Source organism: Rhamphochromis sp. 'chilingali' (genome assembly GCF_963969265.1).
Source record: "Rhamphochromis sp. 'chilingali' genome assembly, chromosome: 20".
Taxonomy (NCBI): Eukaryota; Metazoa; Chordata; class Actinopteri; order Cichliformes; family Cichlidae; genus Rhamphochromis; species Rhamphochromis sp. 'chilingali'.
This window is the reverse complement of record NC_137947.1, coordinates 22767560-23055917: the sequence shown is the minus strand read 5'-3', so window position 1 is coordinate 23055917 and position 288358 is coordinate 22767560. Positions and strand designations below refer to the sequence as shown.

The window sequence follows — 288358 nt, the reverse complement described above, 5'->3', positions numbered from 1 at the left end:
AAACAACCTCTGAAAACTCTTATCAGCCGCTCTCCATGCAGCCCCCCTACTCTGCTCCACTTTAAGCCCCTGTTCATTACATGCAGAGGAAACAGGATTGAAGCTCTGATCTGAAGTGTAGTCAATCAGACCGGTTGGCTGGTGAAAGGAATTACAGCTCGATCTGTCTCTAAATCTGTAATGCCAGACTAATTTAGCCAGACACTAAATGCTACCATATGGTTGTCGCTTGATGCTTGGCTCGATATGAGTGTTCAGCTGTAACGAAATTAAATGGAGAGAATTAAATTGTATTTCTTTACTAATTAAATACAATAATTAGTAAAGAGATGAAGTCTTAAAGCCTTAAATTCCTCTTGTTTGCTTCATTCCTTCACTATGCATTTTTCCTGAGCTTGGTGTGCGCGCCTGAAGCAGCCTGAAGCATGATGAGACAGAAAGTGATTGCCGTTGCCTGAAGCGATGAACTTCGTGACCCCAGGGGCTCTTGAGTTGACACCACCCGCTCCAGCACACACATTCTCTAGCACGCACACTTTTCCTTTGCCCCTGGGGTGCCAAACCTAATTTGCCCCCAGCCGATACAGCTTAACCCCCTTCCCTTGCTGCTACATGGGTGATCGAGCATTATGGGACCTTGCCCTGCCTGTCAGGCATTATTGCACTGTCATATATGCACATAAACACACCAGCTCTTTCCCAGGACACAGCTGAACATGTTTCAGACCTTAATACTTGGTGTAGCTGCATTTTGTGGGCATCAGACTGAGTTTAAGCATTGTTTTACACGTGTGTTTGTGTGTTGTTTTTCTAGACCTGGTACCAGCAAGCTGCCACCACACAGCAGGTCAAGTTCGCAACAACCCCCACTGCAACTGAAAGTGTTAGTGATTACCAGGTCCGTCTGTTGGCCCTCTGTAAGAAGGGCAAGGCCAAAGGTAAGCAGCAGGAGGTCCTGCTATTGTTCTCCTGTAAGACTTTGCACATATTCAACTCTGTATATTTTATATATTTTATTATTATTATTATTATTATTATTTTTTTTTTTTTTTACTATTTAATTTGTAAAAATGTGTATACACACACACACACACACACATACACACACACACACACACACGTAGGAAAATATTTAGTATACACATCCAGAAATGCATACACTATTATATATTGTACATATATTTATTAGTTTCAGGTTGGCCATTCTTGTATTTTGCTCGTTTGTGTTGTTGTGTTTGCACATCTCTGTTGCTTGTGGGGCTCGCACACAAGAATTTCACTCGCATGTGCTGTGCCAGTGTGCCTGCACATGTGATGTGACAATAAAAGTGATTTGATTTGATTTGATTTGATTAGAGGGGAGACATACTACATTTGCCATACTTAAAACATCAGAGGTGTATAAAATGACCAATTCCAGTCTCTTAAAACTAGAATTTGAGAATATAAGAGAATAGAAATTGTTTATCAGGCAATTTCTGTTTTATATTCAAAGAGTTGTGCAATATTTCTGCAAAACCATGTGAAAGACTCATTGCCAGTTATTGCAAACGCTGGATTGCAGTTGTTTCTGCCATAGTTAGCAGAACCAGTTATTAGGTTAATGGGCGATTGGTTTTTCTCAAAGGGCTAGGTAGGCTTGGATACCTTTTTTCCCTCTTAATAAATGAAATCATCATTTAAAAACTACAGTTTGTATTTGCTCTGGTTATTTTTGACTGATCTTCGATTAAGAAATCTGCAAAAAAATCAGAAATCGGGAAGGGGTAAGTATTTTTTCATGGCACTGTATGTATTGCACCTGCAAAACAAATTATCTCCAAAAGCATCGAAATGTTTTTCTTTGCTCAACCCCAGTTAGCATCTTGATAAATTACAGTCTGCTACACTCTTACGTGGGATTCTCTTTCCTAAGAAAGTTTTTTTCTCCCCAAAATTGAGCATCTAACTTTCTGACATGTGGGGTTTTTACCTGCCCACCTCTTCATTTTGCTTTCTGCTGATTCATGCTGTGTAGGCATGGCATTTTCCTCTTGACCCAGCATTTTTTTTAATTGTACTATTGGTGAAATCTACTGAGTGCCAAGCCTGCTGATTCATTGAGGGGGGGAAAAGAATAAATGTCAAATTATACTTGAAATGAAGTAGTTCATATAGCAGTCTTGGGTGAATACTGTTCAAAACAGATGCTGTTAAAGGCGCAATAAAGTGCCTGCTGTCATAGGAATGGGTCAGGTTTAATTACTGTTCAAGTTTTAAGGCGGTCACAGACACTTTTGGACAAGTTCAAGGTATCCAAACATCACACACCTGGCCAGGTGGTTGATTTTTGAAAGATACATGTCAGAATTTATTTGTCATACTGCCTTCACCACAGTTGAAGAACATCACCTTAAATTATTATTACCTTTTAAACAATGTTTGTATGTAATTACAAATATATAATTTTTCCAACTACTTTAGATACTGCAAATACATGTTTTCCTATAAATATTGAGGAGAAATGGTAACATCATGTTTTACTATTGTGTGTTCAGATTAGGCTGTTCCAATCCATCAATACAAGGATAATCTTAAATTCTATTTTTCAGTTATCTCAGCCAATCTTATCACTCACTTTTCCCCTCTCCCTTTTTTCTTGCTTTCTTCCTGCAGAAGCATTCGGGATGCTAAAGGAAGCTGACAAAAAAGGTGTGGCACTAGGCCCCTCCCCCTACGACCACCTGATTCGTGCTCTGTTGGCTGAGGGATCTATGGATGAAGCCATGGCAGTCAAGGACATGTAGGTGCATTAATATCTTGATTTGTGCCAAAATCATCTGGAAAAAAGCATTAAAATATTACTGCTTATAGTCTCAGTTTATTGTCTTGTACGTATCCCTGGTTGCTAAAAAGACTTCAGGTTGTGCAGAAGTCTATGCGGACTTGTAAATGCTGCTGTGTTTAGGGGCTTAATGTCTAGTATGAAAATCATACAGTCTTGCACACAATGCAAAAAAACCCTTTTCATTTGTAGGTGTAATGCAAGTGTTGGTAATCTCACACAATGCCTGGATTGCAGATTTTAAATTCGCATCTGGAGAAATGTCACTGGTGAATTCATCTCCATCCAGCTCACAGTCAGCTTTGAAGTGAATTTGTATGATGGATTGTCAGTTTTATAATGGATCACACCCTAAAACATGCAGTAGGAGGGTTTTCCAATGCTGTCAGGTTTAGCAGTTTGGCGTGACATAATGCAGTTCTCTCCATACATCTGCTTTGATTTACAAGGAGTGGGTTTTAGCTTTTGTTTTAGAAGGGCAATCAGATTTTTTTCCCGATATCTAAGTATGATAACCAACTAATTGTGTTTAGTTTTTCCTTGAAAATCAACAGCAGCAAAACAAAAGGGATCCCTTTCCATAGTTGTTCATATTTTAGAAGAGGTAACATAAGTGAAATATCCAGCCCCTAAAGCAGACAGAAAGCATAGCAGTTTGTATTAAACTTACAATTCAACATGTAGTTTAATGCTCTGCTACTTTTCCGGTCACTCCTCAGCTGGTGGTAGCAGGTCGCCTCAGGCTAAATCTGCAGCTCCTCAGTAGACATGAGGATTACAAACTGATTGTGTGCTAACACATTCAGTTCTGCTGGATATGGACAATGGTTCTTACTAAGCCCTGAGAGACACACACACGCTTGGATATATAGATTAATTTTGGTTCTCTGGAAAGTGGGTGACTTTGTGCAGGGACATCGGTCTTCTTCCAATTAGTAATGTATCATGTGTTGTTGTTTCGTTCGTGGGCCATATCAGGGCTTAGGCCTGGAGACGAATGGATGGACAGACAGAGGTATTAAAGATGCGAGCTTAGCACAGGGCTGATCTTCTTCTCTGTTTTGTCTTTTATAGGTAATCTCCAACTTTCCCTTTTTTCTGTCTCCTTTTGTCCCTTTCTTTATATCACTTTCTTTCTGCAGAGGAGAAACACAGAAGCAAAGAGTTACGATAATAACATAATGACACACACTGACTGAAGAGCTGCAGTTACTAATTTGTGCTGAAAGAAAAAACATGTAAAAACATCTATTACACTATCAGTCTCTTCCCTGTTTCCAGCTCCCTACATGGTTCACTCTCTTATATTATGAGAAATAATCATATCAATTTTAGAGCCGTGTTTCAACAAGCACAAGGCAATACAAGCGATAACCCATCTCCAGTCTCTGTTTGAATTGGTTTATGGCATCCCTGCCTGGATAAAAGCTTAGTTTATCTGCGCTCTTAATGAGAAGTGAAATGAGCTGAGAGGAAAGTCGGGGAGAAATGGAAAGGAAAGGATGGAGATAAAAGGGGCTAAATGGGAAAAGAGGAGTGAACAAGGGGAGGAGGGCTAGATTTAATCACGTACGGGGATAATGAAGACGCTATAGGCATTAATTCTCAGTGTGTGTGGGTGTGTTTGTTTTTGGGTAATCTGTACAGAATTGAGCAGCGGGGTACTTATGGTGAGATTAAGGGATTGGGAGAGAGTGATGATGAGAGAGAAGAAGAAGTGGGTGACGCACAATATCCCTAGAAGGAGAAGGTGAGAGTGTGTGTTGGGAGACAGCTTCTGGAGATTTTCTTCCACCTGATAAGAATAATTCTGACCCGCTGCTCAGTCTCCGCAGCAATCTGTCGCCGACCCTGTTACTCCTCCAATCTCCGGCGTGACCCTGTCACAGCGGCCGCCGGATGCTGCCCGGCCTGGTGTCGCCACAGTGATAAGGATTGCCAGCCTGATGCTCAATTGAGCGGGCAGATTAATCTGGTTGCAGGGGTATAATAATAAAAAGAGGGGGGAAAGGCAGGAGGCAAGCTTGATTGAGGTTTTAGTGGCAAAGAAATGAAAAAGAGGAGGGCTGGAGAGGACAGCAAGTTAGATGGACATGCGGAGTGAAAGGAGGAGGATTTGATGAGAGGGAGCAGCTCCCAGAGGAAGGAACATCACGTATACGACAACATCAATCAACCGCTTGATGTCTGCATTATTTTCAGGTCACAGAGAAGCTCAGACTTGTTTTCAATCAGATTTGTTCCTATTGTCTTGTCTGTCATATATCTTTCAGCTCATGCGTTTATCCCCTCTCTCTCTATGGAGTCTAACGCTTTTCAAAATGTGATGCCTGATAATGGCGGGGACGACACCGTCGCACGGCTATCGCAGATTATAAAGATGTGTTTTTAGAGATACAGTATCGGCTTTAAAGTTGGAAATAATGGACTTGCCCATAGCATCGTTCAGATATGGAACAAATCTGTCATGTATATTATGTATTTCTGATATCAAGAAATGGAAATATTAATAGAGGCATTATGAGAGTCAAATATCTTTAAAAATAAACCCAAACAGAAACACTGTGGCGATGATTTGCACATTTATCTTATTTTTACATAATTTACTCAACTACATATGTGACAAATTGAATTTTGTTTAGCAAAAAAGGTATAAATAAAATGTTAGTAGAACATTTTTCTTACAATGGGCAAAACAATATTTGTAAATTGCCAAAATCTCAGAGGCAGCTTTGTCTGAAATGGATAGCTTTGTCTGTTTTTGTTTATTACTTTCCAACTTTGTGCAAGAACATGAAATCTTAATTCTCTTCTTCATTGTCGTCTTCTTTTAGCGGCTCCCTTTAAGCGTAACCACAGCGGATAACCTGCCTGCTGCCAAGCATCCCCTTCTGTCAAACCAACCCCTCTGCATCTCCTCCTTCACTACATCCATGAATCTTCTCTGTGGTCCTCTTCTTTTCCTCCCATCTCAGTCTTGTTTCTCAAACTTTGTCTCCAAACTGCTCAACCTAAGCTGTCCCTCTGATATACTAATTTCTAATCCCATCCTTTCTGGTCACTCGCATTGAAAATACGAGCATCTTCAACCCTGCCACTTTCAGCTTGGCCTCACCAAGCCATACATAACAGCAGGTCGCTCTATCATCTGTAAACTCTTCCTTTCACTCTCCAAAACTCTCGTATTTATCCATCTTGTGTAACTAATATAAAATTGGAAATTATTTTAACATTTAGTAGCTCACAATTGATGTGAGACAAACAAACATCATCAATCCCTTTGGCTGATGTATTGGTGCACTCCTAGCGTATTCTCTAGTTTGTCTTTTTCTTGTGTATTACTGTAGTACACCACAGATAACCAAGGAATTATTTGTCTCCCCTAGTGCTGAAACTCGGGTGCCAGGTTTCAAGCTGACTGATATTGCCAGCAGTTTACTCATCATCACACAAAGCAAGAAAGGCCAGGTCAAAGGTAAGAAATGGACATGCATGCTTAACACAAACATATACATTGTTTTTTGTACACACAGTCACTTGTTGCACTCCTCCACAGAGGCTCTTGAGAGACTGAAGTCTATGCTTCAGTTGGACCATGTGCCCTCGCATCTTGCCATCACCAGGCTGGTTCAGGCTCTGGGTAGTCACGGCAACGTGGAGGGGATCCAGGATGTGGAATCACTAATAAAGAGCCTTGGTACAAGCCCCAACTTGTCCAGCATGGTGTTTGTCAACAACACTGCCCTGGCACACATCAAAAAGTAAGTTTATATGTGGAGATTTGTCAGTGGACCTGTTAGGTTCACAGCATGTACAGCTTTTCAGACATTCCCCAATATCTGTTCATCCATCACCACCAACGTGTAGTGAAATGTTTGGACATTTAGCAGGAAAAAGATGACTGAAGATAGGTTGCATGAGCAAAATGTTTCAACGCAGTCGAGTGAGTCTTTTATGCCATTTCGTAAGCACTGTTGGATATAAACAGTTTAATGCACTACCCCACAGGAGAGTGTGGCAAGATCCAGGCTGACACACTGTTAAAGTAAAAGCTTACAGGGCTGCCAGGGCGTTAAGTACAAATGGGAAACACGGGCATAATAGGATTATTCATGGGTTCCTTTTAATGTCATGAAAAGAGCCGTCCTCCGTTCCTCCTTTGTCTCTTCTCAAACTGCAGAGCAAAATAATAAAATGCATTGTGCATCAAAGTTTCATTGTGCCACTTGTGCATTAGAGCCGTGCGCCAGCTCGAACAGAGGCATCCCCGCGCCATCTCAGAGGGACAGCGAGAAGTGAAGAACAGCAAGGCGGTCTCACGCCTGATTGGCCATCGTAGCGCGGATCTGTCAGCTTGAACTCTGACCTCTGGGAGCTGCGCTCTGAGCCTCCCTGACACATGCTTCCCCTTTGTATCTGAGTCAAGCTGACTGGTTAAGAGCAGCGGCGGAAAAGCAAGCGGTCCCGGAAAGCGGGGCACCACATTTAGAGGGGCCCTTTGCTGAATTATTCAGACGGTCCCAGTCGCAACAATCAGCGTAGATATGTTCCCCCACCTCCAGACACTCACACTTTTATATATATATATATATACACACACACACACACACCCTGGAAGTTAAATATTCATCACGACTGGTGACGGCAGGGAGCATAAAGTGTTAGTAGTGTAGCTGGGTTGCCAGTTTGAGTTGTTTTAGGTTTGTAATGCTGTGGTATGCAGGCTTTGTGTGGTTGTGGCAACCTCAGCAGAAAAACATTTCACAGAATAGGCGGGAGAAAGAGTGTGCACTCAGAGGGAGGCTGTAAGGGACAAAAAGTGAAACTAATATAATTTTAATATTACATTTTAGATATATTTAAAGTCCAAAAATGGCATTTTGGAGTTTTTGTTTGTTTTGGTTTTGTTGTCGTTTTATCGGCCACTTTATCCCATTCTTGGTCTCTTTAAAAACAGCTGTATTGGAGGTTTATGCATGTTGCAGTTTACCCATAATAAGTTAGTGCGAATTCAGAATGAAACCTGATCTTTTTTGAGGACAAATCAGGTGTAGAGGTTTGGTGGTGGTTGGGTGTGTAACAAGTCCAACTTTTAAACAAGGAACCTGCTTTCTCTCTAATGAACTTGGACAACTTAAATCACATTGTGAGGTTTAAAGTGTTGCATTACTTTCGAGTTTTACGCGAATTTCCAACTCTATATTTTTAGTCTTAAGCTCATCACAATAATAAACTATATATCCGCTCTCACTGGCGACTTATAAATGGAAGACTAGAGCACTAACAAGCCTGAAAGTCCCACACCATTACACCACCAGCAGCAGCCTGAACTGCTGATACAAGGCAGGATGGATCAATCCTTTCCATGTTGTTTAAGCCAAACTTTGACCCTGTCATCAACTTTTTGTTTTGTTTGTTTTTTAGTTTAGTTTTTTTCCCCAGTCTTCACGCTGTCCAGTTTCAATAAACCAGAATGAACTTAGCAGGTCATCTCATCCATGCCTATATGCCTTAATGCATTGTGTTAATGCCATGCCATAGGACGATTACATATTAGCATTAATGAACGTTTAGAAAGATATACCTTATAAAATGGCAGGTGTGTGAATATAACAGAAAATTTGTATCTGTCTCCCTCTGCAGTGATGATGTGTCGTCTGCAGTAGAGTTGCTGGAGGGAATCTACACCAGTCCAGACAGCACAAACCCCAGCATGTCCTTCGTCTTTAGAAAGGTTCTGGAAGCTGGGAATGACCATGCCATGGACAAGTGTAAGACATAAGCAGAAATATAAGGCCACAATCAAAGTAACTGATTTAAACTGAGTGTTGCTCAATAATCCTTTACCAACACAACATGTCGTTCTGTAGTGAGCGCTATGGCCGAGCGGCTAGCCAACCACTTTGCCTGCTACAGACCAGCTTCAGACCTCTTCCTCCAGCTGCTGGATATGGACAAAGTGGAGGACGCCAAATTCATGCTGGCTGTAAGTGTGTGTGTGTGTGTGTTAGCTCATAGGCTAAAAGCCAAGACATTTTAGTTTGAAGTGTCAGAAGTATACTTTTAGCCAAGTGTTGTCCAAAGGTATGTTAGATTTGGATTATTTATCTCCTCTGGCTTGGTTGTAGCCTTCTGTGGCTGAGATGAGCTAGAATACTCATAATTAATATTAGAGGGGAATTAGCTACCTTTCATACATCGATACATTACTTTTCTCACGTTACTTCAAAAAAATGTGCAAAAATAGAAATGAAAGAATCTGCTGTGAAAATGAAAACTTAACTATTTCTTATGGCCAAGTTAAGGTACCATTTAAGCCCTGCTGAGTTTTGTTTATTCAGCTTGGAATTGGAGCAAAATGCACATACTAAGTGATGTTCTTCATTTTTTATTTTTTTTTTGTGACCACTTTGGATAAATTTTAAATCATATGGGGTGTTTCTGTCCCAGTGAGCGCTTCTCCATTTGACTGCTCTGTGCTTTTACATTTTAAATTATGATATCAAAGTAATTAAAATCTGCCAAAAGAGGGGAGAAAATATCAACAAGGGACCTTGTAGTGAATTTAGTCCATCACAACTCCCAGTTGCTTTCATCCAGTTGTCAGACCCCAGTGTTGTTGGAGAGGTTCTCCTGCCACATTCGTTCACTTATTTATCCAACCTTGCGTTGATGTCAGGAAAAGCTTGCCCGCTTTCCACCACTGAGTCTTGTGGTCTGAAATTTGCCTCCTACTCTTTCACTTATTCAACAGTTCGTATATTACAGCTCAATGACTTTGCATTGAGCCTGGGGATATAAATATGTAGCAGCTAGATGGGTGAGAGACAGGAGATGGATGGAGAGCATGGTGCAAAATAAGAGAGACAGAAATGAAGAATCAAAGGCCTGCAATGTACAAAATAATTGTTTGCCCAAGTTCAGTGCATCTCTTGGGACAATAATGGTCCCTTATTCGCAATTGGACACCACACCAGGTAGCTCTGCATGGAAGGACCTGGGAGGCTGTGTCTCCTCCTTGGTTTGATCCAGGGATCTTGCAAATCCTTAAAAAAAAACTAAATTAAAAAAAAAACAAACTGTAGCATTAACACAAAATTAAATCAATGGGACACTGGTTTCACCTTTACACTGCTTCCCTGTTAAGTAAAACATCAAATCAAGAGACAAATAAAGTCTAAAATAGGCCTTCTCTGAAACATTTTGTCTGCACAGCAGCATAAGTTGCTCCCAAATGTTATCACTAGTCTGTGCGCACTGATGAATCCCCACACAAATGCAGATGACTCAAATCACCTTTATCTATATAGCGCCTTTAAAAACAACAGGATTTGACCCAAAGTGCTTTTCAGCTCTGGCAGATGGATTAACAATGCAAGTATACAAAAATACACAGAACAGGGATCACAGGTTAAAAACAAGTCTAATACAAACCCAGAAAACACGATAAACACATGTATATGCTAAGAAATGGATCAGTAAAAGGAGAAATTTGTAAACAAACAAACAATATTAAAGACAAACACATAAAGTCAATTGGAAAAACTAATAAAGTTTAAATCGCATAAATGGCACAGGATGGCTTAAAAAATAAGAGTGCAATTGAACAGTGACGTCCTCAGACTGATATAAGAAAGCAATGCATTAAATGATAACATTCTTGCTTTTACCACATATTTTCCTTACTGTATTTTTCCTGTTGCAGTAGAGCTGGGCGATAGAACGATAACGATATGTATCGCGATATAACTTTTACTCGATAGAGAAATTAAGCTATCGCGATAGACCTCGCCGCTCTTGTCCTCAAAAAAAAAAAAAAAAAAAAGGTCAGCCAATCCAAATTAAGTAGCGCAGAGCCGAACCAATCACAGCCGCAGCGTCACGTCGCGTGACTTGTTACGTACAGCACAAGTGCCAAGCCGCACGTGTGTTTGTTTGGGAAGCAGCCAGCGGGTAATGGAGGAAATGAGTGTGCCGACTAGAAAAATCAACCGAGCGTGACCAAAGAGAAAACAGATGATGGTTCCAATGCCGGAGAGATTGTCAAACGGAAGAGCCATAGAAGTTCCGTAGTGTGAAGGTATTTCGGCTATTTCAAGTCTGACAAAAAACAGAGTAGCGTGCACTGTAAATTGTGCCGAAAGCAAGTCTGGAAATACAATAAACTGGTGCATGCGTCACACTGTGCGCCACGTTATTGTTTCGGTGAAATGAATTTCTACAATACTGTTACTGTTAATTCTACTCTCTGCAGTGTTTAAATGCTTACATATACACACAGTTACTGTCCCTCCACACTTACGACTCGGTTCTGCTTCTATGCCCCAGCTTTGTTTACTTTTTCCCACCGAGGCTTCTAGACTTCTGATTGGCCAACATTTCTGCACGGTTAGGAATCTAGCGCCACCTGCTGCTTTGGCATGTTCATAGCAGCGTTTTCCTTCATTTCTGCCTTTATGTGTGGACGGATTATTTTTTAAAACGAAAACGGAAAATCTCCGTTTTCAAAAATACCCGTGTACGTGTGGACGTAGCCTCAGTCTCTGACTGGAAGCGCTAATTCGTCATTCGGCTTTTGTCAGACTAAAGTAACTGTTAAAACTGTTTGAAAAGCTCAGCTATACAACAAGGAGAGATTGAGAATTTCCTTTTAGTTCTCAGTTTATTTGATATTGACAAAAGTTAGTCAGTTTTGTCTGTTCTTCTGTAAAACAAACTAAGATTTATTTTTAGAATTAATATTTTGTTTCTAAGTGGAATTGACAATTTAGTCTGTTTCGTTTGTCCTATTTTGAAACTTAAACGCTTTAGCAGCTGCCTTTTGTGTAGTTTGCAATATTTGCCTTTATTTATCTGAAAAAGTCTCATGTTCCTTAAGTACATCTACCCTGTTGAACTTATTATGGGAAATAAATATTTAAATAAAAACAAGCTGCTGATTATTTCACATTTTACTTGTGAGCAACGGCACATTTAAATCTTACAAATATAGTTATTTGGCTTATATCGTGATAGATATCGTTATCGCCTGAAATAAAAAAAACATATCGTGATATGAAAAAATCTCATATCGCCCAGCTCTATGTTGCAGTGGACCTGACGATAATAGGGGGGGAATCTCAGAAAATAGGTTGGATAAGACGCTATTGCAGAGCCTTAGAAAGTAATCTCACCTTTAATTTTTGAAGTAAGAGTCAGGCACTAAGGGGAACGTGGTTAGGAAAAATATCAAAGTACCATCAAAATGATCCTCATTTGTACCCCCTGAATAAAACGATTAAACATCAGCTTCACTTTAACCATCCAGAAGAATTAAAAGATGCATCAGAGCTGCAAGGCGCTTACTAGGGTGGATCAAATTTTCCACATATTTAAACTTCAAGCAAATTTTAAGACTGAAAACTGCAATTTTAAAGTCACTTTAAACTTTAAAGTCAACACTGATAATGATAGTGTCCCTTTTTGAAGTCTGGTGGGGGTGAATGATTGCTTGTATAGCTTATTTGATCTCAAGATTATAGTTTTGCTGTAAACTCCGGAAAACGTAACATTACAAGACTGTCTCATGGTAACATGTGCCGTCCTGTTGTTAAAGTTTGAGTTTGGTCTCACATGTGACCGAGGTTGAGCTACATGCTGTGGTTTGTCCCTCTCGTTTTCCTGACTCTCCCTTCCAAGCTGCTCTTCCAGGGTCACTGCAGGGTAGCTTCCCAACTCCTCCATCCCATAAGTGAAGCAGGACCACAACTCTGAAAAGCTTTTATGCAGGCAAGCACACTATAATGATGACAAGTATATCAGGAGAGATGGAGGTGAGGTCGATGGGGAGCGAGAGGGATGAAGTCATTAAGGAGCGAGAAAGAAGCTGTGAGGTGTGTGCGTTACAGTCTCGTCTATAACTGCGCTGGGAGAGGTCACTGAGGAAAAAGGGGAAGAATTCCCCAGGTATCCAGAGCTTTTAGGCAGTGTGTGTGAGCAGCAAAGGAGAAGGTAGGTCTGTTCAGCTGCGGCTTTACCACCGGGACTGTTTGGAGTAGCAAGGGAGGGCAAAAAATACAGGAGAGCGAATGAGAGCATGGAGCAAAGTTGCTTCAAAAAGTGAAGTAGCATAGTGGTAGTCTAATTGCCTGATTGTACTAAAGCTATTCTGCACTTAGTGACTCCAGAAGAAGGCAGGCTGCTCCGTGTCTGTGTGTGAAGCTGCGTGTTAATAGCCTTGCAGGCCATCCGCTTTTAATTCTGCGCGGAGCAGAGGAGGGAAACGTGTCAGTTTACGACTGGCTAGTAATCGGACCTCAACGCAGCTCAGCCAAGAGACTCACTCAGTCACAGAAAGGCAATCTCCTTCACAAACCCACAGAGTATATCATATGTATGTTTGCGTGTTTTCACAATAAGCAGTCGTTAACTGGCCAGTGACAGAAACATATCAGTTACTGGGGGGGGATGCTGTTTTTCAGTGTAATAGGAACTCAAAATCTGACACCCAGTTTACCAATTTCTCTGACAGTTCTTTAAAAAGAGCAACTTTAAGTGTGTCCCCCATAAAGGTGACCTCCCTGTACCATTAATGACGAGTTTTAACACGCTATAGATAAATAAAGATGCGATTTGACAAACATTAGAATCGTTTCTCAATGTATTTATGTGTTTTAAATAGAAATGGAAGAACCATACACAGCCACAACAGCCTTGGTCGCACACTTCAACCAGTATTTGTCACAAGTCAGCCAATGTGGTTATGTTCAGCACTCTTTCATGAGCAGGCTTTCCAATGGTATAAGATTTAACGTCACAAAGCTTTGGTTGATTATTTCTATGTTGTGACAAACACAAGTTGTCTGACTTCTTCAACCGCTAGGGTTACTCCTAAAAGATAAAGAGTTAAGACGCCTGTTTGTGGCGAATTATTTGCTGGAATCTGCCTGAAACTTTTTCACTTCTGTTTTGAATTCCTGTCATCAGCTCATCAGTGTAAATCGCTCCAGTCCAAGCTGCACAGGAAGCAGTCACGCTATGACCGTACTGATGTTTCCACTGAGTAACAGACATGGCCTTTAGTTGGACTTAGCGATAATTATGCTTTTTGTGAAGCTCTGTACCTATTAAGGTCATAAAGAAATGAGTAGTTATTAGATTCATAATTATCCTTTAACCTGAGTGTAACCCTGAGTGTGCGAATGTTTATATGAATGCTTGGGTGTGCTGGAGTGTGCATGTGTGTGTTTATATACTGTACCTATTTAAAAAGAAGACTGAAGTGTCTTCTTGACTTCAGAAAGAGTCGAGAGGATCAGCTGTCGACTATCACACTTAAGCTCTTATTTCTTTCTCTCTCTCTTTTTTTGTCTCTTTTGTCCTAATGCAGCGTTGCAATGCTTTGGCTGAACAGAAGGAAGTGCTGCTGTCCTTTGTAACCCAAAAGGCTCAGACACCTGGGCAGGTAAGAAATTATATCATTCGTGAACACATTATTTGTGACCAAGTGGGTTTCCTTAATTGTGGACTAATCAAAATGCAAGCTCTATGATATTTAACTACACTTCTCCTCTCAAGTGACTGCTGTAATCCTGATGTCTCAGATCTCTAAATCTAGTCTAAAGATTTGAATTTTTTTGACCCTATTAATGTTTACATTTGGCCACAATCCCCTTCAAGTAGGCCTCTCTGTGCACCTCTGGACCTTTCGCATATCTTGATATGTGTGGATTTTCCCCTGGAAGTCCAGTTCTCACCACTTAATAATCCCAAATGTCAATTTCTGAAGGCACTGGGATGTACTAGATTGCCTGAGCATCCCCTGAGTTGTGCCTGTGTACTCACCTTGGTGAAGTTGAGTACACAGAAATGCATCTACATTGATTTTTGTCTTTCTGAATGAAGTCTGAAATGTCAGAGAGGCAAAATATTCCTTAATATGACTTAGTTCAAATAGCCACACGTGGAATTAGGAACCTGAGCGTCTGCAGTCTGTTCCATGTTTAAAAAGCACACTCACTTTTGAACAGCATTATTATTTTTACCCATTTTGTTGGAGCATATTTTAATTTCTATTTTGTTATCGGGATATGAATCACAGTTCAACTCCTTACATGCGCGTCCTTGCATGTGTAATGTGTTTGTGTTTAGGTGGGTAAGATCAAGAACCTGCTCAGCTTGATTCCAGACTTTGCGGAGAAGGAACTGCTGTACCCATACCTGATGAAATGTCACGGTAAGATGCATAAACAGGCACTCGTTCTTACAGAAGAGCTGAACGGGTCTGGTAGTGCAGCATGCGGTTCACTGGACTGTAGCTAAGTCAACATTAACAGGCCCATTAACAATGCATCAGGTCAAGCTCAGGGTGTGAGTGTAGGAAAGCGTTCAGGGGTTAGAACACATGTCCTCTAATGAGTTAGCTGTCCTGGCTAGCCTAGCGTGCTAATCTCAACACGTTCCACCACTCAGCTTTTCCCCCCTCTCTCCACCTTTTTGCTCCTGTCTACATTTTCTTGTCCTCAGTTTTTTTTTTTTCTTTTTTATCCTCCTCTCTTTGCTTTTACTTCACCTTCTCACCCACCAGTCCCCCCTTCTTCCGTACCTTGTCACACCAGAGATGAGAAGACATGACTATTTAATTAGCATTAGCTCGCTGGTCGGTCAAGGCAGCCATAGGGGAAGCAATTAGTGATGCTCTGCTCGCCTCCGTTCTTTGTCCCATCTGTGTACTTTTTCTTTTTTCTCTTTCAGGGCTTTTCTTTTTTCCTTTCACTCTCATTTTTTTCACCTTTGTGACCTTCCCTCTTGGCTGCACACAACCACAGATATTTGTGTGCAGTTGTTTCAGGTTTGTCTCCCTAAAAATGAAAGTTACTGACCCTTTAATATTTTTTTTTCTTGTCATAATTTTTAATGTCTATAAAACCTTATTTTACTGTCTAGCTGTTTTTAATTTGCACCTTGAGAATATATTTTCCACGGTGCCAGTGACTCCTCGCCTATTTCTTCCCCTATGTTCTCTTTTTCCACCTCCTCCATTGAACCAACAAACACAAGTAATAAAAAGAAAGTGTCACACTGCCAAGAAAAAAAGGAAAAAAATGGAAATGCACAGATAGTCAAATGTGCAGCTGCACTTAAAAATCAAATTTCTTGGCACCAATAAATTGCCAGGAAAATAACATGATTATCCCACCACACTGTCAGTTTTCTCTAAATATCCAAATTCAAATAAGACATGTTGCTTGTCTCATTTGTTGACTTTCTCCCTCCCACTCCCCACTTTCATCTGGCAGTTCTGGATAAGGACTTACCAGCAGCCAAGGCTTTGCATGAGCAGATGCAGAAGGAGGGGATAGTTGTAGACGAGCTGTCACTCAAACGTCTGGCTGTGCTTTACCGCGAAGCAGGAGAGACGGTGCCCTTCCCCGAGCCCCCCGTAAGTCTCCCTCTCTCACACACACACACACACACACACACACACACACACAGGAGATGCTTTGAGCAAACACTCAGATGCAAATGTGTTTGTGTTTTAACATTTTAGAGGTTTGATTAAATAAAATGAACCATAGATATGAAGGGCAGAAAAACTGCAGGAGAAAAGTTGCTCTTCCTTCATTCAGAAGATTCAGTTGTGAAGCTTTTGTGTACTCCACACTGTTGTACATTTCAAACTCTGACATAAAGGAAAAAGTTGTTGTTTTTTTAAGTGCCCTTAAACACAATTGATTTTTGGGTTAGAGGTGAATTTTGAATGATGTGTACAAAATACCGAGTTTGCATCAGACCTCCACAAATGACAATCTGGACCTGTGGAAGGAATTATGAGCAACTGCATTCATATTATCAACATTTTGGTTTGTGTTACCAGCATAAACATGGAAAGCATAGTTCACTACAACTAGAAATAAACCTAAAACAGAATTTATGATGCATTTTTAAATGCATGTTTTTTCTCTTTACATTTCTGCTTTTCATTTTAGGGTGAACACAAATTTTAACTAAGCAGTGAATTAACCTCTTAAGAAAGAATTGACAATGAAGCTCCAGTTGGCAAGTTTTCTTTAAACGTGACTTTTTCCTTATGTTTTGCCTCTGTACATCACCACAGTGGATTTTAAACCACACACTAAAGCTGTCATTGAAGTGCACACTGTCATCTTTAATTCAGGGATATGAGTTAGAATTGCATTAACAGTTTATGCCGTCACCGCGTTCTGTTTCCTCTCTTGAGATGCTCTGTTTGGCCTGCTGCACCTCACAGCTCCTAACCAGTGCTAGCACTTGTTGTGCTGGTGTCCTAATGTGTGCTGTGGTCTCTGTGTGCCATACTAATATGAAGGAGCAGTATGCCCGCTCAGTATACTTCAGCATGCCCAGGCCTGCAGCAAGCCTCCTGAAGCCATTAGAGAGAGAGAGTGTGTGTGTGTGTGTGTGTGTGTGTGAGTGTGAGAGAGAGAGAGAGAGAGAGTAAGAAATGGCGCCCCAGAGTCACGGAGTTGTGTAAGGGAGATGGTGTCACTGCAATAGCCACTCTTCTTTTTGGGTTCATAGTGTTTTTGAGCATGAGTTTTTCAGCACGATGAACATTTTTTTAAGCTGATGTGGGTCTATTTTTAGCAGAGGACACACACACACACACACACACACACACAGGCCTCTCAGCCACAGCACTTTTGATGCGCTGTCCCCTTGAGGCAGGTATAGGCCGGAGCCTTACCTTCACATCACTCACCTGCAGTACGAAGATAGAAGGAGAAAGAGGGGATGAAGGTAGAGAAGCTCTTACATTATTTACTGAAAACCAGGGTAGTTAAGTCATTGCTGGATTTTATAAACAGAGTAGAGGGAGGAGAGTTGCAAGGAGAGGGAAAGGTGAAGAGTCACAGAGTTGAGAAGTTTCTACAAATAAAAGCGCAGCTCCCGACGCTGGTCTTCATCCTCTCCGAATGTATAGAGGTTTGCATTTTCCGGCAGCCCGTTTCCAAAAAGAAATGTTTCAGTTTTATTTCTTTTTATTTCTAAATGCTTTGAACTTCGTCAGAATGTAGCCAAATAAGCCAACATGTGGACAAACCTTTAGAGGAAATAAGATATTTTTAATTAGGGTGCTCTGACCCCCTCGAAACTGTTTGAAACGCGTGCCAGGATCTCCCTCTCCCTCTCTGTAGTGAGCACGGCGATTTATTGGCATTAATTACTACATTAATAAGCAAACGTACATTGTAAGGAGCTGGCGTAATCTGCAGAAAAGCTCTCACCTTCTCCCCCTCCCAAAAACACCCACCACAACACTTTGTCTGGATCAAAACACTGATTAATTAGCCAGGAACAGAGGCAAAGAACGGAAGTGCGTGTTTGGGGAATGTGCTACAAATCCCTTATTTGTGTATTAATGGGGATTTAAAGATGAAACGAGACAACCTGGTTGGAGACTGGAGACTATTTAGACGGACCCAGGAGGGCTCCAGTGCTGCTTACTTTAAGAAAGAGGCGAGATACAAAACACGCCTTACGGTGTAAGGCTGCATCAGGTGAGCAGGTGTTGGGATGTTTGTTGCTGAATGGTCTGCCTTTGCTTTCTCTTTGCAGGAGTCCTTTAAGTTTTATGCAGACAAGCTGAGAGCTGCCAAAGCCCAGGCGACAGCGGAGGAATAAAGATTAATCATCCTCTCCTCATACCTCATTGCAAATCCCACAATTTTCTTCCTTTCTTTCTTTCTTTTTTTTTATGTGAGTTGTTCAATCTGAAATGTTGAGTGTTGTAACTTTTGGATGCTGAGATTCTGTCCACTGCGGTATCAATACTGTTGAACATGTTGCTAATGTACAGAAGTATTTATGCTAATAAACAATGGTAGGAACCCAGACAGAGTGCGTGAGGTTTTTGTGCAATTTAAAAAGAAATTCTTTTCAAAATACCCAGACCACCTTGGGTGATGTTTTATGTCTTAATCGGGTGCAGCTCAGGGGACAAAATGCATTTACTCAAGAACAACCGTTTTCAAGGTAGTGCATCTTTTACTTTACAGAATTAAGTTATACCCACAAAACTTATAAATTCTTCAACATGTTCCAAAATGACTGGAGCCATGTGTTGCATGAGCATTACATCACCAACGCTCAAGTTTCTGACTTGAGCTTTTTGAGGGCCTCTGCACAAGTTAAACACATAATTAAATGTAATACCTGTTTTAAAGCATGTGTAAAAACACATGAGTGAATAGGTTTTGTATTTGTCATATACCCTACATTATAATCTATGTACCCAAGCAACAATGTGAAGCTGAAGAAATGTGAAGACATGAAATGAATGGATGGATATATGACTAATTTTGAGTCAAAGGTCATAATTAATCTAATGTTGGGCTTTTTCCTCCTTTTTTTATGTAAGGTCATTTCCAGCGGCAGGCTAGAAACAAACACAATTTGGAAATTTATGTTATTAAAGGTCCTTTTCAAAGAAGTGTTGAAGCTCGCAAATATATTAGTGTATGTTTGACTGTTTTTGCAATATTAAAATTATATTTCAAACACTGAAATGCTTGTTTTGGTCTTAAGTTTAAGGTGTGGCTTACATACTATATTTTCAGTGTTCGTGCACTGAAGGTTCCAGGTTTTCCCATCGCACATAATTAGCTACCATATGTTTGTGAATTGAGAAATCTAGCAGGGCCAGGTCTGTAAGTCTGAATTTTGAGTGAGCATAGAAAAATTTTGACTTTCATTGTCGTGTGTGAAGAAAGCTTAGGTATCAATAACAACCAGCTTGTGCAAGGTCAAGGGCACATACCGGGGTCCTGACCTGTTTTTTTTTTTTCCTCCCTTTTTTTGTTCAAGTGATTGGCAACCCCACAATTAGTGTACCTGTGACAGTCTTGAAGCCATGAAACAATAAAATAGGCTCAAACATGCCATCCTACACAGTCTGCTCAGAAAGCTGCATGTGTAGATACATTTTCATGCAAGACATGTAGCCATTGATCTGATCTGGGAGACATTTTGCTTGACTGATAGATGACCTTATGCTGTCTAACCCCAGCTCTCTGCAGCTCTCCTCTAATCGACATTGAACTCTGTGCTGGCCTCAGATATTCCCTAGATATTAATGTAATGCAATGCCCGCAGCCCTCTCAGAGCCAGGCCTTAGATAACACTCACTGGTTTTTCCCCAAGAAGATTGCGGGTTTGTTAAGGTCAGCGGAGCTCATTTGGAAAACAAATTAAGGTACAGAAGAAGGAACTTCTGATGTAAACCAGCATGTTTTCTAAGTTATGCTGATATATAAACTTAATATCCCCCTAATATTTCTGCATAAAGGAGCATTGTGTGTTGCCAAAATAGCCGTGATGCGAAGGATGATACACACAATAAAAGAAAGAAAAATTACACTTCCAGTTTAATTTTCAAGCAGCTGCAGAGCTCCAGTGAACTCCATCGTGTAAGTGAATGTGAAGGCTGAGGATGAGTGCACAAACCAAACATAAACACGCAGAAGTGAGGCATTTTGAGACGATACTTTACTAATTTGGGCTCAAACCACGTTAGAAAAAAGATTTAAGAGGCTTTTGCACCAGTGCAAAAACTCACAGCTTACATAGCATTCAGTCTACACAAGAAGTTTTTTCCGAGTGTGAGTTGGCCTACTAAATTTCTCTTGGTCATCTTTCTTCAGTGCTCAGTATTCTGTCTTAATAATATGCTTAATAACTTCACATATACAAAAAAAAAGATAACGCTGAGAATATCGAAAATGGAACAAGCAAAAGCTGCAGATTGATATCTGCTAAAGTAGCGCTCTAATCATCTGCCATGCCTGGGAAAAAGAGGGCGAACGAGAGAAAAGTTCATTATTTTCAAATCAATGTTACGACAGTCCTCTGCTGCCATCCAGCAGCAGGCAGCGGCACTGCGACTCCAAACTGTTTCATCACCACGCTCAACTTTTTCTTCTGTAAATCTTTTTCTGTTGGCAGATTAAAACCGTAAACGATGGAAGCATTTTGAAATATTTCAGATGAGTAAATATAGTATTTTATGAATATTTTTCCCATTACACAGGTAAAGTTTATGATGCTGAAATTACAAAAATCTAAACATTTTAATCATGCATGCATTTTACTTTTATAGCATTTGAATTAAATGTCTAAAGAGGAATAAAATGGAAAGTTTGGTATCGAAACCAGCCGAACTAGAACCTCCCTTCCACTTATGCAAAATAAAAACCCTGATGATGTCAGAGGGCGTTTGGTTTTTCTCAGTTTTGTTCACCAGTCTTGACTGGACTTCTGCTTGATGAATTTTAGGGACAGGAAATAGAGCACCATGAAGCCCAGACAGACTCCAAGTAGGACCAAGTAGCAAGAGTACAGCGGGTACTGGTTCATGTGCAGGGCCTCCACCACCTGAATGACGTACAGAAAGGATTAGAGGAGAAAAATGTTCATCAAATGGATTTGTCCATTAAAGTAAGAATTAGCAGGTCCTTAAAAACATTAACAGTCCTGATAACTCTCTTATGGTCTGATTTGTTTAGTCCTATAAATCTTAAAGATTTAATATCTGTACAGATAATAGCAAACCTAACAGTAATGTGTAAACAAATCATAACTTGAGTTGAAATGATAGTGTTTAACTCACGTGTATGCCATCAACATTGATAGACATGTTTGCAATGGTGACGGAATAATCGTTGCCTCTGAACTGCACCTGCAGCATGCCCTCAAAACCCCAGCGCATGAATGAGGCATAAGAGAGCCATGATGCCACTGTGGAGACAAAAAACATGAACAAACATTAAATGCTGACCAGCTCATTTTTCTTTCCGAAGCTGTCGCCTGCTGTTTACGGTTTATAACGCAAATAATTCCTCACCAAGCCACAAATTCTCCAGGTTGATAACATAGCCTGCAGTCAAGTAGAAGACGGTGAACAAAGAATTGCCCATGAAGGCAGAAGTCTGCAGGGTGGGAAGCAAAGCAGCTACAAACAGAGCCATGGCCCGGCTGCAGTAAACCATCAGCCACACTAACAAGAAGTTCAGAAGGAAACGGTCTGGCGCCTTGTTAAGTCCTGCCAGCCAATAGATGGGCAGACCATAGACTAATGTGAACACACAGTGTTCTGGTAACTCCCCCAAAACCTGAAAATGGAGAAAAAGCATATATTCAAAAATACACGACAGTCAAGAATGCATAAAACATACTTGTAGTACTATTCAGCATACAGTGACTCCAGCATGGAACAAGACTGGCCCCTGCTGGAGATTCAGTTTTATCACTGGACTTTACCTTGGCAAAGAAGTAAGAGGTCACAGAGTACATGCCGTCCTGCAGCTCGTGGTAAAGCATGGCTCTCTCTGTGTGACCTGCAGAGAGCATTCAGTCTAACGACACTCAGTTCACAATACATGCAGTAGGATCAGCTTCATGAGCTGTATTTAGCCTCAGCCAGGCAGTTTGTTTTTTTCTTAAAAACTAAGATGTCAAAGAGTTGTATTAGGTTAGGGCATGAATATATAGCACAATGTCTCTCTACATAAATGTTATGATACTGGATAAAATGCAGTTTCAGAGATTTTTTTTAATTTTCTCTCTGCAGTTAGAGTCACAGTATTTAATTCTAAGTGAGCCTGGCATCATTTTTCTATCTTTTGGTGTCTTCTGACCTTGACCTGAATTAAACTTGACTTTTTATGGTTATGGCTAGACACCTCTACACTGTACATGTGGCTGGATGTCATAAAGTTCAGGGTTAAAGAACACAAATCTGTCTGATAACTCTGATAATCTTTCCATTCTGAACCATCCTACCTTTACCTGCTCTGTTAAAGTGTTCATCATTAATTCAAAGAATAGAATAGAATAGAATAGAATAGAATAGCCCTTTCGTCATTGCGCATGTACAATGAAATTGTGGACATCTGCAAATGACTGCAAATGCAGAGGTCACAACTTGAAATGCCTTCAGTGATTTTTGCTTTATTTTAAACAGATAATTTTTTTATGATACTTATTACATGTGAACATTTATAACATAAAACACTTAAATAATTTAAAGTAAATGCATAGAGAAATCAAAACACAACCTCAGTGAGACTTATTACTGGCTTTATCCTTTCAAACTGCTTTATTACTCACATTTAGCTATGACGTCCAGCACCACAGCAAATGGGGTGAGAGCTCCGATCATGTAGAGAAGAGACACGGTGTCCTGAATGGACAGGCGGGTTTCTCCTGCCCCGTAGTAGAGAGAGCCGACCAGCAGCGACATGAGGAGGGCCTCGAAGCCGTGAACTAATAGGGTGACCAGGTCTCTGAAGTCATTATACATGTGACGCCTGATGAACAAGAGGAGAGAGGTCAGTGTTCATATTCAGTCACATAGATTTGAGTGCTCCAAAACATTCATGCTCGTACTTGATGAGGGTGTTAAACTGGTGTAGTTTGCCTGGCAGTCTGTTTTCATGCCTGGAAATAGTTATTACTTCATCTTCTTTTCTCTTGCTTGGCTGCTGAGGGCTGCTGTGTGTGGGAAAAAAGAGTAATGGATGGGTTAGTCTGGGTTTTAAAGGTTTGGTCCACAGCTTAAGCATGACCATAAAGGAGTTTTAAGCATCTACAACAGGTAATCACAAAAAACAGTAAATCCCTATATATGGAAAGCTGTAAGCAGAGATATTGTGGTGTTATTTCTTACAAAAAATACAGAAAATCTTATGCTTTATTAGAAAAATGCTGGTTCATTATCACTACTTACTGTTTAAATAAAATTTTAAAAAAGCCAAACTTTCACACAAAAACATGATCACCTGTCGGTTTGCGCTACATCAGTCCCAGCGGCTTTCCACATGTGGTCGTCAGTATCACGAACCTTTTCCATGAACTGCTCAGCCAGAACTCTGGCCCTCTCCAAACACTCGGCTTCTCGCTCTGGACTGCGCCGGTCTATACTGATCAGATCAACTGGATACACACACACACACACATAAAAGACACAGGACACCAACAACATGAGGCTTAAATAGGTTTAAAAGAATGAAAAACACAAAGAGATGTAGTATTTATCATTAAGATGAAAACAAATGCTTCTTTTGCAAAATTAGTGGTAAATTGTTGGGTCCCAGCTTTCCTTAAGTTACCAGTGAGCATGGGGTTGGTAAGAATATGTTATTGCATGCTGGGAAGAAGCACTTAATTCTCTTTTGACACACTTACTAACCATAGTAGTCAGAGGGGTTGCAGTATCGTGGGCAGGGGTGTCCCAGAGCAGTGAAGTAAGGCACCATCTCACGAGCTGCACCGCAGTAAACAGCTGAACCTGAAGACATCAGGACGACGAGGTCGAAGAGCTGAAAGATATCTGATCGAGGCTGGTGGACTGAAAGCAGGACCAGACGATTTCCCCGAGCCAGACGGGACAGTGTGATCACCAAGTTATGAGCGGTAAAGCTGTCTAAACCTGATGTGGGTTCATCCAGGATCAAAATACCTGAGAGGGGAAATAGACCAATCTATCACCTCTGTTAAACCCTGTTCTTTATATAACAGATCTTAACAGTATGAGCTCGAAAATAATAGAGGAATCATGATTGTTAAAGTCAGTAATTAGTCAAATGTGTTTGTTATTCACAGGAAGAAGTGTTACACTCGTGTCACTTCCCAGTAGTTTATAGATGTTCAGAAACGGTATGAAATACCCTGTTTAGAGCTGAAACATTTAAAACTCGCATAAACACAAAGGTTAAAAATGTTATATCTATAGTAACTTTAGAAGTTGCAATAAAAACAACATATATGACACTGATTACACTCAGATGCTAAATGGAAAGGAGGCACTGGAGGTGGGTTGCAAAGTGGCGTATAGAGGACACAATTAAAATAGTGTGCCATATATAAAAGCTGCTGCTTGGATTGGGACTTCAGTTTGAGTCATTGCCCTGTCTTAACAACATAAATGACAGTTCAGGGGACCACATTAATTAATCTCTGTGTTAATATCTCTCACCGGGGTTCCAGAGAAGCTGGACAGCTATGCTGACTCTCCTCCTCTCTCCACCAGAAACCCCTCTGATGTAGTTGTTTCCCACCCTGGTGTGTGCACACTGCCGCAACCGCAGCTCTGCGATAACATCATCCACCTGTGACAGACAGCAACCAGAGACACTGTTAGTCATTGTTATCTGGACACATACAAGCATTCTTATCATTTAACACGTGTTTGTTCAACAAAAACTCTGAAGAGTTTAAAAGGGCATGCCTTAACGAGAATGTGATAAACATGCTGACAACGGCTCTATTATAAAATGGATAAACAAGAACCTGCCAGTCCAAACAATCATGCAAATACTGTTATGGAAATAGTTTGAGTCCCATTTATTGACCAGTCTTAATCTTACCCTCTGGTCCCTTTGAGCCTGTGTGAAGTGAGTGGGCAACCTCAGTTTGGCAACAAAGGAGAGAGTCTCTCGGACGGTGAGGTGAGGAAGAAGCCGATCGTCTTGGCGGACGTGAGCGATGCTTTTCTTGACGAGCTGGGGCGTGTTGTGCTTCCCATTAATTAGAATCTCACCGGACTTCATGATGCCTCCTTCATCCCGACAAGTTATTATGTCCAGCAGAGACGTTTTACCACAACCTGAAAACATATTGAATTCAAGACATTCTCATCTTTGCTTATGTTCAAAAAAACAAACCATAAGCAATATAGAACCGGAGAAATGCATCTATGAGTCTTCCAAATTAGCAGATTTTCTACTTATTTTTACTTAACACACATTTATTCTTCAAGAAAATGCAGTTTTTTCTTTACTGTTCTGGTGGAACAAAGCATATCTATTACTTTATTTAATAAAGCAATACTTCAAACCTTTGTGCATCACCTGAGCTGCCAATAAGGGCCAGCATCTGTCCGCTGTGGACAGTGAGGCTCAGCTTGTTGATGGCTGTCTGCTTATTTCCTTTAATTTCCCACGGCATTTTGAACTCTGACAGCCTCTCGTACCACGGGATCTGAGCTGCTGTATCCACCTGTGAACATAAATACATGTACACGATGAACACCTGCAGCATGTATACACATGAACCAGTCAGGAGCTTGAGAAAACTCATGTAAGATAAGAGCAGGTGACCTATAGTTACCTCATAGCAAAGGTTTTTGACCTCCAGCACATTGCAGCCTCCGCTGTAGGTGAAGTAGAGACTGCTGTCCTCCTCAGATGAGAATAACTCTCTGTCTTGATGCTGTTAATGCGAAGCAAGCAAGTCAATAAGTTTCATACAGACCAGGATACATGTACTAAATGTTTTTATATATATAGACCTATATATACCTTATAAACTATGAGAAACAAGATGTTCTTATTTCAAAGTTTCAAATCAGAATTACAGATATGCTGATTTTACACCACAAAATTGGGTTTAGTTAGTAACAACAAACAGTACAGTAGATAATAAACCTGTGGCCACACATTAGTTGGATGTGATTAGAAAATGTGATTTTGTCTTTTGTCATTTAGTCTTTTATGGAAAAAAATTGTTACACGCATTAACTTGTGTGTTTGATTGTCTACCTGCGTGTGTCTGTTTGTACTGTATGTGCAAATATCTGCCTGTGTGACCAGAGTCCAATTTCAAATAAACCCAATAGTTCAGTTGCAGAAGAAAAAAAATACAAATGTTCAAATTGAGATTAACAGCATCCTGCCACTTAATCTAGTTTACATGGTGTAGATTATAACATACAGTTCTGTTTTAAAATTAACGACTTTTTTAGCCACACATCAAATTTGATCATTTATCACTCATGGAAGCTTCTATAAAATAATAATGTACTGGCTGAAAAAAACAAATACATATTTGTTTTTTTTTACTGATTTTTTTTCATTGTATAGCAAAACGAGGTCGGACATCAGATAGATGTGAAAATGTGAGTCGTGAATGTAATAAAACAAAGAACGCAATTAATACATTTACAACCAAATTAAGCCATTAAACAAATGAGTGAAAAATAATTTGATATTTTACTGAATGTATAAATTAATGAGACACTTAACTGGGCACGATCAAAAATATGTTACAAATCCTGATTTGAACACTGGAAGGAAAAAGGACCTGGATTTCAGTGCTGTAACTGGGAAAGCTTGGTCTGAAACTGGTAAAAGCTGCTGGCAAGCAAACAACTTGGGTTTGCTGGGGTTAGCATATTTAAGCAGTGAGTCTGCGTTGCCTTCTTAACAGAAGTTTATGCATTTCTGGCCATTTGATAGAAAACATTTTTTTATGCTTGAGTAAACGAAACCCAGCAGTGGACATGTTATAGCTAAGCAATAATAACTGAACAGGAAGCCAGTGTAATGACACCAGGAAAGGCAAAAGGTACCAGGTGTGATCGTGACCTTAGTGCCTACCAGACTTCATGTACTGAAGCAGTCTACTCTGGACTTAATGAGTTAAATAATTTTACAAATAACGTTAAATGGTTCATTTGGGTTCTCATTGCATAAACATCCAGATTTCAGAGCATTCTGGTCGCATTTTTAAGGATATTTATCTCGACAAAATGCATCATAGAGTTTGGAAATGTTGTCACTGCTGATCCCGCCGTTGCAACCAGAACATGCCCGATGCAGAAACTGACATAGGAGAAAAACAGAGCTTGCTAAACCATCTATCCATCCATGTGTTTTTCCAACCAATTATCCAATTCAACATTTCCTATTTGAAATTACAGTTTTTTTCTAAATTAATTTGCACTTAAGTGCATTCAGGGAAAAATTCCAGTTTTTCAGCAAAATGTTAAAATGATATATTAGGAAATCAATAAAATTCTTTTCTATAGATAAATAAGTTTGTTTTTTTTAAGAAAAAACAAAAAACCCACGTAAAGTAAAGTTTCTAGTACTGGTTGAGCACACTAGTGATCATAAATTGATTTAGGTTACTTCAGATTAGTTAATAAAATCCCATGTTATACTCAGTCAAAGAGAGGAGTTTAATGGCTGGTAGGGCTATAAATAAAGTAAAACAGCACAAAGTTAAGACCTGGATTGGTCATTTTCTTTAGGAGAGCTAAGATTTGCATATTTTGACCTGACAAACCTGTGAGTAGTCGTTTGTGTGTATAAGGTCACTGCCATTGTCCATGGTTAAAATTTGCAGGTTAGAGAGGTCAATACTCCTCTTTTCCTCTTCTGTTAGGGTCTTTATTTTCCTCTCTGTCTGCTGCTTTGTGTCTCCAGTTGTTCACGTCCTCCTGAAGATCTTCTCCCTTCTAGTTCACAATTCTTTCTTCTTGAAGCATCCGAGTTCATGTCATGTCAGTTCGCCCTCTGCTTTATCCTGTCAGTCACAGCTTTTTTGGGAAGCAGCCGACAATACGAGGACTGAGTCCACACTGAAGGGCTGTGAACTGACTTAGCATGTGTGCTTTTTGTCTTCATTATACAACCTTTGATCAAAGTTCTCTGAGATAACATGACATTTGCTGCGCTCACGCTTCCAGAGAGTCACTACTGATCTCGCATTTCTGCTGTGTGCAGGCAACAGGCGCAGAAGACAAAGTCTGGGACTGAAACAATATGAACAATCTGATGTGAAACAGATTTGACACAGACCTGGAGGAGACATGAACAGATTTTATTCAATGCAGATGGAGGAGCCGCAGAACGGGAAAGTAAAAGAGTCCTTCAGGTTTGTGGCGGAGGTGAAGAAAGATGTGTGGAGAGACAGCAGAGAGGAGCAATCAGAGCCCACCTGTTCTCTAAGTGTCAGAAAGATCTCCTACACAGTCAGGTAAGTGCTGCTGACAACCAACACGAGTAACTCAAAAACAGACTCAGAGAATTTAACTTAATTTACTCATTATTACTTGACTGTGATTGTCTGATTATCTGATTGTTCATAAAGAGCTGATTCTTCCCACAGCCGAGATAGACATCGTGTTGAAAAAAAATAAAATACTAATATCAAAAATACTGTCCTTGTCCTTAAGCGTGTGTGCATATATACGTGTGTTTCACAGTGAACGTGTGGGTCCGTGGTGGGACTTACCCTCCTACAGGAAACGATGGACTCGTCAGATCCTGAATGATGTCTCCTTTCATGTTGACAGTGGGCAGATCATGGGCATACTGGGCAACTCAGGTTCGAGGTTCAGTTCAATCCAAGAGCCAAATGTTTAAAGTGAAAAAGAAATACAACGTTTTTTATCAGGAAGCGTTAAAAATCAGTTAAATCATGAGTGTTTTATGCATATGTGTCTTTATCTGCACTTTTCATTATAAAGGCTCAGGAAAAACCACATTGCTGGATGCCATCTCAGGGCGGATTGGGAACCAGGGCACGCTGCTGGGAGAAGTCTTCGTTAATGGTAGAAAACTGAAGCAAGAGCAGTATCAGGACTGCTTCTCCTATGTGCTGCAGGTAAGACAAAGAAACGTCCACGCATCAAGATTTAACTCATAGCTTTTACTTATTATCCCAGTATTGCATTTCTATTGATACAATATTGATATAATAAGCATTCATAAATAATTAAAAGTAATATTAATGTTAATATTACATAGTGTTATATGTGTTAATATTATAAACATATAAAATATTATGTGTTAATAACTATTAGGTTACATATAGGTATTACATAAATTACATACAATAAATGTTAAAATAACACAACAATTGTGTTTAAGTTAAATTAACAGACTTTTATTTACACTTATAAGAAAATTGTTTCTCTGTTTAAGTTAATAAAAGCCTTGGGTTGCTTAATATCCTTAACTACCATATCAATTTTGACATTTTTAAACTCGTCATACGCTTTTCTGTTGCTTTATTACAAAAAACATGTACATTTATAAACAATTTACTGTGTAATTTTAAACAGCTGCATAAAAAGCACATTTAAATGGTAATAATATACACAGAAACAAAAGAAAAGCGGTCTAAGACTGCATGACCTCCATACTTTGTTCAAATTTCGGATTCTAATCCTTTCACAACATCAGTTTTTTGGGGGTCAGGAGTTCGAGTGGTTCGATCACTGGATCCTCACGTTCAATATTTGGCCAAAGTGTCATTGTGTAAATACTGAACCCTGGTTTAAAATCACTGCACACCTGAATGATCAACGGTTCAACAAAAAACTTCCTCTATTACTGTTTAAGTTTATTATTAATTATTATTACATTTATTAAGTTGCATACTCTCGCACACACTCAGATGTGCATGCTAGCTAGTGACCGCTTCACACGAGTGGATGGAAAGGGTAAGGCTAAAATAAAATATCAGTTTGACAAACTGAATCCTTAGTAACGTCCAAAAAGCCTCTAAACATTTTTTTTTCACAAAAAAATAAATACAATAATTTCCAGCTACATCTACACAAGTCAAAAGAGGGTCCACAGGCATTCACCAAACATTACAGATACTGAACCCCAAACTGACTCCAGTGCATCCATTAGAGTGTCAGTGTGTGCATAGTAGTAAGACATACCTTCACAATGGTAAAGAATTCATGGATTGAAACCCAAATGAAATTTAAAAGATGGGCCCAATCCCATCTTTTAAATTTTGAGCAATCCTGCTAACAATCAGATGGATAACAAACAAAAAGTCAAAGCAGTTGAAATTACATGACTTCTAATAAAGGACAATTTATTCCCAATTCATAATTGTCACAATTGTCACTTAACAGAAGTTGAAACCCAGCAGTGGACGTGTTAGACAAATGATTAATGGGAGACTGAACAGAGTTTAAAGTAATTAGCAAATAAGTTCATGCACATTTCACTTTCCTGTAGTTCACACAAACACTCATTAAACTTTCCACTACAGTTTCAACTGCAGCTGGCCTCATGCACATAGCCTGTATGTATTTAGTTTTGCCTGTGGTTGTACAAACCGCCACAAACTCAATGAACATTCTGCAGTAACTCCTGAAAAGCTGCCCTGGCCTCCGTATGAAATTAACTTAAGACCCCTGATAGCCTCCTCATATATGTAATCTCGCAATGAGAGGTGCTCAAGTGTATCCAAAGCCTGAATTAAAAACACTGGTTTAAAACCAGCCTTGCTTCTTTTCAAATCATCTCTCCCCTCTAGTTGATAGCTCCCCCTTCTGCTCTCTAAGCCTCGTCATTAACTTCCGCTGCTAAGCTGTAGATGAGGAGGTGATATGAGCTCCTCATATTAAAGTCATTCAGATGAGAGAATAAGGAGAAGTGGGATTGGGAGGCGCCATGTGTTAATTGAAGCAGGCAGCAGGTTCAGCTGGTTTAAGTCATGCGCCTGTGCCTGTGTGTATGCACACATCTGAGGCAAAGGTATATTACAGATGGGTCGCACTGGCATATATGAACATAGACGTTTGTGAGGATATACCGGTATGCTCACTGTACGGGGATGTGCTACAAAGATGCTATAGATGGAGAGAGTGTGACATAAAAGTATCCAGTCCAAACATATACTTCCATTTGTTTACTGATGACCACTCAAGAGAAATACTGAGATGTTTTCTTAATCCATCTCCTTGAGGAATAGAGGTGGTAGTTTCTAGTTTTAAGGTGACCAAATCACAATTTACAGTGTTTTTTTGTGTCTAGTTTCTTTTCTGTTAATGCCCTGTTTTCTCTTTCTACCATTCTTTTCCAGAGCGATAACTTGCTGAGTTATCTGACAGTGGAGGAGACTCTGACCTACACAGCTCAGCTGGCCCTGCGGAAACGCTCGGCTGAAGCTATCAAGAAAAAGGTGACTTTAGAGCTGCGTCTGGGTATTTCTTCCATTATTTTCTTAAACCTGGCATCTCTGCCTGCTACAGAACATATCCCAAAAAATAAATAAATAAATAAATTACAGGCTGATGGATATCAGTATCCACTAAGATGTCAGCACACAAACAGTTTCAGTGCTTATTTGGATGATCAGCTTAATCTTAGAAGGTGCATTGCTGTGTTGTTTTATATTTTAGGTTAGTTAAGTATGGCTGAGTTATTGCTTCACAGAGAGTCGTGTGCAGCATCAAGATGACTGAGAATGTGTTACAATTTGTTACAGATCTCTTTGCTTACAGCACATAAATGCTGCAAATGCCCATTTTTTAAAAAAGAGTACCTGACCTGACATTTAAGAACGGCAGGTCAGTTGTTCTCAGCCTAATATTTTGTTTGAGTCCCTCGCTCTGAAATATTTCCAAACTGTAAAAACAGGAAAATATTGCTTCTCCTAATCTTGTGGAGCAAATACACTCATCAAGGTCTAATGAAGCTCATGTGGTGCTTGGCACCAGCAGTGGGTCCTTTGGATCTTGTAAGTTTAAAGTGGAAACAAGATGAGTTTTTTTCTGGTGCTGGTTGCTTCTAGTTTTTTCTTTCTTGTTCTTTTGAACATTATTTTTTTAGACTGTGTAGATTGTTGCTGAGGTCAGACTCAAACCCCTGAGCAAATTTCTGAGTATTGTTCCCATGAGCAGGGTGATTATTTGAAGAGTTCACAGCAAATCTTTTCATAATAATGAGGGGATTTTATTCCAAAGTTTTAGCTGATCAATGTATAATATCTCCTGCAGGCCCTTTTTTAGTAGATTTGCTAATAGTTGTAACTCTTGTCTCACCTGAACCTTGACTTCTGGCTCCCATGTAGGTGTCAGCAGTGATGGCTGAGCTGAGCCTTAGTCACGTGGCCCACAGTGTTATTGGAGGTCAGGTTTTCCCTGGGATCTCCGGGGGTGAGCGCCGAAGGGTCTCCATTGCCAGTCAGTTACTTCAGGACCCAAGTGAGTAGTGCACCTCAGGAGATCACCTGAGGAGATTTACACAAGTTCATCTCTGACCAACCTGTTTCCTCCAAAGCAAACATTTGCTGTCGGTTTATATCAAAATAATGAGGTGACGCAGAGTAAAAGTCATTAATCACTCAAATCTTCACTTTTAATAGATGTAAAATAGATAATAAGAGGGATTAGAAGTGATTTTCAAAGACTTTGGCAGATAAAAGAAAATAATTATATATAACATGCTTTCATAAAATGTTTCAAAATATGCCTTTGGTGGAGTCGTGAAAAGGAAAGTTTCAATGAGGTTGTGTCTGAACTTTGACTGGGCCATTGCACCACCTTGATTATTTTCTTTTTCAGTCATTCTGTTGTAGATTTGCTGCTGCTTGTTTGTCAGACTAGCAAACTGCCAAAACAGGACTGCATATAGTCCCATGAAAACTTTCTTTTTTCCCACGACTGTGGGAGAATGCAGCAGAGGGAGGCAGAAGGATCAGACGCATTAGAACAGTGGAAAGTTCACCACATAACCTGTCTCTCCCCAGAAGAGTTATGAAGTCCACACTGGAGAAAAACAAAAGGATCTAAGTGAGACAGGAGTAAGAAGAGACAGAGAAAAGGGAGAGATGGAGAAGAGTAATAAAGGACTGGGTTATCACACCGTAAGGGGAATGAGCAGAAGCCCACCTCAGTGTGTGTGTGTGTGTGTGTGTGTGTGTGTGTGTGTGTGTGTGTGTGTGTGTGTGTGTGTGTGTGTGTGTGTGTGTGTGTGTGTGTGTATCCCAGGTGTAGTTTATCAGGACTTCAGTCCTCTGGGGAGGATGGAGGGTCTCAGTCCTCATTCAGGATTAAAATGCCCATGAACACACTCACACACACACACAGAGTCACACACAGAGTAATGAGGAGTTCCCATTCGGTGACTCTCCAATCAACCAGGAAATGAATTAATCTCACAATTAAAGTATCTGCTAATTCCACTCTGCTTTCATAATGCGAAGAGCCAATCTTTTAATTGTCCTAATTAGAGTAATTAACTAAAAAAAAGAGAACTCACTTATCTCCGCAAGTTAAGTCGGCTCCACAGAGAGTCCTGCAATGTGCCACTTAATAGAAAGTACATCTGAGAGTTTTTACTTAGAAGGAAAAAGTTATTGTCCTGCCTTTCACTTATTCTCAGTGTTTCACTGCGTGACAAACCTGCAGTGACAGCAGTGATGTCATTGGGATGCTGTCGTTGCAGGGGTGATCCTATTGGATGAGCCGACCACTGGTCTGGACAGCATGACCGCCAATCAGATTGTAGTGCTGTTGGCAGAGCTGGCCAGGAGAGACCGTATCGTCATAGTAACTATCCACCAACCACGCTCTGAGCTCTTCAGGGTGGGTTTTTGAGAAGAACTGGTGAAAAAGAGAATGAATGGCTTGTAGAGTCAAACTCACACCTATGTGCCAACATCAGCTACATTTATCTAACTCACAGCTAAAGAACTTGTTTTGTTTTTTTATCAGAATTACACCACTTCATATATTAGACACATATTAAGAAAACATTTTGGTTACACTGTACACATGAGTCTTTGATCCTTTGATAGTGAATGTTTTGTGAAAAGTTGCATGCTGATGGAATCAAAGGAGCTTGAAAAGAAAAGCGTCTGGACTTCTTTAAGTTGCTTGAAGACGTTTCACCTCTCATCCGAGAAGCTTCTTCAGTTCTAAGGTCAAATGGCGGAGAGTCCCAGATATAAACCCAGTGGGAGTATCCCGCCAAAGAGGGACAAAAGGACCCCTGATGATCCTCTAATCATCTGAGCCAAGGTGTGAAAATGGGTGTGGGTCCCAATCAGCCAGAGTTTTGGGTGAGTTCATTGTGAAACCTGGCCCCACCTTATCATGCGAATTCCTGAGGTCAGATGGCCCAGGATGTGAGTGGGCGTTAAGGCGTCTGGGGAGGGATCTCAAAACTGGATTATAGATGGCAGAGAGTTGGTGTCGTAAACCACCGCCTGTTCAAAGATGGTCGCTCACAGTGGACATAGATGGCTTCTTTCACTCCTCTTTCAAACCATCTGTCCTCTCTGTCCAAAATGTGAACGTTGACATCCTCGAAAGAGTGTCCTTTGACCTTAAGATGCAGATGGACTGCTGAGTCTTGTCCTGTGGAGGTGGCTCTTCTGTGTTGTGCCATGCGCTTGTGAAGTGGCTGTTTGGTCTCTCCAATGTAGAGGTCTGGGCATTCCTCGCTGCACTGTACAGCATACACCACGTTGTTAAGTTTGTGTTTTGGAGTTTTGTCTTTCAGGTGAACCAGTTTTTGTCTGAGTGTGTTGCTGGGTCTGAAATGCACCGGGATGTCATGCTTGGAGAAAACTCTCCTGAGTTTTTCTGATACACCGGCTACATAGGGGATGACAATGTTGTTGCGTCTGTCTTTCTTATCCTCCCTCGCTGGTGTCTGATCTTCTTTTCTGTGCCTCTTTGCTGACTTTATGAACGCCCATTTAGGATAACTGCATGTTTTGAGTGCTTCCTTTACATGTGTTCCTTCTTTTTTCCCTTCAGGCTTAGAGGGAACATGTTCTGCCCGGTGGTGTAGGGTCCTAATCACTCCAAGTTTGTGTTCCAGAGGGTGATGGGAGTCAAAGGGGAGGTACTGGTCCGTGTGTGTGGGCTTCCGGTAAACTTCGATGTTGAGGTTGCCGTTCTCTTCAATGTGCACAGCGCAGTCCAGGAAAGGCAAACAGTCGTCCTTTGTGTCTTCCCTGGTGAACTTGATGTTTTCATCCACGGCGTTAATGTGCGCAGTGAAGGATTCCACTTCTTGTGTCTTGATTTTGACCCAGGTGTCGTCTACATATCTGTACCAGTGGCTGGGTACTCTTCCTTTGAAAGAGCCAAGAGCCTTCCTTTCCACTTCCTCCATGTAAAGGTTGGCTACAATAGGTGACACGGGGGAGCCCATGGCACAGCCATGTTTTTGTCTTTAGAAGCCTTCGTTGTATTTGAAGTATGTTGTGGTAAGGCAGAGGTCTAACAGTGTGCAGATCTGATCGGGTGTGAAGTTGGTCCTGTCTTCTAAGGAGCTGTCTTCTTGTAGTCATTTTCTGACAGTCTCCATGGCCGCTGTGGTGGGTATGCAAGTGAAGAGAGAGACTACATCAAAGGACCCCATGGTTTCATCTGGGTCCAGGGTAAGTTTCTGAACCTTGTCGGTGAAGTCGGTGGAGTTCTTGATGTGGTGTGGGGTGTTCCCCACGAGAGGAGCAAGGATGGTAGCAAGGTGTTTTGCAATGTTATAAGTGGCTGAGTTTATGCTACTGACTATGGGTCTGAGTGGGACACCTTCCTTGTGGAGGTCAGGGGCCAGGTTTCACAATGAGCTCACCCGAAACCCTGGCTGATTGGGACCCACATCCATTTTCACACCTTGGCTCAGATGATTAGAGGATCATCAGGGGATCCTTCTGTCCCTCTTTGGTGGGGGGGGGGATACTCCCACTGGGTTTAAATCTGGGACTCTCCACCATTTGACCTTAGAACTGAAGAAGCTTCTCGGATGAGAGGTGAAACATCTTCAAGCAACTTAAAGAACTCCAGACGCTTTTCTTTGCGAGCTCCTGTGACAGAAACATCTTCAAGCAACTTAAAGAAGTCCAGACGCTTTTCTTTGCGAGCTCCTGTGACAACGATGACTGAGAACCTTCACAGACATGCTGATGGAATAATATTGTTTCTTTGTGTGTGTCTACCTCCAAGGTGTTCAACAGGATAGCTATAATGAGTCGTGGGGAGCTAGTATTTTGTGGACAAACAGAAGAGATGGTGGATTTCTTCAGCCAATGTGGATATGAGTGTCCAGAGTACTGCAACCCCTTTGACATCTATGGTACAGTATGACAGGACCCAGCACACTGCACGGTGTTGTGTTTTTATTATAAGTCTTCTTTTTTTTTTAAAAAAAGATGATTTTTCCATAGCTTGAACATTAAAAATTCAATTTGATGTCAAACAGTTGACTTCACCTCAGTGGACACACGCAGCAGCGAGAGGGAGGCAGCCACATTCACTCGCATGCATGAAATCACTTCAGCCTATCAGAGGTCTACCATCTACCAGAGCATGCTGGAAAAAATGGAGCAGAGCTTGCAGAAATCAGACAAGCCCGCCATACCCTTTAAGAGCAAAGAGTCACCCAGCGGTGCTGCCAAACTTGGAGTTCTCCTCAGGTCAGTGTGCTTGTACACACCACCCATAAATCACTATTTAAAACTGAAATATGATCACAATATTCCAGGTACAAATTACAAATGTCACTTAGTGTGCTGCTTTATAAAAGACATGTAACATATACAGATTACTTCCATGCATCATGATGATTTTTTTGTAGGGTATCAGTAGGTAAAACATTTGCTCATTAATTTTGCCTTTCTGTTCTGTGTGCAGGCGCACAGTAAGAAACCTGTCCAGAGACAGGATGGGTGTTCTGATGCGTCTATCCCAGAACCTGATTTATGGTCTGTTTGTGGCCTTCTTCGTCATACATTTAGACATCGACGTCACTAAGGGTGCTGTGCAGGACCGCATCGGCATAATCTATCAGAGCATCGGTGCTTCACCATACACGGGCATGCTGAACGCCGTCGCTCTCTGTGAGTTCCGCCAACACCAAACATCTGCTCACCAGGATGAATTAGTACATTTACATTTGCACGTCCCAAACACCAGGATGTTGCCTGACAGTTTTATATTAAAAAAAAAAGAGGAAGCTGGATAAAAACTTTGAGTCAGTAACTTGAAAACATGATTTTTTTCTTATTCAAAGACTAAATTAAAACATAACTCAGAAGCAGCTTTGCTCAGTACTAGTACTGACTCTTGATTCAGGATAATGTTGGCTTCCTTCTCTTGGACAGACAGATCCAATGAAGAGCTAATAAAAGCAGTTTCAACACTTGGAATCAACTCCAGATTCCTTTATCCGCTTATAGAAAACACACACACACAGAGGGATTAGGTATCAATTAATTTTGAACTTCTGAAAATATCTCAAATTGACTTTAATTCCTAATCAGCTAAACGCAATACTCTTGTTCAAACCCTTGAATTAAAGCTGAATATCTGCACTTCAATGACATCGTGACTAAATTGCACTGTTTGACCACTGTGGTGGTGTACCGAAACAAAATCACAAAAAATGTATCACTGTTTGAAAATGTATGGACTTAACTGTATAAAATGCTGAAAATAACAATTAGACAAGACAAAAGACAAAATGTGAATGTCGACTTTGTTGTCCATACATTCACTTAATCTATGTGACGTTACAGCACATCTCTGTGCATGTTTCTAACAACATTTAATCCACGAGGTGGGTACTTGTTAGTTCTGTGAAATGGATATGAGGCATGTTTATCGCAGCTGTGTGTGAGGCCACTTCCCCCTGATTCAGTTGTAAAATCACTTTAATTTCTTACTTACTTTTGTCACCTTTGGCAAAACTGTGTAAAGTCTAGCTTAATCTTGGATGTTAAAGGTATGTAGACTATTGGAGATAAGAATACATGAAAGAAAAAATGTCTATTAGAAGACCGTGCATGAAGTCATACTTTAGTTGCTGAGGAGATCCTTCAGTTTACATATTTGAAATGATCATTGGGTGTTCATGACCTTTAATCTGTTCAGAGCTCAATGAACCCGAGTGCCATTTTACCTACAAACCTAGAGAACCTACAATACAGTACAATATTGTGTGCACATAGATTTCCATGATTAACAGTTTTATGGGTTTTTTAATAATGCATGCTTTGACTTAAGATAACATCAAATACAGGGAGAGAAAAATTTGCACTAAGTCTCCTGTCAGCATTTTATAAACTACAACCACAGCAGTGTCTTGATCTTTTATAGAGGACTTGTGACCGCCTTTTAACCCACTTTATTTTTAATGTCAGAGAGATTTATGATTTTTATTTGTGGTTTAACAAATAATTTGGTCGTTAGTGGCTTTGTTCAATATCTGGGAGACTTATTTAATGAGTGAAAAAGTAAGGTTAAGAAAAGGACAACAATCAATAGACAAAATAAAATACAACTATTTCCAAAAAGGCTCTATTGGAATGTGGGTTTCAGTGATAGGAATGGATGAATGAATCATCTTGGCTGTATTTCCTTACTGTCGGTGACACCCTTCGTCATTTACAAGGTTTTATCAAAACATAATAAAAATGTTCCAGTTCTTGCCAGATCTGACAGGTAGAGATAAACCTCAGATGAAAAACAACACTTGACATATCACACAGTGTCATCATATAGGCCAGAAAGCAGAAGCACTTTGTAAAAAATTGAGTACACCATGATTCAGTAGCTTGTAAAACCACCTTTAGCAGTCTTACTACATCAGTCTCTCACACGGAGGGATTTTTTGAACACTATTCTTTACAGCATTGCTTCAGTTCATTGAGGTTTGCAGGCATTTGTCTCTAGAGAGCCATTCTGTTAGAGATTTGCTGCTGAGCTTGGGATCATTGTCCTATTATTCTGTTAGCCAAGCTGTAGCTGTAAGACTGTCAGTCTGACTCAAACCAAATCAAATGCCCTCCACTCCCACAGCTGACAGTTAATAGGTGTTTGTGTGGATATGTTGTGTTTGGATTTCTCAGAATGTGACACTGTGCCTTACAGCCAAACATCTCCACCAAGGACATTGTTCCAGATGTCTCGTGGTGTCTTCAGCTGCAACTTTAAACCTACAGTACACTGTGCTGCCATGTAGAGAGAAGAGATTTTCCCCTGGAAACCCTTTTTAAACAAGCCATACTTGATCAGTCTACTTTTCTTTGTGTGCGTGTGTGTGTGTGTGTGTGTGTGTGTGTGTGTGTGTGTGTGTGTGTGTGTGTGTGCTGTCTTGAACGTAAACTTTTAACTATTTTATGCTAACCGGGCTCAGTAGAGTCTGAATTGCAGCTGTGGGGTTTTTTGCAGTTTCCATGAGCATAGAAAATAAATTTGCTCCGACGTCCACTCCTGGGAAGGCTGCCAACTGTTTTGAACTCTTTCTCACTGTAGAATGATGTCTTTATAAGCCTATAATAATTACTTCTTAAAGATTATATCTAACATCTTTATTGTTTGGCATAGATAGGGATGATTGGACATGCTGATGTTTAATTAACTGTGTGCATTTGATCATCAGCACCTACCTGCTACTTACCTCCTTAATTCCTTTGGCAGTAGTAAAGATGTACTTAGTTTTTCATGTACTGCTTCTGCATTTTGGTTTAGTTAATAATAACATGGTGCAATATGTCATCTGTTGTTTTTAATCTGCGCTTGTATTTACCTAATTTGGAGGACCAGATGATTTTTATTATGTCTTGATATATAAAACCTAAGAGAGTATACTTTCTCTTTCCTATGACTGTATCAACATAGTCTAAAATCTTGGCTTCAGGTCTCCAGCCCTCACAGACACTGAGGAGAATAGATGTGATAAACGATTGGGCTGAGCTGAAGTCAGCCTCTGTAAACACTCAAACAATCAGAGGTTGTGCTTGGGGATATCATTGTGACCTTCAGTCTCAGAGATAACAACTGATAGGATTCAATGAAAAGCTTTTTTTTTTTTTTTTTTTTAAAGAAACAGGCCCATCAAGTTGTCTTGGTAAATTCTTGGCATAAAAACAAGAACACCTGAAATATGGAGCGATTGCAAAAATGCATAATCGCCATCATCCTGTTAAAGGAAAGCCCTTTTGATATATTTTGTTTTCATATGCATGCTTTCAGTTATGAGACAATAGAACAGAATGAACTGTTCATTATAATATGCAGATTTTAAAGTACTGGAACTGAATGAAATATGGAAAAGGTAAAACTCCACTTAAGAAATTTTTCTGGGTTTTGTACTCTTGAAATCATCATATTTTTCCCAGTTTAATGTAAATTTAAAAACTGCAAGCAAAACAACATTAAGCCTTTTATACATACATGTGCATGTGCACAATCACTCAGCATTATTATATCCCTTGAATAATCAGTCTCAGATTTGGCAGGCATCAATATTTGACAGTATTCATTTATCTAATTTATATCTATTAAATATAATAAAGTTACTCTTTAAAAAATAAAGGAATAGGGTCAGGGTTTGTTTTTTGTTGGGTTTTTTTTTCAGATTTGGTTGATTTTATATCGAATGGACCAGAAGTCACTTTTATCTTTTTTGCACCCTTTCTGTTTTTATACTCACAGTCCCAGCATTGCGAGCCATCGGTGATCAGGAGAGTCAGGATGGACTCTACACTAAATGGCAAATGTTCTTGGCCTACATCTTCCACATCCTGCCCCTCAGCATCCTGAGTGTCTTCATCTTCACCTCCTTCCTTTACTGGTTGGTCATAAACTTGATGTGTTTTTGTGTTGGCGGTGGAAGAAGCACATTTATCCACTCAAGGATTTTGGTTTCATAGTCATCAATGTCTCTCCTGTGTGATTGTCTCTGCCTTGCTTTGCTCTCAGGACAGTGGGGATGCATCCGGAAGGTTTGCGCTTCCTGTGTTTCACTGCTGTAGTTCTGGTGCCGCATGTTATAGGTGAGCCAATTAAATAAAAGGGTAAAGTGCTATTTTGGGGGGCACAAATTGGTTGAATGCATTTAATAGCCACGTTTCCACTTTCTTTATCTTTTAGCTGCACATATTCATGTTTGTTTGTTTTTTTCCACTCTCATCAGGTGAGTTGCTGACTGTGGTGCTACTAGGTGTGGTCCAAGACCCTAACATGGTCAACACTGGAATGGCTCTACTCAATATTGCAGGGATAGTGGTGGGATCTGGCTTTCTAAGGTAAAATCCCAAATATGCTTAACTTTATGATGAGAAAACTTGTGATTTAGAATTTATTGAAAATGAAGGTATAATAATGCTAACTCTCAGGACATATGCTCACTTTCCTCTCCTCTTCTTTGCAACAGGAGCACCCAGCAGATGCCACAGGTCTTTCAGTGGCTCAGTTACCTGACTTTCCAGAAGTACAGCTGTGAGCTGCTCATAGTCACGGAGTTTCATGGTCTCCAGTTCACATGCAGTAAGTTCATTTTTAACATGGGATCATCCTATGCTAGAGGGAATGCTATTTTGTTAATTTGGCCAATATCTACACTATTCTGCGAGTAGTGTAGAGGATAAAGCAGGAAAGATCATTAGAAATAACTGATTTCAATTATCTGTCTTACATTTGATCTTTCTGCTATTGGTCCTTTTAAGACTGATTTATAAAGGATGGGTTCAGGATCAGTGGTCAAAGTCACTCAGCAGCACTTACAGTCATTTAGACTAAAAGGCACTTTCAGAAGATGAAATCTCTTAACACTTTTTTGTGTTTTTGTGATTACAGATAATTCCACATCTTTGCCGGGAGCTTGTGTGGTCACCCATGGCAATCAGATCATTGAGGAGGGTTATCCTGGCGCATTGTCCCGATACACACTAGACTTTGTTCTCCTCTACGCTTTCCTGCCTGCTCTGCTGCTGCTGGGCATAATTAGCTTTAAGATCAGGGACAAGGTTGTGCGTCACTAAGCCCACAAACACACCTTTGTGGGTAAAATCTTCTTTTTAAGTTAAGCTTATAAAGCATTTATGTTATGAAATTCACTATTCAGAGATGACCTACACCCACCACTGTATTAGGTACACCGTACCCTTTTTGCTTTCTTGATAATAAAGGGATGGACATTTTCAGCAATACTCAACAGACTGTTTAAATGATGGCCACCTGGTAGCAGCCCAAAGTGTGCTAGGAAAATAAATTACACCACCAGCAACAAACTCAACCACTGATATAAGACAGGATTCATGTTTAGTTTTTGTTGCTGATTATGCCAAATGTTGACCCTACCATGCAAATGTCATAGCAGAAATCCAGACTTTTGGTGAGTTTGTGTGATTTGTACCCTCGGTTTCTCTTTTCTAAGCTGACTGGAGTGGCACATGATGCCACTGAAGCCCAATTGCTTTAAGGTTTGACGTGTTACGCATTCAGAGATGCACTTCTGCTTATCATAACGAGCGCTTTTGAGTTACTGTTGCTTTCCTATCAGTTTGAGGCATTCTGAGAATCAAAAAGCCATATTTTCTTTTTCAGAACATTCTCCTTAAACCCAAGAGATGGTTGCACTGGAAAATCCTAGTAGATCAGCAGTTTTAGAAACGCTTCGACCTGCCTATCTGGCACCAACAACTATGTCATGATCAAAGTCGCTTAAATCCTCTTACTTTCAAATGCACGCTTTGAATTTCAATGTCTTACATTGTTACCACGTGATTATCAGATTAAACATTTGTGTTAAAGCACTTTAACAGGTATACCTAATAAAGTGGTAGTATAAGCACTTAGAATAAGTTTAAATGTTTACACTTGATGCACACAATGTAGGACAGCACGGTTTATCTCTGTTCACTGGGATGAAGCCATGCACATTAAAACACTTAAACATCTGCAGATGTTCTGTAAACTACTTGAAACATGTTACCTGAAAAACGAGCATGTTTATGGCATGTACAGTTTTCTTGTGGTAACCTTAATCCTAGAACCACTGATGGCCGGGAAGAAAAAAAACATAAATTTGTTTGTTTTGTTTGGAAGAACAAACATTATTATTGGTAAGCTAAAACTATATTTTTCTTGATTAAAATGTCAGCATTTATTTATGTAATTATAGAAAAGTACAACAGAAAATATAATACAAAAGTAAACAAATAGAATATATATACCCTGTACATTATAACATGTTGTATGTGTGTAATAAAGCAGAAGATATCTCATGTCTCCAGCTCTAGACCTTTCCATGATTTCGCTGCATTCCTTTTATACTGCTCCAACTCCTGAAAAACAGACAGATGTAACACTTTTCACATATTACTGAGGCAATACAAGAAAATCAAAACAGTGCAGGTAAATGCAAAAACACACGCTACTGTGAAGAAATACTCAAGACTAAATCTGATGATGCAGATGAAGGAAGGTTCCACCAAAGGCAAACGTTTTCAATCTTGTTCTAATTTTACTGTTATAAATTTTAACATACACTCAACAAAAATATAAACGCAACACCTTTGTTACTGCTCCCATTCCCCATGGGATGGACGTAGAGACCTAAAATTCATTCCAGATACACAATATAACCATCCCTCCCAAACAGTGGTCACAAATCAGTCCAAATGTGTGGTAGTGGGCACATCTGCTATATTGAGATAATCCATCCCACCTCACAGGTGTGCCACATCAGGATGCTGATCTGACATCATGAGTAGTGCACAGGTGTACCTCAGACTGCCCACAACAAAAGGCCACCCTGGAATGTGCAGTTTTTTGCGCTATTGGGGGTCTTATATTTTTGTTGAGTGTATAACATGCCAACTTTGGCGTATCGAGTTTGAGATGCAGCCCTCTGGTTTTTTCCAGCTGAACATTGCACGTCTGACCTTGTTTGACTCCAGGGACGACTGGCACACACCTGAATGCTCCACACTTCGAAAATGCCAAAACGTCTACGTCTACAGAGGCGCTCACACCTCAGAGCAGTACTGTGAAACTTTCTTTTTTTTATATCAGTGTAAATAACCACAAGACACTGAAGCACCTAAACTACAACAAATACACATTACTAGGGGAAAACAGAACTATAGTTAATTAGCTTAAAACTCTTAAGATTGGTCTTTATTTGTATTCGTACTGAACTATGCATTTATACATTTTTACTTTGCAAACCTATCTCTAAATTCATTGTGTTATCTCTCAAATAAAGAGGTCATTTCTGACTACCATGATCTGCTGAGATTCTTTTTAATCCAGACTAGAGGGTGCTGTCTAGAAAGGAGTTTCTCAAGACTTATTTGGAATTAACCTTTAGCCTGTTTTTCTATTGAGTTCTCAGACCACACAATGGCTGAGTGAAACGACGAGCGCCAGGTGAAAGTCAGTCAGTGATAACAGCCGGTGACTCCATCGGGTTACTGCAGTTCAAGTTTCAGAGTGGCACTATTGCAGGCAGGAATGAAGACAGCTAATCTCTAAGTTTATCACCACAGGATATAAAGTTACAGCCTGTTCATTTCAAGACAGAATCACTACTAGAAACAGACTACTGAAGGACAAAGTGTTACTTTGGAACATTAACCTTCTTTAAGATGTCGAATGAGTTTCTCCATTTGTATATTTTGTACAGCGTACACAGTTTTTAACTCTGTTACCCACGCCAAACAGGCCATGTCATTCGATTGATTTGTCTGTTTGTTTAGCTATGTTTGTTTGTTTAGCTATGCAGGATTACTCAGAATGTTATATGAACAGATTTGCATTGAATTTTTACCACAGCCTCGAACGCAACAATACAAATCTGGATTTGGATGCAGGAATTTTTGGGGGATATTTTACTATTGGGAGATGGAAAAATTAGACATCACATGATATCTTTGCAAATTCATATAAAATTGAAATAAGGAAAATCGGATAATGTCAAACTGAACTGAAGTCAGATATCCTTCTGGATCCAGAGACTGAAGTCCTTCTGTCATTTCGACCTTGCAATTTCAGACTGCCCTTAATAGTGTTTAAAAAAAGAAATATACAATATATTTTTATTCTGACTATTAATATATTATATATTCATTAGCTTTTGTAACTTTGTATCCCACGAGCTTGTCATTTTAAGCAGGGTTATTATTTTATAAACACACATATCTTAACAGCCTCTTTTATCTGGGCTGCCATTATGTCTAATCCCTTTATCAAATGAAACTGTGCTATGTCACAGAAACTTATCTTCTTCATTTTGCGTTAAATGCTTTAGTGATTTATTATCTTCCTAAATACTTGCTACCCCTCAGAAGGAGGACAAAAGTCAGGGTCACGAATCTGAGATAAGTGAATGGGAATTCTGATTACCACTGATTAACCACCGTACTGCCAACTCATGAGTCAAGAGACTTGACTGCAGTAGGTCTGTCAAAATAAATGCAATGCAAACACGTATATAAAGTATTACCTGGTCTTTCTGGGCTCTCATGGCATCAATCTGAGGCTCACTGTACTGGGGATCTTTGGCTGGATCCTTTAGCTCTCTCTGCTCATTTGTACTCTGCAATGACAAAGTTGGTTAGACGAACAGATGCTTTTAAATCATGCAAAAGAAAAAGTAGTTTGTCTACATAAGTTGGATTTTGCAGAAGACAAACATGTTGCCAGAAGCTTAACTACCTCTGGGGGGAAGACACGCTCATACACTTTCTTCCAGAGGTCTTTTGGATTTTTAGCATGGAGAGACGTTATATCCACATCGACAGTAGGTGGGGAACCTATATTAACAGATTTTAAATAAAATATCACACCAAATGTTAAATAAAGGAGGGTGGATTTAAAGGAGATGTTTTGTTTCATCACAGAGTTTTGTAGTTTATTCAAAACTTGAAGACATTTCTACTTTTGGCTACTGGGGGGCGCTGTGCTCACCTATTTGACCGAAGGAATCAGAGCCTGCTGGAATGATGAGCGGCTTGAGGGGGTCAGAGGAAACAGTTTTCCTGATTACAGAAAAAAAGAACAAGAAAAACAGTATTACAGCTAAAACATTAACCAACAGACCCTAACATAGACAGCATTTTACATTTTTTTTGAAATTCTCAATGAGAGCAACACACATTTTCCCTTCAAGAAACAATGACAGTTGTTGTAAGTAGCAGCCATGCTCCTTTAAATGCAATATCTAATACCTCCATCATAAACAAAGGTAAAGATTATAGACTTCTGAGTGTGTATATCTATCTGGAGCTGTCCCATCACATGATTATATAACTAAAGTGAATATCCTAAGCTCACACTGTTTATGAAAACCTGTTCTATATCATACAATTTTTATACAGTACAAAAATGTAAATAAATCTGCAATGAGACTGTGAAATCTAGTATTATCAAGCATTAGTGGTAACATTAAAGTAACTCTATTGACACTATAATCTAAAATGAAAGCCCATGCCCATTACTGCTTTGTGTTCAATGTTGCTTTATCCTCCTCACCCTCTCTCCAAACCGAAAGCCAGGTGCAAGAAGAAGCTCTTGGTTTTTGATATAAGGCTCTCTGATTTGATGCTAGTGAACTAATCAAAGCATTAGGAGACACAAACACAAATACAAAGCGGTGGTTAGAGACAGCAAACTATAAGAAATATATGAAAAAGTGCAAAATTATTTGTTAAATACAAATGTGCTGCAGGAGCATTAAAAACGTTCTTACAACGAGAGAGGCCACGTAGTAATGAGCAATAAAACGCAGTGTTTTACTGACAACTTTCTTCTTGTCAGAGTCAAATTCCTGAAAAGCAGATGGGAAAATTGGAAATCTTATATACAAATATTACTGAAATTTATGATCTAATAATAATTCTGTGTACGTGTCTTTTTTTAATAAATCATTTAAAAAGAGTACAAATAGTGTGTTTTACCTGGAAGATGTCGTACTTGCTGCCGATGATGAGCAGAGGAACAGGAAAGGGACTGATCAACTCTCTGTCCTGCTGACAGAATCACAGTTAACTCTGGAGACAGCACCGGCCTTACACACTTTTACACTTTTAGTTGAGATTTGCTTTTTGTTCCCTCTGACAATAAAATATCTATTTTCACCATCTTGGTTGCATTTGTCAGGTCAATGCAAATTTTACTTTGTGACATTTGAGTGTTTAAAAAGCCAGAGGCATGAGTAGTTCATGTAAACACTTTAAATATGCAACTTGTTACGGATGCCTCAGTGCACCAGCACATTTACCCATTGATGACTGTTTTTTTTATCATCCTTATTAATCTGCAGTCTCTTTGTGCTGCATCCCTTGTGCTGATCGACTGTAGAGGCTCACCTGTATCACCATAAACCCTGAGGAGGCAGAGCTGCCTTTTCCCTCAGTGCTTTTTACAGTCTATTATGTATTAGTTGAGATGGAAGTTACTTGTGATCCTGTTCTTGGTTACATTAATTTAGTCTAACGATATTGATATTATTAGATAATACATGGTTAAAGAAATTTGCTTCATCTCACATGTTGAGTTCCTTTGAGTCGTGGATTTAGAAATTGTAACACAGCTATAAAATTGCTGTAATACAAATTGTATGTGTAATGAGACAAGGTCTTACAGGATAGTCTTTAGGTAAGACACGTGCTGCTGAGTGGCTGGGAGTCTGGTGTTTGACTCCGGATTTGGATTTCTGTACTTGGGAGGAGGTTCTCTCTAGGTGAGCCTGTGCAGCCTGCAGTAGCTTCTCCATTGTTCCCCACAGAGCGTTGGGTTTAGACAGGTCCAGGACGAGGATGACTGAGAGACAGCTGAACAAGACAGGAAAGGAAAGATGGTTTTCCTCTGAGGTTCAGACCAAGAAAACATTCTTCTTCTCTACTGACATGACATTGCTGTTCAAGAGATTCAGATTTTAAAGATACAAATAATAATCTGAACAGAAAAGATAAATAACATAATTCACACTGTGAATGTGTCAAATACTGACCCCTATTCAAAAGCAGGATATTTGTAAGAGACCTACCTGATGGTGACAGGAGTGATGGGGATCTGGACGAGGTCTGACAAAGAGGTCCCTCCTCCCAGCTCCCATAGGTGGGCTATGTCTTTAGGCTGAAATAAGTATATAACAGTTTTATCTTGAAGTTACATAAACATCCAGTGCAACCCTAACCCTCTATGGCTTGTTCCACATTTCAGCTGCATTTAATACCAAGAACTAAAATATTTACTTGCATAATGAGCACATCCTGCCACATAAGTACACTAAACGTACTCTCTAATGTGGTCACTGTGCTGAAATACTGGAAGGAAGTTCCTTCCTACTAACGCAAATAAAACATATACAGCATAAGGTGTATAACCACATTTGTCTTCTCATTTTTAAGAGACTAAAGCAAAGTGTCCAAGACTAAAAGGATTTACTTACCGTGTTGTGTCCTCGTGCTCGTCTGCCAAAAGTGTACTCCAAGGCCAGAGTTGGTTTGGATAGTTCATCTCTAGTAGACAAAAAAAAAGTGTGTTTATACAAAGTATGATGTCATGAAACTAACTTGTGCTTTTGGTTAAATATTTTACAGTACCTCATTCGTGTGTTTTCTCTAGATCAGCAGAGACACACTACACTTCCTTCTGGCCTTCTCTGTATTTCTCCATTAACACTCTCAAAGCAAACGGTACATCTGTAGAGGTCGTTCTAGACATGAGCCACACTGCTGCTCACCAATCATCACCCCGTTTCCCAAACAAAGCTTAAACTCTTTCCCATATCTTCATGGTATGTCTTAACAACTCTATCCCTCTGTTGTCACTACAGCTCTGCACATCACGCTTGTTCTTGAAAATCACTACACTTCTTTTCCATTTCTCAGGCATCCTCTCACTCTTCAAGAGTCCACTCTTAGCTCACAGCTGCCATCACTTCCTCCTTACTGAACTGTCCTCCTCTCTCTCATTTTCTTCATTCATTAGCTCTTCAAACTACTTCATCTTCTCAACAGCCTCTCATCATTCATTAGTACACTTCCTTCCAGCTCAATCTTGCCGCCAAGCTAATTTTCTTTCCTTAGTGCCGAGCCTCACATAAGCCTTTCCTTATGTGAGGCAGATCTACATGCTTTCCCAAATTTTTATTTGTTAACCCCTCCCTTTGAATAATTGCCAGCACTCCCTCATCCCACCACCAGGTACTCCTTATGTCAATAGGATACACCAAATACTTTCTTGGCAATCTCCCTAAACACTTCAGCCATATAAAAGCTTTGCCAAATATTGACTGTGAAAGGATCAGCTTTAGCTTTCGTGTTTCACTTTGCATGGTGTAAACTGCCCCTGCAATGGGTCTGAATAGTGAATATGAAGAGGGGTTTAGAGCACTCTAGTCTGCCCGGGCATCATCATACCAACCTGTCCAAGCACCTGAGGAGAATGGACGTTTTGCCCTAAAAAATAAACGGATGTGAGTTTACGCAGTACAGTAACAAGATACAAGCGCTTCCGTGTGAAATCAGTGACACACACACCCCAGCTTTGCTCCCCATCAGAAGCACCGTCCGCTCGTTCACAGCCTCTCCACCGTCCCTCTCCTCTGCACCTCCGCTCTCCCGGCTGTGGACCTCCGCCGCAGCCAGCTCCCATAATGTGTCCGAGCTGACCCATACGAGACGAGACGGGACGAGTCGGTCGACAGATATTACTATTACTGTTATCACAGTAAACAGTTATAATGATAAAATAAAGTAATTCTCACCTTATTTTTGGCATCGAGCTCGATGGTTAGCGAAGGCTACACAGCTAATAGGAAGGCTAACCGTTATAAACGTAACCAAAGCAACAGCGCGTTTTGATGACGTAACCATCTTATGTTTTAATGGACATTGTGGGATATGTAGTTTTACGCAGACAGACTATAAACTTGTAAAATACATTTCCATATTGTCATATCTACAATCTGCTATATGCCAACAATGTTTTAAATTAAGGTATCCTTTATTACAGATATATTTCACACAGAGGTTTTTACAAAGGTTTTCAAAGATAATTCTTTTTGTGGCTTTAAAGCAGAGCTGATTCTTGTTGTCTGTGGTTGTAACAGCAAATTAAGTCTGGGACACTCTGGAAATACTTGTAGTTAATCAGATAACAGTTTACATTTGTTACAGTACCAGCAAATTAATATTTTCCCCTTGTTTGATTCAATCATATGAAGAAGCCAGCAGATAATGTTTCAGTTCCATTTCATAACATGCTGTACACGAAATGACACGATCCAGTTTTCCCAGCACAGATTCCTTGAAACAGAACGAAGTAGATCCTTGCAGAATCAAAAGTGTTGAGATGATCTTATATTTTATTATTTTTTTAATGTTCCTTCTATAAAGCCAAACTGAAGATGAAAAGGCAACAAATGATATATAGTCTCTTTCCTGGTGATCATGAAGTTATCAAATGGTTTGTCACGACTTTTCCCTTGGTTTGTCACAATAGGGGACGTTTTCTAGCAGAAGGTCATTTCTGGGCCGAAGCACTGAGAGTGAGGAGAAAAAAACAAAAAACAAAAAACACAATCGTATCATTAGAGGAAAAAAAATCATTAGCAAGTATATACATTATGATACCTGATGTATGAGTAATCTTTGCATGCACATGCTACTTCCTTAATAAAAAGAAAAAAAAGAAAAGACAAATCATGTCATACACAGCTTATCTTCTGCTACGTGTTCCATTTGCACCACACTCTGTCGAAGGACGATGTCAACGTCTGAGCCCATTTTAATCAGCTATATATATATATATATATAAAAAAAAAAAAAAAAAAAGTAAAAGTAGAAGTTAAATAAAGTCAATTTTATTTTCAAATATCAAAATGCTTCACAGTACCTTCTGGATGTTTTCTTCTGACGTTTCATTTTTGTTTTTCCGAAACTCCTCATTGATCTTTAATCGTGCAGCTTTGTAGAAGAAAACAAACATATTTCGAGTCACCTGAGCAATTCTGCAGTTCTAATTTGACTTCACAGCAAAAGGCTCAGAAAAAAGGTTTCATTTACACTCATTAGATGAAAATAAATCTCTCCAATGCAACCTTTCTATTACTCTGTGTACATGCTGCTATTACACACGGCCCTCATTACTGATGTAATCCAGATGATTTTCACATGTTTATCAACCATACAATGCAAACTTACATTAAATATCAGTTTACACTGTAAATAAGAATAACAGGGTGGACGTTTTATGCTTTAACATGTTGGTGAACCATAATAAAACATGGAAAAAATGCTTATGAGAGAGTCTTGATTCATCCTCAATCATTCAGGTAAGGAAATCCCAAAAAGTTGATCTGGACATAACGTTTTCAGGAGAATTGTTTTGTCACTCATTCCCTCAGATACAGCGGCCACACAAGCAGAAGAACATCACATTTAAAAAAGCCCTGTAAATGTGGTTATCCCAGCTGGACATATGTCAAAGTTGGGAAAACACCTAAAGAAAGCTCCAGGCTATCCAGGAGGGAAGAAGGACAAATGCTGCCTAAGGGATCACTAAGGGTTTTCTCTTATGGGTCATGAGTATCGAAACAGACTGTGAGGTCTATTTACACCTATAGGCCATTGGACACTCTTTCAATGATGAGGATGTATACAATCTGAACAGAGTGGAACGCTGGTTTCAATGGAAAGTCATGGATTTATGTGAAAAGCCCTAAGGCGACATCTTTCTTTGCTGTGATTGCAGCCACTCTGCAAATTGTACTTTTGACTTTTATAACTTAAACTGGTAATTGAACTTGCACAAAGACGTCTGGGGACATGGCATTTTAGGCTGTTTGTCCAGCTGAAAAAATAAATAATTTTAGGTATATATATATATATATATATATATATATATATATATAAACAATTTAATGGTAGAGAGGGGTTAATAATATAAGACACGCTCATGGGGCTCATATGACACCGAACATTAGGAATGACCCATTTGATGAATGCTGAGCATGTGTTCACTCATCTCCTGTTTGATAAGCATCAATTATCAGTCCAAGATACTGCTCACAGACTCACCTGTCAGTGCTCGGTCATCATCTTTGAACACAGCCATCCTGGTCCTGTGTAGCGTTTTAAAAACGCCCAGAACCTGTATTCACAAACAGGCAGCTTTTATAACAGCTGTGAATGATGCTACCAGTCACCTGCAATTTCAAGTAACATGCAAGCAATGTTGCAATAAAGGTATTTAAAAAGACGATAATATCCCATACTAACCTTCAAACGAGTGCCCATGTTGCCTTCTTGTGTTCACTTCCGATGTAGGGAGACGTCACATATGTCAGAGCCCAATCAGAGCCGACGCTGGAAATGAAGCTGTGATTGTAGCCAATGAGGGCTCAGAGTAGTTTCACTGAGCTACTAATTCGATTGAGAACGGCCTCTCTCTAGATTTCCCATTTTATGGGGGGCACTGGTGAGCTGTGTTTTGTGCTGAGAGCTCCCTTCGGACACAAAAGTGTAAATGTTGTGGTGCATATAATCCATTTCTTGGATATTTTACAGGTTTCTGTTGGAGTAAAAAGAACTTTCTGGACGGCACCATGAGTCACTTTTATGGCTACTGCCGTCTTGAATAGGGGAGTGAAGCTAGCAGCTAGAGAAAACTTCTAACGTTTCTTATTATACACACGTTTTGTATTGTTTTTTGGTGTGGTGTAACTGCTCCTCTAACGTCTATGGATTTGTGCACTCGTAAAAGCTAGCATTTATTAACATTTCACTAGCACAACGATGTTTTTCATTGTACTAAAGAATAAAGGACACGAGTCTCGTTTTATTTAAAGTCGGGTGTATAATCGAAACCGTGTTTGCGAAAAATAAATAACTTAGTAAGTTTTTAAATCAGGAAGTAGGTGTAAATAATTACTTTCACCATTTAGCTTCGTCCACGCTTATCCACTGAGGGACGTGCGCCCTCTGCTGCCCCTCTGTCTGAACTGCAGCCTGTACAGTGGCATTAACAGGAATTGGAGTGGCTCTTATCATAGATCGGCTCTGATTTTAGTGACACTGGAAGCTGCGTGGGGGAGCCGTGGCTCATCTGCGTCAACATGGCTGATGAAACAGCGAAAGCGCAGACCGCCAAGCCGGGCGGAGATACGATATTTGGAAAAATTGTACGCAAAGAGATTCCTGCCAACCTAATCTATGAAGACGATCAGGTATGCGTTCATCACTTTGATTCACGAGGACGTTTAAAGTCTGAATGTTTCTCATCGTGGCTCCGCAACTGCCTGCAGGAGGCGTTCAGCTAATGCTAACTCAGCGTTGCAGAAACGCTGTTTTTGTGCCTACTTGCATTTAAAAATGCTGCAGCAGAGCTTGCAGAAATCATGTAATACATCAGAAGAATCTGCAAGTTTATAAAATAGCCATATTTGCTGCAACACAGCGTCTGAAGTTACAGATAGTTGGCTTTGCACCAAGAAGTGACAAGGTTCACTCCAGTGCTGTTTGTTTGCGGACTCGTTAAACATGTAGCCGCTGTAGGCTAGAGCAAGACAAGGAAAATTAAAAGGTGAGGTTCCTACAATAAAGCAACATCAAGTGATTTGCAGCAGACATTAGTGAAATGGGGAATCAAAGCGTTAAAAAAAAGCAATATTTATTTTTATTTCTAAGTTTTGGAACTGCTTTGTATTCCCAGTGTAATGAGCTATAGTTGATGACTCCAGATAATTTATATCTGTCATGTTTACAGATTCCACATTTTTGTACGCCTTAAATGCAACAAAAACATGTAAACATTGTGTCACATTAAGGCTTGGGCTGTGCCACTAGTTGAATTTTAGTTGCAATTTTGTCGAAGTCGACATTTGTTGTTGTGCCCCATTCTGCTTTCTTTGATGTGTTTCAGATATTTGTGACAGAAAGATAGCAGCAAGATTGAAAGGGAAGGTTTACAAGATGACAGTGAGGCCTGCTGTGATGTAGTGTTCGTAGACAGTGGCACTGACAAAAAGGCAGGAAGTAGAGCTAGAGGTGCAGATGAGATTCTTCATTGGGAGTGATGAGGAGGTACAGAAATTAGATTTAATAAAGAAGAACATGCAGAGGGTTGGTGTGACAGAGGAGGATGCTTGGAATAGGGTGGAGGCAGGTTATCTGCTGTGGGGAAGAAAATGAGTGTGACTCATGATCATCTCATTTAGAGCTGAAATTACAATTAGAGTTGATGGAAATTAGCCTAAAAAAGACAATTTTATTCCTGTTTTTTTTTTAAAGTTTAATAAATCTGTTTTTCCAAAATGTGTGTTTAAAATTTTCAGTATTGACCAAATATTCATGACTATGACTTTGAGATAAGCAAGCAGCCTTAATGTGTTTAACTCCAAATACTGGGGTGTGCATAAACACGTAAAACTATCTAAGTACTATTAAGACCTGAGTTATTATCATTTTTTAATTATATTTTTATTTTTTGTTTTCAGCTAACTTTCAGTTATTTCCAATTTTGATTGTGCACAGTCTAATTCTGTTTTCTAATTTCTTGCTTTGGCTCTCAGTGTGTAGCCTTCCCTGATGTCTCACCTCAGGCTCCCACTCACATCCTAGTCGTCCCAAAAAAGCCAATTGTTCAGCTCTCTCAAGCCGAGGATGACGATGCTGCGGTAAGTATCATTGTAATGACTTTTGCTTGTGAAATAAACTATAAACAATCTCACACTATCATTTCCCTGGCATATTTCTATCAGTGATCACTAGGGGGAACTATTTGCCTTTTTAATACTTTAATGCAAGTCATTCTTTCTGTGTGTCTCTTAGTTGTTGGGCCACATGCTGATTGTTGCAAAGAAGTGTGCTCAAGATGCCGGCCTTTCCAAAGGCTACAGGATTATCATCAACGATGGGCCGGACGGAGGCCAGTCGGTGTACCACATCCACATCCACGTTCTCGGTGGGCGCAGTATGGGGTGGCCTCCTGGCTAACGCTCAGCTTCCAGCACCCACCATCCAGCCATGCATATTCACATCTGTTGTCTGATTACCAGTGCTGTTAAATCTGATCAAGCCAAAATATATCTGTGGAATTAAAAGGCACATCACAACACCACTCGTGCTGGCTTGTCTTTATTCTTAAACCGGACATTTTTTTTTTTTTTTAAATAGAAAGCTTGATCGTGTTCTTCAGTGGGGTTAGCAGTAATGTCATTTACAAGCCTTTAACTGAAAGACGAGCAGTTGCGGTCAGAAGTCTGCATATAGTCATGATAACTTAATGATTCCTTTGCATTGTTCTTTTTCCAGGGATTGAATGATTGTACAGCATACCTGATTTTCTCTAATCTACACAGAGTCAAAACTGTACTGACAGGCTCAAATCTATACATACATAATCCTAAAGTGGTGCTGAAGGTTCTGCACTGTCCTTTAACTTGTTAATGCTAAGACTCCAAAGTGATCATGACTGATTACAACTAGTAGTTTGTCTTTGCCAGCATTAAAGGAATTGTTTTACAGCACTCATTAGATTGGATCCAGGTCTTCCATAAACTGGAAATTACTGGAACACCAGTACTACTGTCTTGAGAGGATGCTGATCAAGTAAAAAGCCCCTGCCTCAAAATTGACTCCTTCAAGCTCAACTGAAATACGCAGCTGCCCACATGGACAAGCCAAATACCTTCTGGAGAAATGTTTTATAGTCAGATGAGACAAAGATTAAGAAATGTGGCCACAATGACAAAAGGTGTGTTTGGAGGTGTAAAGGTGAGCCTTTTAAACTTAAGAGTAGTGTACCAGTCAAGCTTGGTGATGGTAGCATCATGGTTAGGTCTTCACCTTAAATCAACAGGTAGAAGGTTGAAACTTGGACACAGGTTTTCCAACAGGAGAATGATCCCAAACTGTTTTTTAAAATGGATTTTATGGGCTAACATTACACTTCTGAAATGGCCTTCTGAAGTCTACACTTATAAACCCAGTCTGTGTCAGGAAATCACCAAATTTACCCAAGAGTGGTCAAATATCTGGCTGGAATTATGCCAGAAGCTTATTAATTGCTGCCAAAAGCACCTAGCCAAGGTTCAAGTTGCTAAGGGACATTTGTCCACAAATTAGCGGGAGTGTATTTGAGCTTCTGTGTATACTTTTGACCCTGTGTGGATTAGAGAAAATCCAAAATAAGTTCAAACTCGTGCATCCAATTCTTGTTCTTTAAAGTCATTAAAGATGTATGCTGTACAATCGCTCCACCCTGGGAAAAACAAAAAACAATTCAAAGAAATCATTAAAATGAGGACGCCCATGATGACTGTATGCAAACCTGACCACAACTGTAGCTCTCGTGGTTGAAAGGAGTGCAGCTGAAAGGATGAGGGATCGTTCCTGCTCAAAATGGGACTGTGGGACGGTTAGAGTGTGGGTTTCAGCTTTCTTATAAACCACTTTCCTAGACAACATGAGTAAAGTCATCTGTCACAAGAAAACCAAGGGAAAAATAAAAATATTAGAACCAGTCTGAGTTTTAGATCAATAGAGTGATTATATCTTTGGGCCAAAATAAAGCGTGCCCTCACTGGTTTCAAGGTTAAGAAAATAATTTAGTGTTATGGTTAGTGTTTGGAACTTGGTTGTAAGATTAATATTAGGGGTAAGAGGCTTGGGAATCCATTAATAAGAGAACAACTTTTAGCCAAAATATAAGAGGTACCCATCCAAATGACCTCAGCACTGCACTTATTCAGGCCCCCAGCCACAAACCTGACAAGTCTGAGAAGAGATGTGAGAATTCTGAATTTATTAGTGGGATAAATTGTATAAACCTCCTACATCAATTAAAAAGAATTGGATGCCAGGTACCATGTAAAAAAAAACTGATGTATTGTAGTTTGAATATAGTTCTTGTAGATTACAACAGCTGAACATGCAAATGTCTAACTGTTCAGGCATCACAAAGCGAGTAGTTGTATCATTTGCATTTTCAGTTGACGCACTATTAATGGCAATTCTACTCAGTAAAAATGATAGTTCAACTGACTGTAAAGGAGTTCCTTTTTTAAGGAGGAATAACAACAGGTTCCTCATTAATCAGTAGTGCTCACGTTACTTCTGTGCAGGTTAACTAAACCCCAAAAAGTAAAAGTGGGACAATTTGAGACGGGTTACTAAAACGGCTGAAACATGAGCATAAGCTCCAAATGTAAATACAGTGAGGATAAAAGCAAGTTAGAGTTTAATCCTTTAAATAACAACCTGTTTTTTCTTTACTGTTTTTTGTCACATCACTTTTTGAGTTCCAGGCTTCCTAGGCTCACCTTCCAACAGTCATGGGATGTTTCTCAGTTGTTACTGGAGATGCATTTCCTTTTCTTTGTGGTTAAGAGTCTGGGATAAGCCAGGTTTATGTTAAAAAGGGACTTGTTTATATACACTCACACGATCAAGGTGTGAATCAGAATGGGGAATAAAGGTGATTTAAGTGACTTCGAAGATGGAATTTGGTGCCACATGGGCTTTTCTGAGTATTTCAAAAAACTGCTGATCTACTGGGATTTTCCCCACATAACCACAACCATCTCTAAGGTTTACAGAGAATGATCCAAAAACAATATCCAGCAGTGGGAGTTCTCTGGGTGAAAATCCCTTTTTTTTATGTCAGAAGTCAGTGGAGAAATGCCTGATTGCTTCAAGCTGATAGGAAAACAATATTAAGTCAAGTAGTTTCTCATTATAACCAAGGTTGTGGATTTGGAGAAGAGCATCTCTAGATGCACATGCAAACAACTGAACTAGGTGCGGTTAGTGCAGGACAGGAACTACAAAGACAGTTCTCACGGGCTCAACAAAAGACTGGAAAAATGTGGCCCGGTCAGATGAATCTCAATTTGTGGTGAGACATTGGGATGGTAGGATCAGAATTTGGAGTAAACATAAGAATGTGCCTTGTATTGGTGTAATGATGTGGGGGATATTTTCTTGACATCACAGCCTGCCTGAACATTGTTGATGACTGCATCTATCCCTGTGTCGCCACAGTATGCCCATCTCCCGATGGCTGCTTCACTGTAAAATCTAATTCGTTCCCAGAACTCAAAAAAATTGAGGAAACTCGTTGCCTCAAAAAAACTGAATAAAGCTTAGCTAAAAATGACTAAATTAGGACAACTTGTTTATTTTGAGTACTCCGTACAAGCTCATATGTTCCCAGAACTCAAAAGAAATTGGATCAAGTTTACGTAAGATGACCAAGTTAGGGCAACTTACTCATTTTGAGTACACTGTACAGCCTTGTTAGTTCCCAGAACTCAAAAAAATTAAGGAAACTCATTGCCTCAAAAAAAACTAAGTAAAGCTTACTTAAGATGACTAATATTGCAAGTCTGCAGTATTAAGAATAACTTGATATTTCTGACTGTACAGTGCTAATTGTTTACCTACACTGAAAAAAAATTGGAGTGACATTTACTTAAAAAAAGCTAGGCAACTTTTTCCACACAGAAAGTGCTTGTAATCTTTACTCGGGCTATTTCTAAGTAATATTTACTTACTAGAACCATCTATTTTTTATGTGAAATACACAAGTAAATTGCACTGGCAATACTCATCTATAGGTTGTAACTTTTACTCAGAATACCATTGCATCCAATTACAAAACCCAAGTGAACATTGCTGATATTTCTTTGTGTTTCTTACTCATCTTTTCTTTGTTATATTCTATGTAATTATTAAGTAATATTTATTATGAATGTACTAGTTAATATTAATCGAATTGAATAAATATTCTTATTATTCTATTAAATAATAAATCAATATTTTCCAAAACAAATATTTGCAGCTTAAGAGACACTTATTTCACAGTTGAAATGGCATAGATATATTTAAAATATCTACATAACATTATAACCACAAAAAACATGGCCATAGAACTTCTTGATCGCAAATTTCAAAACAGAGCATATACACATATACAAAAACAAACAAACATGCTATTCAAAAACTCAGTGTGCACTGTCCCCTTTCTTCTAATCAACTTTCAGAACACATACATCAACTCTGTCCATTAACAGTTGCAATCACTACCTTTGCAGACATTCTCAGAACGTTCAGGACAGAAAGAACTTGTATAAAACTGAGCAACATTTGAAATTACTGTCAGAAAACAGACAAAATGCAAACAAATTAATTGTACTGGACAAAAGCACAAATAATACTGGAACACTCACGCTAAAAGTTTCTTGTGGAGAGACTGGACCTTTGGTGACATTTTAAGGATGTCAAGCTCAAGAAACAGCTTCTGAAATGCCTCAAACGTATATTTCAGTTTCAGTGGGTAACTTAAGTTGACAGCATAGATGACACCCATGAGCAGGAGGCAAGCGTTTGTCACACTTCCGCAGTCCTCCAGAATTTCTGTCCCCTCAATGATGACCGACACGTTCACAGGATCTTGGTTTTCCTGTGCCACATTGGGATGGATTACGATGATCTTCATCATGTGATTACTGCAGTCCTCTTTCAATGCTTCTTGGCTGACGTCCTCCTGTGAAAACAAACAAACCACAATTAGAAATAACTAGAATAGATTCCAAGTAAAAGAAAAGGTTAAGAGAAAAAAAATGTAAAAATAAAAAAGAGGTATACTCAATTTAGTATACTCAAATCAAACAATATTCATATGGCACTTTTCATACGTAAAGTTACAGAACGTGCTTCACAGAGGCTGACCCTGAGACAAAGAAAATCCCTTTTGGGGGCCATCCAGCCTGGAGCTGTCCATGGGACGGCACGCGTGTTGGTAGACCAGAACCATTAAATCATTAAAATAGGTTATAAAGGTATAATCAAATTAAATACTCTTTTGCTCATAAAATAAAGTTAATAAGTGATCATTAAATAGTCAGAAAAAAACCAGACAAAAGGCAAGTTAAAGTTTAAGGCAGATAAGATAAAGATTAAATATGATTTAAAAAAATAAAGGGTAAGAGCATAAAGATTTAAGAAATTAGTTAAAAGCCTGATTGAAAATATTAATCTTGAGTCTTTTTTAAAAAACATCACGAGTGTAGAGAATCTTTGACCTTCAATATATCATCACAAGTGAAGACCAGATTATAAGGTTAGACAATTTTAATACAGTCATTATGATCATCAGATACCTGATGGTCTTTGATCAGCTCCTCTCCACTCTCTCCAAGATACTCAACTAAGCAACGAATGATAATGTCCCTTCTGCCATCGACATGATGCTATTAAACCCAAAAAGAAAATTTATTGCAGAAAATACACAACATAACATATGTAACATACATACATAACAGCACATACAGATGTAAACAGAAAGTTACCCATGGAGAATGTAAGCCTGCAGCTACATTCTAACGTTGTGAAGTGTACAACTTAACATGAATTTCTCAACGATGTGTGTTAAGACAAGAGTCCAGTGCATGTCATAATCTGTGGGTCCAGAAACTGTCTCTGCCCAGTGAGGAAAGTTTTCTGCCTCATCACTGGACATGCAAATGAATTTTTTGCAACATATCAGTACCTCCTATCACAATATTAACCAGTCAAGGACAGGAATTCCCACACACAAGAGTAATATTTTGGGAAATAATTGTATTGGAGTCTATGGGCAGCAGGAAGGGATCTCGCTGCACTCAGAGGGTCACTTTGAAAATTCTGTAAATTTCTCTGCTTTTGAGCGCATATTAAGGGAGAGATGACAGGTTTGTATACATTTGTAGAGACAATCATGTGCATAAATTGTTAATTGTGGCCACAGTGTCAGGATCAGGAGAACAGTTTCAGCCAACACAGACACTGATCAGAATAAAGGACAAGTTCAGTATTTTACACTTAAAGCCCTGTTTTCAGTTTATGATGAAATCGAACGATTTTGATTGAAATTTGGACACATGCTGCTGGCCCGAGCTTTTTTGGTTTCTGTGGTAGCACACCCCCACCTCCACAATGGCTTCATAGGTGCACTGGAACAATCCTTCCTAAAACGCATAAAACTGTCGTTTACAAAGACGTGAAACTCACCGAGTGGTCAGAAGTGTTCACTGATATGTTCACACAAAAATCGCTGCAAAAGATACTTTCCAACTGGTTTTTATTGTAGTTTTTGTCCAACTCCATTGACTTGTATTAGATGTGCTGTGATGTACGGTATTAGTCCGCCGCTATTCCATTCTATTATTCAAGCTCTCGGCGGAAGAATGTACAGGTGTAAGGCGTTTGAAAAAATAGGTCCAGTTTTACAACAAATGGTAAAACACCTGTTGGAAAGCATTTTTGCAACGATTTGTGTGTGAACATATCAGTGAACACCCCTGACCACTCGGTGAGTTTCACGTCTTTGTATGAAGCCATTGTGGAGGTGGGGGTGTGCTACCACAGAAACCAAAAAAGCTCCGGCCAGCAGCATGTGTCCAAATTTCAATCAAAATCGTTCGATTTCATCATAAACAATCTGAAAACAAAGCTTTAAGTTTAAAATAACAAACTTGTCCTTTAAATAAGAGTGATACATTCTCAGTGTGTATGACCTCATCTTTTCCATTAGATTATGTAATTAAAATAATTTAAAATTTTACCTTATTGAGTGAGTCCAACATTGGTTTTATTTTGGTCCCTGCAGTCCCGCCCTTCCTTCGAAATATCTCCAGGAGTTTGGTGGTGTACCTGTCCAATCTGGACAAAAACGTTCGCTCCAGATGAATTGTGGTTATTCGCTTAAACTCCTCTTTAATCTGAAATGAGAGATAAAACACAAAATCATGTCAAAGATGACTCATGAGATCTCACATACACTTAGTTGCTGCATGAACAAGAACTGGATTTACCTGATTTTCACAGAACAGAGAAGGCCACCTCTCTAAGAGGTCTTGGATTGCGGGGCAATCCTTGACAACCTCTTTTCTTCTCATAGCGAAAGACTTCTCCATTTTCTCATTAATTGCCCTCTCATTGTTCTTCTTCTTCATTTCCTTCAGCAAATCTAGTCTCTCCATCTCTAAGGTTTCCTCAGTCTCACCGAATGGCAGTGGTGGCAGATAGTTGACTTCAGCTTTTTTGGCCCTTTTAAAGCCTTTAAGTGAACCCTCTTCACTGGAGCATCGTCTCTTCAGTGTGTTCACCTCGAGCTCTGGAATGGCTAATTGGCGACCTCTTAACTTTGCCCTGTAGTTGCCCATTTTATACTTTATCCTCTGTTGCCAACCATATAGGCCATTAAAAGACCCTGGCTCTTTGAGGCATGGGTATTTTGCTACCAAGGCTTCAGCTACAGCTAAAATCTGGACACCAGTTGGATATGCTGTGAAGCCAAATATAGTCTCTGCAAGCTTCTCAAGAATGCTACTAGTTACGCTTGGGTTGTTCAAAAGTGTGCCATCATTTTCATAAGCTTGCTTTCCTGCTTCCAGTGCAAGGTCTATATCATAAGAGAAGTCTGGTATTTCAAACTTAAATGGCCATGGCTTAGACCTGTAGGATGGTCCACTCTCATCTGGGGAGGACAACAGGATTGTGTCGCATACAGATGAGGAGGAGCTTGCTTCTGTAGATAGTGGAACTGGAGATTCGACTTCTGACATGTCCACAGTAGTGAGACTTAAGATTACTGGTTCAGTTTTTACTACTTTGAGGTTAGCTTTATCTTGTACTTCCTCAATCGAGGTCAAAGTGAAGAACTGACCATCGAAATCCATGTCCTGGTACATAACAGTGAATGGTCCTGTAATATCAAATGTCTCTCGAAGAACATCATTGAGGTCCTGAAGTGTGCTTGGGATGCCTGCAGGTAAAAGTAGTTTGTGGACATCATCCTCCCCAAAAATTATCCGCAGTTTCGCTGAGGGTGCCATATCAACAGGAAGAAGCTGCAACAACAGAAGAGAAATACAGACATTTATTCACAAGCTTCTCTCCTCACATTTCAAAAAGATAGGCAAATGTGGTGCTTTAAAGTTGTCAGGCGTCTTCCTGCAAGGGTGTATGAGACCAAAGGATAAAAATCTTTAAGCTCTCTTTGCTCAAGTAACTGCACACTCACTGTGTTCTCCAGCTCATAACTCCTCAGGTGTTCATTGTACCATGTATTTTGTTGTCTCACGAAAAAAGTCAGTTTGTTACAAATCACCATTATCTGTAACACTTCAGAAAAGTCAGGCAGTCCTGCAGTGGAACCACAACACAACAACATTCCCACTGCATAGTTGGTGCCTAAACTGCACACATTATTGGCAACATGCACAGCTGTAACAGCAGGGAATCTGCATTTCACCAGGTCTTTTAGATCATCCTTAAGCACATCTAAAGAGACCTCTGTTGTTTTTGTGACTGCAAGTGATGGTTTGACAGAATGTGATTGATGATATGCAACCATGAGCTGGTGCTTATTTGCAAGAGACAGCAAAATATTCCTGAAACAACCAGTGTGTCTTACCACCTTCTTGAAAAAGCTGTGTTTGGCCTCGAATCTCATTGTCCAGAGGGCAGCTAGGGGGCCAAATTCCCGAATGAGCTGAGGATAGTGCTCAAGGAAATGGTGCTTGGGAATGAGCTTATGTTGGGGGAAAACATCAAGGAATCTGCTTCGGTGTTCTGAAATGATGCTGTCAAGATAGCAAATGCTTTCTTCAGTATGGGCTCGAGACATGACAAGGTCCACAATGTCTTTCAGTGTCATCAGCATCTGCCATACAGGCTCTTGTTGGGGTACTTTTAAACCTATAATCAGAGGCAAAAGACGTAATAAGCACCAATTTTCATGTGCGTTGCCCCCTACTGATTTTCGAGTCGAAAAGTTAGCAGGAATGAGATGAGGGCGATTTGTTTTATCACTCCACTTGTATGGGAAATTGGAAATGGCATCATTCAGTTCCATGAGAGAAAAATATTTTTTCTTGATCAAGTTATCAAATGCCAAAGCCAGTTCCACTGGAACAATGCCCTCCAGCAGATCATGTAAAACATCTGGAGGGTAACCAGATGTAACATGAAAATGCTCAAGTTTTTCTGACAATGCACACTGTTTTTTTACACCATAACAATGAGGGTGATCTGGACTAGACACAGCTGTCTGTACATGCAGTGTATGTTGATCTTTGGTTCTTTGATGAAAAGACCCAGATCTCACTTCATTGGACTGAAACTTGGATCGCTCCCCAACACAAAACCGGCAGATGTATGACCCTGCAAAGCTTTCGACAAATCCTGCCACAGAGTGCGCCCCCAAATTATCTGCCACCACACTGACCTTTAATGGCTTTCCCTAACGCTGGAACAAAAAGACCATCTTTCTCCAAGCTTTGGATATCTGTTAACAGTGGCTCTAAAACTCGCTGGAATCCAAACTGCTTGGTGTCTTCAGCCTTACACAGAATTGCAAGGTAGATTGATGTCAATGTGGAACGTAACTGCACCGGAATGTTTCCCAACACCCAATAGACAGCTGTGACTTTGTGCTTTTTTCGAGATGTCCCAAGAGGATTACATACCTCAAAGTCATCAATGTACAGGATGAGACTCACTCTGTTCTCCTCTACAGAGAAAAACTTGTTGTTTTGATAGTGAGATCCATCACGAAATGTCTGGTACTTAAAGTCATTTTCAGTTTTTTTTTCACCTTCAAATGTGTTTTCTTGAAAAGACTTACTTAGGACCTGCACCAAGGAGGGCAATATTGGGACATACTGGAAGGTTTTGCCCTTTTTTTTTTATCAAGTATGTGTTCTTCTGGTTCAACAACTGAAAAATGCTTCTTCATAAATTCTCTTCTCTTGTAATAAGTTGTGAAAGGGCCACCTGTCCCCAAGGCAGTACTTATAGGGTGTGTCTCACAAAGATTTTTCACTAAATCTGAGATAATGGCTGGATCCAGATCACAGTTATGGCTTTTCAAGGTGGACACCACCACATCTCTTAAAAGTGGACCAGATGCAGAGGTGGATATAAACTGAAGCTCATCTACCATTTCATCAATGCATTTGTTTGGGACATTGAACATGCTTTCTAACTTTAAAAATAGATGGCCAAATTTCTCTTTTATATCTTGAGACAACTCCTGTGGTTCCCCATCCCAAAGCTCTAAGCTCTCTTCCACATAGGTCTCATCCTGAGCAAACATGGGTTCATTAGGTTTGCTTTTTAATACTTCAGTTTTAAAATCCTCAAGGGTGTGTGACTGGTGTTTTCTGTGTCTATGTGTAGCAAAGGTGGAATAAATATTTGTACTGAAGTTGCAGTCTTTGAAGACACATGCAACTACTTCAAACTTCCTTAAGTGGTTGTTAAGATGCTCAAAATACTGCTTCTCTGAATTAAAAAAAACAGAGCAGCAAAGTAGACAAGTAAATGAAAGAGGTCCACTTTGTGTGACCATCTTCACATGGTGTCGAGACAAATGGGTCTTAAGGGCATTAAATGTTTTAAACGAGCAAGGGCAATCAGTGTGAAGACAAGGGACTGACTGGCTGCGACCACCATTTCCATGCTTTAGTCTGTAGTGTTTTAACAATCCCAACCTCTTCTCTGACTCAAAGCTACATATCTTACACATCCATCTCATGTTGTGGCACCTTAAACAGACAAATTATGTGACAAGTTAAACCTAATCGTTACTAATTTGATCTTACCTTGTGGAGTTCAAATTAGCAGTCAGAAGGTCCTATGTTCTGTAAAAAAAAAAAAAAAAAAAAAAAAAAAAAAGGTTATCTATATGCTTTTCAACTAATTTCTACTAACTCAAGGATGCACACTGATATTATTATTATTTTTTTTACATATGTTAGTTCGGTGGCAAATTTAAAACAGGTCAATATGAAGACTTGAGTGAAATCGAGTGCGTATATCGTTTTTTGTTTTGTTATTTTTCAAAATACACCTCATGGCAGCTGTGCAGCAATTATTTTAAACTGGACCGTTGTCGTTTTATTCACAAAGACGTTAGTTAAGGCAGCAGGCGTGTGTTGTTTAGGTGGCCATCTAAGCTGTAAAGTGCTGTGGGAAATTCTGGACATACCTCCTGCCAGGAAAGTTAGTCAGCAAGTCTAGCAGGAAAATACACTATTTGCTAGCGCAGCTTCTTTCAGTGCGGAGAAACTGACTTAAGTAGGTGAGCCAACAGGAACGTACAAAGTTTGTTCCGCTTAAAACTTACATTCATGGTTCTACTTCTTCCCATTTCCGTCAAGTCTTTTTTTTTTTAGTTTTTTTTTTTTTTTTTTATATTGCAAAAGTATATTAAACAAATTTTTCTATATAAGGCATAGTTTGAGAATGTCTTTTTTGTTTTTTAATAAATCAAATTATTATTAAGTGAGAGTGTGACAGTTCCTTTTTTTTAATATAAACTTGAAGCTACAGTTCACTTTACATAGTTTCTGCAAATGATAGGAAAAAAATGTGTTTTGCTGCTATTTGCCATTCTGAAGTTGCTTTTTTTTTTTTTCTTTTCTTTTTTTTTTAAATGACATCAGAAACAGCAGTATGCGACATTACGTGATGGCAGAGCTTCAGTTCATCCTTTGTCTTTTTTTTTTTTTCTTTTTTAATAAATAGGACAGGGGGAATGAATGAGAGAAAGAGGGGGAGAGAAAGAAAGAAAACCAAAGGGGAGAAGAGACGGTGAGAAGGGGGGGGAAGAGAGAGAGAAAAAAAAAAAAAAAAAAGAACTCCTGGGTCACCTGTATGGAGAAAAAACAAAAAAAAAAAAAACAAAAAAAACAAACAGAGGAGACAGCAAACAACAAAGAGTAACATAATAATAGAGAAAACAAAGCACCATCACAATAAACTAGCTAGTCATAGATATCAATATTTACTAAATAATAAACGATATTGTGCAGCACGCAAGATAGACAGCGCACAGTGTGCTTTGAGGCAGCAGCCAAGAAAGCTTTAGTCCGCGTCTGTGAATACCCATGTGTGCATACCTGTGTGGATCAGCATGCTTGCATTCCAAAGGTTTCTCCATGTAATGATCTGCTAGGGAGTGTGGGGGGGCCACAGCCCCGTCCTCCAGGGTGTGAAGCGGGTATGGAGGAGATCAAAACTCCAGACATCCAGAGGCCCCCAGAACACAAGAGACCATGGAAGACCAACAGAGGGGCAGCCGCGCCACTGTTCCAGTAAGAGCTGAGGAGAGTCCCAGATGAGGGCTCGCCCAGCAGCCGCGGAGCAGAAGTCAGGGGGAGTTGCAGTGACGCGCCCGTGAGCTCCGCCGGCCCCCAGCTGTGCCTGAGTGACCGAGCCCCAGGCCGAGAGGCCGGGGGCACCCCACCTCCAAAGGGGCCCGAGCGAGCCCCAGGCCCCGACAAGCGGCCGCCAAGGAGTGAGCCGGTGTGTACCCGGACGCCCACCCCCAGACACAATTTCCGTCAAGTCTGCCAACCGTCGAAATGTGAACCATGGTATGTCTGAAGAAAGACCGCTCAAATGTGGGGAGGGGCTTTGACGTCATGCTCCGAATGCAGAGAAGGTGGCCATATTCACTGATGTCACTCCATTACATTTTACTTGGAAATATCAACTAATTAAGCCAATGAATTGGTTTAGTGAATATTACTTGGATCGAATGATTCAATTTACATACAAAACTGAGGACACATAATTACAAACAATCCTCAAGTAATGCACTACAAGAAAAACTGCTATTTTAAAGTAATAGCACTGAATTTGTATTTTTTTGTAAAATTTATATAGCTAATTGAAATAATAATTACAGGGCCAAAAAAACATTTTTTTCAGTGTACTGACAAACATTTCATGTTCAACTAAATGAAAAACAATTCGTGGTAACCTGAATATGATTAAAAATAATTAACAACACTTTTTGTAAGGATGTTAAAATCAGACCAACTTTTATTTTCAAACACAACAAAGTATAACAGCCAACATACTGGACACTGTTCTGCTGGACAACAAACAATTATATTGCCATCACTGTTATAATCTTACAATGAAACAAAGTCTCAGATTTAGTTATTCTGAAAATAAGTTTAGGCCTACCACAAGTTTGTTTTGTACTTACATTACTTATATAATCAAAATAAAATATTTGTTGTTCTGTCACAAATGCAGTCTCTAATTTAAACAACACATTTGTTTTGCATTCCAACACATGAGCTGGAATGTTGTAATATTTTAAGGATGGCTTGTTTCCAGTCCAGGCATTACTGCCTGAATGACTATCATGGATCGAGGTGACCCAAATGTAGGTGCAGAAGAAAGTCTTTAACTTCCCTTAAGTACAGTGGCAGTGGATGTGGGTTGGAGATGCAATGAGCTTGAACTTGCAGGCGACCATCTTCACTGACCACACCATCTGTGATGGAGGACTCATCTCTCCTGTTGTCCTGCAAGCAAACAATCATATTTTTTGGAACATGAACTTAATTGCTTTCTTAAAACATTTTTTTCTGCATTTGGTATAAAACAGACTCCAATTTGGACAATCTCAGGCTCCCTCCCCACCGGAGAGGTGATATTCAATGTCCCAATTGTCAATCTGGATAGCCGTGACCACCACCCAACACACAATAATGTCATGAAAGCATCATTTTAATATAAATGTCACTGACAGTTGCTAATATATTGGAAAACCAAAATACTTACCACTGAGTTGATGTCTTTCTGTCCAACAGCAGGAGTGCTGGTCCCGAGCCTCAAAGACAGAAGCAAGCAGAGGGAGAAAAAAACAACATTTTTCAGAAACCGATTTGATCCTTAATGGCTGTGCAATCATTGTCACAGAGTTTGCTTATGTTGTTAAATAAAGGCTAGATTTGACATTAATAGATGCCACAGATGTTCAAGGTGCCACAAAGCATGAAAAAAATGGAAGTCTCGGAAAACGTCGGGGCATTTTTGCAAATATGTGATGTCTTGATAAATCGAGCAGATATTTGAACTTTCGACAGCTACATTCTCGCCTGAAAATATCTTAAAAGTTGATTTTGTGACCCAGAAAAGGTAATAAGTTTTTTAGCTGCGCTCCTCCGCCATTGCCGCGCTTACAAGTAGCGCAGGCTCCGACAACCGTGGCCGACATATGCGATCCTCCTTTTCCCCAGATTACCCTTTTTGGGTCACAAAATAACCTTTTAAGATATTTTCAGCGGAGAATGTAGCTGTGTAATGCTCAAATATCTACTTAATTTATCAAAATATCACATACTTGCAAAAGTGCTTCCACGTTTTCGGAGAGCTCTGTTATCCACCAGCGCGATAGCTGACCGGGAGGTCAAGGCTTGATAAGAGTCCGCGAGTCCTGGCTTATTGTTTTCAAACCCCCCTCCGAAGAATTTTGTCTGGGCTCTTATCTCACTTTTTTTATTTCAAACAATCAACAGAAAATTTCACAGACATATTTTTATATAAGGTTTTTAAGGCTGTGGTGTTAATTTTTAAGTAACATGAGCCCAGCCGTAGCAGCAACGCTAGGCTAACACTAACTAGCTAGCTAGCACGATTATAAACCTGGTGCTAAACTAAGAGAAGCCACAAAATCAGTTTGAATAAGAGTAAACATTTACTCACCAAGTCAGTGTATCAGGTAAAGATCCACAGCAATGACAACAATAATCTCTTGAGCTGACGCTTTTCTAGGTTTGCTCAACATATTCCATAAAAAATGCTGGCACCATGAACATGCGGACTGATCCGTGCTAGGGAGGAGGACGGTAGTGACGTGGGATTTTCAAAACACATCTTTCATCCTTCCGCACTGAGAAGAAAAACTTCCATCTTACTTAGTTTTTCTAAGTTAAGACAACTCAAATAAATTGAGTTTATCAGCGTTTTTGCATAAAATGTACTGGTAAAACTTATTTAAATCGAGTTCTAATAACAAATTGATAAAAAAAACTGAGTTCAGCCTATTTAATATTTTTAATTAAACACAATATTACATTTTACAGTGTACTTTTAAATCACTATGGAGCACCAGCATTTCTGTAGAGGACAGAACCACCTGCTTTAATCTACCATGATGCTCTGTGTTATGTTGCCATGGCAATATGAAAAAAACTGAGTTCAGCCTATTTAATATTTTTAATTAAACACAATATTACATTTTACAGTGTACTTTTAAATCACTATGGAACACCAGCATTTCTGTAGAGGACAGAACCACCTGCTTTAATCTACCATGATTCTCTGTGTTATGTTGCCATGGCAATATGAAGTCAAATAAATACAAATACATAAAATGCACATTTGAAGGAGGACAAGAAGACAGGCAACTGGAAGAGCTTTTGAAGAAGGAAAACTTTTCTGGATTACTCTTAATTTAACTGGAAATTTTGCAAATACAAGTCAAGGAGGAAACAAGGAGGCAGGTTGGATTATATTTGAGGACAGAACGCATGAAGGAGAAGCATGAGGAGACAGAAAACAGCAGAGCGATGGTGCAGAGCTAATCGTGGATCAAGTCGAAGAAGCAAGCATCAAAACTGTAAGTAAACATAACACATAAAGACTTAAAAATTACTGTGCTGATTAAGGAAACATTAAATTTGATTAGTTTGGGGTCTGCAGCTTCAGGTTTGTGGGTTCAGTTGGTCTCAAAATTGAGGAAAGACAAAAAAAATTCTTTTAAAAGGTTGTTGGAGGATTCTTACTGTAAGAAATATCTGGGTGTGCAACTGCTTTTATTTAAAAAAAAGTTGAATTTTATTGAGTCACATTGGAAAGGGAAAATTGGAGGATCGGGACAATAATGTGGCCAGATTTACTGTTTCCTTAATCAGAACAATAATTTTGATCTGAACTAGAAATTTTGAAATGGGTTATTTTCTTTCTTCTCTACTGATCACTGTGTTAAAGGTTGGGTTACTTGTCAGTCTACATTTCTGTTAAAGGTACTTTTAAAAAATGCAGTTTATTCGTAATTTTGTAAAAAAGTTATGAGCTGTCTTGCTGCAGAGAAAGTGGAATCTGTCATCCTTGAAAAGCTCCCAAGATAGGCAGCTGGCAGGTTGAATGATGCTCTGCCTCTGTGGTCAAGTACAGACATAGGCCTTAAGCAACCATGAGCCACTGATAAGCGTGACAGATTAGGAAACATGCATACAGTTCATTAGTTAGACTCCTATGAGCCACTAATAGGAGAAAATGAGCACGCAATAAAGTGGACTTGTTAGGGAGAGATTGCCATCAGAGTTAAACACTCCAACTCAATTTTTGATCACAAACGCGGCTAAAAAATTGAGTGTTTTGTTGACACTGATGACAAAATCCTGGTCAGATACAGACAGACACATGCATACAACACACACTACTGCTCAAAAGTTTGTGGTCAGACTGAAACAGTCGTCTTTTAATTAATAACTTACATTTACTTTAACATAACGTTACAGGAAAATGATCAGAAATGTTTTCACACATGTGTGTTTAATGAATCATTTAAGTTAAATCACCCATGATGCATTAGGAAATGTCTACACACTTATACATGGGCCCATTTTTAGTAACCATCACTGCTGTGTGGACTGATCACATGGTTATAAACCAGGTGAAAATTGACTTCAAACTTTTGAGCTGTAGTGTAGATTGCAATGATAGTGTATAGTTATCTATTACAGAAGAATATATAGAAGTATGAGGACAGGGACACACTGTAAAAAAGTTATGAGCTGTCTTGCTGCAGAGAAAGTGGAGTCTGTCATCCTTGAAAAGCTCCCAAGATAGGCAGCTGGCAGGTTGAATGATGCTCTGCCTCTGTGGTCAAGTACAGACATAGGCCTTAAGCAACCATGAGCCACTGATAAGCGTGACAGATTAGGAAACATGCATACAGTTCATTAGTTAGACTCCTATGAGCCACTAATAGGAGAAAATGAGCACGCAATAAAGTGGACTTGTTAGGGAGAGATTGCCATCAGAGTTAAACACTCCAACTCAATTTTTGATCACAAACGTGGCTAAAAAAATGAGCGTTTTGTTGACACTGATGACAAAATCCTGGTCAGATACAGACAGACACATGCATACAACACACACTACTGCTCAAAAGTTTGTGGTCAGACTGAAACAGTCGTCTTTTAATTAATAACTTACATTTACTTTAACATAACGTTACAGGAAAATGATCAGAAATGTTTTCACAGATGTGTGTTCAATGAATCATTTAAGTTAAATCACCCATGATGCATTAGGAAATGTCTACACACTTATACATGGGCCCATTTTTAGTAACCATCACTGCTGTGTGGACTGATCACATGGTTATAAACCAGGTGAAAATTGACTTCAAACTTTTGAGCTGTAGTGTAGATTGCAATGATAAAGTATAGTTATCTATTACAGAAGAATATATAGAAGTATGAGGACAGGGACACACTGTAAAAAAGTTATGAGCTGTCTTGCTGCAGAGAAAGTGGAGTCTGTCATCCTTGAAAAGCTCCCAAGATAGGCAGCTGGCAGGTTGAATGATGCTCTGCCTCTGTGGTCAAGTACAGACATAGGCCTTAAGCAACCATGAGCCACTGATAAGCGTGACAGATTAGGAAACATGCATACAGTTCATTAGTTAGACTCCTATGAGCCACTAATAGGAGAAAATGAGCACGCAATAAAGTGGACTTGTTAGGAGAGATTGCCATCAGAGTTAAACACTCCAACTCAATTTTGACGACAAACGCGGCTAAAAAAATGAGCGTTTTGTTGACACTGATGACAAAATCCTGGTCAGATACAGACAGACACATGCATACAACACACACTACTGCTCAAAAGTTTGTGGTCAGACTGAAACAGTCGTCTTTTAATTAATAACTTACATTTACTTTAACATAACGTTACAGGAAAATGATCAGAAATGTTTTCACACATGTGTGTTCAATGAATCATTTAAGTTAAATCACCCATGATGCATTAGGAAATGTCTACACACTTATACATGGGCCCATTTTTAGTAACCATCACTGCTGTGTGGACCGATCACATGGTTATAAACCAGGTGAAAATTGACTTCAAACTTTTGAGCTGTAGTGTAGATTGCAATGATAGTGTATAGTTATCTATTACAGAAGAATATATAGAAGTATGAGGACAGGGAGACACTGTAAAAAAGTTATGAGCTGTCTTGCTGCAGAGAAAGTGGAGTCTGTCATCCTTGAAAAGCTCCCAAGATTGGCAGCTGGCAGGTTGAATGATGCTCTGCCTCTGTGGTCAAGTACAGACATAGGCCTTAAGCAACCATGAGCCACTGATAAGCGTGACAGATTAGGAAACATGCATACAGTTCATTAGTTAGACTCCTATGAGCCACTAATAGGAGAAAATGAGCACGCAATAAAGTGGACTTGTTAGGGAGAGATTGCCATCAGAGTTAAACACTCCAACTCAATTTTGACGACAAACGCGGCTAAAAAGATGAGCGTTTTGTTGACACTGATGACAAAATCCTGGTCAGATACAGACAGACACATGCATACAACACACACTACTGCTCAAAAGTTTGTGGTCAGACTGAAACAGTCGTCTTTTAATTAATAACTTACATTTACTTTAACATAATATTACACAAAGCTTACCAGTAATGTTTTCACACATGTGTGTTTAATGAATCATTTAAGTTAAATCACCCATGATGCATTAGGAAATGTCTACACACTTATACATGGGCCCATTTTTAGTAACCATCACTGCTGTGTGGACCGATCAGATGGTTATAAACCAGGTGAAAATTGCCTTCAAACTTTTGAGCTGTAGTGTAGATTGCAATGATAAAGTATAGTTATCTATTAAAGAAGAATATATAGAAGTATGAGGACAGGGACACACTGTAAAAAAGTTATGAGCTGTCTTGCTGCAGAGAAAGTGGAGTCTGTCATCCTTGAAAAGCTCCCAAGATAGGCAGCTGGCAGGTTGAATGATGCTCTGCCTCTGTGGTCAAGTACAGACATAGGCCTTAAGCAACCATGAGCCACTGATAAGCGTGACAGATTAGGAAACATGCATACAGTTCATTAGTTAGACTCCTATGAGCCACTAATAGGAGAAAATGAGCACGCAATAAAGTGGACTTGTTAGGGAGAGATTGCCATCAGAGTTAAACACTCCAACTCAATTTTGACGACAAACGCGGCTAAAAAAATGAGCGTTTTGTTGACACTGATGACAAAATCCTGGTCAGATACAGACAGACACATGCATACAACACACACTACTGCTCAAAAGTTTGTGGTCAGACTGAAACAGTCGTCTTTTAATTAATAACTTACATTTACTTTAACATAATATTACACAAAGCTTATCAGTAATGTTTTCACACATGTGTGTTTAATGAATCATTTAAGTTAAATCACCCATGATGCATTAGGAAATGTCTACACACTTATACATGGGCCCATTTTTAGTAACCATCACTGCTGTGTGGACCGATCACATGGTTATAAACCAGGTGAAAATTGCCTTCAGACTTTTGAGCTGTAGTGTAGATTGCAATGATAGTGTATAGTTATCTATTACAGAAGAATATATAGAAGTATGAGGACAGGGACACACTGTAAAAAAGTTATGAGCTGTCTTGCTGCAGAGAAAGTGGAGTCTGTCATCCTTGAAAAGCTCCCAAGATAGGCAGCTGGCAGGTTGAATGATGCTCTGCCTCTGTGGTCAAGTACAGACATAGGCCTTAAGCAACCATGAGCCACTGATAAGCGTGACAGATTAGGAAACATGCATACAGTTCATTAGTTAGACTCCTATGAGCCACTAATAGGAGAAAATGAGCACGCAATAAAGTGGACTTGTTAGGGAGAGATTGCCATCAGAGTTAAACACTCCAACTCAATTTTGACGACAAACGCGGCTAAAAAAATGAGCGTTTTGTTGACACTGATGACAAAATCCTGGTCAGATACAGACAGACACATGCATACAACACACACTACTGCTCAAAAGTTTGTGGTCAGACTGAAACAGTCGTCTTTTAATTAATAACTTACATTTACTTTAACATAATATTACAGGAAAATGATCAGAAATGTTTTCACAGATGTGTGTTTAATGAATCATTTAAGTTAAATCACCCATGATGCATTAGGAAATGTCTACACACTTATACATGGGCCCATTTTTAGTAACCATCACTGCTGTGTGGACCGATCACATGGTTATAAACCAGGTGAAAATTGCCTTCAGACTTTTGAGCTGTAGTGTAGATTGCAATGATAGTGTATAGTTATCTATTACAGAAGAATATATAGAAGTATGAGGACAGGGAGACACTGTAAAAAAAGTTATGAGCTGTCTTGCTGCAGAGAAAGTGGAGTCTGTCATCCTTGAAAAGCTCCCAAGATAGGCAGCTGGCAGGTTGAATGATGCTCTGCCTCTGTGGTCAAGTACAGACATAGGCCTTAAGCAACCATGAGCCACTGATAAGCGTGACAGATTAGGAAACATGCATACAGTTCATTAGTTAGACTCCTATGAGCCACTAATAGGAGAAAATGAGCACGCAATAAAGTGGACTTGTTAGGAGAGATTGCCATCAGAGTTAAACACTCCAACTCAATTTTGACGACAAACGCGGCTAAAAAAATGAGCGCTTTGTTGACACTGATGACAAAATCCTGGTCAGATACAGACAGACACATGCATACAACACACACTACTGCTCAAAAGTTTGTGGTCAGACTGAAACAGTCGTCTTTTAATTAATAACTTACATTTACTTTAACATAATATTACACAAAGCTTATCAGTAATGTTTTCACACATGTGTGTTTAATGAATCATTTAAGTTAAATCACCCATGATGCATTAGGAAATGTCTACACACTTATACATGGGCCCATTTTTAGTAACCATCACTGCTGTGTGGACCGATCACATGGTTATAAACCAGGTGAAAATTGCCTTCAGACTTTTGAGCTGTAGTGTAGATTGCAATGATAGTGTATAGTTATCTATTACAGAAGAATATATAGAAGTATGAGGACAGGGACACACTGTAAAAAAGTTATGAGCTGTCTTGCTGCAGAGAAAGTGGAGTCTGTCATCCTTGAAAAGCTCCCAAGATAGGCAGCTGGCAGGTTGAATGATGCTCTGCCTCTGTGGTCAAGTACAGACATAGGCCTTAAGCAACCATGAGCCACTGATAAGCGTGACAGATTAGGAAACATGCATACAGTTCATTAGTTAGACTCCTATGAGCCACTAATAGGAGAAAATGAGCACGCAATAAAGTGGACTTGTTAGGAGAGATTGCCATCAGAGTTAAACACTCCAACTCAATTTTGACGACAAACGCGGCTAAAAAAATGAGCGCTTTGTTGACACTGATGACAAAATCCTGGTCAGATACAGACAGACACATGCATACAACACACACTACTGCTCAAAAGTTTGTGGTCAGACTGAAACAGTCGTCTTTTAATTAATAACTTACATTTACTTTAACATAATATTACACAAAGCTTACCAGTAATGTTTTCACAGATGTGTGTTTAATGAATCATTTAAGTTAAATCACCCATGATGCATTAGGAAATGTCTACACACTTATACATGGGCCCATTTTTAGTAACCATCACTGCTGTGTGGACTGATCACATGGTTATAAACCAGGTGAAAATTGACTTCAAACTTTTGAGCTGTAGTGTAGATTGCAATGATAGTGTATAGTTATCTATTACAGAAGAATATATAGAAGTATGAGGACAGGGAGACACTGCAAAAAAGTTATGAGCTGTCTTGCTGCAGAGAAAGTGGAGTCTGTCATCTTGAAAAGCTCCCAAAATAGGCAGCTGGCAGGTTGAATGATGCTCTGCCTCTGTGGTCAAGTACAGACATAGGCCTTAAGCAACCATGAGCCACTGATAAGCGTGACAGATTAGGAAACATGCATACAGTTCATTAGTTAGACTCCTATGAGCCACTAATAGGAGAAAATGAGCACGCAATAAAGTGGACTTGTTAGGGAGAGATTGCCATCAGAGTTAAACACTCCAACTCAATTTTGACGACAAACGCGGCTAAAAAAATGAGCGTTTTGTTGACACTGATGACAAAATCCTGGTCAGATACAGACAGACACATGCATACAACACACACTACTGCTCAAAAGTTTGTGGTCAGACTGAAACAGTCGTCTTTTAATTAATAACTTACATTTACTTTAACATAATATTACAGGAAAATGATCAGAAATGTTTTCACACATGTGTGTTTAATGAATCATTTAAGTTAAATCACCCATGATGCATTAGGAAATGTCTACACACTTATACATGGGCCCATTTTTAGTAACCATCACTGCTGTGTGGACCGATCACATGGTTATAAACCAGGTGAAAATTGCCTTCAGACTTTTGAGCTGTAGTGTAGATTGCAATGATAGTGTATAGTTATCTATTACAGAAGAATATATAGAAGTATGAGGACAGGGAGACACTGTAAAAAAGTTATGAGCTGTCTTGCTGCAGAGAAAGTGGAGTCTGTCATCCTTGAAAAGCTCCCAAGATAGGCAGCTGGCAGGTTGAATGATGCTCTGCCTCTGTGGTCAAGTACAGACATAGGCCTTAAGCAACCATGAGCCACTGATAAGCGTGACAGATTAGGAAACATGCATACAGTTCATTAGTTAGACTCCTATGAGCCACTAATAGGAGAAAATGAGCACGCAATAAAGTGGACTTGTTAGGGAGAGATTGCCATCAGAGTTAAACACTCCAACTCAATTTTTGATCACAAACGCGGCTAAAAAATTGAGTGTTTTGTTGACACTGATGACAAAATCCTGGTCAGATACAGACAGACACATGCATACAACACACACTACTGCTCAAAAGTTTGTGGTCAGACTGAAACAGTCGTCTTTTAATTAATAACTTACATTTACTTTAACATAACGTTACAGGAAAATGATCAGAAATGTTTTCACACATGTGTGTTTAATGAATCATTTAAGTTAAATCACCCATGATGCATTAGGAAATGTCTACACACTTATACATGGGCCCATTTTTAGTAACCATCACTGCTGTGTGGACTGATCACATGGTTATAAACCAGGTGAAAATTGACTTCAAACTTTTGAGCTGTAGTGTAGATTGCAATGATAGTGTATAGTTATCTATTACAGAAGAATATATAGAAGTATGAGGACAGGGACACACTGTAAAAAAGTTATGAGCTGTCTTGCTGCAGAGAAAGTGGAGTCTGTCATCCTTGAAAAGCTCCCAAGATAGGCAGCTGGCAGGTTGAATGATGCTCTGCCTCTGTGGTCAAGTACAGACATAGGCCTTAAGCAACCATGAGCCACTGATAAGCGTGACAGATTAGGAAACATGCATACAGTTCATTAGTTAGACTCCTATGAGCCACTAATAGGAGAAAATGAGCACGCAATAAAGTGGACTTGTTAGGGAGAGATTGCCATCAGAGCTAAACACTCCAACTCAATTTTTGATCACAAACGTGGCTAAAAAAATGAGCGTTTTGTTGACACTGATGACAAAATCCTGGTCAGATACAGACAGACACATGCATACAACACACACTACTGCTCAAAAGTTTGTGGTCAGACTGAAACAGTCGTCTTTTAATTAATAACTTACATTTACTTTAACATAACGTTACAGGAAAATGATCAGAAATGTTTTCACAGATGTGTGTTCAATGAATCATTTAAGTTAAATCACCCATGATGCATTAGGAAATGTCTACACACTTATACATGGGCCCATTTTTAGTAACCATCACTGCTGTGTGGACTGATCACATGGTTATAAACCAGGTGAAAATTGACTTCAAACTTTTGAGCTGTAGTGTAGATTGCAATGATAAAGTATAGTTATCTATTACAGAAGAATATATAGAAGTATGAGGACAGGGACACACTGTAAAAAAGTTATGAGCTGTCTTGCTGCAGAGAAAGTGGAGTCTGTCATCCTTGAAAAGCTCCCAAGATAGGCAGCTGGCAGGTTGAATGATGCTCTGCCTCTGTGGTCAAGTACAGACATAGGCCTTAAGCAACCATGAGCCACTGATAAGCGTGACAGATTAGGAAACATGCATACAGTTCATTAGTTAGACTCCTATGAGCCACTAATAGGAGAAAATGAGCACGCAATAAAGTGGACTTGTTAGGAGAGATTGCCATCAGAGTTAAACACTCCAACTCAATTTTGACGACAAACGCGGCTAAAAAAATGAGCGTTTTGTTGACACTGATGACAAAATCCTGGTCAGATACAGACAGACACATGCATACAACACACACTACTGCTCAAAAGTTTGTGGTCAGACTGAAACAGTCGTCTTTTAATTAATAACTTACATTTACTTTAACATAACGTTACAGGAAAATGATCAGAAATGTTTTCACACATGTGTGTTCAATGAATCATTTAAGTTAAATCACCCATGATGCATTAGGAAATGTCTACACACTTATACATGGGCCCATTTTTAGTAACCATCACTGCTGTGTGGACCGATCACATGGTTATAAACCAGGTGAAAATTGACTTCAAACTTTTGAGCTGTAGTGTAGATTGCAATGATAGTGTATAGTTATCTATTACAGAAGAATATATAGAAGTATGAGGACAGGGAGACACTGTAAAAAAGTTATGAGCTGTCTTGCTGCAGAGAAAGTGGAGTCTGTCATCCTTGAAAAGCTCCCAAGATTGGCAGCTGGCAGGTTGAATGATGCTCTGCCTCTGTGGTCAAGTACAGACATAGGCCTTAAGCAACCATGAGCCACTGATAAGCGTGACAGATTAGGAAACATGCATACAGTTCATTAGTTAGACTCCTATGAGCCACTAATAGGAGAAAATGAGCACGCAATAAAGTGGACTTGTTAGGGAGAGATTGCCATCAGAGTTAAACACTCCAACTCAATTTTGACGACAAACGCGGATAAAAAGATGAGCGTTTTGTTGACACTGATGACAAAATCCTGGTCAGATACAGACAGACACATGCATACAACACACACTACTGCTCAAAAGTTTGTGGTCAGACTGAAACAGTCGTCTTTTAATTAATAACTTACATTTACTTTAACATAATATTACACAAAGCTTACCAGTAATGTTTTCACACATGTGTGTTTAATGAATCATTTAAGTTAAATCACCCATGATGCATTAGGAAATGTCTACACACTTATACATGGGCCCATTTTTAGTAACCATCACTGCTGTGTGGACCGATCAGATGGTTATAAACCAGGTGAAAATTGCCTTCAAACTTTTGAGCTGTAGTGTAGATTGCAATGATAAAGTATAGTTATCTATTAAAGAAGAATATATAGAAGTATGAGGACAGGGAGACACTGTAAAAAAGTTATGAGCTGTCTTGCTGCAGAGAAAGTGGAGTCTGTCATCCTTGAAAAGCTCCCAAGATAGGCAGCTGGCAGGTTGAATGATGCTCTGCCTCTGTGGTCAAGTACAGACATAGGCCTTAAGCAACCATGAGCCACTGATAAGCGTGACAGATTAGGAAACATGCATACAGTTCATTAGTTAGACTCCTATGAGCCACTAATAGGAGAAAATGAGCACGCAATAAAGTGGACTTGTTAGGGAGAGATTGCCATCAGAGTTAAACACTCCAACTCAATTTTGACGACAAACGCGGCTAAAAAAATGAGCGTTTTGTTGACACTGATGACAAAATCCTGGTCAGATACAGACAGACACATGCATACAACACACACTACTGCTCAAAAGTTTGTGGTCAGACTGAAACAGTCGTCTTTTAATTAATAACTTACATTTACTTTAACATAATATTACACAAAGCTTATCAGTAATGTTTTCACACATGTGTGTTTAATGAATCATTTAAGTTAAATCACCCATGATGCATTAGGAAATGTCTACACACTTATACATGGGCCCATTTTTAGTAACCATCACTGCTGTGTGGACCGATCACATGGTTATAAACCAGGTGAAAATTGCCTTCAGACTTTTGAGCTGTAGTGTAGATTGCAATGATAGTGTATAGTTATCTATTACAGAAGAATATATAGAAGTATGAGGACAGGGACACACTGTAAAAAAGTTATGAGCTGTCTTGCTGCAGAGAAAGTGGAGTCTGTCATCCTTGAAAAGCTCCCAAGATAGGCAGCTGGCAGGTTGAATGATGCTCTGCCTCTGTGGTCAAGTACAGACATAGGCCTTAAGCAACCATGAGCCACTGATAAGCGTGACAGATTAGGAAACATGCATACAGTTCATTAGTTAGACTCCTATGAGCCACTAATAGGAGAAAATGAGCACGCAATAAAGTGGACTTGTTAGGAGAGATTGCCATCAGAGTTAAACACTCCAACTCAATTTTGACGACAAACGCGGCTAAAAAAATGAGCGTTTTGTTGACACTGATGACAAAATCCTGGTCAGATACAGACAGACACATGCATACAACACACACTACTGCTCAAAAGTTTGTGGTCAGACTGAAACAGTCGTCTTTTAATTAATAACTTACATTTACTTTAACATAATATTACACAAAGCTTACCAGTAATGTTTTCACAGATGTGTGTTTAATGAATCATTTAAGTTAAATCACCCATGATGCATTAGGAAATGTCTACACACTTATACATGGGCCCATTTTTAGTAACCATCACTGCTGTGTGGACTGATCACATGGTTATAAACCAGGTGAAAATTGACTTCAAACTTTTGAGCTGTAGTGTAGATTGCAATGATAGTGTATAGTTATCTATTACAGAAGAATATATAGAAGTATGAGGACAGGGAGACACTGCAAAAAAGTTATGAGCTGTCTTGCTGCAGAGAAAGTGGAGTCTGTCATCTTGAAAAGCTCCCAAAATAGGCAGCTGGCAGGTTGAATGATGCTCTGCCTCTGTGGTCAAGTACAGACATAGGCCTTAAGCAACCATGAGCCACTGATAAGCGTGACAGATTAGGAAACATGCATACAGTTCATTAGTTAGACTCCTATGAGCCACTAATAGGAGAAAATGAGCACGCAATAAAGTGGACTTGTTAGGGAGAGATTGCCATCAGAGTTAAACACTCCAACTCAATTTTGACGACAAACGCGGCTAAAAAAATGAGCGTTTTGTTGACACTGATGACAAAATCCTGGTCAGATACAGACAGACACATGCATACAACACACACTACTGCTCAAAAGTTTGTGGTCAGACTGAAACAGTCGTCTTTTAATTAATAACTTACATTTACTTTAACATAATATTACAGGAAAATGATCAGAAATGTTTTCACAGATGTGTGTTTAATGAATCATTTAAGTTAAATCACCCATGATGCATTAGGAAATGTCTACACACTTATACATGGGCCCATTTTTAGTAACCATCACTGCTGTGTGGACCGATCACATGGTTATAAACCAGGTGAAAATTGCCTTCAGACTTTTGAGCTGTAGTGTAGATTGCAATGATAGTGTATAGTTATCTATTACAGAAGAATATATAGAAGTATGAGGACAGGGAGACACTGTAAAAAAGTTATGAGCTGTCTTGCTGCAGAGAAAGTGGAGTCTGTCATCCTTGAAAAGCTCCCAAGATAGGCAGCTGGCAGGTTGAATGATGCTCTGCCTCTGTGGTCAAGTACAGACATAGGCCTTAAGCAACCATGAGCCACTGATAAGCGTGACAGATTAGGAAACATGCATACAGTTCATTAGTTAGACTCCTATGAGCCACTAATAGGAGAAAATGAGCACGCAATAAAGTGGACTTGTTAGGAGAGATTGCCATCAGAGTTAAACACTCCAACTCAATTTTGACGACAAACGCGGCTAAAAAAATGAGCGCTTTGTTGACACTGATGACAAAATCCTGGTCAGATACAGACAGACACATGCATACAACACACACTACTGCTCAAAAGTTTGTGGTCAGACTGAAACAGTCGTCTTTTAATTAATAACTTACATTTACTTTAACATAATATTACACAAAGCTTATCAGTAATGTTTTCACACATGTGTGTTTAATGAATCATTTAAGTTAAATCACCCATGATGCATTAGGAAATGTCTACACACTTATACATGGGCCCATTTTTAGTAACCATCACTGCTGTGTGGACCGATCACATGGTTATAAACCAGGTGAAAATTGCCTTCAGACTTTTGAGCTGTAGTGTAGATTGCAATGATAGTGTATAGTTATCTATTACAGAAGAATATATAGAAGTATGAGGACAGGGACACACTGTAAAAAAGTTATGAGCTGTCTTGCTGCAGAGAAAGTGGAGTCTGTCATCCTTGAAAAGCTCCCAAGATAGGCAGCTGGCAGGTTGAATGATGCTCTGCCTCTGTGGTCAAGTACAGACATAGGCCTTAAGCAACCATGAGCCACTGATAAGCGTGACAGATTAGGAAACATGCATACAGTTCATTAGTTAGACTCCTATGAGCCACTAATAGGAGAAAATGAGCACGCAATAAAGTGGACTTGTTAGGAGAGATTGCCATCAGAGTTAAACACTCCAACTCAATTTTGACGACAAACGCGGCTAAAAAAATGAGCGCTTTGTTGACACTGATGACAAAATCCTGGTCAGATACAGACAGACACATGCATACAACACACACTACTGCTCAAAAGTTTGTGGTCAGACTGAAACAGTCGTCTTTTAATTAATAACTTACATTTACTTTAACATAATATTACACAAAGCTTACCAGTAATGTTTTCACAGATGTGTGTTTAATGAATCATTTAAGTTAAATCACCCATGATGCATTAGGAAATGTCTACACACTTATACATGGGCCCATTTTTAGTAACCATCACTGCTGTGTGGACTGATCACATGGTTATAAACCAGGTGAAAATTGACTTCAAACTTTTGAGCTGTAGTGTAGATTGCAATGATAGTGTATAGTTATCTATTACAGAAGAATATATAGAAGTATGAGGACAGGGAGACACTGCAAAAAAGTTATGAGCTGTCTTGCTGCAGAGAAAGTGGAGTCTGTCATCTTGAAAAGCTCCCAAAATAGGCAGCTGGCAGGTTGAATGATGCTCTGCCTCTGTGGTCAAGTACAGACATAGGCCTTAAGCAACCATGAGCCACTGATAAGCGTGACAGATTAGGAAACATGCATACAGTTCATTAGTTAGACTCCTATGAGCCACTAATAGGAGAAAATGAGCACGCAATAAAGTGGACTTGTTAGGGAGAGATTGCCATCAGAGTTAAACACTCCAACTCAATTTTGACGACAAACGCGGCTAAAAAAATGAGCGTTTTGTTGACACTGATGACAAAATCCTGGTCAGATACAGACAGACACATGCATACAACACACACTACTGCTCAAAAGTTTGTGGTCAGACTGAAACAGTCGTCTTTTAATTAATAACTTACATTTACTTTAACATAATATTACAGGAAAATGATCAGAAATGTTTTCACAGATGTGTGTTTAATGAATCATTTAAGTTAAATCACCCATGATGCATTAGGAAATGTCTACACACTTATACATGGGCCCATTTTTAGTAACCATCACTGCTGTGTGGACCGATCACATGGTTATAAACCAGGTGAAAATTGCCTTCAGACTTTTGAGCTGTAGTGTAGATTGCAATGATAGTGTATAGTTATCTATTACAGAAGAATATATAGAAGTATGAGGACAGGGAGACACTGTAAAAAAGTTATGAGCTGTCTTGCTGCAGAGAAAGTGGAGTCTGTCATCCTTGAAAAGCTCCCAAGATAGGCAGCTGGCAGGTTGAATGATGCTCTGCCTCTGTGGTCAAGTACAGACATAGGCCTTAAGCAACCATGAGCCACTGATAAGCGTGACAGATTAGGAAACATGCATACAGTTCATTAGTTAGACTCCTATGAGCCACTAATAGGAGAAAATGAGCACGCAATAAAGTGGACTTGTTAGGAGAGATTGCCATCAGAGTTAAACACTCCAACTCAATTTTGACGACAAACGCGGCTAAAAAAATGAGCGCTTTGTTGACACTGATGACAAAATCCTGGTCAGATACAGACAGACACATGCATACAACACACACTACTGCTCAAAAGTTTGTGGTCAGACTGAAACAGTCGTCTTTTAATTAATAACTTACATTTACTTTAACATAATATTACACAAAGCTTATCAGTAATGTTTTCACACATGTGTGTTTAATGAATCATTTAAGTTAAATCACCCATGATGCATTAGGAAATGTCTACACACTTATACATGGGCCCATTTTTAGTAACCATCACTGCTGTGTGGACCGATCACATGGTTATAAACCAGGTGAAAATTGCCTTCAGACTTTTGAGCTGTAGTGTAGATTGCAATGATAGTGTATAGTTATCTATTACAGAAGAATATATAGAAGTATGAGGACAGGGACACACTGTAAAAAAGTTATGAGCTGTCTTGCTGCAGAGAAAGTGGAGTCTGTCATCCTTGAAAAGCTCCCAAGATAGGCAGCTGGCAGGTTGAATGATGCTCTGCCTCTGTGGTCAAGTACAGACATAGGCCTTAAGCAACCATGAGCCACTGATAAGCGTGACAGATTAGGAAACATGCATACAGTTCATTAGTTAGACTCCTATGAGCCACTAATAGGAGAAAATGAGCACGCAATAAAGTGGACTTGTTAGGAGAGATTGCCATCAGAGTTAAACACTCCAACTCAATTTTGACGACAAACGCGGCTAAAAAAATGAGCGCTTTGTTGACACTGATGACAAAATCCTGGTCAGATACAGACAGACACATGCATACAACACACACTACTGCTCAAAAGTTTGTGGTCAGACTGAAACAGTCGTCTTTTAATTAATAACTTACATTTACTTTAACATAATATTACACAAAGCTTACCAGTAATGTTTTCACAGATGTGTGTTTAATGAATCATTTAAGTTAAATCACCCATGATGCATTAGGAAATGTCTACACACTTATACATGGGCCCATTTTTAGTAACCATCACTGCTGTGTGGACTGATCACATGGTTATAAACCAGGTGAAAATTGACTTCAAACTTTTGAGCTGTAGTGTAGATTGCAATGATAGTGTATAGTTATCTATTACAGAAGAATATATAGAAGTATGAGGACAGGGAGACACTGCAAAAAAGTTATGAGCTGTCTTGCTGCAGAGAAAGTGGAGTCTGTCATCTTGAAAAGCTCCCAAAATAGGCAGCTGGCAGGTTGAATGATGCTCTGCCTCTGTGGTCAAGTACAGACATAGGCCTTAAGCAACCATGAGCCACTGATAAGCGTGACAGATTAGGAAACATGCATACAGTTCATTAGTTAGACTCCTATGAGCCACTAATAGGAGAAAATGAGCACGCAATAAAGTGGACTTGTTAGGGAGAGATTGCCATCAGAGTTAAACACTCCAACTCAATTTTGACGACAAACGCGGCTAAAAAAATGAGCGTTTTGTTGACACTGATGACAAAATCCTGGTCAGATACAGACAGACACATGCATACAACACACACTACTGCTCAAAAGTTTGTGGTCAGACTGAAACAGTCGTCTTTTAATTAATAACTTACATTTACTTTAACATAATATTACAGGAAAATGATCAGAAATGTTTTCACAGATGTGTGTTTAATGAATCATTTAAGTTAAATCACCCATGATGCATTAGGAAATGTCTACACACTTATACATGGGCCCATTTTTAGTAACCATCACTGCTGTGTGGACCGATCACATGGTTATAAACCAGGTGAAAATTGCCTTCAGACTTTTGAGCTGTAGTGTAGATTGCAATGATAGTGTATAGTTATCTATTACAGAAGAATATATAGAAGTATGAGGACAGGGAGACACTGTAAAAAAGTTATGAGCTGTCTTGCTGCAGAGAAAGTGGAGTCTGTCATCCTTGAAAAGCTCCCAAGATAGGCAGCTGGCAGGTTGAATGATGCTCTGCCTCTGTGGTCAAGTACAGACATAGGCCTTAAGCAACCATGAGCCACTGATAAGCGTGACAGATTAGGAAACATGCATACAGTTCATTAGTTAGACTCCTATGAGCCACTAATAGGAGAAAATGAGCACGCAATAAAGTGGACTTGTTAGGAGAGATTGCCATCAGAGTTAAACACTCCAACTCAATTTTGACGACAAACGCGGCTAAAAAAATGAGCGCTTTGTTGACACTGATGACAAAATCCTGGTCAGATACAGACAGACACATGCATACAACACACACTACTGCTCAAAAGTTTGTGGTCAGACTGAAACAGTCGTCTTTTAATTAATAACTTACATTTACTTTAACATAATATTACAGGAAAATGATCAGAAATGTTTTCACAGATGTGTGTTTAATGAATCATTTAAGTTAAATCACCCATGATGCATTAGGAAATGTCTACACACTTATACATGGGCCCATTTTTAGTAACCATCACTGCTGTGTGGACTGATCACATGGTTATAAACCAGGTGAAAATTGACTTCAAACTTTTGAGCTGTAGTGTAGATTGCAATGATAGTGTATAGTTATCTATTACAGAAGAATATATAGAAGTATGAGGACAGGGAGACACTGTAAAAAAAGTTATGAGCTGTCTTGCTGCAGAGAAAGTGGAGTCTGTCATCCTTGAAAAGCTCCCAAGATTGGCAGCTGGCAGGTTGAATGATGCTCTGCCTCTGTGGTCAAGTACAGACATAGGCCTTAAGCAACCATGAGCCACTGATAAGCGTGACAGATTAGGAAACATGCATACAGTTTATTAGTTAGACTCCTATGAGCCACTAATAGGAGAAAATGAGCACGCAATAAAGTGGACTTGTTAGGGAGAGATTGCCATCAGAGTTAAACACTCCAACTCAATTTTGACGACAAACGCGGCTAAAAAAATGAGCGTTTTGTTGACACTGATGACAAAATCCTGATCAGATACAGACAGACACATGCATACAACACACACTACTGCTCAAAAGTTTGTGGACAGACTGAAACAGTCGTCTTTTAATTAATAACTTACATTTACTTTAACATAATATTACACAAAGCTTACCAGTAATGTTTTCACACATGTGTGTTTAATGAATCATTTAAGTTAAATCACCCATGATGCATTAGGAAATGTCTACACACTTATACATGGGCCCATTTTTAGTAACCATCACTGCTGTGTGGACCGATCACATGGTTATAAACCAGGTGAAAATTGCCTTCAAACTTTTGAGCTGTAGTGTAGATTGCAATGATAAAGTATAGTTATCTATTAAAGAAGAATATATAGAAGTATGAGGACAGGGAGACACTGTAAAAAAGTTATGAGCTGTCTTGCTGCAGAGAAAGTGGAGTCTGTCATCCTTGAAAAGCTCCCAAGATAGGCAGCTGGCAGGTTGAATGATGCTCTGCCTCTGTGGTCAAGTACAGACATAGGCCTTAAGCAACCATGAGCCACTGATAAGCGTGACAGATTAGGAAACATGCATACAGTTCATTAATTAGACTCCTATGAGCCACTAATAGGAGAAAATGAGCACGCAATAAAGTGGACTTGTTAGGAGAGATTGCCATCAGAGTTAAACACTCCAACTCAATTTTGACGACAAACGCGGCTAAAAAAATGAGCGCTTTGTTGACACTGATGACAAAATCCTGGTCAGATACAGACAGACACATGCATACAACACACACTACTGCTCAAAAGTTTGTGGTCAGACTGAAACAGTCGTCTTTTAATTAATAACTTACATTTACTTTAACATAATATTACACAAAGCTTACCAGTAATGTTTTCACAGATGTGTGTTTAATGAATCATTTAAGTTAAATCACCCATGATGCATTAGGAAATGTCTACACACTTATACATGGGCCCATTTTTAGTAACCATCACTGCTGTGTGGACTGATCACATGGTTATAAACCAGGTGAAAATTGACTTCAAACTTTTGAGCTGTAGTGTAGATTGCAATGATAGTGTATAGTTATCTATTACAGAAGAATATATAGAAGTATGAGGACAGGGAGACACTGCAAAAAAGTTATGAGCTGTCTTGCTGCAGAGAAAGTGGAGTCTGTCATCCTTGAAAAGCTCCCAAAATAGGCAGCTGGCAGGTTGAATGATGCTCTGCCTCTGTGGTCAAGTACAGACATAGGCCTTAAGCAACCATGAGCCACTGATAAGCGTGACAGATTAGGAAACATGCATACAGTTCATTAGTTAGACTCCTATGAGCCACTAATAGGAGAAAATGAGCACGCAATAAAGTGGACTTGTTAGGAGAGATTGCCATCAGAGTTAAACACTCCAACTCAATTTTGACGACAAACGCGGCTAAAAAAATGAGCGCTTTGTTGACACTGATGACAAAATCCTGGTCAGATACAGACAGACACATGCATACAACACACACTACTGCTCAAAAGTTTGTGGTCAGACTGAAACAGTCGTCTTTTAATTAATAACTTACATTTACTTTAACATAATATTACAGGAAAATGATCAGAAATGTTTTCACAGATGTGTGTTTAATGAATCATTTAAGTTAAATCACCCATGATGCATTAGGAAATGTCTACACACTTATACATGGGCCCATTTTTAGTAACCATCACTGCTGTGTGGACTGATCACATGGTTATAAACCAGGTGAAAATTGACTTCAAACTTTTGAGCTGTAGTGTAGATTGCAATGATAGTGTATAGTTATCTATTACAGAAGAATATATAGAAGTATGAGGACAGGGAGACACTGCAAAAAAGTTATGAGCTGTCTTGCTGCGGAGAAAGTGGAGTCTGTCATCCTTGAAAAGCTCCCAAAATAGGCAGCTGGCAGGTTGAATGATGCTCTGCCTCTGTGGTCAAGTACAGACATAGGCCTTAAGCAACCATGAGCCACTGATAAGCGTGACAGATTAGGAAACATGCATACAGTTTATTAGTTAGACTCCTATGAGCCACTAATAGGAGAAAATGAGCACGCAATAAAGTGGACTTGTTAGGGAGAGATTGCCATCAGAGTTAAACACTCCAACTCAAATTTGACGACAAACGCGGCTAAAAAAATGAGCGTTTTGTTGACACTGATGACAAAATCCTGGTCAGATACAGACAGACACATGCATACAACACACACTACTGCTCAAAAGTTTGTGGTCAGACTGAAACAGTTGTCTTTTAATTAATAACTTACATTTACTTCAACATAATATTACACAAAGCTTACCAGTAATGTTTTCACAGATGTGTGTTTAATGAATCATTTAAGTTAAATCACCCATGATGCATTAGGAAATGTCTACACACTTATACATGGGCCCATTTTTAGTAACCATCACTGCTGTGTGGACCGATCACATGGTTATAAACCAGGTGAAAATTGCCTTCAAACTTTTGAGCTGTAGTGTAGATTGCAATGACAGAGTATAGTTATCTATTACAGAAGAATATATAGAAGTATGAGGACAGGGAGACACTGTAAAAAAGTTATGAGCTGTCTTGCTGCAGAGAAAGTGGAGTCTGTCATCCTTGAAAAGCTCCCAAGATAGGCAGCTGGCAGGTTGAATGATGCTCTGCCTCTGTGGTCAAGTACAGACATAGGCCTTAAGCAACCATGAGCCACTGATAAGCGTGACAGATTAGGAAACATGCATACAGTTCATTAGTTAGACTCCTATGAGCCACTAATAGGAGAAAATGAGCACGCAATAAAGTGGACTTGTTAGGGAGAGATTGCCATCAGAGTTAAACACTCCAACTCAATTTTGACGACAAACGCGGCTAAAAAAATGAGCGTTTTGTTGACACTGATGACAAAATCCTGGTCAGATACAGACAGACACATGCATACAACACACACTTCTGCTCAAAAGTTTGTGGTCAGACTGAAACAGTCGTCTTTTAATTAATAACTTACATTTACTTTAACATAATATTACAGGAAAATGATCAGAAATGTTTTCACAGATGTGTGTTTAATGAATCATTTAAGTTAAATCACCCATGATGCATTAGGAAATGTCTACACACTTATACATGGGCCCATTTTTAGTAACCATCACTGCTGTGTGGACTGATCACATGGTTATAAACCAGGTGAAAATTGACTTCAAACTTTTGAGCTGTAGTGTAGATTGCAATGATAGTGTATAGTTATCTATTACAGAAGAATATATAGAAGTATGAGGACAGGGAGACACTGCAAAAAAGTTATGAGCTGTCTTGCTGCGGAGAAAGTGGAGTCTGTCATCCTTGAAAAGCTCCCAAAATAGGCAGCTGGCAGGTTGAATGATGCTCTGCCTCTGTGGTCAAGTACAGACATAGGCCTTAAGCAACCATGAGCCACTGATAAGCGTGACAGATTAGGAAACATGCATACAGTTTATTAGTTAGACTCCTATGAGCCACTAATAGGAGAAAATGAGCACGCAATAAAGTGGACTTGTTAGGGAGAGATTGCCATCAGAGTTAAACACTCCAACTCAAATTTGACGACAAACGCGGCTAAAAAAATGAGCGTTTTGTTGACACTGATGACAAAATCCTGGTCAGATACAGACAGACACATGCATACAACACACACTACTGCTCAAAAGTTTGTGGTCAGACTGAAACAGTTGTCTTTTAATTAATAACTTACATTTACTTCAACATAATATTACACAAAGCTTACCAGTAATGTTTTCACAGATGTGTGTTTAATGAATCATTTAAGTTAAATCACCCATGATGCATTAGGAAATGTCTACACACTTATACATGGGCCCATTTTTAGTAACCATCACTGCTGTGTGGACCGATCACATGGTTATAAACCAGGTGAAAATTGCCTTCAAACTTTTGAGCTGTAGTGTAGATTGCAATGACAGAGTATAGTTATCTATTACAGAAGAATATATAGAAGTATGAGGACAGGGAGACACTGTAAAAAAGTTATGAGCTGTCTTGCTGCAGAGAAAGTGGAGTCTGTCATCCTTGAAAAGCTCCCAAGATAGGCAGCTGGCAGGTTGAATGATGCTCTGCCTCTGTGGTCAAGTACAGACATAGGCCTTAAGCAACCATGAGCCACTGATAAGCGTGACAGATTAGGAAACATGCATACAGTTCATTAGTTAGACTCCTATGAGCCACTAATAGGAGAAAATGAGCACGCAATAAAGTGGACTTGTTAGGGAGAGATTGCCATCAGAGTTAAACACTCCAACTCAATTTTGACGACAAACGCGGCTAAAAAAATGAGCGTTTTGTTGACACTGATGACAAAATCCTGGTCAGATACAGACAGACACATGCATACAACACACACTTCTGCTCAAAAGTTTGTGGTCAGACTGAAACAGTCGTCTTTTAATTAATAACTTACATTTACTTCAACATAATATTACAGGAAAATGATCAGAAATGTTTTCACACATGTGTGTTCAATGAATCATTTAAGTTAAATCACCCATGATGCATTAGGAAATGTCTACACACTTATACATGGGCCCATTTTTAGCAACCATCACTGCTGTGTGGACTGATCACATGGTTATAAACCAGGTGAAAATTGCCTTCAAACTTTTGAGCTGTAGTGTAGATTGCAATGATAAAGTATAGTTATCTATTACAGAAGAATATATAGAAGTATGAGGACAGGGACACACTGTAAAAAAGTTATGAGCTGTCTTGCTGCAGAGAAAGTGGAGTCTGTCATCCTTGAAAAGCTCCCAAGATAGGCAGCTGGCAGGTTGAATGATGCTCTGCCTCTGTGGTCAAGTACAGACATAGGCCTTAAGCAACCATGAGCCACTGATAAGCGTGACAGATTAGGAAACATGCATACAGTTCATTAATTAGACTCCTATGAGCCACTAATAGGAGAAAATGAGCACGCAATAAAGTGGACTTGTTAGGGAGAGATTGCCATCAGAGTTAAACACTCCAACTCAATTTTTGATCACAAACGCGGCTAAAAAAATGAGCGTTTTGTTGACACTGATGACAAAATCCTGGTCAGATACAGACAGACACATGCATACAACACACACTACTGCTCAAAAGTTTGTGGTCAGACTGAAACAGTCGTCTTTTAATTAATAACTTACATTTACTTTAACATAATATTACACAAAGCTTACCAGTAATGTTTTCACAGATGTGTGTTTAATGAATCATTTAAGTTAAATCACCCATGATGCATTAGGAAATGTCTACACACTTATACATGGGCCCATTTTTAGTAACCATCACTGCTGTGTGGACCGATCACATGGTTATAAACCAGGTGAAAATTGCCTTCAAACTTTTGAGCTGTAGTGTAGATTGCAATGATAGTGTATAGTTATCTATTACAGAAGAATATATAGAAGTATGAGGACAGGGACACACTGTAAAAAAGTTATGAGCTGTCTTGCTGCAGAGAAAGTGGAGTCTGTCATCCTTGAAAAGCTCCCAAGATAGGCAGCTGGCAGGTTGAATGATGCTCTGCCTCTGTGGTCAAGTACAGACATAGGCCTTAAGCAACCATGAGCCACTGATAAGCGTGACAGATTAGGAAACATGCATACAGTTCATTAGTTAGACTCCTATGAGCCACTAATAGGAGAAAATGAGCACGCAATAAAGTGGACTTGTTAGGGAGAGATTGCCATCAGAGTTAAACACTCCAACTCAATTTTGACGACAAACGCGGCTAAAAAAATGAGCGTTTTGTTGACACTGATGACAAAATCCTGGTCAGATACAGACAGACACATGCATACAACACACACTACTGCTCAAAAGTTTGTGGTCAGACTGAAACAGTCGTCTTTTAATTAATAACTTACATTTACTTTAACATAATATTACACAAAGCTTACCAGTAATGTTTTCACAGATGTGTGTTCAATGAATCATTTAAGTTAAATCACCCATGATGCATTAGGAAATGTCTACACACTTATACATGGGGCCATTTTTAGTAACCATCACTGCTGTGTGGACCGATCACATGGTTATAAACCAGGTGAAAATTGACTTCAAACTTTTGAGCTGTAGTGTAGATTGCAATGATAAAGTATAGTTATCTATTACAGAAGAATATATAGAAGTATGAGGACAGGGAGACACTGTAAAAAAGTTATGAGCTGTCTTGCTGCGGAGAAAGTGGAGTCTGTCATCCTTGAAAAGCTCCCAAGATTGGCAGCTGGCAGGTTGAATGATGCTCTGCCTCTGTGGTCAAGTACAGACATAGGCCTTAAGCAACCATGAGCCACTGATAAGCGTGACAGATTAGGAAACATGCATACAGTTCATTAGTTAGACTCCTATGAGCCACTAATAGGAGAAAATGAGCACGCAATAAAGTGGACTTGTTAGGAGAGATTGCCATCAGAGTTAAACACTCCAACTCAATTTTGACGACAAACGCGGCTAAAAAAATGAGCGTTTTGTTGACACTGATGACAAAATCCTGGTCAGATACAGACAGACACATGCATACAACACACACTTCTGCTCAAAAGTTTGTGGTCAGACTGAAACAGTCGTCTTTTAATTAATAACTTACATTTACTTCAACATAATATTACAGGAAAATGATCAGAAATGTTTTCACACATGTGTGTTCAATGAATCATTTAAGTTAAATCACCCATGATGCATTAGGAAATGTCTACACACTTATACATGGGCCCATTTTTAGCAACCATCACTGCTGTGTGGACTGATCACATGGTTATAAACCAGGTGAAAATTGCCTTCAAACTTTTGAGCTGTAGTGTAGATTGCAATGATAAAATATAGTTATCTATTACAGAAGAATATATAGAAGTATGAGGACAGGGAGACACTGTAAAAAAGTTATGAGCTGTCTTGCTGCAGAGAAAGTGGAGTCTGTCATCCTTGAAAAGCTCCCAAGATAGGCAGCTGGCAGGTTGAATGATGCTCTGCCTCTGTGGTCAAGTACAGACATAGGCCTTAAGCAACCATGAGCCACTGATAAGCGTGACAGATTAGGAAACATGCATACAGTTCATTAGTTAGACTCCTATGAGCCACTAATAGGAGAAAATGAGCACGCAATAAAGTGGACTTGTTAGGGAGAGATTGCCATCAGAGTTAAACACTCCAACTCAATTTTGACGACAAACGCGGCTAAAAAAATGAGCGTTTTGTTGACACTGATGACAAAATCCTGGTCAGATACAGACAGACACATGCATACAACACACACTACTGCTCAAAAGTTTGTGGTCAGACTGAAACAGTCGTCTTTTAATTAATAACTTACATTTACTTTAACATAACGTTACAGGAAAATGATCAGAAATGTTTTCACAGATGTGTGTTCAATGAATCATTTAAGTTAAATCACCCATGATGCATTAGGAAATGTCTACACACTTATACATGGGCCCATTTTTAGTAACCATCACTGCTGTGTGGACTGATCACATGGTTATAAACCAGGTGAAAATTGACTTCAAACTTTTGAGCTGTAGTGTAGATTGCAATGATAAAGTATAGTTATCTATTACAGAAGAATATATAGAAGTATGAGGACAGGGAGACACTGTAAAAAAGTTATGAGCTGTCTTGCTGCAGAGAAAGTGGAGTCTGTCATCCTTGAAAAGCTCCCAAGATAGGCAGCTGGCAGGTTGAATGATGCTCTGCCTCTGTGGTCAAGTACAGACATAGGCCTTAAGCAACCATGAGCCACTGATAAGCGTGACAGATTAGGAAACATGCATACAGTTCATTAGTTAGACTCCTATGAGCCACTAATAGGAGAAAATGAGCACGCAATAAAGTGGACTTGTTAGGAGAGATTGCCATCAGAGTTAAACACTCCAACTCAATTTTGACGACAAACGTGGCTAAAAAATGAGCGTTTTGTTGACACTGATGACAAAATCCTGGTCAGATACAGACAGACACATGCATACAACACACACTTCTGCTCAAAAGTTTGTGGTCAGACTGAAACAGTCGTCTTTTAATTAATAACTTACATTTACTTTAACATAATATTACACAAAGCTTACCAGTAATGTTTTCACACATGTGTGTTTAATGAATCATTTAAGTTAAATCACCCATGATGCATTAGGAAATGTCTACACACTTATACATGGGGCCATTTTTAGTAACCATCACTGCTGTGTGGACCGATCACATGGTTATAAACCAGGTGAAAATTGACTTCAAACTTTTGAGCTGTAGTGTAGATTGCAATGATAAAGTATAGTTATCTATTACAGAAGAATATATAGAAGTATGAGGACAGGGAGACACTGTAAAAAAGTTATGAGCTGTCTTGCTGCAGAGAAAGTGGAGTCTGTCATCCTTGAAAAGCTCCCAAGATTGGCAGCTGGCAGGTTGAATGATGCTCTGCCTCTGTGGTCAAGTACAGACATAGGCCTTAAGCAACCATGAGCCACTGATAAGCGTGACAGATTAGGAAACATGCATACAGTTCATTAATTAGACTCCTATGAGCCACTAATAGGAGAAAATGAGCACGCAATAAAGTGGACTTGTTAGGAGAGATTGCCATCAGAGTTAAACACTCCAACTCAATTTTTGATCACAAACGCGGCTAAAAAAATGAGCGTTTTGTTGACACTGATGACAAAATCCTGGTCAGATACAGACAGACACATGCATACAACACACACTACTGCTCAAAAGTTTGTGGTCAGACTGAAACAGTCGTCTTTTAATTAATAACTTACATTTACTTCAACATAATATTACACAAAGCTTACCAGTAATGTTTTCACACATGTGTGTTTAATGAATCATTTAAGTTAAATCACCCATGATGCATTAGGAAATGTCTACACACTTATACATGGGCCCATTTTTAGTAACCATCACTGCTGTGTGGACTGATCACATGGTTATAAACCAGGTGAAAATTGACTTCAAACTTTTGAGCTGTAGTGTAGATTGCAATGATAGTGTATAGTTATCTATTACAGAAGAATATATAGAAGTATGAGGACAGGGAGACACTGCAAAAAAGTTATGAGCTGTCTTGCTGCAGAGAAAGTGGAGTCTGTCATCCTTGAAAAGCTCCCAAGATAGGCAGCTGGCAGGTTGAATGATGCTCTGCCTCTGTGGTCAAGTACAGACATAGGCCTTAAGCAACCATGAGCCACTGATAAGCGTGACAGATTAGGAAACATGCATACAGTTCATTAGTTAGACTCCTATGAGCCACTAATAGGAGAAAATGAGCACGCAATAAAGTGGACTTGTTAGGGAGAGATTGCCATCAGAGTTAAACACTCCAACTCAATTTTGACGACAAACGCGGCTAAAAAAATGAGCGTTTTGTTGACACTGATGACAAAATCCTGGTCAGATACAGACAGACACATGCATACAACACACACTACTGCTCAAAAGTTTGTGGTCAGACTGAAACAGTCGTCTTTTAATTAATAACTTACATTTACTTTAACATAATATTACACAAAGCTTACCAGTAATGTTTTCACAGATGTGTGTTCAATGAATCATTTAAGTTAAATCACCCATGATGCATTAGGAAATGTCTACACACATATACATGGGCCCATTTTTAGTAACCATCACTGCTGTGAGGACCGATCACATGGTTATAAACCAGGTGAAAATTGACTTCAAACTTTTGAGCTGTAGTGTAGATTGCAATGATAGTGTATAGTTATCTATTACAGAAGAATATATAGAAGTATGAGGACAGGGAGACACTGCAAAAAAGTTATGAGCTGTCTTGCTGCAGAGAAAGTGGAGTCTGTCATCCTTGAAAAGCTCCCAAGATAGGCAGCTGGCAGGTTGAATGATGCTCTGCCTCTGTGGTCAAGTACAGACATAGGCCTTAAGCAACCATGAGCCACTGATAAGCGTGACAGATTAGGAAACATGCATACAGTTCATTAGTTAGACTCCTATGAGCCACTAATAGGAGAAAATGAGCACGCAATAAAGTGGACTTGTTAGGGAGAGATTGCCATCAGAGTTAAACACTCCAACTCAATTTTGACGACAAACGCGGCTAAAAAAATGAGCGTTTTGTTGACACTGATGACAAAATCCTGACAGCTCGTACATTTGCTTCTTCCACACATATATAAGCATTGAGCCAAATTTAGTAATGCCAACATATTAAAAGAACAATCTTTGTCTGTTATATATAATACATCTATATATACACTGTCACAGATACTTGTCTTTAAGTGAAGATTTAAGGTGATAGAAAATAGAAATAGATGCAACTTGAATCTTTACTGAAGCTCAGTGTTTGGCACAGAGTTCATTTTCACTGCTGTAATAACTAATAATGAATAATATAATATTGGCCATATTATATTTACATTACCAAAGTGAGATGACTTTAGTCTCATGAACAACATTAGCTAATTTTTATTTTATAGCTAATCTTAAATGACTGTTCAGTACAGAAATGAAGCCCAAAAATCATGTTTTACAGTTCTCAGCCTCAGATACTTATCAAATTACACAAAGCTCATGTAGAAACAAATGTACAAAATATGTTCTCCTTCATTTCTGTCAAACAAAGATGTATGAAACGTTTCCAGCTGTTAGTATCATGGTTGCTAGGCAACCTGGGCAGCGCGAGGCTAGACCGTCCCATCTCACAAGCCTACAAGCCTCACACTTCCGGCCTCAGCGGTCTTTGAGTGCGGCCCTTGAGGACCGTTAAGGCTGCGTACTTTAAGGCTGCAGACTCTGAATTGAGTAACAGGCTGTATCCTAATCCAGGGTCTAGCCTCCGCTGCCCAGGTTGCCTAGCAACCATGATACTAACAGCTGGAAACGTGTCATACAATTTTGTTTGACAGAAATGAAGGAGAACATATTTTGTTCATTTGTTTGTTTGTTTCTACATGAGCTTTGATCATTCTCTGTAAGATTAAGCTCAGCTATTGAACGGCGTATATTTTAAAGTAAAGGCTTTAAAACCAAGTTAGTACAAACGTCACTAATGTCACATAACTTTGCCGACATGTGGCCAACAGTAATGTTTTAATGGTCTTCGTTATTAAACATTTGCACATAAATAAGTGACATAATATTCAGTACTTACTTAAAGTTTACTCTTCGGGCGCCCCTCACTATGGAACGCCAGGACTGCCATAATGAATTAATTAAATATACCATTAAATAATTAATTAAATGTGTCAATAATTAATTAAAATGTGAAATACATAAATAATTAATTAAATATGTCAATAATTAATTAATTAAATGTGTCAATAATTAATTAAAATGTGAAATACATAAATAATTAATTAAATATGTCAATAATTAATTAATTAAATGTGTCAATAATTAATTAATTACATGTGTCATAACTATCTATTTAATTAATTAATTCCAATTTTAATTAATTTCAGGGCATTTCAGGGCCGCATTTCGAGCAGCCTTTGAATTGGGACAGCTTTCGGCGCGCCGCTGTGACGTAATCGGCCTTGAAATGCGTACTTTAAGGCTGCAGACCCTGAATTGGGATACAGCCACAGTCCCTGAATTGGGATACAACCATACATACATGTTTTGGTTCGTGCAACTGGTTCGTCCGGTTATTGTCTCCCCAGAAACATTTCCGTTGTCTTTTTTCCTATTTCCGTTGTGCTTTATGTGCTTTTGTAGCGTTTTTCTTTTTGCAGCATTTTTCTTTTTGCAAGCGTTTTTCTTTTTGCAGCATTTTTCTTTTTGCAAGTGTTTTCTGAAGTTGCAGTCCGTTTGGCCTCTCAGGGCCACCGTAGGGGTAGTACTTAATGGATTGAAAAGAAAAAAGATGACACCCTTGTAGTTCACACAAGTGGTGATGAGTTATAATTTGTAAGGTTTGAGTAATCATAAATTTTAAAACAGGAAAGTATACTATTTAACATATATTAAGTCAAAGCTAATACAGCTGCTCATATATAGGTAATTTGAAGAACTACCTACACCAATGAGTAGACTTCCCAGAATGGAAACAGCACTCTTTGTGTGGTTGGAGAAAACAGTCAAGTTGTTAAGAACAATGACTGAGAAGAATCCGCCTGTGTACAGCAGCAGGCTGCCTTCCTAGAATTTGGATATCCCCCGTGCGCTCGTCTCTGTATTATGTGCATTACCTCTCTTGGAAAATTAAAACCACAGCAGCTTTTTATAGCTTTTTTCATTCACTATCATCTTACACCAAAAGTCTACTCTGAAGAAGATTATTCTAAACATGCAACACAGTCACCAATCCCAGCAAATTCACCCCTAAGTCAGACTGTACAATACAATATAGAAAAAGACTGAACAAAAACGGCCTGAGTTGAGCGATTAACCAAAGTGACAAACATTGCTCTAAATAATACTCCCCTAATCCAAGTAGTCACCTAAACCTGGACGTGGATTTAGAGGCCTGAGGGCCATCTCACACATTTATTCAGAAAAAAAAACAAAACAAGTTTCAATTAAAATTAAACAAATCAAAATCTTGTGGACATATGCCTTTTACATGTTGGTAAAATGTTTAGAATGAGATGGAGATATAACACTCATGCACCCTGAAAATTATGAAGGTCTAAATATGTATCAAAGGGACTCACTGAACATCAGTGGATTTCTATGGGGCAAACGTACTTAAACTAGCCACTGTGACCATTGTGGCAGAGAATGAATGTTACTGATGGGAACTATGAGGGTTTGTAGTTAAATTCCTGCTCTTACAGGATCAGTGAGTGTCTGTTTAAAGATTATTAATTCCAGTAAGATAACACATCCTGTCATAAAACTCACACCAGTTTCTTGATCATGAAAATGGGTTCACAATGAGTTCAAATCTCTGAGAATTGTTTCCAGCACCTTGTTTTGAAGGCAAAAGTGCAGTACTAGCAAGGTGTACCTAATGTAGTGAGAGGTGAGTGTTTTTTTTTCACTGCCTAGTCAAATGAAATTGGACAGACAAGTGTATGGCTCTTTTTTATTAACAGTAAGAACCAATGCAGATAACTGAACAAATATAAAATGCATGAAACATCCACAACATATTAAAACAAAAAAAAAATAAAATAAATAAAATGTTTTTTTTTCTTTACAAAAATAACAAGAAAAAAAATACAAAGACCACTGAGCAGATGACACATGTAGAGTTTTAAAAAATAAGCCTGTACCTAGCATTCACAGTCCCCCAATTTATATTTTTTCTGATAAAATGGGAGAAAATAAAAAATAAAAACACAATTAGAGGCTTCTTCTTCTTCTTCTTTTTTTTTTGTACAGGCAGAATAGTTCCAGAGAGGCAAGGCAGTCACGTCTGATATCAGGCTAAATGATATCGCTCATCTGATGCAGCCTTTGACTACTTCTGCATGAAAACACACCACAATCTGATGTGCAAAACCAGATAAATCTTCCTTAGACGACTACGTCTTTTTTTCTTCTTGTAATCAATGCCCCCCCAGCTTCAAAACGGGCACTTTGAGGCATTGAAAAACATTGTACAGTACGGTATAGAGAAGGAAATGAACATGTATTGTGGTACCTAATTCACTATTCCATGAGCATCTAAGTACTAATACACTTGCCTTTAAGTTGTCTTACTCTAGTACACAGACTATAAGCTGGAGAGAGATTCAGAAAATGGTTAGTCCCCATAAAATAACTACAAAAGCAGCAATGTCAATGAGTAAGAGGTTAATTATACTGAAATTCCACAGTATCAGTAAGATAACAATGCACCTTCTGTATATACACAAGCAAAATTCATTAAATCTTCACAGACGGGGAGCTTATTTTGTAATTATCTAATCAATTCAACGACTTGATATTTTAAACCATAAAAAGGCTTCTTGTGAGGTGCCTATATTCTTTTGATAGCACATTAATTGAAACTAACCCAGCAGCTTTTTTCAAGTTCAGATTTTGTATGCACAAAGAAAACGAACAAGTCAAATCATAAAAAGTGTCTAAATATAAAACAGTGGTTTAAACAGTGACCTTCTTTGTTGCTACTTGAAACAGAAGTCAATCTGTGACTTGGAAAGAAAAAAAAAAAGCAGAGAAAAAGCCAATTGGAAATCATAAAGACACTTAGGCATAGATTCTCACAGGGGCCAGAAATATCTGTTTGCAATTATTAAAATAATGATTCGTTATAATAAATAATCTTCTTGAATTCTTGATTTGCTAACAGAGACTGGGTTTTGACATTCAGAGAGGTGGGTGAACTGCAGACCAGATCACGTTAAGATGAACTGCAATATCAGTTGATGACTTTTTAGTGTTTGGAAACATACTCGCTTTGGTAAGTGATTATCATTGGTTTCCCTTAGGCTGTTACTACTGAGTAAAACCACTATTCAGTATTGTTGAGAGCAACCCAGGCGCTAGCTTGCAGGGAGAAAACACTCTGCTCTCTCATGCATGTGCTACTGCTCTGACAAACATGTTTCCAGCTACAAGGAGGAAAAAATGGGGAGGACAGAGGGGAACATAACAGGCGAACAAGAAATAGGTGAACCGACAGATGGGGAGGCACTGCAAATCAGTTTGAGAGACGGCTCGATGGACGGTTACAATTCGGAAATATATAAAACATCTGCAATTTGGCAGTTCCTGGCATAAAGCATGTCTATTTATGACTGTGGTTTGTCGGGGTGGTTATTTAAGGCTGCTGAAATATTCTTTGCACTGGCGTGGAGCTAATAAATTATTGCAGTGTGTTGTATTTTGTTCTAGTGTAAATAGAACATGTTTTGCAAGTGTTATGTTACAATGCAGTCTGTCATGAAAGTGTTAAAAGTCTTTGAAGTAGAAGGGATACGGGGTCATGCTGCTACTATGGAGGATATGTTTTAAGGCATGTCCTTAGTGTAGAAGGGGTCCAGACACACGGAGAAGGCAAGAGGACTGGAGGAGACTGTACGCCCACAGAAATCTGTCCACTGAGAGAGCACCCGACCGGTACCGCCATGTCAGCCGGCCAGCTTGAACAGTTCAAAGTTGAAATGTCAGTCTTTCATTCATGGGTCAATTTCTGTTCATGGTTAACTCATGATGTATCAGCTGAGGGTCAGAGAGGGGAGTCTAAACGTCAGATGAAGCACTTCAATTCTGGTGAGGAGATCTTTTTTTTTTATATTATGCTATAATCTTAGACTGGTATAGTCTCAGAATGGCCATTGTTCTGTCATAAACAAATAAACAAACAAAACAGTTTGAATGTTTCTACATGGATCACCAGCCGCTAGCACTCCAATCCATTTGTTTATTCACATAAACCAAACTTTATTTCTGGGCGATGGCCTCCTCTCCGCTCGGCCGGATCCGGCTGAAGCTAAGACCTCCGACTGCCGATTTACCCAAACCAATGCTGGTGTCGCGTGCTTTCTCCTCCGTGCTGGCAGAAGAAGTCTGAACCCTGGCGGAGGCTGCTGCTGAACCTCCAGACCCTGGAAGTATCTCCGGCAGTGATTCTTTGGCTGGGGGTGCCGACCCAGGGCTGGTAGCAGAGGGGGGAGTTGTTTTGGCGGCTTGGGGCTTTGTAGGGGTTGTGGGGCTGGTCAGGCTGAGGCTGGCCAAGGCATCCAGAGTCCCATCTGGGTCTACCATCACATTGATCACTATCACAGAAATAGACAGAGGGTCAGTGTGTGAAAGGCTTCATGTAAAAGCCAGTGTATATTTTCTATTGTAAAATATAGTTTTTGATCTGGTCTTGCTTTAAAAGCCACGTGCACAAGTGTAGAAGAAGAAAAACATTTCAGATTTGCAGAGAATCTTTCTGACACCTCCATTTCCTACATATGTGTCCGTCCCATTTTGCAGGGTGATGAATTTTCAGCATTTGAAAGAAATCCATCATTTTTATTTCTTTTCCCTTAGTATTAAGGTGCTTCTCAACTTTTAAATACAAATAAACAGAGTTGAGATGCAGGAAAATGTCTACGACTCTGAGCAAGTTCACATTTATAATTTACCTTGAAGCTGCTTTTCGACTCTCTTCAGTTCAAGCAGAATACCAGAAATTTCCTGTGAATGGAGGGTGGAAATAAAATGATTAGGAAGTAAAACGATTGGGTTCACTTAACACTGGGAATTGTTTGTCACTCGATATGATTCAGACAGATGAATTTACGCACCTTGTTGGAAGTTTTAAGGAGTGGTACTTCACTCTCTGATCTTAGTTTACTCTCAATTTCATCCCAGTTTCTGTCCTTATCCTTAAACAAAATCCTGGAAGCAAACATTGTACAACAGGTCACGTTTGTATTCAGGATCAATGGGTTAGAGTTAGGCACTGTAGATATGTTGTTAAATGCTAATGGTACTTATATCAACAAGTATACTCACCTTATTTTTCCTGCTGTTTTGTCAATGGAGTGCCTGATCTTGGTGGACAGCTGGGAAACTGAATGGAGCAGCAGGCTGTCTAACACGGCCTGCATGCACACAGAAGAAGAAACTGACTGTTAAGCTGACTGCTGAATGCAATGCAGCTTCCAGAAATTTGGTGTCATATGTTCTTGTTTGCCTCTCACCTCCTCTCTATTCCAGGTGCGTCTTCTTAAAGCTCGAGGCTCCAAGTTGTCAGGAGCACGGGGCCGGAGCTCTGCTGGTTTACCGTTTATCTCTGGTGGCTTACTAGTTGAAATCACAGGTGGGATCTTCCTGAAGTTGAGGCTCTCATCAAACACCCGATCAACCAACTAGGCAAAGAGGGGGAGAGATGGAGCAGGGAGAGAAGAAGGATGTCAAAGTTTTGAACCGAAAGTAGAACTTCGGTGTTGTTCTACTTTAGTTTAACATAGTATGTGAGAATTCATGGGAAATGAAAGAAAAACTCTATCAGTAAAAGCTAAGCAGCTCTGAAGCTTTTTAACTGTTTAGCCAAAGAAAGTCGGTTTTTAGTCTTATAGTAGAAAAATAATAAAAAAAATACTCTCTTGGTCAAAATAAGGATAAACAAATGAAAGTGGAGTGCATGGGACTGTAATACGTGAATACCACACAGCAGGTGAGATCAAGAAGCAGCAGAGAGGCATTTTTTTTAAATGAAAGCAAAACATTAAGATGGAAGAGTGCAATGGAAACACACGCAATAAGGCAATAAGAAGAAGAAAAATGGGCACCTTTTTCATGCTGTCCTGTATATCCGGCTGCGTAGGACGTGCAGGGCCTACCTCTTCCCGAGTGTCAATGGCCGATCCTGGAGTGGTGGCAGCGGTGCTGACTGTGGTGCTGGGTGCTGTGCCGGATGAGCTGACTGAGTCAATCTCGCCGGCAACATCGTGGATTTCACGAGCCAAGATGGCCAAGTCCTTAGCCAGGTCCTGGCTGATCCTGCGCACACAGGGGAATAACCTGTTAACCATCAGACGGGGTTCTTTAGGACTCGGGATAAACAGCCACATGAACACATGAAACCTGCATACACAGAACAGCATATACAAAACCGTTAAACCATTAAAGCTCAGTTTCACTCAGTTCAGTGTGGATCAGTACCTGGCTATCTCCTCGCTGTGTGCTGTCCAGTCCCTGATGTACTCCTCTTGCTCTTTCATGCGGTGTTTGATCCCCACTCCACCTGGGCCCGTCACCCCAACTGGGCTCACAGTGGCGCCGAGTCTGGAGTTGCGGTGTGGGACGATGTGATGAGGCCGCACGTGGGGCCGTTTCGGAGAATTGCGATTGGAGCCGAACTCTTCCTCCGAGGTGGAACCGTACTCTGGTGGCAGACGTCTCCACCTGCTGCTGCTGGACACTATGATAGAAGTGCATGAGAAATGTCATCTTTCAGTCAAAAATATCAGTTATTCATAAAACAGATAAATGTGCTTGTAAAGTTGAGATGCTTTGTTTCTGAGGAAGCCAGCAGCCGATTCTGCTCTGATCTGACAAAATATGAATGTTAAGCAGAGGAGAATGGATGCTTCCTTGTTTGTTGACAAACACAGATATTTCTCAAAGGCAACGACGATAAGCTTGATTACTGAACTGCCTTGCTGGGCTTGAATAAAAAACGATGGGAGAATAAGAAGCGTTAGTGGTGCCAAGTATTTCAGGAATACTATCATTATTGCAACTTTGCTTAGTTGTTGTATGGACTGATGCAGCAATGTTTGGAGTTTAAAAAACATAATTAAAAACAACAACAAAAAAAGAAACACTAGTTGAGTTTATTGAAAAGCTCTTGGCCCATGCTGCCAACAAAAGCATCCAACAAGTTAACAAATCTTGTTAGAACCATGTTAGTGTATGTTAACCTGCTTCAAAATGCTCACACACCAGAGCCATTAATGTACTGTAACTGTGCCATGATGAGATGACACAGAGTGCTCTTCCAGTCTTCTCAGAGCGGAAGTGTCTAGATCAGGGGTGTCAAACATAAGGCCAGAGGGCTAGAATCAGCCCAGCAAAGACTCTAATTCAGGACCAAGTAAAGGAAGGCATAAACAACACCAAAGTAATTAGGTATTCGCTCAACAGTTAAATGAAAGAAAATTTCCATGTTTTTCACTATCAACTATAAAACCTTCAGGGTTTTTTACAATAGGACTAAAATAAATGGTCAAATAATGGTCAAAAAACCTTTTGCTTTAAAATTAAGAGACAGCCTGAGCAAAGACCTACCAGAACTTCTTCTGTAATTCTGCACGCCTTATAACTTAAACGCAAAGAGTCGTGCTGACAGATTTCTTTTTTTGCCACAAAGTGGACTGTACGTGGTCCGACACCCCTGCTCTACATGTAAATTCTCCACAAGGTGGAGCCAGGACCACATAATCACAGAGTTGGAGATCAAATATCAGATCTTTGGATAGAAGTGAAGCTTAATCTTTAATACATCGCTGTTAGCATTTATACCTGCTATAAAAAATTTTTGTATACTTTACAGAGCTGATACGACTGTATTGATTTGCTATCAGGAGTGACACTCGGCTGATCATATTGGAATTGAATATGATTGAATTCACTGAATCTATAAAAGCATTTAAAAAACATGGTAAACTTGTAAAAATCTAGCTACTGCATCAGCACAGTAACCAATCTAGATACAAACAAATCCTGTTACCATTTGCATCACGGCAGTTTTAACCTTGTGCTAATTAATAATTACATATAATACAACATACTACTACAAAAACAGAACTAGGAAACCTCTGAAAAGGTGCACTTCAGGCTGCATGTAGCATGGGATATAGGGCCAAACTACAGATTTGACGCAGTAAGAGTATGGGTAGAGCATTCGAGTCCTCATCACAGCAGATTTTAGGTAGGAGACGTTAACAATACAAATATGCTAGAGCTGGGTCATTGTAGTTTACGTTGACATTTACTGGTGATTTACTAAGCCTTTGCATTTTTGTATGTGGCAATTTTTGCCAAAGAAGCTACTCAACGTACATACATTGTTTTCATTTAACTTTTAAATGCAAGCAGCGCCATTTTTAAAACTGAGTTGCTGCAGTAACACAGTTCAGATCCTGTGGAGCTTAACCTTCTATTCCTGTGACCCAGGTCTGACACACACTTGTACACACTAGACACACACACATACACAGTCTAGTTAGGCTCTATAGTCCTGGTACAGTACCCATTAGCTCCTCCTCTGTATCACCACCTGGAGGTTCGGGTTGAAAGCTCTCTGGATAATGAAAACCAATGCACCAAATCATCACAACACGGTGGAAATGTTTGGACACAGATGTTTACACACTGACATGTGAGGTATGCAATGATGTAGATGTAATTAGACTTTGTCATACTTTTTTATAAAGAAACTGATAATTAGGTCAAAACAAAAATAAAATGAACAGCTAAAACTAGAATTCTACTTTTTCCTTTCTCTGTGCAACTAAAAAATCTGAATCAATCAGACAACAGTGCTGGAGTAGATGTATTCACCTGTTGGTGAGCAGTACCCCGCTGTAGTGGTCTTGCTTTTGGCTTCATTCAGTTTGGACACGCTGTTGGCTCTCATTCTGGGTGTCAGCTTGTTCTCCGTGGGTGTTGATGAGCGCAAGCCCAGACGCAGAGCAGTCTCTGATGATAGCCGGGGTGAAGAGGTGGAGCTTCGGGTCACTGTACACTCAGAGTCACTGCGGGCTGAGATGGAGCCCAGACGGTTTCTTCGTGGCTGCGCCAGCAGATCCAGCCGTGACATCCCTTTCCGGCCCGATGGCGGTTTTGAGGTGGAGCTGGTGGTGGACACCTCAGAAGCCACAGACACCCTGTCTGCATCAGCTAGATCCGTGTCAGATGTGTCTCCCAGTCGAGCACGACGGAGAAGAGAAGCTCTTGTGGGTCGTGGCTGAGGCAGTGAGGCTTGCTTGCTCAAGGAGGAGGCTGTGGCTGCATGAAGAGTCCGGCTGGTTTTGGAAGAACCACTGGCAGATGTCTTTGCAGACCTATCAAGTTTGGATTGCAAGACATCATCTGAGCCGCGTCCGTGTGTTGAGTGCCCCAGAGGTCCAGAGTAGGTCTCCTGGTCTGAGGAGAGGATGTCGGAGATGGGAAAGGATGAAGTCTGGTCGTCATCAGTGAGATCTGCCGAGGGCTGCCGTGCTCTGGAGGAGGCAGAAGATGGCTGAACAGAGCGACGTGCATCAGTCCGGGTCGTTGCTTCGACTGGCCTGCTTTTAGTCTTTCTCTCCAACCGTTCACGAGCACTGGGATTTGTGATGCTGGTTTTGGAAGCTGTGCTCATATTGCTTTTCTCCCGGTGCATACTGCTGAGGGAACGCCGTTTTTGTACACTGGCTGCTGCTTTCTTATCTGCCGATTCAGCCACATGACTAGCTGTGCTGGCTGTGTCCACATCTGATTCAGGAGAGATAGAGTCAGTCCGAGGGAGGAGGGCTGAACTTGAACCCTGAGAAGTGATGCCAGCTTTACTACTTTTCTGATCTAGTTTGTTTTCATCTCTTAGTTTGGCCTCTAGGAAAGCCATGACAGCTTCAGTGTCCTTCAGGAGAGTTGCAGTATCCATGCTGCCTACAGAATCACTGCGTTCACGTCCATTGCAGCCTCTGTTTATACGTGGGATGAGCTCGGCAGGGACGCTGGCACTGGGCTTCTCAATTGTGAAACTGCCCTGGCGGACTAGAGGCTTTCCAGACTTCTCGCTTCCTTCTCCTGCTCCTCCTCCTTTCCTCTCCTCTGACTTCTTCCTCCTCTCAGTGCTTCCAGAGGTCCGGAGAGAAGCCTTAGATGGAGAGGAGGTGGAACTTTGTTTCCGTTTACTAGTCATTTCGCTGTTCTCCATGGGAGTCGGGGACTCCCCGTCTCCCTTGTTCTCTTTCTCCTGAGGTTCAGTATCCTGCTTTTCCCCAATCTCTGACCTCAGAGTCTGGGTAGCGGATTTAGCCCGGGAGTCATCCACAGGGAGCTGAGGGAGGGTCCTACGCTTACGGTCAGTCAGACTGGAGGAGGATTCGCCTCTGCTGAGGGAGGCACCAGACTCAACAGTATTAGCACCTATAAGAAAAAACAACTTAATTGTGATTCTTTTTTTTTCTTTTGTTTGCATGAAATTAAAAAAAAAGATTTTCAGTCCTAGTTCTACTTTGAAATAATTAGCATATCAAGGTTTTAAAAATGAAAACATATTGTGTTTAAAAACTGAGTTTCCAATAGTATCTACCTCTCTCTTTGTGCAGGAAGCTGCCTGTTTCTGCTCCTGAACCCTCTGGGTCTGTTCTTGTGTGATTGGCTGCTATGCTGGCCCACTGAGAGACCCAGCTAGAATCACCAGGGAGAGCCTGGGAGGACACAACAGGGAAGAAAACAGGATTGAGAAAATTACAATAGAGCTCACTTAACTTAATGGTGGCACAAAAAATACCCAGGAGATCACAACAATTGCTATATCTAAAAGCCATTAAAGTATATAAATGATGAGAGAACTGAGTTAGACTGTAAGGATGAAGATATTTCACTACATTTTTATTTGATATTAAAAAAAATAACAGTTTGCTATATGCTCTGTGTGTTATTTAAATACATATAAATCACCCAGACAGGGGGGCATAAAAGACAGAAGAACAGACAGAAAGGCTGTCATCGCACACACACGCTGTCCCCTCCCTCTTGTAAAACTGCCTAAAGGGCCGAGCATGTCTCTCCTCATCTTAGTATGATCTAGGTCACTCGTAGGGAGGACTTGCCTACTCCCACGAACAGGCTTAGGGAGTAAGTGCCATCAGAGTTATTCTGACACACAATATGAAGCTTAGTCATGAATCTTAAGTCTGTTATATGACACTGGACTAAGAGGCTATTGTCAGTACTTTAACATGCTAATCTATAGGTGAACATAAAAAAGCTAATCAAAGACAGAAAAAGGAAGAAAAATACTATAAGGGGCATAAAAAAGTAACAAAGCAAAAACAAATAACCAGTTCAAGTTCTGTTTTCTACCTCTTTTCCACTCTGTCCTGCCTCCTTTCCTTTTCCTTCTCCTTTCAGGTCTGACAGAATCGATGAGTCTTTGTTCTGCTGCACACCAAACACCTAAAAATGTGTAAAAAAAGAAGAATACAAAAACGTTTTGCTCAAGTACAGTTAATCTTTAGACAATATGCACATTTTGTATGCAACAGAATAATGGTAGTCTTTGGAATGAAAATGAAATACCGCCATAATATATTTTATAAACATATCATTCAACAGTTCTCCTACTGAACAAAAGTGAACTAAACAGAAGTAAGTGCTGTTGAAATAAAGCATTAATTGGGTCTGGTTATTTGAGTACCATGGCGACATAAAAAATATCAGTCACACATCACACAGACACACATGCACTATTTACAAAAGAAAAGAGAGCGAAAGGCGGACAGACTGTGAGCAGTGTGCCAATTAGCGTGTCAGCTAATTACAGGAATTAGCATAACAACACTTCCAGTTTTGAATATAATGTGCCCAGACTACCACTACCTCGAAATACACCCCACTAATTATATCACAGCTCCTCCTAAGATAACACCTGCATGCAACACTTGAAGGGACAAGTGCCACACTAAGATGTCATTTAGTAAAGTTAAAATCAGGCCTGTGTGATAACCTTGTAATTTAATAACCCACAGCAACAACCTGACTTCCTAAAAAAGGTTTATGTGCAGCCAATCCCAACTTCTGAATCGGTTAGGTGACAAATAAAAATACTGGCCATTGTTAGAGTTGCAAACTTTCCTTTCTACAACTTTCTAACCTTAGCAAGTAAAATTGTCTCTGTAAATTTAACTCACAGTCATCTCTCTAAGTGCATTTCTTGCATATTTCCAGTATGTTTTCAGTGACCATGAAAAAGCTCTATGGCATAAGACCAGTGGCAGCAGTAGGAAATTGATGATGGTGGCGCAGCCTCCCTGGAGCATTGTTTAATAAAGCAGGACAGTCCTTGATGGAGTAAGTCTCTCCAGGCAACTACAGAAGCATTAGCTTTACCAATGGGACAGAGAAGATGGGTGGTGGTCAAAAAAGGCAACAGAAAGGGGATAGCTTTGTTTTAATGTCAACAACGCCAAGTACTCTCATAGGACTCACTACCCCTAAAACTGCCAATGAAGCAGGTAATAAACAGACTATTAACCTTGCTCTGGCCTGTTTATGTTGGCTCAGTTACTTTCTGCAGTTACTGCAGAGACCTTAAATGATGCTTGTCATTCTAACTGCTACTTTTATGGTCAACGTTTGGAAACGAAAAGCAACAACACACATAATTTTTGTTTTCTTGTGACTTTGGAGGGATCAGAACATAAAACATTAAGACTCAAACAACAAAATGCAACAAATGTCCTTTAAATAACCCACATTTAAATTTACTATTGTAATTTATCGTATACTATTTACACAGCACATCTCAGGTGAAAAAAAGATTTCAATCTAGGTATTTAAGGCTTTACAGACTAACAGATTGTTTCAGTTTGTTATGTAGAGTTTAGGATTTCGTTTCTGGAAAATATGTTTTTAATCACAAACTAGTGGTGATGTTTATGGCCCAAAAATGTGGGATCCTAAATACATCTCATTTCAAGTACTGTGAAAGCTGGGGCAGAATAACAGACATGTTTCCACGCTACCTTGTCTATCATTCGCCTGGCCTCCTCTTCCTCCGGGTTCTTGTTTTCCAGTTCGATGGTGTAGGTACCTTTATCACTGTGGTCGTCTTCTGCCTCCACACCAGCTGTACTTGCACCTCTGCCCACAATTGATGTGTCCTCACTGGGGGTGGTGGGGCTACCTGTCGCCAGCCCGGTACTGGCCGAGCTCCGACCAATACTTGGGTCCTCTGACCTCTGTTTAAGAAGCACTCGGGCAGCTGTAGGGGCACCTACAGTCACTGTAGCTGGTATTGGGGCTGGGACCTTACCTGAAAGGTACACACACAGAGCACAGAAATACAGCTGTTAAAAAAAAATAATGGTCACACATACATAAAATGCTTTTCAGAGGATAAATAGTGCCTTTGTGTCATTCCTTTACTTAAATAGCTAAACTCCCAGTATGTCTTATTATATTTAATGGGTATAGTTTTAAACATTTACTTTGGAAAAGACAAACAAAATCTGGTCATAGAAAGAGTGTAAAAATACATTAAATCTGAGTTTTATTACCTGAGTCTGAGGCTGTTGTGGCCGAGGTGGAAATGCTAAACACCTTGGGGTGAGAAGGAGGCTGAGGACAGAGTCCCTCTCCACCAACTCCTGCTCCCAGCAGGGGTGCGGTCTGGGAAAATGAATATGACCGGCGCTTGCGAGGATTTTCCTCATCATAGAACTCGATCATAAAAGCAGTACGAGTCCCAGTTGTTCTGGTCCCACTGACTGTTATGTTGCCCCCTCCTGTTTCTCCAGATCCTCCTGCTCCCACGTGGCTGTGTGACGCTTTTAGGCGTTCCTCTAAAGCATGGCGTCTGTTGGCAAAACGCAGCCCCAGCCCATTCTCTGAGTCGCTCTGGGTGCCATCCTCATGTTTGCTGCCTAAAGGGACAAAAAAAAAAAAAGAATTATTTTAATTGACTATATTGACCGTCCACATATTCTCAAGCGAAAGATCTTACATTTACATCACAACATATATGCAGAATAATTCCACAGCAACAGGCCACAGCTTATGTAAAAAGATGCAATATAGCAATGCTGTGCATACAGCAGCATGTGCGGCATGTTCTGACAACAAGCAGTTAACACAAGAGCCAGGCACACAGAACCACATCCACCTAAAACCACATTCGTAGTCTAAATGAACTATGAACTTTCAGTTGTGACACACACATTTAACAGATAAAACAGACACTAAATTCACAACCTACCGCATTACTCGAGTTATTCTACATTTGTATCAGTCTGGGTCAAGTCATCACGTCCACGCTAATCCAGACATGCCACCCACACCCACCACTATCCCTGCCTACTTCACTGACAGCAAGAGAGGCGAGGGGGAGGGGAGGAGGAAAGCATGGAGAGGGAAGCGAAGTAGAAGAAGGCTGGACTAGAGTGTGTGCGTATGTGTGTATGTGTGTAGAGGGGGTTCAGGCTGAACAGAGAGGAAGATTGGGGGATGTGGAAAATGAGGAGGGTGGAGGGGCAAGGAATGAAAACAGATTAAGTGTGACAAAAAGGAAAAAACAGAGACTGAAGAATGCTCAGGATACGGAATGTATTGTCATTAGAGCTAAGAGAATGTCACACAATCAAAGACCTAACCAGTCACTGGCATTTAACTAGCTGGCAGTCAGTCCATCAGGATATGGGAGAAGCGAAGGGAAGGAAACACCACAGGACTGGTGCTGCACATGATCACACACATTGTATAAACCCAAAGCTCTGTGATATAGTTAATACTTTCTCCAAAATAATACAGGCCCCAAAAGCTTGTTTTTAGGCTGTTTTTCACTTCAGACACAATGTGCAAGTAGTGCTACTGAACTGCCCTCTGCGAGAAAAGAGGACAAAGAGCCTAAAAGATGCATACATGCTGAGTGGTCTTGAATGGCTTGGCAGGTTCACTGTGCACAGACTGCTCCTTTGAATCTGTTAACTTTCTAGATTAATTTCATTGTAATCAGGACTGAGAGTCAAGTTATGGACAGTACTGAATTAAAACTGGAAAGCCGGTAAACATTAGTGGCGTATCAGGATGACACATTATTTATGTTAACAGTGACATGTGTACTTACAGAAGCTCCACATATGACACACTTTAGTTTTCTAATTACTTCTCCTACTTGAATCTATTACTTTTGTTTGTTTTGTCAAGTCTAAGAAAGTCTGTTTAAAAAATGTGAGAGCTGGAGATCTAAACAGCAATACACCTTTTGAGATAACCTCTATGCCATCCCAACACTAGGTGTCTCTGTTTTGCTTTGGTCTTGTTGTGCTTTGGTGGATAGCTGGATGAGCTACACCTGGGCCCAGTATGCCCAGCTTTAACAGCTCCCTCCTTCCTGCAGACTGACTGGCTATGCTACAGTGAACTCTTTTAATTTAATCATTTTACTTTTCATGCATGCTGCCAGCCACGCATGCATGCATTATAATGCTGACTGTCTGATATATGCAAGTTCTTTTAAGTTGATCATATTGTTTTCTACGTTTCTACATCTAGTTGTGTCTTATTCTTTGCTATACTTTTTTTTTTTTTTTTTTTTTAAATCTGCCTTTTACAGGGCGCCAACCTTCATTCAAGTACAATATTAAATTGCAGAGCACCCCTGTAAGTACTTTTTCCACACTGGGATATCACAATGATTCTGCTGCCTAGGGCATAATTCAGAGTCTGTGGCTCATTTGTCACATTCCACCGGCCACCTCCTCAAAATGTTCCATCTTTCCAAACTGTAGTTTATTAAAGCATTTATTAAAGCATCTATTTCATTAACAAGAAGAAAAAAAAGAAAACAGTAGCTTGAAGAGATCAGCAGATAAGCAGACAACGAGAGGCAGGTCTTTCATGCTGTGTGTCCGAGACAAAGAAGCCCTTGGTAGGGCCAGAAGAGAACAGAGATGTCTGTGAGAGTCCAGTGCTCTGTCCCACTCGCCCCACTATGACTCACAGTGGAGCTGGCCTCTGCCCGCACACGCACACACGCACACACACACACAAGTAAACAGACACACAGACATACAAAGCTCAGCAAGAAAGTACTTACTTTACATGTAGACACACTCACACAAGCAGGCAAGCAAACACACAACCTCAAACATACACAGAATTGTACTGTATGTAAGGATACACTGCAAGTACAACACATACAATTGAATTTAAAGTCCTGAGTATGTGATAGGCTTTAACTATTAGGGCAAATTAATTACATTTCACATGAAACACTCATCATTAATAAGAAAATGAATTTTGTGTTCTTAATAACATCTCAAATCACACATATTTGGCAATATGCTGATAAGCGTGCAACAAAATACTTACATTTTCATGCATACACATGGCAGTTCATATTCTAAATAACCAACAGTATAAAGATATATCATGTAGACTATTTCCTACAGTGAGAAAAGAAAGACTTACCTTGATGGTTAGAAATCAAAACCTCAGTTGCTTCTTCTCAATTTTCTTGCTGAACCTCTGCTACCCTCTCTGCCTAGAACCTCTATGACACACCCTGAGCACATCTCACAAGCCTCCTCTCACACATGCCGCACTGCTTGTCTGCAGATCAGTGCAGAGCATGATTCCAGCACACACATGCAGCAGACGCAGACCTGGCGAATTTCAGCAACACAAATGAACATGTAAGCAGCGCATGCTTCGCACACGCACTCATCAGCACTGAAACGCATGTCTCACACATGCCGCTGCAGCCTTCACACACAGACACACAGACAGATGTTCAGCACTAGTGCTTGCTATATATGTCTGAACGCTCGCCTTCCCTGCCATCATTTGCATCACTGTTACTATAACAACTAACTAAAAAAAAAGCTCCCTTCCTTTGCTGCCTCCCTTTCCGCTTCTACTGCAGTGTACACAAGTCTCTCTGTCTCTCTCTGTCTGTCTTGCTTCTCTTTGTTTAGTCACCTTGGCTGCAGTTACTGCAAATACTGCTCTCTCTCATCCTGCTTCTTCCTACCTTCCCTCTGTACCTGTCTGCAGATAGCTTTTCATCCAGCTGTCCACTTACCCTCTATCTCCTTGCTCTTCAGCCACATTTTGAAAAGACTGCAGCATCCAGCAACCCAAAACTCGTATTAAAATAATAGTCCCATAGCTGAGCCATTCTGACAGCCCATTAACATGTGTGTTGTACTAACTCCATCTAATGAATTACCTTCTCTCCCTTTCACTTCTGCTAATAGATTTCCATTTTCATCAGCTCGCATCTGCTGGTCCCTTCCCTTACACATGCCAGCACTATCATAAATTGGCCTTCATTTAATTGACTCAAGACATGTGCATGGCCTAGCCTAGCATCAAACCTAAACTCTCTTTAGAGGGAGAGAGCACAAGGCTTAACCTTGCTTGGTTTAATCAATTCTCATAAAAACCCATAGCAGCAGGAGCCAACTCAGCAGCTGGCTGCTTGCAGGTAATGGGGACAAAGAAACACAGAGAACCAAGAAATCTACAGCAATAGTATTTTCAAACCTTATCCCACACATAATACAAAAGAAGAAAAACATTTTTCTGATCATGCAATCAGGCTTTAAATGGCAGGATGTATTCTATGCATGCATGTGAGTATGAGTACTCTTTTCTGCAAACAGGAAAAAGGGGCTGAGCTATACAGCAGCAGAGGAATAGGCATGGTATTCTCTGCTAGCTGCTAATCTCCCCTGCTTGGCTACCACTGCCAACAACCTCTGGCAAAGAATCAACTCCAACTTCACATAGTATGGCAAATGACAGTGTGTTAAATATTGTACTATTACACTAAGAAAGTGAAATTAGAATGACTTTGCTGGTGAACTAACTGATAACTCACAAATAAGGATTATTGTAGGGACTAAATGGGATTCTTTTGTTAGAGGAAGGAGAAATAATCAGGGAAACCAAAAAGAGGCACAACAAAACACACAAACTACAGACATACAAATAGTAAACGCAATCTACCTTTCAGTCTTTTCAGATGAACTGGCACATCGCTCTTGATGCTCTTGCTGCTCTTGCTGTCATCCTCTGTCGACTCGCTGCGCACAAGAGTGGGGTCATTCTGGGCTAGCCAATCAGCTACTTTGCTCTCAGATGCCATCATAGCAGCCTGTAGGGTACTCAAGTCCCTTCCTCCTGCGCCTCCACTTCCTGCTCCACTCTTCTTGGAGCGAGATCTGTGGTGATCGGGTGTGAACTTTGACACGTGGTCTTTAATGGTGACTTTCCCTGGAGACGTGTTGTCAAACTCTATGGTAAAGGAGGCGTGACCTTGAGCTGTGGAGCAGACATACTACTGTGTCAGTCAGTACTAAATATAAGTTTGCTAACTGAAGCACTTTTCTAAAAGAAAAAATGCATATAACCAGATTGTGTAATTATACAGTAGTGCATGGACATTTGCTAAAATGTACTCAAATAAGCCAGTGTCACTAGCAGAATAACTGCTACTTTGTCTGCACTAGATACACATTGATCTCTTATTTGTGCCATAAAAGATTTCTCAAAAGTTAAACATGAATAACATGAAGAATACAAAACATAAATACACCTGCTTTTATCAAGACATATCAAAAAGAATTAAACATATACTTCACTTTACCTGTAGTGATGTGACTGGCTGTGTCCTCAGTGTCCTTGGTAGGAATCTCATGGATGCCGTTACTGGCCATGTGACCCTCCTTGGTGGGGATCTCAAAGTAACTGGAATCATGGGCAGTGGGCGCATGAAGACCACCCTCTTTAGCTTTCTCCCCTCGATGTGCCTCTTTGCTTTCTAAGTTCAGAAAATACCAAAAGATGCATTCGAAAATAGATCAAATTTGGGTAGGCAATAAATATTTGACATCAGTGGATTAAAATAAAACCACCCAACCAACCTGTGAAAATCTTAGCCAAAATTAGATGGTGAGATTTTATTTTGGGGTTGTGTTGTGTTACCAGCTTGTGGACACAGCACAACACTGTTCCAGCTAATGTGCTTTTGCGCTGCACACATCCTTTTTAAAAGAAAAACACAAAGCTTCCGGTACCAAAAATTTTGTACGTTGCCTAAAGACTCCATATTCTCAGCTTCTATGTGGAGCACAGGAATACATTACTTAGTCGACACAGATGAATACTAGATTTAATTTTCAAAGGATATGAAAGCGAAAATATTGAAAATCAAGCCATTCAAGACACAGATCAATCCACTCAAGGTTTGTTCTTCACATCAACTTTCTGTTTCTCATTTTCACTTTCTGTCACTATAAAAAAAGAAGTAGTGCTGGCATAGCTCTTTAAAACCTGATTTCGGGGGACTTTTTTTCTCATTTGTCCGTATTAGCAAACAGACCCTCTGTGAGATCTGAATATGACAAATGATACTTGCAGAAATTAGAAGGGCCATCTGCTTCATGTTGGGGAGCAAACGTAGGAACATATGGCAATTGACAAAAAGAAACAAGAAACAGAAACTGTCTGCACAATACAAGAGTGAGCAACAGTGAACACATTTCTAATAAAATATTTATTTTAAATATATCACAGAGCTGCTTAAAGACTTAGGACAGAAAACAGGACATTCCAAAAGGTACAATCTCTTAGTTAAAAGCTGCACTTTCCACTTCACTTTACTTCCCTCAGCTCAGTTTAGTTGATTTTTTTTTAATCTTTTTGAAACTATCAGTGGCTGCCAGTGTAAGCGGCTCAGCAGTTTTGGAAAGATTTACAACACAGATTAAGACTGAGAGCAAATATGATGTACTTTAGATCAAATGTGTGCAGTGATGCTTAAGATTCAATGACTATGAGAACACTGTAATACCATTGAACTAAGACAGAACACATGGTTCAACTTTCAAACAGCAGTACTACTACACTGTTCACATTTCTTCTCTGTGATCTCTTACCTTTCAGGGCCTTCTGGTGTTAAAACAAACAGTTTTAAAAAGAGACAAAACAATATAAACAGCAACAGTTATTCCTTTAAAATTCTGATGAACTCAGAAAACTTCCTCTATCCCACTCATGTAAGGAGTGAGTTAGTGTGAACATAAGTCATCTGAGAATCACTTACATTAGTCACTTCTGCAAAGTAAAGAACTCCAATAATAATTTTATTTAACCGCTAGGTTCAAACTAACTGCTGAATGTGTTCCAGGATTTCTGTTGGCCTAACAGTACAACACCAAACCCTTTCTCATTTCACAGACTTGAGAGTTGAAGAGATTTCACTGACTGGACAGCTCTTCAATGAGCTGCTGGCAATCAAGTGCAAGGTAAAATATTAGATAAATACAAAGCTGACCCAAACTGAAAGCATTTCACCAGCTCCATTGCTCAAAGTGTATGGATGAGAAAGTGATACTTACAAAAGAATTAGAGCGTGGTTGGCTAATGATTGCTGCAGTGTACACTTAGTGTGGTCTGTTTGGACACTCTGTGTGTGTGTGTGTGTGTGTGTGTGTGTGTGTGTGTGTGTGTGTGTGTGTGTGTGTGTGTGTGTGTGTGTGTGTGTGTGTGCTGGGAGGAAAGGGGGGAGCTGGTGCAATGGTGTAACCCAATCAGCTTGAGCAACAATACATGAGGAGGGGAGGGTAGGGGACTCTGACAGCACAGCCTATTCAGAGGGAAACATAAAAAGACACACACTAAATTTAACTGAAGTACACATACATGCTACAAAGCACACAACCAAACAGAATCGCTTCCTATCCCCAAACCTCTCTTTCTCGCTTTCACTTCCTCCTAACTGTCATATCTGAATAAAATGACCTATTAGGGGAAATACACATGGAGGTAAAGCCACACCATTTAAAATTAAATGTCCACTGATAACATACTGATAAATATGCACGCCGCTTCACAATCCAACGTTTCAACATTCATCTTTTAAAAGCCGATGCTGGGGAGGGTAAATGCCTTTTACTCACCCGCTTCCATAACTGAAGTAGCCAATCCCATTTGGCTGATCTTCTGGAAACGTTTTTTTTCCGTTTGGTTTCAAATCAACCCTTCACACTTTTGCAGATTTACTCCAAACTGACAAGCTTTTCTAATCTCACTTCACCACAAAAATACGACACTAAAATCCACAGAGTGATGAGAATCGTAGAGAACGGAAAGCACCTATAACTGACTGTTAAAAGAGGTAAAACAAAAAAAAACAAACAAACAAAAAAAAAACCCCAAAAACCCAGTCTTCTTTTACCGACTGGCAAAGATGCTGCCAGACTATCCATCCAGATGTAACGAGAGATTTGAGGATGCTTCAGTCTGCTCCAGTGTTTTTTTGTGTTTGGTTAACCTCCCCCCACTCCTTCTGGTCCACACTAAACCAGCCTGGCACAGACTGATTTTTTTGTATCACTGAGCTGTTCCACTATTCCTCTAATCCTGTTACTCTGACTATCGGCTTCTAGTTAACGTTATTCCCTCCTCAGTCCAATGGTCACTGTCTAATCGCATAGTGCAGGCAAACAGACATACATGCATACATGCTATGAAAAAGGCCTTTGTGTGCACTTGGACTGTCACAAATACAAAAACACAGGCTAGTTGGACATCACCCCTTCAACACAAAGAAAGCAAATAAATGGAGCTGGAGGACATTAGGATGACTTAAGCTACTGATTCAACTTAACATAGCATCTTTAATGTGTTAGCTATTTAACAGCAACGTTTCACAGTACATTGTAACTATACACTGTAAACAGTAAAACACTTTGATTTTAAATTTTTTGCTTGAACTAAAGCAAATAGAAGCTTCATTTAAATTACTGAAAGTGCATCCTATTATAGAGTATGAAATTGAACTTCTACGTCATGTCTATTTGTAAAGCAGTTACCAAGTGCTAACAGTAAAAACACCTTTTACAAACCAATCACAACTACACAAACTTTATTATAATATGTGGAAATCATTTGGCATTCTTACAACTATGTTTTGAAAATGTAACACTGTCATTGTACATGTACATTGTACCTGCTTGCTGTGTATAAACCCAAGAAAGCACATGTTTGCATTTGATCTCTGAAAGTGTAAAATAATTCAAAATCTCACAGCCTCCTACCTGAGGTGGAGCTGTCATGCTTTTTTGTGGATGTCCTGTTTTCCTGTTTGAAAGAATTCTCATCATCTGCGTCCCCATCCCCCCACCAAGACGGCTGGCCATACAGGGGGGTCCCACGAGGCAGTGCTGTAATATCCCCTGGGGCAAATGTTCACACAAAAACATTTTAACAAAGCCTTGCAGTGAGTCTACGTGTTACTCTGTGAAGGCGAGTGTTTATTACTGACTTTACATACTCAGGTCATATCTAGATAAACAGTTCACTGAATCACGTTGCACCAAAATTAACCCAGCTGCTCCTTGCGTATGTCTGTGTTCGTGCTTTAATTCCCCCTAGTCGGGTCTTGCAACACTGACCTATTTTCAAAACTTTAGCCAGCTTGGTCGAACACGCATGTGAACATTCAATGTTTTGGGTTCTTTCTCTTTCAGAAATAAATGGTGGATATGAAAGACAAGCTTTCCATTTGCCTCCCTGTTCCTATCAGACTATAAGAAAAGGTACTATGCTCCAGTGGTAACTCTTAAACTGAGTAAGGAAGTGAGAGGAAACATCACTGAGTGCTGTATCAGAGGACATCTCGTCAAGTTCTTTGCATTCTTTCCTCATCTTATGCCTTTTCCCCTCATTTTAGTACCCTTCACCTTGCGATGTGTTAGTTTAAACACAGTATATCCAGATAATTATAGATCCTCAGTGCCAAATTGTTTACAGTGAGTAGGGCTGATCTATATAAAAACTACTGAACGTATGTTTACTGTAAATTATAATATGTGGGTGAGGTCTGGTACTGAAGCAATAACACTGAGATTGCATCCTCATGAAAAACAGCATGAGTGTTATTTAAAAACTGAGTGGAAGATCAGGCAACATGCAAAGCTGAGTGTATATCGTTGCCTGTTTAGGTCCAAATTTATTTCTGTGTCTGTGTATCTTACTGCATTTTATAGACAGCAGAGCTGGGATGTTGGTTTGCATTATTCATTCAATCTGACCCTATTACAGCTTAAGCTGTCTGTAAACCCAAGCCCTCTATGGCCTTGTTTTAACATCTGGAGATTAACCAGAAACACTGCTAGCACCCCAACATGCCCACTGATGTCACTTATTAGGGACACCCTCAAATGTAAGCCGTCTTCATGATAATGCTCAGCGCCGGGCAGCAATTTTTCCTGTGACCATGTCCACCCCCTACTGGCCTAACCCTACCACACTTAAATTACACAATATTCTTATTTTAAAAAAGGTTTCCTTATTTGGGAAAAAACATCAACAAAAAACAACAACAACAACAACAACAACAAAAAAAGACACAAACACTAAACCAGGGGTGGGGAACTCCAGGCCTCAAGGGCTGCTGTCCTGCAGGTTTTAGATATCACCCTGGGTCAACACACCTGAATCAAATGATTATTTCATTACAAGTCCTCTGGAGAACTTCAAGACATGTTGAGGAGGTAATTCAGCTGTTTAGATCAGCTGTTTTGGATCAAGGACACACCTAAAACCTGCAGGACACTGGCCCTTGAGGCCTGGAGCTCCCCCACCCCTGCACTAAATGATGACATGAATGTGAAGCCTGAATGCGAATATAAAGCCTGCTCTCTCAGGGTTGTAGAAAGTGAAAAATTCAGTGAACTGCTTTTGAAACTGTGGTATTACATCTAGAGGTTTTAGAGAGTATTTGCAGAACTATATATCAGAACATACATTTTCTACTTGTTAATATCAGCATAAAGCCATTACTAAACATTTGTATTGCTTTTGTTGTTATTTCAGTCCCAGGGCTACTTTTGGATCACCACAAAATTAAAATTCCACTGAAGATATCTTTATTCATAAGAGAAATTTGTAAATTTAAGGAAACAGCAGACTAATTTACTTTTCCACATTTACTTCTGTTTTGTCTCTTACCTCCTATCCTCTCTTCAGCTTTGTGAGTGTCCACAGGTTTGGCAGATGACTCTTTGGAGGAAGTGACCCCATCCGTGACTTTGCTCTCCCCTGATTTAGTGTGGCTGGGGGATCTATGTGCCTTTGTTGGGGTCTTACTGGGAGATTTGGTTGTGGCTGTGGTGCTAGCGGTTTCACCAGTCGATGGTTTCTTGCTGAGTTGGAGGCCAATGGTGAACTTTTCATGCTAAAGGGAGAAGAAGAAATGGACACATAAAATGAATAGCCATATATGTAGTACAATGCAACTGTGAAACATGATCATGTTAGGACAAAGGTCCTCACCTTTAGAGCTTCCTCAGGCACAGTGAGTTCTCCTCTCACCACCGTAAACAGATTGGTATGTGAAACAGAAAGGTTAAGGAAATACGGGTCACCATACAACTATGACATGATTACAGACACTAATGCAAGCCCACAGGTGGGGAAGCACAAATGAGGTAAGGACCTGCACAACCAGGTTTAAAAAAATACAAAGTAAAACTAATTTAAATGATTCTAATATTTTCCCTATTTTAATTAGAAAATAATAATAATCTAAAAATGCTAATCTATTGAAAGAAATTATTCATAATTCCCTATGTATTGTTATAGATTGATAAAAGTTATGGGGTGTCAGGCATGAGCTGTTTTGGCTTCTGTGATGGGGCATGACACAAACTGTTTAAGAACTGATACACTACTGCAAGTTTTGAACACAACTATGTTTCTAGGTCACAACACAAGTTTGGCACCTTGGTGAGAATAAAAAAATTTTCCTCAGCATGTTCTCTAAATGGTGAACATATTGCTGGTTGTGTGAGGGGTGAACAGATTAGTGAAGGATATCATATCCAAACCTCAGCTTGTCCTCTAACTTTAGAGTGATGTACATCTGCTCCTGAATGCGGACATCGTTTACAAAGGTCTGCAGAGAGAGGGTACAGAAAGGCGGTTATTTAAAGAAATAGTCACAGTAAAATTCCAAAAATAACATGTGCTTTAGTACTTTAAGTACTATGGTTGACATCTTTCTTTCTTTATATTTATTTCCTTTTCATCAACAATTAACATCCTAATGTTTAATGTGTTTTTTTTAATATACAGCCATTATAAATCACAAAAGCTCACAGCAGGGACAGTAAGTAAAGTAAGTAAAGTTTATTTATTAAGCGCTTTTCATAGACAGGTAGTCACAAAGCGCTGCACACAGAGATTAAAATAAACAGTACGATAAATAGCAAAATGCACAATATACACAATATAGAGTTTACAGCTTGCTTGGTCTAACCAACAGTTCAACATGTAAAGATATTCAGGTTAATAACATTCAATACAGGACATGACAAAGCTTCAGATTCATAAAGTAAGCTAAAAACAGATGATGTTCAGCATTTTTGCAAAAACAAATACATCACTCAGCCATCTATGTCTCTAGCTTGTTAAGAGGTTAAACTAATGGATGGATAAAATGATTAACCGATTAGCAAAATAGCAACAGATTAATTTTCTAGTGATAAAATAATCAACTTAAGATTACAGCTCTAGTCTAAACAGCCTAAACAGTTTACAGTTTTAGGATTATGAAGCTAGGATAAACCAATCCGACAGATTTAAACACCAATAATAAACTTTCATATAGTCAACGGGGCTTCTTATATAGGAACCACGACTGGTCTGGATAGCGTGGATCAAATGCCAAAGCAAATGAAATCCTGTATTTCTTTGTTTTGTTTGGAGTTTTGCTTTCCATTTCTCTCCTTCTCATATCCCCACACAACCCTTTCACCCTTTTTTCTACTGTACAGCTCTGGGAAAGATCAGGTTTCACTGGATAGCCAATGAAAATCTATCACACTTGCACTGCTGTTGTAATAAAACATTCCTGTCTTCTCTCCAGTGAGATGAAATCCAAATATTTCAACAACACAGCTATGAAATGACTTCAGAAAGACAGTAAATGGTGACACTGTCCAAACATAGCTTTTCAGACCGTGGCAAACCTCAGTATATCCACTGACTCAGCAGGAGAAAACTTCCTCTAAATCCCGTCAAAGAAGCTGGACGGTTAATGACACAGCAGGAAGCGGCTCTGACTCTGGCTTCCTGTCTGAGAGCTAGAGAGGATGTGAGGGGCATTGTGCATATGTGTCTAATCTGGTGGGCTGTGACTGAGTACGAATCATTACACATGACTAACGCCATGTGGTAGCTGCGTGTAACCAAGTTTTACTGAGTCAAAGAGACAGAGAAACCAAGAATTACAAAAACGAATATAAATGTGTTCCCCATAATTCTCACATGCATCATGCTAACATCAATTATGGTGTTTGTTATGTGGTATTTTGGGATGAATGTACTGCTCGAATTTTGGTATGAACCAATTTAATCTATTCCAACTTGGGTATCACTATCCATTACCCTAAATATGCAAATAATTATGCTTTTCTCCACACATCTTTTATCTTATACCCAAAAACATTACGCATCTACAACAAACTTATTAAAAATTCACAAAACTTCGTGCAATAACAAAAATTTATAATGCTTATTCTTTATTTCATCTTCCACAATAGCATTCTTTCTGCCAGCTCACATGTTTACAATGTGTATTTCAAGTAGCATCAGAAAACACTGACAGCTTTTTTCTTCCATTGTCTTCTCATAAACCCTTTAGGGAGAGTTATTTAAATCAATCAAGGTAAGAAAACAGGTCCTAAAGATGTGTTTAATTGGCAAATTGACTCCTTAATTCATGTTCACATCACAGAGTTTGCCCTTAAGCAGCAATTTGCATAATTGGGTTTAGATTCAAATTGATCCAAGCCTTGATATGAATCTTGATTGACAAGGTGATTGATTAGCAGCAGAAAAGAAGTTCCCAATGACTTCCAGAAATAAACAAATCTCTGACCTCATCTCCATCTCTCCTACTTTTAACTTGACTATATTGAATGTTTTGTTTCTTTGTATCTATTGGTCTCTCTCTATTTCTCTCTATCCTTTTATTATCTTACTCTTCCCCATCTGTCATCCATCCTCTCCCCCTTTTCCCTTTGCTTTTTGACTCTGTATCCTCTTCTAGTCTTTTTATCTTGATGCTTACTTCTGTCCTTAGCATATTTTGGTGTTTGTACTCACCCCATTCAGACTGCCCAGATCCTTAACCTTGTGTTCATCAGTCCCAGGCTCGTAGTTGATGACAGCATGCTGCTTATCCACACTGCGCGACTTCAAACAAAAGGAAACAAACACGAAACATTAGCAAGTGGTAACAGCTGTTAATGTGATTATTGACATCTGGACCTCAAAATAATGTGTGATTGTTGGCTTTACTCTTCATGTTTGCTGTTGCACTCCAGCACAGATTCACAGGTTATTCACACTAAACATCAGGACAGTAACTGTTTCTTACATAAACGATTAGAATACTGTATGTCACTGAACCGGAGCCTTTGTGGAATTATCAGAATCCATGACAATGTCAAGAATGTAACTCTGAAGGTAAATATCAGGGTTACTGCATATGATATCTACTATCATATCAACTCTAAGCATATCAGCAGGTATTTCAATGTCTGTGTCGGGGCTCTTTGTAATCATTTGCATTTGTACACAGCTGTACACACACACACACACACACACACACACACACACACACACACACACACACACACACACACACACACACACACACACAAGTAGACAAAGAGGAGCAGTGGAATAGTAACTGGAGATTGGAGGTAAAATATTGATTTTAAGCAGGCTGTTTGGAGGATAAACAATTTCCAGTAGAAACACTGCAACCTTCTGCATAGCTTAAAAAAAAAAAAAAAAAAAAAAAAGATGGCAAGAGCCTCGGAGAGAAATATGCTGTGGAATTTGGTAAATATGTCTCATGTACCAGTGCCACACAAATGTTTCATGTATCTGAAGAATTGCAATGACACTGACTGGTTAGCAAATTTGCTGCAGTCAGATATCTACTGCAAAACCCTAAATCTATAAAAATGCAAATAAAGCAGGACAACCTGGAATTATTTTGTGTGGAAATGTCAATGTTTCCATTTTAATTTTACTGTTTGAGATTGAAAAGTCTGCTGGATCTGGGGTTGATAGTAGGCAAGTCATTTCTCAATGATTAGCTCATCTGGGAGTGACCACATTTCTGTTGCCAGCCTTAAACCTCTCCAACGCTGACAAATACAGATGTTATATCCGGTAAATATGTGCACAAGCATAAACTCAGGCTCGTCTAAGGGCTTTAGGGTTGTGGAACCACAGAACCTCTTTCACTAACCTGTTGAATGCAAAATTTTAACAATGCAGATGTCACTGAAAAGAGGGCCCAAGGGCAGTGTTCAAAGAATCCATAACAATACACAAAGACACAGATGTCAACAGGACTGTATATACTCACAGAGGCGATTGGTGACGAAACACAGGTAACAACGAGATGCAAGTGGAAACAATCAAGCATAGGTGAAACAAATGATGGCAGGGCAGACAAATACAAAGGATGGAAACTATAAAAGTAACAGATACATTGGGCAACATTACAAATAGAACTAATAATGACTAAAAATAATCAAAGACTAAGTCATTTCTGCAATGAAGCAAGGCAGACAATAGTGAATTTATTCCACTGAAATCAGCCAGTGCTGATTATGGGAGCTGAATCTGATATTCAGTTCTCATATGACTTTCCTATAAGCCATTCACTCCTTGTTTAAACAAAGAAACATGCTCGTGGTGAAGAAAAAATGTTAAGATAAAGCTGCAAGGCTTAGTAAAACCAAGGGAAGCAACTCCAGAGGGCCAACTGTGAAAGCGATTACTTTAGTGAGATTAGGCTAGATCAAACAGGATAGAGACCAGCTGAGCTGCTCATTGTACAGGAGAGAGGACTCATGCTGCTATACTCAGACGCACTGACAACCAACAGAACATATGCAGAGCCAAGCCACGTCCTCAAAATGTTTAATTCAGGAAAAATCATTTGTAGAGGTTAAATTAATATCATAGTTTGGTGTTCCTCTATTCACTAAACACCTTCTCTGTTCAATAAGAAAATAAGAGCTAGGCGCTTCGGATCATTATCCTTAGTTTGCAAATACCATGACTGTCAAAAGCAATGTAGCACAAACAGTATGACTGATGGGAAAAACAAGCCAATTCTTCAAGCTGACAACACAACATCTACAAAACACTTACGCAGACCACTCAAGCAACTGTGTGATAAATTCTGTCATATATTCACTTGTATTTTGATATTCTATCTGTGAGTGTGCATTCCAGTTTTATTTGGTGCATGACACAAGCAGCCTTAAACCATGTGATGATGCCTTGGCTTGTTAAAACAGTCACATGGAGGGTAACTGTAAGCCGCTTCTCATGTGCTGTCCAAGTACACAAAACCAATGTCTGTAACTTGGAATAGTTCCCTTATCTTTCTCTGGTTCCAAACACATCAGAGGGATAGAATTACAAGAAGACACACAGAAAGAAAAATCCACATCCAATCCACATACAGAACCCGAAGACATGCAGGTCATCAAAAACACATTAAGAAACCACTTGAAGAAAAGAAAGAGATCTTTTACAACTCAAAGCAAAGCAAACAACCTGTATTACTTAAGCACTGAAGGCTGTGAGAAACCAGATTGTAAAGGCGTAATACGATACCATCTGAACAGCAAGTAGTTTCCAAGTTTTATGGATGCAAAGACATTAGTAAGATATCACCGAGTTTGTTTTATAACATATCATTTTTAAATATTTTTCCATAAAAGTTGTACACACATACATATGTATCTCAACTTTAGTCTCTGCTTCATATGCATTTCACTCAACGCATGACATCTAAATTATTTTAGCCACATAACGCTTAGAGTCCTTTGTGTTTTAGCATTAGCTAATCTACACTATTAAACTATGAAAATTAGATTTGATTATCTGAACATTTATCATTTAACTAATACAAATTACACACAGAAAATCTAATTTTCAGTGTTGTATAGAGGTTTTGTACTGAAAACAGAAACTAAAAGCAGACAGAAGCGTATGTGTGATGCATAATGTAAACAGTGAACAGAAAATGTCTGCTGACTCAGGATCAGTGAGTCCTAAACAAATGTGTTTTTGACAATCATACTTTCTGACAGGCACTGGTGGCAGTGAAAAGTTCTCTAAAAATGTAATGTCATAACTGGAGTCCTGTAGCCATGGATGAATACTCTATCCACAACAACACACATCAGAAAAGATCTAACTCAAGAGGTATCTGCCCCACTTTCTATTATTAGTGCAGTGACCAGAGGTACACATGAGCATGCACGTGGTCTCTCTGGATGCATGCACAGCTGCAGCGACATCAGCATACAGACATATAAATCAACCTCTGCTACTTTAAGAGCAGCAGCATGAGCATTGTGTGCTATTGTTGTTCAATCCTTGGTACAGTTATTGCACTGTCCAATGAAACAGGTCAATGTGAACTCCACAGCTTACTTCTAAGGCTGCGAAAAATCTATGTGTACAGCAGTTTTAATGATCTCTAAACAGTAAAATCAAACACGATTGTTTTATTGGGGCTTTTTTCAGTGAAAAAAAAGAGGCATATCAAATGTCTTTACCTGTAGCATGAGCTCACAGTCATCCCGGCCGACAAAGATCATTTCCCGTGGGAGTCGGTGGCGAGTCCCACCGCTGCTAACCAGAAACCAGGAGGTCACGCTCATCTTTGTACCCTGCAGCAGCCTCTCATGCAAACCTCCTGGAAAGAAACATGCAGAAGTGTAAGTAAACTGTTATTCGGTGACCACATTTTAGATGTGGTTGAATCCACACCAAATTACCCACTCAGCAAAAAATATTTGTATAGAATTCAAATTCATAGGTTACAGCTGTAATCCTGGCATTTTTCCTCATAATCCAGAGCCAGTCCCCCCCCCAAGAAAACACCTCTTCTTAGAATCAACCTAAGTCTTACCGTCTAAATAAATGTTGATACATCATATTTCAGAAATGAAATCTACGAATATGTGTAGATAATTTTTATAAAAACAGTATATAAACAACAGTGGGAGGAATTGTTTTGTACCAACAGTATTATTTAAAATAACAGATTGTAATAAAAAAGAATGAAAAATGTGTTTGTTACCATACCCTGTGGAGATCACTGATCAAGGTTTAACTTATCAGTGCACCACAGTATTCAAAAACAGAACTCTTTATTAACGTACATGTAATCTGAATGTATGCAAAAGTAAGTCATAATTTGAATGAAATATGCTGGTGAACTCTACTACACACCTCTGCTCCAGGTAGCTCACTGCAGATTGACCACTGACAGCAAAACACAGCTACGCCATCCTGAAAAAGATGAAGAACCAACATTTTTGTTTTCTTCTTTTTCATTTATTCTCACAGATTCAGCCAATCATAGATTTTCTATCATCATGGAAAATTGGTAACCTCATATGACAGACAAGATCATGACGACATCAGAGAAGATGAGAAAAAGTCTTTCACAACTCTTTCCATCTTCATTTTGTTTTGCTCCAAGGGGGAATGAGATCGAGTGGGCGGTCTTGCAATGTGATGCCTCTGTCTACGCTTGGAAATGAACACTGGGCCAGCCAGTAAGATACATCCTCTCTCTCTCTTTCTCTCTCTCTGTGCCTGCCTTGATCACTGCCAGATGTTAGAGGAGGAAGTGATGTAGATTTGTTGGCTGGCCGGCCCATCAGGACATTCATTTTCCCTCCTGCCTCCCTCCTCCCCTTGCTCTCCTTCAGATGAGCTGAAAACGAGGTCAAAGCCAGCCACTCTTACTTTCTAACTGCCTAGACCTGAAACTACAGCATTAAGGAGATCTAACTGATGGGCTGTTGACCTCTATACCTATTTTTAAACTGATTGAGCATGCTAGAAGTTTGTTTTGAGCAACAGACTGAGTGACTGTTCCTGTCTGAATAAGCAACAGGGTGTAAAATATGAGACTAAAGGGACATTTTAAACTCAATTTTAGCTGTAACTAATGTTGTACCAGCTATGAAATTCATTTTAACATACTGTTGTTCATGTGGGGTTTGGACGGTTCTAAAACATTTCCTAAGTAATTATTTCAAATTAAAAATAAGTTTCCAAGCTTTTGACATTAATTTGAAGTGGCACTCAAATAACCAGAGCTCTCTGTCATGTGTAGAAAGTGCCAAGAAAAGCCCATCAGAGTGGGAATTAAAGATTATTGAGCTAAGCTCTTGCTCACTTGACCTTTTAAGTACTTAGTATACCAACTCAATAATCTCTTGGGTAAAGTTTTAATCAACTGCACACCTCAGTTCTTGCATGACACTGTAGGAAATATGGGTTGGGAATAGGACTGTATCGTCAGCAGCTGTCTCTGATGTAAAACAGATCAGCTTTCATTCCAGTGACCACTCTGAATATCTGACAGCTTTACATGCTGAGTGAAAGATTTAATAGGAAAATTTAGAAACTTGGTAGGTACTCAAATACAAGTAATGTGCTGCAACAAGCTGCTATAGAGAGAAGCACTTTTGAAGATGTCACATTTTGACAACAGTGATTACATTCTCAAATCACTAAATCTGACTTATGATTTCTCTGCATTTTCACATGCAATTATCAGGAGCAAACATAAGTATTAAGCACCAACCAAATATAAAGTGATTTGCACAGCTTGTATTGGTCACTTCTGCGGAGAGGTGTTTTAGTCCTTTTGCAACTTTTAGCTCACCTCAAAGTTGAAAAGGTTTCACTTGAGACCCATCCAAGTCATGTTGCTAAGTGTTATTTTTTAACATAACTTCTCTTCCTTTTATTTTAGTATAGTAAACTCATGTTAACTGTGAAGTTAAAATAAAAGTAAACTAATTTAAAATGTTTTCATCTGCAAAATAAATAAGATTATTATCATATATTAAATCCAGCACCAGGGCTAATGATCAGATTCCAACTAATGATGTTCTGCTTACATTGCATGCTCCACCTGTTTGGCTAACAGGTGGCACAATTTGTATTGACAAACCTGCAGGTACATGTGAACATTATGTGGCAGATATTACAGATAATGGTGTTTGGATACACCACTAGTGCAACCAAACCTAGCAACAGAACTATAATTGTTTTTGGTTTCCTACTCGACTGTAACTAAAGCATCACAGAGCTGCCTGTCTCAGTAACCACTGCAAACTGTTATCAGAATGCAAGCCTAATGAGAATGTGGTTAAATAGTCTGGATGCAATCCATACCAGTCTCCTTTATGGTGCCATTAAAAAGAAAAAAATCTTCTCACTATTACACATGAAAGACGTAGCACAGATGGAGGAATGCAGTGGTAGGTCTGAAGAAGGACACACAGCTGAGAGGGAAATATTATCAGTTCTGCATGTAGTCTTTTCCTTCTCTATAATAAAAACGGTGAGTGCGAGTGCATCCAAATAACAATATTAGAAATATTAGAAAAGTCCTTGTGTTTTGGACAGCTAGTCTGACATATCATGCAATATAAGGCACTGCATGGGCAATTCACAAAGCACTAATGTGTAACGCGTAGCCAAAAGAAGGACAAAAATATTTCATTGTTTACATATTTAAACAAACTTGTGGGGATAGGTTAATTGGATAATCCAAATTGCCACTAGGTGTGAATGTGAGTGTGAATGTGGGTGTGAATGGTTGTCTGTCCCTATGTGTTAGCCCTGCGACAGACTGGCGACCTGTCCAGGGTGTACCCTGCCTCTCGCCCTATGACAGCTGGGATAGGCTCCAGCACCCCCCGCGACCCTGAAAAGGATAAGCAGAAGTGAATGGATGGATACATATTTAAACACATTGTTTATATATGTAAACACTGGAGTGGCGATGTAGCACGTTTTCAGCAGCATTTTCTACTAGGGCTAATAAGGAGGAATAGTGACTCATGGGTTTTGAAAGGAATTTCCCCACCCCCGACCTGCACTTATACTATCTCCAACGCACTCAATCTCACACACACACACATCCGCAAGGACTGAAACAGGAGGATTATTCTAAGATGACTGTGAATTCTTTGTATAGAGGAGATGGCAGAGGAGATACAGGAAGCATGTGCAGCGCCCCTCGCTGCAGACACTCATCTTTGCATCCACAGAGCACAATTAGGTGATTTTTGATAGGCTGAAATGAATTAAAAAACATTTGTTATCTATAGCGAGGCTGCTCGCTGACTTTTGGAAAATCCAATTTAACTGCACTTGTATTTCGTATGTATTTCGGACCAGAAAAAGTTATACAAATAGCCTTTTATCCTTTCAACAATTCAAACCTCCTCCTTTGACATGAATTACCCAATCATAAACGCTGGCTGAAGGGCGGCAGGAAGTGATGTCAGTGAGCACTAGTTTATTTACTGGCATCACCTAATATGATTTTTTTTTTTGGTACTGGCCTGCTACTCTCCACGTAGCATCTGGCTGGAGTGTGCGTTCCAGGATGATGCAACAGCTGGGTAACCATTAGAAAACACTCATCTGCTTTTCCTCTCTAACTTTCCAGATGTCACATCAACTGGCACAACCATGACAGCTGACTCGCACCACATCACACACAGAGACATCACACACACATATGTCCTACGCAAACGAAGCGACAGACAGTAAGAGGGAGAGGACGAAGGGGAAAGAGATGGGATGAGCACAGAGAGACAACTCATTCTTTCGTCACACTCATTTCCACATGGTCTTATGATAAGAGCCAAACTTAGTACTTCTAAGGGCGTGGTTGCATGCCTGCATTTATAGCCTGTATCTGACAACAGTTAAATAAAATACGAAAATAATAATAATAATAATAATAATAATAATAATAATAATAATAATAATAGTCACATTTGTTGCTTATTCACTGGGATCAATCAAAGTAATTACATTTAAAAAACCTTTCAGGCACTCGTTGCTTTGATTTTTTATGTCTGGTTGGTATTTGTCTGGCAGACATGAGACAATGCATCTAATGTTTACAACAGCCGAGGCTGATTGTCCAAATATAAACAGCACTCAGTAGTTACAGTAGCTTCAGCACTTACAGGCCCTTAGGCTAAACGGACAAAGAACAGAGCAATAGCTGTACTAAATTAAACTCTGGTCACTCTGACTGATAGTATAACCAATATTGTAGCTTCACAAAGAAAGCAAAGATGGTATGTGATGTTCTGGAGTACCTTGAAGGTATAAAACCAATAAAAGAAAGTATACTGGCAGACAAAACAAACAGCAAAGAAGCCTATTCTTTCAATAACACCAATGGAAGATCTGTGAGGGCTTTCAGATCAATGTCAATAAATAATAGGTCAGAGACGCTGAATCAGTCTCGCAAGCTTAGTTATGTTTTTGTGCAAAGAGTGCAAAGGACCCTGAGGGGTGCAAATCAGGTGAACGAACTCAAGACAAGATGGTAACCTTTGGACAAACAGACAAAGGCTTTTCTATCCCCCAATGGCTTAGTCGACTACATACATACAGACATGAAAGCATGTAGTGGAGAACTACAATCTATTGTTCTTCTAAAAACGAGACAAAAGGAGTATCCCAGCTCTTGTTGTGATATAATAATATACCAGACAATTTCCACAAGAAAAAAGATTCTGTCCATAATATGAGATAGGTTTTGTTGCTTATGGGAAAAAAAAAAAATTATGTTTTTATTTCCTTTTAAAGTTTTCCAATGGTGACCACTTGTTTTTAATAGAATTTACATTCAATAATTTTTAAAACATGATAATTGAAATAAAATAACTGTGGAGCATTTTGTTTCACGATAATGCTCTTATTTTGTTTTTCAGCAAAATCTCTTCCTTTCAAATTCCTTCCCCGCCAGGCAATGACAGATTTAGTGCACATTTATTTATGTTTTCAATTTAGATTTATTTAATTCTAATAAAAGTACCAAGAAATCCTATTTTAGAAAGACTATTTTTTCCCAAACTCAAGGCAAAATTGGATTAATTAGTTGTGATCTCAACACTGACAAAAATAATAAACATTACAGCTCTAGAAACTAAGTTTTATTGTGTTGCACAGAATATAATGCACCATTCTAATACATGAGTATGACACCGTTGTCAAACATGTTTACAGTCTAATGTCTAATGTAAGAGAAATAAGTCTATCGGTATCGGTCCAAAGCACTAAGTTACAACACTTTGAATAACAAAGGCAACCAGTCAATAAATTAGATTTTATTTAAGAATAATTCAATGATATGGTACATCAAAAATGTTCTTAAGAGAACACAAAAGAAGAAGCTATGGCTGATTCAGACATACCATTCTGTGATATTTTATTGTTTGTGACATGACATTGGCTTGCTTTAACTTCTTCTAATATAGGAAGAATAGCCAGTAAAATCAAAACACTGCCTTTCCAAATTATGTTAAAAGGTACCTCATCACAGTCTGATATAAAGCCGGATTCTACAGAGTATATTTTGACATCCATAATAAACACTTTGGGTTTATCATCATAAAAAGGCTGAATGCAGTCTGACAGTGTGTATTTCAGCCAAGGATGCTCTTCCAACATCCAAACCCTGCTTAAACACCAGGAGCAAAAAAAAAACAAAAAAAAACAAGAACTAAGCCAAATGAGAATCTTTTAGACACACATGCACACGCGCACGCGCACACACACACATGTACATCTAAAGTAAACAAGTGTTTAATATTCCATTTAATCTCAAACTGAATTATATATATCGAACAAAATCATAAGTATGTATTGGCATGTAAGACCTTTCTAAACATTTTTTAAGGCTATACTCATGCTTTCTTAAATATAAATGTAAATATTAGTATAAATACTTTGTGACAATAAATAACTCAAGAATAATCAACTGCCTCTCCAGTGACTTTATCGTCCTATGGATCGCCCTGCCCTGCTGTTTGTGTTCTTTATCTGCAGTTTTAGTGAGCTCAGTAACGATGCACATAAACCAGCATTCTACTAGCTGGTTGTGGTTAAAAGTGGTCAGCTTACAGCATATCTCCAAAGTAGAAGGAGGACTACCATCATGGTGAAGTTAACACTGAATCTAACTGAGAGATAAAAGACTGACTGGAGAGACAGTAACTAATCAGTCTGCTAGCAGGAAAGCACAAGGTACTGCTGACTGTCAAAATCAGATCAAGGTGATTGCTCACTAGCTCTGTTACATGGATATATAATTTTTAAAAACACATTGAACTGCCATATATAACTGGCTGGCCTTTAATATCAAGCAGCAACATGCCAGTGTGGTAAAGTTCACCCAAAAAGTTTGGTGAGAGAAATCCTAATATTCTGCTCTAATTGGTAGCATTAGCTGATAACCTTGAACTGCCAGAATAACTGCCATATTTTACCACTGTGGTTAATAAAGTAATGTAAATGTGTATGTAAAAACCGGACTTCATTCTTACATATCTTACCTGGTTCAAAAATAGACTATATACCCACATTAATCTAATGTGACAGAGTCATAGCACCATGGAAGGACATAATAAATCATTATGGGCAGTGTAAGTCAGCAGAAACTTGGGTGCGCGTGTGCAGCTATGGCTATGTGTAGTTGATGTGGCTTTTACATGCAGCATGTGGGTGAAAAAGAAACAGTCCAATGCAGCAGAAAAGACCATATGGTGTAGAAAAGCAGCCACACACACACACCACATGAGCCATCGGCAAGAGGAACAAACAAGCAAACACCATCATTTAGCCAGCATCCATCCTGACTGTTTCAGTGTTGTTACCAAACACAACCCAGCACACCCTGGCCATAAGACATAAACCCACCACATGCTTAGTGACCCTTGTGTTCAAAATGAACTATAGCCCTACTGATGGAAATTTAACCTTTATAGAACATGAAGAACAGGATTAATGGGAAAAACAACAGTATTATTCATGTTGAGTGGAAGGAGGAACATCAGCACCCTGGGCAATCCTTACAGTAATATAGATATGCTGAAAAAGAGATTATTAATAATCCAAGAGAGTTAATGATGCACATGCCCTGAAGCATAGTCATTTTCATGTGACTCATTCTCTGGAGCATGGGTACACTACATTTTTCAGAAACAAGGTCTGGAGGCAGCTTTCTAATAGGGAATAAGAAAAATAAATTGTAAATGAAAAAAAACAACACAAATTACCTATTAAACTTCCAGAAATAAATATTTAATTACAAAAACCTGAAACTTTTAACTAACTAATTATTCATGTAGATAGTTTTACCTATTTTAGCATCAAGAGGGCACAACATATAAACTCCATTTACATAAAAAACATATTGCAGTCATTTCAAATATACCTTCGGTCTGATGACTGCTCTAATGGCCCCGCATAGCCCCTGCTGAGCAGATAATGACTAACCCATGGCCCTTTAACAGGAACATTAGTATTTGGCCAACCCTGCCACTTTGATTATGGTGCCAACATTTATCCTGGCTGTAGCAATAGCTTCAGTAGCAGATAAAAATAGTGAACTCTCTCACTCTTGCACTTAGAAGGGAAAAAAACATAAACATTAGCATAACAGGACAATCAGGAGTTGGCAGAGGGAAAGATGAGAATAGAACATGTTCAAATATAAGATTGATATCTAGTGGAAAGAAGTATCAAATGAAGGAAACTCAGAGGGGAGTATGTTACACCCCAAAACAGATGTGTAATTTCTCTTTCTGTGAGAGGTTAAATGGCTTTTTTTTTTTTTTTTTTTTTTTTAAATCAGACACACCCTTGATGTTCCATAACAAGGGAGAGGCTGATGATTGTATATATAAAATGCTCCAAGCTTGTTTTGGGGTATTTTGTCTGGTATACTGTGCTGTCTCTCCCAATTTGTAACCACAGACTTCGCTATTCACCTCTCTTGTTTTTCCCTCTGACACCACACGCCAGCATGAGCGTTACCAGGCAAGGCTATGTGAATGTCATAACCCTTTTAACGTTTCTACTCTGGCAGATTACAAAACTGAGATTCACTTCTATTTTTAGCTACAGGCTCCCAAATACAAAATTTTTAACAACATCTTAAATACAACTGAATACAATCAGATACTAAGTTCAAGACTGGCTTGTTTTCTGTCACACATAACACTCCTGGGCCACTGAAGTAAAATGAACTCACTTCCTAAACTTCCTACTATACACAATGGCCGTGGGCAGGCTGAGTAAGAGTCTCCAAAAATGTCCCCAACTTGAAACTAGAATTGAAAATATTACTGAAGGATATACTATATGCATACAAATTACTCTTTGAACAGCAGATTGAGTTAAGATGCTGAGAAAGAATATCAGGGCGAAAAAGCGGGATTTCAATGAGTATGGTAATTTACAGCAGTGCACATTAAATGTGAGTTGATCAAACAGCACTGATAGTCGAATTACTGCAAGAAGCTTCTAGATTTTCTTTCTAAAGAAAAATAAAACTCAAAAAAGCTATGTTTTAAGTGTAATAGATAAGTCTGTAGTCAGGCTCGGCTGTAGTTTAGCTTCAGTCAGTTTGCTGCTTCCTCTCCGAAAGTGCAGCAACCGTCCTGTGACACTGACACAGTTTTTAAAAATGCAACCGCCAGTGGAGCCAACAACCCTGCTGGCAGCCACATTTGTGGGGAGAACACAGGAAGAAGGCGGAAAAAGGGGAGAAAAGGGAAAAGGAGCAAAACTGGATTGGATGGTATTATCTGCACATTCTTTTGGCTCGAACCCAAGAAATTTGAATTCTTACAGCTGAGGGAGGAGACTAGCAAGATACACTGATGTCAAACACGTAGCTGTCAAAGAACATCTAATCGGGTTATAAACTCAGACCAGAGCTGCAAGTGACTTTCACCAGCACCTTTGAGTCTACTGGATGAAATTAAAGGGCATAATATAGCTGATTACATAAAATAAAACAGCTTCTAATGCTGTGAATATAAATATTAATTTTAAATGTTTTGAACAGTTGTGAGGCTTTGATTGATATGCATCTGCCTCTGGCATTTGTGCTAAATTGGTAACAGTAATTAAACAATAATTACAATATTTTTGCATTGATTTCTAGCGTCAAGTACCGTTTGCTTATGAACAGCCTGTCAAGAGTTATCAAATTACCATATGGCATTTAAACTAAAGCATTTGCTTCTATTTTCAAAAGTTTTACAGCTAATGTGATGATGACAGCAAAAAAAAATCAAACTCAACACAAAGAGAGCGGATGCATGCAGGCCAGCTACATCTGCCCCACGAAAACAAAGCCTCCACACAGAAGAAGAGGAGGGGGGTCCGTTATCGGAAAACACTCGGCAGTTGTCTTACTTAGAGCAAAACCTGCCCATAAAATCTACCTCTTAGACAATACAGACTAAAAGAAGACCCGAGGGGTAGCATGTTTCCACTAAGATAAACAAAGCGTTCAGTGTGACCGATCTTCATTGATGTGCATCTTGTCTCGATTAGCCTCTGTCTGGCTACAAAAGGATGCAACTACTGGATAAAATCAGGTCAGTAGTAAACAATAGTATTGATCTGGAGTGAAGCAGTATGTGGCCGGTGTTTTTACAAGGGCAGCAAAGTGGCTATAGTCTGTGCGGCTTACAAAGGTGGAGCAGGGTGGGCTTGTCATGCCGCTGCTGACAATAGTAGCCATCCCGTTAGCCAAGAGGGAGTCAGACCAGTCTGCTTAGTCGTTACAAGAGCCGGAGTGTTTTTTGTTTCCTAAATTTTACTCAGATTTAATGCAGGTTTAATGGTTTGAAAATTTGGGAGAATTTTCTATGAGCTCACTGAAAGAGGAAACTGACATCAGTGGACTGCAGAAGGAAAGAAAAAGCGACTCTTTATATTTTTTGTCTGCCGCAAACTTCACGTGAGTAACGGTCAACCACCTAGCTAAAACCATACTACGGACTGTCCACTGTATACTGTTCGCTAAGAAAAAAAATCAAGTACACTCCACACTTACCCTTTCCTTAAAGATGTTTTTTGCTCTGTGACTGCGTGTGGAGCCCAGCCCTGTCGTTGCTGCAGTTCAGTCTGGCTCTATGCGGTGGCCTTCTCTTCCTCCGTTGCTCAGCAATAAGCTACTGACTCCCTGCAAAACAGCGGCGAGCGGACCAGCATCCTGAAAGAGGCGTCGAAGTGGCAAATAGGCCAATCGCTGCCTCCGGTCAGACGTTTCAAAATAAATGTCAAAGAGACAACAGGATACTCAGATTTGCGAGTTGAGGCGTCGATCATTATTTAAGTGGTGTTTTAAGTTGTTGTTGTTTTTTTTTTTGTTTTTTTTTAAATAAACTTTATTTAACAAACAATGAGTATACAACATACGAACAGATGAAGTATACAAAACAACAGAACATGAACACACAAAGCCAGGGGTAAAAGAAAAAGGTAACAATTATAAGAATACACGCAAAAATTCACATACATAAATTGTTTTGAGAGCCTTTTTGTTGGTGGAGTCTGATATTGATTGTATGTACATTTCCACATCCTTAAAATAATGACAGAAATATGGTGTTTTGTTAGTAAACTTACATTTATGGATATAAAATTTAGCTAAAAGTATTAACAAATTTATCATAAAAAAACATTTATCATGCTTCTTGGGGAACTTAAAGAAACAGAATAAAACATTTTCCCATCGTAAAGAAAACTCCCTTAATGGTGTTTTAAGTTGTATTCATACGCTGTCACGGTATAGAAATCTGCTTCCGCTAAAAGGAACTTGAGGTAGTTTTTAAAAATTTTTATTGCTATTCTTAGTCATCATTTCAGGGTGTTTTCCCCCCTCAAAATTAACTGGAAATTTTACGTTATTTTCTCGATTTATGTCATTTTGGAGTTATTTTCTCTGACTTTTTTCAGATAAAAACCTGCCATTTTGATATATGGATGGCAAATAATGTTGGGTTTTTTAGTGGTGGAAACGGGCTTCCATAGTAGATAGCAATTTTTCAGTTTTGTTTTTTGTGATGTGATGTGATTGTGATGTTTTTAGTTTGCAAAAAGAATAGGTTGAAAAGAATGTACAGAATGTATGGTAATAAAAAATGGTAAATGATAAAGTTCATGAAACATCCTTCTTATTAGAGAAATTAGGATTAAAAGACAGCATTCATTCAACATTCAGACAGCAGTTCACCCCGAGTGATTGTGTCACTGCCAAACAAGCCTGTCAAGTATGGCCTAAAGATCTTATAGGTTTGTGATACGCATCCCCTATGCAATCTGAAATGGTTAACATAGGGAAACGAAAATGGAAAGAAAGGATAGAAGTTGATAAGAATCTGGGTGAAACCATTGTCCAGCAGTTGTGTAGTAGATTCAGAAAGACAAGAAGCAACACTGGCACAGATAATTTTTTTCCTCCAGTGTACTCTTTCACCATGCCTCCTGGAGACACTTTTGTGGGGACTCTACATACATCCTTTATCTGATGAAGGCTTCTGAGTCCAGGGAGGCTTACAGCACACAGTTTGCATTCAGTGGCAGCTTTACCATAGTCAGCTATGTCAGCAGAAAGAAATGGCTGTTGTACTCCTGAGCATGATGTATCACAACAAAATGGGGGATGAAAATACCAGAAAAGGGAAAAAACACTAATTAATCACATTTTATAACTAGACCAAAGGAGGTATAGATACTATGGACAAGATGGTTGGCACCTTAACCTGCAAGTGTAAAACATAGAGATGGCCCATGGTGCTGTGTTACAACTTCACATTGAATTCAACAATGGTATTATCTGTGCTTGACAGGTCTTTCTCATTGAGCTCTCAAAGCAGCCTGCGACAACACATATGAAAAAATGAGTAGAAAGTTGCCCTCCGACTGCAAGGTGTGCAGTTTAAGTTCCCCAGAAAGCTTTTAAATTACTTATTTATTTATTTGTGTATTTGATACTGAAATAAACTTAATATTCAGAACCACGCGCACAACTATAATCTCACGATCACCTGAGTTACACCAGAGGTTCAACCAAAGTCCTTCTCTCATGAGTTTCAACTAAAAAGTTCAATATGTTGTTCTAACTTATAAAGCCATATTGTGTGCATTGTGTACCTATCGATCCTTTTATATTTTGGGATATGTGAAACCATTCTTCGGCAAAATATGCATGTAATAACCTGTGTGTATTTTGAATAATTTATTATGTGGGGAAAGTAAAAAAAAAGAAAAAGAAAAAAAAAGAAACTTGTATTTACAGTAATACCATATTTATGGAATTACTGTACTCTAGATTCAATGCTACTAAAAGCATTATAGAGATAAAGACTGATATCATAGATTAAATTATTAAAAATATAAGTAAGAAAGACATGACGAGTCATTTTAAAGCCATAAACCACTATAGCACTTTCCCAATAAAATTCCAAGCTCTTGCATCCTGTTAGGAATGAATGCATTTCAGGCACATGCCTGTATGTTAACACGTTTTCCACTTATAGATAGGTCAGCTGCTGGTGCAGTTGCAGACTAGTTCGTGATTCAAGTACTACAGTGTGAAATAAAACGTTACAGCCTATGAATACACACACATATGGATTATTGTAGGACAGTCGCTCAGACTAACAATGCTCTCCAGATGGTAAAGTAGCTGACTGTGTACTGAGTGACTCAGAGGATTACACTGCATGTGAACCTCGTCTGAAATTCAAAATCCTGTGTTTTATTTTTAAAAGCGGATGTAATTTCCTGTTTTAGTGGAATTTCTCTGCCCAGCTTGACGGAGTTCATCTCCAGGAGCGCCTGCGTCCACAACTGCAACCGTGGATGCTTCCAACTCAACCAGAAGCGATGTCAGCCAGAACCGGGTGGGCGGGTTTCCTGGACTCGCACTGGTTACGTTCCGGGGTCTTTTGTTACAGTACCACTACATGGACTGTGCAGAGGTCATGCTGATAATGAAGGCTGTACCTGCTGCATGATAACCGGGAACCAAACTACTAGAGATTATCAAACTAATTAGGGATGTAGCACTACAAGAAAAACATCCACCGCTTTTAAAAAATATAAATTAAGGAGATCGATTAAATGGCAGTAACATATAAAAGATTCATATTTGTTCTGCTTCAAAAATGTGAGCTCAAAATGGAAATGCTCATTGCATAAACGTGAAAATTATACTTTTAAATTAGCATCACAGCCTCTTAGTTAATTGCACGTTTGTATGTATTATATTATAATATTTAAAATACATTTTCTGATGAATTTAAAATAAAATAAAATAATAATATATGTAATAAAATGTATGTTATCTGATACCGTCTATGATTTTATACCGTCTAAAAATTCAAACTCGAAAACGGTTCAGCCCTGTTTTGTCTGACACACTGACGCAATGACGCCCCCTCCCTGTTGGCGTAAAGGCACTCGTTTTTATGTATGGCAGTGCCGCCGGGAAAAGCGGAACGTTTTTTCATGTTTATTTTTGAACTGTACCCTTTTATGTATTATTGTTAAAATATTCTTTTTTCTTTATTTAATGGTTGTTATTTAATGATTTCGATTGCATAGGACATTTGCAAGTTAGAGTTTAATTTTGTTTTAATTTTAAGGTTTGATGGTGACTACAACATTTTATTAAGTCGTAGCTTTATGTATTGGTTACATTTTATACTCTAATTCTTATTTATTTGATATGATATTAAATGTGCTGAGAGAACAACACACTTTTAAGCTTTTTAATGGGTGTACTTTATGTTAACACGACGGGAGATTTCGTTTACGGGGGGTACGATAACATAAATCGAGCCGCCCCCGGCCGTTTGAAGCAGGAGCAGTAATACGCAGCTGTTGTTAGCGAATGGACATGCAACATGGACGATCCGCGGGACGTTCAAACTTCCAAGAAAAATGGGGGCTCCAGGTCATTGTTTTTGGCCGGCTCCGCGGTGGATATGGAGATTAAACGAAAGAAAATACGACAGAGTACTTTATTCCTACAAACAGAGGTATGGGCGGTACGACAGTGATTGTTTCGTATGATTTACCCAATGGAGTGGTCCGAGTGGGTGTAAAGTGCACGTCAAACACGGGAATGCTGATCTTTTTAATTCACATGGCTTTAATAACATAGTTTCATGTGCTGCGACTTGACTTGCTAACGCCCTTCTCAAGCTGGATTTCAACCCTCCAGGGCAAAGCTAGTTCGGGGCAGTGCCCCTTTTGTCAATATTCACTTCCCTGAAACCATATCCGTGTACGCTGCATCATCGTTGTATGTTTGCTTCCTTCTAATACTGCTCCAACTAATCTCCCTGCAGGCAAAGAGCATGCAGCCGTGCCCTAGTCTTCTGAAAGACACTCTCCAGATAGTAGAGGATATGAATTTGTTGTACATACGACAGATTTCTAAGAAGCTACAGGTGCATATTGTTGATTGTGATATGGAGAATGATGATGTTTGTGTTATATTAGATGTGATTATAACAGACATCATCAAACTTCATTTAGTTAGAATATGTCTGCTGCATGCCTGCCAGTTTTCACTTGTTTTGTGCTTTTCGAAATGCCAATCGTACATTTCCAAACTCCATCTTTGCCATTACAACTGCTACCCGAGACAACTTATTAATCTCATTCAGCTGGCATTACCATCTAACCCCTTCATGCATGCATCATTACGTCACCGAAAGGTTGGTCTTGAGTTTGTGATTTCAAGCTTATCAAGTAATTTGAAACATCACCAGTGTATCATCTTAACTAGTGGGGCTAATGTGTCAAATGATTGCAAGTCCACCAAAGGGTCCAAAACTTGTAGGGAAATCAGTTTTTCACAAAAAATGCTTAATATTGAGATTCCAGCATTCCTACAAAGGAATGTAAATGTATGAAAAGTTTATTATTTGAGGTCCGAATCAGTTTTTATTGCAATACATGAGCAGATTTTTCCTAAATCTTTCATCTGACATATGCTCTCATTAAAACAATAAATAAAAAGACTAAAACTAAATAAACAATAAACACTAAACTGAAAAAATAAAACTGAAAGTAAACTAAAAGAATAACACCCAAAAGGTTGAGTCTGTTCATCTGGACGTAGCATTAAAGAATAACAAAAAATTCAGTAATTAAAAATAAAAAATAACTAGAAAATACCATGAAATATTGACTGGTATGGCCCACTTGTGATCAGATGTGTTTGGACACCCTTGGGCAAGAAGATTTCCCAACCGCCATGCTGTTTAAGATCTGTCTTTTGTATTAAACCCAGAAAATGTTAGTTCTGTTGGTGCCAGAGTGACCTTGGATTTTGTTTAACAACTGCTTTTCTTTAAAAATACCATATAAGGTAAAAACATGGAAAAAAATGTAGGTCTGCTGTGTCTTAAGGCGATAAAAACAATAAAATAAAACTTTTCAACGAAACAAAATACAAGTTATCATATACACAAACAGTTGTGCGCGCACAAAGAGCTGTTAAGTTTAAGCCTATGAGAATAAAGGTTTTAAGTTTGTTTTTGAATGTAGACCAAGTTCCAATTGTCCTCAGGTCAGCAGGCTGCTTGTTCCAAAAACATCACCACAGTAACTGAAAGCACCCTCAGCATGCTTCTGTCCAATTCTGGGAACAGTTAAAAGATCTGCACCTGATGACCTGAAAGGTCTAATTGGGCTATAAACTCTGAGGAAGTCAGAGGGGGTAAACCAATGAGTGCTTTATAAGCTACACAATGTGAAGTGGACTAAAAGACTGAAAGAAAATTCTGGTAATCTAAAAAGCAATTTCCTATGAAAAAAGTTTGCATAACTAATGAAAACCTTTGCTGTGATGCCGCTCATGTCCAAGCTTTTGTTGTCTGATGCACTAACACAATAGAAAACGTCATAGAAAAGTTGGCAGTCTGTTCTTTTTTTGACACTTGTTCATTCTTGTCTGTTTGTCCACAAAGACAACTAACATACAGGAGAAACTTGACTTTGAGATGCGAATGCGAGAGGGAGCCTACAAGCTGCTGCTCGCTTGCAGTAAGAGAGAACAGGTACTAAATGCTTCCAAGAACATGTTTACCAGCAATGCCCGGATAAAGGCATATCTCTCTCAGCTGCAGAAGAAAAAAGAGGAAGAGGACATGATGGGGGGAATCGGCAGGTGGGGAGATTGATGCTTATGGCTCAGTTTGAGTCCACATCACTGTTGTGTGTGTGTGTGTGTGTGTGTATCCAATTGATATATGTTAACTTTGATGGGGAGGGTGAAACAATTGTCCTGTCACTAATGAAAGAACTGAGCGGGTTTTGGACAGAGGTTTTTAAAATGTATTTTTAAAATAACAAAATCCAGGAAGTCTTGTTAGATGTGTCTAAAATCTTAATCATGCAGCGATTCCATCCTTTTTTGTAAATGTACATACAGTTTATTTGTTTTGTTAAATTAAATACATTACACACATTTTGATCTATTGTAATGGTAAATTCCAAATTTTATTCCAGACCTTCAGATCTAATTTCAGGTGACCGTTTGCCCTGTAATGGAACAATTGCTTTGTCAGGTAAGATTGCTCATCTTTTATTCAGAATAAATCAGCACCGCACATCTAAAACTATGCAACGATTACATTTAGTTGCAACATTTTGCTCCCTGAGTTAATTTTTAAGAGCCTTTCTTTTTAATTAACTTTCTGCAAACGTAGGGCTGCGCATACCTTTGATGTGGAGGGACTCAGACCACTTTAACAACAGAGGGAGTAAGTTTGCTCTTTGTTATCTTTCATGCCTCATGTTCAGCTTTGCCTCCTGTAATTTTTGTACATACTGGCTGTACTAATGCATACTGTACATCCATGACATTTGTTAGGTTCTCGCAGGGTGGCTGTGTTCTGTCTGATGCAGATTGGCTCAGAAGTGTTTGACACTGAAATGGTGGTGGTGGATAGATCAGTCACTGACATCTGCTTTGAGGGAATTACCATCTTGTAAGTGTTTTTGTGCTTATGTAATATGCAAAGTAGTACTCTCTGAACTGCTGCACTCCACCCTTTAGGTGGATGTATGTCTATTTTATAGATTTATATATAAGGGAAATTTTAAAAGTATTTAATGAAATTTTGATCTAGTATATGTATAATGTATATTGTGTCACTTCAGCCCTGGTTTGTTAATATGTTTTAATGGTTATGTTCTTATTAAAATCCCCACCCTTAGTAAAGAAGCAGTTCCTCAGTTTGAGCTGAAGGTGGAGTTGTGGAGCTGCGCCCTAGAGGAGGAGCTCACACTGGTAAACACGCCAAAGAAACTGGCTAAGAAGCTCCGCAACTCCTTTGGAAAAAGCTCTGGGAGGAAGCTCTGCTCTCTGCTGGACACTCCAGACCCTGACACCTTCCTACAGCACAACCCAATACCGTCGTATGTATTGTGCTGTCATTAAATACTTTATAGGCTCTTGGCTCAAGATTTTTTACAATAACTCTACAATGACTGGTTAGTGGAAGCAGGACTGTTGGGCCAGAGCTTGTTAGGGTTTTGAAAACAAACCCTGTTCCCGTGTTTAGCTTTTAGGTAATCATGATTTATTTTTTTGTCATAATAAAAATAAGAATTTTATTAAAATGAGCGGAAAAGCATAGTTTAAACCATTTAGAATATTAATTTGTTTTTTTTTTGTTTTTTGTTTTTTGTTTTTTCAACAACAAAAAAAAAAAAAATAGAATATTAATTTGGACTTCTCAGCTCAAAGTATCTCAAGTATCACCTGTTCACTGGGATATAATTTACAAAATATAGGTTATGTGTACATTTTAGAAGTTGAATTGTCTTCATTATCTTTACTGTTATTGCTAAATTTAAACTTGGCAATATTTCTCCTGAAAAGTCAGCGTGCTCTACTTGAAGACTGCTAAAATGTTCATATGTGTCTTGTACTTGTAACAGTGGAGCCAAATACAGCCTGTTGGCCTACACAGCGCTGTGTCTGCCCGAGGCTGAAGGCAGCTTTCAGTCTCACTCCCTTATTGTCCTCCAAGATGGTAAGAAGCAAAACACACCATTTTATATCTGGGGATATGAAATGCTTATGCTTTTTAACTCCTGATTTCATTTTGGAATAGTAATGATAGATATTTTTTAACATCACTTAAATCTAAACCTCCATTTAAACAAAATGAAGAGTGATGAAATGGAAAGTTAGGGCTTGGGCAGGTTTCTGCCCCTCCTGCATTGCTGCCCCACCTTGATCCTGGTTGTCTTCCTGTTAAAAAGAAGTTCTTCCTCCTCACTATGTGACATGTGCTTGCTCATAGGGGATCATCTAATCACTGGGATTCTCTGTATATATTTTAGGAATTTTACCTCAAGCTTTTGGTACAAGTTTGCACAGTTTACATTATGGGGTTTTTACCCTTCATTTATAAAAGGCTGATAGGGCATGGACGCCCAAGTTTGTGAGTGCAATAATATGAGAACGAGGCGATGTAAGAGTTTGACCTCAAGGTTGAGGTCAGAGGCTAAGTTTTCTGAAGCGCTTATGAGCACAATAAATCGAGAATGTTGTCACCGAGGAGTTTCAAAATAATACTGTAGTTGCATCTGCTAGGAGGCTGAGGGGAAACACTGGGGCTTTTGTTACAGGAGAATGTATGAGTTGTAATAACATATATGTCCTTTTTAGAACTGAATTATTTTTAAATTAACTTTATTTTTTCCATATAGTACAAGGTAACTTATTACAGTTTTCTGGTTGCTTTTCATCGTCCTTACAGCTGAGTGGTCTTCTTGGCTTCCACTTTATGGTAACCTCTGCTGCCGGTTAGTGGCTCAGCCTGCCTGTATGACACAGACCATGATGGCCGGTTACCTGAGCCAGAAGGTGTGTTCACTGTTATTTTGTAATGATAGCAATAAGCTCCATCATTGATTCTCTAGTGTCTTAGTATTTATTTGTATTTTGCTGATTTACAGCAAAGTGTGGAAGGCATGAGCCGCTGCTGCAGTCTTTACTGCGTGCTGAGTGCCGGCTTTTTGTCTTGTTTCTTCACTCCAGAAGAAATTGATGCTAAAATACAACCCATTCTCAAAGTACCCATTAATAAGGTAAGAGACACTAAGAAAAATGTTGAATTACTTGATAAACATTAATGTTAGCAATTTCTTGTTCTGTTGCATCATTTTATAACACAAGACTGGAAGAACAAACTTTTCTAAAACTCTGCATAAGATGAGGCTTTGTGGTTACCCCTGTTAAACTTCATTATCTGTTTCAATTGTGCTGTCTGGAAAGAGAAGTTAAACATCAGATTCATTGTTATTGATTTAAATCTCAGTTCACCTTTTCCCTAACATTTGCAGAGTAACCAAAATACAAGATACCAAATTACTCACTGCGATACGGCTTGGAGCTTTGGCATTTTGCTGTGGAATTAATTTTCTTCTGCAATATCAGCGATGTAATTTTTAATGCACTAACTCGCACAGAGGTGTGATTTGTATTCTGTTAGTGATTTTCAGCTTGTAATAGGTTACTTTTGCTTTTTTTGTGCAGGACACCCGGATCCGAGTGTTGGAGAAGGAATCAGCAGGCCACAAATCTAGGAGTCTGTCCATCATTAACCCTTCACCAGAGGGATCACAGTCCATCGTCTTCACCACAGACACCAGGGAAGCGCTGGAGGACTGGGTGGAAGCCCTCCACCAGCACCATTATGATCAGAGTGAGTGTTATGTGACCATGCACCACAAGCATTTGTATATGAAAACACGTGTTTATGTAAAGGGTTTCGTGTGTGTTTGCCATTATAAAAGAGAAACTGGGGTGTGTGGGCTAGTCTGCGCAGGAAAAGTGGTTGCACATACACTTAGCTAAATTTTAAGAACAGATGGTATAGGTCTTATCATCTCATGCCTATCCTTGTTTATGACCAGGCCAGTGGATGCACTGCTGTGACCAGCTAATGAAGATCGAAGTCGCGTCTCCACGGAAACCATCACTTTTTCTCTCTAAGCAAGCAGACTCTGTTTACAACGACCTGAGTGAGTAGATTAATTGGAAAGAGTCACTGAAGCGAGTTAGACGGAGGTTAATATTTTGCCGACTGTTTGATGATGTGGATTTATATTTACACATATTCATTTTAAGAAGGTGTAATGCGAGTGCTCACAGCAAATAAGACACTCACTGAAAAAGAATACACATAATACATTAATTTTCAGTGGTGATGCATGTTAATAAGATGCTTTTTCAAGCAAAATATAATGCTGCAATCTGAGCCTTTGTGATGCTTTATTATATTTTAATAGTACATCAGGGAAAACACTTGATTTTGGTGTTTATTTATTTCCCTTATAGGTATAAATTCACCAGGCAAGTTTGAGAGCATCACTGATATTATCCACAATAAAATTGAGGAGACAGATGGGCACTTCCTTATTGGCCATGAAGAGGAGAAAGAGGCACCTAACTGGTCCAGTCTGTTTGATGGTTCCCATTCAGTGGTAGTGCAGAAGGGTATTCTGTCCCAGAGCAAAACCTCCACCCCTTGTTCGAGCCCCAATCCCAGCAACAGCAGCTGTACTACCAACAGCAGCAAGAAGCGACGCGCTCCACCTCCTCCCCCTGACAGAGAGCCTTATGTTGCTCCCACCTGCCCAGCCAGACCTCCTCTCCCTGCCTCTCTTCATCAGCACCCTCCTCCCTCATACCAGGAGAAAGAGAATTCTAGCACTTCACGTCCAATCACAAGGTCCAAAACAGGCAGACCATCTTTGGATGCCAAGTTTTCTGCCATCATCCAGCAGCTCCAGCGGAATAATGCTGGAGGAGCCACCGCCTCAAGTCGAAAAAATGCTCCTCTGGGCGTGCTCAATGTACACCCACAAGGTCAGCACCAGCCCCCCCTCCAACAGCTGGACTACCAAAACCACCACACCCAAACCCCTGAGGCCACAGCTGATCATGGCTTTGTGAGAGCCACTGATGGTCCTGGTCCTGTTCCCGCACCACGGAGCAAACTGAGGAAGTCTTTCAGAGAGAGGATGAACCTTAAAGCGTTGTAACCCCAACCTTAGATCAGATCTAGAGTGAGGTAACCTTACTACTAATACAGATACCTGTCACACTTTATCAACTGAGCTGGGTAACGCTGCTAAAATCAAATATAGCACTATAGAACTAACTGAGGAGTGATGATAATTCGTCATGATCGGTGATGATATTTGGGCTTGACTGTTGGTGTGGTCCTTAATAGAATACTTCATCATTTGGGAAATGTGATTTGCTGACAGTTTGGTGGGAAAAATTCAATACTACTCTCATATATACAGGAAGGAGCTTGAGCCAGGACATTTAGTTTAGATTAAGAAGGTTATAAAGCTGAAAATGCAAAGACGAATTTTCTCGATAGGTAATAAATGTGTTTACCTGCACATTTCTCTCAATCAAATATTTTAAATAAAACAATAAGGTTAAAAGGAGAGTAATGTCAGAAGCAGTGACTCACTGGAATGGGCATGACACAGCTCAGAGAAGTCACGCCAGCGCAAAACGAGTGTTAGTTAATATTTTAGCTTTAGATGTGAGTGTAGGTAGTTTTTACCTTTGGACAGTCTTCAGCCCGAGCTCCAGCTTCATACTGACTGCACAAATCTTACTCAACAATGAAACGCATAAGCATAGTTCCAAAAATGTGTAACGGTTGTTTGCCATAAAGGGTGGGTAGGTGATGACACCACGTTTGAGTTTACACCTTAGTTTGCAATATCAGGACTATGTGTATAAATTTCCTGCTCCTCTTTCCCTTTCTAAACCTTCCATGTGCAGCTAACCCACAGATGAAATTAAAAGCTGAATGCTGGCTTATACACCACTACCACCATCATCAATCGCACTAAAATGGAAAGGCTTATTTCTTTGCTCTGCCACTGGAACATGGATTGAAGAAAGAGCTTTTGAAAAGGCGCCCAAATTGGAATTGATCCATTGGCCGACTGAGGACGAGTCATTCCTTTTGGAACTATTGACTTATTCTACTTACTGTGATGACTTTATGACCACTATAGCTGAATTTAAGGAACATAATTTTAAGAGCAATTGCAGGCACTAATGTGACATTCCCTGAGGTCTTAATAATAGTGTGACCTTGGTTTTCAGTGGCTACACAGTATGTCCAACATAATTTAACACTACAGCCAATATATGCTATGAACATTATTGAATGAATGAGTCTTTTGAGTAGCTGAAATAATGAATGCCCTTGTGTGTGTGTGTTTTGAACATATCCAGTACTGCCAGCCACTAAATATCTCCGCCACTTAGTGATATTGTGTTGAAGAATGGTCGTCATAATTACACACAGTGTGCAAAACATTAGACTTTGCTCCCTTCACAATCTAGATGAAGCATTATAGTGAAAGCTGCAGTCCCTGTTTTCTTAAATCTCACCCTCCATACTGTTTAATTTAGAGGGGAAGATGTAGATTTAGGAGGAGGTGGATTACAGACGGGTTTAGTTTAAGCCTTGAAAGGGAAAAAGGGAGAGAAGAGTACAGAAAGCGCTGCAGCTTGATTTTTAGCAGTGTGTCAAATGCTTTTTGTTTGATGTGTATTACTGATGCATTAGTCACTTTGATCTTGTACTGTATACACTTGGAAACATAAGAGAGGGTTTGAGGCTAGAACAGCACACCATCACTTTTCGCTGATGAGAACAGTGGTTACGTCTCAGACCCCATGATTATCAAAATAATTACATTGCACATCCCCCCCCCCCCCCCCCCCCAACATCTTGGCCATTTTCAGGTACACTAGGTATGCTTGAGAAATGCATAGAAGTACCACTAGCAGGTACTCTGAAAGCTGTGTTATTTTGGACAACTGACTGTGTAGCCCTGATGAAACTAATTGCATGAAAAGATATCATCTTATAACGGAGCCAAATTTCCTTTCATTTTATGAATTTATAATCAGTTTATATAAATAAAAACAGCATCTTGAATTTGTAGTTGTTGTTTGTTTTTTTTGTTTGTTTGTTTTACTGTTTTTGATCAAAATATTTTGTAGTTTTTTACATTAGTATTGTCCTCTGATCTCAATGGTTGTTGTTTAGCATGTTCATTATTTAGACTTTTACTGGCACTTAATTTTATGTATTGCAACATAGCTATTCATTAATCATGTCCCACTGCAGTGTAATTTGCGTATAGTGCAATGTTAAAAACATATAGTAGTTAATGTTTCTCAAAAGGTGCAATTTTCTTCTCACTCTGTTGTCTTGGAAGCTCACCGTGTTTTTTATGATTGCTGATCTGCAATAAAACGGCCTACATTCCACCCTGGTGAGGCTGCTTTATTTTTGCTGAGCTTGGAAGTATTACTGAATATTTTTCATGTTAAAGGTTTACCAGGGGGTGGCAATAAAAGTCAAAGCATAGCTTTTATTGCCACCTAGTACACATCCCATAGAGATACATGCACTGGCACATTTCTCTACTGCAGCAAATACTGAAGAGGCTTCTCTGGCATTGAGCCCAGAGGTAGCCTGTTGTGAAGATTAAGGCGGATGGAATCTCATAGCCAGATAATGGTATTACAATAATAAAACCCCATTCACACTGCATTTACTGAGGGAGGGAAAAAAAAGCATTGCTTTGATGTTAGCACACTGACATTAAATACCAGTTTATCCAACCCTTGCTATTTATCTGCAGTTCAGTTAAAGAACACCACTGAAGAAACATATAGATAGTAAAATACTTTAATTAAATATACAGGAGGTCATATAATACAAAATGTGTATTTTTTTTTGTCTTGCCTGCCAGCTGGGTGATTGGTAAACAGATGGCTGCTGTATCAAAAACACTTTCAGGATGCACATTAATGGAAACGACATGGAAAAAAAAAGTGAAATGACAACAAATAAACAATATCCTAATTCTTAAATTGTAGTGTTTGAATTTAACGTGATCACGGTGACCTTGAAACAGAGCAAACAAGGACACGGCTAGATTGTGTAACCAACTTTTATACTGTTTTTATACTATATACAGATTATAACAGTTTATATGATAACAACCACGCAGTCCTATCTACAGTGCTATTTACACAAAATAAGACGAGAAGGAGGGGTTGCCATGAATTGATCCCGTATGAATGTTCTGTACAGGAGCCAGCACTAATGCCAGTTTTACCTACACACAGCAATGTACAGTACTTAATCAGAAATGAATGTCTTTATCTAAGTATTCGGTAAAACTTTACAGACGTTTTACAGATTTTTTTTTCTTCTTTTGAAACACCAGACATGTTCACTGTGTATTTCGACTATCCTGGATTGCAATTATATAGTGGTTGTAAAAGCCGGCGCAGGTGTTGTCTTTCCACCTCAGGCTATGGAGCATGGTAGGCATATTTTATGGAGTCTGGTACCTTTTCATCACTGCTTGAAAACACATAGAGCACACACGCCCTGCGGGTGACAGACACCAGACCTGTGTCAGGATCAGTAAATCTCGCAGGTTCTTGTATAATCGACTGGCTGACAGAGTTAAGTTAGGTCAACAGATTTACTTAAGTTAAAGCGTAAGTGTTTAAAATTTAAACTTCTTAAAGTGCCCCTATGTGTTTCACCTTATTTATTTATCTGTTATATAGCTTTTCTTTTGTATATTTAAAATTATTCTCTCACACAGAAAACACTGCTGCTGAACTGCCTTGCTAGTCCAGGCTTTACTTGCCTACATAATAATGTAACACTGTGACATATTGCCTTCTTAGCAGCTAGTTTGGTGCACACTCAGACAAAGAATAATGAGCAGTGGCATGAATTAAATCCAGAGTCAACCAGCTGCAACTTCTTTAAAATGCTGCATATCTCAGTTACACCTAAAGAACTGAATACCAGTAGATTCATCTTTTATTCGTTAGTTTTTTTAAGTATTTTGGGGGGATGGACTTTTTTGCCTTCGGAGTTGAACCCAGGGCCACTGTGGAATATGGCCGCTTGTGAGCTAAACCAGAACCCAAATTACTTTTATTTTTGACAGCTATATCATAGAATAATTGGGAAATTCTTGTGTTTACTGTTGGTACAGAGCACGGGTAGTGTGGCTAACATTATCATCCTTTGCTTCTGTCTGCACTCTGCAATTACACATACTGTATTTTTACAGCAAAATTCCCGATAAAGCTGCTCACATTTACATATTTTTCTATTTCTGCTGTCAGACAACAGAAAGAGCACAAACCCACTGAGACTAATTTAAAATAGCTGTAACTTTCAAGCTATTAAACCATTGCTTAGAACTGCTAGAATTATAACAGCGACTTTGTCTAACAATATCACTGTTTATATAAGTAGGGGGACCATTTCAGAGGTTGGGAAGAGTATAGAAAAAAGGTTTTCATCAATAAAGTGTGTAAACTTACTCAAATAGGTCCCCAAATATGTTATGAACCTGTAAATGAGCACAATAGGGGCACTTTATAATTTAAGCACAGATACTAACCATTAGGTTTACAGCATAACTGTTTACATTTTAAAAACATCCCATTCTGTGCCTCACACATTAAGTCTGGTGTCTGATAGCCAAGTGTGCCATACTGTTTTTGCATGGGTGTCTGTGCGCTTCGTTTCAGACAAGAGTGACAGTAATATTGACATTCCTACCCTGCTACAGAAGATAAACCTTAACAACTGTAGTGCTAACTCTAATCCAACACTGCGAAAGGCACAGATATTTGCAAAGCAGTAATATCCTAAGTGACAACATTCCTATCAAATCATACAGGGAGTCTTTTCAGCGTACTGAAGAAAAGAATATGTTCACCAACAAAAAAGCTTTTCAAGTCAAGAACAAAAAGATGAAATGCTGATTTTTTTTTGTGGTGAGCATTCCACAGCAGACAGCTGCTTCATTATGCTGGTCCTGCAGACAAAAACAAGCCGCTACAGTCTACTCATCACAAAAGGTTTAGGGGGTCATATCACTTTTAGTTTAGAAAGTAAAAAAAATTTAATGACTTTTTAATCAATGCTTAACAAAAAAAAGTAATTTGTCAACAGACTGAACATGAAAACTGCTTATTTTGTATTTGAACTGAAATACATGATTATTAATAAAAGAAAAAACCTGAACTCAGGAACAAGTGAGTCTACAGTACATCTGTCATACACAGCACCTCTAAATGTTTTGTTATGATTAAACTATTCGTGTTATGCAGCACCACAGTGAGTGTTAATGTCTATTCTAAAGAGTCCATGTGGATTTACTGTGGCACAAACAGGCAACAGAGCTCAGCGTGCAGACATGTAAACAGATACAACACCACTGGCTGCCTAAAGAGTAATTATGCGCTAAACAGCTGCTGAACATGGTTTGCAATTGTGAACGCACCTCTAGTTATATAAAGAATTTGATTTACGTTGTCATGTTACTTGTAGTGTTCTTAAGCAACAAAGTTTAGCCCTCAGATGTAGTAAACAAATGGCTTTTCTCTGTTGCCCTCAACATTTCACACATCCAGAGCAACAACCTGACTCATGGTTACTGAGAGCGGCAAACTGATTTGTGAGCACATACACATGAGCATTGTGCAAATAAGAATACGACGACAACAACAAAAAAGATACAGTGAGTGGTGATACAAATAAAGAACAGTGCAAAGTATATAAACAAAGGCATAAACAATTTAAAAAAAAATAAAGAAAATGGAATTTTCAGTCCACCTGACTGATGCATTTATCAGTCAGTTATCAGCCAAAGTTACATAATCAGTGTTTTGTTTTGACTGAGCCACAATCCCCGAGATAGAGAAACAAAGACAAAGAAAAGCTGAGACAGTTTCTGAGGATGAAGAAAGAGAGTGGGAAATAAATGTCTCCTCTTTCTCACAGTCTGGTGCTGGGGTGTACCGAGGACAGCTGAGGTGGTGGGAGGGTTGAGAGAGGGTATAGATGGTGCAACAGGTCCCCATACAGTGCTGCCCCACCAGGGTGCCTGTAGAAGTGGTGTGGGCTAGGACTAGAGGCCAGAAGCTGCCTGTGGAGCATCATGGAGTGGAATAAAGGGGGAACAAGAGGAGATACTGCTGACTGGCTTTTTAGGTACTGGAGACCCGGATGCTGTTGGAGCCCGTCCTGGGCCCCTGGTGAAACCAGGCTGCCAGGCGGGTATATGCCAGCATAGAGGGGTGCGGCATGAGGTGGGGGAAAAGTGGTTGTAGGGTGTCCCTCAGGAAGATGGTTGTTGAGGTGAACAGCATGGGCCGGCTCAGCTGGTTTCAGCTCTTCTGGATCGCTACGTCGGATTGTGCCAGCAGGGTGGATTGGTGTAACCACACGAACTTTCCTTTCAGGGACATCTTCGCTCTCGGGCTCTGCTAGACTTCTTTTACTGGGTCGATTGGGGCTGGTGAGGGAGGATTCACCTGAAGCTTTGGGGCTGGGAAATGACTGTGATGCCTCTGCTGGGTTCTGCTTGGGGGGGGAGATTGTCATAGGAGGAACTCTGCATGCTTTAGGGTGAGAATCCAAACCCTGGTGCATGATGGAATATGAGAGACTACAGAAGGGAGGCTTAGAGAAAGAGGAAACCCTCTGAGAGCGTTGTTTAGAAACTGTGAAGTCTCTTGGCTCATCTTCGGCCTCTCTGCTCTCGCCGTGTGTTTGAGTCCTGTCACTGAAGTGAGATCTGTAGGCCAAGCCCTCTTGCTCCAGGGTGCCACAAACAAAACCCTGGCTGCCTTCACGGTCCCTTGTGTAGTGCTCTCGCCGCTCTGCACTAACAAAGCCAGGAATCCTCTCTTGACTCAGACAGTTCTCAGTTTGCCTATACAGATTGTGGAGGTGAGGGGAAGAGTAGCAGTCACTTGCGTAATTCCGGGGCTGAGAAGCCGGGCCCTGGAGTAGCTTCTCCCCACAGTTTTCCAAGGCATCCTGAGCTCGGGGGAGATAGGGCTGCCATGGTGCGCTTACTTGAGGCTGGGGATGATGGCTTGTCCGGCAATTGTAACTCTCTGAAAGCTCCCCAGCAGTGCTCCTCTCTGATGGGCCACCTGTGGCTTGTTGGTGAGGCTTGCTGCTCTGGGCATGCTGGATGACTGATGGCCTGAATATAGGAGCTACCTCTGGGATACCGTGCCTTTGTCCTAGTCCCTCCTCTTCACTCTTTCTCTTCTCCTTTTCCCCTTCAGACACTGATATGACAGGAACTGAGGATGTAGCTGTGGGAGGTGGAGGCTGAAGAGAAAGAGGTGTAAAGGAGAAAGGGTTGGACTCACACACTTGAGAGAGGAGCTTCTTTTTGGCCAAAGGAGACATGACCCCCTGGCTTGCTTTGCAGTAGGCAGCCGTCTGTCCGGAGCCCTGGGTAGACTCCTTCTTAATAACCCCATAGTCTTCTTTCTCTGGGAAGGAATCTGTGCTTAAGTCTATACACTGTTTGTCTGCCTGTTTACACATCGGCAACACCTTCCCCACTCTCCCACCATGACCTTCAATGGGGTCTTTGACCCTGGAGAAGGGCTCAGGCAAGGCTACATGTCCAGCAGGTTTGTCTATATCCCATCGATGAGACAGGTAAGGGTTTTTAGGAATGAAATGACCTTCATTTTGCTGTTCACAGGTGAGTTTTGACTGCAGGGCCTCACTGATTTGCCTCCATTCGGGCTGGGAACCAGAACCAGTACAAAGGGGTAGACCAGCATGTGGGCCTCTGCAGTCTGGCTCTTTGGGGCAGAATGAAAATGGCTGCTCCACCGCCAGGGACTCCTCTTTCTTCAGGGTAAGGTGTAACTCTTCCTCCTCTATTACAATTGGTTCATCTTGCAGAGGTACCTCCTGTTTTATGGCTGAGGGAGGGTCATGATCCTCTTCTTTCACCGTATCATCCTGCAATTTGGAAAAATGATAGTTATTTCAGTTTTTCAAAGAAGAAAAGAAACTCATACTTTCTTATTTGGCAAATTCAACACAGGGGATGAGGGACTGATGAGAAAGCATAGCAACATAAAAATTAAATTGAATTGAGAGTGAGATGGAATCCTGATGAGCCAGCAGCTGGATAGGTTTGCTACTAACCTGTGACTGTTCTTGGCCTTTCAGTGTATCCCCTCTATCCTTTTTACTCCCCAGCTTGGGATTGCTCAGGCTTTTTAATTTCTTGGCCCCTAGTCCTTTGGCTTTGGCTCCTGACGCCTTCTCCTGGCTGGTCTCCTGCTTCCTGGGTTTGGCCAAGGGGAGGGGTTTGTCGGGCTCTCCTTTAATATGCCTCTCGTAAGGGAGGAGGAGCCTGAGGAAGAATGTGGGCAAAGCAGATATGATCAAGTTATGTCCTGTCAACTTTGCAAGGCTTGGTTACTGATATATTGTGGATCATTGCACATAAACAAAAAGCTTTTTTTCCTGCTAAACAGGAAAAAGGTGGAAGCTTTTTTTTTTCTTTTAAAAAGCAAAACACCTTGGTTGTTTAGCGTAAAATACAATACACCACATTGTTTGGCAACTGAGCTGCAGCTTCGCCCCTGGCATGCAGTGTATCAAATAGCTTGCTTTAAAACCTCCTTGTTTTAATACCTGGCAAGCATTAACGATCCTATTGTAATTAAACTAGGTTAGGGGAAATCCAGGCTCAAATGGGTGCCAGAACATGTGTGTGTGTGTGTGTGTGTGTGTGTGTGTGAGAGAGAGAGACAGAGAGAATTTGAATAACCAGTTATCTCCTGCTGAGACAGATCACATTTGGTATTACTTTAACCTTAACAGAAAATAATATGTGTGTGTCTGTGTATGTGTGTGTGTGAGGGGATTCTAAAGTTAATGTAATTTGGAATGAAAAAAAAGGAAAATATCTTGGAGAAATGACATCAAATTCTTTAACTTCACCGCACATAATCTCTAATTTAATATACTAATGTTATTAATGATAGAAGCCCTTAAATTGGTTATAATAATGAAATATTTCAGCTGGTATAAGCATGCTTTAGCTGTTACATGTTATGAAATCCTGAATAGCTGCGTATGCTTCAACTTCATTAAGTCCATACTAAGTAACAAGGAAAAATCTGTAGAATAAACATTAGACTATTTTTGACTTCTGGTAATCCTCCTCTGAATACGTCGCAAGTCACTTTTCCATATCTGATGTCATAACTAATGGGAACATTAGGATCTGGATAACATAACAACACCCATGTGTAAAATAATAGCATGAAGAAACCAGTGAGGGAAACTTTTAGGCTTTTATTGCTAGGAAAAGAAAATGGAAATTGGCACTAGACCAGAAATAAGAAACGCTGTGGAACAGGAAACCAAGACAACTGAAAAACTACGACACTAAGAACTTCAATAAGTTCTTCTGAAAATCTTTCCAGCTCCTCTGTCAGTTTCTTTAAAACAATAAAAATCCATGAAAGCCAGACAGAAACATGACTTTCTAAGTCATGAGAAGAAAAAAAAAGGTCTTCTCGTGTAACGACAAGAGACGGTTGCACTATTCCTTTTAAGGGACATGGCGGTAAAACAAACAATGAATCAAGAGCTGTTTCGCCTCCTCTTCAAAAGGAAGAAAAAAAAGCCTCAGAGAGTTCAAGAGGCTCTGTGGGATTTTTTGTTATTTTTCCTCTGAACAAAAGTGCTGGCAGGGAAAGCGGTGAAACTACATTTCATACAGCTGGTCTGGCACCAGGCCCCAGGCCAAGAAAGGAAATGTACTATTAAATGTGACTTATTGGAGAGATGGAGAGCAAAGAGGTTGTGAAAGAGAAGAGAGGAGGGAAAGGGCCAAAAGGAAAAAGAAACAGAAGGATAGAAAGAGCGGCATAATGACATGTTAATGAACAGGAAAAATGATTTTGAAAAAAGGAATGAAAAATCCTAGAAAACATAACTTTAAAGTAGAAGCTGTGGATTTTCCCCTGTTAAACAGGGAAGTGCTTCTCAGTCTTTCTATAATTAGGCCTTATTGCACAAAAAAGGAGGGTGAGGTAAATCTTCCACTGTTATAAACAAAAGGTCTTGAAAATTGTTATTGACATACCGACATGTAAAAATATCTAGAGGCTATTAGAGATCAAGGGCTAGAAAAGTGACATGTTTGCTGCATATACAAGGGTCTACTGTTGACTATCAGCAGGATCTGTGGGAAAGAGATGGCTGCCTGGGCCTGGGTCAACTTTATGGAATGTCAATAAGGGCTAGGGGGATGGTGGTGTTGCTGGTTAATGTAAGAGCTGAACCAGGGAAATTACTGGAGCTGAAAATAGTTACACATGGAAAGCTTAAGATGTTATGTTGGTCCGGGAAACCAAAAAAAAAAAAAAAAAAAATCAGCCTCAGGAAGTTCTATTCATTGTTAGAAAGACTTGTTTTGTAACACTTAACTACTGACCAAAAATTTCAGTCTATCAAAATATGATTGTACATTTTATACACCCATTACAGTATCTTTGACTGCCAGGAAACAAGTATTAAAACTGCAGGAGTCCTGTAAAAAACAAACAAACAAACAAGGCAAAGCAAGTAAAAATTAAAAATAAAATCCTAATAGACCCCTGTGTGTGAAAGCAATTTCAAACACTGCACCTATAACTTAATCATGATTGTGTAGTATGATATAATAAGCACTTATAATACAATACTGCTATAAGTAGCAATTTCCTTCAAAGCAGGGGAGGGGCTAAGCTTGGCAGCCACTGAAATAGTTGAGAGAAAGCCAGATGTAGTTATTAATTTGAGCCACTTGGGGGCGTATTCTGCACTGGAAGACTCCAACAAGGAATTTCATCAAGGCAGAAGAGGCAACATTTTTATGAGGTCAATAAATACTTAACTTCCTCTCATGCCAATTTATCACCTGGCTTTTGTTTAAGCGGCCGTTTTCCATGTTCCTTAACAAGGCATCCAAATACGCAGTGAAGATGAAATATTTATATTGATAGACAGAAACTATCTCATGTAATTAATCAGAAAAAAATATTTCTTCATATACACGATGGATTATATGTGACTGATTTTGGAATCTGGGATCAACAACACTGTGATTCAACAGAACAAAACTGTCAACTAAGCAGGTCTGTGCCTTTGAAATAATGGCTTACACACAAAGCACTTCTACTGAAAACAACAAAAAAAAAAGACAACTTGGCAAAAACAAGGTGACTTTACCAGCAATGTGCTGCTGTTGTCCGAGTCTTGTGTTACAGGAACAAGCACTGTGCTCAAATCCAAGAAATGCCTAAGTCACCAAATAAGTGGAAAAAGCCCACAGGCTGTTCCATTTCAACAATTTCCCTCTCATCCGTCTTGAAATTAATTTTTGCTGGTGTTGTGTTAAGATCACAAGAGCTGCTTCATGCGTTAAAAGAAAAAAAAAAAAAAAGGCTGGTGGACAAGCCCCTGGGGCTGTAGAAAGATTTGGAGGAAAGAAAAATAACGTACTTTTACAAGGCTGTGAGGAAAAGAGAATAAAATAGAAAAGGATAAAATCAAATCTTTATCATATGTAAGTGGAATGATTAAGCACCATCACAGCGATGAGAAAACAATAACTGCTGTAGAGAAAGAGCCAAGATGCCGGCAGAGGGATAAACAGACATTGTAGCTGGTCCCTTTGCTTTGGATTTATGCCTCAAAGCCTCTCTTTTGTCTCGAAGCCAAACCACTTGAGGTGACCCTCATTCATGCAGTTAAAACAGGAGGGCAGCGCAGGAATGTATGAAAAACTTAAGTCCTTTGTCAAGTCTGAAAATACCAGATTTAAAATGACCTCTACTGTTCCCCCGGGGTTTGCTCTCATTAGCTGCTGCTGCTGCAGCTTGCAGTAAATATTCACCATACAAGGTGTGAGCCAAGAGTGCTACATGTAAGTGTTTAAAATAAATGTGTACTATTCTGCATAAAGGACCACTCAAGTCTTTCAGTCACTAAAGTATTAATACGCCGTAATATCCACAATATGTTCCCTCTTGCTGCCCTGAAGTGGACTGAAATCTCAGCAAGAATATCATTAATTTAATTTGCAACACTGAAGCACTTATTAATTTCAGTAGACTTGAATAGATTCTCATACAGTCGATTGCCTGTCACACATCAGTGCCATAATTTGTGATTTCTCACTGCCACTGGGGGAAAAAACCCCTCAGACCTTTTGATTAAATTTGACACATAAAGAAATGATCCGATATTGTGATTTGTTAGATGGCTGCAAAAAAGAAAGAAGAAGAGATTTTTATCACTGAATGCTCAATAAAGCATTTGTCTTGGGGAAACCATCTCGCTCTCAGATGTTAAAATAGCTGCCTGCTATTTTAGTGTAAAGAACATGCAGCTCTTTGGCTGCCTTCCCACTCTAGCTCAAGTCCACATTCTGTGGAAGTGTTCATGGATATACAAAGACTTTGGCCATCCTTCTGATACAGACAACATGTTGAGACATTATTATAGTCTTAAGGAATGCTGAGAGTAAATACTATGTTATCATATTGCAACTGTCCTATCTCTCTCCTGTTTTTTTACTTTCTTTCTTTTTTTAAAAAACTAAAATAGTCAACCATTTTTACTTCTTTATTAAATTCTATCAACGTCTCATCCTGCTTCTTTCAGGTTTACAAGGTGATACTCTTTCCACACCACTTCTTACTGCAATCTAATGATACCCTCTGCTGCAGGACAACAGACCAACTTAAATCTGTGTTTCAGTGTAAAAATATAATGCGCTACATCTGATGTATTGCAACACAGCAAGGACAATGCGGAGCGAGACGCTGACGAGTTCAGAATAAAATTTACAAAACAATCCTGTCTCTTTCTCTCTTGCCCAAATTTGAAACCCGTGGTATTATACGGTAATTCTCAGAGCAAGGACTGACTCAAGGTTTCCTAATAATGTATTTTTATATCTGGAAAGCAGCTTTAGTGAATGCAAAAGAACATCGATACCAGGAGGAATGAATAAAGGCTGAATCAATAAAACATCTAGTCGACTAAAATTGGAACAGTCGTGCATCTGTCTTAAAAGAAACACATATCTGCATGACCTGAGCCAGAGAATATTTCACAGGCTCCGCGTACAGTACATCTGGCAAACATCCATTACTTTATAGACAAAATGATTTAATCCAAAAACCCCTCATCTGCGTTTTCTGCTATTACCCAAAACCTCAGAGTTTTTAAATAGCAAATTATTCTAAATTGCTTCGCTGTTGCCATGGATACCCCCCACCTCCCCCTCCAAACACCCCCCCCCCCCCCCCCCCCCCCCACACCAATACCAACCCCGTGGTGCAATTACATTAGAGTGCCAAGGCATGGTGAGGTATTAAAAATCCGTAACAGGCAGAAATGAACAGAGATGGTGGAATGTGATGTTTCTGTTACAAGAGATCACGTAGGAAACCTGGAAGATTAAATATGTAGGAGCTGTTAAAAGGCGCTGACCTGTATAATGAAAGAAACAGCATGAAGTGCAAGGCAGGGAGTGGAAGAGAGAGAGACGGGGAGAGGGAGAGTGAAAGAGAGAGAGAGGAGGGAGAAAATGGCACAGCACAGAAGCAAAAGGCAGTCTATTTCAAGGTTATTGATGCCATCTTTTTCATGACCTCATTTTTAATTCAGAGCGCTGGGCCCTGACAGCTAATCTCGGGAAACGGTTTAAATAAATATCATTAAAGCTTCCCCGTAGCTGCAGCGGCAGACCTTGGCTTGGACATTTCTACATTGATTTTTCCCTGCGCACTAATGAAGGGCGCTCTGTGCCTAAACAACAGTAACTTTGAAAATGACAATTAGCTGAGGTTATCTCCTGTTCAATTCCAGCTATGTAACTCTATTTCTACCAGTGATTACCGCCCGCTCCTGGACAGCATAAATATAGTGATTATGCCCCTGGCTCCATCTTTCACAATAACATCTCCTAGGAAACCATTTCATATGATTTTACCATTAGGGCTGTAAAGGGATAATGTGTATAATTTAAAACGAGCACTGAATGCTTGTGGATATTCACAGTCTTTAACCCAAATAACACCAAGACAGCCAAGAATATCCACTTAATTGAAAGCAATTATGTCCTGAAATATTGTTTCCTTTTTACCTACTAGCTGGAGACTTATTTCCTGCTCTACTCTACTTTGGCCCACTGAGACAAATCAAAGTGATCCTTCTGAGAGATGAGGAAAACATAGGTGTTGTTCCAGTTTGTTCACTGTACATTCTTCCCTGTGAAATATATTTCTGTAGCACGTTGACTAATGATTAAAGGTGGAAACAAAGACGCCTCTGGGGAACAAACACATACTTCAGCGAGCCCACAAACAGCCTCATTCATCATGCAGAGAGAATGGCCGTGTTTGCTGAGTTAATACAATGAAGCTAATTGCCCTCCAAGCAGTCCAAACACCAAGGCTCAGCTAAAATTATTCCCCTGAATGGAAACTTGCTCAGCTTCAGCTGATATCTCTCTCTCTCTCTCTCACACACACACACACACACACACACACACACACACACACACACACACACACACACACACACACACACACACACACACACACACACACACACACACACACACACACACACACACACACACACACACACAGTCACCCCCATCCCCTCCTTCTTACACCTTCTCTCTGTCAGACTGATATTCACTGCAGTGTGTGGATATTATTGCTTTGTATTGATTCAGCATTATTTTCTCTCAGCTGCTTCTCGGTGGCTGGAGAGGGAAAGGCCAGCGCAGCAGCAGTCACACCTCAGCGCTTCCCACAAATTCGTCCTACACCCCTATTTTATGCCTTACAGACAAATGAACAATATAGCGTTTTACTTCAAAGTAATTGCTGCACTCCACAAAATAAGGATGAAACACGTCTTGGATTCTGAGTTTTGCAACAACAACAAAAAAAAGCAAAGACTTCTTTTTTCCCCAGTATCATATTTGAAGCCATGAATTGATAGTCACGTCTATTATTAGTAGAAATAAGAGCATCCAGTTTGCAGCAGGTTCTTATTTGAAGTTCGGAGAAACAACTGGGAATGCAGCATAAACACTGGAGGCACTTGCAGCTGAACATTTAGAGGCGCATTGTCAGCTTGTCAACAAATTCAACACCTAAAATAATATACTCTCACAAATATGGTGTTGCAAATTTCCTGGAAAAACTGCCCTGGCCGCCAATGCTTGTGCTCGTGAATTCGCTTACAGCATGCAATCTTGACACAATATGAAGGTGCCTGGCTCCCTCATATGGCACTGCTGGCATATTGCTGTATTACGGATAGGTGTGTGTGTGTGTGCCTGAACTGTGCTGATGCATAAACCTGCAGCAGCCGGAGGGATGTGGAGAGGGTCACAGGCCCGGAGGAATGACCTGCTTCATGAGCGACTGGTTATCTCTTGCTGGGAAGATCGTATTTGGCATTTGTTTAACCTTGGGAAAGTGGCTGTGTGTGTATGTTTGCATGTGTGTGTGTGTTTGTGTGTGTTTGTGAGTGTGTGCTAGCAGCCCTGCATTAATAACCACACAGCTCCCTTAGGATCATATCCATATGCTTGCTTAGGTTTTGTAATACCATCTGAGTGATTATAATGTGGAGGTTGAAAATGCTGCAGTATCAGGCTGAACGATTAAATGAATATATTAAACTGGTGTTTTCATTTTATCCCGCAGCTTTCTGTGCTTGTAATGCATATATAGTGGAAAATGGAGAGACTGCATGCGTATTCATATAGGTCAGCTAATAATTAAAAACTTTGCTGTTATTTTGAACTCCTTAATCCTCTTTGGTTTGTTTGTAGAGCGGAATTGGAACAGATTACAGCACAATTGGTTTCACTGTGCCACACAACTGATCAATTGAGGCAAGGAAAATAACCAAATCTCATGTCATTATGAATTGATTTAGGTCCATAGGATAAGGAAGACATTTCTAAATACAATTACAGCTACATGCTAAAACAGTCGGCATCCCACTGTTGCTCTTCATGTGTACATTGACTTTCCGTAAATAAGATCAATATGTGTCCTGCTGTGTCCTGATGTTACAAATAAAGCATTGTGAAAGTTCATTTGATGTAGCTGTGAAGGAGTTTACCCACTTCAGGCGATGCAGACTGTTCACATGTGCATGCATAACAATGTGTCATATATAACTACCCGACATAATAACTCACCTCTCGTAGTGTCTCCGTGTACATGTGGCGGCACTTGTGCTGCTGGGGTTGCCGCCCAATTCATCATATACATGTTTCCACTGTCTGCGGACTGTGATCTGGAGCGATGGGTGAGAATACAGAGTGATCAGACAAAAAGACAAAAGAAATAGAGACAAAAAAGAGATAAAAATAAGACCAAGAGAAAGAAAAACACCAAAAAATAATAAAAGACATAAGTAGTTGACATCATTTCAAGGTCTTGGGGAGCTGATGAGTCATCATGTTCCAGTTATTGAATCCTCAACACTCAATTCTCTAACATAATAAGCTCTGTTAACATCATGCAGTCAGTTGTTCCTGCTACGACTCCTTATTCCACAACAGATGGGAATAAAGGACGAGCTACAACACAAAACACAAAAGAATGACGGCTGCCACAGAGCCAACAAAGCCACAACATGAAACGTGAGATAATCAGCTGCAGATATGAGCGTTTTAAAAGGATATGAGCCCCAATTATATGAGCTGTATCCTGTTTACGGCCTAGTTTAGTTGTCTGTTTGGACGACACAGCTAGCATATTTAGAAACAGGCATAAGCAATCGACTTGAAGACTTAATATCAAACATTGACTTCACTTTGAAAATACGTCGCACATGAATAGTGAGTGAATAAAAGGCAGGTAAGGCTGCCAAGTTAAATGCCTCATACACCCTCATTTCTGACTCACTCTGGCTGTGTGTGAACTCGCATATAGTACTTGCTCACACGTGGGTATGTATGTGCATTTCACTTCATCTCCAAATGGGAAAAAATGAGTGATTTAACCAATTTCCTTTTGACCAGTTTAGAACAGAGGAACATGTGTTTTCCACTCCAAGGGGGTTTTGAAACAACAGCATCATTTCTGCTAAAAGTGGCTCTGAGCGAAACTTTCTTCTTGGGAAAACAGTGACTGAGCTCAAGGGGTAAAAGGAGGGCAGAGAAATAAAAGGCAGGGAGGAAAGAAGGAAGACAGGTTAGAGGACAGCATTAGTGGAAGAGACAATTTAGAAGAAAAAAAAAAGAGCAAGTGTGGATTTTTGGAGGAGAAACAGAAAGAGGGTGGGGAGGGAACTTCATGGAAAAGCAGGACTATATTGCCACATGTGTGAATACTTACCAACTCATATCCTCCGAGTTTCTGAGCAGCTTGAAACATAGTCCAAAGGTTGACTGTGGGAGAGACAGAAGACAAACAAGGGAGTTAGGAACTCTGGGAAAGGACCTGAGCTGAAACACATAACGTCATGTGCAGTCATTACACAAGAGAGAAGGCGATGAATATCAAACTTTTATTTAAAAGCTGCCATAACAAAACAAGTGTTATGACTAAAAGGTATGTTTACACGCTGAAGTCATTTGTTTAGATTAAAAGTAGTTCTGGGCGCTATAATTGTATTTATTACATAAATGGATTGTTAGCACTGACAAATCAACATGTTTAAAAGCTGATGACATTTTATTTTAGGTAAAGTCTAAAAGCCTACAGAAAGCATCAGTACGGGCAAATACATGTTTAGCTTTAAACCATATAATGCACATATAAATGAGCGAATGCACGGATTAAACTATAAACTAATGAGACACACTGAAGAGAGTAGTAATTACATATTCTTTGCCTGGAAAAGTGAAAACAGCTTTTCATCATAATTTCACACAAAACAATTCTGCACTTCAGCTAAAAGGATGCAAATGAATACTGAGCACTTATACAATCATGACTATGTGATAGAATACAGCATATGCTTTATCCTGACAAAGAGATGTGTTAACCCTCAGCTGCCGCCTGCAGGTATGAATGAAACACCATTAAAAGCATCAAACACTTGGCAATATGCTCAAACTTCTGTTTGAACTAATGCAAATTCCTTTGCATTGATTTTCCCATGCAAATACCCCATGACAGCCCATATCAAAATAAAAGTCTTGTGTAACATTTTCCTAAAAATAGCCGTGTAAGCTTTCAGAAAGGCTTCAAATGGCTGTCTGTCTTTGAAAGAAAATATTTCCCACAAACAAAGAACCACGAGTTCATTGGGAGACCTTTGTGCCAATGACATTTGTATTTGCTTTCTGTAACATCATTGTTTAACATTTTTATATGAAGGCCTATAAATAAGAAAAGGAGGCCTCGCCTGGGGAGAAATCCATCAAAATTCAATCTGTGCGTACACAAAGCCTTGCATTTGTCAAAATGACATTTTCCTATCTCCGCATTTGACAGCATTGATTTTTTCCTTCCCTCCTCTCTGTGACCGTTGTCAATGCACGGGTGGAATAACAAAGGGAGCTGGGTAGGTTTTTCTGTTTGAACTGAGCACGCTGGCGTATTGTGCTTTCTGACTGTAGAAACAGAAAGACGGTCTATTTAACTAGCTTGTTATGCATCGACTGTAATTATTACAATAGCACACGGGACTGGGAGGGAACAGGACACATAAAGGAAATGAGAGAACATGCCTTTTCTTAGATGTCTTGTCATTAGCAATTTCTTTTCTTAATTCCCCTCTATTTGGCAGGGGCAATTATCACTGAGATAAGGATGACAAAACAGGAACACAATGCAGCCTCAATGACACACCGATGGCATGGCAATTAGACAACAAGGCTGGAAGAAGGAGACAAATTGGAACTGATGTTCACAATCACATGCTGATGCCCGAGCACTGAAGCACACACAAAAAAATTTCACACAGAGGCACACACTCACACTTAACAGTTAATCTTGGAGATCAAGGGCATTCACAACATACAGTGTAACTACTTCTACTCTTGTTTTATTCCTCCTACATCCACTATCACAATCTCAAAATTATCTTTCTACAATCTCTACTGCAGCCATGCAACTTAAATGGCAGCAACTGTACAGCAAAGTCAACAAAAAAAAAAATCCCAAAACAAAAATAGAAGGACGACAACTCACTGGAATAAACTGCAGCCACACTTGGTAGCTGTTTTCTGCAATTCAAATGCTAGTGCTCTCGTAGCTTTTAAAATGACTGAGCAATGCAAATTAGGAATAAAAAGAGCGCATACTACAGCTGGAACATTAAGTTTAGGGACAGCAATAATCAGTGGGTAGTTTCACAAACAATCATTTTAAAAATTCAAAAATTGTATTATTTGGGTACTCTGGCTTCCTCCCACAGGCCAAAAATATGCATATTAGGTTAACTGGTGATTCTAAATTGGCTGCATCAGCCCTGTGATAGACTGGTTCTCTGTCCAGGGTGTACACTGATGTTCACCCTATGACAGCTGGGATAGGTGTTTAAGAAAATGGACCGATGGATGAAATTATCTGGCTCCAACTCTTGAAATGTGAACACTTTCTTTTTCTTTTCATTTTACTAAATACATCAGCAGGGAGAAAAAACCCCCAGTTCATTGGATTTCACCTTGCACGCTGGGATTCTGTGACTTTTTCATAGTTTCACAAATGAATCACTGATTAGCTGTAAGTAGAACACTAAACAACATGTTGATCTCTAGATTAAACAGAGAAATTGTTCATTTCCACCTTCCAGCAAAGATAAGAATATCTTGAGCCTCTAAAATGTAAAGACATCTTGTGCTTATCTTGACAGAAAACTGAATATGAGGCCGGCTGGTCTCAGATGAGCACTTGAGCTCTAAGATGTTTAATTCATACAAACCTTGAAGTGAAACATGAATTCCGCATGAGAGTGAGGCAGGAAAACAAGTGGGTGCTGAGCTAAACCAGCAATATTAGCATTTCTCTGTTTAAAATAGATTATGAGTCATTCGAGGTAAAGGCAGACCGACTGAATTTCAGTGGTTAGCGGTCTTATCTCTCAGCCAGACTGTAAAGCTTCACTATTATGGTGTTAAAGGTAAGACTCCAAGGCTAGAAGATGAGGTGGAATACGCAGAAATAGTCTTCGTTCAGGCTCAGATAGGGTTTTTTTGGAGGTGAGTCAAATGGATATTTTAGTGATCCAGCCAACAAAGCATGGGTAAGTCTGGTAAATCAATCAACCATCTGTTGCTTTGTTAAACTCTGGAGAACTTCATAAAAGATTATTACTCAAATGCAACTGAAATAACATAATTTGGATTTCCATTTCAGGAAAGTGAGCTCTGATCTTTTAATGCATTTGTAGCAAGTTTAAAGAGAAGACTATGAAAACGGCGTCTGATTACATCTAAGGGTTTATTGTATTAATTATGATGTGTTTTCCTTTTTTCCTCCTCTTTACATGTGCTGATGTGCGCTCGCTGCCAAGGACGAAGTTTAAACAGCATGATTTCACCATTTAATGAGGGCCTTGCTTATGATGTGTCTGGTTTTGAGATTCAAAGCATGTACTGTATGTAAAACAGTTGGCGCGTGGACCTCGACTTTATTCTGAGCTCAAACTGAGAAATGCCAGCTAAAAGTAAAGCGAGTTGGGTATGCAATTCTCCCTCCGACTCTCTACGTATTCCTCGCTCCCTCTTTATATCTCCCGCAACCACAATGACCTATTTAAGCAACAACATGTCGGCAGTCAAGATGACAGGACTGTCAAAATACCGCAGTGAGGTTAGCGCAGTCGAGTCGACCACAGCTTACCTTCGTGTAATAGTTTAGAGTAATGAGTTTTACTACGCTATAAACTGTCACTGTTACATTCAATAGGCATCTCTCCCCTCTCCCTGTCTCTCGTTAATTTGCTGGAGTTGTCGTGCTACATTCTGATCTGAATGGCTAAATTCTCCTTGGTTCCTCTGACATGAATGCAAATGTTATGTCCCTCCTTGAATAAAGACTGAGCATGAACTAAATCTGAAAACCACAGTTTGTGAAGAGAGCCCGCATTCTCATGCGTCTTGCCTCGACATCAAACACATAAAGCAAACACACTTTTTCACTTTCCAGAGACCACAGTGTGCCCTTTTTGATGCTTAGGTGCGCGTTTTTTCTTCTTCTTCTCTGTCCTGTTCACACCAAATGCAAGCTAAGCATCCGACCTATATTAGAAATCTTTCATCTTGGGCCGACGTGTTTCCCATACATGTGATGTTCTTTTAACACTGGTAGAGGACGTTCTTGGCCTTCACAGGAAACCCCTTTGACAAGTGAGAGAAGATATTCTCTCTTTATATAAAAGCCAGGCAAAATGTGCTCTGACAGGAAGTCTCCTGAGTCTTTTACCATCTGCTAGATGGGATTTTTCTCAACATAGAATATTAATCCTTTAGTTTATTATTACTACACACTGAGTTAGTTTTTTAACATTTTGGCTGCAGTTTAAATTCTGGGGCCTTAAACATAACGCCCATCACATATGGGAGCACATGAAACTCTCACACTCTAGATGAATAGGAGAAAGTCCACCATTGACTAAAAACCAGCTACTTGTTTCTCCTTTGATCACAACAGGGGCTCTGCATATATAACATGTGGTTAGAGATGCCGATTAGAGTCCACGCAAGGTTTTCCCCTGCCCGTTACACCGACATGTGTGACTTACAGAGTGCACTTTCACTCTGATACATATACTTGTGTTTCTTTTCTCCAAGCACACGATATTTTAGGGTTCAAATAATAATGTGCTTTCTTTTTTCTGTGCAGGGAAATTCTGAGGAGGTTTGGGGGCTTTTTTTTTATTGCTTGTTCCTACAGGTGTCTTTTACTCCAAATTTGTTTTAATCTCCTCTCAGCCTCAGTCGATGTTACGACCTAAATTTTCAAAATAACTCCTGTAAAAATGTATCCACACAAATTTTTTACTATCGATTCGAGCGCTCCATTGCTTCAACAACGGCAGTGAGGGAATAAGAGAAAAAGTTGCCCTACTCACTCTGTTTGAAGCCGAGGAAGGGGATCCTCTCTATGGGCGTGTCTCTTTCTTTCATGTACTTGTAGAGGTCTACTAAGAAAGCCTGCTCCTCCGCTCGGCTCTCCTCTGATGTATCCTCCTCTTTATTGTCCTCTTTCTCGCTTCTCTCCTCCCTCTCCTTTTCCTTTCCTCTGTCCTTCTCCTCGGATAAAGATTTCTTACTGAGGCCAATGGCCTTTTGTTTGGCCGGTGCGGTTATTTTTCCGTTGGGTACCGTTTTACAGTTGGGTTTGACCTGCAAAGAGAGAGCATACAGACTCAGCGGATGTATTTAGCGGAAAATTAAACCCTTAACAGAGTGTTATTCAAATGATGTCAGACAGTTTGTATGACTTTTGTTAGAGTTTAAGCACAAGTAAATATTCCTAATGGCCACAGAGGAAAACTCCCATTGATTATCAATGAAGCAGCTCTTCTGGTCATAACAGATTAGGCACAGATAGGTTTGACTCCAGCTTTGAGAAAGAATTGCTTATATTGATTTAACTGTCCAAGGTCATAGGAATGACTGTGGAAGAGCTTTTACCAAAGATATTTCCCTCACAGGAATATTACGACTAATGTCAGACAATAAACGAGGACAGAGGTACAAAATCATAATATCAATAGAAAGTGATACCACTAAACCGATGTTTTAAATAAAGAAAACATGACAAGACCTAGTAATGGGGCTTGATGATTATTTCTTGTTTCCAGTTTCCTCCATCGACTAACATGATTTCAGAATGAGTTGAGTGCTTCTCATTGGTGGAAACTGTTCTTAGATTAAAATATGAAATAACCCATTAATAACCCAATTTAAGATTACACTGTACCTGGTAAGAGGCTATTATGAGGAAAGTGACACAGACAAAAAAGTACCTCTCAACAAAAGATCCTATCATAATATCATAATCTATCAGTGATAAGTTAATCAGGTGAAATCACATTAGATTTAGGAAGAAGTCAATTATAGAAGTATAATCAGCAAATGCTGTCATAATAAAAATAATAATTTTTAAACAGTCTTCATTCCCCAGTCGTCCTTGCTTCATTTGTGTTGATTTGTGACATCCCTTTTTGTAGCACGTGGCCTTCGCAATCGTGTTGCTTTTTACACGTCCCGAATAGACTACACTGTTGCTGTGTTGGTCATTGTGTAGGAAAGTAAAGGTTATTCTGTAACTTAAGATTCAAGGACAACGTGGAAAGCAGCTGGTTGGCAACAAAAGCTGTGATCTTAACATAAAGCTAGTGGACTTTAAAGTTACTATTTGTTGTATAATATCCTTATAATATGTCTTTTACAAATATTTATGTAAGTGTAACCTTGTAGACTAGCTTACATGGCTATATGTTCTAAGGAAATGTAATATATGGTGTATGTATACCGTACAGGCAATGCGTGTAATAGACCTGCTGACTGGAGGATACCATGTCAGTGTCAATTTTTTGCTTTGCGTTGGCATGAAAAAGGTGTTTTTTCTCCAATAAAGTGCAGGAATGTGAAGTGGCAGAGCAGTTCCTCTCAGAGCACCGAGTCCGCTCAGAGTCATGTGAAGGACGCTCTGCAGGCAACAGCAAACAGCTTCCCCACAATTTTAACTAAAACTGATAAATTACTGTCTTACTAAGCCTAACCATAACAGTGTGCAAGACTGCTTCCTCCAGGCCAATTTGAAGAATCCAGGGATCAAACCCTGAACCCCGTAATTATAGGACAACATAACTCAGAATCTGAGCCAAAGCTGCCAAAACAGTTCTAGTCTGTGTTTTTTTTTTTTTTTTTTTTTTAATCTATAGGGTTATCTCTGGAGCATTCACGCATGCATGTACAGTGACACTGATGAGGCATCCTCTAGTGGACGCTTGTTACCGTGATATCGCAGCTGTTTTTATGGCAACACTTCTCCATTTTATTTTAAGAAATATTTGCTTTTAGCCCATGTCCCAGTTTTAACATGTAAATACTCCCTGAGGGAATGTAACTCATCTTACCTTGGTTGTAATTTTGCCCTCTGGACTAGAGGGTTCCTGTGCTGTCACTGCTGTCGAACCCTGGTTTGACCCTGATGACCCCTGACCCTGAGCCTGACTCTGGGAGTCTCTCCTCTGAGAGAAGGACAGCTTCTTCTTCCGAGGTCGCCCCTTCAGGTTGGGAGCTGACGGAAAGGGAACAATGACAATTAGATTTATCCATTTAGATGGAAATTTGCTTTTTAAAATCACTGAATACTTTCAGCTCTTTGTTGCCAACATCTAATTCTTTCATAATAATATACTTTGTTTTACAGGAAGAATAAAAAAAAAAAGACTTAAAAAGAAAACGCCTTTTAAACCCAAATATGTATTTCTTGCCTGGGAACTTAGAGGGAGGGTATGACAGGAACATTTACAATCAGGGGAAAGGAATTTCACAGGCCTGCTAGCCTGTAGCTAATTATTTTTAAACTGGATTAGTGCAACATTGTGCTGAATGGGGTTGCAGCCTGCCAAATTGCTCCAATGTGCTAGTAAACACGATCCTCAAGTTCACTCCCAGCCTAAAAGAGAAACTCCATTTTAAATTCAGACAGATGTATTTTTAAGATTACAGATGAGGGCGTCATAACAGTCAGGCAGTTAGAATAATAATGAAAATGACAGATGCTGGTTAACCGAGAAACCCACAAAAGGGAAGAAATTTGAAACAGTCAGTTTGTGCTAAAAGAAATATTTCACACAGATGCTAGACAAACATAGCTTGTATTTTTTTCTAACCGCAACATATATAACATAAAAATGCTTTGTCTTGCCCCCCCCGATTCTAAGCAACATAAATAATTACACTGTACTACAGCACATCAGATGAACTCATAATCATGACTCTATTTTTGGTTTCCCTCTGGTTAGTCTTCTCATGTCTTAAAGCTCAACGCTGTTAATTAAAAACACATGAACCTGCATGATAGGAGCTCTTTGTTTGAAAGGCTGGCAGATATAATTGCTCAGTTCACATTACACACACAATAAAGTATCTAAGCCCTCCAAGTCCTTTGTACACCCACGTTTATGTCAACCCGCAATTGTAATGTAACTTTTTGGCAGAGTGACTTGCCTCCTCGCAGCAACACAAACAGAGATAAGCTCAAAGGAGAGGGAAAGAAAAACTCCAAATAATCTAAGTTCAGTCATGTATTTCTCAGCGTCGACATTCTTTCTTTCCATCTGCAATGACAATTAAATCACATCCAAGGTTGTTCTCTGCCAAAAGGACTCTGTGATTATTTTTGTCGGATCAAATTCCCATCAAGAGAATGTTACAATAACACCAGAGCTGAATAAAACTAAGAGGCAGTCATTAAAAGGGTAAAATGATCACGACTCAGCAACCCATCACTTCATGTTGTTATTTTCACAACCGCTACGCTGCGGAGAAACAGCACAGGGAAAATTCCAAGGACATTTGTTGTGCATTTGTCATCTCTTTGGCACTAAAAAAACAAGTTTTCAACGCTGTAATCTTTACTTAGAAAGCGCTGGGTGTGTTCCTCCCTCCACTGTTTATCCACTTTGGTGCTTATCCGGCTCCTTTTATTCGGCCAATTACTCATTAATACTGAAAAATAACACATCTTATTGTATTTACTTATGTTTAATTTTGAAGGGTCATAGACATAAGCCATAAAATATCACAGTATGTTTCGTCTCAGCCAAATTGTGATGCTTAGGCTTTATGTAAGTAACACAAGCCATAAATATAAAGTAAAAAAGAAAATGAAAGCTTGAGATGACTAAGAAAACATATCTCATAGAGAACAAATATAAGAGGAGTTATTATGACTGCTTGCAGGTTTGAATCCAGATTTATCCTCCAACATGTGACATTAGATTTAAACAAACATCGCAGGTCCGAGTAAGGTCACACACTCAGTGTGGTTCTGTTTTTAGTCCAATCACTAACCTCGCTGACACCATACACTGAGTTACATAACCTGCCTGTCTGTTTACATTTTTCATCAAGTCAAATACTGCTGCGTAAGAAAAAGCTGCAATTACTGCAAAACGCTGCTGCATAACACTCTGCAACAGGGCAGGGAGTGAATCTGAATTCAGTGACTTATTGACAGAGGCCAAACAGAACACATTTAAACCAGCCAGGCAGATGCTGCAGATAGGGGTTAAATGGTGCATTCATGAACTTTTGTAAATATACAGAAACAAGCACACAAGGTCAAGTAAAGGCAATTTTTCTGTGCTGCAGAAGAAGCGCTGATCTGCTCTCCTCGTGGCAGAGTTGCGTAAGGGAGGAGTCATCAGCTTTAGAATAACACAAAGAAAATAAGACGTGGACTGACTCTGTGCAGATCGATTTTGTCGAATGGAAACACAGACATTTATAGTCTGTAGAAAAACAAAGCCAACATCACAAGACGATGATTTTACAGCACCCTGGGAGACGTGGTATTTTTAACACTCTGTGGGCATTAAGTGTTTTTGTCAATGTACTAGAAAAGAACGAGATCATTTAAGCACACTTGATACTTCCCCTCTGCAAGCCAAATATGGACCTTATAATCATACACCAAAAATGGATGCTGACCAAGCTTCCCCTTAAGTTAATAATTTCTTACTTTGTGGCTTTCTGCTTATTTGGGAGACATGCACTGAAGTGACCAGAGGACTCTTTCCTAGTCCCCCATAAAGCCCTAAGGCACACTGCTAACACATGCAGACACACACATACACCATCACCAGACACTGGTGTTATAGTAAAACAAAAAATAGTGACTAAATTCATATATATGGATAAGGGTTATTCCCATCATGAGCCACGAAAGTCACAATGACTTCAGCACAGAGAAGCACAGGATGAACACTTGATCTCAGGATGCAGCTGAATGCTTTTAACAGCTTTAAAACATTGCTTTGTCTAATAATTTCTACCCCCTCAGATTCAATTAGACACAGCCCTGGCACCTCTGTTTCATTGCTATTCAGCTGATGTCAATGATAATGAAAAACTCATTAGAGACAGCTCAGGAAGGGTTCTGACGGTTCTATGCATCAACAGAGGCGAGCCACAGGGAACCACAACAAAATGGACTGATTGATTGAGAGGCTGCTGTGAGTAGAGAGACATATCAAGCCAACTGGAGAATTCAAGTGATGGATGTCTCAGTTGATAAAGCTCACAAAGCTGACTGAAAAAGTGCAATATCTGCATGCTCACTTAATGAACAGGAGGGTGGCTTCACAGATCCTCTTTAAAGTAGTTGGACAAATGATCACGCTGATGGGCTGCATGGGCCAAATAATTGTGCTGTGCCTGTTTTTGTATTTGTTTGGCAAACTGAAATTAAAGGCTTAGAGGATAGAAAAACACTTTGATGTGCTTTACAGGATTAGTGGCCAACTCATCCTTTCATTTGGCACTTTGGAGTAACACTTATGACAGAAATAATCACTCACAACTACAGATGTGTGCAGTGGTTTCCTAATTTTAGCCACACCAGCAATATCGGTTAAAAGAATGGCAATTTTGGTCAGCTGAAAGATCAGTTCACCACTTTGGCACAGATGAAACAAGACAAAACAGCTAAACAGAGGAAAGTTTTAAAGATGTTGTTAAAGGTTCACATGGATAACAATAATTTTGACTGAAAGTCCTCGACAACTGCAAAAAGTTTGGTACAGACTAGATTTTTAACTTGCTATTATCATGGTAAAAAATACAATAAAGTTTGATTAGGCTAGAAAAGTACACAAAGGTGGCAGAAAGCATCTAATCCCATAAATTAAGGTTATTCTTTAATGGGAATCTTGATTGTATTACCATAAATGTGCAGTCATACAGAAAGAGTGGGAGTTACTCACGCCTTTGTTTTCTAACACTAGTACATTTCCATGTTATTGTATTGTTTAGCCTGTTACATTATTCCATTGTTAGGTGGTTGCTAGGCAAGATGACGACATAATAGATCCTGCATTATGAAAGTTTTTGTGGGAATAATTGAGATGTTACCGTCATGAAAAAAGAATGACAGACTGCTTTTCTGAGGTGTTACAGTTGCATAAAGCTTCAAATGGGTCATTTTAGCCCATTTGTAGGTAGTTGCTAGGCAACATGATGACATGATATTATCTGATATAGATAAGAACCTCCAGGGGCCGAAGATGTTCCTGTGTGCCAATTTTGGTTGCTCAACTCCTCATTGTACGCGAGGCAAACAAACAAACAGATTTCATGTATTATAGTAAGAAGATTATAACATGCATACTGACACAATGTCACCACTTCATTTTTTCAATATTAAAGCTACATTTCTCATGGCACCCCTTGCATTTTTTCTCTGAAGCTATTTTCAAGTCAAAAGTTGAATCTACTGTTTTTCTTAATGACCAAAAACTCCTTATACAACATGTTGTTAGCACCACTGTAACTGCCTCGGGGAACTACACAGTGTGGTAGACTTACGTTAATTTACAATCATCCTTGTAATCTTATTATGCAAATATACAACGAGGATGCTATAAATGTTGATCATTCATTTTATTGACATTTACAAAGGTCAAGCTGAAATAAATCATTAGTAAAAACTGTTCAGAAATGCTACAAAGTTTCAAATGACAAACTAAACACTTATCTGTGGATTTTCTTGTTCAGTTCACTTTTAAGTGCTATAAATGCTTGGTTTTTTGCTTTAGTGTTAATCCTTTTAATTATTACAATGCAGGGATTTGTTAGAGGAGCATTCATGACCAACAGTCACCTATTGTTTCTTTTTATTTCAGTGTATTTTACACCCAGTTTCAGGTTAACTATGATAACCTTATTCAGCTCGATAAATAACATTTTTTTTCAACTGTAGACAAGTTAAATGATAATTTCCCTCCTGAAGTGATGACTGTTCTGACTCATCACATTTGAAAGAGGAACATATGAGAGTTTTTATCCCCCAGACAAACTGCAATTGGGGAAGAATGCCCCATCTACGCTTTCATGAAACCAGACTCCCACTCATGCCTCTGCGCACATCCTTAATTCTACAGTTGAACTTCAACTACATCTAACTTCAGCTAATGGGGTTCAAGTTCAAACAAAGAGGAGAGCGAGGATGAGTGTGGTATTTCAAGAACAAGCACCAGAAGAACATGTTTTGACATATTTTGTTGTCTTACTTGGTTGCAAATTCACTAAAGGCCTGACACCCACTCAGCAATTATCAGAATAGCCCGCAGCCAAAGGTAACATTCATGTTGCAATACAAGGCCTTGCCTGTACAGTACAGTATGTCCCCCTGGATAGAATATGGCAAAATGTAATTTTGAAATTATAATTAACGACATTTATGGACAGAATTCTTGATAAAAAAACCCAAAGAAAACAAACAAACAAAACCACAGAAGCACAGCAAACCAAAATAAAATTATGTAACATCCTGTTGATGAACCTCTAACCACATGCGGATCTTTAGAGCAAATATAGCATAACCACTCAAGTCAGTTCAGCAGCGCAGAGATATTGACGAGTGGAGTTATGTTCCAGAGCTTACAATCAATGGGAATTCTCCAAAGAGAGATCCTCTAGGTCAATTAGTTCAATAAGTAACTCCCTGATGAGTTACATGCTGAAGGTTCAGTAAATGTAAGGGCTTTTTTTTAAACTAAACACACTGTAAAGTTGTGAGAGAGAAGAGCTCTATCTGTGCAGGTGAGAAGCAGTCCTCAGGGAAGGATTTGTAAATGAAACTAAACTTGTGAATACGCCCACACTCAGACAAAGGAGGTCACTCAGGTCTGCTATACAAGCTTACAGTGGCGCATCGGAAATTTACCGCAAGTTATACAACATAAAGCACCGGGACAGACTCTTTGAGGACCGAGCAGCTGTATTTCCATGTATACATAAAAAGATGCCACTGGAAAAAGGGGAAGTTTTTCAAACGGAAAACAGAAGCAGACTTAGAGAATTAAACAAAAAAAAAAATAGAATAAAACTAAATATGACTCATAAGGAACAATAATAGCGGCTGTCACAATGCAAACAAAACAACCAAAGGTTAAAAAAAACCTGACAAGTAATGAATAACACATGACAAATCATGATACAAAGTGCCCTCTGATACAACGCTTAAGACACAGACTTTAATCTGTAGAGCAGTGGAGCATTAAATGTGCGATCAGCGAAGTGATATTGCACTTTGGTGAAACATTTCAACTCCACCGGAGGCACAATGAAGTGACAAGGGAGGCTCTTAAGCAACAAACCAACAGTACCAGACTGATTCCTCAGCCAGCGATGACGGGCAACCATGTGTCTTCACTATATGTACGTCAAAGAGCTCAGAGTTTGGAGGAATTTCAAGTACTTGTTCTCAAGGACTGGATGTTTCTGACCACACTTTCATGGAAAAAGCACATCTGGGCTAATGTTTCTTCCTCAGGCTCATCTCTGAGTCAATACCTTGTCTATTGCTCTTTTGGTATTTATGACACATATTGCCAGCAATTTTAATCAAAAGGTTCTCAAGGGGAATGCAATACACAACACCTAAGCACATTTGTACTACAACCTACTGCACAGGTCGCCGCTGCTTACCACAAATTAAAACAACAGTTATTTGCCTTTCAAGCTGGCAGTAAATCAGGATGTGATAGATTTGTTTTTTACCGAATACCACTGGATATTTAAAAAACACACATTCTCCACCCACACTCACTGTTTTGGTTTAAAAGACTCGCTTAAATCTCTCTCAACAGTGCCCTTCATCAGAGCTGGCTTTAATTATACCCACACACTCCTATTAGAAAAAAAAGGAAATTCTGATTCCTATCTTTAATTCCTAATTGTGACCGCTTTGCCCGTGTGTATGGACTGTAAGTGACTTTGCACTTGCAGTCTGCAGAGATTCCGAAAACACAAGCAGTCCTACCAGTTATCTTACACTATGACCATAATTTAAAAGTGATGGTATAATAGAGCGAAGCATCAACAAAGGGAAGAAAGGATCGGAATACTTTTACAAACATTCTTTGTTTTATGAGGCAACCAAGCAAACTAACCCAACACAGATTTCACAATATCATGACCGAAACCAAAACAGCTCTCTTGATTTTCCTCATGTAAAGCAGCATTAGATGCCTCCTCCTCGCCGCGATTATGCCGCGACTGAAGCTGCCGTCACCTTTCGCATACTAACATCAGGCACTTTTGACATACTTGTAATTCTCACTTTGTCACATCTGACAGCAGAGCTATTCCTCTGTTCCTACGCTTGAGGCACGTTTCTGCTCAGAGTCATTTGAGACACATAAACACACAGACAGACACACAAAAACTTTAATGAACAGCAATACTTCAAGCATCTCCATCGCTGCAATCATTAAAAATTACACAATGCGCCCACAGAGCGAGCGAGTGTGTGTGGGTGGACACAGTACACTGTTTTTATTAATCATCAAAACCTCCGTAGGTTGATAGATGATACAAGTGTTAATTAATTTCTCATAAATATACAGGGGAAGATTATCATTGATAAAGTGCAAAACATTTCACACAAAACAATCCAAGAGTGCGGCATTTCATACTAGGTCAACCTCAGGGGGATTTCACATCAGTAACACTGAAATATTTTCATCACCGCTATTGCCTGTTTTTGACTGCATCTGCAGCATAAGAAGATATTTTAATACTGCTGTGCCTGAGAGCTATTCTGAATTTAATGAGGAGGAATTATTTGGCTTCTTCCTAGGTATGATAATAGTTACACGTTACTGTTATTACAAAAACACATCTGAGCTGTGCCAAGCCTTTAAAAACAACAACAACAAACTCACCTTCCAATTTAACAGAGGGAGAGGAGAGCGAAAGAGATAAAAATCAGTAAACACAGCAAAGCCCAGCAGCAAGAGCAACAATTTCAAATTTTCACTGGTGCTGTGTTTGGTGAGAGTACCTGTATCAGGAACTTGCTCTGACTACTAACACACAGAAAATCACTGTAATACAAGGCTATTAGAGCATGGCCCGAGTAAAAAGCAGGGATTAAGCCGACCTGTTTCTAAAAGAGGTCTAACAACAGTCCCCCTGAGGTACAACCGACTCATCTCCAGGTCCTCGACAGCTTCTTGTAAACAGCTCTTTCTTTCCAACAGCACCTTGATTGACTCTGCTCGAAGCGTTTTTTAAAGAGCAAGCTTGCCCAAATTACACACACAAAGAAGCTTAGCCCATTATTGGTTTTTTTTGATGTCTCTATTTTTGTCTGTGTAAATTTTTTTAAAACCTAATTCAGAGGAGGTGAAAAGAGGTTCACTTATCCTCTCCTTTTTATTAGGATAATAGAAAAATGATTTAAATTAACAACATTAAATTGGAGACAATGTCAATATTATTATCTATGTAAAATATTCACTCTTCGAGGGAAATATCCAACTCCTTAGCTTCTAAGTGCTCAGCTATGTTTGCCATTTAGTGGGAAATTAGTAGAATAAAGTGAGTGCACAGACACAACTCATAGGGCTGGGTGGGTCATTCCTGGTAATCCCCTTCATATTTCACACAGCCAGTTGAATAAATGTTAACATGGAAATCTTTTTTTTTTTATTGGCGAAGCAAGTCAAACACATGTGTACTGACCAAACACTGACAGTTGTTATTATATATGAAATGTAAAAAGCTAGAAGGAACAAACAAAAACAGCCATTTCGTTCATTTCATTATCTTGTTCATATCTTTAGAATCTATACTTAAAGAAAAACTAAAAGAGAAGTCAGGGACGAGTTTTAAACAGGTCCGGGCGGAAACGACGTAGGGAGGAGGTGAATGGAGGCTTCTAAGAACTGAAGTTTTTATTTTCTTTGCACGTTATTGATAATGACAACTATTTACAGACCATAAAGTAATTAAGACAATTTACAAATAAAAAAGGGCGTGTGGGTTGTTGAACCTGTCGGAATTGGGTGTACTGTATACTGTGACTTATTTTGCTGTTGTGAGTCAACATTAACGCAACAACCTAAGCCCCAAAACAAGTTTTCACTGGAACTTATCCTACAGTTGGTCTGCCAATTATCCCAAGGATACACAGCCATGGCTGGAAGACTCCCAGTTCAGAGTATTTTTCATACTTTTAATTTTTCTGTGTTGTTATGGGCTGGGGTCAGAGAAAAATCTAACTTGCTCTCTCTAATGTGCGCTTAATGTTAGTGCGATTATGTTAATATATTCACAATGCAAAGATGGGAATCCGTGTGAGATTTTTACCAGACCTCCTCTTCGTTTCCAACAACTCTGACATCCCGTTCCAGTCTATTCCCCCAATCCTATCATTTCCTATACAAACACCGCATTATATCGGCTACAGTCTGTTTTTATTTCCCTCAAAGACGATTCCCCTTAGCTAGCTGACTGACAGCTGTGTGTGTATGCATCATTATCTCCTTCACAGAGCCTGTCTGTTGCCATAGCCTGTGGCAGACCTCAATCACACAGTATTAGAAATGACTTCGGTTTCTGCAGAGTGCCCTGCTTTTGCCTGCTGCAGGTGAGCCACACATTATATGAGCCAGCCAGATATAAGTGAACTAGAATATCTGTAACTACAAACGTGTTAAATCAGATACTTGTGTTTATCTGATTTAGCCAGCAGAACATGACAAGACATAATCAGATGCTGATAATATTCCTGTTCCTGGAAGTAGAGGTTATGGAGGCCAATTAAATGGAAGAGAAAATTAGAAATAAAATGTTCTATGAAGCATCCTACACCTACCGAGAAGCAGATCGGGTCTGCGTGTTTTATCAAAAAGAAACAGTTGTCATCTTTTTGTCACATAAACTCATTTTTTAAAATTGTCTATGTAGGTGCAATTTACTAAAAGCTTAAAAGGAAGAGTGCAGTGTTTAATCTGAATTTAGCTGATGTTTTAAATGCTGGTCAGGTCTGCAGTGTTAGTCTGTGGTTTCAGCATACAGTCAGGTAATAAGATCCACAACAGAGGGCCTATGCTAATGCCTTTTTAGACAGTGCACAGTAGATAAATCACGTTTATAGATTGATATCCTCCTCTATGGCCTCTGTGAATATAACAAGATTGCCTCCAATTGCATCTAAATATGAGCTTTACGCATGCAAACACACTGCATAATAAAATACCGCGCACACAGATATGGAATAAAGAGTCTCGCTTGCCATTTCAAACTACAGCCCACCACACTGGCTATTATCTGGTGTTTATTTTCTAATATGTGACTATACTGTAAAATGCTCTTTCTTTCTGTTAATCCTGACAATTTGTCAAATTTAAATCCAGCAGCAGTGCGCAGAACACATCAATTGAAAGTTAAATTAATTTTGTCCCCCCCTCCTTCTGCTGCCTGTTTTTGACTTTCTCCCACTCTCCTGCTTCTCCTATCTATTTCTCTTTCCTTTCTCTAATAAGTATGTGAGCGGTGGCAAATGTAATTACAAAGGGGTGGGGTTGGGAGGGGGTGCGTGTGTGTGTGTGTGTGGTGGTGGTGGTGGTGGTGGTGGGGGGGGGGGGGCTGCTATGCATACACAACAAAACGCAACATTAAAAAGCTATTATCAGAAAAAAGAACATTTTGGCAGATATATGGCGGGGGGCAGATCTCGCCATATGTTTGCGGAGATGGGGACAACAAGTCAGGTAGTAATTATCAATCATCATCAGGAGAAACTGTCAAAAACGCTAGGCCGGGCACGCTCTGACTAGTGTTGCCATGGAGACAAGCCCACATCCCTCTAAGTGTGTGTTTACCAGGACATTAAAAATACTCTCCCATATTTTTATCTCACACTTATAAAATCATGTAAATCGTTCTCTTGGCCTGCAGAGTCATGAGGGCTCAGTGTGTGTGTGTGTGTGTGTGTGTGTGTGTGTGTGTGTGTGTGTGTGTGTGTGTGTGTGTGTGTGTGTGTTAAAGATTTCCTGACAAGTCTCAGGAGATTTTTAAGGGATAAAACTGAGGAAAAATAATTCAGTTAAGGTTAGGGGTTTTGGTGGTACACCAATTTCCCTGTCTTGGGTTTTGGCATTTTAGGGGTTACAATTAGCAGATGTAAATGGAATATTCTCACCATAGTAATGAAAAAAGAAAGTGTGTGTATGTGTATGTGTATTTGCCAGTAATGAGCTCATTTTTGCAACCATACTGTTGCTGTACACAGACTCTCTATTCAGACTGTCACTATTCATATTCCTCAGCCTAGCAGAGAGGACATTCTCCCAAACCATCATGACTTTGTCAGTTTAAATTTTACATATTTCATTCTCTCTTTTGCATAGCCTACTTCAGTCCCCCCCCCTTTACATGCACTGCATGCCTTTAAATCAAATGTCACTACTTGCTACACAGGCTATTCATTCCCAGAACAGTGCAAGTGTGACTTTTCGCAGAATCACACATGAGGAATGTTTCTGGAGCGTTTCCAAGCATTTCTATCGACAGTGGTTCCTTCAGATGACACTTTTCATGTGAACTCAATCCATTACCCTTTAGAAATCGGGATTTATTTTCACTTAAAGCCAGCTCTGAAAATTAAATACATAAGCAAGTAAACATAAAAGCAATTTAGGGGAAACTGGTGTAAGTGCATCGTGAATTTTCCTGCTTTATTATGGCAGTCATTTTGAAAAAAAAGGAGTAGTGTTCTTAATTCATTATTTGTGCGCCGTTGTGCATGCTCCCCCTGGGGAGAAGCAACATTACTCTTTCATCAGATCAAATGAAGCGAAGCCGTGCCGTTCCAGGAAGAGCCAATTAAACAGTTCAAAGAAGTTTATTATTGCGATGGATTATGAAATCATTCTCATCGGATTCATTGGGGTGTGTGTTTCAACAGGGGTGTGAATGTGTGTACTTTAGCACTGCGCAAACTCATAAAGGCTGTCGACTCAAGCTTTCCATTTACAAAGTAAATAGGGAATTATGTTACAGTGTTACATGTTTTACAAGGGAAATCTCACAAACTTAATTTATAGTCAAAATAAGCCGTAATTACAGGAAGAAACTCTTTCCTTCTCGTTTCTTCCTTCACTCTTTCCTTTTTCTCTTTCATTTTATCCACCTCATGTGATTGCCTCATGATGGCAGCGTCACCTGTTAAGTACTTATTAACAGTGGGTTTAATCTTAACCCAGCGCCCCTGACTGACACATATGCTGAGGAATGCAATGACCTCTGACCCCGGTGAACCAAATAATTTGATTTATCTCAAGACCCATATGCACAGTATAAATTTTATGCATGGTATATATTAAAAAAAAGAACTGATACTGGCTCAAATCCAGCAAGGCACAATGTCTTTCTGGTCTCTCTGTGTTGATTTAAACTGTAATAAGTCATAACGCAGTTTTTCTGTCAGGACAAAAACACTACAGCACAATAAAAGCTGTAAATATCTGACAAGTGAACATGTCACCTCAGCTTTTTACTGTGCCAAAGTGTTGGCAAGAGCTCTTAATGGCCATTGTTCCAGGAGAGGAAATTAAAAAATAAATCCCTTTTTGCAAAGAAATGTTAAGAGGACGCAGAGGGACTGCCCCAAATACACACACCCCTGTTGTTCCAAGAGTGGCAAATGTAAAACAGAGTCAAAGTTACATAATGTGGAGGATTTGCTAAAAACGGGATAACGTTCAAACGCTTCCACATCATTGATACTGACAGACTGCAGCAACAACTCAGTAGGAGTGGGGCTCTAAAAAAAAAAATACAGTATTTCAATTTGGCTTTTGGAGGGAGGGAGAGGGAGATAGACAGAGGGAGGGAAGGGGGGGAGGGAGAGAGAAAGAGAGGGAGAGATGAAAGGGAGCAGTGGATAAGCTTCAAGGCTTATCCTATTCATTACTGGAGGAAAAAAAAATCGTAGCATCGACCTATAAATAAATGAATGCCAGGATAAACACGAAGCCCATACATCAATAAAACATATGTATTCTAATAGATCACGCTCTAGTTACACTTGATGGGATCGAGTCAGCCAATGAGCCCAATCATAGGGACTTTATCATTCTGCAAAGCTACGCAGCATTAGGCCGTGGTGATTATAAATAATCATCATTCTCATAACAAAATAGACCAATAGATACTTTCATCTTTGTTCTCTTTTTCTTTTCCTTGTTTATATGCTACTGTGTTTAAGGCATTCAAATTAATTCTCAAATCTACAAACAAACAAACAAACAAAGAAAAGGAAAACAGGACAAGTTATCGCCTCTCTTTGTATTTTCTTTTTAGTAAATAGTTGCATATTCATAAGAAAAAAAATTAACACATTTGTAAACAAATGTCTAAAACTGCAGCCAGCACCGCCTCTGTTTAAGCACTCTCCTTTCCAAGAAACATCTGGGTCACTTTGAACAAAAAAAAGAAAAGAAAAAAAATCTGGAAACATCAATCACATTCACCGCATAGTGTATAATCCTCACTTTGCTGCTGTCGTGTATCAGCGGTGCAACAATGATTTTTGACGTCACTAAAAGTTACACAAGCCTTTTTTAGGGAAACAGCCGGCAACAAGTCTCCACCTACACAGAGATATTGAACACTTAAACCTGACTAAAAGGCTGCATTCAGGACGTGTTTCCACACCGGAGCCTGACTCTGTAAACAGCGTTTTCAGTTACACGTATGAGTCAGACTTGCTCACCCCAGGTTGCAACATGCTATTCTGTACATTTATATTAGGGAATTTCAGAAGTTGTATCACATCTCACATCTGGCGTTTATGAAAATCTGACTCTCAGTGTGTTGTTTTTATCACATTTAACTCACAATAAACCGATTTATCAATTGAGCCATTACGAATGAGGTCAAGCTAACCTCCTCAGCTCAAGTGTAACGTAATACATAAAAAGCATTGCATTTTATTTAAGAAAAAAAAGTTAAAAATAAATCGTTTATAAACTTAGAAGAGCTCGAGGAGGTGCTTTTTCATGTGTGCATTAAATATAATTTATTTACCAGATTTTTCCCTTTAATTCCTGGAAGCTGTCAACATGAAGACAATTGCACATACATGTTGCAACATACTTGTTATTGGCAATCATTTGCACTGAGCATTTCATCACTTTATTATTATTTTTTCCACTGTTAACATCTTGTGGTTCTGCTATTACAAGTAGGAGCCAGTCTGAAGTCATTCTTTTGTGATGCGTTCAAAGACGCTACGACATCCAATGTGTAAGACTCTGCCCCCTCTTAAAACACTCCATTCAAAAATTACAATGTGCTGACAGGAAAAGTTCACCTGGAAAAAACCGCAGAGGGAAAAGCATAATAAGAACTTAGACTGATTTAAAATAGTTTAAGGCGGGTTAACTTTGAAATCTTGGATGTCAGAGTTTCCATAAATGCAGCAAAAAGGGGAGATTTCCAGACAATCACTCCTTGCAGCTGCAATAACATGTGATGACAGCATGAAAATGAGATGGTGACTAAATATTTCACTATAGGATCAACTGCATAAAAGAAATTTTATGCTTCTACAAACCAATTTTCATTGTCACTGCATTGAAATCAAATTTATGTTTTGTCAGTATATGTCTGTTGATACAGACCTCATATTTCATGACAGATTAACAGCTTACGAGGATTTCCGCTGAAATGATAGCAGCCCTTTGCTGTTTATCAACCATTCAGCATTTGATTGATGTGCATTTCTATCATCTTTGTGGAAAATTACTGACTACATTAAAATATAAGCATTCAACTATGAGGAGCAGGTGACAGTTTCCCACTCATTATGCGTAAATCTTCACCACATATAAGAGCCAGAAGTAGCATGAGTGTAGGGGCAAACCCAGGGCACAAAACAAGAACCGCCCCCATGCTCAGTGGTTATGATGTGCTTTGAACTATATGTCATTGATGCACTCAAAAATGAAGCAAATGAATTGGTATAATGCTGAAGTAAGACATGAATGTCCTTTTTTCTCCAAATATCCTCCATCAGCTCCTTCGCTGACAAACCTTTTGCACTGGAAATAAAAGCTAAGCTTGTTCCCCAAAGCTACTTATTTATCTATGTTACATTTTGCTATTAATAGATAAGTAGTAATGCAAAGCCATATGTGTAGAGTTGCTGTGTTGCTGATGACATAAGAGGGATAATACAAAACAATTGTGCCTTACACGATAGAGAAGTGCTAATGCTACCGATGCCAGCGGAGGAAAGTGGTTTTAGTTAAAATAGCACAGTGGCATTTATTCTGCCGTGCATACCATACACATTAGATACGATGAAACACAAGCCTAGTATATATTAAAGCTATATGTGAGTAATTTAGGTGCTAATAAAGTAAAAATATACAACTTTCACATCTTACACAAGGACATTGCAATGTGCGTTGTCATGTGTAAGTGATCTTTCACCAGATGTTCACTTTGTTTTTATATACAGTTCATGTCCTGATTATGAAATGTGACTATACAGCCACAGCATGTCCTCTGTCCTCCTCTAAAATCCTCCTCTACGGCCTCTGTATACCATGACATATGGACAATGAAAAATTCATGGGCCGTGGTTAACACAAATCTGCAGAGGAGATAGCAAAACATGAGCTTAGCAAGCAATTTGCCTATTACATTGACAGACGGAGCTGTCGTGGGACGATATTGGCATATGCATATTTCATCTAATCAGATTTCATGTTTAAAGAGCAGCGAGAAAGTGGTTCAAGTTGTGGAAACAATGACATCATGCTGTATGTTCATCTAGTGACCCAGCCCAATCAAGCTAGAAGGACTCAATGTTTTCAAAGATTGTATCTCAAAAAGCACAGGTTCAGGATTTTAGGCTGTTTACTTACTATAGATTCACTCATTTTTTTCCCTCCGTGTATGTCAGCATCAGTTCAGTTCAAATGTTTCTTTTGTTCCTGTCAAACACAGACACCACTGACTCTGACATGCAGAAAAACCTCTTAAAAGCACACAAAGCTCAACTAAATTCAGCCACAGATGCATTAAACCAGCGCTCATGCACCGCAGTACAAAAATAGATTGTAAAATATTGTGTGTGATTGGTGCATCTGGACAGCATTAATATATTGAAGCAATAAATTGTTTTTTTATACTCCTCCCACCCTGGAGGATTACAAAAAAAGAAAAAGGGATTCCAAAGGATTGCAATGAAAATGTTTCTTTTTGATAAAAATCAAATCAGCAATGACTGAGATGTATTTCAAAGAAAAACAAAGCTGATAATAAAATATATAGATTCTGTGCCAAGACCTGGAGCATATAGGATAAATGTGAGCAAGCCAGAGAAGGAGGAGGAAGAGGGTAACTCCTCTCAACTGCTTTGCCTCAAAAAAGTGATTGCCTCACTAACTCTCAGAATACTGTTGATTTAAGCAATGTGCACACCAGGAGTGTTAGGTTTCTGGAGGTGGGTGGGAGGGTGGGGGGGGGGGGGGGGGGTGGAGAAGGGAGCGGAGAGGAAGGTCAGCAGTTTGGAAGCATAACTTGAGAATCCGAGAAACCGGGAAAAAATGGTGCTTGTAATATTTTCCAAAACAGACGGCCATCTTGTTTAAATATATCATATACAGCACCTCTAGGTTGAGTTTACAAATGTTTATGTTATTGCCTTGTAGCACATACTGCGTCCCTGCCAAATTAATGTGAGTAATACTCAACATAACCAGGACAGCTAATAACAAATACCTGACCCTTGTCATCTGTCATTCAGCGCTATTTATGGCTTTTTCTCAAGGCATTTTATTCCAGCACAGTCTGTCATTACTCTTAGCTTTATATAAGAGATCGTTTTTCTTTGAGTGTGTCAGTAAGCACACAATAAGTAAAAATATCTGCACTGGCAACGTTTAATGCATAACTTAAATTTCCTGTCGTACGACTGTGCAGTGTTAATATTACATTCCTCCTGGCAAGAAATTAAATTGGGGACACAAAGTAGCATGGGTATAATCAATCCACGTTGGCAGAGAATGCATGATAATTATAAACAAAATCTGTGTCATTCCCCACGAGGAAAGCAGCTGCAGGGGTGACAGGCGATGCTGAACATGAATATGGATCACAGGACTAAAGATCTGGTAACTGACGCAACCCCGGTTTTGCTCGAGCTGGCTCAAAAGCAGGGACGCTGGTAGTGACGTGGATGAAAAAAAAAAACACGAGCTTGGATTGAGTCCGATGAAGAACGTTTCTGATTAATGTCGTTAATACACCAGGAATAACTCTGCACCATCTCCGCACCTTAGTGAACTCCAAGCAAACGCAGAAGAAATGAAAGCCATTATATAGACAACAGCAGCCCAAGTACGCTAATGTTTCATTATCATCTCTTTAAATGCAGATAAATGAGAATGAGAGTGCACTGAACATGCTCAAATAAAACGACATATGCTGCTTATTAAATAATCATCCCCTACATGATTATGTTGTACATGCACATATTGTAGTGCTCTGTTGAATCCGTAACCAGGATGCCAAGAATAGACTGGATTTCACCACCATCTGACGGCTGCATTTCACACACTTCTATACCAAAAGGCTCAGTTAAACTCTTTTATTTTGCCCTCTCGTCTTCTTTACCTCCTGAGGTAGCTTGACACACTTTCATGAATTAGCCTAGACAAGATGGACAGCTATTACAGCTGCCACAGCAGATTTAGCTGAATCCAAAAGGTCAGAATTAGCATTGAGAGAAGCACAGGAAGAAAAAGTCCTAAAATTGTTCCCCGGATCAATTTCTAACATTTTAATATTTCACAGCAGCACAGTATTCCTTCTTACGTGTCCACTGTGCTAGTATTTATCGTAATAAAGGTGGATTTAATATGGCGTTTATAGCTGCTTTTTCATATGGAGCCTATAAATGGGAGAAGAACTTTACTCAGCAGCTGTGTATATGTGCAAAAACCCATGCGTGTGTGTTTAGGCCTACAAGTAAGACACCCTTGAGGCTTTAACTCACCTGCCAGAGTGAAGAAAATTACTTAGCTCTGCTGTTTTGAAACAAATCACAATCAAGTCTCCTAGCAGCAATTCCAGCAGAAATAAAGCTCTGCTTCAAAACTAGTAAACCCTTAAGTGAAGAACATTAGAAATCTGGTTGCCTTAGTCAAAAAAATAGTGGAATTCCTTTAGGCTATGAAAATAAACCTTTAGCTTAAATGTGGCTCACAGAGGAATGGTATTATTGAGCCAAGTGAATGAGCAACAGCCGCCACAGGATGTTAGCGTTACTATTCATAACTTATTTTTCCTATGCCTAAAACCGTTTTCCCTTCTGGTCTCACCTCTGCTGCTCTCTTAAAATGCAATTACCTACTGGCAAATTTACAGGAAAAGAAAAACAATGACTTTTGACCAGAGGAGTCGTTAATGTGAATGTCAAACCGATGCTGCACAAGAACCCGCTGAGCAACCGAGCAGAGGAAATATATAGAGAGAGATGAATCACTTTAATCCTTTGTTTTAGACCAACTCTGGGTTTAATACATGGATTCAAGAGAGGCAAGGAAAGCGGATTGAATGGCAGACAGACATGTTCCAGCACTTCAAGACTCTTCTCCGGAAACGCTGAATGCTTTCCATAGGTGTGACTGATGAGGATGTTTGAACAGTAGACACTAAATAAACGCAAATATACTGAAAATATGTCAGAAAGCAAAAGGTGATTCCTGATTCCTCTCTTGGTTCTAATTATGTAACGTAAACTAAAAAAGCATTGATCAAAAGTACATTTGGTTTCAAAGTAAAGGGCAAACACAGGAAACAAACAAGGGAGTGACGTGTTATGAAGACAAATCACAGCTTTGAAAAACATAAAACGTTATTATTTTTATATTTATTTAATTATAAACCAAGTCAGGTAACAGGTATAATAAAAGGTGTTGAAAAACTTTTTTTGGTATCAATATCAATCCAATCCTCTCTTAAACAACTAAGCTTTTAGTGATATATTAGTGGATACAGCATACTATGTGACGAATACGCCCTAACAGCAGGGATCTCGGTTATGCAACACAATTTCTGTCATTTAACTTTTTTAGCTTTTTTAGGGAACTTTTAGTATAATTTCTGATTTGTCAGCACCATTCAAACATTCATACTCTTATATATTCATTGCATAATAAACTGCACAGTTGCACTCGTCTGTTTTGCTTTTTCCTCCTCAAGCATAACTCCACAAACCTGACAAGATGACAGCATCGGTGACAGGTCTCACTCATGTTCTTGCTAACATTTACTCGACTTACACGGCTCTGGTGATTGCTCTCTTTATGGCACGTCACTCAAAGCGTTGTTAAGCATTTGCTCGACAGTTTAGGCAAATGGGCTGCGTTTAACTGTTTGTTTGTCTTTTTATTTGATATTCACTCCAGTGATTTTGGCGGGTGTTGTGCCAATACAAACACCAACTACTGGTCCAGCTCGGCCCTAATTTTACATTTTCAAGAAAAAAACTAAATAAAATCTAGTTATTTAAAAGTTAAATAGCATTCCAGTGTCCTAACACGTCGTACTATGTGAGAGAAAGAGATCTGAATCAATGCAGCAGAGCCGAAGGTGCGGTCTTATTCTCCTTTGTGCCAAAATCTGGCACCGACATTACCCGCATTCAAATTAGCCACTGACAGTTTGGAAATGTGGGTCTGTTATGTTAATGGCAGTTAGCGTCATGAAGCAAATTCACAGAAAGATAAGCTCAGTTTGTTTTAACTCCACGCCCCCAGATGTGCTTTTGTCACTTTCAAAATTCACATTCAACAAGTCAACTGAAGTGATTTCACTTTAATGTTCAAACTCAGCCTATTGAAAAATTCCTTGTCAGAAAGCCAAGCAGGGCTGTTTTTCTCAGCTCCTATATTTTTTTCACAGCACAACAGTATTTGGCATGGGAACCAGAATAATTCACTGGCTCTGTTTTTCTTTGTCCTCTGATGGACTTCGTTTTGATAGGCAGCCCTTAACAAGTGAAAATATTAAATGAACTAAAGTACTTTTTCACCATTTCACAATTTTCACACAATGGAACTAAATTACTTGGCCCAAAATGCCAATTTCCCACTAAAAGCAGACTTGAACAAATGGTCTAGGTAACCAAAATGACATAATTGGGAGTTTGAGATGAACCGTACTGTGAGAATGAGTTTTAAGAGCACGCGTATGTTCAAAGATCAGGACATGATGAGTTTGATGTTTCATGGGCCAACACTCAAAGTTCCATAAACTGGCACTATAATAGCTGCTGGCATTCAAGATGAGCTAATATGATAATGTATCTAAAGGCTACAATCAAATCTCCAGCTGCCACACTCACCAAACTCGTCGCAGATGCTCTCATTCTGCAGCAGGGTGGGGTGTTCGAAGGTGTCCCGGCAGTACAGGATCCTCGTGCTTCCATCCAACGCAGCAATGCCGCCCAGCGCCAGCACCGTGTGGTCTATGAGCAGAGAGGACGGCTGCTCTCTGAGCCGTGCCAAAACGGAACGGTAACGACAATACTGAGGGTAACTGAGGACTAAAACCTTGCGCCCATCTTCTTCCTGGCCTGGAAAACACAACAAAAAGGCACGGAGTTAGAAGGGCCACAGAGGTTACACATACTTTAATTTGACATTGAACTGTAACTGTTTTGCTTTTTTCAAGTGCCCCTCTAAGAGTTGTAGAGAAGGGCAGCACTTAATTTTTACAGAACACATCCACTCTTCCATTTCTCTTCGGCTTTTATGATTTCATTCTAGCTCATCGATCATTATTCGGCTACTTTTATATTCAAGCACATCTACTGCCAGTGTGCTGTGAATATGAAATTATCTGTAATCTCAGACTTTGTCCTAATGAAATTTTATTTGATTCACAATAAAACCAAGGAGGATCAATATGTAAACCAGCAGAACAAACTTAATACTTTATTTTGTTTCAAGAATTTGTGAAAGGTGCCACATCTGCACTGTTTTCAGACGGACAGGTGTCCCTTGCGAGCTGGTATCTCATCACAGGGATTTCGCTGTGTGTATCAGGAAATGCATCGAATTAAGGAAGCAAGATTCTCTAACGCTGCTGTTTCATTGTGACTTTAAATAGTCTTCATGAAAGTTTCACATCCTTTCCTTGTAGTAATAATACACTTCAGCAAACTGACAGGATGACTTTCATGAGTGCAAACATATGACGTTGCCGGGCGGCATGTTCGAAATGCATGACATGCATAGCTGCTTGGGTGACAAGAGGAATGTCAAAACAACTCCAGATGCCTTCTTTTAACAAGCAAGTTCAAGGATGGGAATTCTCAAACAGCAATTTAAACAAGGCTGGTGTGAATCAGTGTTTGCAGGTATCTGTGTACAGCCACTTGCTGATAAATGTGAATTTGTTATTTATATAACAATCTCAAAAAAAAAAAAAAAATCACGGTTTGTCGCCTTGCTTCAAAAGCTACACTCACTGTTTCACACAGGTAATAGCAAACCCTCCCACTGGAGCCAGACTTTACTTTTGTGTGATTAACATTCCATTTACAGTGTGTAAGTTTGACTAATGCATTATCACCTGTGACAACTGACTGGCAGAGAAACCTCTACTGTTATTTGGAGAACCTCAGGACAGGAAGTGCACACTGAGCTGATACAATAAACTGCCATAAATCCCAGGAAGATATGCTGATAGACAGTCGGACAGTTAATATTATACTGGCACCGTGTAAGAACCTAACCAAGAGACTAGCCTGCTTTTAACTTTCGACTTCTGACAATGGTGCTAGATGATTGTTAAAGGCTCAACAGAGGTTTCACAATTCACCCTGAGGGTGCATGACTGTGCGTATGCAATTTCAGTGCAGCCCATCAAAAAGTTGTTTAAATATTCAAGTCTCGACCTGAGCGCCGGGGCAACAGACAGAATGCCATTCCCAGCTAATAAAATACCATAAAGACACCGTTGAACAAAAACAACTGAAAGTGTACAATGACACAGAAAGATAAAAATGTAACATAAAGTCATACGAATACAGAGCTCCGTGTCAGAAAGATGACAACTTATTACAGGAAAAGGAAACCACTAGAACCACATATATATGTAGGGTTTGATATGATGTGCTCTGAAACGTGCACTGAGTTTTATTTATATTTGTTATGTGTTTATGGCCTTTCTCCTTCATAATGATGCCTGAGTAATCGCTTATATGTTGATGTTATGCAACTAGGGTGTTGAGGTTACAGGTTACTGGCAGTGATTAAAATGACAGTTTTAATGTTTAATTAGAACAGAATGTATCTCCTGCCACCCACATATCAGATATATGATAATCCTTAACTAATTACATGCCCGGTTAATGTTTATTCAGCAGGAGAGGGTTAAGGAAGGCACTTCAGTAAAGAAATATTGCTGTAAATATCGGCCAAGCTGAAGCCATGAGAGAAGCATTTCCTGCTTTTTAAAAACGTATATATATCTTGTGTTTCCTGTTGGACTACTTCGCAGAAACTGCATGCTCTAGTAAATCTGTCATGAGAACCTACTCCTTTACAAACAACAAATGGAAATGATCTGAATATACACAGAAGCTCTGGCACTGAATCAACTACTTTGTGTAATATAACATCATCAGGGCTGACCACGGACATGCAAATGTTTTCGGTGAACTGCATGCACAGTACTAGTAATTGCAACAAAACATTTGGGCACGAGTGTTGCTCTCTTTCACCAGAATAAACAGGTGCTATGAAGTGTGCTCAGTGCACATGACACACTGGAAACAACTCCTTGGCACTCCAAGCGCCGGCAGTGGTTTTAGATGCAACTATCAACAGTACTATCAGAGCAAGTCCATACAAAATATTTTTTATTTTTATGAATAAACTGGAGAATTCTTTTTACACAAAGGCTGCCTGCCAGATCTGAAAAAGAAAGTCAGCCACATCAGCAATAAATCTGTAAAGTTATATTGCGTGTACCTTTATGGGGGGGGGGGGGGGGGCTACTTAAAAAAGCAACAAAAAAGAATAGCTAAGAGTAGGTTAAAATGAATGTCAACCTGAATGTGAAATGACTCACTTTAATCTCTGTAAACCGAACTTTAAGCTAGCTCTTGTGAAGTCTGAGCTTGCACAACACTGAACTTCATACGCGGTTTTCTGTTCCAAACAATGAACTAGGTATGCCAATTATAGCCACTTTCATTTCAACTTTTCAAATGCCAAAGTATACATTTTCTAATGTCCTCATTTTTTCTGAGCAGCAGAGCTAAATAAAGCTAAATGAATTACCCTGCTACCACAAAACGAGCAAATTCAAGAAACTGCAACTGCTGAATTTTCACTCACTTGGTGTAACAGTAGCGTTTAGAAAAACAGTAAAACTGATTCTAACTAACAATTTCAACTCTAAGATAATATGACAAATGAATATGAGGTAATGTTAAATTGATAATTTCAATAAGTCCAGGGTGTACCCGCCTCTTGACCCATCAGAGTTGGGATAGCTGGCAGACCGTGAGTAATTGCATAAGCGTGAAAAAATGGAGGCATAGTAAAAGCTCACATGTTGTAACCCTGTAATTATAGAGTACAATCATAAAAAAATGACCTAGAACAAAGAACAATACTAGATAATGATCTGACATAAGCCAATCATAAAGCACACAGATAATATGCAAGTGCTTTGTTTCTTAAAAGCAAACACAATTCTGTAAACGTCAGATTTTTCCGACTCACTCATTTTAATAGGCTGTTGTTTGCAGTAAGGTCTTAATACTATTCTAGCTTACTAACCAGACTACAAGGTTCCACAGCTGATGAAGTAGAGTCAAGCAGTTTGAAACACGATTTTTATATGAATTATTAACCACCCTGTCTACTTTTACAAAGCCCTTGGACATGACATTCATGGGAATTTCTGCTGGTGAGTTAATATTTCAGGGGGAGGCTAACTAGCAAGCTTTTCACCTTGCCTTGCTACAGACAGTTTTAAACAGATTTTAAAAATGCATTTTCCCTTTTGTGGTGGTATTTTCTGAAGCTGCAGGCTGATAAAAATCACTGAAATGTGCAGCAGAAGCAGGACAGGAAGGACTCTATTCATAACATATTTACAACAGCTGCATTCCCAACAATTAGCGTAATTAGTTCCACTGTACTCCAACATGCGGACCACCTCAAAAGAAATTATTAAAACCATTCAGCCACTCCACTCACACATATATTCACATGCTACAAAGTCGCTACAAAGCCCACAAATGTATGAACACACATTTTACTGCATACATATCCCACAGCAGTCACACACATTTATCCAAGATTGCGGCATTTGTCATTCGCAATTACAGCTCAGAGGTAGAGCAGGCTTTGTTTCCAAATGTCAGGGATTTTATTGTAAGCGGTCACCGTCAGAGCTGCTCTTTCTCCCGAGGACCCTCACAGCATTTCACTTGATTAGATTCAATTTGGAGTGAGAGCCGCAGGGCATTAATAACTGTACAAAGGTGTTGTAAAGTATGCATGTCAGTGTGCGCGCGCGTGTTGGTGCGTATAATGCACATTGAGTGCAAACACACTTTAAAAATTCCTTTTGTTCTTGCAGCCCGTCCTTATCTTAATGTAAGCGTCCTAATTGGTTGGGGCTGTGGCTGTATCACTGGAGAGCTGAAGACACTGTGAGAACATTATGCAATTTGTTTCTCTCTCTGAGGACCTCTTTTCTATTTTCTCTTTCTGTCTCTCTGTCCTTTCCTAGTGGTAGTATGGCGTGTTGATCAAACAGCTGCGGTGCGGCAGATTATTTTCAGAACATGCTGTAAAGCTTCTGACCTCATAAACTACAATAGTGTCAGGGTCATAACTGCTCTGTAGGACAGCTGATAATATAACCACTCAGTCAGAGCAGCACAAAATAAATTCCAATACTTTACAGTACACAGTAAAGTGAAAAGGAATACTAATCATTAAATATTACATCCCCTGTGGTGCTTTTAAAACACGTATTACACTTAAAGGGGCACTCAGCTTATTTTCACCTCCCTGTAGCCTGCTGTATCATCTGCTGTGACTCTGGAGGAGCTTTCTAAAGTTTCAAAATATAATGCTGATGATGTCATCGTGCTAGCATTAACGTTATCTAAGCTTGGACCAGCACTTTTCAAATATATAACTGAAAAAGTGCGGCATATAAAAGATGTGGGGGTAAACAAGCCAAGAAGGCCCTAATCAGAGAGGCTATTGAGTTGCATTACTGGAGCTCAACTCATAGCGAGGAATAAAAGGCAGAATATTTTGGCATCTCATGCTTGAATTATGACTTATCTGGTTGGCTATTGTTTCCAATGTGGAGTCAGTGTTAGTCGGTACAGTCACCACTACTTAAGAAATATGTCTGGTCTCCCTTTTCCATCCACCGGAATGCTGCACAATCAGATAAAATCTACCATCTCCACTCCCCGCATCCCTGCTGTTATCGCTGGATTTGAGCTGATTCTCAGTCTTGTGATCACTTTGCATGCGAGGCCCATTTCTATTACTTATGAATGTATATATTCTAAGTAGCACATCTCTTCATGGTACTATTTGATGGATAGGAATCCTTTAGTGTACATAATACCTTTGCATAGTGCTATATACCAAATATAATCAAAGGAATTCACTATATATATATATATATATATATATATATATATATATATATATATATATATATATATATATTAGGGGTGCAATGATACACAAAATTCACGGTTCGGTTCGGTTCGATACTTTGGTGTCACGGTTCGATATTTTTTCGATACAAAAAAAAATGTTCATGCCTTTTTAATTTGTCATTTATTAAAATTATAAATATATATTTTAACACAAAAGTACAGTTTTTAAATTTAACCCTAACCCTTGTGCGTGTTGTTTTTTAGCTCGTCATATTGCAGCCACAGAAATTCTTTTGTCCATGAAACCATAAAGCTGCACTTTCTTTTTGCCTTATAGTCTGATTTGTCATAACTTCTCCGTTTTGTGGTAAGCTTTTCTTTGGCTGTCACTTCTTCACCCTGACCTGTCTTATTTGGCTCAGCAGAACTAAAATATATATCTGTCTGTGAAGGTTCTCAGTCATCCAGGTCATCGTAGTGAAATATATATCCTGCCGCACTCACATAAGCTCAGCGATTCTCTGCGCGATCAACCTCTCACATGTTTAAGCTGCGGGAGATTTCACTTGTCATGTTTGCATAGTAAGCTAACAATTAATAAGATGTCAGAGGAATTGGTGCACAAATTATCATCACTCACAGATCAGTGCTGTCGCTCTCTATACACAGTTCGCGCGATTGCAAAGTGAAAGCAAAAAAACAAGCGCAAATTCAAACACGATTTCAATATGTCACATATTGACAGTGGCTCACCCAATGACATAATTACCCAGCTACATTTCTGAAAGAATGCAAAAGCATTGACATATATTTTTCCTTCCTACAATAGCCCGACAGGCAGGGCAGAGATAGCCCCGGGACATCGGGCTAGCGATATTGCGAGCCCTGTATCTGATTGAGGAATCACTCATCTTTGGAAAAGAGAGTTTATTACAGAGAAATGTCTCTTTCCAAAATAAAAGCTATACTATCCGCTTCTTCTGGGCTATATTCTCAGCAGCATATTAAACATATCAGGTCTCCATAAGGAGAATCCTGTGCTAACAGCTGTCTAAATGACTCGGCTAAAGTTTGTAGCATGCATGCTTGTTGTTTTTGTCTTTGCACTAGGATGATGTCGGTGTAAATGTGCAGTCATATTCGTTGTGTTCCCACTAGTGCTTTCAGGTTAATCTCGTTGAAATAACCTTAACGCCACAACACAGCAAATCTCCGTTAACGAGCTACCCTATACAGAGGGGCTAGACGGCCAACACGTTAACGAGCTAACTGCGCTAACACACTAGCTCCCACCCATGTAATTGAGCATTGCATGGCACATCCAACATACTGTTTTACTTTAGTCCATGACTCGCTTACCTTCAGGGTCATACGTCACATGAAAACCAAAATAATTCCAAACGCCAGATCTGAATGAGGGTGGGGAGGTCCACTTCTGTCTCGCTAGCTTGCCCTGCGCTCTTCCTTCTGACCATGCTGTCTGTGTTGAGTGCTCAGTGAATCTGCGTTCGACTACTCCGCCTAGGCTGCACTCTCGAGCCTAGGCGGAGTAGTCAAATGCAGATTCACTGAGCGCTCAACACAGACAGCATCGTCAGAAGGAAAGTTGATAAAATAAATTACAAATTTTGTATTGTTCTTTTTTTTTCTCCCCTTTGGTTTTCTTTCTTTCTCTCCCCCTCTTTCTTTCATTCTTTCCCCCTGTCCTATCCCACAGTCATGTCTGTCCCGTTTGCAACTGAAAATAAAATAAATTCATAATTATAATAAAGGTCAATCAAATGGACCAATATGATGATCCACTTAAAATAAATCCTCTTGGCATCTTTCTTGGCCTCAAGACAACAATTCTGATGGCTATAGATCCAAACGGGACACAAAAAAAAAAAAAAAAAAAAAAAAATTGAAAAAAATTGTATTGTTCGATACATATGCGTACTGAACCGAAAGCACTGTATCAAACGGTTCAATATCGATACGAATATCGTTGCACCCCTAATATATATATATATATATATATATATATATATATATATATATATATATATATATATATATATATATATATATATATATATATATATATATATATATAAATTGTTGTGGAAGTTTATGTGGAAGATTCAGCAATTCAACTTAGTTAAGGAGTCATAAAGAGAATACTTCTTCTCCTTTTGATTTGAGCTGTCCAAGAGACTGCTAAAAAACCTTGATCCATTTTCTCATGGCTTTCTGTTACGGTACTACCGAGAATAGCATTAATACAAGCTAATTCAACAACTCCATAGACTTGTCTCTGGTATGCAAGGCCTCCAGAAGAAAATCAATTCAAAAATGTACTAATGCAAAAGAAGAGCTTTTATTAACATATGTCTATAGTTTGATATTCAGTCTTGCAGAAAAAGTTTGCTCAAGCTGTAGACACTTCAAGGATGACTGAGTTACTAAAGCAAAAAGTGCATTACAGTAATTTAATCAGGATGTGACAAAAGCATGGATGGGTTTCACTCTGTGTTGAGATGACAAGATTGGGCTGATCTTTAAAATATTCCCGAGATTAAAGAAGCATGACTGAAACATTTCTGTAATATGCAAATAAAAATGCGAGCTGGAGTCAGTCTTTTTTTTTTTTTCAGACACAGGCATTACACAACTACAGCAAGAGTTCGGGAATTGTGCAACAGGGTGAGGGCTGGTGATTAAAATGTATGTTTTAGCTTTGAGCCATCGAACCTCTAATGTCAGGAAGACAATTATACAAGAAAGTCTGCAATACTCATTTGTGGGCTGGAATACTTTAAAAATGACATCAGTCAGGAAGCATAACATTAACAAATGTTTCTCCCTTTATTTTTCTATCATGGGAACATTTTAGAGTTTCAGGTATACAAGCAGGACTGCATGCAGTGAGTCCATACATTATGTTAATGGTGTCATGACCCACGTAAATAATAAGACAGATGATGCACAAATGAAAGGGAACCGAAATGGGGAGCAAAGCACAAAAAGTGAACAAACTGAGAAGTTGCAGTGCACAGTTTTCTTTTTATACTTTTGGTTTGAACATGTGAAATAAAACAACTGTACACCAGATGTAGTATTTCCTTTTTAAAGGGCCGGAACACAAGATTTGATAGTCCTGATTTCCTGGCTTATCGGCAGCCGCTGTTCTTTATTCAACAAATAAAATGGAAAAACAAATGAGACTCAACTTGCAGGGTAAAGTTGCTGATAATTCATTTGGAAATCCATCACAGAGAACAAATGAAATATCTGCTTTGATGGTGCATTCAAGGAAATGCGTAAATCTGAGAGCCTGCCAAACAGCAACTTTTTAATGTGAAGCATGATAGAAAGAATGAATGTCATCTTTTTTGCAACATCTGTGTCTGCCTCCTGTCAGAGGTAGACACAAAAGTTGATTTCCTCTCAGAATCACTCATCTATGACATGCTTTTGGAAACCCACTCATCTTTCATAGACATCCAGCTCACCGAATTTCCCTTGAATACATCATTGCGATTTAAAACCTAAAATTACTCAACTTCTTTTTGCACTAATGACAGCAAGGTCTTATGAGTTGTGCTATATGGTATGTCAGCTGTACCGGTATGCCAGTTATGGTGTCTTGCATGACGTGAATTGTTCAAATACAGCTATAGTCATACATCTACTCCACCCACAGTGACATCGAGCCAGGTGAGTCAAGGAAGGACTTAAAGGTGTTTCATCTGACTTAAGAACAATTTGTACCACAAGGTTCGCAAGAATAGATTGTTTTCAAAGCTGCACTTCACAGCTCAGCTGTGGAAACATTAAAATAAGACAGTGGCAACAAAAAGTTGCATTACATCTAACCGAAAAGTGGAACAGAGAGCCTGTTAAGTGCTAATTCTCTAGCCCTGTGCCAAATTCTCTGTTAACAGAGTCTGTGTGCAGAATACATATTATTGTGGGTGTGTGGTTTTATTTGTGCTTTATTTCTCATTTTATGATGACATTTAAAGGTTTTAAATTCTACAAACAGAACAATGAACTGTTGGGAACCTATATAAAGACCCACTTATAAAGAGATATTGTACAAACTTTTGGTCACACCAAATAGTATGACTTTCTATTTCTTTTATAAGCATTATAAAATGGCATTTACATATTAGTTAATATGTGCGATGATGTGCTGCACGACATGTTTAATGAACATATTTAATAAAACAACTATCTAGAGCATACAGTAGCTCTAATGAGGTAGTGTGTAAAGTAAAAATAAGGGTTTTTACTTCTACCACAGCATAATAAAAGCAACATGTAGTAATCCATGTGCATAAAAAGGGATGAAAGGAGATTATACTGTGGTCCCACTGTACAGGAATAAGTATGATGAGAAGAAGCTCAGCCACTATAACATATTTTGTGTAATTACACCAAATGAAGAATTTCTCTTTAATAACAAGCATGATAAACGAGTCATCATAATCAAAATCTCAGAAATGCTGCATTCAACAAGAAACTCATTAGTTGAGGTTGAAGCAGCTGCTCTGGCAGATGAAACATCATTGATATCATTGAATTTCAAAACCAGCAAAATAAATTTCAAAACCAGCAAAATAAAAGGGTGATCTATTTGCTGCATCTTTGAGCTCCTCTGCTTTTCATTGGATAATTTCTGTAGCGGCTTTGAAAGTTGGGAATAAAACTAGTTGTAATACGAGGGTTGTTGACAGTTAAAAGCAGATCCGTGCTAGCTAATTAAAAACCAAATGCTACTCATGTAAACTGTGTCATTTACATTCAACCAAGCTTAAAAATATTCAAACTGCCCACAAGCTCTGACAAGATCTTTCAAGCAAGTGTGCTCATTTCTCTTGTCACAGACAAGCAGAAAGAAGCTGAAAACCATTACTCTCATGCTCTCTGTCACCCGCTGTAGTCCTTAAATCACTCACTCTGCTCAAATTTGCTGTTGTCAACATTTCCACATTATCTGCTCGGCCAAGGAATTTACTGGATCCCCCTGCTGCTTTTGTGGGGTTGGCGAGAAATGGCAAGGCATGTAACCCAGAGCCAATAATGTCACTTTCATATTTGATTTTTTTTTTCCTTCCTTTTTTAATCCCACGGTAACACCAAAACAAGCCCAAAAACTTAAAATATAGGGACAAGTGAGGCTGCGGTGAAGAAAGGGGGCAGAAAATAAGTAGGGAAAGTAAAGAAAAGTAGGTTCTTGTTTGGTATTCTCCCTCCATGCTGTGGGCTCTCTTCTCTGTGCTCTGTATTGATCTTCGAAACTGCCCTGTTTCCATTTAGCCTCTTCTCATAATATATAACACAGCTCTGATTTATTCACCTCCTTTCTCTCTCCTACTTTTCAATGAGGGGACATGACACTGAGAGACAGCAGGCGCCCGATCTGGCTGTTGGTTTCAGGTTATTGAAACCTGACCAAATAAAGAGAGAACGGCATCTGTCAATGACACCAAATGGAAATGATGTGTGGGGGGCATCACATTTACACTACAGGCAACCTCATGTTTTCAATGAAGACAGAATTACATAAAACAATGAAATAAATTCGTTGAATTTGCATGATTCATCGCCTATCCAATCTGTGAATGACTACACTATCTGGGATAAAACAAAATGTGCTAGAACATTTTGCTAATTGCAACCTAGTCTGTGCAGTAAACAAAATCACATTAATCACACCGGGGATGCAGCAGCATCAATAAATCACTATAGTAGAGTAAAACAAAGCAAAGCCATCACACAGACACTAACGCACAGTTTATTTTCTTTAAAGGGAGTAAAATTGAAACAATATTTCAAATTTGTTTAATGGATTTGCACAAAATAACAAACTGTGTTTGCAAATGACTCAGTGGCCGTCCATCATCAACATTGCATCAGTCACACACACTGACTCGCCTCTCCCCTGCTCATTATATCAGCTGCAAGCTGTGCTCTCACAGACAAATGCACACAATGTACACAGCATACGTTCTGCCTTTTAGATCAAAAGACAAGCTGAAATCTAACTATCACAGTGAGTTGGCTCAGATGATTTAAATCAGGACATTTTTTGACAATTTATTTCCTTTCTCAGAACAGATATGACAAATTCATGCAGAGTCGCCCGTAAATCAACTATAACGAAAATGATCATGTAGCTGAACTGTACTGAACTGAAGACTATTCCTACACGAGCAGCCACCGTTTTTATGCCGTATTAGCAAACAATTACATCCCAACGTCTAATACGAAACAGTTCATTTTTAGTGACTAATCAATAAAAAAAACCTCTCACCTGAGCCATTTTAGCTTCTTTAAGCTTCTTTCATGTTTTGGTTTTAACGTCAACACGCTTGCATCTTTGTGCACAGCTGGATGCCCTAAAAACCTACTAAGCAATTCATTACCTCAAGCATACCAACACAGTATACAGCTGGTGAACACAGCTTAGCATTTAGCAGCTGAAGATCCAGATATTTTCCCTCAAGAATTGGTGGAGATCAAAACAGAGTGGAAACAAGCAGAGTATGGAAATTATTTTTACAAAATTAATCCAAGTGCTGTTGTTGCCCCGTGTCTGTTTGTTAACATGCCCACTGTTATAAGTTTATCATTGTTAGCTGTTGTATTCACACATCACTCAGTGGCCAGAAATTGGGCAAAAGGACAAATACACAGTAAACTATTTGCTTGAAACTGGGGCATTTGGAGGAGCACAAAGCAGTTCAACCTCAGCTGGTGTGTATTATTATTAGTACATTTTTTAAAGTCAGCTTCTTAAATTAGCAAGGCAAGGCAAGGCAAGGCAAGTTTATTTGTATAGCACAATTCAACAACAAGGTGATTCAAAGTGCTTTACAGAGACATTAGAAACAATAATTACACAGTCAAAATCAACACAGATCACAGCACTCTGATCTGATTTGCTTTCTGTATAATGCTTTGAACAAACTGTATTTTCTCACCTGCATTATTTATATAAAATATCATTATTTACTGCCAGTATAATGTATCACTGCATATGCTGCTATATAGATATTTTGCCCCACCCCTCACATGAGCACTATTGTAATCTGTGATTGTTACAAATAAATGTTCGCAAAAGCCTCTCAGAAGCATTTCCTGCCTTTTAGCTGCGTTTACAAACATAGTTTGTTCCCGACATTTATGTTTTCACCAGAATGTTTTATATTTTAATACACCCTGTTGAGCACGAAGTCTGGTCTTTTGTTTATTGCGAAAGTGTTTCAGTGACAAGCTGCGAAGCAAGTAAACCACAGCAGAATTTCAAAGCTGACAAACAATGTGGAAGCAGGTTTGTCACAAGGTGGAGACTGACACAGGCGCAGTTTACTTAGGGATATTTTGTTATAAATATGACTGTTTGGAACACATTGAGCTTACCGGCGGATAGCTAAAAAGCGTTATGTGCTCCAACACAAGAAGGTGAATGAACTGTACCCATCAGGAATTCAAGCTGATCACATCTGCTGCTCTGCGTGAAGGCTGTGATATTAAAAAAGTATCAGATGGGTGGAGTGAGTATGACTTAGTATGTGAGAGTCTGGCTTTTACGTGCACATGCCTAATTCTTGCAAGAGAATAATATTCTCACAAAAGGGCACCAACACCCAGAGGAAATGTTCCACTGAAACTGTACAGAGGGCAAATAGAAAGAGAGAGTAACAAAGAGAGAGAGTAATACATAAAATAGAGAGAAAGAGAGCCCTCCATGCATGCTGGCTCCTGTTCTTAATTATAGTAAAGCACTAAAGTGCCTCATTCATTTCAGCAGGGTGGGGCGGCGGACTGTGACAAAGGAAAAAAAAAGAAAAAGGATAAAAAAAAGAAACATTTATATAATTTTCACCTCAATTTATTCAAGTGTGATACAACACTAGTATGCACACACACACACACACACATACAGAGAAAATTCAACTTCCCTCAGCTTAATTCCTTCCCAGATGTTTTTGCGGTTGATGTTGGTGGGAGGGGGGGTTCAAAAACACACACCCATATTAAATGTTTTCAGTTAAACAGGCAAGAGAAGAGAAGAGAAGAGAAGAGAAGAGAAGAGAAGAGAAGAGAAGAGAAGAGAAGAGAAGAGAAGAGAAGAGAAGAGAAGAGAAGAGAAGAGACAAAAACAACACAAGCACTTTCCTCCGGTTGATTTATGTGATTCTATTACATTAAACATTCTTTCCCCTGAGCAGGCTCAGCTCCCTAGCAACCATCGCTCGCAGCCCTAATGTGTCTGGCACAGGGCCAGGGAAAGCTGCCTGCCTTATTGATTGCCAGATTGAAAAGTTTGCATTTAATAGGTCCTGTAATACATGAAGGAATTATTCAGAGAGGCTCCTTGTCAAAAACCCAAATTGGCTCTTTTGACTATAAAAAAAACAACGGGGGCCGTGTAACAAATGAGCTTTCAGAAAGCTCCTCTTTTGTGCCTGAAATGAAATTCGATGTAGCTTTGACCCTTCAGAATTATCACTGTCACCAGGAAGTAAACTCGAAACTGATAGCTATGAGGTTCGAGGCCACGTTGTCGCTTAAGATGAGGAAGACAAGTTTGTGCCATGTTGATCCCCTTTTGTGCGGTGATGGATTGGCCCTAAACACTGTTCGCTGTCTGGTCCCCGGCTGCATCCTGACTAATGAAAGACTACTGCTGGGTTTTGGGGGTCAATCCACTTATAGCGCAGTCAATTCAGAGAGTAAAAAAAGCTGCTCTGCGAGAACCCAAAATGTGCAAATACCACAGGGAGTAAATTTAATCAACTATCTGTGGTTGGAGAAATACAGCTTCCTTTCAACTACACAAACAAGTGAAACCCTTCCCCGTGTCTCTTTCCCTCTCCTCAAACAAGCCTAAAAGCTGTTACACCCAGGTGATGATACTCTATCTGCTATGACGGCCACTCTCATTTGTCACGCGGCTCTGTCCGACACAAACTCAATTGAGCAGCTGTGATCAGAAATCTCAGAGGTTGTCAGCAACAGAGAGAATGAGGAATACATAGAGAGTTTCTTTGGCTCAGCCTGTAGAAGACAGCATTTTCAACCGCACATATCATTCTCCCGCAGAATGAAATGGATGACATGTTTGCCTTTAAATGTATCTTTAATGGGACAGCGAGTTCCCATTTAAGTGAGTTCTGCTGGAAGGTTAGAGCAAAGGAGGGAGAGGGAGAGAGAAAAAAAACACATCTTATCAGGAGATTGGGAATTGGGTCAGGCAAGGAATTACATGCCATTCTAGATCAAAGTTGCCGTGTGTATTTCCTCAAAGAAGGGTCCCTCATTATCAGCTCAGACTTATTTCTCAGGGCGTATACTCAGCATAGTGTGCAAAAGGAAACATAATTTAATGTGTTTTAGTAAAAGAATGAATAAAAAAAGAAAAGAAAAGAAGAAGAAGAGGGACAAAAGAATAATACTGGAGGCTATTTGGGACAGGCATGTTTCCCAATGGTAAAACTGTAATGAGAGAGAGAGAAGAGAGGGGGTGTTTGCTGGAGATGCTGAGGGTGGGGGGGTGGGGGTGTTGTTGTCATTCAGCATGGCTCCATTGCGAATTCCTGTCATTAAATATGAACTTCTCTTTCTCCCTCGCCCTATCTCTCTATCATCAGATCTGTATAGAGGAGGAAGGCTTTATATAAACAGCCTGTGCAGTTAAGCCAACTGGAACCCTTTTCAATAATTACATCCAGCACAATACTCAATTTACATTGCATTTATTTAGCTGGAGGATTTGACAATGTGGCAAAGAAAAGAGTGACATTAGCAGTAGATGATAACAACTAGAGCGGTGCGCTCCCCAAGGGGAGATGTTTTAGTCTGTGGCTTAGAGGGAGACTTTCCAGATAGCAATATGTCATTAAAAACCAGTGCCATCTGTTCACATTTCTTGTTTATGTGCTGTCATGGATATAAACCGTACTGAAGATACAAAAGCAAATCCGAGAAATGCAATCTGTAGGATTTTCTCTTGCATTCTTTGCTGTGCAATTAGTTGTGATTACACATTCCAGCAGCACCACAATAAAGAAAACAAGACCCACTAACAATTGTTTTCTCTCCACAAGCACTAATGATCTCTGTTTGAAGTTCCCAAGCTCAGTCCTACACAAACAGTTTTCACATAGCTGCTGTCTCATTCGCCTAACATACACAGTATCTGGCGAAACGAGCAGGTAATTTCTGATAAACTGCAGCCGTCTTGGCTCTAAACTCATTCATTCCAGATTACAGAACATGACCTCTGATGTGGCAAACCTCCATCCTGCGCTTTACTAACAGAGCTGTAATTACTGTAATGCAGCACATACAGTGTTTGTAGCTGCTTGTCTCACATTGCACAGGACTGATAAGAACTTCAGTGAAGAATATCTACCAGCTGTGATAACAAGTTTATGTGCACTGGTCATTCATGCCAAAAGGCTTCTTACTTCTCTCTGCTGTTTTTTTTTAAATATTATTATTATGAAACAAGTCCAAAAGGAATCTAAAATGACAGTGCAAGATATTTTATTTGTTCTGTATAGTGTTGTACTTTGACTACAGTATAATGACAAAGTGTTTGACATGAAACGAAAACAACATGAATCAGAGATTCTTTGGCAAAGGCCTTTGTTGTCTAAGAAATAACTTGCTAAGTTAGTCTTCGTGATGCCTGACAACATGGGTGTGTCATACTTTGCTCTTCATGAGAGTCCAACACAGCTGTTTTTTCCCTTCCCATTCAGTAATTATCCTCAGCAATATAAATAAAATTTTGCACCTACTCTACAAGGCAGCAATTCTGTGACTAGGCTTTTGTTAACTTTAAATATTACCCTCTGACACTGTGAATGAAACAACAGCTTTCCCTGAGTTATGGCTGACGGGAAAATCGGGGAGGGGGGGAGGAGGGGCTGGCTGAATGCCTCTCATTTTGCCAAGTGCTCCTCGGGCCACCACATAACAAGGAAATGGACTGAAAGGTTGAGAAAGAAGACAGAGAAGCATCAATGATCTATTGTTTGCAGGGAGGGCACTGCATACAACTCCTCTGGCAGTTAATATATCAAAGAAAGCCAAACATACTACACCATCTGCAACGAGATATTTTGCAAATACACATTACGTCATCTGTAGTTCTTTGGCTTAATAAAAGCATTAAGAACAGCTATGTACCCAGGCAAGTATGTGTGACTATGCGCACACACTCCCACAGCTTCCAACAAAGGTCTGGAATCTATCAAAGCTTCCAAATTACAATTACCTTTCAAAGGAGGAAAAATGCATTACAGTACCTCTGTGCTGTGAAATGAACGCAAGGCTATAATCTATACTGTGTACTACAGTTTACACCCTTCAGCTTGGCTGTGCACCTGTGTTTAGTTCAGCCTTACACATTATGAAATATATTATGTGGATGTTGAGAAGCTGATCCGCAATCAGCAATGAAAGCTATTTTTACCTTGGCAAGGGTCTGACTCAAAGTGTTTTTCCAACACTCTAATGCTATGATACAAATAAATGGTTATTTAATGTTCACACACTCTCACATACTGTAGAAGTCAAGAAGCTATTATTATCATCGTTCTGCAGAGTTCAGTCTTATTAATTCACGCACCTTCAAATCTTGAAAATAATGAGCCAAGTCTCTGGTATTATTAAGAGAGACAAGTGGAATTATTAAACTCGCACAACTTGGAAGCTCACAATAAACTGATAAAATCTGTGTTTAGTTTTGTAAGAACAACAGAAATGTCACTTAGGAAATATTTTATTACAGCATCAGATTTAATGTATCTCTGTTTTAATGATGATGCAAAAATCTGTTCATTTATCTTCAGATCAGACACAGATGTGCCTGTGCTGATAATTATATGTTATTATAAAGTAATTAACAAGAACTAATGAGGCAAAGGTAAAGTCCTTGAAAAAAGTTAGCAATTCCAGTTTGGAAACTTAGTAATGTCTGTTTGTCCATCCATCCATTCAGCTGCTCACAGGGTTATAGTCTTACATTTCTATATCATTACCACTGATATATTTCACTACTGTAACTGGTAATATGTATATAATATGCCAAAAAAAAGTCAAATTCTGGGCCAATACTGACACCCATATTTAAAAACAACAATTTGGCCAATAGGTGATCTTTTTTTCTGTTATATCATCGATTAATTTGCTTTTTGTTGCTCTTCATCAGACCATATTTGCCAATTATCCAGTGCAAAACGGATTGAATACAACAGATAAATATCAGCAGCCATCAGTAAATGGCATCTTATTTGCTGATAGCTTATACTGACGTTTGGCTAATATATCAGTGCATTAGCAGTCATTTACTGAATGATAAATAGTATTTTTGTGAGTAAATCTTACGATGTGCTTTGCCAAAACTATCATATACATAATCAAAAGGGAAAAAAGAAAATTTTCCCTGACTTGCAGCGAAGTAGAATCATCAAACAGTATAAAATTTAAACAGTTGAAACTAAAAGCAACTAAAATGCCTCAGATCTGCACTTCAGTCGAGAACTTAACACTGCTCATGTTGTAGGTTTGACTTTCAAGCCTTTTTAATAAGCACAACAGGGCGTCCAGAAGAGGACATGCATTCATAAAGCAGATGGACTGGCATGCTCATAAAAAATGCAGGGTTATTAATTGTACAATCTGTGATGTCTAGAAAGCCTACTGAGCAGCACCAAAAAAAACATCCATATCTATCTATCTGAAGGCAGAATGTGAGGCTGTCATGCAGAAAGAAACATATCGGGGGAGATGTACAAAAAACCTCAGCACTGAAATATTAATGCTGCCGTAATCCTTTAAATAGGCATCATATTACACATCATGTTTTGACATAGACTAATACAGAAATCTCTCTAAAAAGTCTGCTGGTTGGGTAACGCTTAAGTATGAGTCAGAGTAACTGGAACAGGCAGGCGATTTGCTTAAGAAAAGAAAGCAAATGTTTCTCAGTCAACACACAGCCTCAGATAAAGCCTCATTATCCATGTGATTTTAGAGCTTTCATAACAGCGAATCATTAAAAAGAGTAATTTAATAATGAATCTATCAGGGAATTTGTCTTGGAGGCAGAGCTGCTAGCGCATTATGAAAGCACCTCACTCTGTTTCTGTCTATTTAAGATGCCTGGCAGAGGTCACATCAATAGCATCTCTGTTGTTCCAGACCTGACTAATGGAGAGAAGAGAGACACAACTGTTGTTTCAGACCTCCCTAATGGAGAGACGGAGCTCTTCATTTCCTCTGAGGCCATTCTCATTGTTTAACCATGCACCAGCCTTCAGCCCCCTTCATTGCATAAGCCAAAAAAACACATTATGTGACAATCCAGAAATAAAATAACACAAATTATTGATGAATATAGCTATCCAAAGAAGCTGAATTTGATTACGGCGTGAGCCATAACAGGATATGGCTCGACTGTTGGGTGGTCTCTTTCTCTTTCTCTCTCTTTCTCCCATTCAAATTCGAGGCATGCTCAAACATCTAATAGATTTTTCCACCCCAGCACACAATTTACTGCTTACAGATTTAGAATTCTCTGGCTTCCGGCCAGGCCACAGTCAGAAGGGAATTAATGATATGAGCACATCAGTGAGGAAAAACAGCTTGTGATTCTCTCTCCTACAGGTCTGGGCATAATGAAGAAGATACTGCCATAAACCCCCCAAAAGAAAAAAAAAACATAGCAAAGGAGGAGAGAAGAAAACAGGAGGGGGTGAGAAAGGCACATAATCAATACAAACACTCCATTAAATTACTTCAAAAGAGATTTTGGACAGTTTCTAGAATTAGTTCTGCAGAGAAAAAAAAGCAGAAGGGGAAGCAAATATGTCTGAGGGGCGGAAAGCAAACAAGTGCAAACGATACAATCTGCCACATGCTCTGAACGGAGGAGTACAGTGGCAGTGTGTCTTACGAAAGCATGGCATTCTTTCTTTGCCTGAGTCACAACATACCATTACTCTTGTAACACCACAACCCAGTTGTCTTTATCTTTTTCAAGAAACTGCTTACTCCTTCCCACATTGCAGTCGAAACATAAAACGCTTTCACGTGTGATAGTGACTCAGTGTCCCAAATATTGTTCTGTATTGTCACCAAGACAAATCAACCATGAGAAGACCGCATCTGTCTGTTTCCTTATCACAAGTCCCTACCCGCATAAACATTCCGTGACTCTGTGAACAGTCTCTTCTCTGAAAGAGGACAGAATCTACCCTCTACATCAAATTGAAATGTTCCGACTGAAATATTGTCAGGATATCAACTCGGGTATATGTGCCAAGCCTGGCATACAGATCAGATGTTGTATCGGAGGGAAATACAGCGGCTATATCCCCCGAGTGAGCGAGGCTGTAAAGATTCTTGGAAAAAAAAAAGCCAGGTACGCGTGTCACGGGCCTATTACGCCTTCGAGATCAATCAGTGTAAGTGACAAAAGCGACATCGCTAAATACGCTCAACCACATGTCAGCATTTAGACTTAAAAGTGTGCCCGTGTCCTCCTTAGTGTGAAATTTCCTCTTTGTGTTACTGTCGATCTGCTGCAGCTCAATACAACTCAACGACATCAATGCAAAGAGGGCACCTTAAGTCATTCTGTGGGTCAAGACGACACAGAAAGGGAAAAATGTTTGGACATGACATGGGAAATTTGTCCAAATTTTCATGCTGTTAACATTTACTTAAAATAGCTTCATACACACTTAAAAATCACATCAGCAGTAACGGTCAGTTACTGAAGTTGAAGTGTCAGTTCTGAAGTTGCATTCTGACTGACATGTGAAGGTACAAGTGTCATTTCCTGTTTGCATAAACTGGTGTGTTGACTTTTTGTATAACAAGTTCCAAAACCAGTATTCATGCAAAGTAGCTTATCCTGTATGGAAATGATAGAACCATACATCATTTTTTAATTCAATTTTGTAGTGAAGGTTAGGTGTTTATCCGAGAGTTACGTGTTTGATTCTTAGCTTCTCTAATTCCCAAGCTGCCCTTGGGCAAGAAACTCCACTAGTGCATAGATGTGGAAAATATGTAGGTTCCTTTTAGACAAAAGCACCCTCCAAATGTATTTAACTTGAAACTGCATACATTATAAAGAAGGTCAGTTATGATTTAAGCATAGAGCTCACAATAACGTGCATTTTCATTCGAATCTGTTATGTGAAATTTGGACATTGACACACTTACTGGATAGAAACATTATTCAAAGAACTCTATTTGTGGCTTTTCATACAACAAAAAGTTGCATAATGAACATGAATTTCCTTGAATTCCAATAAGTGGCTTTTATTTCCATTACTAACTGAATATTGCATGAAAATGTTCTGCCAGATCCAATCCATCATTTGTTGGTTAAACATCAAAATTACAGCTTTGAGCAGCACTGCACATAGTATGTAGTATTTTTTTTTATTAAAAAATAGATGGAGTCATATAATTTTCATTTTTGTATGGTTGAATCTTCAAAGGTGTTAGAGCATAGAAACAGTATTTAAAAAAAGTTAAGGAGATGGGCGAATTCACCATCCCTGCAATTCACTCTATTTTTTTCTGCCAGCATGGTTCCTTTAGTCTCAGTGTTTTCTTGGAGAGCCCTGATCCCTCCAACTGCTGAGGGATGAACTGCCTACAGATCATACTATGGGTGAGGGCAGGAGTCATGAACACCATCTATGTTCTTTGAACGCAGGAGTCGCAAGCTATGACCTTGTATAATCCTCCACATCATCTCAGCTCACAATCTGTTCAGTAGCATCCACACCGAAGGCTTGAATTAAAGAAAGACAAGACAGAAAACCTATTGAGCTATTTTGTGAGCATGAGCCATTCTGTCTTTTTTTCTCCAATCCTTTATTATTTTTCTTCTATAGCACTCTGTGTCTCCCAGCACAAGCCTACAAACTGTATCAGCAGATACAGCTCTCAAACACTCGGCCTCGTAGTATACGACCAGAAACCAATTTCGGCAGGCAGCAATGAAAAAAAAAAAATGAGGCCAGTCCTCTAGGGAGAGATAGAGGGGCAGAATGTAAACTTCCCTGGCAAGCCATCCCTGGTGGATTGAACTGTAAAAAGAAGCTCTAATACCCACTCCAATACAAGATAAACTGAGTGGACAGTTTACATTACCTGATTAAGTGAATTACACCACAGATTACATAAGTACTGCGAAATACATTACATCACCCATGCAGACTTGCTATCTCTTTATCGTTAGTTAGGAATTTGAGTGAGACAAACACAGTTCAACACAACAATTTTTCAGGGCTGGAGATTCTTCAGAAAAAAACCACACAGTTCTTAAAACAGAACTGCAGATTGCCTCAAATCAAGTACTTCTGTATTTCCCTTTGCTATTTTGAGTTCAAGCGGGTTCACACTGATAACTCGGTGTGAGTGCACTAGTACACTGATGGTGGACTTACAATGGTCATAAAGTTGACTGACATTACATGCTTCTTACCCTCGGTGGGTAACCACTTTGGCTACGTACAAAGGCTTTCAATGGTGAGGCTAATGCAGTGCAGCAGGTCCAAGAAGGTAGGAGGAGCACTGCTGATAGGACTATCAAATAGACATCCAGATATATATGGTGCTTAGCCAAAACTGGACAGATTGTAAAGGTTCCACTGTACAGTATGTTTAAGCATGGGTCCATCTTGTGAAGCAATGCCCAGCTTTGTTTATAAAATACACGTTTTTCCCATGTATTTAATTTTAGCTGCAAAGATCTACACAACATTTTAGACTCCTAAAATAGGTGCCTTTTCTTAAAGTGGCGGTGGCAAGCTGGGAAATATATTATTTGTATTTCCTGACCTTGCTCTCTGTCATTTGTGGAAAATTCCCGTGAACATGTTGACTTTGACTACGCAACAATTTGTTTTTCAGCAAGTGTCTTATTGAGTAGTTTGTCCATGAGAGAGGGAACATAAGATTGAATGTGTTTGTTCAAGTATGTAAAAGATATCTGCACCAGGGGGTATCATAGAGTTGTTATATCTGCAAGAATGCTGCAGAAGATGATTTAAAACACACTGTGAACTCTATTATTTTTGGGGGGTTTTCTGTGTTACCCCAATGTCCACACTATAGATTAATGTATGAGTGTTCATTGGCTTGCTAAGCTGTAAACATTTAGAACATTTGGAGCTAACATTCAAATGCTGCAACTACCAACAGCTTACCAATACGTTCACTCTGACACAGTCAAAAATCACCTATTATGCAATGAGGTACAAAGTGTACATTGTGTGCTACATGGAAGTGTAGTAATGGAAGTATTTGAGGAGAGACACAGTGTCAGAGCCAGAATAGATGTTTCTCGTTTTTCCAGTTTTGGTGCTGAGCTAAGAAGCTGCAGCAGCTTTAAATATAGCATAAAGATATTACCTAATTTTGACCTTCTTGGCTAAGAAAGTGACAAGGCATACATGTCAAAACTTAACTTTCAACAGATGACATTGTTAAAAGACCAAAGAAAGACACCCTGTTATTTCAGGTATGGCACTTTGTGAAACACTTGCTGGAATTTGAATTATGATACCAATAATTTCTCTGCCTTGAAGGTTTTGCAGAGCTGCCAACGGTGCAGGACTGCAGTAAAGGTCACTTGCTTCTAATTAATTACTTTACTTAATGTGGGCATCTTTTGTTACACTTTTTACGCATTTCTGAGGAGAGAATACAGTAGAGCTTTGTTCGCTTACCAAACCACAAAACCCAATGTAATACAGATGAAAACAAAAAAATGTCTTCCTGCTGCTTGAAACACATTTGTCTTTTATTTTTCACATGTTGCCTGTGAGACACAAATGCACAGCAGTGCACTTTATTCACGCTGGCAGCATGCCAGGAAAAGTTAGGATGCACACTTGGAAAAAAAAAAAAAAAAGAAGTTTTCCTCGATAACAATGGCACACTTTATTGCTCTTTAGCTCACAATGCTTTTCTGTGCAGCTTGTGGTATTGCTGCAGTATCCTGTTATGAGGAACAATCCAATTCTTCTGACATAGTTACACATCAGCCTGAGAATAACAATCAGCAAATGCATCACTCAAGTTATAAAGAAGGCTGCCACTTCAGGCTAAAAGAATCTAAAAAAAAAGAGAAGAAGAAGCGTGTAGAGTTGTATCATAAAAGCATTAGTTTAGTCAATGAGCGAACGTATTGTACAGAATTACAAGCATTCAGCTACAGGATGCTTTAAGGCTACTTTTATATCTGATCTGCTGCTGCTGTGGTATGAATATTTCATTTTGGTAGTCAGCAGCATTGCAGTGGCATATTTCATATTTCTCTCCCAAACTCTCTGCCTCTCTCATATTGTTAGACTGTCAACAACTGACACACGCCAAAGATATAGTGAACAAACAAACAAATGGATAAGTGAGTGCACACCACTGATTGTCGGTGTGTATCATGCGTGTGCATCTATGTGTGTATGTGTGTCTCTGGTGCCCTGCCAGAGCCTGAGCCCGTTCTGCTGACTGGGCAGATTCTCTGGCGGAGTGTCCCATCGGAGTGACAAGTGCATTTAGAAACAGCCTGATGGAGTCATTAACGGCAGCGCTGCTCATTAGCAACACATGCACACACACATGCATTCACGCACACACAGAGGCAGGCTCTCAGTAGCAACAGCGTTATCATCAGGTTATTACACCAACAACAGTTAAATCTATAAATTCTAGACTATACCACACGTTTAAAGAAAATCCAAATAAGGAGCATAATACCATTTCAGAAGCAAGCTGACACATCTATTTATGAAAGCGAGCAATCATAGACACACACACGCGCCTGCAGGCACATTCACGCTATATTGATTACTGGAATAACAACAAAGCATTCATTATTGATCGCCTTGTCCTTTTTGCGTATGAGATTCAAGCAATGTCGAGTAATCAAGGGCATTACAGCATCACACAGAAACACAACAGCCTCTCTTCCCGGAAGATCCTGAGCAGAAAACACTACAAGAGTCATCAATAAATCACTATTTTCTACAGAAGAAAAAAAAGTATTTTTAAAGCCTGTAGCAGTTTTACTTCCATGTTGGCTTTAGGAATAAGATGGTTATTAAAAATTAATTATTAGAGGATCAGGAAGCTAAAAAATTCTGGCTTGCTTAAATCGCAAGGAAAGGCACTGGTGATCTGACAAGAAATACTGTAATTGATGGCATTTCAAGCATGTTTGCTATGCTATGTAAAACCATTATAAGCAGTATTTGGCATTGCATCACAGCCAAGTGAGGGAAAGGCAAATAAGTAGGAAAAGGCTTCAAAGGGAACATAATGTTCTTTCTGATTATTAGGCTCAAATGCCAGAGTTTCCTATCTGAATCAGATGAGTCATCTCCAGAGACATCCAGCTTTACGTTGGGGTTGATTCATGGGTAAGGCTGTAGTGAGAACCCAAGAGCCTGCTTCAAGAAACAAGCATTCACTGACACTTAATGGCACGGTGTACATGATGAATACACCAGACAGCCATTCAGATACACACAGCAATGATCCTTAAGGCTGCTGAGCTACACAGCCAATTATGATCTGAACTGATGGATAAGACAGTATCAGAGGTGCCTTATACTGCAGTTTGATGTAACTCAATTATTTATGACATTGCCAGCAGAATGATGTGATTTTTGCAGTGCAGTCTTTGTTGTTGTCACACTCAGAAAACAGAGCTGTAACACTGTAAGATGATAATATGTTGGCAAACACACTGCCATTACCTCTAGCCTGCTTGTATTAGTGTGATTCTTAGCTCATTATAGCGGGAGTAATTCCAACTATGCACTGATGAATTACTCCAGTCAAGACAACACTTGTTAAACCAACCAAAGGACAATAAACATATGATGATAAATGGTGAACATGGGACACAAATACATAAACATTCAACACAGCAGCCCAGAGAAAATGGAAAGATGACAGTAACCTTTTGGAATGAAGGAAAATAATAAAAATAACCTCATAAAAGGCTAAAAAGAAATTGAGGTCTCTGCCGGAGCTCACCTAGCTGTGCCCTCTCCCTCTGGACATCCTTGAAGTTGAGTCCACTGGTAAGGGTGCTCTCCCTGTAGCGGTGGAGGGCCTCCCTCCTCCCATTGGTCCCCAGCTCCCGGAGCACCGAGGGTTTCAACGGCTCGGCCTTGAGACTGTTGTCCCATCCTGAGAAGTCTGGTACCGTCCACTTCACCAGGTCCTCCAGTCGCACGATCACCTTCTCAGACAGCGCAATTACTTCGTGCTGAAAAGAGGCAGGAGCAGAATCACGTAGCGAGTTACATAAACGCAGCTGTGCCACGGAAATGGATCATCTAGTTCCACCACAATTTTATGGCTCTGAAATGGTTTTGTTGCATAGACACATAAACATTTCAAAACAGCACATCTCCAAGTATGCAGATGTGCTATTTTTAATAACCGAGACCAACAATAACCAACTGTGGTGTGTAAATAATTACACAACTTGGGTTTATGAGATTAGAAAACCTAAAACAAACACAAATAATTACAGAATACAGTACAGAAAACACATACAGGTTCAAAATTATACTTTTCTAAAAAAGAAAAACTCTCATAAAAGTGAAAGTGTTGCTCTGAAATATACTAACGTAAAAGTAGCGTCTTAAGTAAAGTATTGCACCACATCAGGTCCACTACTCAAACTAAGCTGAGCATAATCAGGGTCAAAGTTTGGGTAAAAAAAGAGAGGATTAAAATTAGACCAAAGATCAGAGTCGAAATGAGAGTTTATAGAATAAATAGGACACAACAGCTAAACGGCCTGTGTATAATCTCAATTTGTATGTGCATAAAGTAACGTTATGGCTTTGGATGCACCTTAATGTAAGTAAATTACCGCACCATGAATATGGATGATGTGGATGATTGCTGAATTGAATTTATGCCAGCAACTAAATCAATGTCATTGAGGACATAGGTGTTTTTGACTCTTTGATTAGCGTTTAGGAAGTCGGGCTCCTGATAATCACCGTGAATGTTAAGATTTTATGCTCTAAAATGACAAGACGCACTCAGTGGCTATGATTACACCTTCAAAGTGAAGAAGAGCAGTTGAAATGTAATTTGTTATACCGGGAATGTAATGAATGAAGAGGAAAACGCTGTAGCCACAGGTTTCTTCAGTGCACAGTAAAACTAATGTGGCACTGTCAGGAAACTATAAAATGTAAATTTATAGCAGTGACGCGCATGGTTGACACAGAGGCAACGTTTTGTGTACATACTTCAGTCTGCTCAGTTGGCTTGCTTAATAAGATTTGTTCTCCCGTCTGTGTGTGCTTCAACCTATTTTTTTCCTACGGTGGATTCAGCTCCTTTTAATAACTCTCATGCTCAAAAGAACTACAAGTCCAGAGGAGGGAAGGAAGCAGACATGCTTAAATGTGTTTCCATTTGAAGGGCTAATGGCTGAAGTGCTTGTTACCAACAGAATGGAGTGCTGTGCTGTAAGATGGCTATTACAGAAACAGGGAAATCTGGAGGACAGATGTGTACGGGCAGAAACGCAGACACACTGAGTAGGTCTCTGATGTTTACCTTGGTTATCTCCAATTTACCAGGCATCTGTCTGCCTGTACTTATTTCCCCTCAAAGAGCTGTCGACATTAAAATAACAGCCATTTATGTCATATCAATGTGTGTTGGCAGAGGGTGTGGACAAAATAAAGCTACACTTTAGAACAAATCCTTTCTTTGTGAATCTTTAAATGTTAAGATAAGCTGTTTTTTTTTTAGCCATTTAATGTCGTATTTGTTTCGAGTTTGTCACCAAACATGCATATGGCTTTTGTGTGTTTCAGATTCTCCCTGAGTGCTCTGTCTATACAATTACCCATATTCAGTTCTCACATCATTGCAACTAAAGGCATATCAAATCCCAACCAGTTGGAGACAGTATTTCCTTATAAAGGAAAAGCCTGCGAGGGATAGCTTGATATAGCTGTGCCTCCCTCACTAAGTAGAAACATCAAACATGGGTTTTCGGTCTTCTTATAATGAGCTGTCTTCAGCTGTCAAGTGGTGGCGGGTGGTTGTAACCGGCTTTCCATGCAATGAAAAACTGACTGCTGTTTCTGCCTTCAGAAAAGCCGGCCATTTGAATAATGTAGAGCAACAGTAAATAGCATTCAGCCTGCAGCCAAAAACCACATTGTAGTGTATTTCTACAGAATTACCTACTATACTTTGATGCAATCTCTTGACAGCATATTGAGAAACAACATCATGAAATATTGCACTTGAACCCATTTACAGCTAAAATAATGCACTGAATGCTCAAACAGTCAAACGGCAGTAATTCAAGTCTCCCAATAGCACACCGGAGCATACACGCAGCTATATCAAACCTTAAAAACACACAGCCATTCCCTCTATATTAATCAGGTGAATGACATGGTGCCTTGTGTGACTGTCAACAGATGCTGTTTGGGGACTTGTTCGGCTTGAGAGCAAAACACAACAGGTGAGCGCAATTCAGGAGCTGTCAACACAGTCCAGAATATAATCAGTCTATGAACAGAGCTGCAGCCCTGAAAACAGGCTACATCCATTACTTTGCCATATAATGCCTTTCCTTTCCCTTCTGTACTTTGGCTGCACAACTTTACAGCAGCGAGTCTGTGAGCTGCAGCAGGAAGATGAATTTTGGCTTGTGGTTTGCATAAGTCATGATATTTGGTTGAGAAATGTTTAGGTAAAGAGTTTGGTAATGTGCTGTGTTTCCGTAAAAGGCTTCTGAAAACCAGCCAAGTCCGTAAGTTGTTGAGAAATGATCAAAACAGCAGCATTGCACCAACCTCTTTTGCCCTTACACTGAGAAAAACACTGAACTGCAGCTACAACAAATGACTATTTCCTTCATGACTTTTAGCCTGGAGTCAAAGTGGCATTGCAAGAGAAAATATTTAAAGCTGGGCCCACTCAATATTTGATATCAAATTAAACTGAACATTGTTGATATTTTCGAATAAATATTAAACTCCTAGAAGTTGTGATGTCTCAGTTCTGAGTATATTCTGAGCTTCTTACACCACAGCAACAGAAACCTGAATAGTTTTCACACTACTGGGTCAAACGAGAAATTTAAAGGCACTGATCTAGCAACAGAAGAACCCCTCAGCTAGTCTGATTGAATATCATCAGACATGAGGGCAATGGTCAGTTTGTTGGGGGGCTATAACTGGTAGATATCCAGGCCAGGATCTGTACCATCCACTTGTTATTGTTTATGTATAATGATAGATCATAAAAAGCAAAATTGGGATCATCTGAAGAACCCCTGCATGCTATACCAAAGGCTTCTCAATAATGTGATTCTTCAAAGAAACCACAAATTTCCAGTATCAGTCAGTAAAATTGATTAAGAAAATAATGCGTAATAATAGGGGAAATGATGACTACAATAACTGCTAACCTACTTGCTAAACTGCTGTTGACTAACATTCTGTCAGCCCCATTAATTGACTAATTTTACTAAGATTAATCACTGTAGCAGCGTTGCAGGGGTCTTCTTCTCACTCCTCTGATTTGGGGCGTCTTGGGGCCCTGCTCCTCTGTAAATGCCGCCCATCCACACTGTGCTGTCATTTCGAGTTAGGCAGTTGATAGTTTAGCAAAGCGGCAGACACAGCCAGCAGGCCACTTGATAATATAGGTCAGAGGACTACAAGCCTGCAGCCACGAGGTGACACTCCACATCAGCAACACACCAAATAGCCTGGTGTCATTTCATTGACACTTCCGACACAGATGCATTAGAAGCATTTATACACAACACTAAATATCTTCATGTGTTGGCATAATTTTACTGTGGGTACATCAATAAGCCCATATAAACACAAACTGCTCCTTTTACGGTTGAGTTAAAATGCAAGATAACACATTAACAGCTCAGTGTTACAGCGTGGCTCCATACTTCTATCAATAATTTATGTTATTACTGCAGCAGCATGATATCTCCAAAAACATTACTGAGTGAATTTATTGCTATGACTGCACATAATGGACTGAAAGTAGAAAAAACAGCCTGCTGCTGCGAAACTGTAGATAACTCTGTTCCAGAAACCCATGACTCCAGCAATCTCATTGAAATTAAACTCGCTAAAATCCATATCATTCAATTTATATGGATGCAATAGTGTACTGGTGGCAAAACAGCACATAAGGGACATTCCCAATCCTATATTTGGTGATCCAATTACAAACAATGTACCCTGAAATATTCCATATCACTCCAAACAATTCCCTGTGAGAAATCCACGCCACTGTGCGCGAGCATTAAGGCAGACATTCCTGACTGTCAGCGTTCTGCGGCGGAGCATCTCATCGCTCAGACGGGACTTTCAGCTTGAGAGTCAAGGGGTGCATGCTCCCAGTTGGTGGGTATCTTTCTATACTATGGGCACACACGTACACATACACACAGTGCTCCTGTCATGCTGGGAAGGTTTCAGCCTGCTGCCTCGGAGAGGTCAGCACTGGAATTCCTAAGGCCAAAGGAGATTAGTAATTGAGTAATGGACATGGTGACATGGACAATGAAGAGACAGAGAGCGAGAAAGAGAGAGGTGGAAAAATTGAGAGAAAGAAGGAGAAAGAAAGAGAGAGAGAGGCTAGGAAACACAATATGAGTTCATTATCTATCTCCCCTCCCCATGACTGACCTTGGCTTCAGTGTCCCAAAACAAACTTATCTGGGAATTAAAGAGGAACTCAGGGGAGTAAGCCTGGAACAATTGAATTAGAATATTTTCTTTTTGAGACTGCCTAAAGACTACAAAGAGTTCAAAGCATTGCATTTAAAAGGTGACTGTACATTATGTACTACCACTTAATTGAAGCAGTTTATTCACATGTATAAATGTTGCTGTAATATCGGCAGGGTGCTGAACTCATCTTTTATTCACTGATTCCATTAAGCAACTTCACTTACATCGGCCAGGGTGATTTATGAACTTTGCATTCTTTTGCAGTTATAACGAAAGAGAGAAATAGCAAGATAAGAGGAGTTTTCAAAGCCTTACTGAAAGTGGGTGAGGCATCCATCATGTAAGGTGACACCACAAAAAAGCTGTGTCAGCTCCCTTGAATCGCTGCAGCTTTGTATCCTTGTATTTTAGCAAATGCGCACGCAAAAATAAATAAATAAATAAATAAATAGAAATACAGAGAGACTGAATGCATGTTGATTCCACATGCTCCATCTAAGAGAGCGCAGTTAAGAATTAAAAATATTGGCTGGAGGATTTAAGCAAGAGCTTCCCATCTGTGGCTGCATTCTCCTCAAAGGTTATAATAACGATCCACTATAGCTGGGGGCGCTGGAGTCATGCATCAAGGCAAATGTTTGCCTGTTCAAGTGGTTAGTCAATGACAAAGTGGAAAAAACTGAACTAAAGAGCACCAAAAGTCTTCTGTGTGTTGACAAACAGGCTCCGCTGTAACATATCATTACTTTAGCCTGCAAAGACATTTGGTGAAAAGAATCAGAATCAGAATGTTTGCAGGGGTTTTTTATAGCCTTTGAAGTCCAGTGTATTACATTTTAAAGGTTTTAAATTACACTATCCTAAAAAGCTGGTAATAATTTACATGCTATTTCAGCAATGGTGAGGAATTCACTGGAGGGCAGTGTTCAGAGTTAATGACTTGTTCTGCGGCAGGAGGAGGCATATATGCGTGCACGCCACACATGCACACTAAACACATCCCCACTCCAACCCCCCCACCCCACCTCTAAATTCCTGCCATTGTTGTGTGAATGGGGAGATTTGCTATAATGCACACACTGGTCAAGGCAACAGAGCAGTATGGACGCACTCAAAGGATCACTGTAAAAATGTGCCATATCACATTTACACTCGAGTCCTTCAGCAGAACGACCTTATCCATCAAAATGCTGGTCGCATATCTAAGCCACTTACACTTAACTCAACTAGCATCCCAGATGCTTGAATTACCCATTCAGGGTTTTTCCCTTAGGAAAAATCAAAGAAGCAGCAAATGAATACAATCTAATTTCCCTACAAGCTGGCTTTCCAAGCACTGAAACACATGCATGGACTACTGCCATGTACTGAAGAAATGGCTCTGGATGCATGCCAAAGTGTTTTCCACAGCAATCAATACTGGCCTACTGCTGCAGTCCCCAGCCTGTCAGTGTGTCTGTGTATGTGTATGTGTATGTGTGTCTCTGTGTCTATGTGTGTGTATGTATGTGTGTGTGAGCCAAAGCCTTGTCAGCTAGAGGGACAGAATAGAGGAGAAGAGAGGTCAGATGAAATCAGAGGTGATGATAATAGCACATTAATATAACATGATCTAGAAATATTCTCTGCGGTTGTGACTTCCTATTAAGAGAACCTTGCTGTATTTGCACTAATGTGGGATATATAGTATAAGATAAGAATAAGCAATTAACCGCCTGAAGCAGCGTATACAATAAGTGTGTGTTGTGTGTGTGTGTGTGTGTGTGTGTGTGTGTGTGTGTGTGTGTGTGTGTGTGTGTGTGTGTGTGTGTGTGTGTGGTGAGCTGTTATCTACAACAGCTCTCTCCTGAAATAGGGAGTCCAAAAACAGAAAGTATTACAGCCGGTGAGCAGCACCAGCAAGAGAGGCAGGCCATTTGGAGTGAGAAGAAATAATGTGTCACTCAGTGAGTTTTAAAACACATGTGACTGCTTCGTCGGTGGCAGTTTGCAGGCAGACAAATAGAGCAGAGGCCCCAATAGAGGGTTTGTCATAATGGGTGAGCAACTCTACACAAAGCCTGTTTAAAGAGCAAGCTGAGCTCAACTGGTGGGGGTAAACACTGTTTGTCATGCTGTGATCCAATAAAAAATAAAGCTTCCTCTACATATGGACTTAATAATTAACTCAGCATAAATAGGTTAATAAATTTTTCCCTGGATCTGTTTATCAACCGTTCAGCAAATACGGGCGCCGAGAGTTACGCTTATTCGATGAATCATTATTTTTGTTTCCAGCCAAAGTTGAGTGGATTCAAAGCTGGCTGTGTTTAAAAGGAATTGACCTCCAACCCTTTGACAGAAGAAAAACAAGCACAGTAGGTCACGGGTTGGTTCCTCTTGTCACTGCACAGCACAGCAAAACATGACAAATACAGCGCAGGAGAGGCTGAGAGCAAACAAATACCTGAGAAATAACCAGGAAATTACATCATACCACAGCACTGAGAACACAAGTGAATCAGTAATCCAATTCTGGGGAATTGTTCAATATATGGCTGTTTTGATATCTTAAAACAAAGTCATGCCTTTTTGGTATTTGGAGGATATTGGCTTCAGGCTTAAGATAATAGTTATCTACAAGATACAAGGCATGATCTGTTGGAGAAAGAGAGCAAAGCAGCACCGACTGTCATAAGTCATACACTGATTCTGCTTTATGTTGTGTGAAAATATTCAAGAGTAAATCTCACATGATCTGAGAGTGAATGTTATAAATTGTGGCTTTACCTCATGATGTTGCCCGTGCTCATTTAACACCAAAACCTTGTGAAAACAACACACTTCCTGAGAACTGCAAGTTATCAAGTTCATATCTGCATGAGTCACTGGGCTAATTTGAACCCCTGATTTTCAGCCAGTCAATTACAGATTTAGAGTCAGCGTGGCTCCACAGTCATTAATCTGTCTTTATACACCACTTTTCAGCGCAGCTAAAAATGAACTTCTCTCTAATGTTTACCTTTTCACACATACATCACTCAGACGCAGAGTTTAGCAGCCGATGAGTTTTAATGTCATAGCTTTATTGTCAGACTGGCTTGCCCTTCCTGTTTGTTTTTTGGATTACGGCTTGCCTCTGTAAGCACTCCTAGCTGACTCATGCGGTGCAGATTAGTGTTATGGGGCAAAGTCAGCGAGAATCTGAATGGGCTCTGTGAAGGTCATAAACTGACTTGAAGTTGTCAGGGCAATTTCCACTCTGTAATATACAGTAAGTAGTCCGATTTGCTGAGAGTGGAGTGTTTGACAAGTCCTTTAATTGAGGTCAGCCTGGAGGCACCTACATTGCACTTAAACATATCAGCCCTCTTCTATAATCATTACAATGCCTTGTTTATGCATAGAGACTGCTTTTTATTTCTGCTGTGACTTCTCTTATCCTGCACTTTTTCATATATATGACAAATATGAGGTTTCATTTGCACTGCCAGGACACACCTTCTGGTAGTTAAGTATCATATTTTCCAGATATGATGTCCAGTGGAGTGGAATGTAAGCACTTTGCAATGCAAATAAGTCTTTGGGAAAGGGGCGGGGAAGACACGTCGTTGCGCAAGCGTTGCCTTAGAATCAGCAATGCATGCACTCGAAGTAATTACTAAATAATTGCAGCGTGCTAAAGACTAACGCGAGGGGATTTCGGGAGATGATACCAGTTCATACAAGAATGATAGTTTGTCTAAAGCGCTGCCCATAAATAGCCACCTTTTTCATGAAAGGGAAATGTGATAGGCACTCTATTACTCAAGAGGAAAGAATGTAAGTAAACCTTCAGCGGAAGAGTCAAGTACAAACACGGCTTTGTCCTTCCCTATAAACAATATATGAGCACCAGAGGGTGATTTCAATGCAGCCGCAAGTGATCAAAAGCACATAGCAGTAATTAAAGTGCTGCGGTCGTATCAGGGAAAAAAACAACACATCATTTGTTTTACAGCCGGTTAGAAAAACTCAATAATCAGACTAATGCCATTCAGTGCAGCGATGTAACCGGATCACAAGCGCCACATATGGCCACAGCCAATTATAACTATTGCTTTTCTGTGCCAACAACAGCGTAATTCAACACACAGAGGTTTTAAGTGCAATATCACATTATTAAGGATGGAAATGCTCACATGGAAAATTATGCAAAACGCGGAGAGTAGCTAAAACGTGTCAGCGCTGGCTTTTTGCTCTGCCACGCTTTATGACTCGCTCTACTTCTTTCAACATCAGGCTGCATTACAAAATATCTAATAACTATCGTAGCGACCGATCTGAGCCAGTTTGATCCCATGCATTCATTACCGTTTCGCAATTTCCGCCCATATGTCTGCGCTTGACACGCTTTACCCAGAAATGAAATGACAGAGCCCAGGCGCAGGATTGTTGCGGATTTTCCCCTTTATAACACAATTAACCCCACTGAGCGCAGCGGCAGCCTTATTGAGCGCAGCTGGACAAGTGCACATTCAGCAGTTGACACCACAATAGACAAACAGACTAAAAGTAAAACTAGTGGAAAAAGAAAATACCGCTGTAGGTCAGTCCTTTTACTGCTCGCATCAATCATTGTCAGTAACAGTGCCTGTGTTTATAAATGCCCGTGTCACCGGAGACATCCAATGCCAACTCTTAATGCGGTAAAGATGTTAAATTAAATCCTCCCGAACGAGGTGGACTAAAAACACCAAAAAAATTTACAATTATTCATCAGACGATTAATATTCCTACCTCTCCATGAGTGACTGTGCGTCCCTGGGGAGTATCCTCGGGTAGAAAATAAAGTTTGGAGCTTGATAAAAGTTGTTTGCTTGTTCTTTCTTCCCAGAGCAGCTGAAGCTCCGCTATGCAAATAGGATCCTCCGGTTTGCATCTGACGAAGAAAAAGTCTCCGAGAGACAGGATTCTCGGTTTGGCGTCCCGGTTAAATTTAAAGGCTTTATAGAATATATATGGTCCATGTAAACCGCAAGACGAGCCCACCCACTGTAGAGGGGAAAAAAGGCAAACAGGGAAATATTTACATTGCTTATCAACTCGTTTTCGTAAACAATTTGTAACAAGGCGAAAAAAAACATTTCTAATGTCCCTGCGTTATTACGCATAGTTGGCTAATATCAAATTAGGATCTCTCCGTCTTAAGCAAACAATTAGTATCATGTAACTATTTTTAGATGGTCAACATATTCACAGATGTAGTCATACAAATGCTGTATGTTTAAAGTTTTGTGGATAGGAACATGAGGATACTTTAGAGCAGGTGGCGTTTAGCGCAATGCGAAAATAAAACAAATCGACGGTTGATATCAAACGTTACCTTCAGTGAGTTCGGCTCCATCTCGACGTTATGAATTGATTAAACTCAACACGCTCTCCAAACTTGCTGGCTTGAATGGATTGGCAAGGTCCTGAAAGGGACGTATTTTTCTAGAGTTTAAAACATGGCGTTTCCGTCGTTGAAGCGACACCGAAAAAATATGTTTTCAATTAAATACGCCGCGAGAAACATCGCCCATATTTGTATTCTAATCCGATTAAGAAAATATTTTATAGTGGCCTTTTCGGCACATTTCTATTATTCGCGACCGCTTATTTAGGTAAAATATTAAAGTCCAACTCAAATATTTAAAACAAAATCACTCAGCTATGAAACATAACTGTAAATAGAAAAATAAAAAACAGGATCTGAGCAAAATATTCTGCCCACAGAAGCTGACTTTGTGCCATTATTCTGCGTTTAAGGGCTTTTACGAGACTATGTATCTTCCAGGACTTCTGTAAACGACGTTCAGTATGAAAGCACATTTCTCAGAGTAATGACACTGAAGCGCTCGCTGTGGATGCCTTCAAGAAACAATGTTACATGAAAGTTAATAGGGCTATCAAATGATTCCTCAAAAGGCAGTGTAGGACCCGTGAGGTGCTTTTGCTTTGAGCGGAACTTGGTATGCGCTATGGCTCAGGCTCGAGCAGTGGGTTTAATGCTGGAAATAATGCCCTTTATATATTTTGAAACGAGCATTTGAAAAGACAAAAAAAAAAAAAAAAAAAAAAAAAAATTGGCCGAGTTAGAAAGCGGGGCGTCACGAGACAGAATCCACGAGGCGGTCCTTTCTCCGTACATAAATCATATTCAAACGCTAACCTGACCTTGTGCAGACAGCTGGATATGTGTTTGACACAGGTTAACATATCTGAACGATTAAAGTCTCTTATAATTACGTTGATGAATATTTATCATTTTAAACAGTCGGGGATTGCAACCGATGTAAGGAAACCAGTATTAGCTTGTGAATTATTAATAACAGCTATGTTATTCATACCAAGTTACACAAACTTCTCGGTTTCTATTTACATCTGCGGACTCATTGTCCTTTGAGTCCCCGCTGTCTGAATGTGTCAGCTCTATTTTATCGGCTGTCTGGAATTATTCGTATATTCAAAAGTACCGACTGAGTCCACAGCGCTGTGCTGTTCCTCCACCGTCATCCACCCTTTGCCCTGCATTTATCCACCACTCAGATCTCAGACCATGCAACAGCAACACAGGCCTACTTCTGACACCAGCTATTTCAAGCACTATTACGCAATGCGCCTTTTTTTCCAGAAATGATGGGCAGAGAATACAGGCGCATTGATTTCCACCCAGCAAAGTGTATTTATGTCTTCTTAACTGACATGTTGTGTTGTTCTAGTTAAATGAATGCCTGCCTGGTGTTTATCTTAAAGACATACAGAAAGTGATGAAGAATTAGTGGCATCAGGGCTGAAAGATGGTAATTTCCTCCTATTATCCCCCCCACTACCCTGCATTCAAAGAAAAGACAGGACGTTATGCATTAATACAAAAATAGCTGAGGCAATGTTCTGTGACACTCAGATATTTTAAGTACCAGTTTAGAGCAAAAGGTGGGTTACACAGAGGCCCATTGTCTTACATGTGGCTGCAGCAGTGTTGGGATTCCTGCAGTGAATCCAATATAAACCGCAGCTCTTAGTGTTATCTTTCCTGATTTCTCCCACAGCCATTTCAGTTGCTGAATCAATGGGGTTGCATTGTTAATGGCAGCCAGCATAATGAAGTCCTTGGTTAATCAATGGCACCACTCGAGCTCTTATCTGGCAATTGCAAGTGTTTTCTTGTCAACAGCTAGAGCCCAGCGCGAGTGCAACATTATTATGCAGATATTGGTGTGAATGAAGCTTCACGTTGAGAGTCTTTTTTGAAAGTAAATGAAAACAGTATGCAGAAAGAGAGAGAGGTACTGGTTAAATATGATAATATATATCAATATATGGGACATCTTAAAATTTTGCAGTAGCAGATGCGGCACAATTCGCTGGAAATCAAAGTTTACAATGTCATCTGCCTCGCTTTATATCAACTTTGTGACGAGATGAGATTTAATAATGGCAATCTGTAAGAGATATTTTTATGCAGTAGTTTAGTGAGTGAACTTGAAACACGGAGAATGGATGGATGGTTAAGATTGGAAAGAATAAGCATCCTCAAAAACTTTCCACAAATAAGTAGTATGAGGAACATGCAATGCATCATTCTGAACACCGAATATTCTCTGGAAAAAACAAAACTATGAGCTCACAAAGAAGCCTGAAACCCTATTGAAAAATGTTCACAAATGAACTCACTAAAAGGCCTTATTGTGGGAAATAAAATGAGAAGCTGGATGAATATGTAGCTCTGGACAGCTACCTTGCTATTTGTTGCCTGTAACAAGAACATACTGTACTAGATACCTGTTAAAGGGGTGAAAGCTTCCTTTTTCCTCAGCACAGGTGTTCCGCATTCACTATAATGAGCCAGCCTCAGTGGGGAGCCACAAATGTGGTTGGAGAGCCACCTCAAAGTAAAGTGAGGTTACAATTTTAACCATGGCAAAGCAATACCACACCAATAGAAAAAAATAGGACATATAATTTCAACCACATGTTGACCTGTCTCACTAATGAATGTGACATTTTTTTTAGAATAGCTCAAGCAACATTAAAGAGAGATTAAATCAGTATTGTGGTGAACCCATCCAGAAGAGAAGTGAATAAAAGTGTATTTTCCAGCAGTATACTAACAAAAAACACCCTGTTTTAAAAGTAGGCAGTGCTTTTTTTAATCCTTTCATAAATCCAATCACGCAAATCCAATCCAATAAAGCATTTACTATTAATGCATGGGAGAAAAAACAAAACAGAGCTAGCTTTTTAGCGCCTTTAAGTTAATTTTCTTAGTCTTCCTTTCCTGCTTTTGTTTTATTTTCAACAACACCAAGTAGGCAACTTGTCTTCAGAGTTAAAAACAAAAACAAAAACAAAAAAACCAAAACAAAACAAAACAAAACCCTAGAATAAATCCATTGTGCTCCACTTGCTCAGAATCAGGAGGCAGGCATATAAAGTTAAAGAAATAATAATAAAGAAGGTAGTGGATGAACATGGGAACTAAAAATGTAATTGTTTCCACCAGGAGTTGGTAGAGACCAAAGACAGAGCTAAAATGAAAAGAAATACATGACTTACATTCACCAGATATTCAAACGCTACCCTGAATGTATGCAAAATGAATGCTAATGTTGGACATCACCTGGAAACTATAATGTTGCAAAAGGATCCCAATACATTTAGATGCAATTAGTATACATCATAGACTTGTTTCTTTTGCCCCCAAGTGGCCAGAAAAGGTTCTGCATATTCAAATTTGGTTTTTGATCATTATTACAGTTATTAGCAACAATTACCACTGTACATTCATCAATGCACCTAAAATGTCATAAAAATGCTTTTAATTTTACTGACAAATGTAGGTGAAGTAATACTGGATTTATCCCAACTGTGTACGTTTAGACCCAGAATAATCTAATAATATAATACTATTTAATAGAGCACTTTTATTTCTGGACATTTGCTGTGATTGGGTAGATTTTATTTCTAGAAATTATATAAAATTAAGTAAAAGGTACTCCAGGTGAGCAGGAGGTTTTCGGCTATCATCCTATGATAACTTTCTAAATGTTTCTAAAATGTTTGAAAGCTATTTTTGGAGATTGTTCACTCTGGGTTTTTTATGTCTGTAGTACTTCATGCTATAGTGGCCGGGGCTCTTTCTAAACACGGTTTTTGTAAAATGAGGTCACCACGTGTGTAAGTGTTCCCTATGGGCCAAAAGCTGAGGCTACTGAGTGCTTTCTTACTTTACTTGTATCTACATGTCAGTAAAGAAAACACCCTTCCTCCTACCCACTGTTCAAACCTTGTGTTTATTAGAGCCAGCCATTCAGAAGGACAACTAAAAGTATGTCATAGCTAACTGCTGTAAAAATATGGAGCTAGAAATAGGCAGAATAGGCCACTTTAAGTAAATGCACTTAGTGACTTTTTCCATTATTTTTGTAACAAAATATCACAACTCAAAATACCAAAGAAAAAAAGGATCATTAAATTGCAAAAAAAACACCAAAAGCCTCCTCATTTACTTAATTAGTCATCTAATAGAGTGTTGGAAATATCCTGAAAGGAGAACTAGGCAGATTTATAAGTAATACACACGTAAATGCACGGGCAAACATCACTTTTACTGACAGTAAAAGCTTTCAATGCAACATTAGGATTCAGATTTCTAATTGTGCTGCCAGGCATTATGAAAATCTACTGATGACTAAAGTAAGAAAGCATCTGAGAAATTAGGCCAACACACTCTATCTCCTACTCATTCCAAATGCACAAATGCATTACCAAGTGGATATCCATCTATCATCAGTGGAAAGCCCTGGAACATTAAAAATCCATCAAGTAAATTTGTCCAGGGGAACGTGTTTCAGTAGTAACTTTACACCTGCGTCTTTGTGCTGCTGTAATCACACGACAATGGCTGCTGTCTGCAGCATGACTTTAGGCAAGGTAAGAGGAGATCTGAGAGATGTTGCGGGGCTAATTTTAGCCTTAGAGTCATTATAAGATGGTGTTACATTTCTCCCCATTCAATCACATGTCGGTCCACCTACAGTGGACAGCACGTAAACAAGAAAGCCGTCTTGTTTATTAACAGGATCACTTTTAATCAGGACTTCATCTGGAGGCTATTTGAGAAGATTTCTGTGTATATAAGCAGGTGTCAGCAGTGTACTCTAGGCTGAATATTAACTGACTTCGCTCATAAATATCTGTGATGCAGTGATATCTTCAGAACATCAAAGGAGCGAGCGCGTGCAGTGAACTGTGTGGATTATTACAGTTCACAGCAGAACAGATATCGTCTTGAAAATATACTTCTCTTCTCTCTTTTAGTTCTTATCGAATATCACACTTGTTTATCTGAGGCACAATACATCATGATTTATGCATAATTTATAGCTTCTGCATTCCACCTTTTCAGTTTCAGTATGCAGCACTGGGGTGCCTTATTTCCCGCAAACCAATTTTTGTATCCATTCATAGCTGCGACACTGATGATACCCAATACTACATATTTATATGCGTGTTATAGTAATTCATAAGGCAAACATTGGTGACAATGAACTAATTGCCTGCAAAACACAATTTCACATTCACGGGCCACTATTACAGCTGAATTGTTTGATAATGTCAAGTGAGTCATTTTATTAAGCGCCACACAAATGTAATCATGCGGCAGGGCAACGTGAATTCGAGTGTATACAAGTGTTAACATCAGTATGGGTTTTAGGTTATTACCACCACAGCAAATGTAAATTTGCCTCATTGATGGAGAGTGCTCAGCTGAATCAGAAATGTGCAAACCACAAACAAAATAGGCTGCTTCATTCCCCTGCCATCTGCACACACATCATGACACACACACTCCCTCGCACACACTAGCACATACAGACAAACACATGCACACAGACGCACACTGTCGCATTTTATATCTCCCCATCTGAAACCAGGATTAGAACCATGAATAATGTATTTATGTAAATGTCTGATGGGTATAACTATAAAAGATGAGAGTGATTGAAAAGGCATTTTGTTAGATTGAGTTACAGCTGCCAGTGAGTTATGGATGTTTTCAGTGCAGGCAAACATCACTGAATTTAAAAAAAAAAAAAAAAAATTTGCCTCAAAAATTTTTGAAGCATAGGGGTCACAGTGTCACCCTCACATCTGAGGAATCCATTAAAACTGATACCTGATCTCAGCATTTAAGATTTGCTTTGCATGTTTCAGAGATCAGTATGGTTATTACACCCAGTGGTCAAACCATCATTGACTATGAAATCACTGAGGACACTGACCTCAGCATTTACCATCTGTGTAATGCATCACTACTGCCTTTTCTGTGAGACACCAATTGTTATAAAACAGGCATAAATGTCAGCAGACATCTATGATCAGATTATTCACTGGTGCGTGTCAGCCTCCCATCTGCTCTTAGAGTGCTGCGTTATGTATATGTCAAATAGCTGTGTGCATATAGCCAATAACAATGCAGGTATTTTACACTGGCTGTTTTCAAGCTTTCTCCTCAGGTATTCTATTTGAATAATAGCTTCAGTTGTCATGTGCGCAACACTGCTGTAATCGGTGTAATCCCCATGATATATCTGGAAACCAGGACGCAGCAATCAGCCTATTCAAGAATGGAGACAAAGGATAAGTTTGGAATTAATGAATGACAACTGCTAAATTGTTCCATTACAGCAGTACAAGAAAGGTAATACAGTATTGTATTCTGAGCTCAGAGCCTGAGCACACATATTAAAGAGAAAAAAACCTCTCAACATTAATAATTTATCTCATTTTATAAGGCAATTTAGCAGTCACTTGAAGTTGCTATGGTGACAGGGGGGTATTTTGAGACAACTAATGACCTATGCAAAACCCACTCACTGTAAACTTCACTCAAGCTAAATGAGATTGCTGTCTGTGCTGTGTGTGATACATGGCTGAGAACTTAATCCCCACGCTATGCTTGGCCTTTTTCTGCACAGGACAAATTAAGGTTGTTAATATCAATGTAAAACATCTGTGGGCTGTTTACTGTACAGGGAATATGAGCCAAGTAGCAACTGGGGGCCAACACTGTGCTGCATAATAGTCTTTTGTTTTGATTGCTAATGCAGAATTCATAACAGTTGTCAGGTTAAGGTCAGAAAAAAAAAAAACCTAGCGAGTGAAAGGAAAATGAATACACATGATATGGTTTGAGTGTAATTCAATATGTTTCACACTAAATCCACTTCAATATCTCTTTATTTTTCGGCTTACGTCAAAGATTCCACATTGGAAAAGCTTTGAAGACTTGCTCTGTTCTAGGGCGAATCATATTTGTCCAATAACTGCTTGGCCTGTTGCAGCTGTCGGGGCTGAGAGAGAATGAGTCATGTGTTACCCATTTAAGTCCAATTTCTCCCATGCAAATGCCTGACATGTGTGACTCTGCAGGGCCCTGGGTTAAAGCAGTATTTCTGAAACGAAGGGAGAGAATTCAGGCCAGAGCTATATGACCATTTAACCACCTGCTTCACCTGTGACCTGTGCTGTTTAAAGAAAGTTTATATTTGGGAAACAATCAGCTTGTGTTGTTTCTGACATGCCTCTAAATCAGGCACAGCTGGCATGAAATTAAATGAATAAACAAAAGAGGAATGGACTCAGCATTTTTGCCTTAAAAGGAGCTCTCTTTCTGGAAAATATGAGTTACATCCAGTGAGCTGTGGTGACTCTATGATTTTGAAACATAACATTTTTCGTCCCCAAAATAGATGAACACACACAGGGTAATGTCTGCTTGTTGTAATCACACCTCTCCAACCTCCTTCCTTCCTTTTTATAAAGTTGTGGTTCTTTTGTCCATTCGCTTAAATATCACAGACTAATAATAAAGGCGCCGCCTTCAGATATGTTTTTTTTTCCTGCTCTTCCTGGAAGCAGTGGTGTTGAGTGCCACCTGTTGGGATACAATCTTAATGACACCGAGCAATAAATCAACAAATGTAAAACAGCCTCTTCAACAGCTGGCAAGGCATGTAGTACACAAACTGTAAGCTAGAGAACCTAAACAAATGAAAATTAGTCTATTTATAAGGCCAGATGACTCAACACTGAACCACAGGAGAATTTCAATGTGGGCCTTTCATGCACAGAGGTTATTCATAAAGAGATATTCTATATATGAGATAAAGATGAAAACCTCATAGGAAATGAATACATATTTACAATGTAAAAAGAAAATCATATTTATCACGCAAACACACACACATATATAGAATTTCGTACACAAGTTTGAATTCATTTAGGATATTCTCTAATCTACACAGGGCCAGAATTATACATCCAGGCTAAAATTATATGTGCACTCACATAATCTTTTAATAAGTGGTGGTGAAAGTTCTGCCATGTCTTTTTAACCTGACAAGGCCAATACCTAATAAGTTCTTGTTAGTGTTCATAATTGACTGCAGCTTGTAGGTTTTTTTTTGCCAAAATAAAAAGGATTTGTTTGACTCTTATATCAATACTCAGAACAATGGAAAAATGCAAGGAAGGGGAATTGCAGATTTAAACAAGCTGGGAAGGCCTCTTCGAGCTATTTCTAAACAACTGAATATTCTCCAGATCATCAGTTCAAACATTTTACGTTAAATTTAAAGATACTGAAGATGAGGCTTTCAAACTGCAAAAGCTGTCAAGCTCGGTGGTGCTAGCATCATGCTCTGTGGCCATAACCAAAAGCAAAAGAAAACATACAAAAATCCCCTGGCATGCAGTAAGCCTGAGTATTAGGGAGGTGTTGAGGAGCTCCAGCTGATGATCCAGTCTTTGTACTATGTAGCAAATGTGGCTCATTAAATGTAATAACAAAATCTTTTAGAAGAATATGAATAAAACATGTTTGTATATGAAACTTAATAAACTAAAAAAAAACCCAATGTAAAAACTGCACCAGGGTTCATCCAACAAAAGAACGATCTTGACTTCATTATAGCTTTGCTTGGGGTTGTTTTCCTCAGACGTCAGCCACAATAACTTCAAACACCATGCCAGAGATGAAGCAGAAATGTTAAAATAAAGCACTGAAACACAGCTAATGCTTATTTTTTCTATATTTTTGCTGGCCCTGCACTGATGTTAATGCTCCAAAACCCAAAGTTTGTGCAAAACACCTAAAATCATGCATTCCGTATATAGGAGTATGCTTTTACATCACTAATGCAGTGTTAAGTGCCCAATTTCAAATTGCACGTTTAGTTAATAGTCATCACGCTTTCTAGTCTGTAGGCTGTTGTGATCAACAATATTTCAAACACTGATCCACTGTTTTATCCATTTTATTTTATTCCACATGACAGACAAGTTTGTTCTTTGTGCTGAGACAGCAAACAATGCCACTCTGCATGAGCCTTGTAGCTGCACTGATTGAAGCAGCGGCATAGAGGGAATCACTGTTCTGTGATCGGAGACCAGAGCCCCTCGGCCATCTCTGTCAATATCATCTCCACACAGCAAACAGCTGAATCATGAACACCACCCTCACACAGAAATGCAGGGTCACACCAGGCCTGGGGTGTAATGTTGGATGACCTTTCTGTCTCAGTCCACAGAAGGGAGCTTGTTTCCATTTATGAGTGACCGTCTCTGACTCGGTGCTGTAGTGTAGCTGCTGTAGTGAAGCGCAAACGCTGCTGACTGAAATTAGTTTCATTTTGTATCAGTGCCACTTTTGTTTTCTTTTTGAATAATTCTAGGTTTTAATTCTTTGGAAACCAACAACCTGGATAAGAACCATGGTAGTGATTCACAAATACACCAACGGTTTCTTAAGAAACTCAAACCACAGTTTCTTTTCTCTTCCTCTCCCTTTATTTCCCATGCATGCAGCTGGATACTCTCTCCCATGCTTTTTTTTAATGTGGTTGAAATTCTCATTTTGATTTTACATGACGTAAACAGAAGTATGATGACAGACAATTTGGAACAAAGACAGGAAAAGTCTGACTCTTTTCCAGGGTTGCAAACCTTTCTACTGTTTCCTGTCTAATGCACTGACTGGCTAGATTAATGTGAATAGAAATCAACTGAGTATGCAGCCAAATAGAACACAATGACGTGTGCATGTTTTAAACTTAGAAAGCCTGTGCACAGTTAGTCTGACATGTCAATTCCTGCACAGTGAGATAAGATATGTAATTAGAGTACTAAATCACAGTCTTATGTTAGATAAAGTCTAATGACAGATGAGAAGCAAGAAGAAATTAGCTCTTTATACTGATGTATTTCTTAAGATCAAGGATACTGTTGGTTTTTTATTCATTTATTTTTACTTTTTACATATTGGGATGAATCATTGTGCTGACTGAAAAAGATAAAGTAAAGATAAAGATCCCTTTATTGTCGCTGTACTTGGGCATTGTACAACTTGAGCAGAGCTTACGTTTCAGCAGACTAGCATACATACATTCTTACTTGCTTACAGTCATCATTCATTCCACATAAATAATAAAACAGCAAATATGTACTATGATGTAATCTTACATTAGGCAGCATTGGTGGACATTGTACGGGTACAGGTGTAATGTTCAAAATCTGGGTATTATACCCAAAAAACACAAGGCTACTTCAAAAATGGGGCGATCGTGGCTCAAGAGTTAGGAGTTCGCCTTGTAATCGGAAGGTTGCCGGTTCGAGCCCCGGCTTGGACAGTCTCGGTCGTTGTGTCCTTGGGCAAGACACTTCACCTGTTGCCTACTGGTGGTGGTCAGAGGGCCCGGTGGCGCCAGTGTCCGGCAGCCTCGCCTCTGTCAGTGTGCCCCAGGGTGGCTGTGGTTACAATGTAGCTTGCCATCACCAGTGTGCGAATGGGTGGATGACTGGATATGTAAAGCGCTTTGGGGTCCTTAGGGACTAGTAAAGCGCTATGTAAATACAGGCCATTTACCATTTACCAAAAATACGGAATCACAGAAATAAGCTATTTTAAGAACAAAGTAAAAGAGTTCAACTAAACTGAATTATTCTCAAGAAAATAACATTTAATAAAATATCATAACTCAACAAACTGAGCTACCCAAATGAGAGACAGCTCAACCTATATAGTTACTGAATAAACTATTTTAAACATCAGAGGGGAAAACCACAGAGACAATAGCTAAACATAATACAAGGAGAAACCCCCTATATGATCACAACACTCATTTTGGTGGCCTCTACACTTAAACCAGCTCCACCCCCTCCTCTTTTACTCAGACCTGGAAGGACTGGAGCAGCAGCCTGGTAACAGAGCATTTCAGTTGTGGGTTGTGGGCAACCATCACACACCAGTGAGCTTTTGCGCTCTCTTAATGAACCTCTGCAGGTTTTTCTTGTCTGCCAGCAAGCAATTAGCATACCAAACTGTGATGTCAGTCAGGACACTCTCTATGGTGCTGCAGTGAACCAACAGTCTCTTCTCCAGATGGTTCCTCCTCAGCATGCTAAAGAAGTGGAGTCTTTGCTGGGCTTCTTAACCACCGTGTTGGTGTTAGTGGTCCATGAGAAGTCCTGAGCCATTTAAAGGAGGACTTTCACTGAACAGTCCGGGCTGATGTGGAGAGGGACATGTTCCCTTCTGTGTCTGCTGAAGTCAATCACCATTACCTTAGCTTTGATGGTATTGAGCTGAAGGTTCAGCGTACCATCCCAACAGTTTTTAACCCCCTCCCTGTACGCAGTTTTATCCCCTTCACTGATGAGACCAATGACTGTAGTGTCATCAGCAAATTTAATGATGGTGTTAGAGGGGTAGGTAGGTGTACAATCATTAGTGTGTGGGTGGGTGTACAGGAGAGGGCTCAGCACACTGCCTTGGTGGGAGCCTGTGCTGAGGGTCATGGTGGAGAAGCCTGCAGTACCTCAACTAAGGGCGATTTGGACAGAGAATCCCTGATCCAGGCACAGGTGGAGGGGGGGCAAACTGATATTAATCAGCTTGTCAACCAGAATTTCAGGAATGATGGTCTTGAATGCTGAACTGTAATCTATCAACAGCATTCTGATACAATTTGAGTCTTGTGTAGGGGTGTGGCAATGGCGTCCTCTGCTGATCTGTTTGCGCTGTAGGCAAAGCAATAAAAGTCTAGGTTCTGTGGTAAGCAGGCCTCCATGTGCTGCAGGATAAGCCTCTCAAAGCATTTAATGACTGCAGATATTAAGGCGATAGGTCGGTTGTCTATGAGACAGCTTGGGGCAGATGACTTTGACACAGGAATAAAGTTGTTTGCCTTCAGATGGTGGTCTGTGACAGTGAGAGGTTGAACATCCTGGTCAGGACTCCCCTTAGCTGGTCAGCGCAGGCACAAACTATTTTACGTACTCCATCAAGGCCAGCAACTTTCCTGATGTTCACAGCTTTCAACACCTGCTTCACCTGGTGTTCCTGGAGGGTGAAAGAGAAATTCCTGTGTATGTGTGTTTGTTCTTCAACATGAAAACAACTTAAAACTTCTTCAGTCTCAAGAAAATGAAAAGTCTTGAAAAACTTTGGCAGATTCTTCAAGATAAGAAAACAATCTTTTTCTCATTTAACCTTTTCATCTTTACTTGATCATGATTCATACATGATTCCAAACATTTTTGTTTGGAATCATGTATGATTTTCATTTCACTTCTCACGTGTACACGACTTTGTATTGGTCTTTCACATGGAATTCCAATAAAATTGATTCATGTTTGTGGCTGTAATGTGACAAAATGTGGAAAAGTTCAAGGGGGCCAAATACTTTTGCAAGCCACTGTATGAATCTAGAGATCTGAACCAATCTTGTGGTGGTTTAGTTGGGATCATTGAGAATAAACAAGTTATTTTTGGTAAGACCATCATTTTTATAGCAGCAACCCTTCCCGTGAGTGATATGGGTAGACATTTCCATCCAGCCAGATCATCTTTTACTTTTCTTTAAAAGTGGGATATGGTTTAATTTAGTTAGATCTGCAAGCTTGGGAGAAACATTATTACCTAAATATTTTATATTTCCTGATTGCAGTGGTGTAGAAGAAAAATTATGGAAGGAGCAATTAATCGGAAGGACTGAAGATTTTGACCAGTTAATTGAGTAATCTGATATTCTTGCAAAAGAGTTTATACATGCAATCACCCCAGAGAGATTAGTTTGTGAGTTTTGGAGAAAAAGTAACACATCATCTGCATAAAGGCTAATTTTATGTTCCACGTTCTTGCATTTTATGCCCTTAATTACTGTATTCTGTCTAATTGCTGCTGCTAGTGGTTCAATAAAAATTGCAAACAGTGAAGGGGAGAGTGGGCATCCCTGCCTGGTGCCTCTCAGGAGACAGAAGCTAGAGGATGTTTGGTCAGTTGTTTTGACACAAGCTGTTGGGGAATTGTATAATATTTTTAACCAGTTTATGAAAGAGGATCCAAAACCAAATTTGTGTAAAGTTGCAAATAGAAATTTCCAGTTAACTCTGTCAAATGCTTTTTCTGCGTCTAAAGAGAATATTGTAGTTTCTAGGTTATTACTGTATGAGTAGTCTATCAAATTAAGTAATCTACGTGTATTTGTTGATGAGTGCCTACCTTTTATGAAACCAGTTTGGTCAGGATGAATTAAGAGGGGGGTTATTTTCTCTAATCTCTTTGAGAGAGCTTTGCAGATTATTTTAAGGTCTACATTTAGGGATATTGGACGATAGCTTGAGGGATATACAGGGTCTTTGCCTGGTTTTAGCAGGAGATTAATGTTTGCACAATTCATATTTGATGGAAGTCTGCCCTTTTCTTTGATTTCCAACAACGTTCTGTTAAAAACTGGTGCTAGAATCGTCCAGAATTCTTTGTAGAATTCTACAGGGAAGACGTCTGGACCTGGAGCCTTACTTATCAGGGCTTCCTGGAGTTCACCTGGCGTCAGTGGCAAATCCAGTGGCGAATTCATTTTACTGTTTAGGTGTGGACGTAAAGTCACCCTCTATCATGTAGGCAACAGAACATAGTAATTTTCTTAAATTCTCATTCACAGCAGGTGTCCTACATAACAGATTCAAACTAAGCACATCCATTAGAATTGAAATTTAGATAGGAACAATATTTGTATTCTTATGTTATGTATGATTAAAGAATTGCTTCAGTACTTCAACTTTTACTGGAATATATGTATATTTTATATTAGTATCTGTACTTCTACATAAGTAAAGACAGTCTGTACTTTTGCCACCTGTGGTGCTCATGCTCAGGACAGGGTGCTAATGACTCTGCTTCTGAATACCTTGCTTGTAACAACTGGCTATTTGAGCTACTGTTGTCTGGTCACTCTCCTCTGACATCAACAAGGTATATTCACACAGGGAACTGCTGCTCACGGAATACTTCCTCTTTTTCAAACCATTTTCAGTAAACCCTAGTGACGAGTGTGTGGGGAAAATCCCATTAGATCAGCAATTTCTGAAGCACTCAGACCAGCCCACCTGGCACCAACAACCATTCCACATTCAAAGTCACTGAAATCACCTTTCTTCAGCCTTTTGGATACTTAATTGCTTCTGAAGATTGTGTTGACTTTTCTGGATACCATGTCTAAAAGCATAGAGTTGCCTAGTATGTGATTCGTTATTTAGATATTTATGTTATCTAATAAAGTGGCCAGTGAGTGCAGGTGTAAAACTAAGAACTAGAGCCCGTGAAATACAGACAGCAAGTAAAACTAAACAGGACGTGAAAGAAAGCTACTCTTCAAAATAAAACAGGAAACAACCAAAGGAAACAAAAGAAAAACAAACGACCCACCTAAACACCTAATGTAAACCAAATAAAGCCTTGTGTTTTTTAAAACAAGAATAGAAAAAAGAGAAAAAAGAAAGCCCTATGACCTGTTACATTTTGTGGCCTATTTGTTCTACTTCAGTTTGAGCCTGATTGGGCCTAATTTATAGTTCCAGCAGAGGAGCTGCTTGTCATTCCTGCTAAAGAAACATGATATGATGCTGCCCTCTCCTGTACACTTAAAGAATTTATGATTAAGCCAATCATGCCGCTCATAAATCATAAAAAAACCAACTTTCTGTTTACCTGGTGTTCAGCTTATCTGATCTCTGATCTCCTGTGAGGATCAAGGCAGAACTTGACCGGTGGGAACTTTATTTGATTTCCGCATGTTTTTTTTTTTCATTTACAGTGAAAGCCACAGTGAACACTGAAAATTCAGGTGATCAGTTCTGACCTGCATAAAGAGAGAGAGAAACCTGATTAGCGCTGTTTAGCTTACACTGTAAAAAATGTTTGTGAAAATTACAGTGAAAAATTTCCAAAGGCAACAGTACTGGACCATAAAGTAAAAAATAATACCTTACTTTACCAGAAACATTCAGTTATTGTAAATCAAGAACAGTACGTGACATTAATGTTTACTGTTAATGTGTTTAAAAAAAAAAACCCTACAGTTCTAGGTGAAAATATATTTTTCATTTGTAAAAGTACAGTGAGTATACCATAATTTCAAAAGTAATTGCAATAAAATACATTTGAGGCATTTTGCTCTACATTTAACTTTACTTAACAACCAGCCATCATTTTGAAAAATCATGAAGTCTCAATTTCTGCAAAAAAACATGTTATAAGTTATATAAATCTCTAAATGGCAACTATTGTGTTGAAGCATTACCTGCAGGGAATAATCCTTTTGGCTTTTTTAGTTGCAGAAACAACTTTTCATAGGTTTTTATTCATTTGAAATATTCTGTGATACTTTGCAGAGTTTACTGGTTAATGTTTTCAAATTCATAAAATTGTTTCTGAAGAATATTTGTGCCTTTGTTTCAGTGCCTTTGTGATACTCCAGAGTGTGTTGAATGCTGATGATATTTCTAAGATCTACAACAGGGGTGGGCAACTCCAGGCCTGAAGTGCTGGTATCCTGCAGGTTTAAGATGTGTCCTTGATCCAACACAGCTGATTTAAATTGCTAAATTACCTCCTCAACATGTCTTGAAGTTCTCCAGAGGCCTGGTAATGAACTAATCATTTGATTCAGGTGTGTTGACCCAGGGTGATATCTCAAACCTGCAGGACACTGGCACTTAAGGCCTGGAGTTGCCTACTCCTGATCTACAAGAATTCCTGTAAGATAAATAAACTGAATCCATATCTCACAAACCTTTTCAGTGATTAAGAGTAAATTCTGTTATGTATCTATACATTGCTTTTGTATAAATTGTCTTGATTTTATAACACTTTAAAAAAATAGCCTTTTGGTCCTACCATTTTTTAAATACTTTTTTTCTGTGTATCTTTTAGTTACAACAGTCTTTTGTCCAACCCCGGCTGTTGCTGAACAAAGAAGACTTCCACTACCTTTTCCCAGGCCAGCACCTGGCGCTAGCCCTGAACTTTATCCTTCTGAGCAAAACAGTTAGCAGATAACATAGATAACATAGTGCTTAGGCCTAGCTAAGCAGTTTTCACAAGGTCTTGCTGATACATACTTCATCTTGAGCATGCAAAGGTTATACAAAAATCATACAGTGAAATTCTTACCACCTAAATCTAAATGTGAGGGTTAACTAGAATTTTCCCATTACAGATGACATCGATTTTTCACGTTTCAAGTTGTAAATGGAGAGCTGGTTCAAACCTAAGGATTGTCCCCTGCTGTTGCTTAGTAGTCCTACAGTTGTGGTGAGTTTGGGCAGTAGCACAAAGTTTGGCTTTCATGCACTTTGCTGCCTCAGTTATCATATAGTTTGTTTGTTTTTTTTACACGTTTCTATGATACAGTGAAGAACAATCACACGGAATTCATGTGCTTCAAAAGTTTTTATTTAACAAATACATATACCTTTAGTTTTGGTAGTGCCAAACCTTTTTGGCAGCTCCTGTACTACAGCTTGTGTGGCCTGAGGTCCACAGTCTGTAATATGGGCTTTGCAGTGGTTTATCACCTCTGTTCTGTCCTTTTCATTGTTGGATCTTGAAAATAAATCGACATTTTATGTATATGATTCATCTTCTGTTGAGTGCTACAATTTTTGAATGCACAAAATAGTTTAAGCATTTCCTGAGCGCAGTGCAGCTGGAAAAGCAGTGCTGCCAACTTAGCAGGAGTGTTGGACTGCCTGCACTCAGTTTCATAAGTGTTATCAGGTACTGCCCATAAATGTGTTTTAACATTTTCTTTATTTCGGTTTGGGCTTTTTCATACTGGGAAAGAAATGTAAATGTTAACACCAATACTCATGGCACCCTTATGTCTCCATCCCTAAATGATCAGCATAATATTCAATCTGTGAGATTAATTTTTTTTCTTTTGAATATTCCAAATAAATAACTGTTATTTTTTATGTTAACCATACAATAACAATGTAATTTACAAGTTGTTTGCTTTTTGTTTGTAAGACAGTAAATATGAAAATTTGTGGATAAGTTATATATGCTGTGGGATGCAAAAGTTAGGGCAAGCTTGTTAATAGTCATTATTTTCCTGTATAAATCGTTGGTTGTTACAATACAAAATGTCAGTTAAATATATCATATAGGAACTCACACAGTGATATTTGAGAAGTGAAATGTTTATTGGATTTACAGAACGTGTGCAATAATTGTTCAAACAAAATCAGGCAGGTGCATAAATTTGGGCACTGTTGTCATTTTATTGATTCCAAAACCTTTAGAACTAATGATTGGAACTCAAATTGGCTCGGTAAGCTCAGTGACCCCTGACCTACATACACAGGTGAATCCAGTAATGAGAAAGAGTATTTAAGGGGGTCAATTGTAAGTTTCCCTCCTCTTTTAATTTTCTCTGAAGAGTAGCAACATGGGGGTCTCAAAACAACTCTCAAATGACCTGAAGACAAAGATTGTCCACCATCATGGTTTAGGGGAAGGATACAGAAAGCTGTCTCAGAGATTTAAGCTGTCAGTTTCCACAGTTAGGAACATATTGAGAAAATGGAAGACCACAGGCTCAGTTCAAGTTAAGGCTCGAAGTGTCAGACCAAGAAAAATCTCGGATAGACAGAAGCGACGAATGGTGAGAACAGTTAGAGTCAACCCACAGACCAGCACCAAAGACCTACAACATCATCTTGCAGCCGATGGAGTCACTGTGCATCGTTCAACCATTCGGCGCACTTTACACAAGGAGATGCTGTATGCGAGAGTGATGCAGACGAAGCCTTTTCTCCTCCCACAGCACAAACAGAGCTGCTTGAGGTTTGCGAAAGCACATTTGGACAAGCCAGCTTCATTCTGGAATAAGGTGCTGTGGACTAATGAAACTAAAATTGAGTTATTTGGGCGTAACAAAGGGCGTTATGCATGGAGGAAAAAGAACACAGCATTCCAAGAAAAACACCTGCTACCTACAGTAAAATATGGTGGTGGTTCCATCATGCTGTGGGGCTGTGTGGCCAGTGCAGGGACTGGGAATCTTGTCAAAGATGAGGGACACATTCCACTCAGTATCAGCAGATTCTGGAGACCAATGTCCAGGAATCAGTGACAAAGCTGAAGCTGGATCTTTCAACAAGACAACAACCCGAAACAGTGCTCAAAATCCACTAAGGCATTCATGCAGAGGAACAAGTACAACGTTCTGGAACGGCCATCTCAGTCCCCAGACCTGAATATTATTGAAAATCTGTGGTGTGAGAGCTGTCCATGCTCAGAAGCCATCAAACCTGAATTAACTAGAGATGTTTTGTAAAGAGGAATGGTCCAAATTACCTTCAACCACAATCCAGACTCATTGGAACGTACAGGAAGCGTTTAGAGGCTGTAATTTCTGCAAAAGGCGGATCTACTAAATATCGATTTCATTTCTTTGTTTTTGTGGTGCCCAAATTTATGCACCTGCCTGATTTTGTTCGAACAATTATTGCACACTTTCTGTAAATCCAATAAACTTCATTTCACTTCTCAAATATCACTGTGTGTGTCTCCTATATGATATATTTAACTGACATTTTTTAGTGTAACAACCAACGATTTATACAGGAAAATAATGACTATTATCAAGGTTGCCCAAACCTTTGCATCCCACTGTAGTTTGGATTAAAAGGCTTTGTATCTTTTCTGTGTATATTTTAGTTACAACAGTCTTTTGTCCAATCCCGGGCTTTTGCTGAACAAAGAAGACTCCAACTATCTCTTCCCAGGCCAGCACCTGGCGCTGGCCCTGAACTTTATCCTTCTGAGCAAAACAGTTAGCGGATAACATAGTGAAGCATTGTTAGGCCTAGCTAAGCAGTTTTCACAAGGTCTTGCTGATACATACTTCATCTTGAGCATGCAAAGGTTATACAAAAATAATACAGTGAAATTCTTACCACCTAAATCTAAATGTGAGGATTCACTAGAATTTTCCCATTACAGATGACATCGATTTTTCACGTTTCAAGTTGTAAATGGAGAGCTGGTTCAAACCTAAGGATTGTCCCCTGCTGTTGCTTTGTAGTCCTACAGTTGTGGTGAGTTTGGTTTTCATGCACTTTGCTGCCTCAGTTACTATATAGAAACATGTAAAAAAAAAATCTATGATACAGTGAAGACAGTAAATATGAAAATTCGTGGATACGTTATATATAGTTTTGATTAAAAGGCTTCATATAATGGTGGATTAACCATTACAGAAACAAAACATGATTTAGGTCATTACCAGAACTGTTCATTTATAAACCTCATATATCATATTTATAGCAGGCCTTTAGTGACCTTTGTACTAAAGAAACTTAATACACACGAAAGCACAAACTTGTATCAGGTAAATTTATTATGGAGTCGGGGCAAGGTCTAAAGAAATTATTATAGCAAAGTTTTACTTATCCGTTTTTTAAAAGTGAGTCTGAAATACCACAACTTACAACAATAACAACAAATGATAAGCATAATGCATCATAATGCTCAGTGTTTTAATAGGTAAAAGAGGAAAATGGATGGGCCTCTTTGCTGGTCTGCTAATCAGAAGGATGTGGAAAAATGTTACACAGTGAAGTGGAAACTACTTTCTCCCTCAATCTCATTCAGTCTGTTAGATCTGCTAAAACTGTGGCAAAGAGCCAGACTCGAACCTGGACCGGCTGCTCTGAGCCGTCGCTCACTCGAAACACTGAGCTAAACCAACACCATGCTGAATTTGCATATCCATCCTAGTCTCGTCTCTGTGTTTTGATATTTCTTCAGCTTTCCCGGTCATGTCTCCATGTCTGTTTTTCCCCAGTCCTGGTGTCAATTCCACCTGTCTGAGTCTCTGTGTTAGTTCCTCTTTTACTGCAACTTGTACATGCTATGTTGTTATTATTAATTGTAGTTGTTGTTGTAGTAGTATTAGTAATATTGGGGTTTCTTCTTCTTCTTCTTCGGATCATGACAGCCGATAGTGTTCACTGTGGACTAACTAAACAGAAGAAAGAAGAAGAGAAATAACAATTTAACATAAACCAGTGACACAATCCAGGGCCTGATCAACCCTGGCAGGGCCTCCTTGGATGAGGGTGTATAGTGATAATGGCCAAAACACCTGATGAATCCAAGGTCCACTGCTGATGATATCTCCCAAATTGAAAATGATAATCTAGATCGATCTCTAATCCCTAAACCTAACCAAGGAAGGTAAATGGCAGATTAGCCTGGGTAAAAGACCGAAAGTTGAGGCACACAACGATGTGTGCTGCACATAGAGAGAGGTATCATTTCAGAAACACCAGGAAGACTGAAGCTCATTGCAGGGACAAAGCAGGACTCATGATCTTCACCAGCAGCTCTTTTTTTGAACATAAAGATATTATATTCAGTCCTGTAGAAAGTTAAATATTTAAATATATATTATGCTCTCGTTACTCTGTATGAATGATTCTGTATTACTTTATGATAAATAACACACTATTGGCAAGAAACGGTGAAAGAATTCCGGATCAGACGTTTTTAGTTCAACATACAAGTGACGATTTTTGACCTTCATCAGGTTTTATTCAATTGTGTCAGAGAAAACATCACATCCTCTTCATGCAGCTGACTACATTCAGTGTTTAAAACAGGAGTTGAGCAGGTCTGAGATTAGCACCTTTCTGAAACACCAAACTCAGGTCCTGTTAATGCTGGTATATAGTGACACAGTTACATGGGTGATCAATCCTTTTGACTTTGTCTTTAACTTTATCTATAAGCAGCTGCAGCTTTTACTGAAAGCACATGTGGTACTTTAACCTTTGTACTGTTTTCATCAGTTAATTATGGAGTTACTACAAAGAGTGAAGATATAGGATGATCTGTCTGCTGTCACTGGCTGGTGCTGAGGTCTGAATCTGAGGGCAGCTCCTGTAATCACAAGGAGAACAGAATCATCACAAACTGAAATATAAAGTTTCTCTCTCAAATCTGAAATAAAAAAATTTCCAATATAATGTTTACCTTTTGAGTTGTTGATGCTTTGTAAATGGAGGTATGCAAAGATGAGATGATGGAGCAGGTTTCAGTCCTGGTTCAGTCTGCTGCTGCATCCTGGTCACCAAGCTACCGAGGTATTATCAGCAGTGTGTGAGCTGCTGCTTGGGTATTGAACAAGAAATATTAAGGCTTCAAATTATTTCTCTTAAAGGATGTAAGCTGTACAGAGTACTGCACATGTGACTTTGTGAACATATCTCATTAGCAATAATTCAGACAGTTTTTTAACATGAATGTTTGCAACAAACTCAGTACAAAAATATATACAGAGTCAGTGCTAAAAAATTCATCAGTGGAAAAATTAAACATATATTTGAACTTAAGCTGCCAAGCGGAAGTAGTTGGTTTCAGTACATAAATATCGGGCTTTGCTATTTAATTCGTAGTTACTGATTAATGAGGGGTTACTGAAGTGCCAGGTTTGTTACTATCCTTACAGATGTGGCAAGAGACAGACAACATGCTGTTTGTTAATAATCAGCTCTGCACAGGAGCTGAAGCAGAGTCCAGCCTGTTGCTCTTACAGTAATATACTCATAATAAAAGTACAGTAACAGTAGTTAGTTAGTGACTGAGCAGCCCGGTGCTTTTCTCTTGATTTCTGTGTACATAACTGATTTGTATCACTGCCAGTACATAAACACAAATTCAAACTTTATCCTCGGAGCACAGATGTTTTAAACTGATCTACTTCTATATTTCCGATGCATGAATTCCATCTTAAAACCATATTTATTTTGTCTGTATTGGTTCATTTTGTACAGCAGCCATTTTCATTATTCGTTAAGATTTGTTTTTTTTTTTTTTTAATTATTAAAAAAAAGATCAGCGTTGTTTCATTATATAACGCGTCTGAGATATATATTTTACAGGGATTACAGGCAGAGAAAGGGGAGTAGGGGTGTGCTGCAGGATGAACATGAATAACAGTGCACAAAATAGATGTGATATACATGACAGTTCTTCCCTCGTTGCACTGCAAGGGTGATGAGAATCTATGAACAAATAAAAATTAAATGCAAACTAAATTTTTGTTGTTGTTTTTTTTAAACATTTTAAGTTTTTAGCTTTAACTTTTTTTTCTTTTTTTTTGATTTTCAGTACCAGTAGTTACATCAGACCTTCCCAAAGTGATTGGGGCCCAGAGCCATGGCAGGGGGGGCGCGGTATGAAAAGGAAAAAAACAAAAGGCTTGGGCACTGCTAGCACGGGCGCCCACAGAAACGCAAAGCAGGAGATGAAGCATCGCTGAATATGTTTCCAAACCAACTTCATTCTAAGCCAAAGACTAGAAAATCTGGTTGTAACAAGTGTCACCTGGCAGTTTGTTGCTCTCTGCCAGGTGATTGGCTGAAGAGCTGTGAAAAGGTAGTGGGTGTGTGGGGTGAAGTCAGCGCTCTTCTGTGGAAAAAACCCGAGGCAATTAATTCACTCAGGTGCGAGTGGGTATACTGTCGGTAAGAGACTTTTGCCATTTTTGTTTGGATCTTTTGCTATTGCATGTGCCTATTTTTAATGTGTCATTGGACTTTTTTAGTGTGACCACGAATTTTAATAGAAGAATTGATCAAGCCCTAGATCGACTGCGCGCAGGGAAACTGATCAATATTGTAGGTATATTGAGTGTTTGTTTTAGTTTCATGATTTTGAATGGTTTTATAAAATTGCTATTTTATTGGGTAATATTTTAATTGATAATGTTGTTTGTTTTTCAGCTGTGCTGTCTCTGCTGTCCTTTTTTTTTTGTTCTTTTGATTGATTTGTAATTTTGTTTTGGTTAGTCCGTCCAGCCGTAGAGGCGGTTATTGATTGAGAGTAAGTTTTGTAAGGGCGGACTAACCTCTCTTTTGTTTTTTTTTTATATTTTAATTGTTTGTGCCACTTCCCTTTATCTCTCAGATCACAGGCCATACATAGCACTGATTCCCAGCTGCGCTGAGACCCGAATTGTTTGCAGTGTGTGCCACGATTGCAGTGTCACTAAGCGGGGTGTGACGGGTTGTAGTGTTATTTCGCACAGTTTGTGTGGTAAGTCTCATGTGCAGCTGGGATATCAGCAGGATGTGTTGTAAGTCCTGTCTGGAAACGACTGGGAATTTGTATGTTTAACTCATGTAATAAATAAATGATCAATTATTTCTTTGCCCCGTTTACTCATCCCTTGTCCTCGGTTACATTTTGGCGTTGTTACGAACAGGTTTCAAGGGAGTGGCCATTTTGTTTTGTTATTTTGTAAGGACAGCAGGGACAGGTTTGTAAGATTGGAGAGAAGGAGCAGCCAGGTCTCGATCGCCATCATGGAGGGAAGCGAGCAACAAACAATGGCCCAACGTATACAGGAGTTGGAGAATGAACTTAGAGACTTGAAAACAGCATCTATGGGTACAGAGAGGCCCTCTACATCAACAGGAGCTACAGGAAGTGAATCAGAGACTGTGAGACCCAATCCTGTGGTATACGTACAACAGGATAGAAAGTTGCCAACATTTTCAGGGAAGTTGGACAATATGGGCTCACTGACTCTAGATGAGTGGATTGAGCAAATGAGAGACTTTGTGCGCACGAGAGGCAGAACAGAAAAAGAGCAAGCATATCTTCCCTTTGGTTTCACCTGCACAAGTGCCGAGGTAGGTCTCCCCTGCAGAATTAGTTTTCCCTTTGTCGGGAGCAGCGCTGGGCTCTCCAAATCACGGACAAACAGTATCCCACATTCTTGATTTTTAGTTCACAAACACTTGTTGTAATGACTAACTACTCCTGACATTTTGGAGATGTTAGCTCTGTATACAGTAAAGTTACAGCGGGATACAAATAATATCAGACTGATCCTGCCACGATTTGTTCCCCCGGTTCAAATCACAGACAAACAGTATCCTACAGTTGTTTATGTTTTTGAACCCATTTTGCACAGAGACACATTTTTTTAAAAATGTATTGATGGCAATGTTGAATATTATTACTCAGGAAAAAAAAACAACTACAGTAAAAATAATTACACCCTGATGCGTCAGCCTTTCTAAATAGAGGGACAGTAACTGCTTGTGTATATATAAGCGTGTAAAACCTGAGGATAGTCAGATTAACAGTATTTTGTCTCTGTCTGCCATTCTGCAATGCAGCTCATGTAAACAATGTGGCGCACAGCCTGACGTGAAAAAAGGCACATACCTTTGACGTTGTGTCAAACTCTGTATTCCTCATCCACAACTAAACGCAAAAAAGGGTTTTAAAAAATATCTGTTTTCGGTGATTCGAAACGCCGTTTACGACGAAACAGCTGCGTTTTCAAAAATACCCGTGTAGGTGTGGACGTAGCGTAAAAGAGTTAGTAGTTTATTTTATTACTACCCGTAATTTATTGCAGATTACTTCACTGTTAGACATTTTATTGTATTTTTACAGCAACTTACTGGCAACACTATTGCCAGTAAGTTACTGTAATTACTAATCTACAGTATCTTTACTGTTGTGATGTTTTACAGTTCAACCACTTTACTGTAAACATATATTACAGTATAACAGCTTTACTGTAAACGTGGTTTACAGTTAGAAAGACTTACCGTGATTAAGTTTTATAGTATCACTGTACTGCAAATGTGGTTTATGGTATAACACTGTAATTGTGTACAGTATAATTTGTTTAGACTGTAATTGTGTTTTACAGCATATAAAATAATATTAACATTCATATTCAATATAAGAACATTTACAAAAAACAATATAATTCAATAAAGTAGTCTCAGAATAGTGAATTAAACCAACATTTATTGTTGATATTTTTTTAACAAGAAAAACATTTTTCAACTGAATAAAAACAATGTCAATAACCAAAATAAATAGAAGCGTACATGAAAACTACACAGTCCTTCACCTTTCCGTGTCTGATTTTTTTTAAGGAAAACAGTTTTTCATTCCACTAAAAACAGGACAAACCCACCAGCATGAACATTAAATAAACTATTACAATTGTAAAACAAAAATCATTTACAAAATGTAATAATTATCAGTGGGTCCCAGGAAATAGAATGTGACATGGGATTTAGATTTCCGTTACCAGGATGGTCGGGTTCAGTGTAGTCTTTATCACCACCTGTCAAAGACACATCATCAATATTCATGTTTGCTCAGGTTATTCACTTGTTCACATCTGTCTGAGATCATTCATACTGTTGTATGGATGTGTGTACAGTATGTATATAATTATCAGCTATGTAAAAGATATTATCATCTCTGTATTCTTACCTAGTTGGAAGTCCGCCATTCAAACTCAGAGAGCCGCTGGAGGAAGGTGGTGATCCGAGGGCTGATGCTTGTAACCTTCCTCTTTACGACACGACCTGTCTTGCAGCTTGTACCAAGTTTTGCAGGGCATTTTGTTCCCATGTCTGGATTGATCCTCACAAAGAACCTTTTAACGGAAAAAAGGCTGCTTTAATTTCAAAATTAAAACATACATTACAGCAATCACCTATATGTTTCTGCAACTGTAGTCAAGCTATCACATATATTTCATTCTTAAATGGTGTAAGCTTTAATGGTGTAAAGTATTTACCTCTGTATCATCTCCTGTGTGATGGACGCTGACTCCTGATACTCAAGGTTGAAAACGTAGTATGACGCAAAGAAGACAGCAAGGGTGCTGGCAAAGTCATGCATCTGCTCAGGCTCATAAAATACCTTGCCCTCCAAACTGATCATCCAGCGGCTTGCAGACATGAAATTATTCCCTAAAAACAGACAAGAGTCCAATAAGACAATGTGCTCACCCTTACAAATAAGGTTTCCACAAGAATGCTGGATAGCAGGCCTCACACTGTACAAAAATAGAATCCACACAGTTTGCTGCTATTTCTCTTATTATTTATTATGTAATGAAAATTATGATCAATTACAGGAAAAAACTGCCTAATGTTTTGGCATTTTGGCCTGTGCTGAAATGTTAGGCTGTTTTTTCCTGTTGGTCATTGTGTATAATAAATAAGAGAAACAGCAGCAAACTGTGTGTATTCTATTTTTATACAATATAAAACAGACAAACCCCTGTTAAGTAAGTTGTTGTGGGTACAAATACCACAATAATTACATAGATTTTTTACAAAAATATTACAAGAGGATTGAAACTATTTACTTACCAAGCGCTATTACCCTTGGTGTGATGGGTAAGGTCATCTCTCTCTCAACAGACATCTTGGTGGAAAAAGCCTTTAAAACACAAACACTGAGGCTACATCACACTGTCAGCGCAGCCAGCAAGGGCAGGAGGACAGCAATGCACCACACTGGGCGGGAAAAGACAGAGAGACAATTGTTAATTTAATGTTGCATTTATTTAACCCTTGAAAAATATATTTACATAAGTAAATAAAAGAAAAAAAACACACAACCCATCTTTTCAAGAATAATTCAACTAATTGCTCTTTTGACCAACCTAACACAGACGTTACACGGTTTTCCTATGAAAAAGACCCTGGAAGACGTTGTATTAAAGGAAAAAAAACATGCTCCCCTTCCCACTTAAAAAAATAATAAATATTAAACTTAGGTTGGAGTTCCTCACGCCACCAACCTAATGTTATATTAACTTTTTAATGTTGTGTACTGCAGCTCACACAAAATTAAATAAAGCAGGCTAACCTACATGAGCAAGCTCAAAACTGGATAAGATTGTTTTAGCAGTCTCTAAATTTCCAAAAAAAGTTGTCTTTCTTTATTCTCATTAAATGTGTATTTTTACCTGCTGCTTTAGCTGAAGCTAAATGTCCCACTGTTAGCATGGCCAGCTTCTCAATAGTCATAGAACAGAAGCGCAGGAGGACAATGCACCATACTCGGCGGGAAAAAGACAAAGACTGTCGTTGCGCCTGTGTTCTTCGCCCCTCCCCGTGGAAAATATATATCTAAATATATATTTAAATAAGAAAAGAAAAAAACACACACAACCTATTTTTTCCAGAATAATTCAGCTAATGTGCTATTTCGACCAAGCTAACACCGATTTTAAGCCCCCTCCCCCCACACACAAAAAATATATATGCTCTTAAGAATTAATAAACGAGTATGTTAGGTAGGAGAGTCCTTTGCATTACCTTATGACGTCCCGTTTGCAGTTTCCACACAGAGGTCCAACAATAACGAGGTGCAAAATCTTTTGTCCTCTCGAGCATATCGTAATGAAGAGTTAACAAAGTTGGACTGTCTTTCCTCTCCTGTCAATCACTGGATCACAGGTCATGTCAGTCAGGATATGGAGTGGTGGTTGGTAGAGGTAGGTGGGTGGGCGGGGCCAGCATGCATTCAGTGTGTGTTTCACTAAGTTGGGTTGACTAGTTCCCAGAAGAGTTCTGTACATGTTGCACGTTCAGTAAATGAGCAATTCAGTTACTGCTCGACTGAGAAGCCTCCGCCAAATTATTACAATATTCTCCACTGACTGAAGTTCGCCTTTGGCAACGCAGTGGCAAGCACACATTTGCAGCAGCTGTGCATGTGCATACAACTGCATGCAGCAGATTAGATGATCAGAATTCTTGAACCTTACACACAGGCAAGTCCCCTAAAAAGTCAAAACCATAATACTTTCACTGGTATCATACTGACAAATGGCATAGGTTGGAGGAAAATCTGGAAATGGTTGGCAGTGAAAGAGTTAAAATGTAATGCACTATTGCAACCAACCACTGAAAGAGTAAAAATACACAAACAGTATGATGAACCATTCAAATCACATAATACAGTAGCACTACTGCTAATGTGTTAACGGTAGGTATAACTACTACCGCAATTTTAAAAAATACAGTAAGTAAATGTAAATAACCTTAATATACCCATAATGCAAAGCAAATTACAGTAATTAACTGTAGAAATGTTTTCAGGTAAGTTACTGGGCATTTTGTGGTATTTTACTGTGAAAAATACAGCAAAGGTTAACAGTGTTGTATTTGCTTAATTGTTTACTAAATGTTTGAGGTGTGAAATAAAGCGCAATGGAGCAAAATATGGGTGTGTGTGGTTGGAGGATGTGTTAGTGCGTGTGCGTGCGTGCGTGCACGCGCGCGCGGGGGGGGGGGGGGGCGAACATTTTTCATGTCAAACATAGGGGGGCCCAGCAAAAAAGAAAAAGTGAGTTACATCATGAGCTTCACATTAAACATTAGGCTACTCAGCAGCATTTACAGTCATTTAAAAAAATTGCTTTATTCCTTGGAAGCCAGAAACACCAGAATTATGACTCACAAATACACCAGCGGTTTATTAAGAAACTCAAACCAGTTCCTTTTCTGGTCTTCTACTGTTATTTCCCCTACATGGACCCATGCTTTTTCATGTTGTGCCTGAGGAACAAGGCGGGGCTTTATCCATGGGAACTTTATTTGAAAATGCATTCCCAAAGGTTTTGTTTCACTTACAGTAAAAGCCACAGTGAACACTGGAAATTGAGGTGATCACTTGTGAACTGCGTTAAGCCACCGACATGGCGCTGACTAAATTAATGAGTGCGATCCTCACCAGAGCGCTGTTTATTTTAGTTGCTGTCATCGGAGTGTTGAGGGTAGCATCGGTTAAGAAGGATAACAATTACTTGTTTCTGGCTTTTCTTTTGTTGCCGCTTGTTGTTGAAATGATAGTAACACTGAAGATGCGAAAAGGACAGGATTATAAATGGTAAGATAAAGGAGCATGCATGCAAGTGATGGTAAAAACAAAAGTGGTGTAATATTGTAATTATATTATCCTTAAGTATTCATTAGGCTACTTAATGCCTGAAGCTACTCATATTACTTTCAAACTCATCTCCGCTCTATCGTTTGCACTTTCCCCCTCTAATAGACAGTATAACAGTATAATGCATGATTAAATTATGCATTTTCATCTTTTCCTAGTCTTTATCTCGACCCCGGTGTACCTTACATGCATATTTAAGTAGTTTGTACCTTTGCTGCTACTATACTGATAAGCTGGGAAGCTAATAGTTAAACTGTCCCGAATGGTGGTACGATACCCCTTGACTTTTATTACTTCAAGTTAATCTCTTCAGTCTTCCTGCATGCTTGAAGTAAACATGCTTATCACTTTTCTTTTTTTTTAAACATTTTTGAATGCCTTTGGTTGTCTTGTAGGTTTTCCCCTCCTATCTTTCTCTTCCTCATTACTATTATTCCCTCGATCTGGATTCTGGAGATACAACACCAGCAAGACAAAGCCAGCGATCTAGAGGTACCCCATGTACATTTATTGACCGATTCTATCAAATGTCACATCTGCTATTAATGTTAAGGTTTATAAGATTTAATTACAATAAAACAATAAATACCCCGTGAAATTCACTCACAAAAGCTTCTTTAAATTGTTTTCAGTGCAATAAACTAGATTCTATAGAAACTTTGCAAAGACTGTGGAATCGAAGCACCGAGCAGGGAAACACTACAAACCAGAATTTACTTAAGGTAAGAGTGACTGAATTGTTAAGTTATGGTTCTGTGACAGAAATAAAGAGAGAAAAAAGAAAGAAACTGTGAATGAATGAAATGAGAAAGATCACTGTGCCATGGGAAGTGCTGTAAATACAAGAATGAGCTCAAATGGGACAAGCAATGAGCAAATACAGACTTGCCAGGAATTTATTTCGTTATCCATGTCTAATCAGAGAGAACCAGTTTTTCCACTTTTTCTACCAATGTTTTGAGTGAAACTCTCTGTATTCAGCCAGGAAGGGACATATAATAATAATAATAATGGTAATGGATTGCATTTATATAGCGCTTTTCGGGCCCTCAAAGCGCTGTACAATTCCACTATTCATTCACTCTCACATTCACACACTGGTGGAGGCGAGCTACAGTTGTAACCACAGCTGCCCTGGGGCAGACTGACATAACCTTCTACAGAAATAACATCCGGTGGCGTTGTTCCTCTTCTGGTCTTTCGCTAAGAAGGCTGAACTACCACTGTAAAGGTTGTTATTTCTTTATGCTAAGACACTTAACAGCTTATTGACTGTTTCATAATGACTTCTCTTTAAGAAAGCCAGAAAGAGCAGCAGAAAAGGTTGAAGCAACTCAAGTAAAATAAAATGATTAATGATGATTTCATCATTTAGTTCTTGGAAACTGTTTAAGCAGCAGTGTGGACTGAACGCATAGTGAAACTATTTATGCTCTGATTTTTTCATTTTTCATTCATGCATTAAGATTGACTGGAAATTAATAAAATAATCCAACTGATCCACTCCACCTGTAGGAACAATGCATTTTTGTCACACTTAAAAAAAACAAAAACGAATTTATTTCAGCTACCTATCCAAAATGCGGCATCCAAATTCCAGTGCCTTTTCACTTAGTACTCTTAATAAGAAAAGTAGAAAACAGTAAAGCATAAAGTGGACAGTCTCTCTTACTTTCATCATTTCAAATATCATCAGATTGATGACAAAGATCAGAATCAGAATCAGAATCGTGTTTATTGGCCAAGTATATGTGCAGACACATACAGGGAATTTGGTTCCAATAGATGGTGGCTCTCAAGCACAGCAATGTAAAACACACACACACACACACACACACACACACACACACACACACACACACACACACACACACACACACACACACACACACGTGTCTATATATACATATTACACATACATACACAAAGCTGTGTAAACCAACTATAAATAATGAATCTAAACTTATATACATAAAATACAGAAATGAATGAGGTGGAATGAATACTACAAAATGTACATAAGGTGCAGTTGCAGTCTGGCAGTGTGACAGGTCAACTGTTAAGAAGGGAGATGGCGAGGGGAAAGAAACTGTTCCTGTGTCGGGTGGTCCTGGTCTGCAGGCTTCTATACCATCTGCCAGAGGACAGCAGAAAAGTCTGTGTGCAGGGTGTGAGGGGTCTGTGATGATTTTCTCTGCCCGTTTCCTGGTTCTTGAGAGGTACAGATCCTGGATTGAGGGCAGGGGCGTGCTGATGACCCTTTCTGCTGCCCGTACAGTCCGCTGCAGTCTGCTCCTGTCCTGTTTAGTGGCTGCTCCATACCAGACTGTGATGGAGGAGCACAGGACAGACTCAATGACCGCAGTGTAGAACTGGATCAGCAGCTCCTGTGGAAGACTGTACTTCCCCAGTTGTCTCAGGAAGTACATCCTCTGCTGGGTCTTTTTGAGGATGGAGTTGATGTTGGTCTCCCACTTCAGGTCCTGGGAGATGGTTGTACCCAGGAACTTGAAGGTCTTCACAGTTGACACAGGGCTGTCTGATATGGTGAGGGGGGGCAGAGTTGAGGGATGTCTCCTGAAGTCCACTGTCATCTCTACAGTCTTAAGAGTGTTCAGCTCCAGATTGTGCTGACTGCACCAGAGTACCAGCCGCTCAACTTCCTGCCGGTATGCAGACTCATCACCATCTTGAATGAGGCCAATGACAGTGGTGTCATCTGCAAACTTTAGGAGTTTGACAGCCGAGTTCAAGATGCAGCATTAAGAGCTAGATAATTCACAAAGTGCCCACTAATTGGAGAAATAGGAATAATTTTTAGAAAATAAGAGCCTGGGTCTCAATATTGACGAAGAGTTTTAAAAATGTTTAGCGCAGGTTCCAAGAAAATAGACATTTTTACTTATTTAATAAGTTTCTCCACTATTCTGTTATTTATTTTGAAAATAATAATTTAAAAAATTGTACAAAGGAACTCAGGTTCTCTTATTTACAGCAGGGTCTTATGACATATTACCTGTACTGTGTCTCAGGTTACTTATACTCAAATGCTTCTGTAGAACTGCTTTTAATTGTATGTGTGGGAAACTATCATAAACTATCATGTGGCTCACTGTTGTTTACTGAAAGGACAGAGATGAGATTAAATCCCAAATGGCTTTTTGAGTGAAGTGATTCAACCTTCTCAGAAAACCAAGTTTTCAGCATTAAACATCTTGCCATCTTTTTTCCTTTTCTTAAATACTGAGCAGAGGTTGTCCACTGTCTGCGCGAATGACTGGATCCTGGCTCTTCACCAGATCGTGCTCATCCTCCTCATTGTGGGGAAGTGGCTTCTGCCTTTGGGAGGCGGGGTCACAAAAGATGAGTTGTCTCAGCTTCTTCTAACTTTTGTTGGCACTGCAGCGGACATCCTGGAATTTACTAGTGAGACGCTGTCAGATGTAAAGTAAGGGGCTAATCGTGTTGCTTGTACGTTAAGAATGTGCTTCTCCTATCGAGACATAAGTCTGCATTTAATGTATGCAAATGCATATATAGTTCCTGATATTGGTGTCACTTTTCTTACAGAGAAAAAAATCCTGCCATGGTTTACGTCATCTTAGCTGTATGGACCTGGAGCATGTTGCAGTTTCCACTACATCTAGCAGGTCAGGTACCTTAAAATACTTGGTGTTTATTAAGGAGCTACAGCAGTGTAAGGAAGTTCCTTTCCTGTTCCCCGGTCATGAAAAAGACAAACAGTCTTAACAGTGTGTTTAGAAATTGGCTAAAAATCCAAGCCAGTCCAGTAAGTAAACAGTTAAGTACATAAGTGCAGCAAGTAAGTTGAAAGTACAGCCCCCGGTGCTTTTAAATGACTAACTCAAACATTTTTACTTCCCGAGACTTAAATTAAAGGAATTAGGTAGCAGGTTATAAGTTTTCAGCTGCTTTGGTGTGGTTCCTCCTAGTGCACAACACAGCTCATGCCCCATGTGGCGAGAGTATGTAGGCAGCTGCTGTAGGATCAAGGATTGATATCACTGACTTGTCCCCACTCTCACATAAACTAAATCCAATACAACATCTCTGGGACTTTATTTTTTTGCCCATCTGATGCTACCAAGTTGCACCTCCGACTGTCTAGGAGCGCAGTAACGCCGTGGTCTCTTTAGGAGCATGTCCCAATGTTGTCAGGCATCCACAGAAGCACGTGGGGGGCCATACAAACTACTCCCTCACATTTTTAGTTGCTGCAATATAATTTCAGCAAAATAGACAAGCCTCCTCACAACATTTTTTCACTTTGATTTCTGGGGTGTCTTTGAATTCAGCCCTCTGTAGGTTTCCATTTCCATCAAACAATGTGGCATCTTTTCATTCCCATCACATTACTCAGTATATATCAGTGTAGATATCAGCATGATTTTTTTCTCATTTTGATCTGATGTGTTTTCAAAGTGTTACAGGAAATATTCAACCTTAGTTTTTGTGGTCTCGAGTCTTTATTTACTATTTGTTAATAGGTAAATGGTTATTCTAATGATAAGTATCTAACTTTAAGGATATCTTATGCTCTGGTTTGTTATTAATAATTATTATTAGCTCCCCAGGTTTCTGCTCACTGGGAACCTTCTTCCTGGTCATAGCTAAAATACTTTTGACCTGGGTGGCTAAAAAACTTGTTAAGACTATTTCTGAATTAATGTCACCTTTATCTAAGGTTTCCTCCTGTATCATCCTCACTAAAACTTCTAACCTTTGGTTAATCCATCCACTTGTGTCCTGCATTCAGGTTCTAAATTAAAAGGAGACCTGTTATATTCAGACCATATTTGTATTCTTGGACTCTACTAGAATAGCTTGGTAAATTTCACACTTAAACAAAAAGCGAGATAAGCTGTTTTAAAAACAAACAAATAAATGTGACATCTGTCAAACTACATGCAGCTACCTGAAGGAAAGCTTCATTTTTACTGTCAATCATTTGTTTTTCCTCTTCTTATTCAACATAGTGGTGAACACCAAATCTGATGAAGAGAATGGCGGAGAAGATCAAGTTGTCCGGGAAACCTTCTTTATTAAACACAGCACTGATATTTGGAGTATCATAGAGACCCTCTTTATCCAGGATGGGCCTTTTCTGTTGGTCAGGCTGACTGTCATTATTCACTTCAGAGTCCTCCACCAGATGCTTGGTTTCTTTGCCATCAAGAACGGCCTAGTGATCACACTGAGCTTGTACAGGTTGGCCATTATATTGCTGGACTACAGACATTCCATGGGCAACAATGCAGAGGCAGTACCGATGCATGAGTCAGATGACAGACGTTGCAGCCACAGCAGCACTGAGGCAATAGCGATCCATGAGTTAGATGAGCTATGCGACAGACCTTCCAGCCACAACAGTGCAGAAGCAGTGTCGACCCATGAGTTGGATGACAGACGTTCCAGCCACAACAGTGAAGAGGCAATGCTGACCGATGAGTTAGCTCTGGTAGATAAAGAGGAATCTTAGAGTGAGATGTATTACGCTAAACATTTAAAACCTTTTAAATTCAAATGGCAAAAACTATCACTGAAGCAGGAAAAGAAGGAAACACAACACAATGGTTTGACACAGCTACAAAGTCAGAGTGACTAAAGTCAGACTGTCAGATAAGAAGTTAGTCGACTTCTAACAGTGTGATAACTGATGTCTGGCCGACAGGAATTGAGGGCAACAAACGAAGGTGAAAGCGAGATGATGAGATATTTTTGCATGTTGTGTGAGATCGAGAGGAAGATAATAACAGACAGAAATTTTCCTGTTTTAACCCAAACAGGAAATTGAAAGTCATGCAAAAGCCCCTCTAGTGGTAGTCGGTAGGTGCTTTGTTCATTTAAGATGATTGCTCTTTACAAAATAAGGAATATGCTGTTTACAAATCAAAAAGTATTGTTACCTCAGTAGTTACATTAAATCAATGTGATATCTGTGGCTAAAACAGGTGGATCATTGTCCATTTGTACATTTTTTTTAAACTAAAGATAAAATTGCACTCAGGTGATGAGCTGTGTATGAGTTGCTTTTAAAGCCTTTAAAACCGTTTTTACGGCTTTAAAATCACACAAAGTTTTTATACCTGATTTATGTGAGGATCTTCATTTAGCTGGTAAAGGAACAAAAATATATGTCATGTTTGTTGTAAATGACTATAACTCATGATATCCTGTCAAAGCTGCTCTGACCTGAATACATTTCAGTAAATGTGGCTCATTTTACTTTTTTGCTATTTCATTTATCACAAAACCAGAAACAGTGGGTTCAAAATGATTATTTTTTAGTTTTTCTGGGTGATTTGTCGCATTGCCAATATATACAAACACAAATTCAAACTTTATGAGCACAAATGCGCTACATCTACTTCTGTTGAAAATATTCATCTGAAAACTGTGTTTATTTTGTCTACATTTCTTCATTTTGTACAGTAAATCTAACCTGCAAACTGTCTACCGTCTCCCCTCTGTGGACATCAGTGTATTACCACTTTGATGATGCCATCTGTGACAGTTTTTTGTTTGAGATGTTGCATCAGAATCAGTCTTATCTGAGTTTAGAACATTTCAGCTCCCTATGAAATCACTGTGGCTGCTGTCAAACTGTCACAAGAGTTGATTTTTGTATTCACCATCTATATGCCAGCCAGTTTTCAGAGATGTCAGGAAATTTAAAATTGACATTTGCACCTGCGTCATGGCCCCACAGTGTGGTTTCCTGTTTTATTGTGAAGGTCTGTGTCTTATGTTAGTGTGTCCAGCTTCTGACAAAACAAGAGTAAAACAGTTTCTCGACTAACTCCAGCTCCAGCAAATAGTCTTTTCCTTTTCCTCTCTATGATGATTAAACTGGATAAAACTGAACAATGTTTGGAACCATAAATCTGTCATGACAATAAATACTCAGGTGTTCAAAAGGCTCAAGGAATGTGTGAAATCCTTCAAAACAGTTTATCACACCAGATTGAGTCATTTTCACCCTTCCTTAATATTTGGAAATGCTCTAAGGCAAATGAGGAAGAACGGCTGTCCAAAATCCGGTCAAATTGTAAACAAGCATTGTTTCATTATATAAATCATCTCAGATATTTATTTTACAGGGACTTTTTTTTTACAGGAGGAAGGGGAGAAGAGGTGTGCTGCAATATGAAGATGCATAAAAGTGCAGCAACATATATGCCAGTTCTTCTTTAGTTACACTGCAAGGAAGTACATTTAATTGTTAGTGTGATAAAAATCTGTGACCAAATGAAATCACATATAGTGTATTACCAAAAAAATAAAAATGTAGGACAACAATGATACACACTTCTAGTGTTCACCGTCATTCTTTTAAACAGTGTTATATTAACCTTTATTTTGGTGGCAATTATTTAGACCTGTTCATTGACAAAGACTTCATATTGGCACATGCTGCATGTATGATCTGTTGCGGAAAACATATATTAGAGCTGAGAACTTCAAACAAGGTTATGAGAAATGTGCCAAAGCCAATGAGACTAAAACAACTTTGTGAACTTCAAACACTCCCCAGTTCTCTGAAACTCTGATGGAGAGATGGAGCCTAACAGTCCCGGTCAAATATTGACATGATTGATTGACAGGATTTTCACAGAAATCTAACCATTGAGTGTTTCCTGACTCACTACTGTAAGAAGAAATGAATTATTTGTATATAGAAACAAACTCCAAAAAGTTGATGTTGTTTATCTGGACATCTGTGTTTTCAGTGGGAGTGACGAAATGTTTATTTAAATTATTATTTAATAATAACGAAATATAATATAATCATTAAATAATAATTCTGAATAATTCCACTTGAAGTTAAAACACAAACAAAGTGGAAAAACCATCAAGTTTTCTTGGCAGTTAAGGTGAGCTTGGCTTCCCTCTTGTGGCATTTTAGATGTATTACATCATCTTGCTCCTCTTCTGCTTCACAGCATTTTTCTCTTTACTGCCTCTTTAATTGTAACAGAAAAAGTTAACTAAACGAAATCATTTCTGGAGATCAGGACTCCCGTTAAACTGAACTAGTAAAGATTTGCAAGCTTCTTATTTTGTAAAATTAAGTTAAACCTGGTTGGCTGCTGCATTTTACGCCCACTTTCACTCCACTAATCCATTTCATTCACTGCCACTCTCTTTGTTGAAAGGTGAAAAAGACATTTATCAGGCAAATGTCATTCTCTTTGGCTGCTTGTCTCTGCCTACACTGCTTAACACTCGCTGAATGTCGGGCACGTTTCATTACCCTTGATCCAATCCAAAATCTCAAAAGGTAGGCGATTTGTGCAAATTATTTTCAAAAGGCTAGCATATATATATATATATATATATATATATATATATATATATATATATATATATATATATATATATATATATATATATATATATATATATATATACATTTGAAATTCACGGGAAGCTGCTTGAAATAACTGAATTTTTAAATTATGTGACTTGTGAAGTTAAACTTAATGCATTCATAGATTTTGTTAGATTATAATATTATTTTATGCCATGTTATACCCCTAATTAAAGGTTGTGAATTATTATGTAGTTTTAGTTTGCAGTATTCTCCTGAAGTAGAAGAAGCTGATAACTATTGCATTTGTTAAACTGATTTGCATTACATTAGACTGATGATTTATTGTGGATGAATGATATTGTTTTATGATGTTATAAGAAATACTGTTTGCAGAAAATCATCGCCTTATTTGTCTGATTAGAAGAGAACGGAACATACTGGAGTTTTCTGCCCCATCTCAGCAGGAGCAGATAAACAGGGAGCCAAGGTCGTAGCTTAGACGCTGTGTGAGAGAAAGCATGTGAATGTTTAGGCTTTTATGATAAGGTGGGGGCACCAGAGGCTATAAGAGTTTTATCAATGCTCCACCATTTTGAGATCTGAGGCTGTCTGCATACAGTGTCCATCTCCCACGCGTGTGACTATTAAAATCATCGTTTGACTCAACCCGGCCGGACCAGTGTTGTTATTGTGGTTTTTCCTCTTGTATCCATCCCCAATATTTGAATCCGTAACAATTTCTATTTATGCATTTGCAAAATAATTTTACCTGTGTTCAGGTTGCTGTGTATTTGTGTGTGGGTTGGCAAATGCATTTGTGAGAAGTCAAAACACGCAAATCATTGTGCAGATTTGTAAATCTTAGTTTATGTTCATGGATCATACCATATGCTTTTGTAAACATTTCTAGACTAATTTTACACCACTGAAATATGAAAAAGCACTCGCTTAGGAGGAATGACAACTGGTAGTGCAACAGCGCTTATAGAGCTATCAGTTGACACCTCACAGAACACATAACAGGCTGTTCAAAGATAGCAACACTGGAGTGGACGACAATACTCTGGTGGAATGAGCTTTAGTGTTCACAAGGATTAACTCTTCTTTTATTATCTTTAGCCTAAGGAAACATTGTTCAAAGAAAGGTGGTTTAATGTAGGTAGAGTATAATAATCCCTAGCAGCCTGTCTCCAAGGTTTACTTTACTTTTTTAGACTTTACTGTCTAGCACATGAGCACACCTGCAGAGAATCACATTATCACAGAGTCCTAGAAGTCACAACCTAAAAATAAGTAAATAAATATATAAAATATATAAGCGTGACCTCACACATCTTCTGGGTTTCTAAATTTCTTCTATTTGAGGTTTTAAAAAATTTAAAAACACAGCTCTGCCTGTGAACACAGTAGCCCCACCCACCTGACGATCAAATGTTTGTTTGTCAGGGGTAACCAATGAGAAGAAAGCTGGTGTAAAGATAGGTGGAAGCTGATATGTATAACTTAAAGTTACTAAAGACCCAGTTGATCACCAGAAAAATGTGAGGAAGTTAATGCAAAGAAATATCAGGTTCTTTTCTGGGCTACCTCCTTGCGAGTGGGCAGATGAAGACAGAGCTCGAAACAAATAAAAGCTGTAGTGCACTGGGTTGTTCCCACCTCACCTATCCCCCTCTGTTAACAGCTCAGGAAAGCATGGGACGAGGCCAAGGGTGTGTTTCTTGAGACAGCTGAACGACATAAGAAACTGGCAGATTGATGGGGGACACCTGTTTTCATTTAGATCAACATGTTTGGTTGTCATCAATGACATCTCTTTACAGCCCCTATGTAATTGAAGAAATCATAACTCCATCCGCTGTCTGTCTAAAACTACCTAAATCTATGATAATTCATTCAGCATGTCATGTCTCCCAGCTGAATCCTGTCTCAGTCCTCAGTTCTCTTACCTCCATGTTTTGCTTGTCTTCTAAGTGCTTACTCTTGCTCTTGCCACTGCTTCCAGTAACCCCCTGGTGTGTCATCTTCCTCGTGGCTTTGTTGAAATTCTCCTTTGTGATTTTGAAACTCAAACTTCGGTTTAGATTTGGAATCATTTTATTTCCTCATCTGTCTGCTCACCCACTAACAGCGCTGTTCCCTGGCTTGTAATTCTCTAATAGTCATCATTCTTTCTAGATTGTAGGATGTCATGACCAGTAATATGTCAAACACTGATCATTTTATTCTACATGACAGACAAGATTGTTCTTTGTGCCAAGATAGCAAACAATGTTAGTCTGCATGAGCCTTGTACTGATTGAAGCAACTGCATAGAGGGAATCACTGTTCTGTGATCAGTGACCAGAGCCCCTCGGCCATTTAATAAAAATAATGGATTGCATTTATATAGCGCTTTTTGGGGCCCTCAAAGAACATACTGGTGGAGGCAAGCCACAGTTGTAGCCACAGCTGCCCTGGGCAGACTGACAGAAGTGAGTCTGCCATATCGCGCTATCGGCCCCTCTGGCCAACACCAGTAGGCGGCAGGTGAAGTGTCTTGCCCAAGGACACAACAACCCAGACTGTCTGAGCAGGGGCTCGAACCGGCAACCTTCCGGTTACAAGACAAACTGACAACTCTTTGAGGCACGATCGCCCCATTTCTGTCATTATCATTTCAACAAAGCTGAAAACAGCTGAATTTTGAATACTATGCTCACATAAAAATGCAGGGTCACACCAGGCCTAGGGTGCGATGTTGGATGGCCTTTCTGTCTCAGTCCACAGAAGACAGTTTGTTTCCATTTACTCGCTCACAGAAAAAAAAACCTGCTGTTGTGAAGAGGAAAGCCTGCTGATACAAATTCATTTAATTTAGTTTCAGTGATTTGTAAGTGCTCAGAGTTGACTTAAGACTTAAGATGCGTGGAAAAAAGGAAGCTGCCTCGTGATTAACAGAGACTAATGGGTTTTGAAGAAATAGAACTAAGTTTATTTTTTTCCTTCCTCTTTCGTCTTCTGTAAAATTCTCACTGTGATTTCACGTGGGACAAGAAGTATTAATAACATGGAGGAGATAGTAAATGGCTTTAATGAATTCTTCGTAAACATAGGGCCAAAACTGGCAGAAGAAATAAAGGTTGATGGAATAGAAAGGGACACTGGTGAAAATATTGAAAGGAATAGTAGCTCAATGTTTTTAAGAGCAGTGGAAGAGAAAGAGATTTATGACATGGTTAGAGGACTTAAGAACAAAACCAGTACAGACTGGAATGATATTGATATGGTAACGGTAAAGACAGTTATTGATGGTATCGTAAAACCATTAAAATATATATTCAACTTGTCGTTTCAAAAAGGAGTTTTTCCACAAAAAATGAAAGTTGCTAAAGTTATTCCCATTTACAAAACCGGTGAAAGACATCATTTTACAAACTATAGACCAGTGTCAATACTCTCCCAGTTCTCTAAGATACTGGAAAAACTCTTCATAAAAAGATTTGACAGTTTTGTGGAAAAATATGAATTAATGACAGATAGTCAGTATGGGTTCAGAAACAACAGATCAACAGCTTTGGCACTGATAGATCTAATGGAAAAGATAACGGAATGTATGGATAATAAGAGGTATGCGCTCGGAGTTTTCTTAGATCTAAAGAAGGCGTTTGATACTGTTAATCATGAAATTCTATTAAAAAAACTGGAAAAGTACGGGTTTAGGGGAGTGGTTTTGGAATGGTTAAAAAGCTATGTAGGGAATAGGCAACAATATGTACAAATAAATGAATATAAATCTAATTTGATGGATATAGCTTGTGGAGTACCTCAAGGTTCAGTACTGGGTCCAAAAATGTTTATTATGTACTTAAATGATATCTGCAGAGTATCGGAGATTTTAAAGTTTGTAATATTTGCAGATGACACAAATATACTGTGTGCAGGTGGGGAATTGCCACAGGTTTTGGAAATGATCACACAGGAATTAACGATATTAAAGAAGTGGTTTGATATAAATAAATTATCATTGAATCTCGATAAAACCAAATTTATGTTGTTTGGAAACCAAAAGAAAAACATCGAAGTAGAAATATGTGTTGACAATGTATATTTAGAAAGAGTAAATGAAATAAAATTTCTTGGGGTGATCATTGACCACAAGCTCTGTTGGAAGCCACACATTACTTATGTTCGGGGGAAATTGGCACGGGGCATTGCCGTCCTGGGAAAAGCAAAGCATATGTTGGATCAGAAAGCACTGCACATTTTATACTGTGCTTTACTACTGCCATATATGAGCTACTGTGTAGAGGTCTGGGGAAACACATACAAAAGTAACACACAAACAATAACTATAATACAGAAAAGGGCCATTAGATTAATAAATAATGTAGGGTACAGGGACCATACAAATGCACTCTTTGTCAAAATGCAAGCTATTAAATTCCAAGACTTGGTGAAGCTTAAAACAGCGCAAATAATGTATAAAGTCAGAAATAAATTGCTTCCCAAAGAAATCTGTAAATTGTTCATAGAAAGAGAAGGTGGGTATAACTTAAGAGGGAAATGGAATTTAAAAATACAAAGTGCTAGAACAACTTTAAGAACTATGTCAATCTCAATTTCAGGAGTTAAATTATGGAACAGTCTAACAGAAGAAATAAAAGACAGTCAAAACATAAAACAGTTTAAAGTAAAATATAAAAACCTAATTTTAAATAAGTATAAGAATGAAGAAAACGGGGTTAACCCAGGATGGTAATGTTGCTGGTAATGGTGTTGCGGTTCTTTTTTGGTTGTTTTTTTGTTTTTTTGTTTTGTTTTGGTTTGTTGTTTTTCCATAACTTGTGTATCTGCAAATATACACATTCTGTATTTTTCATATGAAAGAAACTATACTGTGGTGGGGCTTGCTAATTTCTTGTTTTTGATTTATGTATGTTATGTTTTGTTTTACTTCATATGTTTATATGTTTCATATGTTGTTTGTTTAATTTAAGACAAAAAAAAAATTAAATGAATGAGAGGTAAAACTTGAGGGGGTAGGGACAAATAAGTAAATACTTCAGCCTACTCCTTTTCAAACAAATAATGGAATGATATTTTGTAATGATTGTGAAGGCACATGTTTGAAATGTTTGAAATAAAAATGAACTGAACTGAACTGAACTGAACGTGATGATGACTGAAGTATGATGACAGACAATTTGGAACAAAGACAGGAAAAGTCTGGCTGTTCTCCAGGGTCACAGACCTTTTTACCGTTTCCTCTGTGCAAAGCTGATAGGCCAGATAAATATGAATAGAAATCAACCTAGCACACAGCCAAACAGGGCAAAGTGACGTGTGTGTGCGTACCATGTTTAGATATCTTTGTGAGGACCAAAAATTGGAATGTTGCTATGCTTGTGGGGACCAACATTTCCTCGTGGGGACTAAATGTCCATCATTTTTGATGGTTAGGGTAAGTGGGTAGGGAAAGCATTATGTCAATTTGATGTCCTCACTAAGATATAAAAACAAGTGAGTGTGTGTGTGTGTGTGTGTGTGTGTGTGTGTGTGTGTGTGTGTGTGTGTGTTAGATGACATAATCACTGACTTCTGTTAGATAAGTGTGTGTGTCTCTGTGTCTCTGTGCGTGTGTGTGTGTGTGTGTGTGTGTGTGTGTGTTAGATGACATAATCACTGACTTCTGTTAGATAAGTGTGTGTGTCTCTGTGTCTCTCTCTCTCTGTGTGTGTGTGTGTGTGTGTTAGATGACATAATCACTGACTTCTGTTAGATAAGTGTGTGTGTCTCTGTGTCTCTGTGTGTGTGTGCGTGTGTGTGTGTGTGTGTGTGTGTGTGTGTGTGTGTGTGTGTGTGTGTGTGTGTTAAACTGTACAGAAGTTTTAGAATTTTCCTTAGTAGGTTTTAAAACTTAGCATTCTAGCAACAATATCAAGAGGAATCAAATTTATGCCTGAAACAGACAGATGCATAAAGAACAGTGCTTAGACACAAGAAGAATGGAAAGTCCTGAAACTTGTATCATGGACCCACAAACTCTGAGAAGTCAAATTATGATCACCTGATACGTCCACTGAAAAATTGTGGCAAGTTCTCCAAGATAAAAAAACAAAACAAAAAAACATTGCTGTTTTGATCAATTTTTTTCTCCTTAATGTATTTTTTTAATGTATTAAAAATACATTCTTAACATTATTATTGCAAGGATCTCCCACTTTACCTTTATTGCTTCTTCCCGCAGGCGATACAGTCTCTCAATCACACCACCACACAGTACTGACCCACACATATGGTTCTTACACACACACTGGACTTTCTGGACTTTGGTTTTGCACAACACTGGTCACTATATTCTTCATTTCCGGTTAATACTTGTACAGCTGCTGTTATTGTGTATATATTTATTTATATTTAGATTTCTTCATACATTCTTATATAGTTCTATATTGTGTATTGTGTATTTTGTTGTACAGTTATTTTATTTTCAACTTTAATTTATATATTTATCTTTATCTTATTCTTCCCAGTTAAATTTACCCTTCATTCTAATTTGTGTTGTACAGTTATTTCATTTTTAACCTTAATTTATATTTTATTCCTTCCTAGTTAAATTTACCCTTTTTAATTTTTCATATTTATTTCCTTTCTTATTCATAGCCTTTTCCTTTTTTGTTTTCTTTAGGTCACGAGCAGTTGTCCAAGCATTTCACTACATATCGTACTGTGTATGACTGTGTACGTGACAAATAAAATTTGAATTTGAATTTGAATTATTGCCTCAAAACTTTCCACAAATTAAGAGTCTAATTATATTTGTAGCTCTGAAAATTTATATTGACAGTCATGTGAAAAAGAAAGTTTGCAAAGGACTCTATGCAGTCTTTTGCAACACTGCAAACACCTGTCGGCTTCCACAGGAATTAAAACCCAAGAGTTACATCTTAGACTCTACAGGCCTCAGTGAGCATATTGAATGCTAAAGATCAGGACAGGACAATTAGAAAAAGAGCAAATGTGTATGGCTTGTTGGAAGGATAGCCAGGAGAAAACCTCTTCTCTCTATAAAGGCAGCACAGCTTAAGTCTGCACAATTGCATCTGAACAATGTACTTTGGATACAAAGGACAAAGTCAAGAAATCTGCCTTAATGCAAACACCCAAACACAGAATATCCAATACTTCATGGAAAATGCAAACCATGGTGATGAAGGGGTGATGATCCAAGCTTGCAGGCTTGCTTTTGCAGCTGCAGTATCCGGGCAGTCGACAATGAACTTCTCTGTATTTCAAACTATTATTGAGTCAAATGTGAGACCATCTGTTCGACAGCTTAAGCTTGGACGTCCCACACACAACAGGAAATCTACAGCAGAATGGCTCAAAAAGAAAAGAATTAAGGTGTTCTGATGACCCAGGCCAGACCTCAGCTTAACTGAAATGCTGTGGAAGGACCTTAAGAGAGCTATGCATAAATGAATAACCACAGACTTGTAAAAAAGAGTGAGTCAAAACTCCTCCACAATGATGTGAGAGACTGATAAAGTTGTAAAGAAGATTGTTTCCAGTTATTGCTACAATAACATGGTTCTACAAGCTACCAAATCAGAGGGTGTACTTTGCTTCTCATGGGACTCCTGTGATCTTTTTTACATAACTGTATGTGAACATGGAAATACTTCAGTCCACCTTTACCTGCATTTTACACCCCAAGTTGAGTACTACTAGAAATGCAAGTTTTATAAAATTACAAACTAAGATTCATCCAAATATAATCCTATTAAAATGCAGTTACTGAAGTTAACTCTGTAACTTCTGTCGGTGCTGTGCTTTTTTGGAAATCAAATTTCCCAGAGGAACCCACCCGAGGGATTAATAAAGTTCTATCTAATCTAATCTAATCTAATCTACATTTACTCAAGTGCTCAACCTAAATACAAGCATAGGGTATTTGCCACTTAACAATCACCTCTTTATAAAAAAAAGATGGTATCCCAGTAATTACAGGCAGATTTCATGGTGCTGAATATTGCAGTATGTGCACTCTGTAGCTCGGGACAACTTGGAGATGAATGAATGAAGACAAAAATATCTTCCTGTATATTTAAGATTGAGAGCAAATGTTTATGCAATGCAGAAGTTGTGTAATTGTAAAGATACTATTACTGTGTGTAGAACAAACTTGCACAATTCTGTAAATAAACTGTATCTGCATTTGGACATGGGTAATTTTTTCCTGTATATATATACAGTGGACCTTTCATACATTAACTGAAGGGTATAAAACAGTTAATAAATATAAAATAGTTGCTAAAACTCTCGATCGTGGCTCAAGAGTTGGCAGTTCGCCTTGTAATCGGAAGGTTGCCGGTTCGAGCCCCAGCTCGGACAGTCTCGGTCGTTGTGTCCTTGGGGAAGACACCTACTGGTGTTGGCCATAGGGGCCGATGGCGCGATATGGCAGCCTCGCTTCTGTCAGTCTGCCCAAGGGCAGCTGTGGCTACAACTGTAGCTTGCCTTCACCAGTGTGTGAATGTGAGAGTGAATAAATAGTGGAATTGTAAAGTGCTTTGAGGGTCTCGAAAAGCGCTATATAAATGCAATCCATTATTATTATTAAAATAGTTTTCAACCAGTAAAGGTCATATTTGCCTGTTTGTTGTTCTGCTTCAGCTTTGGGACTTAATTTATAGTTTCCAGGAATTAAAACAGCTCAGGATGTTAGGTAGGGCTGTGTGCAGGCAGGAATAGGACCCAAGGTGCAGACTCCGGAGACAGATGTGAACTCAAATATAACATAACTGGAAAAATCAAAATAAACTTACACCAGGAGGAATGACAGAACACACAGCTAGGAAAACGGTAGATCGCGACACGGACACAGAGAAACACAGGGCTTAAATACACAGATGGAGCAATCAGGGACTGAGTAACAGGAGGGAAACACAGCTGGGACAAATCAGAACTGACGAGACCAAAGAAGCGTAAACTGAACACACTGAGAAAAGACAGAGACCTTCAAAGTAAAACAGGAAACACATAACACAGACTGAACAAAGACACAGCCTCACCTGTAGGCACTACAGAGGGAACAGAGACGTGGGACCAGGGCAGACACAAACACTGAGTGGACACGGGGATATAGGAACTAAGGATACACATAGACGCGAACTAGACAAGGGGATGCAGGTGATAGGGGAGACAGAGCAACTAAAGAAGACAGAGACATAAACCATAAGACAGAACTCAAAGAAACCAAAAAACTAGAAAATATAAATAATATCATAAACTCAAAAACCCTGGGTCAACGACCCAGGCATCCTAACACAGGATGTCCTTGTCGTGGTATTCCTGTTAAAGAAAGGCATGCTGTGATGCTGCCTCCCCCATACCCTTAAAGAATTTCTAATCAGTCCAAGATGTCATGAATTAATCACGAAAAAACAGAAAGACCTTCTTGCGTCAGCTTGCATTGTATTTAACTGGAGCCACATTTATTCCGACTTTCCCTTCTATTGGTGTATCTGATCCCGTCTAAGGGTCGGGGGGGGGGGGGGGGGGGGGAATGGACCTTGACTCTATAAGGCGGAGCTTAAACTTTTGTGACTTTGGCGAAAAACGATTTCCCCCCCACTTCACTGCTGGAGTCACAGTTTCGTTTGTATCCGTGCAGTTAGGAATAACGGGACCGCTGCGGCGTCCAGTGCCAAATTGCAGGCAACCGGCGACATGGGTCTGATTAAATTTATAAGTGCGATCATTACTAGAGCGCTTTTTATCCTGATTGCTCTCATCGGTGTGTGGAGAGTGACTCGGGTGAAGGAACATGACTTTTACTGGTTGCTAACTTTCCTCTTTTTGCCGCTTGTTCTGGAAATGATAATAACCCTGAGGAGGAGGAAAGGAAAGGATTACAAATGGTGAGATGTGAAGCATGAATGTAAGAGTGTGGAAATGTGCTGTAAGGCTGTAATTATATTATCCTTCAGTATGCATTATGTTACTTAACGACTGGAGTTTGCACAGCTACTTGGCATAGATGTACAGTATATGACTAAAACTAAGCGCTTACCATTTCCCCCAAAAACTTTATCCCTTCCCCCATCTCCCCCGAGCATCCTATATCCTGCCTGTCCCTCTGCTGCTATTGTTAAGCTGTCCTAAGACATTAAGTTGGGGTGGTACCCCTTAACTCATATCGCAGATCGCAGTCTCCCCTGTCTTCCTGCATGCTTGAAATACATTGTGTTGTTCTATTTTTCTGACGTGATATTGCATTTCATTCAACAACTTATTGAAGTGCTATATTGTGTAAGACTGTGCATTTAATGAAGCATCCACCAATCACTGAGGAGGTTAATGGATGCCTCAGAATATCTGTTGTTTTAAAAATCATGTTGCGTGGTAGTATTTTGAGGAAGTAAACTAGAAGCAAAGTGATAATAAAATACTTAATATTGTGGCAGTAACTAATAATTATTTCAAACTGCCAAATCTCCAAAAGAACACAATGAAAAGCATCTGTTGTAATCTTATTTATCTTTAAGGGGTATCAGTTCTGTATATGGTTTTTTTTTTCTTTTTTACTAATTATAAATAAATAAATAAAAAGTCTGAATGATTCTGGTCATCTTGCAGGTTTTCCCCACCCATCTTTCTGTTTCTCATTAGTATCATTCCCTCCATGTGGCTCCTGGAGCTCCATCACCAGCAGAATAAGAACAGCGAACCTCAGGTACTCCATGCCAGAAAGATAAATTATATAACTTGCTTAAAATAATCTCCTGTTTCTCAAACATGTAATTTAACAATAGATGTTGGTGAGTGGGAAGTTTGCAGGCTTCCAGCTCTGTAAAATAACCGTTCATTATACATTCATTTACGGATTCCATCAGATATCCCATTTGCTTTTAGGTTTATACAGGCTTACCTACAAGAGAATAATAAGTAGCCTGTGAAATTAAGTCTGTAAAATCTTCTTTCATCTGTTTCAGTGTCAAAAGCTTGATTCTTTGGATCTGTACAACCTCATTCAAAACAAGACCTCCAGAAACCTCACGATCACGGATTCCCTGAAGGTAAGAGTGATGGAAAGAAGAAGAAAAAAAGAAGAAAACTGATTTTATACCATTTGGCACTCATAGTCAAATATATCATGTTGAATAGTGTTGTGAAACTAACAGAGCGTTTCCGAATGAACTAAAGGCAGACAAAATTCTCAGGAAAGTTGCTTAGACAAGTCTCTTGGTGTTTACTTCCACTGGTTCTATCTGTTTTGTATTGTTCCCTTTTACTGCTCACAGCTGTATGCCTGCCATGTCAGCACTTTAAAGCTGCCACATAATCATTCATGAGAAAGTCACTGCTCCCAGCCAGGAAACAGTCAAATGCTCACCATAAAAAACCACAGCTTGGGCTTCAGGTGTTTGCTCGTGAGGCTGAAGTTTTACCTCATACAGAGCTTGCTTCTTGATGATAAGCTAACTGCCTGCTGGCTGTTTCTCTTTGATAAAGCCAAAAAGAAAAACACAAAAATGTTTAGCAAACCATATAATATAAAAAAAATCTGTCAAGTCTCTTTTAAAATTCGAGATTCAGGGTGATTTAATGAAATAGTTCTTGGAAACTCTTTACACAGAAGTGTGGATTTAATGTAATACTGAAACTTTAAGTTCACAATGTATATCCCAGAATAACCTCGTCATCAGACACACTGTCTGCAATGCATAAACTTTAACCTTTCCCCCAGTAATTATTGTTTAAATAATTATTATTATATGCGTATGTGCATATAAATTATTATTAATTATTTATATGCACACACAGGGTTAGGAAAATATATATAAATATATATGTAAAGCATATTCTCTTTCTATTAACTTCTATTAACTTCTATTAAATTGTATATTGAAATACCAGCGTCCATGTCTTTTCTCAATTTAGTTGTGGACAGTGCTGCCAGGCTCTTCAAGGGCAAAGAATACGAGACGTGGTTATCAGGAACTGAAATCTGACTGTGTAATACGGGATCCCTGAAGAGACTTAACTGGAAAGCTTCGTACAGACTGATTCCGATATGTTTAGAAAGATTTCAACATCAGAAGACTGGCAGTCTAGTTTTGGCATTAGAGACTGAACAATATAGAAAGTAACCACTAATAGGAAAAACAGAAGTTCTGAAGGCTTGCAGTCAGTGATGATCATTTTATTTGTTGTTTTGACAGTTTCAACTGTTTTTTCTTAGTGTTAAATTTTCCGATATTATGACATTTTGGTTCAAAGGAACTCAGGTTTTCACGTTGACAGCAGAATTTCAGTCACATAGTTTGCTTTACTTATGCTTCTGCAGCACTGCATTTAATTTTATCTGAGGATGGAGAGTATTTGATAACTAGAGAAGTTATGAATAGCTGAGAGACGTGATCAAAGAAAAAGAACAATCTTCAATTGTGTTTTATTATAAGAACGCTTTGAGTAATTCAACAAGAAAGGAATAGATGAGATTTGAGATGAATATCACCAGCATACAGTACAAATCCTTCAGGTAAACAATAAGTTGAAGGATAAAGGATCCAACAATCAACCTCTCAGGAACCTCACTGTTCACAGGTCACAGTCAAATAAGTATAAGCAATAAGAGCATTTATAAGTCTTTCTTTCAAAAGTCTTTTTATTAGACAAAGGTTCCAATACAATGTATACAATAACACAAAATGCTTCAGAATATTCAAAAGTTTCAATCCCTTAACCCTTAAAACAACAAATAATTGGAAGCCTGCTGCCCAACTAAACAAAAAAACAAACCAAAAAACAAACAAACAAACAAAAATTTTTTCCAAATCCATACAAGACTTTATATCTTTTAGCCATTGTGTGTGTGAGGGGGGAGAAGAGTCTTTCCACTTCAGCAGTATAGCTCGCCTGGCCAACAATAATGAAAAGTTTAATGTACTGAGTCTGGAGTTGGACAGATTCAGATTCTGGACCGCACCAAACATAGCACAGAGTGGCTCTGGTTCAATTTGATGCTGCAGGACTTCAGACATGGTATGGAAAACAGATTTCCAAAAGGTGGACAAAGAAGGGCAGGACCAGTACATATGAAACAATGTACCAGGAGCACCCCCACACCTTATACAGGCTGGGTCCACCCCTGGACCAATGCCCCCGATGAACTATCTTAAATTGGATAAGTGTATGTCGAGCACACATTGATATATTGTGAACCTGGCCAAGGATAGAGTCCCACAGTTCATCCGTAATATGAAGAGCATTTATAAGTCAATACCAAACACTCAGTCTATCAGTTGGCTGGGTCCATCACTATCAAAATGACTGTCAAGAGTAGCATTTCAGTCATTTCTAAATGGGTGTGCTTTGCGTCAGATGATGTAAGAATAAACCTCTGATAATGGAAGCAATATTTAATTCAGGAGGTCATTAAAATAAGAGGATTGAAACTTCCTGTGCAGTCAAACTGTTTTGAAAGCTTTTCACGTTGATGGTTTTCTTACAAATGGAAATAAGTAATGAGGAGAGTGTGTTGAGAAGATGGGAGAAGTACTTTGAGGAACTCACAGATTAATTAAAAGAGAATGAGGGGAGGACAAATGGAGAACAGGCAGAGGGGAACTGTGTAGACGATGAAGCGGGGCTGCTGGCCGAGATTACCTGTGGGGGTATGAAGATGTCCAGGAGAGACAGCAAAGATCAGATTGTTTAACACAATTTTGGAGCGTGAGAGGATGCCTGAGTTTAAATACCTGTGGTTACCCATCCAAAGTAACAGACAGTGCACAAGAGTGGTGAAGAAGAGAGTGCAGGCAGTCTCAGAGTGATTTGTGATAGAAGAACAGCAGCAGGAGTGAAAGGCAAGGTTTGCAAGATGATGGTGAGACATGCTATTATGTCTGGTTTGGAGAGAAAGACGAGAGGCGGGACGTTGAATATTTGCAGATTTTCATTGGGTACGTTGGGTTTGAAGACAAAGTTGAGAAGCTGAGGCGGTTTGTTCATGTGCAGAGGATGCTAAGGCAGGAGGAAAGCGGAAGATCATAGAGAAGATTCATGTGTGTAGTGAAGGAGGACATGGAGAGGGTTGGTGTGACAGGGTGAGATGGAGTAAACGTCATACAGCTGAAACGAAGACTTAGTGGAAAAAATAACTCTGTTTTACGTAGTTAGCATACAAACACTACATTTCAGGACACCTGTCAAACAGTGAGGCCACAATGTAGCTGCAAAGACTATTTTAAATTGTATGACTTTTAAAACTTGCAAAAGTAGCCTGCATCTACATAACTATCAGAATAATCTCCAGTGGTCACATTGCTTTTACAGCCACAGCAATTAAGAACACTGAATAAAACTGCAGTTGTAAAACATTACAAATGAAACAGACTAAATTTTCTACACTGATTGGAAACACATGAGCCCCAATACTACAGTGACCAATAACAGTAAGAGGAGTGATTTAAACCAGACTATATAAACAATTACTAGACCACAACCACCACACCCATTTCTCCCAGGAGATGAAAGAAAAAACACGTTTTTTAAAAATGGCTGCAGTTAGTTGCAGCGTGTCACTTATAAAAACAATGTACAATGTTGTGTGGGATGATAAAATCACTGAAGGATAATTCTGGCAATGTTCTTCATTTTTCTTACTGTCAACAAATCCCATTGAAATATGATAACATACAATGATATCATGTGAATGCCAAGTTTGGCTGTGTTGACAAAGTATAATGTAGTGTGTTCCCCTGACACTAAACTACCACTGTCATCCAAATCTAATATTAACACGTAAAAGATAATTTAGTCACGTCTTGTGGTAAGTGATGTATTAAATTCTGTTTTAGTGTGGTTTGCAACTGTGTCAGTTACTCTTACAGTCACTGAGCACTTTATTAGGAACACCAATTTAATTGAACCGAGGTCAGTTTTTACTGACAGTTGCAGAAAAGACAGTTCTGATGCTAGTTATTATCAAGGTAAGAGTGGGTGTTGGGTGAAACCCGATACTTATAACTCGGTCAGTCCATCAGAATTGTCTTTTGACCAATTTTCTTTGGTCATAAAGGATAGGATTCCCACCCCACCTCTATCCTCCTCTGTCATGAACTCTCTCTTCGAAGGTTCATGTTGACATCTGTTCTAATAGGGCTAATTTCTGCATTCTTACGGGTATACAAGTGAGTTTAAACCAACTTTAAATATCTGTTAATGTCTTTTCTTTTTCCAGGATATTGGCAATTTTTTCTCTGCTGTTTGTGCGAATGACTGGATCCTGGCTCTCCATCAGATCCTGCTCATCCTGCTCATTGTGGGGAAGTGGCTCCTGCCCTTGGGAGGCGGGGTCACAAGAGATGAGTTGTCTCAACTTCTTCTAATCTTTGTTGGCACTGCAGCGGACATCCTGGAATTTACTAGTGAGACACTATCAGATATCAAGTGGGTGACTAATCATGTTCCATCTCCATGTGCATTTATTTTAATTTCACACAGAGCCATGTACATGTGTTGATAATATATCAATGCAATAACTGAAATAAGCAGTGAAACTCTTTCTTCACTCTTCACCGTGTTTTTTTGTTTTGTTTTTTACAGAGATAACAATGATATGCTGGTCTATGTCATCTTAGGTGTATGGACCTGGAGTATGTTGCAATTTCCACTTCATCTAGCAGGTCAGTGCGTGTTAGTGTATCAAAATGTAACTTTAGTGCTTATTAAGGGCCTACACCATAAAGACACTAATTCCCTAGTAATTCAACATGTTTATAATTTTGCCAAACATCCCATCAACTGCTGGGAGTAAACGGTGATGTAGATAAGTTCTCCCTAGTGCCATCACTTCCCGAGTATCAAAACCAAAGGGCATTGCCACCGACATGGAAATGCTGCTTCCTTCAGACCTATACTTAAAAAAAACTGCTACATGAAGTAGTCAGAACTGGGAATTTGTGCAAATAATTAGAGATAAATTGACAAAGCTTCAAGTTCTCATTTTACCTGAGAAGAGGAATCTCTTATTAGGCCGCTGTGTTCTTGAAATTGCCAAACCCTAATAATGATCTCAATTCTCCATAACCCCATCTCATAATTTATAAGTAACCCTAATGATGCAGTTATATGCATCTTTACCATCGCAGTGCATTTAGAGCACTTAGTACTCTGTGTTTGCACACAGAGAGCCATGTTCACTTTGTCTGGATCTCTTTTAAACACACAAAGAATTGATAGACAAATGCAACATATTCATATAATGCAGAGTTGACTTTGGAAACAGCCACTGAGAAAAAAAAGATCAATTTAGAAGCTATTCTGGAGTTTCTGACACATCTTACAATCTTTAAGATAGGGTATATGGTCAAGCATTATAATACATTTTTGAAAGGTTAAGGTTCTTGAAAAATGTTTGATGATTAAAGGCGTGAACCTCATCAACCCTCTTCAAAGAAATTAGACAACAACCACTGAATATATTAAAGATTAAAGGGTTTAAAAGCTTGACTTTCCAATTACACTAGCATGGTTTCCCCATCCCCCTATAACACAGGAAAACCACCAAAGACTGTTTATAGTTTGACTTGACTTATTCAAATATTTGGCTAGCTCTACATATTTGATCTGATAGATTTTTATACCAGCTACCCCTCCTGACAGAACTCCCAGGGAATTTGTGTGTCCTACTGTCCTCAAATCAGGAACCCTCAGCTTTCTATGTGACTATGTAAACCATTACACTCCAACAAACACATTAACTGGGTAACATAGGAGTCCTGTGCATATGTGAAGAGTTTTCACTTCTATGATAGGTTAGACTTTTTTGAGGTTTAAACAGCTAAACAATAAATGGATAGCCTTTGTTTTTGTTTTTAGACATTTAAAGGCTAAAAATGATGCTTTAACTGTAGGTCTTAGTGATGCCCCTCCTCTTATCTACTGATCTACTTAAAGAAGTAAGCTGTTCTAACTGTTTCTCCCTCCCCTTTATCCAGCTTTCTTCTAATTGGCTAACTTTCTTATGGGTGGGAAGATGTAAGTTCAAGGGAAAAGCATAATAGGTATCCTTTATGTGTGACTATTCCAGCATTTCTTTAGAGAAGAAAGATTTACCTCTTGAAAAACAATAGCAGGGAAGGTTGCTCTAAATAGCAAGTGTGGCGTCTGTCAGACTACATCAAGCTACCTGAATGAAACCTTCATTTCACTCCCAATCTGTTGCTTTTTCTCTCCTTATCTGACATAGTGGTGAACTCCACACCTGGCAGAGAGGCTGATCAGGGTGCACAGGAGTCTCTCTTGACTAAGCACAGCACTGACATATGGAACATCATTCAGGCGCTGTTTATCCAGGACGGCCCTTTTCTGTGTGTCAGGCTCACTGTGATGGCCTGCTTCAAAGTCTTCCACCAGATGCTTGTCTTTTTTGCCATCAAGAACTTCCTAGTGGTTGCACTGAACTTGTACAGGTTTGTTGTTATATCTCAGGACTTCAGAACCTCCAGTGACAATGATGCCGGGGGCACCACCATCCCATGACTTTGATGCATAAACAACAAGTGTAAACGGAGGTCTGGGAGGATTTTACACCAAACTTTTTAAAGATTTTTCAGTTAAAAAGAAAACTACACCTGGAGCAGGAAAATAAAAAGAATTTAATGCTCTCTGCTTTCTTCACACACTTCTACTGTGTGAAATACAGAATTCAGAAAACTCGGATATGCTGAGCAGCTAAGTTCAGAGACTCAACTGCTTAGCATCCAGTTCAGCCTATGAAAATCTCTGTCAACTCATTCATGTAGTACTTATATCCGGTTATGAATACATGATCTAAATGTTAGTTTCAACTATGCACGGTATAAACTGGTTTGTTTGTTTGTTTGTTTGTTTGTTTGTTTGTTTGTTTGTTTGTTTGTTTGTTTGTTTGTTTAAATGAATGACTTACGTGACCAACAGCATACCAGGGACACAGCAAAACAAGGAAACAGAGCAGAACAGGAAAAAGGTGTGGCGGTCACAATAATAAATATCTCCATATAAGAAAATAGTGCAAATCTACAACACTAAGCCTGTCAACACTCCACAATGCCTTAAAGTAGCTCCAGTGCCTCTGCTTATCAGTGCAGCATAAAATAACTGAAGTCCCAGACTTTCAGGTAAGACTTTTGTGCTTAATGGCTGAGAGGACATGAGGTCACCAAGAACAGGAAGAGAAAAATAGATGAGAGCAATGGCTCAGAGGCTAGGAGGTGTTGACAAAAAGCTCGACAGCATTTTTCCTGTCTTAACGCAGACAGGATGTTCCGGCTGACTAAAACAAACCCTGATCCAGCAGCTGGCTGTTAAAGAAAAGAACTTTAGCAGCGTGGATAATTATTCCACACCTTGATTGATGGTTAGTTGTACCTCTTGGATGGTGATGCTTAAAAAGTAATTCATGCCCCCCCCCCCTTCTTTTTTAACAAGTATCAGAAATGTAAAATAATCCCTGAAGTGGGTGAATTATCTTATCGTTCGTGCAATATTGTTAAAGTAAGTAAAAGTAAGTAAGTAAAATTTATTTATATAGCGCTTTTCACAGATAAAAATCACAAAGTGCTTTACAACACAGAAAATGGGAATATAAAACAATATAACAGTAAATAAAACAATGTAAAACAATAAAACTATAAAAACAGCATAAGAAGAAATTAATCAAATGCTTTTCTAAATAAAAATGTCTTCAGCTGTTTCTTAAAACAATCAATGGAGTCCGTGCAGCGAAGAGACAGTGGGAGAGAATTCCACAACCGTGGTGCCACAGTCTGAAAGGCCCGATCACCACGAGTTTTAAAACGAGTGCGTGGTACCACCAACAGTCTCTGATCTAATGACCTTAAAGCCCGAGAAGGTGTATGTGATTTCAGCAGGTCAGATAAATATTGAGGAGCCTGACCATGCAGGGCCCTAAAGGTTAGAACTAAAATTTTAAACTGAAACCTAAAATTTACAGGCAACCAGTGAAGGGAGGCCAAGACTGGAGTGATATGCGATCTTCTCTTGGTGCCTGTTAAGAGACGTGCTGCAGCATTCTGCACAGTCTGAAGACGATTTAAGGCTGATTTGTTAAAACAAGTAAAAAGGCCATTACAATAGTCTAAACGAGAAGAAATAAAAGCATGAATAATCATCTCAAGTTCAAGCTTTGATACCATTAGTCTGAGTTTAGAAATATTCCGTAAATGATAAAAACAGTTTCGGACTAGCTGCTTAGAATGCTGCTCGAGCGACATCGAGCTGTCAAATAAGACACCGAGATTTCTAAGGCTTGATTTTACGTAAGGGTCTAAGAAGCTGATAAAGAGACCAAACACACCGTTAAACTTTACTCAGGTAAGGAGCTCTGTTTGCGTTGTATTTAAGACCTTTAAACTTCTCCTCAGGCTTTAAGATGCCAGCAATTTTTGTTTTCAAATTATTCGTATTGGTTTGGTGATGCTATTTTGACTGCATTATTTTCCTAGATTACTGCAAGAAATAGCATCTTATCCTGTCAAGGTCTTATTTTTTTCTGTAATTCTGTTTTTTTAAATAAACATCATTAAATGATGTAGCTCTGCCTCCCGTTACTTTACTGAACAAGCATTTGTTTCAGAATTAAACTGATCATTTACAGCAGAATTCGTGGACTGACCTGTTTCACTTCACAGATATAAATTCAAACCTCTGAGCATGCATTTCATCTTAATTCTGATACAAAGTATAAATTATAAGGTTCAGCCGTCACTTGACTTCTGCACAGCCTCACCTTAAAGTAAAAGCTGAATCACTTTAAGGAAAAAGTGATTCCTATTTATTTTGAGTAAAGCTGATCATTTTTTTACAGTAACTCGATTCTGCAACCTGTCTGCTGTCTCCCCTTTGTGGACAATTAGTGTATTAACACTTTGATGCCATCTGTGGGCAGATTTTGACATGTTGTATAATCATAGTCAGTTTTATTTGAGCTTAGAGCTCTCTGTGAAATCACTGTGGCTGCTGTCAAACTGTTACTGGAGTTCGTTTGTTTTTAATAGAGCAGCCACAGACTGCCACAATAATCCAAAAAATCCAAAATAAAAGTTTTGCATCTCAAAGCTGTGTGTTGAGGTGTAGTGTTTGCATACCCTGAGTAAAATAGAGTTAGTTTAACAGCAAGTGAACTCGCTTTGGAAGAAACATCTGTTCAGAAGACAAAAAGCATTATTTGTCAACCAAAGCATGTTCTCTTAAGAGAAGTTATGTTGTTGCCCTCAGGTTGGTGCTGTCCTGCACCTGTGGGAAAAACAAACTGCTACTCAAAATCTTTCATATCGTCTTCTAATAAGCTGCTGAATGTTGAG

The 288358-nt window shown here is 39.2% G+C and overlaps 12 protein-coding genes and 1 long non-coding RNA gene across 21 annotated transcripts in view; 6 read left to right on the top strand and 7 right to left on the bottom strand.

Moving 5' to 3' along the window:
• Nucleotides 1-18678, top strand: part of lrpprc (leucine-rich pentatricopeptide repeat containing) — a 64058-nt gene extending 45380 nt beyond the window's left edge. Inside the window, exons 29-38 of the mRNA XM_080868634.1 lie at nt 815-938; nt 2656-2782; nt 6211-6299; nt 6381-6585; nt 8468-8595; nt 8695-8810; nt 14193-14267; nt 14954-15038; nt 16102-16244; nt 18401-18678. Of these exons, the coding sequence (XP_080724760.1) occupies nt 815-938; nt 2656-2782; nt 6211-6299; nt 6381-6585; nt 8468-8595; nt 8695-8810; nt 14193-14267; nt 14954-15038; nt 16102-16244; nt 18401-18466 (1158 nt within the window). The 3' untranslated portion in view covers nt 18467-18678. The remainder of the gene's footprint in view (nt 1-814; nt 939-2655; nt 2783-6210; nt 6300-6380; nt 6586-8467; nt 8596-8694; nt 8811-14192; nt 14268-14953; nt 15039-16101; nt 16245-18400) is intronic.
• A 2398-nt stretch (nt 18679-21076) lies between these two features.
• abcg8 (ATP-binding cassette, sub-family G (WHITE), member 8) lies at nt 21077-28007 on the bottom strand (the record flags this gene model as incomplete). Its single annotated transcript, XM_080868925.1, has 13 exons — nt 27908-28007; nt 25949-26050; nt 25690-25837; nt 25207-25445; nt 24816-24948; nt 24030-24299; nt 23620-23773; nt 23228-23332; nt 22949-23148; nt 22100-22176; nt 21684-21951; nt 21450-21577; nt 21077-21214 (listed from the first exon to the last, which is right to left on the bottom strand). The coding sequence occupies exons 1-13, from the start codon at nt 27950-27952 to the stop codon at nt 21077-21079; spliced, it is 2007 nt and encodes a 668-aa protein (XP_080725051.1). The 5' UTR covers nt 27953-28007.
• A 426-nt stretch (nt 28008-28433) lies between these two features.
• Nucleotides 28434-42888, top strand: abcg5 (ATP-binding cassette, sub-family G (WHITE), member 5; the record flags this gene model as incomplete). The annotated part of the gene is made up of 14 exons (XM_080869538.1): nt 28434-28600; nt 28830-28951; nt 29094-29230; nt 31457-31555; nt 32447-32579; nt 33823-33962; nt 36336-36465; nt 36592-36805; nt 37023-37228; nt 40827-40965; nt 41094-41167; nt 41308-41419; nt 41548-41660; nt 41970-42888. 14 exons carry the CDS (start codon nt 28434-28436, stop codon nt 42152-42154), a joined length of 1971 nt encoding a protein of 656 aa, XP_080725664.1. The 3' UTR covers nt 42155-42888.
• A 359-nt stretch (nt 42889-43247) lies between these two features.
• On the bottom strand, nt 43248-49981 carry dync2li1 (dynein, cytoplasmic 2, light intermediate chain 1). Its single transcript, XM_080869539.1, has 13 exons — nt 49891-49981; nt 49664-49790; nt 49548-49582; nt 48571-48640; nt 48166-48254; nt 47761-47950; nt 47075-47143; nt 46867-46944; nt 46650-46729; nt 46086-46156; nt 45834-45931; nt 45622-45714; nt 43248-43459 (listed from the first exon to the last, which is right to left on the bottom strand). The coding sequence occupies exons 1-13, from the start codon at nt 49902-49904 to the stop codon at nt 43397-43399; spliced, it is 1077 nt and encodes a 358-aa protein (XP_080725665.1). The 5' UTR covers nt 49905-49981; the 3' UTR covers nt 43248-43396.
• Nucleotides 49982-49990: 9 nt separating this feature from the next.
• lyrm7 (LYR motif containing 7) lies at nt 49991-52479 on the bottom strand. Its single transcript, XM_080869537.1, has 5 exons — nt 52406-52479; nt 52205-52277; nt 51021-51091; nt 50839-50920; nt 49991-50667 (listed from the first exon to the last, which is right to left on the bottom strand). The coding sequence occupies exons 1-5, from the start codon at nt 52421-52423 to the stop codon at nt 50597-50599; spliced, it is 315 nt and encodes a 104-aa protein (XP_080725663.1). The 5' UTR covers nt 52424-52479; the 3' UTR covers nt 49991-50596.
• Nucleotides 52480-53192: 713 nt separating this feature from the next.
• hint1 (histidine triad nucleotide binding protein 1) lies at nt 53193-55244 on the top strand. Its single transcript, XM_080869536.1, has 3 exons — nt 53193-53352; nt 54697-54801; nt 54956-55244. The coding sequence occupies exons 1-3, from the start codon at nt 53242-53244 to the stop codon at nt 55118-55120; spliced, it is 381 nt and encodes a 126-aa protein (XP_080725662.1). The 5' UTR covers nt 53193-53241; the 3' UTR covers nt 55121-55244.
• A 12475-nt stretch (nt 55245-67719) lies between these two features.
• LOC308387885 lies at nt 67720-69808 on the bottom strand. The gene is made up of 3 exons (XR_013970009.1): nt 69680-69808; nt 68756-68804; nt 67720-68496 (listed from the first exon to the last, which is right to left on the bottom strand). It is a non-coding gene; the product is annotated as an uncharacterized lncRNA (long non-coding RNA).
• A 31196-nt stretch (nt 69809-101004) lies between these two features.
• Nucleotides 101005-140269, bottom strand: cep170aa (centrosomal protein 170Aa). Of its 7 annotated transcripts, none has more exons than XM_080868626.1 (23): nt 140114-140269; nt 130438-130497; nt 129759-129898; nt 126265-126354; nt 123973-124051; nt 123430-123488; nt 123106-123331; nt 121191-121328; nt 117737-117910; nt 117097-117411; nt 112644-113009; nt 112110-112399; nt 110449-110541; nt 109673-109790; nt 107935-109506; nt 107624-107674; nt 105532-105790; nt 105159-105390; nt 104568-104735; nt 104380-104468; nt 104169-104262; nt 104007-104058; nt 101005-103649 (listed from the first exon to the last, which is right to left on the bottom strand). In XM_080868626.1, exons 3-23 carry the CDS (start codon nt 129861-129863, stop codon nt 103315-103317), a joined length of 4905 nt encoding a protein of 1634 aa, XP_080724752.1. In that variant the 5' UTR covers nt 129864-129898; nt 130438-130497; nt 140114-140269; the 3' UTR covers nt 101005-103314. The 7 variants fall into 7 exon arrangements, with proteins under 7 accessions (XP_080724752.1, XP_080724755.1, XP_080724753.1 ...); XM_080868629.1 differs by having other exon boundaries at nt 105210-105390; XM_080868627.1 differs by having other exon boundaries at nt 105159-105369.
• A 3672-nt stretch (nt 140270-143941) lies between these two features.
• rtkn2 (rhotekin 2) lies at nt 143942-153388 on the top strand. 2 transcript variants are annotated; one of them, XM_080869271.1, is made up of 13 exons: nt 143942-144107; nt 144420-144521; nt 146049-146248; nt 146590-146648; nt 146790-146843; nt 146954-147071; nt 147301-147501; nt 148027-148121; nt 148854-148960; nt 149053-149184; nt 149633-149801; nt 150013-150120; nt 150437-153388. In XM_080869271.1, exons 1-13 carry the CDS (start codon nt 143973-143975, stop codon nt 151141-151143), a joined length of 2187 nt encoding a protein of 728 aa, XP_080725397.1. In that variant the 5' UTR covers nt 143942-143972; the 3' UTR covers nt 151144-153388. The 2 variants fall into 2 exon arrangements, with proteins under 2 accessions (XP_080725397.1, XP_080725398.1); XM_080869272.1 differs by lacking the exon at nt 144420-144521.
• Nucleotides 152837-230926, bottom strand: arid5b (AT-rich interaction domain 5B). Its single transcript, XM_080869270.1, has 10 exons — nt 230861-230926; nt 230275-230529; nt 220796-221030; nt 195413-195643; nt 175104-175267; nt 173088-173361; nt 168401-168453; nt 167257-167354; nt 159162-159372; nt 152837-158972 (listed from the first exon to the last, which is right to left on the bottom strand). Exons 1-10 carry the CDS (start codon nt 230879-230881, stop codon nt 156972-156974), a joined length of 3543 nt encoding a protein of 1180 aa, XP_080725396.1. The 5' UTR covers nt 230882-230926; the 3' UTR covers nt 152837-156971.
• A 23084-nt stretch (nt 230927-254010) lies between these two features.
• LOC308388349 (uncharacterized protein) lies at nt 254011-258819 on the bottom strand. 2 transcript variants are annotated; one of them, XM_080869016.1, is made up of 5 exons: nt 258031-258819; nt 257077-257223; nt 256497-256671; nt 256187-256352; nt 254011-256034 (listed from the first exon to the last, which is right to left on the bottom strand). In XM_080869016.1, exons 2-4 carry the CDS (start codon nt 257129-257131, stop codon nt 256187-256189), a joined length of 396 nt encoding a protein of 131 aa, XP_080725142.1. In that variant the 5' UTR covers nt 257132-257223; nt 258031-258819; the 3' UTR covers nt 254011-256034. The 2 variants fall into 2 exon arrangements, with proteins under 2 accessions (XP_080725142.1, XP_080725143.1); XM_080869017.1 differs by lacking the exon at nt 258031-258819 and adding an exon at nt 257679-257786.
• A 227-nt stretch (nt 258820-259046) lies between these two features.
• Nucleotides 259047-266772, top strand: LOC308388347 (transmembrane protein 26-like). Its single transcript, XM_080869014.1, has 6 exons — nt 259047-259606; nt 260062-260158; nt 260299-260388; nt 262918-263114; nt 263237-263316; nt 264664-266772. Exons 1-6 carry the CDS (start codon nt 259416-259418, stop codon nt 265164-265166), a joined length of 1158 nt encoding a protein of 385 aa, XP_080725140.1. The 5' UTR covers nt 259047-259415; the 3' UTR covers nt 265167-266772.
• A 10837-nt stretch (nt 266773-277609) lies between these two features.
• On the top strand, nt 277610-288103 carry LOC308388348 (transmembrane protein 26-like). Its single transcript, XM_080869015.1, has 6 exons — nt 277610-277906; nt 278625-278721; nt 278981-279064; nt 283234-283442; nt 283599-283678; nt 285244-288103. Exons 1-6 carry the CDS (start codon nt 277716-277718, stop codon nt 285534-285536), a joined length of 954 nt encoding a protein of 317 aa, XP_080725141.1. The 5' UTR covers nt 277610-277715; the 3' UTR covers nt 285537-288103.
• The last annotated feature ends 255 nt before the right edge of the window (nt 288104-288358 follow it).

Coding starts and splice junctions, on each gene's coding strand:
- dync2li1 (XM_080869539.1), bottom strand. Junction 47,144..47,760: donor TCTTACCTAAAGACTATCCT/GTAAGACCTTGT, acceptor TTCTGTCAGCAG/GACAGAGAGTTGATCAGTCC. Junction 45,715..45,833: donor AGCGTGTCTTCCCCCCAGAG/GTAGTTAAGCTT, acceptor TTGTCATTGCAG/AGTACAAATGAGCAGAGAGA.
- lyrm7 (XM_080869537.1), bottom strand. Junction 51,092..52,204: donor TGATGACCGAGCACTGACAG/GTGAGTCTGTGA, acceptor TCTTCTACAAAG/CTGCACGATTAAAGATCAAT. Junction 50,668..50,838: donor CGTAGCAGAAGATAAGCTGT/GTATGACATGAT, acceptor CCTCACTCTCAG/TGCTTCGGCCCAGAAATGAC.
- hint1 (XM_080869536.1), top strand. CDS start 53,242: ATGGCTGATGAAACAGCGAAAGCGCAGACCGCCAAGCCGGGCGGAGAT. Junction 53,353..54,696: donor TAATCTATGAAGACGATCAG/GTATGCGTTCAT, acceptor TTTGGCTCTCAG/TGTGTAGCCTTCCCTGATGT. Junction 54,802..54,955: donor CCGAGGATGACGATGCTGCG/GTAAGTATCATT, acceptor TGTGTCTCTTAG/TTGTTGGGCCACATGCTGAT.
- cep170aa (XM_080868626.1), bottom strand. CDS start 129,863: ATGAGCGTGACCTCCTGGTTTCTGGTTAGCAGCGGTGGGACTCGCCAC. Junction 117,911..121,190: donor GCATGACAGCTCCACCTCAG/GTAGGAGGCTGT, acceptor TTCTGAACTTAG/AAAGCAAAGAGGCACATCGA. Junction 117,412..117,736: donor AGCCAGTCACATCACTACAG/GTAAAGTGAAGT, acceptor TCTGCTCCACAG/CTCAAGGTCACGCCTCCTTT.
- rtkn2 (XM_080869271.1), top strand. CDS start 143,973: ATGGACGATCCGCGGGACGTTCAAACTTCCAAGAAAAATGGGGGCTCC. Junction 144,108..144,419: donor CTTTATTCCTACAAACAGAG/GTATGGGCGGTA, acceptor ATCTCCCTGCAG/GCAAAGAGCATGCAGCCGTG. Junction 147,072..147,300: donor TTTGAGGGAATTACCATCTT/GTAAGTGTTTTT, acceptor CCCCACCCTTAG/TAAAGAAGCAGTTCCTCAGT.
- arid5b (XM_080869270.1), bottom strand. CDS start 230,881: ATGGAGCCGAACTCACTGAAG. Junction 230,530..230,860: donor TGGAGCCGAACTCACTGAAG/GTAACGTTTGAT, acceptor TCCCCTCTACAG/TGGGTGGGCTCGTCTTGCGG. Junction 167,355..168,400: donor AACTCGGAGGATATGAGTTG/GTAAGTATTCAC, acceptor CCATCGCTCCAG/ATCACAGTCCGCAGACAGTG.
- LOC308388349 (XM_080869016.1), bottom strand. CDS start 257,131: ATGTCTGTTGAGAGAGAGATGACCTTACCCATCACACCAAGGGTAATA. Junction 256,672..257,076: donor ACCAAGGGTAATAGCGCTTG/GTAAGTAAATAG, acceptor GTCTGTTTTTAG/GGAATAATTTCATGTCTGCA. Junction 256,353..256,496: donor ACACAGGAGATGATACAGAG/GTAAATACTTTA, acceptor TTCCGTTAAAAG/GTTCTTTGTGAGGATCAATC.
- LOC308388347 (XM_080869014.1), top strand. CDS start 259,416: ATGGCGCTGACTAAATTAATGAGTGCGATCCTCACCAGAGCGCTGTTT. Junction 259,607..260,061: donor AAAGGACAGGATTATAAATG/GTAAGATAAAGG, acceptor GTTGTCTTGTAG/GTTTTCCCCTCCTATCTTTC. Junction 260,389..262,917: donor CAAACCAGAATTTACTTAAG/GTAAGAGTGACT, acceptor AATACTGAGCAG/AGGTTGTCCACTGTCTGCGC.
- LOC308388348 (XM_080869015.1), top strand. CDS start 277,716: ATGGGTCTGATTAAATTTATAAGTGCGATCATTACTAGAGCGCTTTTT. Junction 277,907..278,624: donor AAAGGAAAGGATTACAAATG/GTGAGATGTGAA, acceptor GTCATCTTGCAG/GTTTTCCCCACCCATCTTTC. Junction 278,722..278,980: donor ATAAGAACAGCGAACCTCAG/GTACTCCATGCC, acceptor CATCTGTTTCAG/TGTCAAAAGCTTGATTCTTT.